The sequence below is a fragment of the Mauremys mutica genome, chromosome 10 (assembly GCF_020497125.1).
Source record: "Mauremys mutica isolate MM-2020 ecotype Southern chromosome 10, ASM2049712v1, whole genome shotgun sequence".
NCBI lineage: Eukaryota > Metazoa > Chordata > Testudines > Geoemydidae > Mauremys > Mauremys mutica.
Window position 1 is genome coordinate 27,172,875 of NC_059081.1, and position 243,793 is coordinate 27,416,667.

The 243,793-nt window shown below is 41.9% G+C and overlaps 2 protein-coding genes and 1 long non-coding RNA gene across 6 annotated transcripts; all 3 read right to left on the reverse strand.

The window, feature by feature from the left end:
- Positions 1–20,850: 20,850 nt before the first annotated feature.
- Positions 20,851–36,571, reverse strand: ARL5A (ADP ribosylation factor like GTPase 5A). 2 transcript variants are annotated; one of them, XM_045032757.1, is made up of 6 exons: positions 36,221–36,571; positions 33,885–33,945; positions 31,096–31,243; positions 28,956–29,039; positions 22,479–22,630; positions 20,851–21,032 (listed from the first exon to the last, which is right to left on the reverse strand). In XM_045032757.1, the coding sequence occupies exons 1-6, from the start codon at positions 36,264–36,266 to the stop codon at positions 20,984–20,986; spliced, it is 540 nt and encodes a 179-aa protein (XP_044888692.1). In that variant the 5' UTR covers positions 36,267–36,571; the 3' UTR covers positions 20,851–20,983. The 2 variants fall into 2 exon arrangements, with proteins under 2 accessions (XP_044888692.1, XP_044888693.1); XM_045032758.1 differs by lacking the exon at positions 36,221–36,571 and adding an exon at positions 34,738–34,826.
- Positions 36,572–49,492: 12,921 nt separating this feature from the next.
- Positions 49,493–243,018, reverse strand: CACNB4 (calcium voltage-gated channel auxiliary subunit beta 4). 3 transcript variants are annotated; one of them, XR_006572226.1, is made up of 15 exons: positions 242,867–243,018; positions 242,414–242,497; positions 97,594–97,713; positions 95,543–95,665; positions 91,197–91,327; positions 89,498–89,574; positions 89,075–89,094; positions 88,907–88,987; positions 86,235–86,293; positions 75,147–75,256; positions 73,437–73,588; positions 71,342–71,437; positions 55,027–55,212; positions 54,340–54,404; positions 50,127–50,214 (listed from the first exon to the last, which is right to left on the reverse strand). XR_006572226.1 is itself a non-coding variant. In XM_044978521.1 (14 exons), the coding sequence occupies exons 1-14, from the start codon at positions 242,936–242,938 to the stop codon at positions 49,954–49,956; spliced, it is 1,572 nt and encodes a 523-aa protein (XP_044834456.1). In that variant the 5' UTR covers positions 242,939–243,018; the 3' UTR covers positions 49,493–49,953. The 3 variants fall into 3 exon arrangements, 2 of the variants coding, with proteins under 2 accessions (XP_044834456.1, XP_044834457.1); XM_044978521.1 differs by lacking the exon at positions 54,340–54,404 and having other exon boundaries at positions 49,493–50,214; XM_044978522.1 differs by lacking the exon at positions 50,127–50,214 and having other exon boundaries at positions 54,270–54,404.
- Positions 127,644–159,140, reverse strand: LOC123343406. The gene is made up of 3 exons (XR_006572227.1): positions 159,047–159,140; positions 129,954–130,028; positions 127,644–128,205 (listed from the first exon to the last, which is right to left on the reverse strand). It is a non-coding gene; the product is annotated as an uncharacterized LOC123343406 (long non-coding RNA).
- Positions 243,019–243,793: the final 775 nt, after the last annotated feature.

Sequence of the window (243,793 nt, forward strand, 5' to 3'; positions counted from 1 at the left end):
GGGTTAGGAGGTCATCTAGTCTAACCCCCTGCTCAAAGCAGGACCAATCCCCAACTAAATCCCCAAATGGCCCCCTCAAGCACTGAACTCACAACCCTGGGTTTAGCAGGCTAATGCTTAAACCACTGAGCTATCCCTCCCCCTTTCCTGACCTCACTTCTGGTATTTCATACCCCTTTGTGCTACCCTTTTTGTTTATCGGTCTGTTCTAGATTGCAAGTTCTCTGCGACAGGGGACCAAGGGCTTTCCCACATGGAACAGCAATGCACACTAGAAGGGTTTAATTTCTAACATGCACCAAACAGTACTACATTAACATGCACTAGAGAACTTTTACTTCATGCCAGCCATGACTACACAGGCCATTAGCATGCAACCTGGTGGCGCACTTTAGAAATCATACCCTTCTAGTGTGCATTGCTGCTCCGTGTAGACAAGTCTTTATATTTGCACAGCATCAACCACCAGAAACACATAATAATGCATAATATATAGCACAACACACACATCCCTGCATTTTTGGCCAGACTCAGCCCTGGTGTAACTGCAATGGGAGTGACATCTATAGACCTATGCACAGTAAGGCTGAATTTGATACAATTTGATATACCACATACAGTGAATTCACTATTTTCCCTATTTAGTGTGTTGCTGATTTTTTTCCCCTTTGAAGTTACCAAGGAAACAATAGCATTTGGCTGAACAAGGCTTAGTAACATAAGTGCAGGAAAAAAATTATATATGCCACGTTTTGCTTTATTTCTCAATCTGTGTGATGCTACTCCTCCCGCCCATGCAGATGGTACAACTAAAATATGCATTTTTCTTTTGAACTGATCCTTTTTCCATTCTCATCTGGGTGACAGAAAAAGATGAAACAGTGGAAGCTGCTCAGAGACTATGGATACAAGGAAAGAGAATGAAAATCCTAACAATGTGCAAAGTTCAGTTCTGGTGATATGTCCAGTGAAAGTGTTCGGGATGAAAATAATTATTTCACTGTGGCCCAACCAGCAGCAGATCAATCACAGTTAATCTACATGACAGGATCAGGATCCATACCACATATGGACTGTGGAGCGGGGCTTTATATGAGCTCCCTCCGACATAGCACGCTGATGGTTTTGTGAGACAAAAGCAGTGGTTCTTTTGGCCCACTAACAGGGGGATGTGATCGCTGCAAGATAAACTACTGGAGCCTTCAGAGGCGGTAGTGGCCATGGAGCAGCACTGCTGCCACTCGATAGCTTTGGGGAGGATTGTGTCCCTACTGACAAGCCCATTTAGTCAGCCTTTGACCAAAGCAGAGGATTTGATCCTCGCAGAAGATTTTGCTGTAAGATGCACCCCCAAAGTAACATTTTTGTAACTGCCTATCATAAGAAATCAAGAGACTGAAGACACAGTTGCTTTAGATGAAGGGATTCCAATTTAAACTCCACCTTATTGTTGCTCTCCAATTGCAATCTTTTTTCCTAACACCAAAACATCACTGGAGAGCAGATTAAGAAGGACAACTCAGCCACTTAGGAGAATTTTAGCATTTTAAAGCAAAAAAAAAAAAAAAACCCCAAACAAACAAGATCGGCATCATATGATAATGCAACAGGATTTCTAACTACTGACACATGTATCGTCGTGGAACAAGATCCTGCCCCTGTTAACATCAATGGCCCAATAATTCCCATCAACTTCACTGGGGCCACGATTTCACTCCAGGTCCTTTTAACTGGTACCAGAGGTTTATCCTCACTACATTAATGATAAACTCTGCTAGTCCCCAGTTCACCAGAGCTGCCTCTTCAACTGTTCACACTTCAACTCACATTGGAGTGGAGCTACTCTGAGTGTGTGCTGGGGTTTAGAGCAGGGCACGACGTAGGCCTAGGCAAGGTCTAAGTCTCCTGAACTGGGACAGTTACCTAAGAAAGTTGGGCTCCATTGTTCTAAGGAGAGCCTGGGGAATGGTATTTACCTTTCGCTTTAAAGGAGTTCAAGATATATGCATGAAAAACCCTGTTTGAAGTATTAAAAAAAGGGGTGGGGGGAAATAAGTGCTACCCCTCCCCTCACAGAAATTAACACGGATGTCACCTTTCATGATAAACTAGAAGCATCATAATCTATTAACACAGCATACAAATGGATCACATCCTCATACACCCTTCTCTCCTACTCCCCCCCCCACACCCCTCCCCATGTGATGCTGGCAGTGTGGTATTAAGGTTTTACAGGCATGAATTGAGACTGTCACATTCCTGAAGAGTGGAAAAGCTACATGAGTTATGCAGGCAAAGCCAATAACACTTTATACTACATTGCATACTTTGATTTTTATTTTTATTTTAAAACATTTTAAAGGGACATTTGTACTTTTCCCCTATCCTCCTGTAAAGCGAGGCACTCTTAGTTTCACTAAGTCCAGCTATACAAGTGGAACAATTGGAATCTTATGAAATGTCTAAAAAAGCTTAGATGTAAAATTAATGTTGCAATTTCAAAGTCTGATATCTCATGATTTGCCAAATCTAGTCTATTTCCTGTTACAGGGGCTGGGACAGGTGATGAGAAGCAAAACCCCCGTTTTTCAATGGTATAAATAACCATTTCTTTATCCCAAATGCATTAAAGGCAGCAGGGACTGATGAAAATTTACAGTGGGGTACTTAAGGAACCAGCTAAAGCAATCTTGAAACCATTTGTGATTATATTTGAGAACTCATGGGAGAAGGGTCAGGTCCGAGAAGAATGGAGAAGGGCAAATATAGTACCTATCTTGGTCATTCCTCGGGGGGGGGATGGGGGGGAGATGGATTAGATAACCTCTCCAGCTCCTTTCCATGAGTCTGTCATGTTATATCTATACAATAGCAAACAAATCCATAACAGCACTCACCTTCTGGTGTTCCTAGTCCTCTACTATTATGCACTATTACAAAATTATTTTTTTAACTCAAAACCATAGAGGCTACAAAAATCTATGATATGTCTCCCCACTTCATACAAGGATGGCTCATCCGTGGTGAGACTAAGAGGTGCAAGTCATTAATTATCCCATAGATAAGGCCCTACTTGAATTGTGGGATGATTTGTCACATAATTGGAGCTGAATTACTGACAAGACATGGAAAATCGTGGAAAAGTAATAATGGATCTTTATTAATTGCAGTAATTTGGAAAAGCCACAGAAGACCTATTTAATAAAATTTTGCTGAAACAATATAAACACTCAAGTATTATGTTGTGCCTGGTAAATTTTTGATAACCAGACATTTTGCTGCACTTATATTACTGTCATTAAATGCGTGGGGCTGACAGCCTGAGCCCCAGCTGCTATCAGCTCTGATAAATAGGGTTCTACTGTACTAATGAGGAAAAAAGTGTGTTGCAAATCCCAAAATTATGAGCTGTACAAAGCAAGCTAATTAAAATAAAAATTGCAGTGGAAGCCTAATATTAAGGAATCTACAATTTCTGCAATATCTCAAATTAAGTAGGGCCTTACCCATAGATAAGTAATTTTGGGTGGCATCCTGGCCTCATTAAACTCCATGAGGAAACTCCCATTGACTTCAATGGGGCCAGAATGTCAGAATTTGAGTTTATTACTCTTCCCAAGTGGATTTCTGTCCATTGATTGTTTTAACCGTCCCCACCTTTTAAACAAAGGAGTAGATATTAGAACCTAACCAGATCCTCTGGTCCTGGTCTGAATATTGCTCACCGTGTCCTCAGACCAATGCAATTTTAATGGGGGAAAAAGGGACAGGAGACACACTCAGGGGACATTTTTGTGAAATCATTCTGAAGAAAAACTAAAAAGGCGGCTGTCTGAAGCTACTCAGGGCTTTGGAATGCTGTCAATAGCTCTCACGTGTGATGGATTAGTGGGCAGAGTGCAGGTGAGACAGCAAAAGGAGCAATATAAATGAAAGTTATCATGTGGATTTCCATCATCAACATACACCGTACTCTTCTTATGGGAAGATGAAAGAAGATACGTGGATCTGCACAGCAATCATGAGTAATACCTGAAATCAGTGTGCCCCACTATGACACTATTGCGACAGCACTTACACTTCTTTTAAAAGTTATTCTTTTTGCTACAGCAGTAGCTATCTTGCAGATTCATGGTTTAAAGCCAGAAGGAACCAGTAGATCTAGTCTGACCTCCTCCTGACAGGACATTAAATTACACCCAATATCTTTATACTGAGCTCAATAACTTGAGTTAGACTAAAGCATTTCAGTCCTCAGGAGACTAAACTGTTCTCTTCTGTTGTGTGCCCAGGCAGAGACCGAGATGCTGCTCATGCCTGATGCCTCTGCAGTGGCAGGGAACTGATTAGGTGAGACATGCTCAAATGATAACAGGTGACCCACACCCTATACTGCAGAAGGTGCCAATCCGATTTGAGAAAAATTCCTTTCTGACCCCCGGTTTGGTGAGCCATATGACTCCTGAGCATGGAAGCAAGACATACCAGCCAAACATCTTGAAAGAGGATTCTCTGTACTACCCCAGAGTACTGGTTCACCCCATTTAGTGACCCATCTCCAGCTGTGGCCAATCTCTGAAGCATCAGAGGAAGGTGACAAACAGAATAACCTAGCCAATTGTGCACCAAGGGAAAACAACTCCTAGAGGTGACTGAAGCCCTGAAGCTTTTGATTTGATTACAGACATTACCTTAATGCAGAGCTGCAAGTGCTATGAACATGTTGAGGGCTATGCAGGCAATCCTGTTCTCCACATATCCCATGAACGAAGGGAATGAACAGAGGGATTCACAAATTCCAAGGCCAGAAAGGAGTATCACAACCATTCAGCCGGACCCTTCCTCCCTCCCCAGGCACCCCCCCACCCCAGGTTGTAGAATTTCTTCCAGAAGCTAGAGTTTCATTAGTACATGAAAAATCCTGTGCTATGGTATTTGTAAAATCACTTATTTTCTGTTACGTGGAGAAAAAATCCCCTTTTAAAGTAACATCATATTTGGAGTGCTATAGTGTATGAAATCGTATTTCCAACACCAGTCCTCCTTACAAAATGGTAATAGTAAGTTGCATGTCATTTTAACATGGTTTAATTTTTTTCATTGAGCCACATAACATTGAAAAGCCACCACATAATGTAGGATAACAGAAAGTCATAGCTATTGGGGAGGTTATAAATAAGCCCTTATGGCTCAATTTCCAGTTATGTTACACAAAACAATAGGATTGAGAAATGTTAAAAGTTTTTTTAAACTGAACATTTTCATTAATGCATAATGAAATGCTGAAATTCTATTCCAAATAATGTATAAATGGAACTTGTATCCACACAAAATTGTCTTCAGTCCACTACCTCACCTATCAAAACTTCTGTTCTGAGCTTACATGACAGAAGAAAGCTAGGGCAGTATACTTAAAAGCGAACTGTGAAGAAAAAACCAGCAGGTTGTGCTTTTTTCTTGTGTGTGAAGATGGGCCTGGCAAATTTTCATTAATTCCTCCTTCTATTTCTCCCCCTGCTGGTTGTTTTACATTAGTAATACAACTACTGTCTAAGATTATGGATGATTTGAAACAGTAGATTTAACTTCCTCATTCAGTTTTAATTAGACTGATCAAAACTCTCTTTTAGCTAACACAATTGTGGAAAAAAAGCTGTGTGTTAAGGAGGCAGTGTAGCACCTCATTTCAGTTATGGGCTAAGAAAGTTACCAATCTCCATTTCTGAATCATCCAATGATTCCGCCAACAAAAATGGAGACAATAAGAATTAATTTCCTAAAATGCATAAAAAAAACATTAAGAACTTTTCAGACCTCCTTTATACATCATGAAGTAGCAGAAGAGGGCTCATATCCATGTTTTCCCCTTTACGGGTCACCTTTAAAAAAGTAGTTCACATCATTTGTTTAAGTAGTGTTTGGTAACTACAACACTTTATCAGCAGACAGTAAGTTCTTCTCATGGGATGTTTACAGAGCTATTTGCATTATGATTCACCATCCACAATTGGATTTTGTTTAACCCTGCCAAAAAGTTTAAAAATAGTCCTCATAAATAGCTTAAATTTACATATCAGAACACAACTAATAATTATGGAGATATACCTATCTCATAGAACTGGAAGAGGCCCCAAAAGGTCATTAAGCCCAGCCCCCGGCCTTCAATAGGAGAACCAAATACTGATTTTTTGCCCCAGAACCCTAGTGGCCTCTACAAGGATTGAACTTACAACCCTGGGTTTAGCAGGCTAATGCACAAACCACTAAGCTTTCTGCAGCATCTTCATAGTGCATATATATTAGAAGCTCTTCAACTTGAGAGTATCCTTCTGTATAAATTTGGCATTTCTAAAGTGACCCCTACATTTATTATAAATGAAAACTTACAAAACATTTTCACACAGCCAATCTCCTGAGGTATTTTTTTTAAAACCATTGGCCACTTGCACTAGCAGCATGCCTTTAGTCTTATGCTCAGATTCCACGGCAATAGGTACAGTATAAGCACCTGAATGGAAGTGATAGGCGTTCACACACAAGCTCTTCCCCAGACCCTGCTAGTAGGTGCTTACTGGTAACAGCAGCAGGAAATCTGAAGCTGAAGAGGCAGCTGAGTACCAGGGAAGAGACATTAGCACAAGCATGTTTGTTGCTGCTAAGATCCTTATAAACATCAATATGATGCACAAAAAACCTGTAATTTTTTTTAAAGGAATAAAAAAAAAGGCAGGAGTTACTTTGGGAGAACTGGGACATTTAGTCAGTTTCAGAAAGTTCAAATTGACAGTTTCTTTTAATTAATACTCATGGTACGCCTGTGAGGTATCATCATACTTTTACAGCTGTGGACACTAAGGCCAGCTTAGATATTTTAGATAATTTAAAAAAACCAGTTGTTCAAAAAAGTCACTTCCTGGCTCTGTCCTCTTATCAAACACCTTTACTGCACTGTTATAAAATGCCTTCATTTTTTTAAAAAACCAAAAATGATTTATGGATTTTGTAGTTCAGCATTTCTCAACCTTTACAGGTTGGTGACCCCTTATTCAAAGTCAAAAATTGTCATGATCCCACCTTATGTTTACTATAAGAGTTAGTGTCTCAGTGATAAAAATTATAAGCCTATATAATGTATTTGTTTCAGAAGTTGATGGAGAATCCTTGACCTTGATGGGTAAAGGGCGGGGCGGGGGAGAAATGGGGAGTGATATTTTCTTTGCTTTAAGTAATAAAATGTTCAGTGCCTGGTGACCTTCTTGATTGCCTTTCATGACCCCCCCCCCCCCCCGGGGTGTTGCAATCCATTGGCTGAGAAACACTACTCTAGCTAATAACGTAGGAATTGCTATAGCATATCAAATTTCAGACTACTAGTTTCAGTTTCCTATCTCAAACAGTAGCAAGTACTTGATGCATCTGAGCAAGGTACCTCAATCCCATATTGGACAACTATAGAATAATCTGCCCCTGCAGGAATTTTCTTCCTTACCCTATCAATTAGTGGTTTCTTTATGCACTGAAGCATGAGGGCTTAAAAGTTCTCTCTACTGTAGCTATTGATGTTATCTATATATTTAATCCTAGCTGAAGTCTAAGCTGTTTGCCTCAATTATATCATGTGGCTATGAGTCCAAAGGGCTAATACACTACACAAGAATAGATTCCTTTTGATCAGTTTTAAAGCTACTACCTGCCTGTGCCTTTCACATAGTTTACTTTCATATACCATTTGTTATCCTCTATCGTGTGCCTTCTTATTTACCTACTCTCTAAATTAAACAGCCCTAATTTTACAACTCTCCTCTCTCAGTGTAGAAGTCTTTCCAGGCCACTAATCACTTTTTAATCAAACATCTTGTATTTTTACTTTTTCTTTTTAAAATGGGGGTTGCTAAATTCAGATGCAGAGTTGAGGGAATAGCATTGATTTAAGAGATGGTAAATATATTTCCACTCTACTTTTCTCTCCCATTCTTTCTGCATCCTAACATTTTTTTTTAGACCATTGCTATGAACAGTGGATTTTGTTGAGTATCTACAGTAATACATAGGTGTTTTTCCTGAGGGTTGTTGGGTTCTAACTTAACTAATGTGTATGACTAGTTCAGATTGTTACTTGTATTGTTCATTACCTTGTGCTTGTCAACTCTGAATTTCGTCAGCACTGAGGGCTTATAACAAGTAACTCTTCTAAAACAACAGAGTCATGTAAATACAATATTAACCAGTTGGAAAATAAATTTTATAGGTAAAATCCCCACCCTGAACTCTTTATGCCAGGTTAAAGAGTTCTAAAAGCCTCACGGCAGAGGAATCCCCCAGCACAGGAGGCAGCTATGTCTGTCCTCCAAGGACTCTCTTACAAGCCCTGGGCTAGGGAGCACGCCACAGGTGAGGCTAGAGGGGTGTGTGTCAAGGACAGGGCCACAGCACAGTGAAGATATTGCAGAATGCTGAGGTGCCTAATGCAGCCCAGGGAGGCTGCAGTAACTCAGGGCTTGTCCACATGGTGGGGTAACGTGCCCTACGGGGGTGTGATTTCTAAAGCACACCAACACACTGCACATTAATTGGTCTGCGTAGACAATGCTGATAAAGCACATTAGGGAACTTTTTGTGCTTAGTAGGGTACTGTTTCAAACACCACTATGTTAAAGTGCACAACACATTAGTGTAGTTCAGAAATCACACCCTCATAGCATGCATTTACCCCACTGTACAAGACGCCTTAAACAGGCCTCCCAGGATCAAAGGTGACCTAAAGCCATCTTAACCACCCCCCTGCCTGCAAGTTGTGTGCTGTGCCTCTTAAGAGCACAGCCCTGTAGAACCTGGGAAGTTCACAGTAATGGAGCATATTTTCATATAAATTAGATAAAATACTTACAATAAATACTGTTTAATTTTGAGTTTTTCCATGTATTTAAACAGACTGATCAGGAAATGTAACTTTAAAAAAAAAAAGACAACACAACCAAATGGGGTGGAGAGAAAACTACATTATGAAATCTGTGGCCAAAAGCAGAGGATGCAATGTCACCCTATAAGCCAACAATGGAACAAACGGGTTCTTATATTCTAAGAGAAAACAGAAAATAATGGGCCCAAGTCCTGCATTTCTTGAACACCTCTGAGATTAAAAAGTTTTAGAGCAGAGTTCCCCAAACTGTGGGGACAGCCCAATAGGGGGGCATGGAGGAACATTCAGAGGGGGTTGCAGCTGGGACCCAGGCCAGCCCCCACAGGGGTCAGGGAAGGAGCACCACCCAGCTCTGCTCCTGCCCCGGCTGCTGGCCCTGGATGCCGGCCCCACATTCGGGGCTCCGTGCCCAGCTGCCAGCCTCAGGCCCCTGGCCAAGGCTCCGCTGCCAGCCCCACCCCCAGTTGTGGCCCCAGCCTCCTTACCCCGATCTGCATTCCCCCTACTCCTGGAGCCGTGGCCCTACTCTCAGCACTGGCTCCGGGGCATGAACAAGCATAATGGGAGGGTATGAGGTAGAAAGTTTGGGGGTCACTGCTTTAGAGATTATAGCTGTAGAAGAGTGAACTCACTGCTACTCCTCATGGCTGGTCATGGCATAGCAGGTTCTCCCTCATCTGGTGCCCTCCCCCAACAGCCACTCTATGCTCTGGTGATCTGCCTCTTTTCATGACTCAGGCCTCTGGCCAGGTTATGCTCAGTCCAGGGCCGGCTCTAGGTTTTTTGCTGCCCCAAGCAAAAAAAAATTTGGCTGCCCTCCAGCCCTGGGCTCTCACTCCCCCCACATCCTCTGCTGCCCCAGCCCTGGGCTCTCCAACCCCCCACCCCCGCCACCCAAGCCCTGGAATCCCCCCCACCAGTGCTGACTCTGCTCGCTCCCCCCTCACCTCCAGCCGGTCCGGCGCTGGCAGGGTCAGGGTAAGCAGCGGGGCTCCCGGTCTGCACCTCAGCCCAGGATTCCTCCAGCCAGGGCTCCTGCCTTGACCTGGGAGGGCAGAGCCAGGGGACCACTCTGGCAGGGGGCTGAGGAGCCAGGGGAGGGTAGCCCCCGAGGGGGCTGAGCTCCAGGGAGCGGGACGCAGGCCCCGCACAGCAATACCGTGCCACACCCTCTATGGCCCCGCTGCTGCTTCTGGCCTCCCTACCACAGTCCCTGGGCAGCTCAGGCTGCTTCGCCCAGCCCCAGCTGCGGTGCGGCCACCTTGCAGCAGGCTCCATGTGCCCCATGGGGAAGCCCCCAGCTGAGTATCCCCTGCTAGGAGCCTGCCTTGCCCAGCCACATGGTGCAGCGTTGCTCCCCTGCACATGAACCACAACAGCCCCAGCACACACACACCCCCTCCCCACACTGCTGCTGCCAGGGCTGGCTCTAGGCTTTTGCCACCGGCAGCAAAAAAAAAAAAAAAAGGCCAGAATACCACCCTCAAAAATGTGCCACCCCAAGCATGTGCTTCGTTTGCTGGCACCTAGAGCTGGCCCATGTTCAGTCCCACCCCTTCCTGCATAAACAAAGATCCCATCAAACTAAACTCACCCCCCTACCTAGGCTCACTCCTCCCTCAGACTCATCACCCCTTCCCAGGCTCTACAGGATTGTCCTCCTGCTTCTGTGTGGAGCAACCCCTCCTAGGGCCAGTTCCAAACTCAATAGCCCCTCCCCCCCTTGTGTCAAGGTGTTTCCACACCTCCACTTCCAATGGGACCCAAGCCCTCCCTCTCCTCTGGGTTCTAGTCCAGAGCCCATTCAGTGGGCAGCTAAAATCGGCTCCGAGACTCCTCACTGCCTCCCAGGATTTCTCCCTACCTTGGCCTTCCTCAGACACTTTCTTACAGCCCCTCCCTGGGCTTACTTGACAGCTGTCTCTCTCAGGGCGTTTCTGATACTCTCTACTGACCAGAGGGATGGTAGAGTTCTTCCTTTTTCTCTCTGCAGTCCCCTCCTCAGCTGGGCTTCTTTCCCCAGCTGGGCTTTATCTAGAGTTGAGTCTAGCTAACCCTCCAGCTGCAACCAAGTACCTTAATTGAGCTCTCCAGCTCCAGTTTACCTTTTAGTGGCAGTGCGAGGTTTAATCTTGTCACACTCTCACATCAAATCACATTCTAACAGTGAGAGGACTACTTCAGTGTCTTGTTTTAACTTACCCTTTAAAAGAAGTCTAACGCACATGTTCAAGTAAACTTTGTAGTAAAATAAAGAACACTGAAGTTTTGCATTTTGTCAGCCTCATACAAACTTTCAATATGCAGTAGAGACAAAAAGAATGAGGAGTACGTGTGGCACCTTAGAGACTAACAAATTTGAGCATTAGGTTTAGTTTCTAAGGTGCCACAAGTACTCATTCTTTTTGCTGATACAGACGAACACGGCTACCATTCCGAAACCCGTAAAGAGACAGTACTTGCAAGCCAGCAGCCCTATTCCTCTAGGCACAAGTACTTCATTTAGTCAGGGGACATGGGGTTCTGTGTATTTGCAGAAATAAAACAGACTGTACTTAATAAGTTAAGTTTGAAGTTTATGTAAACAGCTACTCTCTTATATAGAAAGTCTGGCTCAGTGCAGTACCAAAACAGCCCTTTGGATTAATAAAAGCTAACTGACATCCTAAACTACACCAAAACAAACAGCTAGGAGGAGTGCCTATTTTAGAGGATGGGAACCTTCACTGAACTCACAAAAAAGGGATCCGTTTTGGTCTAATTGTTAAAATGCTTATTTTGAGATCATATGTACTGCCCGTAGCTGTCTGCCCCTTGGATAAAGCTAGGAAGACACTCCTTCCACTTAACTCATGAGTTGTACCTTGTTCTTCAGGAGTTTATATTGAAATCAATGATTCTACCAGATGCTAGAGAGAGGCAGAACCAAAGCAATAGGAAGTTACCTCAATATGAGAGGCAGCACTTACTGCAGTTCTACTCTTCCCAAAACTGTCATGGAGGGGGTAAGCAGGTGAAGAGAATGACATGTATGTATGCCACAGCTCTGAGATCCGAACAGATCCTGTAGGAAGGGGGATGCATTCTTAAGGAAAGTAGAATGCTGGTCATCAGTCAAAAATTATCTATATCCCCTTCCGAATGCCCCAATATGTACAACTGCCATTGCTTCCTCATAGATGTGTTGGGAGGGGAGAAAAACTTCACTCCCATGAGAGATTAGAGAGCAATTGATCCGAGTGAAAGGAAAGATTCTAAGCCTCAGCCCAGTTTGACTACAATTCCAGCAGCAGCTCAAGACCTTGTGCTTTACCTAAACTGAGGCTGGCTGATGGTCTTCAAGTGGCCTGACTTATCCCAGAAACCCTGTAGAGCTTCTGGGAGCTTGAAATTTTTTCTTCTGCAGTAAATACTACCTAATTAATAACACAGTAAAAACCTCTAGCCATATTTAAAGGCAACCCATCTGCTGGTACATTCTGAATTCACTAGTGTTATACATACTGGATTTGAATTTCTGTAACAAAGCTGTACAAAGATGATAGTAGGGAAAAATCATGACTGAATAGTTATATGCAGTACAATTGAACTGTACAAATGAATATTAAAAATGTGTGATATACATGAAATGGGTACAGGAGGTAGGATATAAGCATTAAAGTGACAATTTATTGACATGTTTACCAAAGTAGCAAAATAGTTATGGATTAATGTCTATTTCATATGCATAGATAGTATACCTATGCAAAACCTGCTATGAATGAAAAATTCAAATTTAAAGAAGCTTTAAGCCTTTAGAAATGACAAAGGCACTTAAGACTTAGTAGACACTCAAAAATATACCACAAAAGAAAACACTACTCTGTAAAAAAATTAGGTTTTTTTGTAAAGGTTTGTCATTATCAGTTAAGCAAAACTTGGAATCTTTTAAAAATCTCTAAAAATCCCTTCATGTTTCCTCTAGTATAGGTTCTACAGTACTTTGTACAACTTGATGCAAAAAGTGACCCTCACAGTCGGTCAGCTAAACTTTGATATAACATACTGTTATATTGTAGTCCACTTTCAACATCAGCATCTTTTACTATTATTTGATTCACACATCAATTAATAGTATCATGAAAATGATCAACACTATTTATGAAACCTTCAGAAAACCAAAAGCAATTCATAGCCAATAGACTAACATTTTTAGTTCTTTCCATACATTATATTGAACTGAATATTTTCCAAAGCACCTGAAATGCCACACTAAACGAGTATGATAGTTACCACCAAGTCAGTTTTCTTATTTGTAAAATGACACATACAATGAACCACTTGCATTTCATTTTTTTATTTTGGGGAAATACTGTTGAAAGTGAGCTCCAGACCAGTCCATCTCTCTCATTGACTGACCATAAATTTAACAGCACAAAGCTAACCACTGAAGTGTAGTTGTAACCATTTTGATCCCAGGATATTAGACACACAAGCTGGACCAACTTCTGTAGCTGTACATATCTTTCAAATTATCACTAAGTTTGGTTAGAAAGTGTTCATGTAGTACTACTTTGCCAATGCACTTCCTACAGATCTAAAATTCTTATTACTGTACACTAATAAATTGGTAGTTATACAGAGAGGAAGTTATTGATTAATTTCTGCCTGTGTAGGTAGTTTAAGGAAAGGCATATTATTTTGCCATCAATTCAAACAAAACCTATTAATGTTTTACATAAAAGCTCATTTCGGGGGGGGGGGGGGGGGGGGGAGAGAAGGGGAGAAATGGTTGCTACAAAAAAGAAATTTAAAAAAATATCAGTTTTTGGATGTAGAGGTGAAATGAATGCAATTATTTAACAATGGCAACATTCATGCATAGACATTTTATGCATAAATTAATAAAAATGAAGGCACTCAGAACAAACACAAACATACCATTATGAAAAAGCTTCAAGAAATCCACTTCTTTTGTATGCTTTAGCAATGCACTGAAGAGCAAAGAAAAGCATGCTAGCTGATTTACATACAAGGAAAAGCTCCTGGGCTGAGAAGCTTACCATTTAAAAACAAAACATCTTTATTTGAAAAGAACATTAAAATAATTTGTATTGAAAATTGAAAAATTAAAGTTTTCATCACCTCCTACGCTACAGATATGGAAATTTCCAATGTTGCTGCTTCAAGCTGAGAAGACAAACATCAAATCCATATTAAAATACCAAACTCCTTTGTTTGAGTGAATATCAGGTATCTATTTAGGGCAATTTTCACCCAGAATGTAGAGTACCAGTGCAGACCCACTGCACCATTTAGGAGTTCCTAATGGAGGCACTTTGCCATTGGTATATTTACCTGTATGAGGGTCAATATTTAGGGTGAAAAAGCAACGCTTCACATTTATATAAATATTTATTGCAAACTTGTTTTCAGTAGAATCAGAAGTATGCCAGGGATATGGGGTGGCAGTTAGTCTATTAGAACATTAAATAATGTTCTAATAGACTATCAGATGACAAAACTGATAGAGGCCAAAGTCAGAGGCTTGAATGTTAAAGATGCATAGGGAAGAAGGCGGGATGGAGTGTCTCTCTGTCTGTCTGTCTCCTCCTTCCCCAATCTGCTCTCCCCTCTTATACTCTGTACGTGCTTTGAGCAGCTCCAGGTTCTTAAAGCCCAAATACTGGTTCAGAGCCAGAGCTTCTCTACTGAAGTATAAGCAAGAAAGAAAAGACTTCTACACATAGCATATAGGGTACATAGAGTCAACCCACCTCAAACCCTGCTACCGCCCTCCACCCGATGGCACAAAAGGCCAGGAAGAAGGCAAGGGGTCCCAATTACTTGCATTTTTGCAGATCCACTGGCCCCACGCAACTAGCTAGAAGTTGCCATTCACCCAACTGACTCCTTTCTGGATTTCATGTCCCTTAGCCTCTCCACACTCCATCTGCAGAGAGAGCTGATAACTCCATCTTTGTACAGGAGGAGTGAATTTTGTACTAAATTCTGTACTAATTGTACTAAAAAGAAGAAATTGGGCTAAATGGAAGATATAAATGTAGCTTAGCTTGTTGCTTTCTCTACACTTTACCAAAAACTCCACTTAGATCCATTGTGGAGTTAGAGGAACAATAATGCAAGTAGGTATTCCAGAAACAGCTGAGTCAGGGTGGAGTGCAGAACACACGAATGCCATATGGCCAAAACTAGTATAATTACTCTGAGATCCAGACATGGCATATAAAAGAGGCATAGCAGAGTCTGCCAACCTCCAAGCTGGTCGTCTTGATCATTTCAACTATCTAGGAAGCATTTGACACAAAAATTTAGCTAAAGGAGACTGAATTAACCACATTTTTTAAAAATTACCACAAGCAAGAAAGGTTCATTCGTTTAAGTATATATGTATTCCCCAAACTTCCAATTTGTGCAGGCCTTGTTACATATTATTTCTATCAATTTAGACAGAATTTTGAAGACAATTTAGGTAGTAGACAACCAACGACATGTTAAACACTTTTAAAGGCATTTTTAAAAAACAAAACAAAACACGAGTTTAAAATGGCTCAGATAGTTATTAGCCCATCATACACAACAGCATCTTAAAATTTATTGACCATAAAACAGTTCAAGCAGTGGTTCTCCCACTTTTTCCATTCTGTGAATGCCTTTGTAGGGGAATAATCTGCTCCTTCACATTTTCTTCCAACCGCTCTACTTCATCAGTGTTTTGTTCGGAAAGTGTTTCAACAAGAGCAGCATGAACCACTGGCTTAGAAAAAAATCATTTACAGTCTATTGAGTGAAACAGCCTTTTCAAGTTAATTCAGTACAAATTATATCTTCAAATTTAAAATCATAAAGGACTCTCAAAAAACCTATGTACATGCATAAAAAGTTGTCTTATAATGCACAACAAAACCCAAGAGTCATTTAGATGACAGTTAAACTTTCTTCAAATAAAAAAAATAGCACTTGCATGCATATAAGAACATTCTGTACGCTAGATATGTTAATAAAAATAATCAACTGGTAAAACCCAATAAGGGAAGGACACAATTTTTTTTTCTAATGACTTTTTGTTGCAACTTTTTTTGCTTCTTTACAAAGATTTTTTTCAGATCTTTACATTAAATGCATTTTCTCACCTCAATAATTATATACAATATTATGATTTGATTATGATTTGCAATATTGTATACCTCATTACAATACACAGAGACTATCCTGTCTTTATGCAGTACCATACCATACTTAACTTATAACACTGAAGGATGGACTATTTAAAGGCTTGATATCACATTCATTTGAATGGATTCTCTGAAAAACTGCTTTCCAGACATACTGGTAATAACTTTGCTACTGTCAATCCAATTGGTTTTTTTTTGTGTTTTTTTTAAATGTAGCCAATTAAAAAAATTCCTTCATATAAAATGTTTTTATATGAAGGAACACTTGAATGAGTCTTCTCTTACCATAAATTTCTTTGCTTTCTGGGTTTAAGTCATATACTTAAATGTTATCGGAACTCAGTTTCCTATACTCTGGAGCTGATCTGTTAAAGTAAGTTACCCTCCCTCCCACAAGATAAGCTTTACATCTACACAATAACTGATAATTGTGGGAAACTCAAATGTTTGGAATGTATGGGTATAGAAGGTTCTGAATATTGTGTAAAAAAATGTTAATTGGTCATCAAGTATAGGTTAAACTGGGAGGGAGGAAGGGACACCTCCACTTGTGTTCACACAGCTAGATGCATGTACCTAACATCGTATACACAAACTTACTAGAAGAGGTAGTACATGAAATAAGGAAAAATAATTACTACCTAGAAAGTTTTGAGCTTCACAGATTGTGGTAGCTGTCTATCAAATACATCTAGCAGTCATGTACAATTAGGAATATTTTTTTCAGTATAATGCATAGGAATTTAGCTACCATGTCTCCCTGTAGTACAATGAAAATTATGAGGCTAGATGTCTGCATGTATTGCTGATCTATTCTCCAAAATTCTCCATGCTAAGTCTCCTAGTAACTTTTTTTTTTAAAGAGTTAATCTACATGCAGTTATTTATTTTTGAAGATACTAGTGGCAATTAGACCATATCACAAATTATTCATCAAGTGTACCTTTGAGTTGTGAATATCCATCTGTGGAAAACTGAAATGCAAACCTTTAAATATTAAGGTCATTTTGAGGCATACATGAACTAAAAAAAAAAAAAAAACGAAAAAAAAAATCACATTCCCAAGCTGTATACCAAAGACCATACACTACCCTCAGTTGGCATTGATCTCAGTAGGAGTTATGTATAGGACTCTACATTTCAACTGGGAGTTAAGCTTATATAAAAGAAATATGTATAAAAGCCAAGACAGGGAGAAGATGGAACTCCAGACCATTACCAAGAGCAGCACAAATGAAGTTGTGTCACTTACTATTTAATTTAACTGTTCAGAATTGGAGTGGCTTTAGAGAGTTAATGGAATTAGGGAATAGCATATATGCAAAGAGAATTTCTTCTATGTACAGAATTAAGCCTTAACATATGTTAATTATAACTTAATTCAGATATCTCCATGCATAACAAGGAGCTACATATTAAGATAGAGAGCAAAGAGGGGTTTGCAATGGGATAAAACCAACAAGCATTAACTGCATACAGATGCTTACACATTCTGTGTAAAAGTTCACATTACAATAATTTGGAAGAAATGTACAAATTCTCTTAAAACACCTTCAGGCAGACAGAATCTTATTACATACTTTTCTGCCAAGGCCATCATTGTAATATCTGGGTGCAAAAATTCTATTTTGTATGATGCCTTAAATCTGAGCACTTGATAAACTTTAATGAAGCCTCACAACCCCCTCAGTGAGGCAGATATGGTAACTGCTATCCCCATTTTAGATACGGGAATGGAGACAAAGGAAAGATCAATGAATCACTCAAGGTCACCCATGATCAAAACCCAAATCTCCTATCCCTGGTCCTGCACTCTAAACTACTAGACAATACTACCTGCTTACATCTTCAAGATTATCTCTTTCCCCTGAAAAAAAATTCCACATTCTAAAAGGTGCAATGAATATCATAAGCAAGAGATAGTTATAATCAGCTGATTAATTTTACTTAAGAATAAACACAAGATTCATATCAGTTTCATACATATCCCCTCTTGATTACCAGTTTATAAATCAACAATTCTCCAAACATACAATGCTGGTGAAGTCACATGCATATTAAGTAACAGGTCCTGACTAGAGGAGAAAGGCAACCTCACTTTCTGTTTAAATGGGATCACCATTAGTTTTAAAAGTAAGTTTAAACCTAAACCACACATATGCAACATTGAAGGTAGCAGGAAGAAGTGGGTGGATTGCCTAGTTTACCCTTAATTAAGGCTCCACTGCTGCTCAAAGCCCATCAGATTGTATATGGTTGGTTAGATTAGAAACACTTTGGGCCTGGAACAATTTATTGAGTGTGAATGCTGTGCTCTGTGCATGCAATACGATATCGACTCCTGATGGGGACCTCTTGCCACTACTTCAACACAAATAATAAATCACATGGATATTTGGCTACCGCATTGAGATAGAAATGGAAATGGATGGTTTCCCCGTCACCTGGAAGAGGGAAGATAGTTCACATGCATTAGAAGGTCTCCAAACCCTGTTTGTGACATAAAAGTCATGCTTTAGAAAAATATTTATAGATTCCCTTCAGCCATGCTATTTATTAGGCAAACATTTTAAGCCATAAAAACTTGAACAGGGTAAGAACAGCAAATTCCAAGAAAATATTTTTTAAAATTGTACATGAATACAGTTTTGCATTTCATATTCTGTTAAGAATAATTTTTATCTTATAAAAAAAGTTACAATTTAAAAGCAACAGCGATTCAGACAAAAGAATATAGCACTTCAAGCATGAAAGAAAATCTAGAAAAAAAGAGTAGTTGCGGTACTTGAAGATGAACATTATGAATGTAATTAAGTCCAGCATTTTATTTTTTGTTAGAGCAGGAAAGCTAAAATTGTTCATTTCTGTGTTCAAAGGATGCATTTTTGTTTCTTGAAAATACCTGCAGATAAACTTAAAAACAGTCTTTTCATTGTTATTTTTTCCTTAAAACATTTACACATTATGTAATACACCAGTTAGTTAATAACACTGATCTCTGTGCATGCCTTTTACGTAAATAAATGTATGTATGAATTTTAAAAAATGGACATAGCAGAACCTCCATCAGCCAATTAGCAAAAGAGATTTCATGACTACATCAGAAAGTTATATTTCATACTTGGGACAACTCAGCTGTTAAATACACACTTTTGAAGTGGTCTTCATTATTGTCCCCATGAATACTATGTCAACATTTTAACCAATACAATGCAGTACACAAATGAACTAAACTAAATTAAATGGAAATGTGTTTCACAATCTCATCTTCTAAAGATGAGTTCATAACTGCCTTAAAAATTAAACCAGGTTTAAAATGGTCTTGTCCTTAAACTTTTTTTTGTCTAGTTTTACATTACTTAAATATACACATGTACAGAATAAAACAGAAAATCTGTGATTATGATTATGCTCACATTTCATGATACCAACAACATTTCACACCACCCAATTGTCATACTCATGAAGAACCAAAATCCTTTACACCAGTGGTTCTCAACTATTTCTATATTAGGACCCCCCACGCTTCCCCCATTTACCAATATAGGAAGGACAGGATAGTCATGATTCCCATAATTCTTTGCATATTCCCTATGAATCATGACCATTCAGTTGGGGCCTCAGCATTATGATGCTGACGCATCATTTAATTCTGAGTTTTCACAGGGACTTCTATAGGAGCAGAATCAAGCATCATTTACAGTGGAATAGTGTATCCTTTCCTCTCCCCCACATCAGTCTCTTATACACAGATACAAATAGTTACTTCAGCAATTTTGGATTATCACCAGTCAGTATCCTCTTTCTCTGAAAACATATCAATACAAAATAGACTGTTCTGTAAGATTTCTGGTGAGAACATTAAACACACTTTTTTGGTCACTTCTTTGCATAAGGAAAACTAAGACATTTCCCCTTTATTAATGGTGAAGATTTACCCCCTAGATAGGAATCTATCATAAATACTCAACATGATGGCATAAAGCAGAGCAGAACACAGGCATTTTTTGGAATGGTCTTATCCAACAAAATGAGAATGCTAACTTTTTGGATTCTTTACCTTTTAGCAAAGAATTGAAGTTAGTTGCCAATACTGAACAAAGTATAAAATCCACATTCAGACACACTATCCCTTTTTGTGATCATTCTTAATTGCAGAGTGTATATATATATATATGGAGAAGTATAAAAACCACTAGTCTTAAGAGATTTCAATTTATAAAGAAATGGTGCACCAATTATTTGGTGAAGGTTAGAGCAGTACAGAGAACAAAGGAAAAGCAGTTGTGACATGTCAACAATCTCAACATTAGTACTATTCTCAGTACACCGAGATTCAGTGTTATTCACTTTTTCTTGGAACAGATTTCGGTTAACCTAAACTTGAGGTATAAATATACACAAATATGTACAGTACACAGAGGAAAATATTTTTGTATCTGTAGCACATTTCAACACGTTTTTAAAATACTGGAAAGTCAATACCTATGCCACTGATTTGCTTGCTAATTTACTGGAATAATGAGGCCAACACCTTCAACTAGGAGGGTTATATTGGAATATAAAATGTAAAGTTAAAAATTCCTCTCTCTCACTTCATACTCACCACACATAGTCCTGAGTGGCTTTATCTTGAGAAGAACGTCAACCGCAGTTTTTAAACCTATCTTCAGAGTAAACTAATGGGAAAATAAACTAGAGCTTTCATCTTCATCTGTTTTCAAAGAGGTGGTCTTAATATATGTGTGTAGAAAATAAAGTTGAAATCGGTTTATTATAAATACATCTAACCCATTCATTTTGCAGGTTACCATAGGTACAGGTAACTAAGGTATCCATAGGTACAGCACTTTTGTATGCAATGTCGGTGCAAAGAGGTCATTAAAAATCATCTGATTTTAAGTCTTGACATCATCCATTCAAGTCCTTGGCACAATCTGTAAATAAAAATTAAAATATGTATTTTTGCATAAAAAACTAACTATAAATATTCTGTCATGGTAACTTTAGTCAGAACTCAGACACCATGTGCTTGTGAAAGTCTTGCAACCTTAACATTTCAATCTACACAACAGTAAAAGTAAGACTGTAAACTTCTAACAACCCCTTAACAATGTGTCTAGGCTTGGAAGGATTAGATTTTTAAATTGGTAAATGTTGACAAATGATTTCACCATACATACACAAACCAATGAAAAATATCATCAATAATAATAAAAATGTATGGATATTCAAAGAAAGAAAAATGCTACTTGAACTTAGAGTTTGATTTATGGATGTTTTCTTTGTATATTTTGATGTGCTATTGGTGATTTGTGTTTTAATGGTTATACAGCTTTAACCATTAAAACTTTTTGAATCTCAGCATCAACTATCATTAAATAATTACTGCCTGACCCCCCCATAATTCACTGCAACTGTGAACTCTTAAAAATCGATAGAAATAGAAAAAAAATCTTAAAAATAAACATTGATGATATCCCTCAAAATGATAAAGTAAAAAATTGAATTCTGCCAAGCCTAAATATGCCCCCACAGTGACCTGATATGACCACATCTAGGGTCAGGTCAGTCTCTGTACCCATCTGAACCATCACTACTCTGCTGACTTCCAAGAGTATCAGATAGGTTGTGGGTTTATATGTTAACAAGAAACTAGATTACTGAGCCAACTTAAATTCCATCTGAGCTAGACATGACTATACAACCTAAAAGAGAACGGTAATGGAGCCTTTCAGGATACCACTACAATTCTCCCAAATAACCTCCAATATGAATGCACTCAATTGACATTATATTCAAAAAGAGCATTTAAAATTTGACAATTTTAAAATGTATCACTTTGGAGACTTAGCATTAAAATTTGTCTTCAAGTCACCTTGGTCTCTCTCTCTTTTATTTTGCTTATTTCAGTGACAATACCAGAAAAATAGATAAAGGTTTCTTAACTCCCTGGTTCACATAAGCAAGCATATGTTCTCTGTAACAGACATAGCTGCTTTTCATTGTAACCTGCCACATAACTGCCACTGCTGTGTGCTTTAACAAAGACAAGTGAGGTGAGTTACACCTTTTAAAAAGCTAAACAACCCATACACGTAATGAACAGTATCTCTTCACAGTACATGACAGTTATTTCCCAGTGGTACTACATCTCTGGGGCAGGTTTTAGTTTTTCCTTGAATGTTCTGTATGTTGCTGAATTTAATACAGGGCCCTAAGAAGAATTCATGTTTAAAAGGATATCCTTTTTAATGTTGCCTTGAGAGTCAGGTCTCAGAATGCACAGGTGTGCTAGGGGATGTATGTCAAACAACAGACTATGTATACCACGATACAGGTACCAAAATTATTCAGAAAGTATTCCCAAGAAGAATTCTTACCCCTCGCCAGTTAGAGCACAGCATGCTTGGATATGCCACTGGTGATCTTTAACTGAAGTTAGTTTCAGAAACTGGGATATTTCAGCTATCGTCATGCACTCTTTAACATCTTGTTTGTTAGCAAAAATAAGCAAACCTGCTTTCTTTAAATCCTACAGAGGAAGAGAGAGAAAAGTTTAGAGGATTAATTATTTGTCTATTAGGATTTCACTGATTTCTCAGAGTCAAATTAGGTATATGCCATCATGTGCCAGCAATGCCCCTCTGCCATGTACATTGGCCAAACCAGACAGTCTCTACACAAAAGAATAAATGGACACAAATCTGACATCAGGAATCATAACATTCAAAAACCAGTGGGAGAACACTTCAACCTCTCTAACCACTCAGTGACTGACTTGAAGGTGGCAATTTTGCAACAACAACAAGAAAAAAAACAACTTCAAAAACAGACTCCAAAGAGAGACTGAACTCGAATTAATATACAAATTAGATACAATTAACTTAGGTTTAAACAGAGACTGGGAATGGTTGGGTCATTACACTAATTGAATCTATTTCCCCAGGTTAAGTTCTCCTCACACCTTCTATGGGTCATCTCGATTATCACTTCAAAGGTTTTTTTTCTCCTGCTGCTGATAGCTCATCTCAATTGATTGGCCTCTGACAATTGGTATGGCTACTTCCACTTTTCATGTTCTCTGTATGTATAAATATCTTCTGTCTGTGTGTTCCATTCTATGCATCTGAAGAAGTGAGCTGTAGCCCACGAAAGCTTATGCTGAAATAAATTTGTTAGTCTCTAAGGTGCCACAAGTACTCCTGTTCTTTTTATGATATTGAAAACATTTGTGCTTGCATCTTTCACTTAAGTGCCAACACACATTCTGCTTTTAGAATTCTGAAAAGGTTTCAAAATCCATAATGAAAACATGTTGCCTGTGTTTCTAAGTATAACTGAAACTTACAAAATATAAGAGCAACTGCTAGTCTATCAGTTTCTGATTGGCAATGGAAACATTTGACATTTTGTTTACAGAGTTTTTTCCACCTTTAAAATCTATTATAGATCCACAGTGGATCACCAGTTCATTCAAGGGCTCATGGACAAGGTGCATTATCTGCACTAGCATTTCACACAAAAAAAACCATCATGTCTACACAGCATTTTGGAGTGAGCCTCCCACCCAGCGTCAAACTCAGGCTAGCAAGGTTCACACTAGTGCTCTAAAAAAATAGCAGTAGACAGCGTTTTGAAGTTGCAGTTCAGGCTGGAGCTTGGGGTCTCAAGACCATACCACTCCCGAGGCTTCAGAGCCCAAGCTCCAGCCCATGCAGATAGGGGCCACATCTTGAAAGAAATTTTTCCTGAATCACCTCATCTGGCCTTCAAAACAACCTTCCAACTTCATCATCCTAAGCAAGCCCCCCATAGATTCCCAACTGAAAGCAGCACCAGACCCTTCTAACACAGATAAGTGTTAACTACTTATGCTAAACCATCTGTTCCACCTTGTATTTAGCTGTGACAATGAGTACCTTTTCTAGACCTGAAGGCCTGTGAAAACTTAAAAGCTTGTCTCTCTCACCAACAGAATGTTGGCTCAATAAAAGCTATTGCTTCACCCACCTTGTTTCTCTAATACCCTGGAACCAACACAGCTACAACAACACTGCAAACAGATGTTAATTATGTCAGACGTTGAGTTAACAAAGTCATATAGTCACTACTGGATTGATGCTCCTAAAGCAAAAAAAACTGTCTGATAATTGTGACAAGCCAATGAAGCTGACATTGTTTAAAGTTCTAGTTTTCCCTCAAAATTTGTATAAGCAATACTAAAGCTTCCTTATTTAACTACAAATTAAACATTATACAACCACTACATATTCTAAACGCAACAGACTAGATACTGCAGAAGTTGCAGATTGTAGCATGCAATTTCATCACGGTATATAACTGATATAGTGCATTTTGGATCAAGCAGCCGCTGAACCTCATGACAACTGTTTCACTGATGTTGCATTTAAACTCAAATAGCAAGCTAATATGGAGCAAGGAGCACTGGCCTCATAATAAATTCTACCATATGTCACGAGACATCTGACTTCTTCCTTCTCATAGTGAAAACGGCTCTCCCACTCCTCCTCCCCCAATTTCCTTTTTGAAGTCATATTCTTGCCTAAAAGTATTGCATGAAAACCAGTTAGTAAACACCTGATGCAATAGCAAAACTTTTGAGTTTTGCCTTGCATTTGATAGGCACCTAATATTACATTTAGTTCTTCTCAAAGAACTAAGTTACCTCTCTTCTGGCTTTCACCCACAATCACACCATCGGTCATAAACAAATAGATGATAGATTAATCTGTCAGAGTTAAATACTGAAATCTCATTTGTGGACTACCAAATAGAGGTCAAAGTTAAAGGAAGAACTATAGAAATATTTAAGAGCAAACAAGAGCAGAATACCATGAGCACTTACAATGACATTTTGGTTTTTGGATGAAATATTTTTCCCTCCCCCCCCTCTACTAATAGAGGACATTTAGTTATAAAAATATCGTAGTGCTGATCTTCAGCATGGCCTATATTGTGCCACCCGATTACTTTGTACACATTTCTGCATTTTTATGTGGCTATATTTCATCTTATTACTCCACATTAATGCCAGTTTTACATTTAGTAAACCTAAAACCTTAAATATAATCAGAAATTTAAATTTATTAAATTAAAAATTTTCAACACAAATTGGAACCACTTACAAGAGAAAACAGGTAAATGAACCTCAGTTATATCAGACTTTAAGTAACTACATATCCTTAGTAGAAAGGCTGCCATCCTGTAGTGTGTGGGCAGACTGCTGCATCACTGCAGAGCCTCAATGATACTTCATGCAGGTGCAGCTGTCTGCCAATCTGATACACAATGAGGGATCATGGCCTAATACTCTATTAGCCTATCATACAACAAAAGACCACCTGGCCACTAATCTTAACATGTAGTGCCTGGGAAGATCCAACTTTTTAAGAAACATTCATCTTTTATAAATTCCATGAGGTGTGAGGGAAAAAGGTACCATGGGGAGAATAAAAGCCTTTAACTCGAATATTAAAGTTTTAATAGAACATGACACATGTACAGTACAATTTCAGGCCTGAAAATAACTGTTTTTAAAAGGACATTGTTAATTTGCAAGTCACATTTCCACCTGAAGTGTTTGTACCTATTAATTCTACAAGTAATCACTAAAGTTACTACTATACATGAAAGAGATTAGAGGAAAATTTGGTTTTATTCTTACCAGTTCTTTTTATTCTTTTTTTTAAACTTTGTGCATTTATCAATGATGTGAGTATAGACAGTTCCTAATGCACTGCCTTCCTTAAGCCCTAAAAGGTTTTTGATCCATTTCACCTCTTCTGCTATTACTGGTAAGCAACTGACTATACTGACTGAAAGGGGAGGCAGAGGTTCTAGACAGGTTTGGTGTTGTTACTCTCAGCCTGCCCAAAAGACTCTCCTAAACATAGAGTTGTTTATTCTGCTAACATTAAGCATTTACGGATTTTTATTATCCAAATGCTATATAAGAAAGTATATATTTTAATTGATTAAATTACAACAAAATCAAATTGACAGTATTCCCTTAAGCAAGTAGCAATGCAGTAGAACCTCAGAGCTACAAACACCAGAGTTACAAACGGACTGGTCAACCACACACCTCATTTGGAACCAGAAGTACACAATCAGGCAGCAGAGATAGAAAAAAAAGCAAATATAATACAGTACTGTGTTAAACTACTAACAAAATAAAGGGACAGTTTAAAAAAAATTTTTTAGACAAGGAAAGGAAACTGTTTCCATGGTTGTTTCATTTAAGATGGTTAAAAGCAGCATTTTTCTTCTGCACAGAAGTTTCAAAGCTGTATTAAGTCAATGTTCAGTTGTAAACGTTTGAAAGAACTATAACATTTTGTTCAGTTATGAACATTTCAGAGTTATGAACAACCTCCATTCCCAAGGTGTTCATATCTGAGGTTCATATGTAATCTGCTATGATCTCTTGAGGTTGCTGGGTATCACCTCAATTTGTCATATAGGGAAGAGAGACGTGAAACAGCTTGACTAAGGCCAAACATGACTCAGTGGCAGGATTAATAGCATCTGAATCATTTGTGGTATTTTCATTTAGAAATATTATATTGGTCTCATTTGTCTCCTTTATCAAAGTTTTCTTCTGTGGTTTCACTAGAGAAAGATATACACTGTTTTTGTTTAGTCAATTATCACATATGAATTATTTAATTATCTTTCTAGGGCTTCAATATTTACCCACAGCCTTGTAAGTTGTTTTAATGTTTTCTGTCAATTTTATTCTTTTAATTCAGTTTCAGTACTCAAAATATTCCCAATATTTTAGAAAGAATCAGATTACTCAATTTTATTTTTTGAGTCAGCTCACAGAAAACCTCTCCAAGTCTAAGTATCATCTTTTGGTTATGTTTTGTTAAGTAAAACAACAAGACTAAGCTATTTGTTGCACAGAAGGAAGCTTGAGTTATTCAACATGGAAAACAATTCTGACCCCATTCAAAAAAAAAAAAAAAGTGGGAGGGAATGGGGAAGGAACTGAGTAATGGAAACCTTTTCTGTTTCTCTACACTCCTCTGCTTGCAGCAGCCAAGACTTCTGAAGTGATAGATCAGTGTTCTGGCTGTTCTCTGCTAGCGATAGATAGATATAAAAATAAAAAGATGGAACCCCTAATCAAGGTGTGGGGACAGGACCCTGGTATTTTCCAGCAGCCATGGATGGGTTCATATAAGTGCTGCCCTTGGACTTTGGGATACCCTCCACCCTGCTCTGTATCTACTTCCAGACAGGAGGTTTAGTCATCCAACTAATAGTTATGTGCTTTCCAAGTCAGGCATTCAGAATTCTGTCATACACTACAGACATACATTTTCTTGAATTTACTTTACTGTATAGAAGAGAGTCACTTTTTCTGCACAATGTTGTGATCTTAAAAAAAAATTTCTTAAAATAGTTATATTTTTTTTATCAAGATCTTTTTCAGTCAAACTTGTACATCTCTCAGAAATTAAACCTTTTGTTCCAGCTTGCTCCTGGGACAATTCCTCAAATGTAGTTAAAGGTCTAGATAAGCCATCCTGTATCCAGATTTCACAATAAAATGTTTGACTTATAAAAACTGAAAACACAGGATCTTTATACTATTTACATTATTACATATTTCTCGGTAGAATTTCAAGTCAGGACCCAGGAACAGCTATCTAAATCTGAGTAATCTCAGCTCTTACCCACAATAAATAATCACTTATATTTCCTAGGGATAAATTCGTGATTATTAATGGAAGTAGCTAAGGGAAAGGACATCGGTGTCAGGAATGAAGTTGGTCCAAAGCAGAATTTGAACAAAGAAACTGATCTGGAAGAGAGGATCTCCATATGGGAAAGAGGATATACACCTTTACCTCGATATAACGCTGTCCTTGGGAGCCAAAAAAATCTTACCGTGTTACAGGTGAAACCGTGTTATATTGAACTTGCTTTGATCCACCGAAGTGTGCAGCTCCACCCCTCCAGAGCACGGCTTTACCGCGTTATATCCAAATTCGTGTTATATCGGGTGGCGTTATATCGAGGTAGTGGTGTACATCTTCATTTTGTGTAGTTAAAAGAAAATTGTTATACAATATAGATGGATCTTAACTGGAGTCAGATGCCATCATATCTTTGATAGTAGGGAGGTGCTCTGTTAGAGGGGTTGCAGGGAAAGGGGAATATATTTGCACATGTGGTGGTTGTATCCAGAAATTAGACAGTTTGGGAGGACATCATTAGAGAGATTCATCTATGACAAAATATCAGCTTCCTAGAGAACTCTAGTGCTCTGGCAGAGGATACACATTTTCCAACAGAATGACAAATTAATTTATTTTTCACTGTTAGCAGGAAGAATTAGTATTGCACATTATTGGAAAAATATGATTTCTTATGAAATTGTGGTACAGTAAAATATGGACTGTCCTTGTAAAGGAAAAATCTTTCCTAACAAGTATGTAGCCAAGAGAAGGGCTAAAAAGAGGACTGGTATTTAGAAATCTCAGCTCCCTTTTTAGCATATTCAGAAGAGGGCTTCCCAACTGACATGCCACAAACATTAGCCAGATTTATTTTAATATTAATTTGATCTTGAATAAGCAATGTATGATGTAGCATGTTAATGTTTTATTGTAAGTTTGCCTTAATAAAAAGTTTTTTAAAAAAAAGTTATGTTGTAGTAGGGAAACGAGAGAGGAAAAACAAAAAGAAGAGTCAGACTTGTTTTTTGTAAATATATTTACAAATAGCCAAGCATGTTAGGTAAATAATACATTTGCATGCTATTTATTTGTGAGAAAGAGAGTTGTAAATATTCACCAAAAATGTTAAAAACAACCAAGACTCACCTCATGTGCTAACATTTTATAAAGTTCTTCTTTAGTTACAGAAATTCTCTCTCTGTCTGTGCTGTCCACAACAACGATGACAAACTTTAAAGGGTAAAAAATGATCAGTAAACAAATATATAGTGTGCAGACTCTTAAACAAGTTTAGTAGATATGCACTCTGGGTCATAAGCAAACTGTTAACTTCCTCCCTCATAGGTAGGGCCCTACTAAATTCACAGCCATGAAAACCACGTCATGGACCATGAAATCTGGTCTTTGCGTGCTTTTACCCTATATTATACAGATTTCAAGGGGGAGACCAAAGTTTCTCAAATTGGGGGTCCTGACCCAAAAGGGAGTTGCAGGAAGTCAAGGTTATTTTAGGGAGGTTTCAGTATTGCCACCCTTAATTCTGTGCTGCCTTCAGAGCTGGGTGGCTGGAGAGCAGCAGCTGTGGGCTGGGCGCCCAGCTCTGAAAGCGGCACCCCACCAGCAGCAGAGCAGAAGTAAGGGTGGCAATACCATACCATGCCATCCTCAGTTCTGCGCTGCTGCCTTCAGAGCTAGGTGGCCGGAGAGTGGCGGCTGCTGACAAACGGCCCAGCTCTGCAGGCAGCAGCGAGAAGTAAGGGTGGCAATACCATACTCTGTCGTCCTTCCTTCTGTGGCAGCCCTGCCTTCAGAGCCTGGCTCCTGGTGAGCAGCCTCCGCTGTTCAGGTGCCCAACTCTGAAGGCAGCGCCGCCGTCTGCAGCAGCGCAGAAGTAAGGGTAGGAATATCACAACCGCCATTCCACAACCCCCCATAATTCCCTTTTGGGTCAGGACCCCTACAATTACAACACCATGAAATTTCAGTTTTAAGTAGCTGAAATCATGAAATTTGTTTTTTTTTAAATCCTAGGACCGTGAAATTGACCAAAATGGACTGTGAATTTGGTAGAGCCCTACTCATATGCACAATTCTGTCCAGAAATCAATGGTTTGTTGATAATTCTAGTATTAAAACATTTGTAATTTATGTTTAAGTTTGTATACTAATAAATTTGGCATGCAAAATTCTTGATTTTATTTAAGTCCTCTTTAAATTGTTTATTTCTACAATTCAGGAAGCCTGCTCTGTTATCATGGTTTTGGATTTCACTTTTGCTCATTTTAACTGAACAACTGTTTCTTACGTTTCTGTAAGCATTTAGGGTGAAATCCTGGTCCCACGGACTTCAAGGAGGTCAGGATTTCATCCTTAATCAACTACAATTTTAGGGTTAGATTTTCAGTGGCACAGAGACACCCAATTCCCATTGACTGTAATATGATATACTCTTACAAAAAGAAAAGCACACTCAATCGCTGAATTCCTTCCCCCACCTGCCCTGCTATTTTTCAATGAAATGACTAGCAATTATTTTAAAAGGGAAAGTGGGTAGCCTGTGCTACGGTCACACAAATGCCCTCCCCAACACCTATGTCAAGTAAAAGCATGCAGTTGGAAGACAGGAAATCTAGAGTTACATGTACATCTGAATCACTTGAAAATGGCCAAACAGTTACAGTTTTTATGATGATTAAATCATTTTTCAGAAGCTAAGTTTCTACATTATTTGGTCCAGGGGCAGAGTACAGAACATTTAGCACTGAAGGAAAACATGTTGGGAGGAACGGACAATCTTGACAATGCAGCAAAGGTTCCAATTTAACTACATATAGTTTCTGATATCACCAATTATGTACTTTTCTTAGTTAAAGATGCATGAATATTGGTGATGTATATGTTGAAAGAGTTCAGTGTGGGTTTTGTGCCTGATTAAGATTGTCTGTGAAAAGCATAAGGGGAATTTTCACGAGATTATTCTTTTTTAAAAAGGGTACATTACATGGAAAAGTTCTTACTTTTTTGATCGTTAGTTTCTGGCTCATGAAATTATACTGTTTTGTTATGTAGCTTATGGAATATATAGGTGTGAACTGGAACAGCATGCTAAGGAGAGGACATACAAATTGAAATACAAGCATCCAGAATGTCTACAAGTGCTACAGTAATATTTGAAATGGAGTAAGATATAAACTTTAGTTAACCAAACTGCCTCTTGGATTATTCATAAAGATGTTATTTTAATTCTTTTTAAGAACAGATCTTCCAATAGGGAATAAACTCTTACCTCTGTGTTTGTATAATAAGTATTCCATGAAGATCGAAGAGACTCTTGCCCTCCAATATCCCACATTAGAAAACGTGTGTTATTAACCACTATCTCTTCTACATTGCTGCCTATCGTAGGAGAGGTATGCACCACTTCATTCATAGAACTACAAAAGGAAAAGAATGACAGATCAAAAACTGCATATGCAATATTGACAAACGTCAACTGTATTTGGAGAGGCACTGTCACACATACTAGACCACAAAATTGGCCCATCCAAAAACTAAAATGGACAGTTGTCTCAGACTGGAAGACTCATCTGCAGAATTGTGGTAGGCATTCCTTGATGCAAGAGAAGGGGTGGGGTGAAGAAAAGAAACAGCAGATGAATGATTTACTGTTTGACTTCCAGTGAACAAACCTGCACTATCAGTAACTATAAAACTAGGGCTTGTCTACACTACCTGCCAGATTAGACCTGTCTACACTACCTGCCGATGAGCGCTCTCCCGTTGACTCTGGTACTCCATCAGAATAAGAAGCACAAGCGGAGTCAACTGGAGAGCATCAGATACCGCGGTATGTAGATCTAAGTATGTCAACTTCATGTACCTGAAGTTGCGAATCTTAGATCGACCCCGCGCAGTAGTGTAGACAAGCCCTCAGAGAGCACTTCTTTTTTTATTCTGTTTTAAAGGCTTCCACTGCTTAAGGATGGGTAGAAAAAAGTCAATTCCCCGCCCCCCAATGAAACTTGGCACCCTGTAGCTCAATCTGAGAGAGAATAATTATTCTACCCCAACTCTGAAATAAAAAGAATGTTGCTAAACCACTCGATTTATAAGGATTGCTGGAGAAAAAAAAGTTAAAAAAACAAGACAACCCCAGCCCAATATACTATATCAGTTCTCCTCCTCCCTTTGCCTAAACCTGCCCCCATAAGTCAAAAACCACTTAAGTTAAAAAAGAAAATGTTCTGAGGAAAAAACAAGATATTTTAAAATACTGTTTTAAATCTACTCAGTACATCAACTGATAGACTTTGTTGCCATGACAACCAAAGTAACACATTAGAAGCAGTATCCATGAGTATCCAATGGAGGGATTCAAAGTAAATGAAATGTATTGCAGTACTGCCCACACAAACATTTTCAAGGAAAATGAAGCATTTTCAAGAACTTGCTTATGACTGCTATTGTTTCCATAAACTGACCAGTGCACTTGACAAAAATAAAAAGACTGTCTAAAGTTTTCCAATTTCTTCTAAGTCTTCGGTTGCGCGGAGAGAGATTTGAGTCTTGAAACACTAGAACATTATTTGAATAGAATCCAGCAGTAGTATTCTGGGAAAGAATCCCCACTGCCCAGTGGTATAGCAGCACGTAATAAGTGATTTCATCATAACATACATTTTTAAGGAAGATGAAATAAGGGCAGGGACAGAACAGAAGGATTAGAAGGAGTACAGCAAGAGCTAGAAGGGAATAAAGAAAATGACAGAGCAAGACACCTTTGGTTGAAATTCATATTTAAAACTAAATTTAAAAAAAACAGGACATACTCAAGTCATATATTATGTATATTTAGATATACTCTCTTTACTAATTACACACATTTTTAGAATTAGGGAAATTGATTTTACTTTTCATAATGTATGGGGGTTTTGCATTTTTTTCTGTCTGAACAATGATAATAACTGAGTCAGTTATTTTCTGGCTTTTATTGTGCTAATGTACTTTGAGGTTGCAAATACTGCATGGGCTTTGAGTTTCAAACAAAACAACATTAAAAGAGTTATAAATACATCTATTTTGAACAAAATCCAAAAACATAAGCTTATGGTGTAACCTAGACAACAACAGGGATTGAGTCAAAAGAGTTTTCATAGAATATCAGGGTGGGGAGGGACCTCAGGAGGTCATCTAGTCCAACTCCCTGCTCAAAGCAAGATCAATCCCCAACTAAATCAGTTTTCAAAATACTGAGGTGCTAACTGTGAAAAGATACGTTTCAGAGTAGCAGCCGTTTTAGTCTGTATCCGCAAAAAGAACAGGAGTACTTGTGGCACCTTAGCGACTAACAAATTTATTTGAGCATAAGCTTTTGTGGGCTACAGCCCACTTCTTCGGATGCATAGAATGGAACATATAGTGAGGACACACACACACACACAGAAAAGGTGGGAGTTCGAGTGGGAGTTGTTTGAGAGGCCAATTAAGTAAGAGAAAAAAAGTGAGAAGATATGACTCCCTATTTAAAAACAAACAAACAACAACAAAAAACCCTGTAACATGGATTGGTTGACCAAACTACCTCTAATCTTCAACACAAACAGCTTTTACTAACATGGATCTTACCCCAGGGCCCCATTGCTGGCTGACTTTTAGGCATTAGGTAGTAACAACACTTCCACAAAAATGTACGAATCTCAGGAACTTTCTGCATACTGGTCGTCCCAGACATCACAGTGGTTACATATTATAAATGCCATTAAGGTCCTGAATTCTGACCAGCAAACAGCCATAGCTTGTTATGGTGTATTGATATTTATGACACCGTTCATTAAATATAAGTAGCTCCGAACCCTGCTGATGGGCCAGAATCAGATGCTTTCTGACCAGTCAGACAACAGGATTTCCCCATATCATTTTTATGTATGAAACGATCACCACCTATGCTCAGTGTGCTGCTCTTAAACAGAGGTGAGGAAACAAAGGGGGTTAATGAAAAGTCAGAGCAAGCTGCAGAGTGGATTTCTCAAAAATACATTAATATTTTTTGCCAGCAAATTCATAGTATGTACTTACAACTGGTAAAGGATGGTTGTTTTTCCTGCATTATCCAGACCAACAATGATTACTTTGTGCTCTGAAATAAAAATTTCATTGGTAAGTCACAGTTACCACTTGTAGCTAATAACACTTTAGGGCTTTTCAGAAAAAAAGAGTTCACACTGGTGCTTGTTTTAAATTTAAAAAAAAAAGCACACGCATCAAAGCATGTTGTATATACATAGAGACACATGGTAACGTGAACTATCTATCACTGCTTTTGCTGTCTTCCCTCTATTTTTTGTAACACCTAGTTGTTGAGTCTTCTCTTAACTAAATTAAGTCCTTCAGACAGGGACTGTATTACTATACATTTGTATAGCACACAGCACAATTGGGCCTTGATCATTTTTTTGGAGCCTCTTAGAAGCAAATTCATTTTGAAACCAAATGCCAACCTCAACCAACTATTTATATTCATTCAGCATCTCTTATTTCCTATTTACCAAAATGCAAATTGAAGAAGTGGTATTGTTGGGAGCTACTTACCATGGGCTAAAGTACACAACTTTACTCAGTTTTATTGACTTCAAAGAGAATGCACATGTGAGTAAGGGCTCATCAGTGTGAGCAAGGGTATTCTTTTGCCCAAGTGGTCCACAAACATGCTAAAATTCAAGCCACTGAAGTATACCCAAACCTCAACCACAGCAGTAATTCCTCCCATTATGGCTGCATTTGTTCTATAATAGAGGGTCACGTAAGTGCCTTTTTGTTTTTAATCAATATTGTGTGGTTCTGAAGAGCTATTTTATTGCCCAGAGGGTATAAATTCAAATTTTAATTACTTGGCATAACTGCACAATATTGTAAAAAAATGGCTGATTACCTGACCCCCTGTAAGTAGGCGCTTCTGTTTCAGGTGTGATGTCGCCAGCATACTGGATGCTAGGAAATCACTTGGAGCAGAAGACCTGTAGTGGAGCTGGATATTGCAAGACCTTAAAGACAAAAAAGTGGGGTTTAAAAGTTTCTGTGCTGAATGGATAATGCTCTGACTATGGGGGCCACCATTCAGCATGTATGTATAAAGTTTTATAAATTCATTTGAAAAGCAACTTCAAAGGAGCTTACAAATTCTACTTACAGAAAAGTTAACATGCATTTTATGTGATATTAGAGATCTTTCAGAAGAAAGTGGCATTAGGAACAAAATATATTCTCTCTAAAATAAGCAGTTTTCATGACAGCTATTAAGACTTACTGACTGTCACTAATAAAACTTACATTAAGCAACAAGACCTGACAGAGCATACTCAGCAGTATGGTATGATGGTATGTATGTTATTGCAATTATAATATTGATGTTAAAAATAAGTTTTATAAATTTGGGGATGAGTGAAATATTTATGAGATACCATTTTTGGCTGCTATTTCCCTCCACCCAATGCTGCTCAGAATCTCAGTTACATATTAGTCATGGCTACCAGTGTCACTAATGCTCCCTACATAGTCCAGCTTTTTTTTTTTTAAACAACACACACAAATTGAAAGCCAAATACTGTAAATAAGGTTAAAAAATAAAAACAAGCCATGAAAAAGCCTGCTAATTAACAGAAAACTACTGTGGAACACAAGATATTCAGATAAAGGAAGGAAACGTTATGTGGCACCATAAGAAGTTGTATTTGGTTCATACTTAAATAATTCATCTCTTGGCCTCTTGATCTTCACAGAGCATTTTTTTCCTAAACGTAAAAACTAAACTAGGTTTTGTAGACTCAATAAGGCAAAAGTCACTACTACAAAGATGTAGAGAAACAACTTTACTAATACACCCAGAGCACGCTTGGTACAAAGAAGTTAATGATACGGCTTGAGCCGGCGCTTGCCTTTTAGGGAAAAATTACAATCAAATGTAACCTGAGCAGAAGAGGAACGGAGCGACCCAGTGCTGCTTTCTGACACTTTTCGCTCTTTTGTGAACGCAGCTGCAGTACGAGGAGTGACCCCTTCCGCTCGCCGCAAGCGCTTCTGAGTCCCAGCTGGGACACGAGAGCGCCTCCCGCTCGCTCGCTCTTGCGCCCTGGACGCCTCAGCACTTCGACAGGGAACCTGGACTCGGGACAGCCGGGCTCGGCCCCACGAGCCCAGCCTGCTGCGCTCCCGCTCCCGCTCCGGGCGGCGCCCTGATGATGCCGCAGGAGCGCTGGGTTCCACGGGGCACCTGCCCTGGGTGCGGGCGGCGAGCGTGACACGTAAACGGAGCGAGCCCGAGCTCAGAGCCGGCCTGCCGGGATCACTGCTCCCGGCACCGCCACAGCGGACCCCGGACCGCCTCCCCCGGGCCCCGCCCCCGCCGAGCCCCTCACCCTGGTGGTTGAACAGCCTCCAGATCCTGGTGAAGAGGATTCCCATCCTCGGGCGGCCCCGGCCCCGCGGCAGCGCCCGTCTCCTCTGGGCTCCGCGGCTGCTCGCCCTGCTGGGCCCAGGGCGGCTCAGTCCCGGCCCCTGTCCCGCGCTACGCGAGGAGGTGGCAGGCTGAGGCCGCGCCGGGCCCGCTGGGGCTGCGCACTCCTGGCCGGGCAGCCCCCGCTCACGGACATCGCCACTAGCCCAGCTCCCTTTCCCGATTCGCCTTCCCGACCGCGGCTTCAAGGGGGGAAATAAAACACAGCGAGTGGCTCCTCCAGGCCACCATCCACCCGAAGGGCCGAGCGAACGAGAGAGGGGCGTGACGCTATTAAAGGATCATTTGCATACCACGGCCCGCCCCCTAGTGGGCGAGTTCCGCGAATGGGAAGAGACGTTCACGTGACTCATTTTACCGTAGCGGCCCCAGGGTGCTGAACAAGCCGGCCTGCAGCCCGGGCAGCCTCGCTGGAGGCTGGGCCCTTGCGGGCGGGGCCGATCCAGGGCAATGGGCGTGTGGCCTCCGCCAGCCACAGGGCCGCATAGGGACCGCCCCTTACAGCACCCACACCCCGCCCCCCCAGCTCCTCGCCCCCCCAGCAGCGCCGCTGGGGCCGCCGTCCCCCATGCCTAGCGTCGCGCCTATCGGCGCTCGTGACCGCCTGCCGCCCTGGCAACCGCCATAACCGTCCCCTTCTAACCTCTGTAACTGCCCCATGTCCCCTGCCAACCGCCACGACTGCCTCTCCTCACTTCCTGCCACCTCGCTGTGCTTGCCCCAGACCACTGCCATGACTGTCCCTCACTCGCCCCCTACTAGCTGCTGCTGTGTCTACCCCTTGCTCCCTGCCAACCACCGCCATGCCATGAGTGCCCAAAACCACCAGTGCCATGCTGCAAAAAGCACCCAGTGTGACTGGACAAGAGAAAGGCAGTGTTGCCAACTCTTGATTGAATCAAGTCTTTCAGTGTTGGGGTGTTTTTCTTAAAGCCCAATTTTCTGGAGCGAGGTGATTACATGAGAATCTCAGTTTTCATTTTAAAGAAAATAAGTTTCCCAGCCCTCGTGGTTGTGGAAAGAATCTTGAAAATATGAACCCTAAGGGCTCAAAAAACAAGGTATATAAAAAGAATGTCAAATGCATTATCTTTAAAATATTATGATTTTTAAGCTGATCTGAAGATACTTAGGGGCCTAATGATTTTTGGATGTGTGTGGTTGGAAGTACTAGCTCTGTTTCTTGCTCTGAGTTACCACGGAACAATTGAAGAGTAAAATTCTAAAGGCTGGATTCTGATCAGGGTAGGGATAGAAATGAAACCCACTTGCTGCACTTACATGCTTTAAAAGTAATGATAATGTTTGTAAGTATGACCAGCAGCAATCTGCACTGACCGTGTAGGTATCTCAGGTAACTACACTCACATAAACATGTGACCATACCATTTGCCCCTAAGCTGTGACTTAGAATGCCTTTCTGCAGTTTCTGTTGGAGAGGGTACAACAATAATTCACTGTAAAACTGGAAGGATATAGCAAATGGGGTACTGCAGGGATCTAGCCTGGGTCCACTACTATTCAATATTTTCATTAATGACTTGGATGATGGAATACACAAAATGCATAAAATTTGCAAATGAAATCAAGCTGGGAGGAGTTACAAGCATTTAGGAGGACAGGAGCAGCATTCAAGATAGTCTTGATAAATTTGGAAAATTGGTCTGAAATCAATAAAGACAAGTGCAAAGTAGTACACTTAGGAAGGAAAAAATCAATGCATACATGCAAAACTGGAAATAATTGGCAAGGGAGCAGTACTGCAGAAAAGGATATGGGGATGATAGTGGATAACAAATGGAATATGAGTCAACAACATGATGCTGTTGCAAAAAAGGCAAATGGTATTCTGGGCTGTATCAGTGTCACATATACTCTGCTCAGCAGTGGTGAGGCCTCAGCTGGAGTACTGTACGGAGTACTGTACTATGTCCGGCTCTGGGCACCACACTTCAAGAAAGATGTGGACAAACTGGAGACTGTCCAGAGGACAGCAACAGATATCAAAGGTTTAGAAAACCTGACCTATGAGGAAATGTTGAAAGAACTGGGCATGTTAGTCTAGAGAAAAGAAGACTAAAGAGGTGGGAGGAGGGGTTATGACAATAGTTTTTAAATATATAAAAGGTTTTAAAGAGGATGGTGATCAATTTGTTCTCCATGTCCACCAAGCATAGAATAAGTAGTAATGGGTTTAATCTGCACCAAAGGAGATTTAGGGTCCAAGCACTGGCCCTAAGCACTGAAACAAGATTCTCAGGGAAGTCATGGAAGCCCTGTCACTGGTGGTCTTTAAGAACAGGTTAGATAAACATCTGGTAAGGATGGTCTACGTGTACTTAATCATTCCTCAGGGTGTAGTGAATGGACTAGATAATCTCTGGAAGTCCCTTCTACCCATACATTTCTATAATCCTATGAAATTGTCTGTATGAGTTATAGAGAGAGACAGAATATGCATAGACAACTTCCATCCTGTTCTCCCCATTGGCTGTGAGTTGCTTAGCAGCTCCAATGCATAAAACCTGCTAGAATTTGGCCCCAAAACTCTAATCCTGTTACACACGTGTGATTTTACACTTAGTAGTCTTTTTCACTTCAGTGGGATTACTGACTGCAATTATAAACATACATGTGTTTTTGACATTAGGGCCCAAATTTGTAAGACCACTCTGCAGTACTTGCATTGCATTCAGTTTAAGTAAATCTCATCTGTAAGTAGGTTTACATTTATAAAGTTACTAGGTATGGTAAACTATGAGCACACCATGAGTTCTCTGAAAAGGTCAGGATTTTTGTAAATTTACCATTACCAACTTACTGGAAGATATGAATAGGTGGGTAACATGAAAATCAAAAGTGGAACACAGTTTGTTTTTTAACTTCAGAAAGCATCTTTGCAATTCTCATTTAAAATAAAACCTCAAACTTTGATATCAGCTGGATGTTTACTGTAACTTACTGTAACTTTTGAGGTCGATCAAATGTTTATTCTACCACTTTTGAGCATGTATTTAAACCCTACTTATCTAGAGTTTAAAGTGGCCTCCATGATGTAAAGGTAAAGACCCTCATTCAAGCTGCCTGCATAATTTTTGCAATGTTTTTCTGATACCCTAAATATTTTTTAGTGCTATAACAGATTTTTATTAAAAGTGACTTGGAAATGTATGTCTTCATTACCAGCTGCATCGGCGGGCAGGAATCGATCCAGCAGGGATCGATTTATCACATTTAGTCTAGATGCGATAAATCGATCCCCAAGCACTCTCCCGTCGACTCCTGTACTCCAGCTCGGCGAGAGGCACAGGCAGAGTCGATGGGGAAGCAGCAGTAGTCGACTCACCACGGTGAAGACACCAGAGTAAGTTGATCTAAGTACGTTGACTTCAGCTATGTTATTCACATAGCTGAAGTTGCGTAATTTAGATTGCTCCCCCAGCCCCCCAGTGTAGACCAGGCCAAAGAACTTTAGAATCTCTTGAATGCCACAAAGAAACAGAGCGTACCATAGTGAATGTGTCAAGTTTTACATGACAAATGTGCCAATTGTCCCTCTTACTCTGGCTGTATTGGTTATTTAACAATTCTAAAATATATTCCAGACCACCTTCAACAAATGAAAAAAATTGCTGCACTTGTGTGATACAAGAGCAATTGCACTGGTTTCCTCCAGACCACTGAAAAGCACACACATCCAGTTGCTTTGCATGAAGCAATTTTTGTGCCTGCTAACACCGACCAACAATGTTGGAGACTCTTTAACATGGCATATATTTTCATTTCAGAGAAATGAAAGTTTTTCAAGATCAGTAGTCTCATTAAAATAAACTTTTTTGTGGGTGATTTTTAATGGATACAGAGCATTAAATGTGTGATACAGCATGATGATTTGACATTGTCCATCTCTAATGAGACACTAAAAACAGAAAATAATTTTATAGGTCATCTAAGGCAGGGGATTCTCAAACATTTTTACACCTTAATAGGATTTGTCTCACTGACTGCTGCCCAACCCAGTCTTCCAGTTACAATCCTGTTGGCATTGACACAATACCTTGTGGCAACTAGAAATATTGCTTACATGGAAGAGTAATAATAGGAAAACATCTAGGTACTTTAGCTATCTCTAATAAGTGTTGTGTCATTTTTGAAAACCCTAATCATAGTCTTCTTTTGCTTTGCATTTCCTCCTCCCATCTGTTCTGTTCCTATCCACATGCTTCTCTATCACTCGCTCTCTTTCTCACCTACTCCTCTGCTGCCTGGTACTCCTCTCCCACTGCACATGCTGCCTGGTCCCCCTGCATTGCCTCCCAATGGCTTTCCTGCTGCTTGATCTCCTTCTTCCTTGTATGCCTCGATCTTCCTTCCAGTACACTTCTGATGTGAACATTCCTTTCTCACTGGATGGAGGCTTTGGTCCAGATGATGGCTTCTGGTTCCTTTTTGAGGCTTCTGTTCCTGGGAGTGACTTCTGTTTTTCTCCTTCTCTTCTGATGCAGTGGTCACTCACTAGTGGAAGCAGCTCGGCTAACAGCTCCTTCTTATTTCCATCTTCTTCTACAGGTTTCCAGGATTTTCAAAGCAATGAAGGGGAAGAAGCCTGAACTGGCAGAGGGGATGGCTTAACTGGCTTAATAAATCTTTCCCATCTCTAGCATCTATTCTAGGATAATATGAAGAAATACAAAATAATATTTATATAATTTTGCACTTTACATCCCATTTCATAGCAGAATCTCACAGCACTTTATTAATCAACAAGCTCAGAGCACAACTCACATGTTTGCCTCTGGATCATGACTCATTTGTGCTGCTTAGTCAAACTGATTGAATTAAAAAAAAATTTTTAAACAAAAAAAAAAGAAACTGCATGTGCGTGTGTATAGAGTGTGTTATGTTTTTTGTTTACCTGTAACCTTGTTTCCAAACCTTTTTACTTGCTTTTATTGGAATGTTTAATCAAGCTTTGTTAAATAAACTTCAATTTGGTTTTACTAGAGACTTGTCTCAGTGCCTTGTGCTAAGGAGAGTGTTGAACTGAGCTGAAACCAGTTAACAGGGGGAGGAGCCAGTTAACATGGAGGCAGCAGATTGGTGTATGTTGTGGGTGTCCAGAAGAGGAGGGACTGGGCACTGTAATGAAATAAGATGGGGGCATGTAAATTGCTAGCCTGCAATTTACAGGGCTTGTGGTAGGATACTGGGCTGAGTGGGCTGTACACAGTGCTTGTGTTGCCTGCAGTTGGTAGTTATAGGTGAACGTCCCCCGGTGGGCACAGATGAGATTACCTCACACTTTAAGTGGTAGCGATTTACTCTGGACATTTTGGTTAACCCCGAAAAGTCAGCCCCACAATCTATTCTGTGGAGAAAGAAATCTTGCTCCCCAGTGGACCAATAGGGGAAGAACTCCACAAGGAGTTCTCACAGAGATTTCAGGGGTAGCATTAACAGTATTTTGGCTTTGCTCCGACTCCTCCCCACAGTCCTTCATACCACACATACTCTTCTGTAATTTGCTAATCTTGTGTATTGAACTAGCTTTGGGCTGTAACCTGATAGACCAGCACATCAAGGACTTAATCCAAAGCCCACTGCAGTCCATAGGAGTCTTTTCATTGACTTCAGTGGTCTTTGGATTAGGCCTTAAGTAGGAGTTTTTCACTAATGTATGGAATATAGAGACTGATTTTATAGTAAATTGCTGCATTTCTGGGTTGCAAGCATTGGGGGCCATATGTTCCTGAACAGTGCATCATTTCTCTCAGTTTCATTGATTATTAACTGTACATTATTTATATCAGGCAGAATGTTGAATCTGAAGTTAATGAAATCTTCAAACACGTTTAATTCCCACATAATTTTGAACATCTTCTGCTGTTCTTTGCTGATCATTTTGAGCATTTGTCCAACCTTTTGAAGGCTTGTCGCATACATTTAAAATTTTTGAGAATTAGAGCTGGTGTGTACAGTTCAAGAACAGACTTAAAAGACTAAAAGTCTTTAAACACTATGTTTAGATAGTTTTTCATTTATTGTAGAAAATTTTTTTTTAATGCAGTTCATTTTTATACATCTAAATTCCATAAAACAAATCCATAGAAATTAGGATATTGTACGCATGCGGTCTGCATTTTCTTTGTTAATGTTTCTGTTCACAAAAATAACACCACTTTTTTTTTTCCTTGAAAGCCACTAAAGCAGAGGGAGAGCAAAACATGCAACACTGTACACATTTGCATAGTATATTTTACCCAGCATGCCTTGTAGAATGCTACACATACAGTATCTATATAAGTAAAAATAGGAAGGGGCAAATCAGCAACAAAAAAAATATAAATTTGTACTCTTTTGGTTTAATAAAGGCAATAATTTTCTCTACCATAATTAGCCTGAACTGGCCTCCATTGATGTAAGAGGGAAAGCTCCCTGCAATGTCAGTGGAAACAGGTTTGGCCAATAATCAGAGACTGACTGGGAGGTAAATAGCCCAAGGTCCACCATGGTTCAGAGTTTGGATTATTGTTTTCACCACATTATTTTGCCATATCTATTTTTAGTGCACATTCAGAATTTTATTTGGCTTGATTCTCCTCCTACACTGGTATTACACTAATGCAACACCATTGACTTCACCAGTGTACATGGGAGAAGAATCATGCCTATTTCAAATGTATACATATTTTAGGCCTGAGCATGCATTCCTTGCATATATAAAGCTCCCGGTGATTTCACTGGAAGTTTTAGGTGGGCTAGTGGGGACCCTTTAGTAGCTTTTACATATTTCAACCCCTCTCCCCAATAGCATAATAGTATGCAATGGCAAAAATGCTTTTATAGCCCCAGGATGTCATTTTGTTTGAGATATTTTCATTTTCATTACAGACCTTGGACTACAAATATGATTAGTGGCATATTTGTCAGTCATTTATGCCAAAAATTATAAAGGAGCACTAATTAAGACCTTACTTATAGTCATATGATTTCAAAATTTGGGAGTAGAAATAAGAGAAATGAGAATAACAAATTTTCTAATTTTAAAAGACTGATTTTTTTTTTACTGAGTTAACATTGAAGAGGGATAAAATTTCATGGGAAAATCAAATTACATATGCAAATTGCAAGGCTGTAAAATAAATTGCTAGAGAAGTTTCAGGCAGCAAGTTAAAATGATGGAAAATGCAATAAATCCATTGAAACTGGATCAACAGCGTACCTACTTTTTCAAAAATGCAATGGCAAATGTAACATGGATTTCTTGTAAATTTGTGCTATTACAAATGTGCTTTTTTTCCTTGCTCTATTTTTTATATTATTGGCAAAAAATATATATATTATAATTTTGTACTGTACAATATAATTTCTTGCTACATTACTTTATTTTCTAGTAGTAATACAGAGTAGAAGTAATAACAAAGGGTTATTTTAGCAATAGAATGCTCTCTTTTTAATAATGTCCCAGAAAATATTTGTAAGGCATATGATAAACAGTATGCAACACTGTAGGCCAGAACTTGCAAATGCTTATTACTGAACTTAACATTAATAAGCCTGATGGTCAGCAGTAAGCATTTTCAGGATCCAGCCCTAGAAAGTACAAACAGTAGCTCATTGCTTAAAAATGGTAGTGGCAGTACCAAAAAGGCAAGTCTAGTGTGAAGCAGCACTAAGACCAAGCCAAAAGGTGTGAATAGTTGCTCTCACCGTGGCCACCATAATTTCAAAGGAAATAGCTACTAGATGTACCTAAAAAGAATTATAAACTCTTTAAGTTTATTATCATTATTATTTCTATCTTCTCCCAAAACACTTCACTTGGATCACAGGAATTGAAGAAAGGAGGAAGTTTCTCTAGAAGTATACATAAGCATATTCCACAAATCAGAAAAATATGTTTGCCTCTATTAATTATTACAAACTTTTGATCCTAGGTAAGTTTACAGCCCTTTGTCCAAATTCATTCATTTAGATACAGTATTTTCTCTGATATTATCAAAATGTACCATTCTTTTTCTATATAGCGTATGTTGGGCTTAAATAATCATAGAACAAGGCCAATATGGATGATTGCTCTTCAAAGGTTGTATTCCCTTTTGACAATAAGGTATAAAGATAGCAGGAGATAGCTTTCACCACATTTGGACTTGGCTAGGTAACTGTATTTTGTAGCCCCATTATTATCAGTTGAACTACTATTTAAAGGCATGAGAGATTACTGGAGCAAAATAGATTATAGCTGAATCCATTTATCCAAACTAATCGTGCAAGTTGGGAAACAACCAATTTTCTAACAATGGTTTTTTTTAAAATGGATCAGAGGAGTTTGCATAAATCCGATTCTACTGTACACAATTTTGCATCCAATTTTTCATTCACCAGTCAGGATGTGTACTCTGCTTTAAAAAAATTCAAGAACAACATGGAGTCACGGCCAGGTTTCATGACTGCTGAATCCAGAAATCAATATATGAGCATGGGATAAATTTAATTTATTCCTATATAAAGCAAATGGACTGATCAAATAGCCAATTGCCCTAGCTTACTCAAGTAACTATACAATAAGATATTGTGACTATTAAGTATGTGCTTCTGAGAATGATACATAGGAACATTAGTGAGGGCTGTGAACCCCAGGGAAGTTCAAAGAATGATGTGGAATTGAGACCAAGGTGAATTCTGAAGATTTGTCTGAAACTGAACTGAATTTGAAGTTATGGACCTGTGCACCCCTACAGTAACTACCATTATCTATAGAAGCAAGTAGCTTGTGGCACAGAAAAGAACTGCCATAAGCACTCACTCTCCAGTAGTTTCTTGTTCTTAACATTACTTTCCTCCCTACTTGCAATCTTTATTCTCACAAACACTAGCTTAAAAAGCAAGGAGCAAAGAAAGGATGAAACACCCAAACATCAGTTGTAAAAGGAGCTTTAAAACCTGGGGGAAAATACAGGGTATGTCTACACTACAAACCTAAGTCAACCTATATTAGGTCAACTTACAGTCATCACAGTAATTACTGCTGTGGTGCATGTCCCCACTAACCTTCTTAGGTCGGTGGTGCGTGTCCTCACCAGGAGCACTTCCACCAACCTAAGAGGGGCAGTGTGGGGGGCTGAGAGCCCAGTCTCTCAGCTCTGTTAGCAGCTCCCTGCCAGAAGCTTGGCTGCCCCACAATCTCCTGGGTTCTCCACAGACTCCCCCTTCCCTACTCCTTGTTTCCCTCCGGGAGCGGGGGGAAGCCACCCATGTCTTCTTGGTACCAGGGAGCAGAGTCCATCTGCCCTTCTTATCCCCCTGCTGCCCACTCCCTACTGGGAGTCAGGCAGGCTCCTCACAGGGAGCGGGTGGGGGGACACTTGGGCTTCTCACCCTGGCTCCCAGCTGGGAGCAGGGTCCAGCCGCCCAGCTCTCCAGAGGAGCAGAGGCTTTCTTGTCAGTTTCATGGCTCCTGCTGTGAAATTGACAAGACAGTGGATGTAGGGACACAATGTCTACACAGACAGGGCATCACCCTAATTACACGGACCGTATGCCTATGGTGGAGATGGAGTTATGATGTTGGTGTAGTAGGGCACTTACACTGAAGAGAGGAAGGCTGTAGTGTAGACACTGACATAAGGAGGTCAACATAAACTGCCTTATGTCAACCTAGCAGTGTAGTGTAGACCAGCCCATAGTCAAGTGTATTTCCACTTGCAGCAAAGCCAACACTAACATTCTGAATATGATTTATTGGTGTGTGTTTACTGAAGACATTGGGAATTTTTCTAATCTCAGGTGCTCCTGATTTATATCTGGCTTTATCAGTATAAGTCAGAAATATGGGAGATCAGAATCAGGCTCAATGTTCTCTAGCAAAGAGGTAGCATAAATAGCAAAAGCTACTGCTACAAAATTTACCCTTGCTTTACTGAGCACAAAAATAAGTAGTCAGGGTGCAACTTCCACTGACTTCAATGGGAAACTAACTTCTGAGGGCAAAATCTAGGTCCTAGGGTCATAATGTACATGGATTTCTAAGCAGAGTGATCCACTAAACTCAACAGGAAGTTTTGTTTAGAAAATGATGGCATGATATGGCCCACAGTGTTTCAGTTAAAATTACTTCAAAACAGCTTTAGTTATCTTCTTTTTTTTAAAGAATAATTTTCTAATATATTGTATCAGTCATAAAATGTATCCAATTTTCAACTGCCTGTCCCATGGGCAAAATGTTCAACTACATAAATAGCAAAAGAGATGAAAAAAATCTGTAAAATTAAAAAATAATAATTCAAGTTCGAGGGGAACAACTACAATTCTTATAAATATGCACCATATTTTAAAATTAATTTGTTCTTCAATTACAGTCAGGCAAATGAATGCATTGAAGCATACTGTCTCTAGATGATCATGTCACTGAGATTGTCATATCAGCATAGTCTATCAGTGCCTAAATTATCATTAACCCCAAAAGTCTTAAGTAAAAACCTATAAAAATAACGAAGAACCATCAACATTTTATAAACATTTCTAAATAAATACTTGTGTATATACTGGAGCGTAGCAGTAGAACCCTGATCGTTACTATAATCAGGTTATAATAATCATGAGAAATTATAGCAGGATTGGAAAATTAGTCTTATTCCTACTCATTCAGGACTACATTAATTTCACATCTTCACATAAAGCCATTGCATAAAAAACCACACAAGATGGCTGGCTAACATTGTAGAAGTTCTAATACATGGTTTATACTATGAATTTAAATGGCCTTAATCAGCATTGCAGCTCTTATTTTTCTTGTTTTTTAAAAAATATTTCTAAAAGAAAGATTCCCAATAGCATTTACTCACAATGAAATGTATTCCTGTCAGTATTTGATATAAATGTATACTTTCAGAGTATATCTCCCTGCAAAACAAAACAAGCAAACTTTGATATTTAAGTATTAGAATGAGGGGATATAAATCATAGAAAAAAGGAAGGTAAACTTTAAATAAACCTGCAGAATTAAGGTAAACATTAAAAATTTTCCTTCTAGACATATACACAACTCCTTTCAACAGGTTATTTTCATAAGAATGTTAAACAAAAGTGGTTTTGGCACTTCAGACAATGCAGTAGGTGGATTTTGTGCATGTGTGTTCTGGGGATCTTTCCCTTTACTAGCATGACATGGAAGACTTTAAAACAAGGCTCCAAAAGGCTTTAAAAATAAATGACATTTTTGTCTCTGAAATGATAAAGCAATAATCTCATTTACTGGAAAATGTTAGTGGTGTTGCAGCTACCTGTCATAAAATGCAAATATCTTCAAGCAGTTAATGATGTGATTCCTAATCCTACTATAGAATAAAGATAAACAGCTGTCTAATCTAGGTTTATACATTTCAGTGCATTCTTTGCAATTAATACTTTAATGCACACAAAAAGAAACTGTCAAAGCCTATAGAAAAATGTTTTGCCTAATACCTTCTGTTTCATGCAGATGTGTGCTGTACATGTAACAAAGACTTGTAAATATTATTGGAAAATGTTCCACTGTGCTATAGCATAAAATATTAGAAATGGCAGCATATTCCCCCACTATGGGGGCTGATCCTGCATTAGTTCCTCAGGCCAAACTCCCACTGAGATCAATAGGAGTTTAACCTGAAAAAGGGCAGCAGGAACTGACCCTATTTGTTAATTCTTAACTTTATTACTCCAGTGGATGCAAGTATTTTATGTTTTAGTTGTTGACAATTGGCCCAACTGAATCATCTAGTGACTGATCATTAAAGGTGTCTTTTATGCAGTAAACCTGTCCAAAAAGCCAGAGTTGCATCCACTATCGTTTGCTACTAGAGACATGTATTATTTTTGGTTGTACCAGATATGCAGTGAATTACATTTCTAGTTGTCGTCACCAAGCAGATACCAAGGCTCACTAGCGGGGAAAAATATCAAAAGCATCTTTGTTAATTGGTCCAGAAAGTAGAAGATATCATAATGTTCAGGAAATTTGTTTAGTGCTACATGCTTTTATAGCCTACCTCTCAGGAGGCTTTGGGAAAGAAAGAGAAAAATATAAAAACTTAATTACTTTTATTTTCAAAAAACAGCTTTGACATGAACCAGCATAAAATGATATTTTACACATAGTTCTGTCAATTTTAGAAAATGCATGCAGTGTCTGGGGTGTTTTAGAAAGAGTCTATGCTTAAAGACACCAGTGTGTTGTATAAAATGGTCAATTACAATAATTATTTCAATCATATTGGATCTAAGGCTTCAATGATAATGTAAGATATAAGGTCTAACTATATAAATGTATCCATTAAAAAAACCTAAAGAGTCAGTATGTGAAAAGCAGTGTTCATTAGAAGTAAGGCAGCAAAATCTCCAAAGACTTTATCATAGTTCTTTGAATTAAAAATGTCAGCTCTATAATTTTAGTGAGCAGACCTTCTCTGGTACTCTATTCTGTTTTTATTGCAAGCTGTATCTTTCAGAACCTTTGTTTTATAATTTACTGACATTTTGAAAAAAAATCTGCTTTTATCAAAAAAAATTAAATGATGTGGTTATAGAGGGTTCTTGTGTGATTCTGGAATTTTCATACATTCAAAGAGGGAGACTGAAAAATGTAATCTGAAGGTATTCAATTGTGTGGGAATGTAAATACAGTACATGCTGTACATGTGTTGTTGGAAGAATGGATCAATTTCCATTTGACAAGGCAGAACATTGAGAATGGGAGAAAAAGTATCATATCTCTACTGTTTGATAGTGGATTTTGTGATGATGAACCAAAGAAAGAACAGACATGTATTCTCACACTCTTCATTCCTGCTTGGCTTGTATTTGTTCATATTCTTACTAGTCTCTTCCATGTTGCTGAAGTTCATATCATCATTACTGACTGCAACAAAAGTATCAGTACTGACTAAACAAAAGAAAAAAAATTGCTGCAACGTATGTATCAGGAGAAAAAATTAAAAAAAATTCAAACAGGAAAGTACTTTGTAACTGCTGCATTAATTTGTGATATTTGGCACTGCAGATGGTTTACATTTGGTTAGTCTGAAAAAGCCATTCAGGAAAAGTGAATATACATTAAAATGTTTTTATTCTAACCTTGAGCGTAAATTTAGCTTCCAGAAAACAAATATTGTAGCTGATTTTTGGCTGATAGTGGTTAATTTTCTATTTCTTCAGCTGCACTTTTTTTTTTACAATTGTTTGCAACTTGTTCAAGTCGACTTTCCAGTCAGTTCACCCAAATTCCAACAAGAATTGGTTTATAAATTGGTTCCAACTGGAACTGGTCATTTGGAATTTCCAGAACAGGAAATTGTTTTATATGTGCCTTGATAAGTACCCTAAATTACAAACTGATGTGTTGAATATCTAACGAGGAAAAAAGGTACTGCTATAAATGCAAATGCTGTACTAAAAAAAAAATCCAATATGATTGGGCAAGCTAATTTCCTCCTAAACATCAGGGCATGGTGAATTTCTTTTTTTAAGCATCAAATGGCAGCAGCTTGTAACTACAGTAAAACCATGTTACACCTGCTAAATTAAGATGATTTGTTTTTCCTAGCTATGTTATGGCAAGTTGTCAGCTAATGAATACTATTTTTCCCCAGGTTCTTAAACTCAAAGCCTATGTCGTGAATCATGGCTATATCCTCCAGGCGATCCTCGGTTCCTATGGGGTTTGTAAGTGTCCTGGTAAGAGTCAGAGTACTCTTCTTCCACAAGGGGGTAATGATCTCGGCTGTGTTGGGAACTGGAAGACAAGCGGTTCCTGCTCTTCCGAGCCCTTTCATTGTGATAATTTTCATCAGAGGTCATTAGACTTCTTCGTTCAACTGGAGAGTTCTCAGTAGAGTGGTTGCTATGTCTCATACGCTGGCTCTAAAAATGTAAAGAATGTAAGGATTAATACAGATACAATTTTATTTCACCTCTTGTAAGTTAGTTGTGAGCCTCAGTTTGAGGTCCTTCAGAATCCATCCACGTTTGTAATTCCTTTTTAATACTAAAATTTATTTGCGATGGGAGATGGATGTGAGAATAGTCTGATTCCCAAAACTGATGAGACCAAACACAGCATAATACAATGTATTTTTATGATATTTTTATATGCAATCTTATAAAATTTTACAGAGCACTTTCAGTAAGAAGTAACTAGTAGATCGATTCAGAACACACTGCATTTATCAGTTCTTCTCCCCAATCATGAACATAACATTCATATTTCTATTTTGATTCCTTTTAGAAATTTGTGATGAATCCGTGTGTTTTGCAGAAACTTTCTGAAAAGGAGTTTTTGTTTTTTTCCAAAAGGTGCACCTCATTTAGCATTATTTAAAGATTTTTAAACTATGAGCTAATAGTGTATAACCAAATACTCTACAGAAAGGATAGCTGAAGTAGTTAGATGTTAAGTGATTTTTATAACTAAAACATAATAAATATTTCAAATAACTTGCACAGAAACTCCTTGACCAAACCATTTACCAAGTAGGGATTTGGCCTTTGTTGTCCTTACGTTTCCATAGTGATTGGTTAATATCTAACCATGTGTGGTCACAAGATCAAAATTAGTTCACATTATTGGCTCTAAACCGGTTCAATGAGAGAACAACATTCCATCCAATGTCATCAGACATGGTCCATTATTACCACGGTTATTCTCTCATGTCTCCGCACAACCATCTTTAACAGAAATTCAAAAGGTTGATCAAGCACCAACTTAGCTGACTCTTCTTTCTCTCAATTTGCACTCAATATCCTTTTTCTGATCCAAAGGCTAATAGTAAAATGCTACTAGTACCATATATACTCGATCATAAGCCGGTTCGTTTATAAGCCGACCCCCACACCCAACATGGATAAGTAAAAATGGAAAAATTTTATAACCCATTCATAAGCTGATCCTATAATTCAGGGGTCAGCAAACTTTGGCTCCCGGGCCACCAGGATAAGCCGCTGGGGGGCCGAGATGGTTTGTTTACCTCGAGTGTCCGCAGGCACGGAGGTAAACCTAAGTAAACAAAGTGTCCCAGCACGCCAGCTGCTTACCTGATGGGCCGGGACAACAATTGGTGGGGATATTTGGGGGGAGGAGAAGCTGGGAGTCAGGGGAGTAACCCCTGTAACCACCCCCCACGTGACCCCACCCCTAGCCCGGGACCCCCACACTCTCCCCATCCCATCCCTTCCCACCTTATCTGGGGAGGGACAGGGGAGGATGTCTCTCACCTGGCTGGAGCTGCTCCGGCAGTCTGGGCAGCGCGGCCGCAGCCTGCTCCGGTGGGCCAGACCGGGCAGCGTGACCGCAGCATGTTCCAGTGGGCTGGGCCGGGCGGCACAGCCGCAGTGTGCTCTGGCGGGCCAGGCAGCGTGCCCACAGCCTGCTCTGGGGGGCAGGGCCGAGCGGTACAGCTGCAGCCTGCCAGCCCTGGAGCTGCAGCTGCTTCGGAGGCTTGGGGGAGAGTAGCATGGCCAGAAGTGGAGAGATTCTGGCCCTGACCTTCCCGTCTGGCTCTGCTGGCTGTGCTGCCCTCCTTGCTCCCTCTGTTTGGGGTGGGGGCTGTGTCCCACCTCTCCCTCTCTATACCCGTTCATAAGTCGACCCCCATCCTCTGGTGCTTCCCTTTCTTACTAAAAAAATTCAACTTACGAACAAGTATATACAGTATGTTTGTATTCTTATGATCTGAGATTTGTATCTATACAGATTCTACTGTATGGTCCTCTCAACTCAGAATTTTTCTCTATTCTACGTAATCTTTCTGGTATAGTTCTACTTTTCACCTCTATGACCTAATCTGTTATAATTCTATAATTCATAGCCAAGTATTACATTATCCCAAATATTTTTGTCATTCCATGTTGTTTCAAAATATCTATTATGGCAAGGTCCTCCTCCATTGCCAAGCTCATAGTTTTTATTTTTGTTTAATATGTCTTTTTATTTTTGATTACTATGTCTTCTTATTTAACAACGTGGTCTAACAGCTACAACATCTCTGCAAATGCAACTTGTCCCTCCCTCAGTTAATTTGTAATATATGCTCTTTCCTTTACTGCAGTGTTTCCCAAACTTGAGATGCCGCTTGTGTAGGGAAAGCCCCTGGCAGGCCGGGCCGGTTTGTTTACCTGCCCCATCCGCAGGAGCCGTGATCAGCGGAACCTGCGGACGGGGCAGGTAAACAAACCGGCCTGGCCCGCCAGGGGCTTTCCCTACACAAGTGGCGTCCCAAGTTTGGGAAACACTGCTTTACTGGATACAGAGATATCTTTGTATTACTGGCTTGATTTTGTGGTTATTTTGATCTCAATCTCTTCACTTCTGGGTGTGGAACATATTTAATGTGAGTTAATATTTGTAGGTGTTGTACAAAAGATAACCTCTTATCTCATAATGTAAGACCGTATCATAACCCATATCTGGCCTCACTTGAACTGCTGGGTTCAAAACTGGGTCCTGCAGAGATAAAAACATTGAGCTTCCACCACTTGAGCCAAAGGACTTAAGTCTATTAGCTGGAACTTGCAGACTTCAGCCTTGTATGCGGACCAGCCACTAGAGGGTGACAAATCTCTACACACTCAATGTGGGTTGCAACTGCATACGGTTAATATGCTCAATTTGAATTTTACATATTTCTAAGTTGCATTGCACCTTGCATCTTGAGCTTCAGAAGGGCAAGTTTATATATACCGGTATATAAAATATTAACAAGTAAATTAAGTATATGCAATGAAACATAATTAAACTTGTGTGTGCACTCTTCACTTTAGTTTCTCCTGGACTTGAGTGCATAAATGTACACCTATACTGCATTAACATAGGGTTTTGGCATTCAATTTCCTAGTAATTTAAAGGTAGTATAGCTGATAAAGAAAAGGAAAAACGTCATAAGGGCTTAAAGTACTGTAGTAAATACTTAATGTAGCATAAGCACCTATGCTAGTTTAATTCCTAAAGTCTGTATAAGTACTTCAATCACCTTATGGTGTCAAACACTTAAACTGATGTAATTCTTCAGATGGCAAATGTCTTGAAAGTGGTGTAAGACTTAATCACTTAAGATAATGTAAGTCCTTAATGTGATACAACTATGTCAACCCAACTTTCTAAATGGTTTAAAACACTTAAGTGGCATTGTGAACCAAATCCTGCAATCTTTACTCAGGCATAATAAACTCAGTGGGTATTAAGGGACAATGCATAGACCTTCTGCTGGCCCCCTGCATAGGGGTAATTTTCATCTTCAGTGTAAGTTTCCCCTATGTAAGTGGAGCAACATGTCACAGTCACTATCAGTGCCTACTGAGTAGGGGGAAACAAATACCAGAAAAAAATGCGGTGGATAGCCATAATTCTTTAAATGGAATTGCTTTGGCCATGCCCACAGTCCTTTTGGGTTTGCTTAGGTGAACATTCAAGAGATGGCATTTTACTGATATGAATGGATGGCAAATTGAAATGTTACAGTTAAGTGAACTTGGAAACAATATTTTACAATTGTGCATGTGATTACTAATCCCAGAAGTGCTAGTGCACTCATCCAATCAGGGAAAATAATACCACACAATTTATTGGGCCTAACAGAATCAAGCTACCTGGTGAAAAATACGATTACCAAAAACTGTCTATCTGCAGTCAACTGTGCAATTAATCCAGAGTAATTTTTATATATTTATTGAATAAATTTAAATAATCAATCAATTTGAATGTTGAATCACTTTATTCAGAAATTACGATCTGCCTCCAAATATTCCATGAGCAGAACAGAGGTTAAATTTTTCAGGTGAATTATGCATTACAAATTATTTGCTCAGCTCTATTGCTGACACATATTAACAAGTGCACATTCCTCAAAAGTCACACACACATGCAGAACTCTTTCTGAAACTTTCAGAATTAATGAAAAAAATGTTCACTGAATTCCCTCCCGGTCTTGCATCTTCAAACATTCATAACTGTTATTTCAAAAACATTTTTTTCAAACTTAGTAAAGCACGTACTTCTCATTAAGGACTATTTACATGCCACGTTTGAAGTTTCAAAGTTCGCCGTTTTTGAGCTATCCCTGTGGAAAAAAATGGTCAGAATTTTTTTTTCAATGGGAAAAAATGTATTTTATTCACACTCAATGAACTCAAACAGATGAAAGGGATTTTGCTGAAGCTTTATCTTGGGCCAAGCAAGGAAAATTTTGGCCCAAAAGATGAATGTTGTGAAAAGTTATGAGCATGTGAAAATGGGATTATATCAGAATAAGATCTGCAACCTTAACTATAGTATTTCTTACCAGCATAACATATTTTACATGCTTATTTTCAGTCTGAAAGACTCTTAATTCTAATGGCACTTTCTCACATAAAAAGATGCAATTTTGTTACATAGCTAAAATAGCTTTTGACAGAGTGCCATTTATCTCAGTTTATTCCTCATGCCAAAAGGAGTTATGGGTATTATATTCCCCATTAAAACAAAACTAGTCCGAACACCAGTGCACTCCATTAATAAAATGTTTCTCTGTTGAATAAGTGGGTCTATTTTGCTTTCTTGCTGTTGGCACTTACCAAACAGCAAATAGTAATTAATGAAACAAATACTGGATACAGTTTATAAAACATATTATTCTGTTTTCCTATAATGAATAAAACTGACTTGTACTGGTGACTGGGGGCCAAGATGCATATTCATACCTGTAATCCGGAGATTGCAGTAGGGTATGGTGAAAGCGCAGTCGATCCTAGGTTTCTTCCAAGAAGAGGAGTCATAGGTGTGCTACTGGTGGTATGTGTAGCACGCCAGTATGCCTCTAGGTATTCTGCCAAATGTTCACACGCATCCTCAAGCTGATTTTCATCCAAAATGACATCAAACATTTCCTGTTCACAGCAAGAAAATGCTAGTTCAGTATTTTTTTATGCAGCAAAAGAGGGACACGCAAATAACCATAGGTTCATAGAAACGTTGTACTGCATCAGACCTCAATAGGCCATCTAGTCTAGTCCTCTGCACTCAAGGCAGGACTACATAATAACTAGACCATCCCTGACAGGTGATTGTCCAACCTGTTCTTAAAAATCTCCAATAACGGAGATTCCACAACCTCCCCAGGTAATTTGCTCCAGTGCTTAACTACCCTTACAGTTAGGAAGTTTTTCTTAATGTCTAGCCTAAATCTCCCTTGTTGCAATTTAAGCCCAATACGTCTTGTCCAGTCCTCAACAGTTAAGAAGAACAATTTACCACCCTCCTCTTTATAACAACATTTTATGTACTTGATAACTGTTATTTCCCCCCTTCCCCGTCTTCTCTTCTCCAGACCAAGCAAACTCAGCTTTTTCAATCTTTTCTCAGAGGTCATGTTTTCTAGACCTTTAATCATTTTTGTTGTTCTCCTCTGGACTTTCTCCAATTTGTCAATATCTTTCCCAAAGGTTGCTGCCCAGAATTGGACACAATACTCCAACAGAGGCCTCATCAGTGCTGAGCAGAGTAGAATAATTACTTCTCATTTCTAGCTTACAATGCCCCTGCTAATATATCCCAGAATATTAACTTTTTTTGCAATAGTATTCCATTGTTGGTTCATATTTCGTTTGTGATCCACTATAACCCTCAGATCCTTTTCTGCAGTATTTCTTCCTTGGCAGTCACTTCCCATCCTGTATTAGTGCAATTGATTATTCTTTCATAAGCATTTGTCCTTATTGACTTTCATTTCATCGTATTTATTTCAGCCCATTTCTCCAGTTTGTCAAGATCATTTTGAATTCTAATTCTAGTTCTGAGCTCGGGGGCTGACTCAGATCTCTCTGATAAACAAAATCCTGATTCTGAACTCAGATCCGGAATTGAACTGTGCAGCTGAAGAACATCTCTGTTCTAGATCATACAATTTACAGTTATATTAGCAATGGCATTTCTACTTAGCATAACTGCTAAAGTTCAAGACACACAGCTGTTCAAACATTCACAGCTGGGAATTCTATCTACAGCACCTACATATGATGTTTATGCATTGTCTTAACTGCCTTCATTTATATCTATCTGTCGAAATGGCCAGGTGCCTGTTCTTAAATTGGTGAGGTCTTACAAGTATGATTTCTTTTTTTTCCCCACCAGGAACTCATTCATTGGTGACATTACTTAAGCACCAGAACAAATACCTCAATACACTACCTCAGACCTGCTGACACTTATATGCCACACAAAGTATATCTATTGTTGAACACCAAAGGAATGTAGAAGCAAGTGCAAGTGCATCCGAAGAAGTGGGTATTCACCCACAAAAGCTCATGCTGCGAAACGTCTGTTAGTCTATAAGGTGCCACAGGATTCTTTGCTGCTTCTACAGAACCAGACTAACACGGCTACCCCTCTGATACAAAGGAATGTAGGACACAGAGCTCCTGTGACTTTATGGCTGCCAACAGGGCAGTTTATATGCAGCTAATGTTTTCATATTCTATCAGCAATGGAAGTGGTTTAGAGAGCTGTACTAGATGAGTGGATTTTTATGAATTGCAAGACAGGCATAATAAAATAAATGCCCGTTTTCTGAAGAAAAAACATATTTTCATGAATATTCACAAATTTAGTTCATTGAGAAAATTCAGCATTTTCAGCAGTGAAGTTTTGCACCTGTGTTTTTCCCCTTCACTCTCAATTCAATGGGGAAAATATACCATGGAACTATAGCAGCAATAAAATAAGGACTGCGTGGTGCAGGTATTGTAGTGATTGGTACAGTAAAAATACACACACAAAACCACATAATATTCTGCTCCCCCATCCCTTATACACACACATATATCTAAATAGACATGTAACTCCACAATATATGTGAAGCGGACGTCCATATGGTAAACTGTTTCATCTGATGTCTGCTCACTAATCCACTAAAACAACATTATAAATGTTCCAAAGTCAAGCACTTAAAAGTTAGGAAATGCCAGAATTAAGATTATCTGTACATGCAAGCCAAAAGCACACAGCACTTTTGAAAATAATATGAACATGCAATGTGGTATTTGGACTGTATTGTCTGTGTTTACTACAGGGTCAACTTTGAGACAGGCTGATTTGAGGAGGTTAAGTAATTTCCATGAAAAGGAAGTTACTCACCTTGTGCAGTAACGATGGTTCTTTCAGATGTATGTTCCTATGGGTGCTCCATTGTAGTTGTATCTGCGCCTCTGATCGGAGATTTTGGGTAGCAATGTCTGTTCAGCCTGCACATGCGCTCTCCCTCCCTCCTGGTCTGCCTTGATGCTATCTAACACTGCGCGGGCAAACCCCTCTCAGTTCCCTCTCTATCCCAGAGCCTCTTATGGAGAACTCCAAAGTAGAGGGGAGAAGGGCGGGTTGTGAAGCATCCATAGGGACACACATCTCAAAGAACCATCATGACTGCCCAAGGTGAGTAACTTCCTCTTCTTCTTCTTCTTCTTCGAGTAGTGTCCTTATGTGTGTTCCACTGTAGGTGACTCCTGAGCAGTATCCCCCATGGAGGGCCGGGGCTTTGGAATGGACTATGTTACTACAGAGAGCACTGTGGAGCTGAAGATGGCATCAGAGGCCAAATCTCCAGTGATTGCATAATGTTCTGCAAAAGTGTTGGAAGGAGGCCAAGTCACTGCTCTGCAGATTTCTGAGATAGGGACATCTTTAAGGAATGTGACTGAGACAGAAATGGACCTCATGGAGTGCATGTGGATTTTGGATGGAGGCAACAGGTTGCACCTTTGATACTAGAGATTAATGCAACCCAAGACCCATTTGGATAGTCTAAGCCGATATCATGGAGCCTTTGGATCTTTCTGTGAATGAAAGGAAGAATTCAGGGGACTTCCTGAAGTCCTTAGTCCTGTCCAAGTAGAATACTAGTGCTCTTCTAACATCTAGCATATGCAGAATTGCCTCCCTGCTATCACAATGTGTTTTTTGGGAAAACCCAGGACAATGGATCTCTTGATTCATATGGAAAGTAGAGGCAACTTTAGGGAGAAACTTGGGATGCAGCCTCAGAGTTACTTTGTCTTTTTAAAAGATCGTGTATGGTGGGTGTGCCATTAGGGCCACTAATTCTCCTATGTGCCTAGCTGAAGTGATGGTAATTAGAAATGCTGTCTTCATGGACAGGTGTAAGAGATAGCAAGTTGCCATGGGCTCAAAGGGAGATCTAATCAAAGCTCTGAGAACTGGGTTAAGATCCCAGATTGGAGTGGGTGATCTCACATGCAGGAAGAGATTCCCAATGCCCTTAAGGAATCTATACATCAGCAGGTGTAGATTATCTAGATCAATAGAATATCCATCTGCTTGATAGTGGAAAGCTGTTATGGCCGCAAGACGTACCTTAAGGGAGCTGAGTGAGAGTTTTGACCTCTTGAGGTCTAAAATGTAGTTTAAAATTAGAGGGAGGGAAGATGAGGTTGGGTCTGTGTGTTTAGAATGACACCAAACTTGGGATCATTTCAATTTTGTAGGTCAGTACATTGAGTGGTTGACTTTTGGTTGTGCAGCAACACGTCTTTCACCTCGTCAGAGCACTCTGCCGCTAAGTCTTGGAACCAAGAAGGAGCCAACCCTGGAGGTGGAAGACCTGCATGTTGGGATGAAGCATCAGCCTGTCACTTTGAGAGAGCAGGTGGGGAATGGGCCAAAGAGGAATTGGAGGACATATTGCCATCTGTGTCAGGTAAGGGAACCAGACTTGTCTTGGCCAGGAGAGAACACTCAGAATAACTCATTTTGTCTCATCAAATTTTCAACATGACCTTGGATAGAAAAGGAAACAGGGGAAAGGCATACAAGAGGTTCTTGTCCCATGCAAGGATGAGGGTGTCTCCCAGTGAATGTTTCCCCAGGCTGGCTCTGGAGCAATAACAATATTTCTTGTTCCAGTAAGTAGCAAAGAGCTCTGCAGTCAGGGTTCCTCAAAGGGCGAATATGTCTCAAAGCACCTCTGAGTTCAGTTCCCATTTGTGGTGGTGAGAAAAGTTCTGAGATATTCGGCTGTCACATTCTGTATCCCTGGTAGATAGACAGCTGAGATGAGTTTGAGTGCGTCCATGCAGAAAGAGGGAGATCAGGCACCTCCCTGGCAATTTATGTAAAACATACACTTCATATTGTCTGTCATGACCTTTGAGTGGGTATTCTTGATGAAACGCAGAAAGCATGCACAAGCATTCCTGATGGCCCTTAGCTCCAAAAGATTGATATGGAGGGTCACTTCTATGGAAGACCACTTGCCTTGAACCTTGCAATCATGCAGGTGAGCTCCACAGCCCATTAGGGAGGCATCCATCGTTAGAGTCGGTGTCAGTGGCGGTTGCACGAATGGAACACTTGCTCAGACACTTGATGGGTCTTTCCATCAGTCCAAAGAGTGCTTTACTGCAGAAGGCAGTGATAACAGTTTAGTTAGTCTGTTTCTGTTTGGGGAATAGACAGAAGTGAGCCATATCTGAAGACACCTCATGAACATGCGGGTGTTTGGCCTGACAAAGATGCATGCTGCCATATGACCTAGCAGCTGCAGGGAGTTCCTGGCTGATGTTTCAGAACTGGCCTGGACTGTCTCTATGAGACTTGTAAGGGTGGTGAGCCTGTGTAGCATAAGAAATGCTTTGCTCGTACTGTATTGAGGTCGGCGCTGATAAATTCCAGTCGCTGTACGGGGCTCAGTGTCAATTTCTGTAAGGTGGGCTGTTAAACCCTATTGTGCAAATGTGCGCGTGGTCATCTGGATGGCTCGTACAGCGTCCTGAAACAAGGGAGCTCTAAGGAGTCAGACGTCTAGGTGTGGGTAGATCACAATGCCCAAGGGTCACAGGTGTGCCGCTATCATGGAGAGAACCTTGGTGAATTCCTGCATGCGTACAGGAGGCTGAATGGGAGGACCCTTTACTGATAATGGTCCTGCCCAAAGGCAAACTGTAGGAATCTCCTGAGCAACGGTCATATTGAGATGTGGAAGTATGCATCTTTTAGGTCGAGGGCCGAAAACCAATCTCCTTACTCTAGAAATGGAATAATGTCAGCTAGCGTGAACATAAGAACAGCCATACTGGATCAGACCAAATGTCCATTCAGCCCAGTATCCTGTCTACCAACAGTGGCCAATGCCAGGTGCCCCAGAGGGAGTGAACCTAATAGGTAATGATCAAGTGATCTCTCTTCTACCATCCATCTCCACCCTCTGACAAACAGAGTCTAGGGACACCATTCCTTACCCATCCAGGCTAATAGCCATTAATGGACTTAATCTCCATGAATTTATCTAGTTCTCTGTTAAACTCTGTTATAGTCCTAGCCTTCACAACCTCCTCAGGCAAGGAGTTCCACAGGTTGACTGTGTGCCATGTAAAGAAGAACTTCCTTTTATTTGTTTTAAACCTGCTGCCCATTAATTTAATTTGGTGACTCCTAGTTCTTATATTATGGGAACAAGTAAATAACTTTTCCTTTTTCACTTTCTCCACAACACTCATGATTTTATATACCTCTCATATCCCCCCTTAGTCTCTTCTTTTCCAAGCTGAAAAGTCCTAGCCTCTTTAATCTCTCCTCATATGGAACCCGTTCCAAACCCCTAATCATTTTAATTGCCCTTCTCTGAACCTTATCTAATGCCAATATTTTTTTTTGAGATGAGGAGACCACATCTGTATGCAGTATTCAAGATGTGGGCATACCATGGATTTATATAAGGGCAATAAGATATTCTCCACCTTATTCTCTATCCCTTTTTTAATGATTCCTAACATCCTGTTTGCTTTTTTGACTCCGCTGCACACTGCATGGACGTTTTCAGAGAACTATCCACGATGACTCCAAGTTCTCTTTCCTGATTAGTTGTAGCTAAATTAGCCCCCATCATATTGTATGCATAGTTGGGGTTATTTGTTCCAATGTGCATTACTTTACATTTATCCACATTAAATTTCATTTGCCATTTTGTTGCCCAATCACTTAGTTTTGTGAGATCTTTTTGAAGTTCTTCACAGTCTGCTTTGGTCTTAACTATCTTGAGCAGTTTAGTATTATCTGCAAACTTTGCCACCTCACTGTTTACCCCTTTCTCCAGATCATTTATACATAAGTTGAATAGGATTGGTCCTAGGACTGACCCTTGGGGAACATCACTAGTTACCCCTCTCCATTCTGAAAATTTACCATTTATTCCTATCCTTTGTCCCCTGTCTTTTAACCAATTCTCAATCCATGAAAGGATCTTCCCTCTTATCCCCTGACAACTTGATTTACATAAGAGCCTATGGTGAGGGACTTTGTCAAAGACTTTCTGGAAATCTAAGTACTCTATGTCCACTGGATCCCCCTTGCCCATGTTTGTTGACCCCTTCAAAGAATTCTAATAGATTCGTAAAACATGATTTCCCTTTACAGAAACCATGTTGACTTTTGCCCAACAATTTATGTTCTTCTATGTGTCTGACAATTTTATTCTTTACTATTGTTTCAACTAATTTGCCTGGTACTGACGTTAGATTTACTGGTCTGTAATTGCCAGGATCACCATCTTGAACTTCTGCGCTTTCACATATTTGTTTAATGCCCTTATATCGATAATAGACCTCCAACCTCCCTTTGTCTTGGAGATCAGGAAATAATGGGAGTAAAACCCCTTGCCCCTGAGTTGCGCCTGGACTGGTTCCATGGCCCCTAGGCACAACAGATCTATTTCCTGGCAAAGTAGGTTCTTGTGAGAAGGGTCCCTGAAGAGGGACAAGGAAGTAGGGTGGGAATGGGAGAGAGGCATGAATTGAATGGTGTAACCCTTCAAAATAATCTAGGAGGAAGTGTGCAGAATATCCATCAGCTTTTGATTTGTATCTGGCACCTCCTGAAGGGGAATCTGCAGCTCATCAGCCTTCCGAGAGACACTAGACCCCTGCAAAATATGGGATCTGTATGTCAAACAATATGGGCATTGGGAGAGGAAGAGCATGGGTGTGGGGGGGTACCCAAAGGGGCCCTTACCACAATCAGGGGGCATCTTGATGGAATTGAGGAGGACCATTTTACTGTGATGCCGGGCCATGATGAGAGGCCAGGGAAATGACATCCTCCTGGTCACTGTCAGACTTGTCACTGAGTAATGGTGGTGCTGACCAGGGTATTGGTAGTACATGGCCTGATGCCTAGGGTGATTCCGGGCACCAGGATGTGTTCAGAACTAGGGCCCCAGTACGGAGTAACGGGATTGACGTTCTTTCCCAGCCATGAGATCTCTAGGGTACTGGAACTCTTGCGTCACTGTCTGCTCAGGCAGTACCGCAGAGGAGTATCCGTGGTACATTGTTGGTACTGATGGTTGTGAAGGTGCAGAGTATTCCCTAAACAGGAGCTTTGTCGCACCCAGTACTGATGGTTTTTTTGGTGTTGCTCCTTTAGAAGTGGTACAGTATTTGTCCTCAGGACAGTACTGCTGCCTCAGAGCCTGAGCCCCTCGCGTCTCAGCAGTACTGCAGAACTCATAGCGGAGGCACCCTGATGCATCTTGGTACTGCACTTTGGAGCTGCTGATACTGAGGTCGCTGCACTGGAGTAACCCCTCTGGCTGGCCAGTGACTCAGTTTGGGGGCTTGGAGCTTTTTTTCTCGAGCCTTCATGGTGGTGAAATCTGCTAGTCTTTTCCGCGACTCTATCTCCTTTGAAGTTGAAGCCTCCGGGGACGATCTCAGGTTGGCACCGGAGTTCCTTGGAGGCTGAAGTGCCTTCTCCATAAGGAGGAGGTTTAACTTAAGTTCCTGGTTCTCATGAGACCTCGACTTTAGCTTGTGGCAGAGGGAGCACTTCTGAGGAATATAGGACTCTATCAGGCACCAGATACAATGAGTGTGTCTGTCTGTTACAAGAACAGACTCCTGACAAGAGAGGCAACTCTTGAGACTGGGGGAAACGGACAAGCCCGGAGGGGGAGGGGGGGGCGCTATCATCCTCTCGCAGTGAGGAATGCTGCAGAAAGTTCTTCTTTCCTCTTTTTTTTTTTTTAAACTGAAAGAACGTAGATAATCTTTTATATGGGGGTTGAGGGGGAGGAATCCCCCTAACCAAGGTGGGAAATGCAAAATAAATTTATTTTTCTTTTCTTTTCTTTTTATCCCAACAGGTAAAAAGGAAACACTAACTATTAAGGAGAACAAAAGAAACTACTACTTATGCTAATGACACAGATAAGGAAGGGACAACTGCTTGCTCCACTGGAGGCCAAAGGTGGTAGAGAAGGAACTGATGGGGGTTCACCCGCGCAGTGCCAGATAGCCTTGAGGCAGACCATGAGGGAGGGAAAGCGCATGTGAGGGCTGAATGGACACTGCTCCTAAAATCTCCGAATAGAGGCACGGATATACCTACAATAGAGCACTCCTAGGAACACTAATTGAAAAACTACTGCTCTGTTCCAGGCAAGATGGAGCCTATAGATTTTAAGCTCCTTGGGCAGGCACCCTCTCTCCCAATTTGTAGGGTGCAGAGCACAATATCATGAATAATACAATAGTAATTCAGACATCTCCAAAAATGTGGAGGAGAGAAAGTAGTTAATGTACCTGAGCAATGTATTTCCACAATAGCATGTGAAATACTAGAATATTTGGACTGAGAACATGATTTTATTAAGCTAAAATTACATGAGAACAACTACGAAACCAGCTCACATTTAAATGTAGTTGGAGAAAACAGTAGGAACAGAACATTACTGTTTCCTTTGTGACAATAAATTACAGTAGAACGCTAGTAGCTATAACTCTGAGTCTCTTAGAATTCACCACCACAATAAAGTAGACTCTCTTTCCATATCTAACGGATTCCTAAATAAGGTGAGGTTGGCAAATAATTCCCATTAATGGGAATTTTGTTTAGCCAGGGAAGAACAGACCCCCAGGAGCCTGATTCATCCACCCTTATACAAACTGAAATTCACTCCTATGTAAAGGCCAGCACACAGTCTATGCATAACTTACGTCCCATTTAACCCTTAATTTGATGTGAGTCTCAATGTCAGTAAGAGTGGCAGAATCAGGTCCTAAATGAGCAACTGTCTATGAAATATATCTCTCTATTGCTGACCAGTATATATTCAGTAAGAAAACAGTTAAATATTCTAAATAAGTAGAAGAGTAAAGCAGAAATGACACAAATTACTTAGTACCAGAATTCAACACTGAATTCCTTTAATTCTTCAGTATGATGAGGTGGAAGCTGAAGAAAATGTAAAACTGATCTACAAAAAAGCAATCAAATCTGGAACAAAACCTTATTTTACTTTAATTATTTTAATAAATGTCATCAAAAAGCCACTTTTTGGGGTTTGATTTTGCCACCCTACTCATGCTGAGTAGCAAAATGATCCCACTGATGTAATCAAAAGTGTCACAATCTGAATCCTAATATAGTGCAATTTCTCCATGAATTGAAAAATCAGATAGGAAAACTGTACATTACAAAAGGAATCACTCAAGTTTTTACTGTATCAAGCCATTTTACTCCTGATTAACTTTGATCGTGCACAAGAGAGAGAGAGAGAGAGAGAGAGAATAAGCAAAAAATGACCCTGTGGGAAAAGGCAGGGGATTAAAACAGTTTCCCTCTGATTCTACTTGTAATGTATTTTCCATTAAGATCATCATCTTTACTTTAGAGCTTTTTATGGATACACAGATTCATAGATTCCAATGCCAGAGGGGACCACTCTGATCATCTAATCTGACCTCCTCCATAAACAGGCTCTTGAAAAAAAATCCCAAGGCCTTTTTTCACTTGGCGCTTGTGTGTGTGTGTGTGTGTGTGTGTGTGTGTGTGTGTGTGTGTGTGTGTGTGTCACTTAGGTATTTCTACTTGACATACAGCAATGCTAGGCTGAGTTGATCAGATTTAATGCAGGCAGGAGATGCAGGGTACATTACAAATTCAAAGTTATACAGAAATCCTCTTCCATTATATACATTTTCACATTCCAGTGTATTTACTACACATTGCATTACCATTTTGTGATTAGCTTGGTCACTTTGCAGGAACCATTCTCTGCATAGCATACACTGTCCATGCACAACTTACTTTTACCTCATCTTATGTTTTAGCTTCATCTTATCCATTATCATCTTGTCCATTGTAAATTGTTCCCTGGATGTTCTTCCTTATCTTCGCTAGCACAGACATTTTGTTTCCAGTCTGCTGATCCATTTACCAACCTAATCCTGTCTCCCAAAAAATGACACCTCGCCCATGTCCAATTGCTTATGTCAAGTCAGGCCTACACTAGCTATAGAACTTCCCCAAAATAATTTCCAGAGCAGATCTTTTAGACAAACATCCAATCTTGATTTTAAAATTATCAGTGGCAGAATCTGTCATGGCCCTTGGTATATTGTTCCAACGGTTAATTTCTCTCACCATCAAAAATTTACACCTTATTTCCTGTCTGAATTTGTGTAGCTTCAATTTCCAGCCATTGGATCCTGGTATACCTTTCTCTTCTAAACTGAAGAGCACATTATTAAATATTTGTTCCCTCTAGATTATTATAAATTTTAATCATGTCACCTCTTAACCTTCTCGTTGTTAAGATAAATAGATTGACCTCCTTGAGTATCACTATAAGGCATGCTTTCTTTAATCATTCTCATGGCTCTTCTCTGAACTGTCTCCAATTTATCAACATCCTTGTTGAATTGTGGGAACCAGAACTGGCACAGTATTCCAGCAGCAGTTGCACCAGTGCCAACTATAGAGATCAAATAACCTCTTTACTCCTACTGGAGATTCCCCTGTTAATGGAGCTAGGCTGTTCTCAGTGGTGGCAGATGACAGAACAAGGAGCAATGATCTCAAGTTGCAGTGGGGGAGGCCTAGGTTAGATATTAGGAAAAACTATTTCACTAGGAGAGTGGTGAAGCACTGGAATGGGTTACCTGGGGAGGTGGTGGAATCTCCATCCTTAGAGGTTTTTAAGGTCTGGCTTGACAAAGCCCTGGCTGGGATGATTTAGTTGGGGTTGATCCTGCTTTGAGCCGGGGGTTGAACTAGATGACCTCCTGAGGTCTCTTCCAACTCTAATCTTCTAAGATTCTATGCCCTATAGGATCACATTTGGTTTTTTGGCCAAGATAGCACACTGGAGTTCAGCTGATTATCCTCCATGACTCCCAAATCTTTTTCAGAGTCACTGTTTCCCAGGATAGAGTCCCACAATCTTGCAAGTATGAGCTACATTCTTTGTTCCTAGATGTATAAATTTACATTTAGTCATATTACAAACATGTATCATTTGCTTACACCCAGTTTACCAAGCAATCCAGGTTGCTCTGAAACAGTGATCTGTCTCCTTCATTATTCACCACTCCTCCAAGTTTTATGTCATCTGCAAATTTTTATCAGTGATAATTGTATATTTTCTTCCAGGTCACTGATAAAAAGCACAGTAGAGATAGTATCTATGTTGTTAACAGCTCAATTCACTATCAATTTCTTAAGCAGTATGTATTATTGCAGTGTTCTCTATCCTTTGGACAAAACCTCATGCGTAAAGATTTCCCAGTTGCTTTCCTTGAACCAAGGAAGAAATTGCCTCTCCTCAGCTTTATCTATTTAGAATTCCTATCTAGGATAACTAGTATTTTCACTTCCTTATGTTTACTATGTTACCATTGTCCAGCCACACAGGAAGGAGGACAAGAGGCAATGGATGTGGTATAGTTAGGGCTGCAATTTTATTTACCTAAAATATCTGGGAGTACCTGGCAATAAATTGTACAGTGCAGATCATCATTATTTCCTTCATCACATTCACCTATTTAGGAGGCAGCTGTGAGCCATCCCTCTTCCCAACCTGGTCCCAGCCAGCCCGTTGCTGGGACCTCACCATCCTCCCTTCACATAAAGGTTATGGGGGCTGAAAAGGAAGAAGGGTTGGCTTCCTGCACCCCACTCTCTAGCTTCCTTCAGGGATACTGGTAGACCCAGAGGGAATGAACTCCACAGATGGAACTGTAAGGGTGGAGAATTACTGGAAGGTGACGGGGAACTTGATATCTTACATTTCCTGGCTAGCTGGTGCTGGGTTACACTTAATTGTACTGCTGCACTTTAGTTATGATGGGGTATTATTTCCAATGAATTTTAAGTTATGTCAAAAGCATCTAGAGCACACACAGATGCACCCTTTTTGAGCACTTGTATAAATCCAAAAATGAAATAAACTGTATTTGACTAGCATATTTTAACTACATTCTTGGTACAGTTCCTGTTTCATTAAGCCATGTAAAGTAACTGCTACTGCTTAATGAATTCTGCAGTGCTAGGTATTCTTAGCACAGCATGAGCAGCATCAGTGAAAAATTAATGAGCAATTGATAATGAAAGCAGTTAGATATTCCAGAAAAGACAAGTATTTTTATAATGTCTAGATGTACAGTACTAATCAGTTTCATAACAACGACTCTCAGCACCGTGCAAATTAGAAATGTGATTTTTGATGGCTTTCAGATATATCCAAATACACTAAACATTTCATGCCCAATACATAAAGATGGGAATATGCAAATATTCTTCTTGCTAGAATTTGAGCTGTGAAATATACTGCATAGATTATAATGTAAAAGATATACAATATTGTACAGGGTTATGATAAGAACCTTCCATATTAGCAATATACTTTCACTTAATTTAATCATTGCTTAATTTACTCCTCCTGTGAAATTTAACCAAAACCTCAGCAATCAAATAGAGCTAGATTGTGAGACCCTTACTTACGCACGAGTGACCCCACAGCTCCAAGTAATTGCCTAGCAATGTGGGAAAGGATTTAACAAGGTAGCCCATCCTTTGTATTAAAAATAACACAGCCTCCACCCTTTTAATCTAATTGCTTGGGCCAGATATAATTGGCTAGTTTGGTCTCTGACTAGAAAAGTTGCCACTGATTTAAGGAAAACCAACATTCTGAATGAGACAGAATAGAATGCAGGCCCAATTTTCCTCATTTTATCTGTCCAACTATAGTAACACCAATGGGAGCTGTGTTTGCATAGCCAAAAGTAGAATATGGCCTTTAAACTGTATTCACCATGGGCCAGATTCTGCCCTCCCGTACAAATAGCCATCTCCTTAGCAGTGGTGTAAATCAGGGGTAATTTCAATGAAGTAAAAACTGTGTGAAATTTGAGTGAGACTGACTGACTTCAGTGGGAAGCTGGCGTGCGTCTCTGTGGATGGAATTTGGCTCCTGGGAACTACAAGTCCAAATCTTGAGATTTACACTCAGTCCTTGCTCAGGCAAGGTCTCACTGAGTGTCAGTGGGAGTTTGTCTAAATAAAATCTCAGGATGTGGAATAAAAGCTGAGTTATATCAGATGTTGTGGATATTATAAAGTGCTATTATGTGCTAGGTAAGATGTGGCATGCACCCTGCAGATGCGGGCCATTTCTTTCACTCAAACTCACTCACTTCAGTCCAATTGGTAGGAAAAGACTTAGCTAAAATAAGAGGAAGGCATTGCATAAATGAGTGCATGAATGAAATATGCACAGGCTCAGTGCTTATTTTGTGCCAGGGCTTGCCAGGGCTGATCCCCGGCACCTCGAGCCTTGGCAGTTCATAGCCCCGGCACCTCTGGGCTTGCCACTTCAGTTAAGAATGTAAAAAAATTGCTTGAGCCCTGGCATCTCTTTGATTACAAATTAAGCCCTGCACAGGCTGCTCTTTTCAAATAGAGAAATAAACAATTTTTCCAATGTGAAGAATGTGATGGTGAACGCTACAGATAGTGTACATGCAAGCAGTAATGACAGCCCTGAGTAAACACCATGGACCAAATTCAGATGCAATGTGAATAGGTCAGACTCCCTATAACTCCATTTACACCCAGTCTGAATTAGGCCTGATATATCTTTTTGGTTATTACTGCTCCAGGACTTATATAATATTTTGTTTTAGTGAATGTGTTCTGAACAGCATCCATAGAAATATCCTTTTTCTTCCCTTCATTGGAACAACATGATTCAATGAAAAATTACTCGAGACAAACATAATACAGTGGACTCCCCAATATAAATTTGAGATGACTTGAACAACTTTCAGTTCTGCTCAGAGTGGAACACAAGCAGGGTGACAAAGGAGAGAACACTAGATCCTACTGTTACTGTAACCAGAGATGCTTACAGTATGTCATTGCCATGAAAAGGGAGGGGTTGGGACAGAATGGATTCTTTGCTCTAAGATGATCATCATCACCTATCCTTTTCTAAGATGGCACGGGACAAAAGGCCCCTTCCTGAGAAGAATGGGCCAGTTTATGACAATACATGCCGCTCTCCAACCAAGTGCAGTTAAGGAATTACATGTCCACATTTGTTTGGTTGCCCTCTCTTTCTATCCTCAATGAAAGTTCTATAACTAAGAACAAGAAACAATGTTTATATTGCAGGGAGCACTGGTTGGGTTAAATCGGGAGTAGGAGTACTAGACTGAGGACGAGGGTGCGGTGCCCTGCCTCCAGCATACCAACACAAAGGGCACGCATCTATCTCCATGCTGGGGAAGGTGGCTGTTTTATGCTGCAGGCAGTGCTGAGCATTACTGCAGCAGGGGCATTACTCAGCAGGGGAGGGGCTATGCCTCATATCCTCACATGCTAGGATGACTGTGCTAAGGGGAGTCCTTGCTACAGCTTTTTGAAGCTGTAGCAAGATTTGCTATGCACCAGTGTTCCACACAGCATTTGAGGCAGTATACCTTTCATAACAGGTTCCCTCTTTGCTCACTATAAAATGTGCTGACAATGCTCATAACTTCAGTGAGAGTCTCACAATATTTGGTGTTTGCATTTTTCTTAAAGCTCCAGTTCCCAGAATTATGGAATTAAGGGAGAATCTCAGCTTTCATATAAAAACAAACAAAATAAAAGGAATTTTCTGTTCCTCACAGCTGCAGAGAAAAGCTTGAAAGTGTGAACACTCAAAAACCAGAGGACAAAAGAAATGACTTGACATGATTTTAAGCAGGGCCGGTACAAGGAAGTTTCACGCCCTAGGCGAAACTTCCACCTTGAGCCACCTCCCCCCCAGCTAACCCTGCCCACCGCCCCCCGCCCCCCCCCCCGTGGCAGCTAACCAAGCCCACTCATCTCCCCACACCCACGGCAGGTAACCCCACCTGCCACAGCAGCTAACCCACCCCCACACCCGGGGAGCCCCCCCTCGCAGCAGCTACCCCCCCTTGGAAGCCCCCCATCCACGGCTGCTAACCCAGCCCGGGGAGCCCCCCCAGAGGAAGCTAACTCCGCCCCCCTCCGCTACCAGTGGGTGCTCTAGAAAAACCTAAGATAGATTTCCCAATGAGACCCCATGATGTGACGTGGACTGTTTTGTCTTACCATGCTCATTCTCATGCATAGACCTTGGGTTGTCATACAGACAAGTTACCATCTGTGTGCATTTCAACAGAAAGGTTTGTCCTGCAACAAAACCCTGGGCTGAGTTTCAAAAGTCTAAACAATTTTAGCTGCTTTTCCACATACACCTTTATGCCCTCGCCATATAAAACTACCCCATCAGCTTGCCTAAACATCTGGGGCAGCTTGCAGGCCTGCTAAATGCAGGACTCCGCATCAATTAAAATGGCTAATCATGATCCCAAGAAGATGGCTTGCGATAATTGTCTAGCTCCACTGGGCCAACTGGAATGTTTCAACAGATGATCTTTTGAGAGCGCTCCTTGCTGAAGTGCCAGAAACTCAATCTTAAAATGCAGGTTATTTTAGGGCCCCAGACAGGCTGCTACTTTGAGTATAAAAAGTGACTGAATAGTAATTACTTTTTTTTTTTCTTTAGCTGGTCTAGGACTGGAGGGCTGTGAGCATCACCAAAGTCAACTGACAAAATGTGAATTCAATTATATCAATGATAAACACAGTAGAAATGTACAAAACTCCAGTTCAATGATCTGGAGTTTTATTCTTGTTGGGTTTTTCTGTACTTACTGGTGGACATTGTGCAAGTTTATCAGCTGCCACCAACTGAACATTTAAGTGTTTACTTTGTGACTTTCCTCTGGATTTAATCAGTCGCTGCAAAACCTGGGAGAGGAAAAGAGGAAAACATGAGTGTAAGAGTCAAACATCCCCAGATACAAGAGATCTAAATGCCAATGACAGGGTTAACCAATGTAATAAGCTCTTATTTGTATTACATTTAATATAATGGACCAAATTTTGTCATCAGACAGATGCAAATTCTTCAATTTACTTCACTGGGATTTGTGCATGTTTATCTCAGCATAGGATTCGACCCATAGCATATTTTCCAAATGCAGTTTAAAGTGTGATTTTGCTTTGTTCTGGTTCTAAGTACAAGGTTATTTTGAACAAATATAAATTTTCTGTTTTCCAATGCTCCCTGAAAATTATGCAGTTGCACCAGTTTGATTATAGCATAACTATAATAGTATATTATGCTATGCAATACTGATATTATGGTGACAGTCTGCTCAGAAGTATATTTTGACAGAGAAGGGTTTTTAACACCCACAGGTCATATTACCTCATTTTTTCCTGCAGTCTGCTCATTAATAGAATTATGGGGCGGAAGAAATTAGGAATTCTAAATTATTTATCTATACATTATAAAAGGAAATTATAGTATCAAACACCCTGCTCACAAGCCTTTGGGTGAAAGACTTCAGAAAGAAAAGTGTGTCCTTGACCTTTGTGCTTTTGATCCTCCCCCCACTCACTTTGCCAAATAACTTTCCATTCAATAGAATGGGTGTAGCTAGTACAACCAGCACCACATCAGGAAAATTCAATAGCAGTCATCAGGGAATATGCAAATTATGTATACTGAGTTTACACTAAGAACTTTATATTATAAGTGCACTAAGGGGTGCAGTTAAAACTTAAATTATACTGTTTCCTTATAGAATGTGCGCCAGATCCCCAACTGACATAAATCACCGTACCTCCATTTGCACCACGTGAGGATTCGGACTTTTAGCTTTAGAAAACATGTAGGTTTTCTGGAAAAGTGAGTGAAGGATCTGAAAGAGGTTATTCACCCCAAAGTCTATGGTACTGAAGTATAATGCTAGATAATAGTAGCCATCCTTAACTGTCAATAGTTAATATAATGACAAGTAAATTGTGAAAGAACACAAGTAGTCAGGTATTGACTGCTAAACCACTATCAGGGCTAAAGCCTTGTCTATATTAAATCTCTCAGAAGTTTAATTAAGATTGTTTTTTAAATGAAAATTGGTGCAAACCCCTGCATGGACTCTCTTATATCAATGTCTTCCTTGTTTATATTATTTTAGCTTTATTTAGTTAGTAACTGAATTATGCTAAAATCAATATAAACCAAGTCTAAATCGATTTAAAAACACATCTTCAGTTAAACTGGTGCAATAATATAGACAAAGCCTAAGTGTGCAAAGGTTATTAAGGACCTTAAAGCAGCACTTTAGAAAAATGACTTTTGTGCTCTACATGAAGAGCCCAGACAACATCCCAAAAACCACAACTGGCACTAGCTAGTGTCCTGGTTGGGAGTCTCAATAGAAGCACCAAGGACTGATCTAATCTCTCACCTCTAGAGGTGGCCCTCCAAGGGAGAGTTAAGGTGGAGTGAGGAGAGTTGGTACTTGTTCTGAAGATGAATTAAGGGCTTAAATCTCTAGGGCTGTCAATGCAGCACCTTCCATGAACATTAAACTCACTACAATTGTAACTGAAAATAAATATCTATTTTCAAGGTAAATAGTTGCATGAGGATTTTAAACACAGAAGAATTCCCCCTCTAGGGAGAGGATGAGAGAAAAAAATAAAAAGGGGATCACATGAGACAGAGGTTAGTCATGGCATTTAATGCACTACTGAAAAGGGCTCAGATATTACAGGGATGGGCCTGTCTAGGAACCTGTATACAACAGCATGGTTTTCTTCTGATATGAGCACAAAGCTCTCACTGGTGTCAACGTGCATTTTGAGGGGGAAAGAGAACACACCCTATCTCGGAGGACAACAAGCATGTAACATTTTAAAAGTAAAATGCATATATTTTAAAGATGATTGTAATTACCTTTGGAGATGAGACTTTAACATGGACAATAATCGGTGCTAAAGATGTCTTAATTAGTTGTGCTGGATGATTGATAGTATCCGCATCTAGGACAACCAGCTGTAAGGATCTTGCCAACTCAAAGATTCTTTCAATTTCACTCTGCACTTCAGCTAAACAACAACAACAACAACAACAAAACAGGTCATAACTGCTCGACTCCAATACTGTTTAGAAAAATAAATCACATGTGCCATTGGTTTTGGTGTACAGTATATGTACAATATATGGACTTCATGTATAAATGATTTATACAGGAGACTAGAACAGGTGATGCAAGTACAGAACATACATTTTTAGACTGTTTTTAAAAATGCTACTTTGGTCCCCACATACGCTAAAGGTAATAAGCCTCATGAATGCTGACTGTTGTTGGCAATGGAACTTCCTTGATGTTATGTTTGCTCATATGTTTTGGGAGCGTCCCTGTATCAAGTAAGTTGGGTCAAAGGAACAATTTGATATTGGATGCTACTTAAATTTCATTCTTGGATATATTTCCAATATCTGGAGATTACCTGGTAACAAGGCAGCACAGTTCCAAAGTGGAGCTTTAGTGGCTAAAAAATTAATCATGCAAAAGTGGAAAAGTGAATCCCAACCAAATATTAATGCTTGGGTCAGTGATATGGCTGATCTCGCAGCTAATGAATGAAACGCATTCCGCAGAAAGGGAATTCCTGAAAAATTCAAAGCAATTTGGACTGAATTTTTAGAGATCTATGATTAACTTAGACCCTGAAGAAAGATATGTCACTTCCCTGCCCCTCACTTTATACTAACCCTATTTATTTATTTTGCATTCTATGATGAATCTGGTATGTTGGTATATTTGCTGTATTTGGAAATATTAATAAAAATTATAGTCAATGTAGTCTATCCACCTAACTGCTACTCCAATAATCTATAAAGCATAAGGTTACTTACTACGATTTGTTCTTAGGCGCCCCTAAACACACAGAGACTCTAAATCTGTTAGAAATAATATGGTTCACCCAATAAAGTGGCTACATGACCAAACTAATTATTTCTAAACATTTCACAGTTGTTTTCTTAGCATTATTTGTGACTTAAAATACAAAATCAGTCACTCAGAATGAAGCAAACCTTAATGTACAAGGCCCAGAAAAGGTTCTGAGTATGCCTTAATGGTCCATTTAAGCACTTAATATGAAGCTTACATGGTGCACTGAGCTTTGTCCAGCCAGTACACACTGGGGTGAATTTTATCCCCAGGAGCCTTTTTCTCTCATCAGCATGTATGTAATTTGGATTGACCCATTTAAATCCACTGCATCAATAGGGGAACAGATCACTTGGGAGTTAAATTCAGATACGGTTTATTGACCTGATCCAAAGCCCACTGAAGTCAATACAAAGATTCTTCTTATTGACTTCAATAGGCAATGGATCAGGTGTAGGTGAATAAGATTTATACTGGTGCCGAAAAGTTATGATGGACTGCTAAAAAGGCTTTTCATCTGGAAATCTCACAGGGTCTATGGGATCCCATAAAGCTGTAATCCAGTTTCTGCAAGAACCTGCTTGTTTCCGGTAGCTGATGCTATAGGCATCTCATGGTTGTAACAGAAGGGCTCATGAAGTTTAAAAGCTGTCACTTTGCTCCTGGATGTCACTATGTGCAGTGCGGTACATGTGCTAACATCTTACCTAAGCTGGACCTGGTATTCGACCGCTCAATTATTGCCCTCTTGCTCGGATTATTTAGGACAGACCTCTTAGCAAGAGAAATGTCGGCTGTCACTCTAGTTATTGATATCCTATGAATAAGAACACAGGAAAGAACACAAACACTGCAGTCACATTTTTACTGTATTGCATGTGATTTAAAACTACTTTGTGTTGTAGAGTGTGAACATAGTATAACACCAGTCAGATGTGTTTTATAGTTGAATTATATCATTAAAGTAAGAAAGAGAGGCAGAAATAAAGAAACTCTCCTTTCAAGTAAAATCCATGGTACTCAAGCACTAAAAAACCCCACACAATTGTATAATGTTTGTCTATTTCCCTTTTAACTGATAATATATATCTAATACCACACTCACTACTACATATATTTCTCTCTCTCTTTCTGTATGTAGTCATCCATCTACCTATACAGAGACACTAACACAAACTTCTACTTGTGCTAATGAGGTGTGATTAGGGTTGCAAACTTTCTAATCGCACAAAACCAAACACCCCAGCCCTGCCCCTTCCCAAGGCCCCGCCCCACTCACTTTGGTGGCTCGCTCTCCCCCACCCTCTCTCACTTTCACTGGGCTGGGGCAGAGGGTTGGGTTGGGGTGTGGGAGGGAGTGAGGGCTCTAACTGAGGATACAAGCTCCAAGGTAGGGCCAGTAATGAGGGGTTCAGGGTGTGGGAGGGGGCACTGGGCTGGGGCAGGGAGTTGGGTGTGGGAGGGGGTGAGGGCTCTGGCTGAGGGTATGGGCTATGGGATGGGGCTGAGGGGTTAAAGGTGTGGGAGGGAGCGGGGCTGAGGGATTTGGAATGTGGGAGGGGGCTGCAGGTTGAGACAGGGGGTTGGGGCATGGCAGGGGGGTACAGGCTCTGGGCTGGGAGTGCTGGCTCTGGGGTGGAGCTGGGTATGAGGGGTTTGGGGTGCAGGAAAGGGCTCCATGCAGGGGAGTGGGGCTGAGTGATTCGGAGTGTGGGAGGGAGGCATGGGTTGAGGCGGGGGGGTGTGAGGGCTCCAGCTGGGGGTGCAGGCTCTGGGGTGGAGCCTGGGATGAGGGGTTCAAGGTGTGGGAGGGGGCTCTGGGCTGGGGCAGGGGGTTGGGATTCGGGGGGAGGGTGAGGGTGCAGGCTCTGGAGTGGGGCTAGGGATGAGGGGCTTGGGATGTAGGAGGGGGCTCCGGGTTTGGGGGGGCTCAGGGCTGAGGCAGGGGGTTGGACCTCAGAGCTGGGGTGTGGGCTTCACTTGGGAGGCTCCCAGTCATTGGCACAGCGGGACTAAGGCAGTCCGCCTGCCTGTCCTGGCACCACGCTGTGCCCCGGAAGTGGCCAAGAGGTGCGGGTCCTAGGCAGGGAGCCAGGAGACTCCACACGCCGCTCTCACCTGCAGGCACCGACTCCCAGCTTCCATTGGCTGGGAGTACAGAACCGGTGCTCGGGGCAGGAGCAGCATGCAGAGCTCCGTGGCCCCGCCACCTAGGAGCCGGACCTGCTGGCCACTTCCAGGGCACAGTGCGGTGACAGGACAGGTAGGGACTAGCCTGCCTTAGCCCCGCAGCACCATCGACTGCACTTTAAACAGAGCGGTCAATGGTGCTGACCAGAGCCGTTAGGGTCCCTTTTTGACCGGGTGTTCCGGTCAAAAACCGGACACCTGGTCATCCTAAGTGTGATATCAGAAATAATTTGGCAAGCTAAAGCAAATCTCAGGGCAAGTACAACAGCAGAGCCATAATAAATAATAAAATAATAATAATAAAACTTCATCTTCAAAGCATTTTATAAACATTAATTAATCTTCAAATATTCCTCTGAGGTAAGTAAAGAATGTAATCCCCAATTTACAGTTTGGGGACTGGAGACAGAGAGATTCTATTTATCTAGGCCTCACAGTCATTAATGGATTTATTCTCACAACCCTACATGAGGTAGGCAGTTGTTGCCACTTTACAGACAGGGAACTGAGGCACAGGGTTAGGTTACTTGCCCAAGGTCACAAAGGAGAGTCTGTGACTGGTTATTAAAATGAGGTCTTCAGGATTCCAGTCCAGCAAGCTATCCCCTACACCATGCATCCTGCATTCCTAGAGCAGGCTAGTTAAGTCACTTGCCCAAGGCTGCAAAGAAAGTCTATATCAGAGGCAAAATTAGAACACAGGCTTGTAAGCTGGGAAATTCTAACCACCTCTCTCTCTCATGCACACACGGACCAAGCTGGACTCTGCGAAATAGGTCCAAAGAATACTCCTCACACTACAGGCTAGAGGGTGGCATTCAGTCACAGCCTGGAGCTGGGAATAGCATGGAGGGATCATTTTGCAGGGAAGGAGGGAGGGTAGAGTGGTGTGGAGAGGTATTCCAGGAGAAACTGTACCTCAGGGAGCACATTCTTCTCAGAGCTGCAAGTAGCACATGTCACGTGCACACTGTGGCTGCCCAGCTCTGTAAACTGGTGTAGAATGGGAGAATATGATGGAGCCCCTTCCCTGACACATGAATGCAGGGACTACAATTGTTCCTAATCCTCGAGAGGGTTGATAAAGGGGCAGTGTGATGGGGCTTAACCCCCATCATTGGCAAGGCAAGGGAAAGAATGCTCATTAGTCATATTCTGCACCTGGAGGAGGTGCCTCCTGGCCAGAGAAGGCGAAGCTAGGCCTTATAAGTAGACTGAGGGAGCTCAGTTGGAGAGAGACTGCAGAGGAGACAGGTCTCTCTGATGGAGGGAAGCCCGGGGATAAGGTTTAAACAGACAAGTAACAACTGAGGAATAACACTGCCAGAGCAGGTTAGGCTTCTGCAGGGGGAGGCCCTGAGATAGAGCCAACAGGGGGACTACACTGAAGCCTGAGAGGGTCAGAAGGGCTATTACTCTAAAGATTTGTTTGGCCTTTTATTTGGACTTGTTTGTGCTATCCTGGGAGGGGCCTGAAATGACTTTTTGAAAGAAAATTCAAACAGAATTTATTTTAAAATGTTAAAAATGCAGGAAATCAAAAGAAAACATTTTTGTTTAGGACTGAATGAAACACTTTGTTCAACTAGAAATAATTTTTTAAAAAACTCTTAAATTCACCAAAAAAAATTTAAAATTTAGTTTTTTGGTTCAACTCAAAACCATTTTTTAAATATTATTTTTCTGAATTTCCAGTGAACCAAAACAAAATCTGTTATTCACATAGCTCTAGAATAGAGCTGTACACAAAACTGATTAACTAAATTAGTAGAAACCTCCTATGTGGACACTCCTGTTTTGGTTTCAGAATGCCTTATATCAACTGAGCTTAAATCAATTCCTCACAGTTTTAGCAGTTTCACTGTTTCATCTGTTCATTTAGGTAAGATTTTTACAAAGCACTTAAGGGATTTAAGAGAATAAATCCCACTGAAAGTTTTAGGAAAATCTCCTCCTTCCATGGCCATGCCCCCTTGTTGTGGGTGTAGCTCTGTCACACAGTAACAGTGGAGAGAAAAATGTTTTAAAAATTAGGAAAATGTGATTGCAAATCCATAAAACCTGGTGGGGGACTGAGAGGCAATTGTAGCACCTGAAATACCATTTCACTTATTTTTCAAAAAAGGATTAGATTTCAAGTTGATTGTGTTCCTTTAAGATTTTAGGCTGTTAGCTCCTCACTTTACCTATCTGTGGATGAAATTCATACCTCTGTCCAATCTGCCCTGCTAAGAGCTAAACAGCAATGGGACAATTTGTAAAACTGACAGTGACAAAGATTGCAGATGGATCCTCTCAATTTCTTTCTCTCTGTATGGACTAAACACACATCAGGAAAAGGCTAGAGGACAGTACCTCTGACTAGATTTGACAACCAAATGGGGGTTTATAAGGATGCCTTACTTTTTTACTTCTCCTGTGTAAACAGACATTACTGATTTTTGTGGCTTCTGATACACCTCAGTACTTTTCCCATATAGTACAGAAATATACTTCACAAAAGATATATTCACAGCAATCACATCCCAGCAACTTGACAGGACTTGTCACTTCCAGTTGCCATGGTTTCCTACTGAAGATAATGACTTCCAGCTACCATAGGCATATGCAAAGCTGAAGGACACGTGCCAGCAACTGGGAAGAGAACAGATGTCACTGCTCTGTACCTACTCTTAATACAAATGTGCCCTGGGAATCTATGCAATAAACTGAAGTGAAATAAGATTAGTCAAACAGTTCAGGAGTGGGGGGGAGAGGAGAGGGTATGGGCGAGAATCATGAAGAGCTCAAAGAAACGACTCAGTAAACTGCAGGCTTCTCTGTAAAATGCTCAATCCACCAGGTTTTAAAATTAAATATTAAGTTTGTGGGTTTTGCTAATGTCATCTGTGTTAGGCAAATTAAAAACTGGGGAAGGACTACACGTCTTACACCATAGCCTGCAGCTAAAGCTGTCATTCCTCACAGCTGTTCACGGGTTAGGGAGGAGTCGTAGTCACTTCTTTGCCTCCCATGAATACCTACCCCATCCCCACTCCACAATCTAACTGGATAATCTTATTTTACAGGGATTCTAATTTAACCCTGAGTATTAAATGCATGTACACTGTGGGAAAAGGGGCACAGGGAGCTCCCTCCTCCTTGAAGATCATCCATGTGTAATGGCTGGGGCTTAGGCAACCGGGCTGGGCCAGGGTTGAAGGCAGAAGTGGAGACTAGTTACCAAGCCAAGTCAGGAGATGGGTACCAAGGTCAAGCCAGGCCTGGGTCAAAGGCAGAAGTAAGGAGCAAGATGAGGCGAAAGACAAGGTAGCAAGCTAGAATTTATGTTGTTGCTCAGATGGCTCCTTAGGGTAACTCCTGGTTTAAACCGTTGGTGTGGACCAAAGTTCTGTTGGTCTGGCCTCTTTGGGTAGTACTTGCTGTGGTGCCTAACTCTCCAGTAAGTGTTGGGTGCTGCTTCACCTGGCTCCCCAGTGGTGACAGAGGCAGCGGTCACCCAGGACCTCGCAACCCCAAATTCTAGACCCTTTGATCCTTATGGCATGAAACAACAGGGCAGGATATGACGCATTGCTTAATGGAACACTAGACAGGGACCCAGTTAGTGCATCCAGCAGTGCTCTATCGCCCCAAGAATCAGCTGGCTTGAGGCCTCCAGAACCCTGGCTGCTCCTGGCCACAAGTACTAAGAAAGAAACAAACACTTTCTGGAGAAGCAGTAAGGAGTACTGCAGAGCACTTAGGCTGTCACATATTATTGGGGCCCATATCAATACAGGCATGGATGGAGGGAATTAAAACTAATAACAAAAAGAGAGGGTAAAAGAGTGAGGATATGAGCACTCAACACAAAATCAAGATGTTGAGAACAATAATCAAGGAACCAAAGGGCATGGAGAAGAAATTATTTAATTGCCTATACACCAATGCTAGGAGCCTGGGTAATAAACAAGTGGAATTGGAACTTCTGATTTATGAGCATAAATTCAATGTAGTTGGTATTATTGAAACCTGGTGGGATGATTCAAACAAGTGGAATGTTAAAATCAAATATTATAACCTATTTAGGAAGGATCAAATGGGCAAAAGTGTAGGGGGAGTAGCACTCCATATCAAAAATGGCATTATCTGTTCCCGAGTCACTGATAAGTCAGAAGAAAATTATCTTGAATGCTTATGGATCAATGTCCTAACAGATAAAGCACAAGATGGAGTATTAGTTGGGGTCTGCTATGGACCACCAAATCACACTAGGGAATAGGATGATCGCCTCCTTATGTACCTATGTACAATGTGTAGGCAGGAAAGCTGTGTGATCATGGGGGAACTTCAATTTGAATGACATATGCTGGAGAAACTCATGCTGACAGTACTAAAACATCCTTAGAATTTTTAAACATAATAGATGACAATTTCCTAACTGAAAAAGTGTCGCAGTCAACACAGGGAATTTCTATTTTATACCTCGTTCTAACAAATAAAGAGGACTTGATCACAGAATTAAAAGTTAATGGTAGCTTAAGTACAAGTGATCATCACTTGATCACATATCTAATGTGCAAGCAGAACACAATCCAAACCAGTAATATATATACTTAGTGCTTTAATAGGGCCAGTTTTACAAAGCTGAAAACAATAGAGACAAAACAGGTGGGAGAAAAAATTTAATAAAAACATGTGAGTGATCATTTTGAATCATTTAAGTAGATCTTACTAAATGCCCAAAAAGCCACAATCAAGGAAGAAGGCTGGATTGGTTAAAAAACTGTCCTGGTTTAGAGAGGAAGTGAAGGCAGCTGTAAATAATAAATATATATTATAAGACAAATGGAATAAGGGGAAAGTTAATAATTAATATAAAACAGAAGTTATTAATTGTAGAATGTTGATAAGGGAAGGCAAGGAACACTAAGAGAAATCTCTGGCTAGCAGAGTTAAGGCCAAAAAGGAGTTTTTTAAATATATTAGGAACAAAAAGAATCCCAACAATGGTATTGATCTATTATTACTAGACGTAAATGGTAGAATAATCAATAATAATGCAGAAAAGACAGATGTATTCAATAGATACTTCTGTTATATATTTGGAGAAAAACAGATGATACAATTTCATCATACGGTGAAGATAACACTCTTCCCATGTCACTTGTATATCTCTGGAGGATATTAAAAAGAAGCTACTAAGGTTAGACTTTTTAAGTTAGCAGGTCCAAATAATATGCATCTAAGAATTTTTTTAGAGTTGGCTGAGGAACTTGCTGGAACATTAATGTTGATTTTCAATAAGTCTTATAGCTCTGGGGAAGTTCCAGAAAACTGGAAGAAAGTTAATGTTGTGACAATTTTTAAAAAGGGTAAACAAGATGACCCAAGTAATTACAGGCCTGTAAACCTGACGTCAACCACAGGCAAGATAGTGGAGCAGCTGTTATAGGACTCGATTAATTAAGAAGCAAAGGGGGTTAATGTAATTAATGCATATCAACATGGATTTATGGAAAATAGATTCTGTCAAATAACTTCATATCTTCTTTTTATGAGATTACAAGTTTGGTTTATAAAGGTAATAGTGTTAACATAATATACTTCTATAAGGCATTTGACTTAGTACTGCAAGACATTTTGATTGAAAAATTAGAATATAAAAATCAGCATGGCACACATTAAAAGGATAAAAAATTGGCTAAGTAACAGGTCTCAAAATGTAACTGTGTGGTCCCACAGGTATCAGCTCTCAGCCCTACACTATTTAACATCTTTATCAATGACCAAGCTCTCTAAAGAATGGGACTCATTTAACTGCTGACTCTTGACAAAAATGTAGTCAGTTTTCTGCAGCTGAAATGCATTTTCTGACAGTCAAGTAAGTGGCTTGTATTCAGATTTGAGACATATATTGCAACAACAGAAAAATGGCACTAAAAGGTACCCCAGAGCCTTAAGACAAGCATTTATTGTATGACTATGCCACAAATTGTCCTAAAGAAATGTAATTTGGACAGTTCAGAGCTATTGTAATTAAATACTACTACATGTGGAATTAACACTTTGCATCAAATTCTACATCAGAGTGCCAAAGTATTAGAGAGTTTAGAATGTTAGATATTCTTCATCTGTTTGTCTCAGGGGATCCCACATCGATAGCATTCCACTCTTCTCTCATAATTCTATGAAGGCTTCAAAGAGTAGCAAATTCCCACAAGTGCCATCACCTCTGATGTGCTTGCCATGTCCTCCTCCTGTGTCACAGTACTAACCCCTTTATAGTTATCACATTAACACTAGGGAACTCAGGTCCCCTACCCTGATGTTAACATAGCATCAGAGTCATTTGAAGTCAAAGGCCACAGATTTAATAACAACTGATCAGTCACTAAAAACATTGATTTGCCCACACTGTGTGCTGAGTTACACACATGCAAGTGTACTGACTTCAGTGGAGTTTCACGGGTATAATTCAGGGCAGATTTGACCCAATGAGTATAAGTTTATGTAACTTACACAGCAAGAGGCCACATGGAAAGAAGCACTAAGTCGAGGGTGTCAGTTCAAGTAGCTCCTCCTGCATTTAGACTTTCATATTTTCACACATTTTTCCAACCCCTCAGCATGTAAGTTACACCAATTTAGGCTCTTTAAAAGGATAGCTGGGGCTCCGGTGGAGCTCTGCTGGAAGGTGCATTGACTCTCCACATATCCTTGACACTCTGACCACACTCCGTACTGCCAAGTGCTGTCTACTTTCAGGGCTGCAACTAGTAGATGAAAGTTTCAGGAGTCTTGTAGCCCTGTTACTTCACTTTCACCACTGAGGGCCTAGAATCTACAAGTGGTAACCAATGAGCACGGTGAGCCTCTAACATCAGTTTAGACTCTTTCACCCACTAATCAGTATATGAAACTTAGACCACCTTACTCTGGATAAGGGTGACAGGTTTAGTTCCAGCAACTCAGTCACCATGTTGGATCCTGACAACAATACATTTGAACCAATCCAGAACACAAACAAAACAGTCGGCACTACCTTCAGTTATCGCGATATTTTAAGAAAATATTGTACTTTTTAAACCCATCCACACAAACATCAGGGTCTGTAGGAATTATCCCATGAACAAAGTTTTAATGACTTGTAGCCTTTGGCTTAGTGGGATTGGCCACCTGAGCCAGCACTTGGCTTCTCATCTGGAAACATTTATAAATCTTAGCGAAGACATTATCCTTCCAGAAACCAACTCTGCACAATGTCACAGTCTCAGTAATGCGCTGTTTGTCATTAAATCAGGAGGGCTTTCAAAGCCGTTGGAGAGTCTCCTAAAATTCTGCAGCATTTTTTGATATGTGAGAGCATGTGGTGTACTCATGGAAAGAGGAGTTCAAATGATCTAGGACTGAAGTTCAAATAATCTACAAATGGGTACGTACTACCAAAAAGGAATGAATGACAAAAAAGGGAGCACCATCTATTGGGTGCATACACACCATCTATTGGAGCGGATACAACAGAAAACATCAACTATATATGTTTGCTGGCAACAATGAAATGCCAATTTTGCTTTTTTGCTATTATGGTGCCTTTACCATAACCTCATGGACCTTATTATTTATACTGTATTAGTGCCTACAATGTTGCTAGATGCTTTAGAAAAACAATTGCTACCATGTGGTGGCTGGCACTGTGCAAACTGCCCCCACAAATGTGCCCCAGGAATTGGGAAAAGCAGATCAGGACTTCCCAGGGGTTGAGCCAACCCCTAGAACATCAGGGACTTCCCCAACAACACCTAAGAGCAGCAGTAGAGCAGTGAGCTCAGTCTAAATTCTTAAAGGAATTAAAATTCTTCTCTTGCTCTCAGTTGCTCAAGGAAAAGCCTTTCTTTGCATGAGCTGAGGGGGCTGTATACTTTGTTCTCTCTCCCTCCTGCATCCCCCTACAGTTTCTGAAACCTTTTCAAGTACTGTACCTGACAGGTTTTCCTACATTTTTGTTTTTGGGCATTGTCTTTTCCAAAATTGGATTTTTAAATATTTTTGACTCTTGAGTACATTTAATAGCTGATTTTTCTGCCCTGAGCCTTCTCTTTGCTCACTGTTTAAATTCACTCTATTCCTGATAGTTATTCCAGCATCAGGGTGTGATTAGTTTATTTAGAGCATATTCTGTTGCATAAGAGCCCTGAGCTTGACAAATGGTATCAGATCAAAATTAGCCCAGTAAATGGTAACTTCAGAATGAAATAAACAAGCATTAATGTTCGGAGGCCAGTAGATTTCAATCATTTTGCTAGATCTAGTACCAAATGCCCACAAAACTTTGGTATAATGAAAGGATTTTGAATAAACTGAAGTTTCTTACTTATTCTTCTCAATTTTATCATCTTGAGAGCTAAAAAAAATATACACTACAACATTAAGAAGAAGATGTAAAACTTATTTGAGACAAAATTCTATTCTCTACTATGCTGATATAAATCTGGAACAACTCAGTTTGCTCCAGTGGTGATATGCCGCTGTAAATGAGAGCAGAATTTGACCCACTGCAAACAAAAAATCAACTTTTTTGGTCTGAAAAAAAATTCTCAAAGCAATTCTCCCTACACCCCACCCCCTGATTTTTCAGTATAGGCAGGAAATTATAAAAAAAAATCAATTATTCCCACAGCTCTACTGTTTAATGACATTCAGCAAGGGTAGGTGGAAGCCTCTTCGATTAAAAAAAAAATCTGATTTGTTGAGCTCATTTGACCGGCAATTATGCTGTATTGTGGTCTCATGAGATGAGCAGAGTTAATATTTGAATAGGAGACCTTCCGGGAAAACCCTGATACTGCAGAAAGTACTGCTGGTCATTCAGTAGGTGGCACTGTTTCCTCTGAGTCAGTAGTGAACTAGTGCCCCACCCCGGTGTGAAGAGGCATCATGTTCTTGGGAGGTACACTCAGGGCATCTCTACAGATCAGCACTGCTGCAACTGATGCAGCGAGTGTCGATTTAGTGGGTCTTGTGAAGACACACTAAATCGATGGGCGAGCACACTTCCATCAATTTGTGTACTCCACCTCCCCGAGAAGCGCAAGGGAAGTCAACAAGAGATGCTATCCTGTCAACACAGTGCAGTGCAGCCGTAGTAAGTGGATCTAACTACATCTACTTCAGTTACGTTATTCATGTAACTGCAGTTGCGTAAGTTAGATCGATTTACCGTGGTAGTGTAGACCAGCCCTCAGATGCAACATTAAAAGGAACCTAAGATCCTTGCCACACGTCATCATTAGAGATTCCAAGGCACTTCTTTCTTTTTACCCTTGTCAAATTCCATCTAGGGTAATTACATTCTGCCTACCTACATTTTCCCTGCAATTTCAGTTGGATTCAGTATTCAGCCAAATTCTGCTCTGTTACACCTTCCATTCTTCGTGTTATGCACTCTTAAAAACAGTTGTTGTTTGTCACCCGGTGGCTACAATTCAGTGTTGAATAAAAGGATTTCTACATATATAGTTGGTGAATCAGTCGGAACGTGCACTGGGATCCTCCTTGATAAAAGTCACTACATAAAATCATTATAATGTGGGAAAAAACATGAAAAGGATTATATTTCTCACCTCCCATCAAACCTGTGCTTCAGGAAGTCAAAGAGGGCTTTCTGCATCATGTCTGTTACCTTTGCAGAGGTGAGGAAGATTGAACAAAGAGGATTGACAGGGAGAGAAAGAAGTCAAAAGTAAGAAAAGAGGTAGAAGGTAAGGACATTTCCAATAATGAGTGTCCTTTACATAGATAGTAAGCATTTAATTGTAGTGCTATCATCAACGAGCTCTCATTCAAACACATCTGCCAGCTGCAATTTATATATACACAAATGGAATAAATACTTTATTATACAAGTTAGCTAGTTTTCTGAAACATACTCCAAAGTGTTCATATGCGGGAGTGTTCTAACAGCAATGGTCAACATCTTCACGATGAGATCTACGGGCAGAAAATGGATCTGGATCCTATTACCATACATGGGCAAAATCCTGAGAGATGCTGAGCACCTGTAATTCCCACTGACTTGTTGGATGAACTCTTTAGCCCTTTCAGAGTAATTCAGTTTACCACCCACTATCTGCCAGTCTAGATTGTAACCAATTCAAGACCCTGTGTCTCTGGAAGTTTATTTCTCGTAAATTACACTTTTCACATGCCTCTTGCACACTTTCATCAGAAAAAGTGTCCAAAGAACTTTCCCATATAGATTATATAGGGATTACAAATATGTCTCTCTCTATATTTTTCTAACTGAAGGAAATATCCTAATTCCTTCACCATTTAACTGGATACTCTATGCACCTAAAAGGTATTTCATTTCCAAGGAGTCTTTTTCTTCCAGGGGAGAGTCTGTGTGTCTAATTTGTAGCATGTTGTATATTTAAATCAGCAAACGAAACCCCTCCAAAATTTGAGAGTCCTTAGACCAAATTCATTTAGGCTATAGCACCACTGAAGTCAATTCAGGTATGCCAAGGAAGAATTTTTACCCCTTGAGGGGAAAGCTACCATGTAATTAAAAGGCAGATATTAGAAAATGAGATACAGTAGAGCCTTTCTAATTCTCACTTTGCTAATCTGCAAATCCAACAATTCTCACCCAAAAAACTTGATTCAAGAGCAGAGTGCTGCACTAATAATAGCACCATGCTGTCATATTACTAATACTTCACTACTTTTATAAAATATATTACAATACTTTTACTCATATGCTGTGAAGTATTATCAACATTCATTAAACTAAGTGAAGTGTAACTGATTATATGTTCATACTTCTTTTTGACCCAATTCAGCAAAGCACTTCATGTGCTTAACTTTCAGCACATGCTAACATTGCTTTGCTGAATAGGATGGATTTAAAGTTAAGCATGTGTTCAAATACTTTCCTAAATCTGGATCTTACTTGCTAATTTTCAGAATTTAATAATGAATGTCCTGGTTAACTATGCATATTAGTGAGGCTTTGCTGTACATATTGTTATGCTGAATAGACGGCGATTGTTTAGGTGGGCCAGGATTCTTTTCAGCTTTAAATTTCTATGTAATAACTTTAAAAAAAAAAAAAAAAACACCCCCCACACTTCAGTAATAGTGATGGGTTCACAAGGTCAGCGCCTAGAGTAGGAATGTAGAAATTACCACACTGGAGCTGACCAATGCTGCAGCTAGTCTAGTCTCTCCAGTACCAGGCATTTCATAGGAAGATGTAAAATTCTCATAATGGATGATTATGGCATCAGTTAGGTCTTGACAACACACAGGAAACTTGCACTACTTTAACTAAGGTCACATGAGAAAGTTGCACTGGTTTAACTTAAACAATGAGGAGTACTTGTGGCATCTTAGAGACCAACAAATTTATTTGGGCATAAGCTTTTGTGGGCTAAAACCCACTTCATCAAATGCATGGAGTGGAAAATACAGTAGGCAGGTATAAATACACAGTACATGAAAAGATGGTATTTGCCTTACCAAGTGGGGGGTCAGTGCTAATGAGACAATTCAATTAATGTGGAGGTGGGCTATTCTCAATAGTAGAATACCAAGGGAGGAAAAATCACTTTTGTAGTGGTAATGAGGCCAATGTAATCAGGGTGGCCCATTTCAAACAGTTGACAAGAAGGTGTGAGTAACAGTAGGGGGGAAAATTAGTTTTTGTAGTGACCCATCCAATCCCAGTCTTTATTCAGGCCTAATTTGATGGTGTCCAATTTGCAAATTAATTCTAGTTCTGCAGTTTCTCATTGGAGTCTGTTTTTGAAGTTTTTTTGTTGAAAAATTGCTACTTTTAAGTCTGTTACTGAGTGTCCAGGGAGACTGAAGTGTTCTCCTAATGGTTTTTTAATGTTATAATTCTTGATGTCAGATTTGTGTCCATTTATTCTTTTGCGTAGAGACTGGTTTGGCCAATGTACATGGCAGAGGGGCATTGCTGGCACATGATGGCATATATCACATTGGATGTGATGTTAACCTGATTTAGTCAAATAGGTGCAAAAGGCTGTGTAGCAACACTTATTTAAACCAGACTTATTTGGATTTAGCATAAATCTACTAGGAATTTTTAAGACAAACCAGAATAAAAATATCGACACAGGCTGTTGCACCAGTTTAACTAACTTGTTCTAAAGGCTGATTAGTGCAACGTCTGCATGTAGACAAGGCCTGCGTGTGTGTGCGCGCGCGTGTATGTGTGTGTCAGACTAGAAAATAGTAATTAAATGTAACTAAGTAGAATAGATACCTCATAACCTTTCAGCGACGGGCCAACTAACACAACGGGCCTCATGGATGGCACTACGTCATAAGGAGGAACATGTTCCGTCTGAAAGAAGAAAATGTCCCATCAGCACATAATCTAAAACAGACTCAGCATGCAAACTGTAGAAACTATATAGCAAAATACACTTACCACTTTTTGTTTCTGTTTTGCTAAAAGACCAAAAACAAGAACTTTATTAACATGCATACTGCACATAATGCAATAGACACAAGATTTGCAAACAAAGATCACTCTGTCAATGCACTTATTATTTGTATTTCTGCATCTCCTTTCTGATCAGTATTAGGTCACTATCCTTCTGAGGGAGTCTGCCAGCTTTTCTGGTTCTTTTCTCCAGCTCTCTACATGACCGATACATTTAGAAGCAAATTTTTTTCTCCTCCTTCAATTATTTTGGGGAAGGTTTGAACAAATAAGCATTTATCTATGGGATATTTTTATAGATTAGTAATAAGAGGGTGCGGAGAAGCCCTTTATTTTATTTTATTTGCAACTTCTAAGGTAAGTTTAAGAAACAGTAATAGTTTTCCTTATATAAAATCCAAAATTCACCTGTGGAAGTGGGTGTAGCTCTAAATGTGCCAGACACCATTTCTCCAAGACTCGAAGAAGAATTTCCACTTGATTTCCTACAGCATTACAAAGAGTGCCCATTAACACAAAGTATTCTGAGAGTGAACTCACAAGGCCCTGCAGCTCCTATTCCAGCCTCAGAGATTCTGCAATGCTGCCCCAGGGCCTGCCTAAAGGTTGGGAGGAGGGGAAATTACATCCCATATGCCTCTGCTTAATTCACCACGCAGTCATATGATCAGAGAAGAGCAAGTCCATTACTTGGCCCCAGTGATACAAAAGGGATTCACCTACACGAATTCCCATAATCTGATATTCTCTTTTACTGTGCATCCATCCCAGTTAAGTACCTCTCTCTCCAAACATCAAGGCAGAAGGGCTAACATTCAGCTATTTCAATCTGTAAAAGCAATTTGGATAAATCAGAATTGATGTTGTCCAATTATTCTAGAAACATTTCCCCAGATAGTTTACTCTTGAAATGATTCCTGAGCTTGATTAAGTAAATTAGTATGGCAATTCCCTGCCATTACTTTCTAGACTAAATTATGCTCCTCACTTTTGCCATCTATTATGGCTAGATTCAATCATCTCATCTTTCTTTCTTTTACAATGAAGTATTGTTATCTGCATGCACCATCTCATCAGTGTTAATAGGAGTTCTATGATTAAAGTAAGTCTGTTGTTTGGGTATTTAGCCAGTGGATGGTGACATGTTCACACACAGTAGGCAGGTCTCACAGTGATTAACTGTCAGAGCTGTGGCTCTCCGGCCTGTGCTCAAGCCTGTGTTAACTAGGGGGTATGTCTTCACTACCCGCCGGATCAGCGGGCAGCGATTGATCCAGTGGGGATTGATTTATCGCGTCTAGTCTAGACGTGATAAATCAACCCCTGAGCGCTCTCCTGTCAACTCCTGTACTCCACCGCCACAAGAGGCACAGGCAGAGTCGACGGGGGAGTGGCAGCAATCGACTCACTGCAGTGAAGACGCCATGGTAAGTTGATCTAAGTATGTCAACTTTAGCTATGTTATTCACGTAGCTGAAGTTGCGTAACTTAGATCGATCTCCCCTCCCCCACCCAAGTGTAGACCAGGGCTAAGAGACATGCACCATTTAGGCCTAGGGGTGGAGACACAAGGAGGAGACAGGCTTGGGATGAAAGTGGAGAGGCAACCTGAGGTGAGAAGCAGTGGAGCGGCCGGAGTGAAATCTCTCTTAAAGAAAGGGTTACAACAAGATAGGAATGCTGCAACACTGTCTCTGTGCTGTTCCCAGCATGCCAATTTAGTGGTGAGTCAGAATGAAAAGAGTATGAGGCAAAATCTTAGGGCCCCATGAGTGATCACTGATTTGATCCAACCCTGCATGGGCTCAGACTGCTTGTCCTCCAGAACCCTTCACACTATAGTCCACATCCTGTAGGACTCATTTTTCAAAAGTTTATTCCTGTAGTTTTCCTGTCCCTCGTATTCAACATCAGAGACAGTGAGAGATCTAGGATGCCTGCTATTTTCTGCAAACGTGTATATTTTAACCCACTGTCCATTCTGGTATATGAATACAAAACCATTTTTAGACAAGAGAAGATTGAGGAATACTTTAAAACAAATCAGCTGAACTTCAAATATTGCCCAGTGTTTGTTGTGTTTTGAAATGGCTAAGGACAGTCTTACCCGCCATGGAAACGTCCTCTCTTCTGCTCCTGCTGAATTCGGATATTCTCCAGCCGAAGTGGGCTTGGAATGAAGCCAATCTCACAGCCCTCTTTAACCAGCCTTCCTATCCACCAGTCGTTATTATATTTCTGTAACACAGACAGATTATTGTGCCATACTGAGAACTCTCAAGACTGAAGACTTGTATGTGCCCACAGAACAGGCACAGCTCAAGCTGTGTCAGTACAGGTCTCTCTCTGAACTTTCTCAGCCTTGACATGGAGTGTCAAATTCTGTATTCACTCTCTATGTCCAGGCATGACTTTTCTGCTGACACCATCAACAAATAGGCAAACTGGTGCCAAGGGTAATGGTAGTTTGGGAGAGTGGTCTACTATCTAACACCCTAATCACTGGACCATCTTTCCTCTATCTTGATTTCAGTTTAATTGCAGTCATACACCCTAGAAACAGCTACACCACCTGTGGATATATTTTTTAATTAAGTTAAGAAATTAAGTTGCCATAAAGACAAAAGATTTATTTTAACTGTCTGGTGACAGGACTTTTTAAGCAAGCTCTTTTAAAGATTTACAATTTGTTCTCCTCATTTAGGTCCTTGTAAATTAAGCAGATCATATTTTTTAGCAATTTTGTAATTTTCAAAAAAAATGCAATGATTTTTTGGCAAGAGTTCTTGGCACCATATTTCAAAAGGAATATTAGTTTTCCTAGAGAGGTTATACATGATTAAAGCCAGTGTGTATCAATCCCATTTTAATACTTTCAGAAAAAAATAAGTAAAAGATTTGTTTGCGAAATGAATGAGGAAGAAGCCAAGTATATACCCCCATCTCTCTAAATTATCAGTTCCCTGGCCCCAAACTCTCAGGCCGTTAAATTCATTCTTGGGCAACTAAAATACATTCTAAAGCTCCTATTTCAAGTCAATGAGATCTGCATAGGCTCAAGACCAATTAAAAAAAATCAGACCACTTATTTAGGGGCCCAACTTTAGGCTCTCAAATTTGAAAGTTCAGCCTCAATAACTTCCTAGCAAAAGTATATTTTTCCTCACCTTCCATACAAGTTTTTCTGTGGTTTGCATTGTCCTTTGTTATATACTATTATGATATGCTAGTTTAAAAACATAAGAATGGCTATACTGATCAGACCAATGGTCCATCTAGCCCAGTATCCTGTCCCTGACAATGGTCCATGCCAGAGCTTCAGGGGGAATGTACAGAACTGGGAAATTATGGAGTGATCCACCCATCTTCCACTGTTGGCTTCTGGTAGTCAGAAGTTTAGAGCAGTCTTGCATGTGGGATTGCATCTCTGACCATCTTGATGGATATATGTCTATGAACTTATCCAGTACTTTTTTGAATGCAGTTATACTTTTGGCCATCACAATATCCCATGGCAATGAGTTCCACAGATTAATTGTGCATCATGTGAAATAGTACTTCCTATTATTTGTATGAAACCTGCTACCTATTAATTTCATTGGATGACCCCTGGTTTTTGTATACTATTCTATTCACTTTTTCCATACCATTCATGATCTTATAGACCTCTATTATATCACTTAGTCATCTCTTTTCTAAGATGAACAGCCTTAATCTTTTTAGTCTTTCCTCATATGGAAGCTGTTCCAGACCCTTGATAATCTATGTTGCCCTTCTCTGAACCATTTCCAGTTCCACTATTCCTTTTTTTAAATGAGATGACCGGAACTGGACAGAGTATTCAAGGTGTGAGTGCATCATGGATTTATATAATGACATTAAAGTATTTTCTGTCTTGTTTTCTATCCCTCGCTTAATAGTTCCTAACATACTGTTAGCCTTTTTGACTGCTACTTGGAATTATTTTTTCAAATGTGTGTTACTTTGCACTTATCAATGATGAGTTTCATCTGCCATTTTGTCACCCAGCTTTGTGAGATCCCTCTGTAACTCCTTGGAGTCTGCTTTGGACTTAACTATCTTGAATAATTTGGTATTGTCTGCACATTTTCCCACTTCACTGTTCACCCCTTTTTCCTGATCATTAATTAATATGTTGAACAGCACAGGTCCTTGGGTGACCCTGCTGTTCACTTTTCTCCATTGTGAAAACAGATCAATTATTCCTGTCCTTTGTTTCTTACCTTTCAACCAGTAGCTTATTCCATGGCTACTTAGTTTGCTTAAGAGCCTTTGGAGAGAAACCTTGTCAAAGTACACTGAAATTAGAGAGGCATGACTTTCCTTTACAAAAGTCAGGTTGACTATTCCACTCTTCCCCAACAAATTGTGTTGTTCTATGTGTCTGAAAATTCTGTTCTGTTTCTACCAATTTGCCCAGTACTGAACTTAGGCTCACTGGCCTGTAATTTCCAGGATCTCCTCTGGAGCTCTTTTTAAAAATTGACTTTACATTAATTACGTGCCAGTCATCTAGGATAGAGGTGATTTAAGTGATAGGTTACATACCAGAGTTAGTAGTTCAGCGATTTCATATTTGAGTTTCTTCAGAACTCTTGGGCAAAAACCATCTAGTCCTGGTGACTTATTACTGTTTAGTTAATCAATTTGTACTAAAACCTCTTCTACTGAGGCATCAATTTGGGACAGTACTTCAGATCTGTAACCCAAAAAATAGCTCTGATGTGGTTGTCTTCCCTACATCCTCTGCAGTGGAGACTGATGCAAAGAATTCATTTCAGAAACTGTAGACTGAACTACACGACCCTACGTCCTGGGAATCTCATAAATAGATCACCAACTAAAGTACCAGACAACCATTTTAAATTGATCTTGTTCCTGGCTGTCCATTTTAGAGTAACATCCACAACTTTTGCCATCTTCAGATGGATTGTTACAGATAAAAACATCTGTGCAGGGAAATGTACAAAGTTCTGCATATATAATGTTTTGCATCGACAATAAAATGGGCTACATTAGAATTTGTTTTATAAATTCATAACATACAATGAAAATATTTGTGTATTGGTAGGAAAAGGGAGAATTGCCATTCTGGTAAATTCCAAGGGATTACAACTAGGAGCTATTTGGCAAGAGAACATTTCAAAAATCACAGGACTGTAAAGCAAAGATGGGAGAACTTCAAAAGGCTCCAAGCTGAAGTGGTATCAGGCCCCCTAAAATCAGCCTACAGCATGTATGGATGAATCTTGTTTTGCAAGTTCTAAGCCTGCATATATGTGTGCAAAATAACATGTTGCACATGCACATGTTGTGGGTTCACTTTAGGAAGCCCAAAGAAAATTTACAGGAAATACCTTCAACATACAGTAAAAATTATTTCCTCTCCAGTTAGCATTTTAGGTTGGTGCCCCTATTCCTTAACCTCCCTTCTCTGCTCTGAGGTCCCATTTCTCTCAGCCCTGGTCTACACTGAGGGGGGGATCGATCTAAGATATGCAACTTCAGCTACGAGAATAGCATAGCTGAAGTTGACGTATCTTAGATCAACTTACCTCACGGGGTCGACTGCCGCCGCTCCCCCATTGACTCTGCTTCTGCCTCTCGGCAGTGGTGGAGTTCCGGAGTCGACAGCAGAGCGATCGGGGATCGATTTTATCGTGTCTACACTAGACACGATAAATCAATCCCCAATAGATCAATGGTAGTGAAGACCTGGCACTGAGCATCCCAAGTCTCCTCACTAGAGCTTGCAGGGCGGAGGCTCTAAAAATAGATGTTGCAGCTTGGGATCTGAAGCATAGGCAGTACTCAGCTCCAGCCAAAGCCGCAACATCTACACAACTATTTTTTGCGCAGTAGCCTGAGCCCCGCGAGCCTGAATGAGTTGACACAGGCTCTGGTACTCACTGCCACTTGTGTAGACGAACCCTATGTCCCAAGGCAGAAAGCTTTCCTACAGATGCTTTTTCTTACTCTCTTATTCTAGGCCCTCTCCCTCTTCTACAGGCCCTCTCTAGGGGGCTACCTGCAGACCTGGTGTAAGCTGGTGTAACTCCACTGTTTGGCTCAAGGTGTCCTTTCCCAGGCTATCTACTATCAGTCTCAATCTCACTGCTTTAGTGAAGAACAAAATCTATATCCATGAAGTTCAAGTGGTTTTAAAATCTACTAAGACATGATTTCCCTTCCATGCTTTTAAGACCAGACAATGAATTAGTAGATTCAAATTCTTAATAGTACAAGATACAGCCTCATGGCACTGGAATCCTGATACAGATGAATGATCCTGGATGTTATTGCTAATCAAACAGATGCTCTGTGTAATGCTGGCTGCTATTCAGCTTTCTCTTTTGTCTTGCATAGCTCAAATCTGACTGCTTAGGTTTTAGTTGTTGGCAGGTCAGAGGAATAATTGCATGCTGTAGTTACCTCTTTAATGTGCAAAAAGTCCTTGGCATCAAAAGAAATGGCAGTGCTTGGGACAGGAACATCTTCATCCAGTGCGCCACAGTAACTCACATTAGTCTTAACTGCAAACGCTACAGGTTTAGACTAGGAACAAAAAAACATGTCACAAGCATGTTACAGAAGTGTTCTTGTACTTTTTAGATTCAAGAGTTAGTGTGCTGACTGTGTCAAATTAAAAAATATGTATTTACTAGTCATGCATTGGCAATACAGCCAAATTCAGACCTAATGTCAGTGGACACAACTCCACACAAGTCATTGGGAGTTGTGCTTCCTTACATCAGGTCCAAATCTGAACCATGTGATTTGCTACAAAAGAGAATTGCTCCATCGGTATCAATCCACTTGTAGGATAATTCAAAGGAAGGTAATCCCTCCCTCCACAATGCACTCAGTGCAGTGTGGTACACAAGGTAAGAAAATTCTTCCTTTGCAGAGATTGTTTTGTGTCCTAAGACATGTGACGTAGTGGAAGATCCTACATAAGATGTAGGCTACAAAGTACTCTAGAAAAGTTCCAAGGCTTGGTTAATTCCTGCTGGTGTAAAATGGGCTGTATGCCCTGAGTAGCAGGAAATTTGTGAGGAGCACAGCATCACAAGGTACCTACAAAAGCCTTTCTTCTGGGTGGCCAAGAGTTGCCTAAAACTTCCTCAAAAGTAGGTGAAGCTGACCAAGACAGTGGGGTGGCCAGAGCAACAGGGAGAAATGCTGATTCAGACCTATGGAAAAGTCCTATCGAATTCAGTAGGGATGAAACTAGGAGGGTTCTACAGAAATGTAATTGGTGTTAATAGGAATTAATCCAAAAATGTATAGAATTTAATAGAGAACAAGACAGCCTTTCTACAGGCTTTTTTAAACCACCTATAGAAGGGAGAGAATTTTCTATTAAATTCAGTAGGACAATCTAAAACCCCACAGAAAGTGTATCATTTTTAACAAGTCCTGTAAGGTTGGGAGCCTCTCCCAGCAGGGTCCCAACCATTCTCTGAAGTTGGCCTCCACCTGAAGAACCCCTGGAAAAGTAAAAACACTGCCTGCTTTCCACTGATGGAAAATCCCTCTGGCATGTACAGGTCTGTCGCATCTTACGTGCATTTAACGTGTGTGATTTCAGCATTACGCGGTCGACAAAAACAAAAAAAGAAAAAAGAAAAAAAGAAAAAAAAGAAAGAGAAAAATAACAATTTTAATACTGTACCTGTAGTGCGGGTGATTCCACCCGCCATTCAACTCAATGTAATTTTGACTAAACGCGGTTTTTGCTTTACATGCTAACCGCGGAATGGAACCCCCGCATAAGATAAGACTCGCCTGTATCTATCCATACACCCAATTTATTTTACTGTCACTGCCATCACTGAAGTATCTGAATGCCTGATCCCTCTGGCACACTGTTTGTCATCTGCAGCCCCTTTCTTCACAGGGTGAATCAAGCAACCAACATTTGAGAAACAAACCAAAAAAAGGACTAAATTGCAGCCACTGGGTCAAAATCCTATGTCTGACTATATTGATACAATGGCAATTGAAATGAATGGAACTCGTGCATACATTACAGGGCAGTATTTGTGCCATTATATTTACATCCAGTCCATACACAGCTCATCCATAGGGTGACCAAGTGGACCAAATGCAAATCCAAATTCAAAACTGTCGAGCACATTGCTGTGAAAATGTGGTAGCAGTCTCTTATGTTGTTCTCCTTTCCTTTCCTTAAGTAAAAGAGCCGAATTCCACTCTCATTTACACATCTAGGACCTACCAACACATACAAGGTTACATGGGTGACACAGCAGGATTTGGCTTTATGTTTTAAGTGGTATCTTCTTTGTGAAAATATTTGATATTTCCCCTTCTAGCATCTTGTAGTTGGTTGCCAAGCTATTTTCAAATTATATGATCACCATTATAAACCTGTAGAAAGAATTCTAACACTATGCAAAGGCTGACGTGCCACCAAATGCCATATAACTTTGCTATTATTAAAGCTGGAAAGAAGAACTCACCTTTGCCCTTTCAAGCTGAATAGCTGCTTGCTGTTCTCTCTCCTGGCGGATTGCTTCTCTGTCCTCTTCCAAAGATACATCAGAATCTGATGGTCTGCTTGTGTATGAATCTGCTGATCCCTAAAAAGAAGAGCACATCATTAAGAAAAATTATATACTGCTTAGAAGACTCCAAGCCAAATTCACAAAACATTGCTCAAGTGTTTATTTCCTGAATTTTGTTATGTAGATTTTGTGTTTTATTTCTGATAGGAAATTGTACAGGATATAGCTAAGAATTTAAGTAGTTTTACAGATTTTTATTTTTCTGCAAAACACAAAATTCCAAAGGAAATCTCTCTCTTTCTCAGAACTTGTGCAATATCTTAGTCTCTCTTATGGGCATGCATCATAAGTAAATCAGCACTGGGAACAGCAAACAACCTATTACAAGATTTAAATCCTGTTTGATAGCCTTAGATTAAAGATCAGCTCTCCGTCAAAGGTTACATCACATGAGATAGAATCAGATTATTATATGGCTCAGTTAAAATCTCTTCTCTGTGTAAATATATTACTGATATATAAATACTTTACTCAGTACCCAGCAGCACTCAGACAAAGAATTATTCGATGCATCATACCTAAACACAAATGTATGTGAATCAAGAAGCAAAAGTGGCCAAATGCAAGAACATACTATTAAAAAAGTTATTTGACAACGGAACACATAAATCCAAATGCATCCTATGCAATATCGTGAGATAGGGATTATATATGAACCAGAAGGGGTATACATCAGTCTGTAAGGAGAAGAAACAGGATACACTGTACTGTAAGATGTCTTGTTCAAGTCACCATTCAGGATGGGTGGCACAATCTAAAACCAGTAGTGTTTTTACACTCCCCTTCATAATAAACAACTTGACACTGAGGTCCTGATTCTGTGATTAGATTGGCACAAACGTACCTTCATGCCTGCACAGATCCAATTGCAGGATAGGGGCCCGATTTTGCAAGAAAGACAAAAGAATGTACAAAGTATTTGCAAATATTATTAATCTAAAAACCAAAATAGACCCCAGATGCCTAGCAAAATTAGAGCTCAATTCTACCTGCATGACTCTTCATTCGAATAAAGATGTGCCTCATTTCTAAAAATGGTGTTAAAAAGGCATGTTACTTTTTTTTGTAGTGGCCAGATCCTGCAAAATGCTAAGCATGATAAGCTCTAGGATTTGGTCCTATAGTCTAGTAAATCTCGCATGGCAAGGATATGCACATGACAGTTCCATTTCCCAAACAGGAGGAGTGTCTATTTTTATACTTGTTTAGGTGAGTAATGCCTTTGCTACGAAACTTCCTTCATTTTTCTGCACTTGATCCTGTGCCCAATGAAATTCCCAATCTCCCACTGACTCCAGTGATTCAGAATCAAGTACTATTTGGTTTGGCATTTGATTAATTTGTATTTAGTTTAATTTATTAGCCCCCAGCAATAGCGGCAGTTAGTTTTATTTCAGTTAGAGATTCTGCATTGTTATGACACACGGTGGGTAGCTTTGCACAATTACAAATTTTTGAGGTTCTGTATTACAAACTTGAATGCAATGGCAATTAATACTTTAAATATCAGCACATAATATATAAAGTTTAGGGTACAAGACCATATGTAAATGGCATAATTTAGTCTCACTAACACATTTTTATATTTACATATTTTGTACATTTATGAGTTCAGAAAAGCACAACACTAGGACCCTAATCGTACAAACAAAACTATCCTTGCATCCATGATAAAACCCAATTAAGTCAACGGGGCTGCACAAGAGTCTATCCATGCAGATCTCCATGCAGAAGCTGGATGTAGTACCATACAGTAACAATCAAAAGCCCCGTAGGAACTCTACACCACACTGTTTGTGACCATTGCTGTAAAATATTATAGAATTGCATAAGAGAGAAGCATTAATTAACTGGATCTTCTGTATTTAGTGAAGTGTTGCCCAATAAGTACAGCAACACATTTCTAAGTGATCACATTTTCAGTAGCAAACTGAAAAAAATCATTTTCTCATCCAGGAAAGCCATTAACAATCTATTTTTGTCAAATGGATGACTATTTTGTCTCATCACAATTTTTAGAAGAGTTTTAAATTAACTCATGACTCAACCAATTCAGATGCAAGTACATTAAAAAAGCCGTTTAAAAACTGATCTTCACTGCTATGATAAATAGTATCCTATTTATTCTATGGTGATGTCATTTCAGTATATTTTCATGTCTGAAGCTATTTAACAGCATAACTGTATTTGGCAGTGAGCTTAGACAAGTAAAATAAGTAGAAACCAAGGAGAAATCAACAGTAATTCTCAGAACTCTCATCATAAACTCCACTGAAGTACAGCAGCATTCAGTCAGGTATGCTCTGATGCAAGTATCAGACATACCCAAAGGAATATTCAAAGCTGTGAAATTTAAAGAAACATTGTGATGAAGTTTTGGAACAAACTGATTACAACAACTTAGACAGACAGGCTGCAGACCCAATATTTTAAGGACAGATATTGGTTAGACAGCTAGCTACTTAAGTTAAAAACAAAGCAACAATGGCGTAAAACATATCTGCATCTCTGTCTGGAAATCACAGCGCTTGTGCAGTGATCCTGTCTACTAAAGTAACACACGGGCTGATATTCAAAGGCAGACTCAGACTTTGTGCCTGCGTTCTCGCACCCACAGTAACTGAAGCCACAAGTCTAAGAGAGCAAATAATTGTGGATAAATAAATGCCCAGACATTTAAGTACCTGATTGCACCTGCAAATCGTATGGGTCAAAGATTTTATGACAAAGATATTTGAGTATGTGATTGTCAGCAAAAAGTCAAGAAGTTGAGTTTGTAGTACTGCCAACCCCAAGGATTCCAAATCATGAGACTGGAATAAAAATCATGGAATTTTAAAAATTATATATTTGGGGGGGTTGATTTGCCTTCTATTTTGAGTGTTTAGGCTTCCCATTTTGTAGCCTCTCTCTCTGCATCCACAAGGATTAGAAACTTACTTTTGTTTAGATGAAAGTGGAGATTCTCATGTAATCATGACTCCAGCGGCTGGGGCTTGAGGAGAAACATCAAATACAGCAAGACTCACAAACAATGTTGTGAGAATTGGCAACGCTGCATTATACGCCATTTTTGAAAACTAGAGCCAAAAAAAAGTACTTTGTGGTACTGATTCTCTGTAGCATCTTACTACTTTCCCTCCAGCTTCAGACCTTTCAAAGACCATATTACATTATTTGGAGTACGGAGTGTTTCATGTAGACATGGTTAAGTTGCCATTCTCTCTACTATCACAGCCACTTAGGCTGTGGCTACACTTAGCACTTCAAAGCGCTGTCGCGGTAGCGCTGCCGCGGTAGCGCTTTGAAGCGCTAAGTGTAGTCAAAGCGCCAGCGCTGGGAGAGAGCTCTCCCAGCGCTGTCCGTACTCCACCTCCCTGTGGGGAATAACGTATAGCGCTGGAAGCCGTGCTCCCAGCGCTGGGGCTTTGACCACACTGGCGCGTGTGTTTTCACACCCTGCTGCAGCGCTGCAAATTTGTAAGTGTAGCCAAGCCCTTAGTTAATGTCTGTAAAACACTTGGAAGATGTGAAGCACTTGGAAGATGTGAATGCTCAATGGCAGCAGAAAGGGAAAAAATATCACAGTCTTCAGATATTCAATCAAAAGACACAATAAATATGTACAATTTATGGTGGTAGGAACTGGCTTCCTTCAGATATGTTGGAGCCCTACACAGCATAATATAATGCAACAGGAATGCACCAGACTCTGGTAAGCCCATGGCTGAAGACAGGGCCAACACCACTCTTCAGGAATGGCAGACGTTGTTCATCATCCATGCCCTTTTCAACCATGTGATTTTCCTTTTAATCTTTTCTTTATTGAAAAGTGGGTAAGAACGGAGTACAGTGCGTGTCACGGAGATGACAAATCAACAGAGCACATGGGAGCCGAGCTGAGAATCTGTGGATGATGGTGTAGTGAATGTAGAAATACAGGGGTTAATACCTAGACAATCACATCCTCTGGGGCTGATTTTGCATAGCTCCATATGGATTGCCTGGTAACTTCATAAAACTGTTATACATGTGGGGGGCACAGTTTCCAGTGCTTGCAGTAGTATGCCATGCTAGGGCTGATTTGCACTTCTGTGGCAGCACGAAGCAGTCTTAAAGCCAACTTAACCATACCAACTGGTACCATGAGGCTGTTCTCAGTTGTTGCTCAATACTGGATGGTGGCTGGACAACAGAAGATAATGGAGTGTTACAGTCACATTTATGACCCCACTCCACAAAGATGTGCCAAACACTAATTGGATAATCCCAGGAATACAAGTCAGGTGACGATGAATCAAAAGAAATGTCTTGAATGAGAAAATGCTTCACTACTATAGGGATGGGAGAGAAAGGTAGAGGCGCCAACCAAAGGCAAGTAATAAAAATATGTATTCTTCAGCATACTGTGTGCTCATGCCCAAAGTGGCTAACACTATATAGGGCAGAAACATGACCTAATAGTTAGTGACTGAGTCAAAAAAATAAAAAAGTAGGCCTGACTCCCAGCCTTCTGCTGCGACTCACTCTGAGTCAGATCATGCAACCTCACTCACACTGGGGAGCATTTACTCATGCAAGTGATCCCATTCATTTCAGCCCCCCCCCCCTTGGTGTGCCTAATAAAATCACCCATGTCTTGCATCTCCATTCCCTTTGTATACCATACCCTTTATCTTGTCTCTATTTATACTGGGATCTTCTGGGGACAGGGACTGTCCTGCACTTTATATTTGTACAGTACCCAGCATAATGGGGCTCAGAGTCTGTTTATGGCTGCTGACACTACTATAATAAAAATAGTAAATAAATCAAATAATTATAATAATCTTCAAGGCCTAATCACCAGCTCAAAGAGCTTTAAACACCGCAAAAGAAAAAATATATAGTTTTTGTTTGTTTGTGGGGTGGGGGGGTTCGTTTTGTTTTTTCACCCTCATGGGTGGGAGAGAATAATTGCCTACATGACCACAGAGTGAAAAGCAAATTATGTCAACATAAAGTGCTAGTACAGAAGAAATAAGTTCAGAACTCTTGAATCCATTGTCTCTCTCTTTCTCTCTCTCTCTTTGGACCCTGACACTGCATCGAAGGACCCTTTAATTTTTGTTTTAATTTACATTATATAGCCTCTGTCAGCCAGCAGCTTTTTGGATGAATCAACTAGTTAGGTGTACAGCACATATCCATAATTTTACATGGCAAGGAGGCCTCAAAATTATTCCTTCTATAGTGAGCCTTGTGCGCAGATAATAAGGGAATATTTGCCTTTCAAAATACAAAGCAAAGAATACATAAATAAAAAGTGCCTTATTGGGGTTAATGAGCCTTGAGAGTCAATGCCAACAAACTACCCAGAATGTATATAATTTATGAATTAATCTGGTATACACTATGCAAGGAGCAGTTACCATAGGAACTGCCATATCACTTTGTTGTCTTCTTCCCCTTGAGACCATGTAGGGTTGCCAGTCCTCCAGGATTGTCCTGGAGCCTCCAGAAATTAAAGATTAATCTTTAATTAAAGATTATGTCATGTGATGAAACCTCCAGGAATACGTCCAACTAAAACTGGCAACCCTATGAAGCACCCAACATCTTTGTGAAGATAAAACACACACCAACAGTTGTTGTGAACATTCCAGTTTTAACAATCTGAAAGGTTTCAACAGAGAGCTACCGGTATATTCTCCCCTGGATTGTATGGCTCATTTCATATCTATTTGATAGAAGTTTAATTTCCTGCTTTTGTGGGTGAGCTCATTTTTCTTTTCATTAATTACCTTCCCCCTCTACCGCCATACTGGATCAATTGTTATAGTTCATCTTTTCAAGACAGACAAAAAACACTGGGATTTGAAGTGATACCAAGGATGGCGAATTAAATAATGTTTCTGCAGTTACAGGTATATAATCAGTGCCTCTCTGCTGAACATACATTCACACCTCTCGCTGGCTGGCACTCCCTCCACTGGCCCCAATGATTTCGGGGTTTATATGGCCTGGTCTATTTATAGTGGCAGGGCTGGCTCTACTGTTTTTGCTGCCCCAAGCAGCACACCGAATTGCCACCGCGGACGGCGAGGGCAGTTCATGTACCGTTAGGGCGGTTCGCACGTTTCCGTGGCGGCGGCAATTTGGCAGCAGCTTCTGTCTTCAGCCGGAAGACAGAAGCTGTGCCGCTGCGGACAGCTGAACATAGAAACTGCTGCCAAATTGCCGCCGCCGTGGAAATGCGCGTGCAACCCTAACGGCACACAGACTGCCCCCGCCGTCCGCGGCAGCAATTCAGCACGCTGCTTGGGGGTAAAAACACACGGACTGCCGCCCCTTGCAGATTGCCACCCCAAGCACCTGCTTGGAATGCTGGTGCCTGGAGCCAGCCCTGTATAGAGGGTGAGGGAGATCACTGGGTTACCATAAGCAATGGGAAGAAGACCAGGCAGCCTTCTGACCTCTTAAAGGAGACAGGAGAATAATATCGTTTAGCTCCCCCCTTCCTAAAAGGAACAGAATAAAGATTACAGTGGTGCCAAGAATAAACTGTTTCAAATTCAGAGTGCCACAAATATCAAGCATATCTGAACACTTGTCCCTCACAAATGATATTATCTCCCATGAAATGAGCATGGTTTAACTACCATTCCACTGAATTGCTCCAAATATATGCAATCCCTTGGAAAGGCAAGCTGCGTGTAGCAGAGCCAGGAAGCATTCTGCTCCATACATTTCCAAGGCTCTGCCTGCAGCAGAAGGCCTCATACAGTGATTTTCAGGTTAGCTAAGGAAGGGAGAGAGCTTTTTGTCTGACTGGGGAGCTTCAAGTGATTTTTTGTTTTATTTTTGATTCAGCCTTTTATATGCAGCAAGAGAGTCTAACAGACAACAGAGCTGCATCTTCTCATCTCATTGTGGGAGTCTTATTCTTGTGGACACTACAAAATTGTTAAGAAGGACATTTTGAGTGAATCTCTCTATCCAGGAATAAACAGACATTGAGCAGACATCCCCACATGAAACTGCCTCACCACTCACAACCTTTAATAAAGCGTACATGCTGCTTAAGGGGGAAGCCAACCTTTTTTTTTTTTTTTTATATACAGTCTCCAACGTGAAAGTAGCTATTATCAGGATTGACTTAGCAATAAGATCCCTGGTAAAAGAGAGCTCAACTCAAACCCCAAAGGGCTAAAATGCCAATACTTCCTTAAAAGGAAGTTTCAGGTAGTAGGCAATATATCTCCAGGCAGTTAATTATTCTGTGTGATCAGCTGGAGTCTTAATATGGTCAGAGCCAAAAAAAATTTGGGACACTTTTAAATCATCAGTCCCTCCTTCATTGATGCTCTCCCTGCTCTTCCCCTGGAATTCCTCCCCCAAAGAGAATTCTTAATCTACCCCTCTTAAATATTCCACCTCCAAGCAAACATCTAGCATCTCATGGCTGAGTTTCAGCCCCCATAAATTGTGGCAGACCCAGTTCCCAGAGTCCTGCCTTGATGCTGAATATAGTGGCTTCAAACAATTAAATGCAGCCTGAGTGATGCCACACAGACCACCAGATAATTACTATTTATTATTTGTATTGCGGTAGCAGGCAGAACATGCAGTGCATTGTACAGCATGTAGGAAGACAAAGTCCTTGTCCCAGAATAGTACTTTCAAACGAACAGTAGCAATGACAATATCCAGGGAGTGGCTAAGTAGAGACTGAGTCTATCCTCCTGGAGGTTCTTCACCTTCGTCACCGTCCACCTACATCTCTGACACCAACAAGAGACCTCTTTTCTCCTCCCAGAATTCCACCTTGGGGAGGGTGGTGGAATAGCGTTCCTGCCCCACATGGCTCTGAGAAGGAGAATGGGGGGGGAGTGCACCTGGCTTAAGTGACTGTCTGAGATCCAGAAATGGGTATAGGCTCAGCCCAGCCCGCTCCTCCAACCATCCATTCACACTACTGCATATCTGGCAGCAGCCAGACTCTCTCTTTCCCCTCCTACGGCTCAGGCTCTGCCTTTGGGATGTGGGAAGGAATCCATATCCATTGTAAACACACTGAAGTTAATGGCGTTAAATCATAGCTGAAGTGGTCCCTGTATTATTAGGGAGAAATCTGACTGCTATAGCACCACCTCAGAAGTCCAGGTGGCTTGTGTCCTCAGACCCTTTCCCCAACAGCCATATGACCAGTTTTTGTGTTAAAAGTGGTGGTGGGGGGAAATCACTGTGTTTAGGAGGAACTTAGAAAAGTGCAGAAAGGATCTGTGGATTCCAGACACCTCAGGACAATTTTTTAAGTCAGCAGGTTTATATATAGATATATGGGGAGAGATGTGACTTTGCACTCGACACTGGGTGCTGCTAAACCCCAAGGTTCCACTGGCGTGATGCAGAGAGACTTCCAGTTCTTGAGTAGCCCTCAGTCTCTATAACTAAGCCCACAAAACTCACAGGCATCCAGCTTTTTGCTATGCAGAGTCCTTCTTTGGAGTGCTCTCCCTCCCTCAGCAGCATCCACAATGCCCCCCACAGTGCTCCAAGGTTCCACACACATTTCCCCATTCTTCCCCCTCATTCTCAAATACCCTATACTATGAAGAGCTTTCTTCCAGACAAGGACTGGATGTGGCTTCCGAAAGCCTTAAGTTCTTGTACTGTGCCAAGTTCAATGGGACGTCGATCTCTGATTGGGGTTCTTATGCACTACTGTAATACACATACCACTTCTCATCTTCAGTGACCTGCAGACATTTCACAGGCATGCATCCGACCAAAACCCTGATAGTGGCACACCCAATGGGAGATGACTCCCTAGTCCAAGACCTTTTATGACAGGGAATCCTGAGTGAGGATAGGCTGCAGGCATCCTCCCTTTACTCTCTCTCCTTAGGGTTAGAAGGGTTGTTTCATTTCCTTGGGACTGTCTGGTTGAAATTCCCAAAACAAAAGCCTGACTCAAGGGGTTGAATTAAAACCAAAATTAATTAAGAACTGAGATGAGGATAAGAAAAATAATATTAAAACAAAAGAAACGGTATGAATAACACATCTAGTCCAACTGCAAACATTTCTTTTGAGTACACTAAGATTAACTACAGATACCTTATGTTTATATAAATAAGCAATTTTTCTCTCTGACCCTCATGAAAAGATTCTCAGTCCCTTTTGGCCAGGCAGCATCTCAAAGACACTTCTGATGAAGCCCATCAATGTTATACCATAAGCTGGTCTAGAGAGTAAATGGAAGGCTTAGCAAAGCCTAGCTGAAACTCATTGGGTTTGATTTGCAGGACTAAATACAAATCCTTTTTTCCCTCCCAGTTTCAGTTCATGTGGGTTCATTCTCACTCTGTTTCTTGAATCAAACAGACCTTGAAGCTCAGAGCAAAACTCAGCCAAAACAAGAGAATTTTGCCTGATTTCCATCTAAAGCCATAAATGGGCCTAAATTCACTTCCAACTTGGCCTGAGTTTACTCCAAGAGATTCATGGCTCAGATTTTGGGCTGGTAATGAAATGCTCAATCATTGGCTTGGTTTCATTAGGAAGTTATGGCATTGCTCCTGAATTAACTATACAGAAGAAGGGAGGAGCCCAGAGTGAAGGTTTTACTAAAATTCTCCCTCTCTTAATCCAGTCTGAAGCCGAAGGAACAGGAGGAGATAACTGACACCAAATGTACCCTGTGTATCATAGAAGATCCTGTAGTGAAAACATCATGTGGTAGAGGGACAGGCAAGAGAATCCCACTGCTGTAGTCAGTAACAGAATGAGGTTCATTTACGGAACAAGTTCAAACCCCTCTCCCCCACTTTTTGTGCAGTCCTTTAATATAAGGAAAGGAGGAGAAGAAAAGGAAATATATTGTGCTAAATGTGCCATTTTTGGTCCAGGAGTCATAGAATATCAGGGTTGGAAGGGACCTCAGGAGGTCATCTAATCCAACCTGCTGCTCAAAGTAGGACCAATCCCCAGACAGATTGTTAACCCAGTTCCCTAAATACCCCCTCTCAAGAACTGAACTCACAACCCTGGGTTTACCAAGCCAATGCTCAAACCACTGAGCTATCCCTCCCCCCAAGTCTGTGAACTGGGGTAACTGTATGAGTTGGGTTCTTCCTGTTTAGACCTTGTAAGAGTCACAATAAAATGGACACAACGTTTCCTCCAGTCCTTTGTTTTTTTGCTGGTTATGTCACCAATAACAAATCAAAGTACTACAAAATACATAGTATGGTACAATCCTGCATGAGTTGGAGAGGAATTTTGCATGGGGAGAACCAGATATTATTTATTTGTTATTGGTATTATTGTAGCAACTAGGAAACCTAATCATGGACCAGGACCCCACTGTGCTAGGTGCTGTACAAACACAGACCATAAAGATGGTCCCTGCCCCTCAGAGTTGACAATCTAACCTAATACCTCTCAGTCTTTTCTGTATATAATTTCCATCAGAACTACAAAGAGAAACTAACAGAGCTACTTTGCTTTAGTTATCAGAGCCCTGATAAGAAATACTAAACTTCCACACAGAAAGAAATTGAAATTTCATTTCTACGCCAGTACGCAAATTATGGAAAGAAGGCTGGATATTATGAGCCGCTTAGGGCTGAATTCAATGCAAACTATCAGATGGCTTTCATTTTTGGGGACTTCCGCTGTGCAAAAATCAGAAAACATTTCTTCCTATTGAGTACAGCCATTCATGATTAATTGGGCATACAAACACTTTTAGTTTCATGTGCAGCTGGTAATTCCTCCAGCTGTCAGTAGCTTTACCAAAGGCTTGAATAATAAATATTGATATCATGGAATGGTTTGTGCAGGGATGTTATACAGTTACTGACTCGCAGGCATATGGTAGCTTTCTGTAACCATATAGGACCTACTTTTAAGCACCTTAAAGAGGCCAAATATTCTAATTTCAAAAAGTATTTGGTCTGACTAAGCATATTGGGAACGGGTCCATAGTACACTATCCCTACTCTCAAATCTCACCATACCACACAAACTTTATTTTGCTGAGGGGAGGAGCTAATTCTAAATGAGTAATATTTTAGCCCAATTAGTTTCATGATAATAAGTTGACAGTGCTTCCTGTTAGTTCTATAATAACAGTATCCTGCTCTAACATCTTTGGCCCCCCAACTCTTAGTTTACTTAGCCCAGTATGTGGTCACAACCTTGTAAATATAAAACACCTTTCAATTACCATCTGCTTACACTAACAAAGGAACATCAAGTATTATCCTTCTTAGCTAGAAGTGGCAGTTTCTGACATTTCCTTACCTAGAGCTGGACAATGTAACCCGCCTGTAGTTTGTCATTCTGCTGCTAAACTACACATGCTGATATACTTTTATCACTCAACAGTTTCACTATCACATGACTGAGATGACATAAACTGCATTACTGCCATCTAAGATAAAGATGTTCGCTTCTGAGGCAAACACCACCACAAAGTGTTCCATCGCCTCTATTTGAATGACTGGAGTCTTAACCTGCAGAAGGAGGAATATACAAGAACCACAGAAATACTAACCCTTTAAAAACTAACAGCTAAGATAACGTATATAACATGCTCTTGACAGTAATTTCCAATTTCCCTTACACACTAACACATTTTCCCTCCTCTGTTTTAGTGCTTATTACAATGCAGTATCATTGTTATATCACTGAACAATAATACTTGGGGCCAGACTGTGCCTTGAAGGCATTAACTTTCATTGGTAGCTATGCAGAGCTGCATCACCCCAAGTATAGCTTTGTAATCATTTTCAGAGCTCTGGGGGATGAAGGGAAACTATACATCGTACACCATCCCATAGGCATACTCCACGCTGTGCCTGGCCAAGTGCTGGCCAGCCCCAGGGAGGGAGTTTCTTACCTATTTCTTTCAGATAACATATGCCTCACTGATGTTTGGATGGAACAGGGCGGGGAAGGGGAAGGAGGAAGAGTTTTTAGGCCTCTCCCATCCATCTGTGTGCACCTATGGAAGATCCATGCATAGCCTAGCTCCCAGTCCTGTGTTGTTAAGGTGACCAGACAGCAAGTGTGAAAAACTGGGACAGAGGGTGTGGGGTAATAGGCACCTATGATTTAGATAATGGCATAGAGAGTACACTTATAAAGCTTGCGGACGATACCAAGCTGGGAGGGGTTGCAAGTGCTTTGGAGGATAGGATTAAAAATCAAGATGATCTGGACAAACTGGAGAAATGAAGTAAATAGGATGAAATTCAGTAAGGACAAATACCAAGTACTTCATTTAGGAAGGAACAATCAGTTGCACACATAAAAGATGGGAAATGACGGCCTAGGAAGGAGTACCGTGGAAAGGGATTGGGGAGGTCATAGTGGATCACAAGCTAAATACGAGTCAACAGTGTAACACTGTTGCAAAAAACAAACAAACAAACAAAAAAAACTAACAGCATTCTGGGATGTATTAGCAGGAGTGTTGTAAGCAAGACACGAGAAGTAACTCTTCCGCTCTATTCGTGCTGATTAGGCCTCAACTGGAGTACTGTGTCCAGTTCTGGACACCACATTTCAGGAAAGATGTGAATAAATTGGAGAAAGTCCAGAGAAGAGCAACCAAAATGATTAAAGGTCTAGAAAACATGACCTATGGGGGAAGACTGAAAAAAATGGGTTCGTTTAGTCTAGAGAAAAGAAGACTGAGTGGAGACACGGTAACAGTTTTCAAGTACATAAAAGGTTGTTACAAGGAGGAGGGAGAAAAAAAATGTTCTTAACCTCTGAGGATAGGACAAGAAGCAATGGGCTTAAATTGCAGCAAGGGAGGTTTAGGTTGGACATCAGGAAAAATTTCCTGTCAGGGTTAAGTACTGGAATAAATTGCCTAGGAAGATTGTGGAATCTCCATCACTGGAGATTTTTAAGAGCAGGTTAGACAAACACCTGTCAGGAATGGTCTAGATAATACTTAGTCCTGCCATGAGTGCAGGGGACTGGACTAGATGACCTCTCGAGGTCCCTTCCAGTCCTATGATAAGGCAAAGCCCCCAAATATTGGGACTGTCCCTTTAAAATCTGGACACCTGGGCACCCTATGTGCTGCACATACAAAACTATTCTTTCTCTATAGAAGAAAACGCTGAATATATTTCTTATACTTATAGGGAGCCTCACATTCTAGATACAGCATATCTCATGGTTTAATTCAATCTGAAAAGGTGTTAATCTATCTGTATAGAAATACTAAACACTCATCTTTCCAGTACAATGAAACTAGAAGAGAGGATCTTCCTCATAGGCCACTGTGGGTGCTTAGCACTTCTAAGAAAGCCAGGCCCAAATCTCCATTAAACCCCAGATCTCAGTTATGTGTCTTAGTCACATCACTAGCTGTATGCCACTGAAACGCCACTAGCAACTACCCTGTTGACATTATGACTTGATGTGTAATAATGAAACAGCTTCTGCAATTGATTAAATGATTGACCCACCTTCAGTATTTTATCACAGCACTCATTTATGGCCGTGTATACTGCAAAGCCTTAATTTATTAGCACTTAACTATACTCATGTCAACAGAAGGCATGAATAAAGTCCCCCTAACTCCTATATTTCCTATCCTTATCTGTAAAATGCAAACATATATAACAGACGGGAAAGTTTTCTGAGTACATATACATATATGCATTTGCTTGCCAGGAATTTGCTTGCCAGTTAGATGCATTGGTACCTTCTGAATTAAAGAAGCTGAGCAAAAACTGGATAATTGGGAAAGTGGAACATTTGTGAAACAAGAAAGCATTGAGCTGAGTTTTAGAAATGCGGATAAAAGAAAATCTCAAATATCTTTAACAATGTCGCCTCTCATTTGTTTTTAAAAAATAAAAAGCATGGTACTTTGAGTGAGCAGCAGATCCATGGGAGCACAGCAAGTGGTGGAGGAAAAAAAGGGCATCAAACACCATCCAAAAAAAGCCAAGAGCTGCTTGCAAAGAAAAATGCAGAATCTAAAAGAATAAAGGAAGCTAGGAGAAATCTAACTTCGCTAGGCAAGAGAGGGTGTTATCAAGTGAGATGTGAAAGAAATCTCTCAAGACCCAGAGGGCAAGGAAGAAGAAATAAAGACCTCATTTGTTACAACTGCCAGTGTTTTGAGGCCTCAAAAGATCCTTCAAAGAATACTGAGAAGAAAGGATATGTGGTGATCTCTTGTTCTTTATAAAGCTGTGAGACAGGCACCATTCAGGGACAGCTGGAACCATTTTAACAAAGTTTAACTTCCCTTTTTTTGTTCACTACATCAAGTTAAGGGAAAGATCATGTTCTGAGGGAGAAAGAATGAGAACTTTCAGGAAGGGAAAATGAGAACCCTACTTTTCAATGAGTTTCAGATGAGCACACACTGTATTGAACATGAGTGACTGGCAGGCAAGCAGTTTTTACTGACGAACCCAAGCGCTAGCATTACAATAATATTTTGCACTTATGTAGCGGCTTTCATCCAAGGATCTTGATCAAAGCATTTTGACAAAATGAATTAAGCCACTGGACACCTCTGTGATATAGGCAAATATGCCCATTTCAGATATGGATAAACTAAGAGACAGGAGGCCACCCAGGAAGTCAAAACAAGGAAGAAAGCACAGCAGTCTTGACTCCCAGACCCCTTTTATCCACCAAACAACATCTCTTTCCTATACAAAGAGAATATAGAAGGGTTGCTACTCCTTAGAATTTGTGTGGTCAACTCATGTATCTCATATCACATCATAACTATACATCCTTTTACATTGCTGCATCACCACAATGGTCTCTCACACTTCTGCGTCTGCAGGGAGAACACAGTGATCAGTGTTCTCTTCACTCATCACAGGACCACTCCCTGCTCCAGAGAAGGAAGCTCTGCACACAGCACGGTCAGCAGGGTAGGAGCTGTATGTCCAATGTGAAGAGAAAGCTGCATGGAAATCCCCTCCCTGTTAACGTGACAGTCTCCAGACAACCCTAAGAAGGACAAGAGGGATGTTGCCCTTGAGAGGGGAGGGAGAGAAAGAAGAGGGAAGGAGAGGAGAAATTCCTTGGGCTGCTCCCTGAAAGGTGACATCTATTCTGGCTCACACATCAAGAGAATTATTCCGTAAGTTCCAGCTGCTCTTATTTACATATATAGGGTTGCACAAGGGTAAGAGTTCAGATTTTGCCTTGCAGAATCTTTATTACTAGTGATGATGCGTTAGCAAAAAAGAACCCAGATTGATTCTCAGATCCCTGGTTTAGTTTCCAAGGCATGCCCTTGTAAACTGAGTGCATTTATACAGTAATATGGAAATAACTGAGAAACAATTAACACCTGAAACTCCATGATGCATTTTTACAGAGTTATTTTTCAGACAGAGCTGTACTTTAATGAGTAGATAATTTCTACAAAGGACAAATACATAATAAACAGATATATTTGGAAACAAGTTTGCTTCCCCTCTCCCTCTCATTAACAGGAAAACTGCTTGCTGGCCAGTCACTCATCTTCCTTTCAAACAACTACAACGAAGAATTAGGCCTAATCCTGCAAGGTAGTGAATGCCCTCCATTCAGCATCTCACATGAAATTATCATCACTCAACAGGCTCAGCCCCCTAGCAAGTATCCATAATCTTGGCATTATTACTGAAAAATATGTACAGATATTTATAATGCTGTTCTCATGGCTATATGCCATTTGAAGGAATGATGCTCCTTTCTTGTCTGAAAGGCCTGTTCATTGTGGGTGCAATTCACCCCTGTGCATACAGCTAACACCAGACCTTAGCATCTCACAAATCCCACCTAACAATGGGGTTTGAATGGTGTCTAGATCCTCTGCACAGGGGTGATTTCATCCTCTGTAAGACACCAATAATGGCTCGAGAGCATACACTGTTGTACAGTCAGGTTAGCTCACTTTGGCTGTTGAATAAAGTACAGGGTAGAGTATTTTTTTAGAAAAGAAGAGGATCAAAGAGATTTGCCTTGTGAAGATTCAGTAGGACCTTTTAAACAAACCCCAAACTTCTAGGGTTAGAAGCATTTAGCACTCGTTATGTATTAGCTCCCAGGGCAGCCAGCTAAGTTTAATCAATGGACAGGACTAGGCAAACAGAAACCAGTGAGGCACTTGTATAGAAGGGGTGATATTATCACCATGCTACAGTGGCCAGAAAGGCCCGGTGGTGTATGGGGGAGAAGTCACCCTGCATTAGCACTGCATAGAGGACTCCTCACAAGCATAGAGGAGCAGATGTTTCAGGAGTGGGTCTGGAGCACACCTGCAGGGGGCAAAAGTGGCATTTTAGGCCGTCATAGACAGCCCTAGAAGGACTAACGTAACTTTCAACCCAGTGGGGTGCACAGATTACACTGGTGGCCATTTCAGCCCCCAGAATAGACTGGAATAGGGTGACCAGATAGCACGTATGAAAAAAATTGGGACAGCAGGTGGGGGGTAATAGGAGCCTATGTAAAACAAAGCCCCAAATACTGGGATTGTCCCTATAAAATCAGGACATCTGGTCACCCTAGACTGGAATCAGGACAGCGCAAAAATGGGTTAAAGACACCTTAGCCCTCAGTCTTTCTGGACTGCGAGTTCTGTGCTGCCTCTTGAAGGGGCACCACAGAATGTAACCCATGATTTCTAACCCTACAATCCTTATTCACATGAGTAGGCCCAGTGAAGCCAATGGACTACCCCTATGAGGAAGGGCTGCAGGATCAGTCTTGTAGGTTACCATGTAGGCACAGCCCCTATGTACACTTTTAACATTCTCCAGAGGTAACAAATACATCACAGCTGCTGCAATGTTAAATAGTCGGGCAAAACAGAGCTGCGGCGAGACAACAGCTTAGCAGGACCTTTTAATAAATCACAAAGTACTCAAATATTTTCTGTCCAAGAGACAACATGAACATGCCCTTGAAAGTCCAAACAAGACAAGACTCAGCTCCCAACCAACTCATTTTTTTCCTGCAGAACCACCACACACACACACGCGCGCATAACCATTTTGCATCAGCAGTAATTAGTTTCCTCTACGTGTTTGGTAATCTTATTAAGACAACTCATAAGGTGTCTCAGCAATTTGGAAATTACTAGGTGTTCAGAGCATGTTTTTCCTTTGTGAATACTAATTATTAGAAAATAGGGCAATTTTTCTAATATCTCTTTTCATCATCTCATTATTTTCTGACTTTACAATTCTTGTAGTTGTGTTTTCTTAATCCAACAGTCTTCAGTCCAACACGCTGTGTTTTGCTTTTAAGTAAAGAAATGGCTAAAAAAATATTCACTGCCAAAATACAATCATCGTCTTTTGAAATAATGCTGGCAAAAATTATTAAGAGATATACATGTGTTTTTATATTCAGTAGATATACATACATACTATGTCTATATGGATAAAAAGATATATGCATATTCACATAGACGTTAATTAGTGTCTGCTGGGATATTTTAGTCTATTTAAGAATTTTCCTTTTTCTGATTGTTATCAAATTAATTTCAAAGGACTTTAAAATTTAGCTTTTAAAAACTGAAATGTCCTTTGAGAGGCTTATAATTTTGTGTACAAAGCACACTGGTTCACCTTTGACATGTTAAGAGTCTGAAATGCAAATTTGCCAAGACAAGACTTTGACTCTTCATTTTTCAGTGTCACAAAACAGAATCCTGTACATAGAATACAAAAGTGAACAAAGTATAACAGAGCTGAATTACATCAGCGATGCTCTAGTTACTGGTCTATCAGTGTTTTCATTATGTTGGTCCTAAAAAAGTGTTTGTAGGAATATACGAGTTGCTATAATGGATCAGGGTATTGATCTACCTAAGCTAATATCCTGCCTCTGTTGCTAATAAGTACATTCGGAACACAAATACACAGGCACAAAAATGTACCTAATACTAATTGTGCAATGTTATACAAGGAATAAAAATCCTGGCTGCTTCCAAACAGTGATCACCAGCTTCCACTGTATAATAAGAGACTAAGGGCTAGTGTACACTTACCGTCCGGATCGACGCGGTGAGTTCGACTTCTCGGAGTTCGAACTATCGCGTCTGATCTAGACGCGATAGTTCGAACTCCGGAAGCGCCGCGGTCGACTCCGGTACTCCACCACTGCAAAAGGCGGTGGCGGAGTCGACCTTGGAGCCACGGACTTCGATCCCGCGGCGTCTGGACGGGTAAGTAGTTCGAACTAGGGTACTTCGAGTTCAGCTACGCTATTCACGTAGCTGAACTTGCGTACCCTAGTTCGACCCCCGTCCTTAGTGTAGACCTGCCCTAAGAGCAGTTCTACACTAGAAGCGCTACATCGTTGCAGTTGCACCGATGCAGCTGTGCTGCTGTAGTGCACCTGATGAAGACACGCTATGCCGACGGGAGAGCAAGCTCTCCTGTCATAATTACTCCACCTCCGCCAGAGGCGGAAGCTATGCCAGCGGGAGAGCATCTCCCGCTGACATAGCACCGGCGTGGATAGTGCTTAAGTCACTGTAACTTGCATCGCTCAGGTCTTTTTCACACTCCTGAGCGACGCAAGTTAGATTGCCTAGTTAGATAGTGTAGTCCTGCCTTGATATACTAGCAGAGACTTTGATTCAGCAAAGCATTTAATCATGTGCTTAAATCAGTCACTGGGACAGCAAAGCACTTGAGAACATACTTAAGTCCTATTGACTTTTTGAATTTTTCCATGAAATTTAAACACATTCTTAAGAACTTTGCAGAATCAGGCTCCTAGCATGCACAGTTACACACATTAATAGTATTTCTCCTCCTTTAAAAATCTGACAACAGCATGGACTTGAGATTCTAGTCACTTTACACATAGCTACACAGAGGAGACATGACAAAGCAGCCCTCCTACAGAAGCAGCAAGCAACAGTGCTGAGGCTGCTGCTAAATCATTCAACTCATAGGGTCAGATCTAGCCCATGATGTCCCCTGGTACCACGCCACATTGTTTGGAGGTTCTGGTCTGAACAAGATTTGAGGGCTTCTCAAGAAATGCCTCTGGAGTATTGCTACCATGGAAATTTCATACTGCTAGAACCTGACACGGGGAGAGGAAGAGAGTAGAAAGGAGTTAAGGGAATTCAGCTATCTGTATGAGACATTTACAGTAGAGAAAGAGGTGAGAAAGTAAATATGAAAAATTGTTAATGAGAAACTTCAACTTTTTTTTTTTTTTTTTACAAAAAAGCAGAACAAAAATTTTAGAATAAGACCTTCCCACCAGTCGTAATGTACTAAGCACCCATTAGTGGAGTCTCTAGGAGCCTACAAGATATTCAGGCTCAGGTTAAAGCTGGATAGATGCTTGAAGGTTTGGTGTTGTTTTTTCTATTAATATTATTTTAACTTGAGATGGGCCTGAACCACAAAATTCTGATCCACATCCAAACTTTTTGATCTCAGTTTTTGGTTCAAATTGTAGCAAAGATGGGGACTAGCTGAAAAGTTTGGATTAGGATCTGTAGTCTCCCGAAGTTTAGAAATGTTCTGATCTGGGGGTTTTATTCAAACTGGTTACAGAGATGAGATTGAATCAAAACCCCAGTTCTGAATACTCAAACACTGACAGTCTAGATCTGCTCCAAACTTCACAGCTGAGCCCCATCGGCCACCAAATATATTCAAGCAGCAAAGAGTCCTGTGGCACCTTATAGACTAACAGACGTATTGGTGCATGAGCTTTTGTGGGTGAATACCCATTTCGTCGGATGCAAATATATGCAGAGACCCAGCAGGGGAGAGGCATTTTGTCAATGATAAAAAATAGCAAACTAAAGCTTCAACAGTTTCAGATGCTACTGGATTTTTTTTCTAATTACTCTGACTTTTGAAAGCATTGTCTGATCGTTCCAGGGCTCAGGCGGAACTGCTACTATCGGGTTTTATGACAACTGACAGTAACTCATTAGCTAATAAAACAAATACACACTTGTTATGCTAAATGACTTCCAGATTATTACCTAGAGCTCTTCCAGAAACGTGCACTGTGAAGTCAATAATATGCTGGGAAGTCAAGAGCGTTCCATAAGCCTTCAGAAAAAAGAAAGAAATATTTCACCCCCACACACTAAATTTGGTTTAAAAGTGCTGCCAACTGCACAAGTATCTGTGTTTACCACATGTGGTAGCAGAAGTCCACCACTATGTGCTCCCCACATATGCCGCACAAAGTTTTTAGCCAGAACATCCTGACATCGCTTGGTGCATTTCTAAATAATTCCTTTAACCCCAATTGTTCTTTATTTCTTCAGAATATACTCCAAGATGTCTTTTGCAGCTAAATATACAGTCCTGCAATAATCTGACATCTCCTTTCACTGGTATCAGTGGGACAGACATGGTGAGTAACATACTATGGTGTTTGCTATCAGGCATGTAAATACAATCTTCAATGTATGTGTTTCATGGTGCAGTGGGTCACATTATTCATGTTGTGGGTGTGCTTAGAGGACCCAATCTGCAGAGTTATTAGGACCCCATTGGGCTAGGCACTGTAGAAATCAGCCCCTGCTCCAAAGAATTCTCAGTCTAGCTTTATGACAAGACAACATAAGCAAACAGGGGAGAAGGTAATATTAAAGAAAGGTAGATTACTGCTTCAAGAAACAATTCAGACTACGCTACATGGAGTTTTCATTCACCCCAAACACAATCGCTTTCACTTAGATTATGGATGGGAAACCCCATAATCTAAATTAAATTAATTTGGCTGTGGGGTTAATGAAAACTCCATGTAGTCTAAATTATTTGTTGAAGCCAGTGATCCACCCTTCTCAAACTCCTCATTGATTTCCATTCTTCTTCCACATCTAGCTCCAATTCCTCATCTACATCTCCAGGGCTGGTCACTCCAATCCAACATCTCCGTCCATTTTCCCTGTTACATCCCCTCTTGCTCCCTTCACTCAGCTCAAGTTTCTCTCTTCTGATGGCTTGTCTCCTTCACCTAACTTGACTGAGCCTTTTGGCATGCTTCCCTTTAGGCTGCAGCACCCTCTCACTGAGTGTACACCAAATGGCCTCTCTCTTCTCCTTCAAAACACTCCTGAAGACCTCTCTGTCCTATGAAGCATTCCAGCTATAAGGTCCACACCGTGATCTGTGTTTTCTCAATTGTGCTTGCTTTGCCTTAGACTCAGGATAGAATGTTCATTATTTGTTTGGCCCCTTTGTAGAGCAATGTTTATTCTTTCACTGTGACCTGATTAACAGTATACTTTCTTAAAGCCATAACAATCAGAACACTGAAGACTATATTTTCAAAGTTGAACACAGCAGCTGCACCCACAAAACCATGCCTTTGAGTTCACAGGAACACTGGCAAGCGTATCTAGCAACTGCACACACAAGGATGTGTTAACATGGACAACTATGGAATTTGGACAGATAAAGGGTCATTTTTATGCTGAAATTTGAGTTTTGCAGACATATTAGTAGATTAAAGTATCATTGGAAATTTGGTTTATGGCTGAAACACTCCCTCAGTGGGGTAAACTTTCATTTTTTTCTGGGGGGTTTAGTTGTCCATGGGTGAATTACAGCCGAAATACCAAACAATGCTTTGAACATTTGCTCTTTTCTTGGTCTGTCTTGTCTGGTTTCTGCAGCATACAGTGAAGGCCAGGTCACCACAGTTTAGAGAACTCAGCCATATGTAACTACAAGACCAGCACTGTTGGAGTTCATCCACACTATTCAAGGACATACAACAGGAGCAGGGGAGCCAGTTACAACACAGCTGTCGTCCCTTGGCCCATCTACAATTTGTAAGTGTAGGCTGGACTTTAACCAGGCTCTGTAATGCAGCTAACACCTTTGACGTCTCGTGGACAAGGTTCTATCTAAAGTGTGGCTGGACCCTAAATCTGCAGTTTTGGTTGATATTGTCTCACCGCTTCACAAGGCTGGAGCTGTGTCGCTCCCATTGATGACAAAGGAAGTCTGAGTTTGGATTATACTGCACATCTGATAGACGTGTACAAGCATTTAGGGTAATGTTTTTTTTAAAGCACAGGAAGAATGGAATCTGGTTTTATTCAAGAGTAACGTTGAGCCTCATCCCTTCTTCTCCAAGTGTATGAGATTTGACAAATTTTTGTCTTCAGCTATAAACTAACTACCGGTAACTAAGGCCAGGTTTATGTAACAGAGGTCATGGAAGTCACCTAATCCCTGAGACATTCTCTGCTTCAGCCCCAGGGGCTGCAGGACTCTGGGGCCCTGGCAGGGTTCCAGCAACAGGCGACAGCAGCAACAAGTGGACTCTGGGGCCCTCTGCAAAGTTCCAGGGACAGGTGACAGACTCCCGAGAGGGCTCTCCTCAGGATTTCAGCAATGGGTGACAATCTCGCATGGGAAGGGGGACGCCTCGGGCGAGTGGCAGGAGTATCCCATTTTCTCTTTGGGAAATAGGGTCACCCTGCAGCTCCCAGCCGGCAGTGGGGGGAACCCCACAGCTCCCATCCACCACAGTGGTAGGGGAATCCATGGAGCCACAACAGAAAAAGTCACAGACAGGCCATGGCTTCCATGAATTTTTGTTTATTGCCCATGACCTGTCTATGACTTTTACTAAAAATAACCATGAAAAATCTGAGCCTTAGCTATAAAAGATTTGATTGGATTTTTTAACTCTGCAGTATTATCATCATCACTTGAACCCAGCAGCTCCAGATTGTGGTGAAAACCTTGAGTTAAGCACCGGTCAAACAACTGGATTTAAAAAAAAATCTGATAGACTAACAGTTTTGTGTGGATTCTGAACACAGCATCTCCCATCAAATTGATAACAGAGACATTATGCTACTAAGTCTCGTGAATAGTGATGGGCAAAGCAAAGTTTGGTTTAGATAAGCCACAGATGTTATCTGAAATGTATTAGCCAGTTTCCACTCATCCTCCCCATTCCCTTTTCCAAACCCAACCACATTCTTCCCTTCCCCAACACAATCCTTCCTTTCTACCCAAACAGATCCTCAGCACTCTCTCTATTCCTCTCTGTAAGCATAATCCCTTAGGACAGCTATAGCTTCCTCTCATCATTCTTTAGTCCCTTCCCTCTAGCTTCTTCTCTTTCTCGCCGGACAAGCTGTAGACATTCCCATTGGGTAAAATTCACTCCAGTGCAGAGGGCCAGCACAAGGCCTTATGCACCACTTCAAGCCTCAAAACAGGGTTTACATGGGATTTAAGCAGCATTTGAGCCTTGGGGCAGCCCTCAGCACAGGGCTGAAATTCATCCATTGTAAGGTAGACAACCAGCTGGGAGTTTTGCAGAAGAGACACTGTATTTATCTATCTTTTAAAAAGAAGCTTTGGGTTTGCCAGGGGCAGGGAAGGGAAGGGTTGAGGCTTATTCCTAATTCTTATTCCATAAAAACTAGTTTACCCATATTTTGTTGTAAGAATCAATAATTGCAGGTGCACAGGAGTGAATTTCTCAACCTGTAATTGAAAAGCTGTATCAACCTGAATTACAGGCATTCACATTGAATGTAAATGAGCTGCTCAGACTCTTTGAAGCCTCTTATTTCCTTTACCATCCTAGCTAAGGAGAGCAAATTTTCTGGGAACATCATGAGGATTCCCTTGTATTACCTGTCACTGCAATGCTTTCAAGGTTACATGCAATATTCCTGTTGTGACAGAAACATTACCATTCTATGCTCTATGGATCTGTGTTTTTTGCCTCAGAATACTACAAGGCTCATCAAGCCATTTGTGTTTCCTCCCCCCACCCACTCATTTTCCTCCATGGAGCAGAATTTGACCCCTTTCTATTTATGAAAACTCTCTGTGTTTTTCACGTTTGCTCTTTTTTTAAAAAAGAAGTGTATTCATTATAACTGACATTTTCAAATCAATACAAATTACCCCAAAGCCAATTTTCACAATTCTGTTTTTTGAAAAATAGCCCCCCCCAAACTGTAGCTATTTTGAAATTTCTTGTTTTCTCCCCTCCACCTTTTCTGCTGGATTATGCCCCCATATCTGCTGCTGAAAAGCTAAGTAGTACACAGAGATGGAGGGTGCTCAGTAATGTGGTTTTACAGCTTATAGTTTTTTCTGCAAAAAAGTTATATTTGAACTGAAAATTCAAACTGGGAGAAAGATTTAGAGCAGGGGTTGGCAACCTTTCAGAAGTGGTGTGCCGAGTCTTCATTTATTCACTCTAATTTAAGGTTTTGCGTGCCAGTAATACATTTTAACGTTTTTAGAAAGACTCTTTCTATAAGTCTATAATATATAACTAAACTATTGTTGTATGTAAAGTAAATAAGGTTTTTAAAATGTTTAAGAAGCTTCATTTAAAATTAAATTAAAATGCAGAGCCCCCCGGACCGGTGGCCAGGACCCGGGCAGTGTGAGTGCCTCTGAAAATGAGCTCGTGTGCCACCTTCGGCACACGTGCCATAGGTTGCCTACCCCTGATTTAGAGTATGCTGCTTTGGAAAACAATACTCAAAATATTTTATGAAACAAAAACTGAAAGTGTTTCATTGTTGATGTTTTAACTGGTAAAAGACAAAATATACAGCTTGAATATGAGTCATAATTTGCATAAAATAAACACCAAAAGTTCAGAAAAACAAAAGCTTCAATAATGTTTTAAGGAGTCATTACTGGGTTACACTACAGGAGTGCTGAGAAGTAACCTTGGCATCTACAGAAAGATAAATCAAATGAGATGAACTAACAAACAACAGTATCACTGCTATACTATAACAATAGTGCTGATCCTGTCACTGAATTCACAAGTGCTTACAATGCTGCAGCCCTGCAGCTGGCTCTAACTACGATAACTCATACCCTATGCTGCCTCAACTCTGCTGTATTCCCTTATTGCGTATATCTAACCCCTCATTCAATTTTTATGCAAGGAAATTAGGTGTACTGTCAAGAGTACACCAGTTCTCTTCATCTTTAATAAAACGCTAGTAACTAGAATAGCCAAGGAAATGCCTCTCCCCCACCTTCTCTCACTCTCTCTTTTTTAAAATACACTTTGGTCTTTAGCTGAGAGCTTAAGTGTTTATGGCTGTTCTAAAAACCTGCATATAGAAACTGTCAACATTTGTGGGTACCACTGAAATAAGAAAATTGATTAACAGTATCAGTGGTGCACCTTGGTTTGCATATTTCATGCTGGCTCCTTAAAAGGAGTAGGGAAAGGTAAAAAGGGGCAGATGTGGTAGATGTTGCTAAATTTATTTTCCTTAAGGACTGCATGTGATCATTTCAGGTTTACTTTTTGGATGATCTGTCACAACTCCAGGTTTATATTCAACAAGCAGACTGTAAAATGCCTTCGTTTTACTACATGGGACTTCTAGTGGAAGGTAAGAGTTCACAGATGCATCTTTTAAATAAGTCCTGTGCACAGAAACAAGCCAGAGTCAGACTGATTTCATGTCCTTCAGTTCACTTATTGAAGCAGAGTTGCTCAGCTGCAGCAAAACTGACACCCTGACCAAGATGATTGAACTTGGGGAAGAGAAGTGATATGGAAATGTAGTCCACCCAGATTTCACCACTGGGCCTCCGCCCAAAGTGTTGGGAAAAAAATCAAGCTCCAAACCACCTAGTCAGCAAGAAGTGGATAGTTTTTCCTGCCCCCTCTCCCCCTCTTACCTGACATGGTGCTTTCAGGAGAGTTGGGAGAACATCTCTTTTCATTTAGTTTTTTGTAAAGACTAATTCTTAGTACAGTCTAATACACAAACCCAAATTTAATTCACATATTTTATTTTCTCATTTACAAAGCCACTATTTGTTGCTGAAGACTAGCCACACACCAAGCATGATTCTCCTCAGGCTTTGTGTTCAAAACAGTACAAATTAACACTCCTTTTGCAAGTTTATTTTACTCCCTGATCCAAGCCTCACAATCCTTGTTTTAAAAAGTATTACATCAACGATACACAACACTGGGACCAAGATTTTTTTTTTAAATGAGTGTCTTCTTCTAAGGCAATGGGGGCTGTTGGGGCCCTAGAACATTTGAGAATGCAGGTCACTTACCTAGAGACCTAAACAGGACCGGATTAAGGGGAAGGCGACACAGGCAACTGCCTGGGGTGCCAGGCTGGGGGGCCACCGAGCTTAGGGGGCTGTTTTTGTTATTAGTGACAAAAGGTTTGAAGTAAAATGTTTCACATATTCCGTATGTGGATTCATTTTTCACTAATCTCCTAGAATGTTCTGATCCTTTGTAGAATCTCATGGAACCTTCCAGATTTTCTGAGAACTACATTCTCCTTGCCTTTATCTGCTTTATATGGCATGAACAAATACAGAGTTACAGATCCTAGCGTGAAAATTTATCATCTTATATGACAGGGTTAAATCATACATCCAAATCATGCAAAGTCATGAAATGGGCTACAAATGCAATAAAAAAAAACATTCAAAAGCTTAACAAATGAAGGGGCGGGAGGCACCAAAGACACCCCTTGCCTGGGGCACCATTTGGTCTAGGGCCAACCCTGTACCTTAATTACCACCTTAGTGGCCTAATTTTAGGCACTCAGGTCTTAAATTCATCTTATCTTTCAAAAGGAGTACGTCCCCATGTGATTGCTCACAAAGCCTGCTGGTGCCAACAGAACAGGGATCATCGGGCCAGGGATGAGAGGTCTGCATTGCAGGAGGGGGTTTCAGGCTGGGGGGAGAGGGGAACAAAGGATTCAGATTGCAGGAGGGGGCTGAGGATTGAGGCAGGCGGTTGGGGTGCAGGAGGGGGTATGGGCCCTGGGGTGGGATCACAGGTTTGGGGTGCAGGAGGGGGCTCTGGGTTTGGGGGCGCTCAGGGCTAGGGCAGGGGATTGGGGCTCGGGGTTGGGGTGTGAGGTTACCTCAGGTGGCTCCCGGTCAGCAGCGCAGTGGGGCTAAGGCAGGCTCCCTGCCTGCCCTGGCTCCGCGCTGAGCCCCAGAAGCGGCCAGCAGCTCCAGGTCCTAGGCGGGGGGAGAAGGGGGTCAGGAGGCTCCGCGCACTGCTCTCACCCGCAGACACTGCCCCCCGGCTCCCACTGGCTGTGGTAGAGTCACCAATACAAGGTTACCCTCCTGGGCATCTCTTCTTTTGGTCACATTATTTAGTATTAATGGACAGGTTTTTTTACAAAAATCAGTCTGAATAGCCCCTTCTGCTTCCCTGATCAATAATCCAAAAAACTGACTGGCAGGATTTTCCTCAGCCTTAAAAAAAAAAAAAAAAAAAAAAAAAAAAATAAATAAATAAAGAAAAGAAAAGAAAAAGGAAAAAAAGTCTTCCTTTAGACTGAGACCAAGAGGACAATCTGAATACAGAAAGTTGAAATTCTCTAGGTTGTCTTAACTACAATAGAGAACTCTGGGTGCCATAATATTGATATTTTGTGGGTGCATATGTTTTTCCTAATCTGAACAGTTACATTAAAAAAAAACAGACTCAAGAACAACCACTCAGAAAAAGATTTTTATTACTACAATTATTATTAATTATTTTTTTCTAGATCATCATATTTACTGGAACCACAACCACACTAAGTAATGGGGAGGGGTCCAATCCACCTAGTTTAGAACATGTTGAACTTTTTAACAACTTGACATAAAACATTCACCAAATGTGTGCAGGCAGTTGGGTGGCTTTCAGAATTATCCACTAGTTAGTAAAATATCACGGCAATCTCCTCCATTCCACTTTGAAACAGAAATGCAAAGAGTACCCAGAATTTTGTGAAGTGCCATACATCCCAGCTCTATACCAGGATACTTGCTTTCACTGAAAGCAAGTTCCAAATAGCACACACTTTGTAATCCTTCACTGAAGAAACCTGGTAGGCAGCCAATTCCGTTGGTTACATAGAGGACTGTAACTTTCTGCAATGACAAGTTATATTTAGGCAGCAATGACTTCTGAGAGCTGTCTGCTCTGCTTTTGCCCACCTCCTGTGGGTTTTTCTAAAGGCCTCACCAAGGCACAGAAACCAAAAATCAAAACAGACTTACACCTTCTAGGTAATTATAGGAAAATTACTTTGTTTAAGCCATTCACATTGTGTAGTGAAAGGTAAAGAGTTGTGACGTGCTGTTACTGTATTGTTGAAATGAATTTCATGCTGTTTAATTTCAGCCATGCCACCAATAGGCTTTTGGCGAAGTCTTAGTATGTTGTGTGGAGAGGATACTGCATTTTTAATTGGCTGTCCTTTTCCTTCCACCAGCAACCAACTCTCAGGCCTTGTCTACACTAAGGGGGGGTTCGATCTAAGGTACGCAACTTAGTCGAAGTACCTTAGTTGGAATTACTTACCCGTCCTCACGGCGCGGGATCGACGTCCGCGGCTCCCCTGTCAACTCCGCCACCGCTGTTCGCGGTGGTGGAGTTCTGGAGTCGACGGGAGCGCGTTTGGAGTTCGATATATCGTGTCTAGATGAGACGCGATATATCGAACTCCGAGAAATCGATTGCTACCCGCCGATATGGCGGGTAGTGAAGACGTACCCTCAGAGGCTTAGAAATACTTGTTAGAGTCTGACTATGTAGTAAGCATTTTGCCTTCTTCTCTTTAGATTTTTTCTTCTCTCTGTTCTGGGAATCTTTCTCCCCCCTCCCCCCCCCACTGCTATGATCTCTCTTTATTATGGGTCTTTCACTGAGGCCCAATCTGCAATCAGATACATGTATGTAGTGCCCACTAAATTCAGTGGGAGTTTTTATTGCTGGAAGTGCCTAGGAGCCTTAGCCAGGTAGGGCCCATTTTTCTATGCACTGTACAAACACACAATTCTTGACTGTAAACCCCTTGGGGCAGGGACCATTTTTGTTCTGTGTTTGCACAGCACCTAGCACAATGGGGTCTTAGGCATTAGAGTAATCCTCCTCTTCTTTTCATTGTGGACCATCTTTGAAGACAACGGGAGCAGTACAGCAACACCATTCATTCCTGTCCCTGGCCTGTTCCTCCATTAAGCCCATGGTCCTGCCCCTGCGTACGATGTCCTGCCATTTAGTCAGCCTCTAGGTTGGACTGACCTTGATTGTGTGTGCATTATTTTCTTTGGTATTCTATCATCTGTTTGTCTTCTGCATCATCATAACCTTTTCAACTGTAGCTAATCCAATACTCTGATTTTACATCCTACTCTCCTACCTTCCTCATTTGTCTTAAAATCATTCCACTTTATGAATGCCGCCTTTCAAAAAACAATTGTTATCTCTATCTTCTCCAGCCTTTTCGTGTCTGTTTCACCCAATGCTGCTGCTTCCATGGCACAGATTAATACTGTTAGTACGCTAGTTTGCCATGGTAATACAAACCCTGCCCCAATGAGTTTACAATCTAAACAATTTACATGTTGAGAACAGAAAATTTAATAAAAAGTGTGTCTCAGGCACTAAAACTATTGATGTAATATTAGAGTGCCAATTTAAGATACCTATTGTTGTAACCAATCTGTGACCATTTGCACTTCATGGTTGTCACTGTACTTCACACATTGGCCAGTTGGAACTTCACAGTGACTAATACGAAAGAATTCAGAGCTTCCTACTACAAAAACACACACACCTTTCACTCACTCCATTAGTGGTGAAAAAAAATCTCCATTAGCTATTGGAGTATACAGCCTATGACACTTAGTTAAGCAGTCGTGATTCTATCCTGCAGAGGGTAGAGATACATAAACATAATTTAATTGCCAAATGTATGCAATAACAAGACAGATAATTCTGTTTGGCTGAATTCAATAATATATGTTTATTGTTATTCTGATATTAGTGCCAATATTAGTCACAAATCCAAAGTAACTTGTGTTTTGAGAATGAATTATACTGTTCTCTTAATTAATTGGAAACATTAAGTTGAACATAAAAACAATGCCTGCTTCCCCTTTCCCCAAAAGCCATTCAAACAAATTTCTTTTACTGAAACCAGAGATAAGTGAAAACAAAATCTCAGGATCCAAACACCGTTGAGTTTTAGTGAAGTTCAAAGGCAGATCCTAACTCTCACCTATCCCACCAAAATGAAAGCCTCAGCTCTAACCACGCTGATATCCTTGGTTTAGCTCTGCTCAAGATCTGAGCTTTGCAGAGTGTCTAACCAGAATACCTAATATCCCTAATCTGTTCCTAAATTCCAATACAACCTCTTGGTCTGAATAGTTTCCTATGTCTTTGTCTCAAATATTCTCAGGTATTCTCAGTTTGCAGAAGATTATGGGAGGACATTCCAATTTCTCAAAATGCAAAAAGGGCAGCTGATGGTAATTCAGAGGGTTCATAATCAGAAGCTGGAACCTCCTAAACTCATTCAAGGATATTAATGCATTTAAAGCTGTCTCTAATATTATCTGTCTCAGTACAGGGCCTTAATGAAACGCATGTCTTCTATCACTCATCTGTCTCAAGAGGCAGTCATTTTAATGCATAGAAATTTACTCCGGGATCACTTAGGGATGGGGCCGAGGAGGAAGTGCCATTTATCTGTAATCAAAACATACCAAGTTTAGTGATAATTAGAGTGATAAGTATAATTAACTTAAAGTAACATACATCAGTAAGTGTCAACAGATAAATTGGTAGCCCAGGGATTTTTAATGCAAAATAATGATCTCTTATGCTAAGAAAACTGGAGGCTATTGCAATCTTGACAAAAAAAATACTAAAAAGATGATCATTTGTATTTATATATAATGAAACATACAAGGAAAGGGAAGGAGGGTTTGCATTCTCACATCCCTAAATGTAGGAGTCCTGATCCAAGCACACAGGGACATCTAGTGAAAGGGTCACCAATAAAGCAGCAACAAATGTGCCCATGCAAATGGAAATTTGGGTGCACTAAACAGTTCGTAACATACACAACTGCCATTTTGAACACGCATTTGGGGGAGGATTCACCCACAAAATTTGCAATTGCATCTATTTGAATGTGCTCATTTAAAAGACCGTCCAAGTTTGTCAGCAATACCTATGTCAGTTAGGGTTGCCAACTTCCTAGTCACACCAAACTGAACACCTTAGCCCCACCCCTTCCCTGAGGCCCCGCCCCCACTCACTACATTCCCCCTCCCTCAGTGGCTCATTCTCCCCCACCGTTACTCACTTTCATTGGACTGGGGCAGGGGTTAGGGTGTGGGAGGGGGTGAGGGCTGGGAATGAGGGGTTGGGGTGCGGGAGGGAGCTCCAGGCTGGGGCATGGGGCTGAGGGATTCAGAGTGTGGGAGGGAGCTGCGTGTTGAGGCAGGGGGGTGGGAGAGGGTGAGGGCTCTGGACTTGGGGTGCTGGCTCTGGGCTGGGGCCAGGGATGAGGGGTTTGGGTGCAGTAGGGGGCTCCAGGCTGCGGAGTGGGCCAAGGGATCTGGAGTGTGGGAGGGGGCTAAGGGATGAGGCAGGGGGGTGGGTGCAGGCTCTGGGGTGGGGCCAAGGATGAGAAGTTCCGGGTGTGGGAGGGAGCTCTGGGCAGGGCAGAGATGTGGGAGGGGATGAGGGCTCCCGGCTGGGGCTGGGGCCGAGGGATTTGGAGTGTGGGAGGGAGCTGCGGGTTGAGGCAGGGGGTTGGGTGCGGGGGGGTAAGGGCTCTGGGCTGGGGGTGCAGGCACTGGGGAGGGGCCAGGGATGAAGGGTTTGGGGTGCAGGAGGGTGCTCCAGGTTTGGGGGGGCTCAGGGCTGGGGAAGGTGGCTGGGGCTCAGGGTTGGGGTGTGGGCTTAGATCAGGTGGCTCCCAGTCAGCGGCACAGTGCGGGGACTAGGACAGGCTGCCTTCCTGTCCTGGCACCGTGCTGCACATGCCCCAGAAACAACCAGCAGGTCCGGGTCCTAGGCGGGGGGCCAGGAGGCTACACACACCACTCTTGCTGGCAGACACCACCCCCCCAACTCCTATTGGCCAGTTCCCAGCTAATGGGAGCTCAGGGCAGAGGAAACGTGCGGAGCCCCGTTGCCTCCCCACCTACGAGCCGGACCTGCTGACCTCTTCTGGGGTGCAGCATGGTGCCAGCCAGGACAGGTAGGAACAAGCGTGCGTTAGCACTGCAGCACTGCCAACCAGACTTAACAGCCCAGCCAGTGGTTCTGACCAGAGCCGCCAGGGTCCTTTTTTGATCGGGTGTTCTGGTTGAAAACCAGACACCTGGTCACCCTAATGTCAATTCTGGAGTAAACCAAGGAAACATTCATTCTCCTTTCTCCCTCTGTCACAAAACTGCAATCAGTTCATTCTAGGTTCTTACATGGAGTCCGTCGCCATTGGACCTCCAAAATTATGTGGCAGATCCTTGGGATTGATTCTTCTGCACCTGGAACAGCTTGGGAGAAGGAAGGGGAAAGGAGAGTAGAAAGTGAAGATAACAGGTGGGCACCAGTCCAGGCCTGAGGCACAACTTAGAACAGCCAGAGGTCTTCCGTATGTAGTGACTGACTGGCCATTCCCGCTTTTCCCTGGCCATTACTCCTGTGCTAGATGCCAGAAGGGCATGGTATAGGACAGTGGTGGGGAACTGGCAGCCCATCAGGGTAATCCACTGGTGGGCCACAAGACAGTTTGTTTACACGGACCGTCCTCAGACACTGCTGCCCACAGCTCCCAGTAGCCGCGGTTCACCATTCCTGGCCAATGGGAGCTACGGGAAGCAGTAGCCAGCATATCCCTGTGGCCCACGCCACTTCCCGCAGCTCCCATTGGCCAGGAATGGCGAATTGTGGCCACTGGGAGCTGCGGGTGCCTGTGCAAATGTAAATAAACTGTCTGAGGGGCCGCACATTGCCCACCACTGTTGAAAGAACTGGCATGTGGCCTTATGCCACGTAAGAACCCCCCAGTTTGGGGGGATTCCCCAACCAGTTAGTTGAGCTAGCCTCCCAGCTGCTTGCACTGCCAGAGTGATGCAGAGGAACTGGAACACGGCCAGGATCTGTCCCTATATAGGCTACACATTGTAATATATATTTCATGAAAGCTCCATCAGTTCACTAGTGAGGCCCTATATTTATTCATAAGCATACAAGTGAATACAAACAACAGACTAGACAACTTTATAAGAGCTGAGTATTATTACTTATGCAAAGAAACTTCCTTTGATAGGAGCAAACCATGCAGAAAATCTGAAAGGGAAATATTTAAACTTTTAGTTTGTTCTAAAGTGTTTGTCATTATTTAGGAGGTTAAAAAATAAGAGGGTAAATAAGTTAAAAAAAAAACCACCACTGCATTGGAGTGTTCAGTTATCAATCCACATGAAATGAAAACAGAGAGAAGAGAAATGAAGAAGATAGTACAAAAGTATTTTCAGTATACATGGTGTCAAAAAATCCAAAGCAAAACTAAAAAGTGTTCCAAGACCAGTGATCAGAATGACTAGAATCATGGAGAGCGGATTCCATACAAAGGTGCTGGAACTAGGGGTGCTGCTGCCACACCCCCTGGTTTGAAGTGGTTTCCATTATATACAGCCAGGGTGGATAAAAGCAAAGATATTTTTTAAAGTATTTATTTATTTTTGATAAAATTCTTTTGGAGGAAAAAACCTATCTAAAGATAGTTTTAGTTAAGATACATTATAGCTCAAAGATCTCTCATCACGGAATAGGGATTATACATTCTAATTTATGAGACAATATATTCATGTAATGTTTAAGAAAAAAGTTTTGTAAATGAGTTCATGGATTAGGGACCCAATCTTATGGGGTTCCAGGGGCTTCTGTATAGACTATTTAGGTTAATCTTTCTATCTACCCAATGGGACTCAGTGCTCAATCTAGAAGATACCATCAGAGATGCTCAATCTAGAAGATACCACCAGAGATGCTTAGTTCTGCCGTTCTCAAACTGTGGATTTGTGTCTCCAGAGATAACATGCTTGTTAACAGCAAAAATGTTTTTAAATAAATAAATACTCTGTAGAGGTAAGAAATAACAGACCTCAACCCTATTGTCCCTCTGCAAATTTGAGTACACAGAGTCAATCCCTTACCTCTCTCTAAAAGTGCAAAGTTTCAAAAAGTTCAATGAATTGAAGATCGTTGGGGGCAGAATAGATCTGGACAAGGAGAAGAAGTCTGGAGATAAATGTGAGAAGGTGTGGGGGGACAGGCAGTAGAAACAAAAGTGAAACTGTTTGAGCAGCATATTCTAGAAGTCTTGATGTCTTTCTGAGTGTAGCCTTCATTGATTTGAGATCTATCATACCATTTTCTCACTGGAAGGGAAAACCTATAATGGCCGCAGTAAAATGGTCTGTAAAAGAGACCCAGTCTGGGAATTAGAACCATTCAAGAAATATATGTTTGCTGATGATGTTTTAAAGGAAGTCACACCAGTGAACTGGAGGAAGTCACTTAAGCACTTGGATTCAGAGACTGTTGAAGTGATAATCTCACTTTTAATAGCAGTAGCTTCTTCTGCCGGTGTAGAAAGAATATTTTCTTCATTTGGAATAATTCATTCCAAATTGAGAAATCGTTTGGGACCTGAAAAAGCAGGGAGCTTGTTTTTCTTTTCTAGATTATGAACAAATAGGAAAACGAAGGTGAAGACAACTGAGTTAGCTGCAGAAGCCAATATTTTAAGTGTCTCCTGTTGACCTGGCTGATATAGTCGATTTAATTTTTTTTTTAATATTTCATTTAACTATTTTAGTTAAAAACAATTTTAACAAAAACAAACCTGATTTTAAAAAACTTGAATGTTTAACTAAATTCAAAAATTCATATGCTTGTTTTGTTAAAATATTATATATGTTTGTTGTTGAAGAAAAAAATCCAGACCACATAACGTTGTTGTTTAGTTAAATAAAACAATTTAAATGTCTGTCTGGTGATGTTCTCCTCCTAATATTAACGATTAACCTGTTGAACTGGAGATAGTTCACCTCCCAATGACTTCATAAACATCTGTTTCAATTACCTTTGGTAAATGAAATAACAAAACAATCATTCATTTTCTGATATAGCTGTAAAACTAATCTGAAAAATTTTCAAAATAAATCACTTAAAAAATGTATAATGTGTACCTTCTAAAAATAAAATCGACATCTATCTCTGAGTTGTGAAGAATATCATTAAGGTTATAACTACCAACAAGAATGCACTTTTACACAGAAATCCATGATTAAATTAAGTCTTCCTGACTAGTGATTTAAATCAAATCCACCCTGTATACAGTGTTTAAAGTTTGTTTCAATGGCACTCAGCACCCGCACTATACAAATTGTTCCAGCACCCCTGATTCAATATGCAGAGAGCTCAGAGTAAGGAGTGTTTTTAAGTAATAAACACATTTGAAGGTAAGCACATTGTAAAATTTGCATAAGTAAATAAATAGATAGATATTCCATTCATACCCTTCCTGTCCACCTAAGAGATACAGTTAGGCACCTACTACCCTGTTAGACTACAAAGCACCGTTGGGCTGGAAACCAGTACCAGCAGCAGCAGGAGGTATGAAAGCCAGTTTTTCCTCTTGTGGAACGAGCTCAATGAAAAATTCAGTTTGTTGGAAGGATTCTTCCCCACCCCACCCCCAGCAGCGAGCCCTTGTTTTTCCACTAACCCAGGAATTAGATATCACATTGCAGTTAGCAGGGCCCCTGTTTATCACAAAGAGATATTATGTAATGACAAAATACAGACATATACAGGATTCATCTATGATAGCAGCATATGAACACCGGGCTGGTGAAAGCAGTATTTCATGGAGACTTCCAGGGCAATCTTGGGTTCATTTTTAAAAAGAGCATTTGAATTTATTTTAAAGTGAATTTACTAGTCATAAAAGGTACTACGTTGACAACTCTCAAGAAATACGTCAGTAGAGTCAATTTCTACAGTGTAATTACAGTTTCCCCACAATAATCTGCTGGTAAAGTCTGGAACTCAAACAGACTCATTAAATAAAATAGTTTACAGATTGGGAAACTGAGGCAAAGAATGTGACTTTCCCAAGCCACACAAAGAGACCGTGGCATAGCCAAGATTAGAAGTCAGGTCTCCTTTGGTCCCAACACCATGCTTAAACCCCTAGGTCACACCTCATCCTGATTTCTTTAATGGACTCAAATTCTCTCACGGCTCCTTCAGAGCAAAATGTGTTCATCACTTTGTAGAGATATGCTTATGCAAGATTGTGATTTGGAGACGCTCCCTCATAAGGGACTGTGTTGTGTGGGGGGGAATTTGGAGGTATGCCATGGAGGCTGGGGTTGGGAACTCAGTATGGCTGTGTGCAGCAGTTAACCAGAGATGCTCTCCAGTTTGTTTTCTTAAAATTTTAGTCCTCTCTCATTTACTGGTTTGTTATTTAATGAACCCCAAGATCATTATACACTTGAGTAACTTGCACAATCTCTGACTATATTTTCATTTCTTCTCTCTGTGAAGACCTCAAGATTGAGTAATAGGATGAAAAAGCTTTACATTTCCCACCATATGTAGAAGGGTTGGTCCTCAGGAATAGAATTTGCAGCTATTCAATGTAGGTTCTCCATTAATCCACATTCTTATCAAAATGCCATATGTCCCCTTATTGCTGGTATGAGGATGACTTTTATAAATATTAGAATCAATCAGGTTGATGAACATCTCAACAATCAATTGCATTCACAATTATTTGTGCCTGTATAATTTTGGATGCACACACACACAGGGAGGGGGGGAAAAAACTTTTAAAAAAAAATAAAATAAATAAAAACTCAATTAAAAAAAGTTTCCAATAATGTAGTTATGGGGCAAACAACGTGAGGCTTGATTTTCAGGTGTGCTGAGTTCCCATCTCAGGCAGATGAACCCTCAGTTTATCCAGCATCTGAGATAAATTATTTTAATATCATAAGAAAAAGGATGTTGATACAGTAGATACACATAGTAAAAACAACACACATTGGCTAGGCAACTGACTAGTAAATTAGGACCCAGTTTGTGGAAGTAACAGGGATCTTCGGTAGATTTTTATTCCTTGTTGAACCTTAGTAATTCATCATAGATGATTAGGTTGGAAGAGACCTCAGAAGGTCATCTAGTCCAACCTCCTGCTCAAAGCAAGACCAACCCCAACTAAATCATCCCAGCCAGGGCTTTCTCAAGCCAGGCCTTAAAAACTTCTAAGGATGGAGATTCCATCACCTCCCTAGGTCACACATTCCAGTGCTTCACCACCCTCCTAGTGAAATGGTTTTTCCTAATATCCAACCTAGACCTCCCCCACTGCAACTTGAGACCATTGCTCCTTGTTCTGTCATCTGCCACCACTGAGAACAACCGAGCTCCATCCTCTTTGAAACCCACCTTCAGGTAGCTGAAGGCTGCTATCAAATCCCCCCTCACTCTTCTCTTCTGCAGACTAAATAAGCCCAGTTCCCTCAGCCTCTCCACATAAGTCATGTGCCCCAGCCCCCTGATCATTTTTGTTGCCTTTCACTGGTCTCTCTCCAATTAAAAGAATATTGTTGATCATGTCTGGATTAGTTGATATGCCCCAAATATTTAAGTTAGTTTTACTGAGGATGTAACAAAGTAGAAGTTTGTTAGCTGAGGCCCCATACAAATGTGGACTGTGGATCATAGTGAATGAGCAGCACCTCTCAGGAAGCACAGCTTGCAGGAGGGGGTGTGCGCAAAGGTTGTTTTAAGCCACTTTATCAACTCCTTAATTCTGAGTCAGGCTCCCAGTGCAAGTTAGAGAGGCCTTATGCACCACCCTACTAGCTCAGAACAGCCCTTTCCTCCTTGGCATACGGGGCAGAAGGCCTCCACTGCTCAAGGTATCCTCTTAATTCACACCAAGACTATTCCATGGAGATTGGTTCAGACGGATCAGGGCCACATGATCTGACAAATTCTTAAGTGGACATGTACATTTGTTGAAATTTTGAAAATATTTAATGCAGGGGTTTGACACACTGATTGTGTTCTTGCTTTTCAGAGGATACACTGAACTAAAATTCTCCCTAGGACTCGGTGTACTTGCTTCCAAGGATTCGTTTGTTCCATTCTCTTGTGCAGTTTCATTCTATGCTGCACAAGGCCTGCTAGGTCCAATCCTGCTCCCACTGAAGTCATGCTTTGTTATTGATTTCAATGGGAGCATAATAGGACAGAACTTAATGCCACAAGATTTCTGTGGTCTAAAATAATTCACTGAGAATCAGTGCACTAGAGCAGCTGGCAGAGCAGAGAGGCTGGTATTCAAATCAGTTCCTTTTAATGCAGGTTGTTTTCATGCTATGATCCTTTTTTTAAAAAAAAGGTACATACACAGTATGCCAGCTCAGGAACTCATTCCCTGGCCGTGTTTGCTGAGAGTTACAGTGCTGAACTCTCCTGAGGGAACATGCTTGTTTAGCTGCAGTAGCTAGTGGGGGAAGATTCTACTCTCCGCAGCACAAAATCTGCAGCAGAATTAAATTACTAAAGAGTTTTCCCTAAGTCCATTTTGCAAACCCTCTTGTGTGCCATTAACTCCATGAGACGGATGCAGTGTTGCTGTATTTTATTGTTAAACTAGCATTTCTTCCTGAGATCGGCATCTTGCTCCCCAGGTTGGCAGCAGGTGGGTGCACTGCAGAGACAGCAAACGCAGTTTGTAGGAGGGGCAGACAGAGGAGGAAGAAGGCTCATGCTACTCTCAAAGAACCTCCGCCAACCAAATACAGCAGCAGAATTGATGAGCCCCACAGAGAGCGGTGGACAAGTGAAAAGCAGAGGAAACTTACCTCCCTCTAACCCTTATTTCTCTCCTCCTTACATAAATATAAGCGAATCAGGGGGTTGGACTAGATAACCTCCTGAGGTCTCTTCCAACCCTAATCTTCTATTAGTCTATATCTCAGTTAACACATGAATCAGAATGTCTTTTTGAGTAATTCACAATAAACAATGAAGTGTAGGTGGTGAATCCAGAGTGCCCTATGCACATCTAGAGCATTCATGTAACCCACACTCTGTCTAGAGCATGCATGTGCAACACCGACAGACCCTGGTCGTCGGTAGGCGGGATCGACCTTGGGACCTCTGGAGCTTAGTGCATAAGCCTGTCTACTGCATGAGCTAAAAGCCAACTGGCTGTTAACTACAGCTGTAGAGTCGAGTTTTTCTCTCTCCCCCCTCCTCCCCAACATAACCCCCCAAAGGTGTGTGGGTTACACGTGGTCCATCTGGAGTTTACCTCTTCTTGTCCATTAAGCGTTTCCATATACCACTCTGCTTACCCTGAGAGTCCCAGATAGTTACATGCCTCTTTTTCAATGTATATATTTTCAGGTTTGGGACAGGGAATTGCAGAATAAATCCACTATCCAACAAGGGTTCAAGCTCCCATTTAAGAAGCTCCTTTGTGTCATTTTCACCTCTGTATTGTTTGATCCCCAACTTTCTGGTTGTAATACAGCACACACAACTACATCTCCCTATTCCGAAGTTCCAATGGATGTGTTTTTTGGAGTGGTGGAAAATACCTCTAAAAGTTGTATACTGAGCAGCATCACTTGTCCCAGTCACCTAAACTGCCTAAAAAGCTACCTGAGAGATCTGAGTTTTATGCAAACAAGTGACAAAATCCTCAGTCTCCAGAAGCAGCAGTGCCACCCAAAAAGCTAATCCATGGGGCACTGCTAGTGCAGACTAGTAAGCTTCTTCCCATCCAACAGGAGACAAGATAAAAGCAGCTGCTAAAAACAGAAAGGGAAAGAACAGTATTCAGTTTGTTTTTCCTGGCAGCCTTAACTCATTTGCAATAGAGCTGGGTCTATCTTGGAACAAGGCTCCATAGCAGCAGCACCTTTATAATTCAGAGCAACATAGGCAGAGCATCTGGAAAGAGAGGGACTTGCTCAAAACGGGAAAAGATCAAAATGGAGAAGGAAAAATGGCCTGAAGGATCCCTGCAGACGGCAGTGTGTTCCCATCCATCCACCCACCCAACCAGGGGAATGTCTGATGATTTCCTTCCTAAAAGAGATTTGATGAAGGTATGTGGCACAGGAAAGCTAATTAATTCTCCTTCAGATGCTGGGCACTAGCTTTTTTTTTTTTTGTAAAGAACGCTTTCTAGCCAATACAGCAATAAGAGTTGTGCCAGGATGCATTACAAACAGAAGGAAGAATTAATAGCTGGAGTAAGTGACTGGGACCCAGGACTTTTGGGGCTAGATTTTCACCTGGTGTAAATCAGTGTAGCTGCATTGAAATATGAGGTCCATTTTTGGCTCCACCACTGCTTTCAGCTCTGACCTTAATTGTCAGAGTTATGGAGCACATACAGTTCTGTTAACTTCAATTAGAGTCACAAGGTGCTCAGCATCTCTGAAAAATCAGGCTGTAACTGACTTTGGGCACACATCTCTGTGTCTCAGTTTTTTGCAGAATAGTGCTAATACACTACCATACCTCCCAGTGATGTGAACATTCATTCATTCATTAATAGCAGTGCTTTGTTACTCTCAAGTAACGAGTGCTATAAGTGCAAATTGTTATTGTAAAATATAATGCACAACTGTAATGTGTACAACTGAAGATACCTATGGTAGATTCTCTTCTCCCCCTCAAAACAGTGGACTATTTTGGGACTACTAGGGCTCTTAAACCTTCCTCTGAAGCATCTGACAGTGGACAGTACCAGAGACAAAACACTGGATTAGGTGGACCTCATGTCTGATTCAATATAGAAATTCCTGTGTACCCTCAATCCCACTGTGTAGCTATAGCATACAATAGTAAATAGAGTGACCCCTCTCTTGCCCTCCCACCACCACTCTCTTTACACAGGTAGATGTCTGTGTGGTTAGATACAACAGTGGTTCTCAATCTTTTCAAATGGAGGTGTGGACCCCTTTGGCAATAGTCTGCAGACCCCCAGAGCTCCACGGACCACAGGCTGAAAAGCACTGAGATACAGTACACCTAGCATACAATATTGAAAGATCACTTAATCCACCAGTGGACTGCTATACCCACTGCTAGGGGGTGTCACAGTAGCTGCGTAACAGAGCACTACAGCACTTAACACTACACTACTTAGGACAGAAAGTAAAAAAATATCATCATGTACAACTGAATCTGGCAGTGAGAATTTTAGGCAGACAGAATACAATTCCACGGTTTGGAATCTAATTGTATTAATATCCTACCGCTGGTCTAAAAGGGCCTCTTTAGAAAAAAAACTGCAAAGTTCTGATGTTGCTGTTTTGCAGCCTGCAAAAAAAAAAAAAAAAAAAGTCTTGAGAAGATTTTAACTAGAATAGGTTCAGATTCAGCTATAGCAGAGTGAACCAACCATGTCTTGTGGAAATCTTTGGGAAAAAATATCTGTTTGGAAATAAGTCTGCCCAAATGTCTGATTTCCTCATTTGTATTGAACTTGTTAGATTTGTAAATTACCAGAGGATATTTTTACAACAAAAAGTCTAAGTTTCATGCAAAGTTCACCTGAGCCTGCTCCTCATCCTACCTGAAATTATAAAAAACAGTTACTTCCTCTACAGTCACTGTGGTTCTTTTGAGATGTTGTAGTCAGTGTGGGTCTCACTAGAGATGTGCATGTATCTCATGCACCCGAGACTGGAGAGTTTAAAAAAAACCTAAACTAGGGTGTCCATTGGGGCCAAGTGTCGAGGCTATCACCTCAACCAGCACCAAAGAGGAAAGAGATTTTGGTGGTGAAACGTGGCATTGATGTTGTTCTGCCTCTGGATCTGGCTCTTCCTGGTATTTAGGCGTTGGTGGCCTGACCAGCGTTGCTCCCAGGGAGACATCTCTCTTCCTTTTCCTCGATGATGCAGATATGCTTCCGAGTGCCTGCAGTAGTGGATCCCAGTATCCCCAAAAGGGCAACATCCCCATGCCACAGGAGGATGCTCATTTTGCTGGGTAATGGCCAGTCCAGTGCAAGCACTGACAGGTCAGTGGAGACAAAAGTCTGTAGAAGCTTGTAGGTCTTTGGTAGTGTCAGTCTTCAGGAGAGAGGGTTCTCTACTTGATGTTGCGGAGAATGCATATACCAATGATGGTAAGGAAGAGTAAACGTTTTCTATGGGCAGCACTGATGTGAAGGTACTGTTGGTACCAGAGTCCGTACCATTGCCAGTAAGCACCTCAGTACCAACAGTGGATCTGATTCTACCCTAGTGTCACCCCTGAGCTTGGGGGTCGGTGCTAAAGGCATCATTGAAGATGGGACTGGCGCCAATGAAGTCTGCTGCATCATAGGCTGTGTCTTCTTCCTCAGCTCTTAACGCATTGTGGGCCCTCGTGACTTTTCTCTGAAGGCTTTGCTGGGTCTATCTTTATGCAAGTGACATAGTGATCCTTCTTCAGCTTTGGTGTTCAGAGTGGCCCAGTCGGTGCCCAACTTTGCTGAAGCAGTGCCAGCTTCAACACTGATATATGGCTTCGGTGCCGGGGTGTTGGCGCCAGATCTTTTCTTTGGTAAAGTCTTCCCCATGCAGTTCTGAAGCATTACCTGTTTCCTCCACAAGGCACTGGATGATGCTGGCTTGTCCACTAGTAGGATTTTGGGGCTTGTTTCCTCAGGGTCTGAGGAGCCCTTCATGGATTGCTCCAGAATACAGCCTTTCAGCCTCACATCTTGGGCATTCTAGCAGAGAAAGACAAGTATACTGAGCATCTGCTCAGAATGAGTGAATCCCCCAGGCAGAAGTAGTACCTAGTGCTGTCATCCTTCAGGGGTATTAGTCCATTACAAGATGGACAGGGCTTGAAGCCCATAAGTTTTGAGTCCACCAGGTTAAGGAGCCCTATAAGTAGGGTTTGACCAAGTAGAGTTTGGTCCAGGGTAGGATTAGTTCACAACTCTCAAAGATAACAAATCAGAAGTAGTTCTGAAGACTTTAACAGATTCTGAAGAAGCTTAGCCTGACCAAAGAACCAGCAAGTCGGACACGCTTCAGGTTCTGTTTTGCTGCCACAGGCAGTAAGAGGGAATCAAGAAAGGGTCACATCTGTCCCACCCATTATGCCCTTCTATGGGATCACAAGGGGCACATGATGCATGTGTGGCCCGACAGACACTGTTCAAAAAACTTCTGGTCTGGTGTGCAAGGCACATATGGCAAATACAGTGGGATACACAGCTACACATACTTGAAGAATCTGATCTTTGTGACACAATCAGCTCCACAGCAAATAATTGTGATGTCATGCACAGAGGATTGGCATCAAGTGGGAAGAGGCAAGAGGAACAAGTGAGCTAAGCAACAAAGATGCTGTTTTCATGCAAATATCCTTGTATGCAACAACAAGGGAAAAGATATAGAAGAAATATATGCAGCATTGGCAGAACTGTCTCAAAATAGAATTGTTTGCAAAGTTTTTCATGAGGTGTTAGAGCTTTAAAATATGCACTTCACAATTTCAGTGCAGAGCCGGATGACAGGGAATATTTTTTCTGTGTCGCTGAGAAAATCACTTCCTATATGTGAAGCAGCATGAACTTACACAACTGTAACTTATATAGCTTTTGTACAGTTTGAGCTGTCCAGAGAAAAGGGTCTCCACAACCCCCTTCTTTTTACATGAATTTTAATGCTTTGAAGAGCTGATAGACTGACAGCCCTGAAGCCAAAAAGGGGATCTGAAGCCCATTACCATTCCCTGAGCTATTCATTTCCTGAAAAAGAACCTGAAGTGTATTCCGACAAAGCTGGCCTTAGGCCTATGCTGAGTGTGCAGCTGCAGAGAGCTCTGTGATTTGGGTAGGAATACTCAGCCACTCTTCACTTCCTCCAAGTCTGTGTACTAGATGGGTGAAAGACAAGAGGATACATGGGTAAGCATCACAGTCAGAACCAAAGGCAATGCATGAGTGAAATACTAGAAGGTGGGGAAGGAGGAGGAGTAGCCCAGAGTGGTCAGAAATGATACCCAGGCAGACTGAGCCCAAAAGAAAAAAAATACACTCTTGCTTCAAGAGGCCTTCCCCAAAGCCTGTGCTGCAGGAAGAGGCTAGCCATATGGAAGAGGCATTGTTCCAGAGCTCAGCACAGAGGAAGCTGGGCCCCAAGAATATCACTTCAAGTGGTGATGATAAGACCCAAGTAAAATTTTGGTAGGGGAAGAATGAGGTAGGAACTTGAATCCAGAGAAGGAAGTGACTGGGATGCAGGAGCCAAAGGCCAGAATGGGGAAGCTGGAAGGCCAGTCAGAGGGTGGCTAGGAGAAAGGTCACGCTGGTCTAGCTGTATTTGGTAGGAAGAAGGGCATATCAAATGGGAAATCCCTGTGACAGGCATCCAAACCAGACCCCCACGCTGTCCAAACACTCCTTCACAGACAAATGTTCCTCATGGCATCTCTTCCCAGTTGAGGAAACCCTGCCTGATCCCCAGCAGCAAAGGGCCTTGCATCCTGCAAAACCTGTGACTACCTTTGCTTTCTGAACAGGACCTAGACAGGGGAAATGATGTCACTGTCACACATGCTGCAACTGGAAGCAGTGGAGCAGAAGAAAGGAAAGTCCAGCGTCAGCAAGTGCTTGCTAAAGAGTGCAAGACTGAATGAGAGCTGTTCCCTTCCCCAGTCTGAGGTGCTCACTGAACAGACATAGTCAGCCCAGTGTAGTCCTGTGTTTGGGTCTCTTGGGCAGTGATGATACAACTCAGCTCTCTGACAACCTGAGCTCATCAGAACACACGTCACCTGATGTGCAGAAGTTTGTAGAGCACTGTGGCTAACTCTAAGGAAAGGGACCTCATTCTTCTGTGATACTTCCCTTCATTTATTAAGGGAAAGTGAGAAAAATCTTCCTCTAGGCCGGGCCATAAAACAGTTTTATTTTTATATATATATATATATAACCATAGCATAGCAGAGTCAGTGAACAGCTGTGCCCTCCCTATATAGCAAAAATGAGCATGAGCTGTTGTAGCTAAAGGGTCCACTCTGGAGGGGGAAGGAAGGAATGGACAGATAATGGAAATGGGATACTGCAAAAGCAAGAGAGGCTCTGAGTGAACCCCAGCGGTAGGAGTATGAGGCACAGTGCCAATGGAGTCTATTCAGGGCCAAAATGAAATTTGCAAACAGAAGTTCAACTCTACCTGTGATCGCCAAACTCAGACCTTCAAAAACCAGGCAACTAAAAGAGTTTTCAAAGTTAACTGCTGCAGTTTGAATGACCGTGAACTGTCATCCAGTTTGTCCTAGTTGCAGAATAATCTGCATTTGTACAAGACGCTGATTTTCAAACAAGTCTCTACTATCAATGTAAATGCATATTCAGTGGCGAAACATCTAACAGCTCAGCATCTTACAGCCAGAGCATGTTTTAGGGAGATAGGGAAGAGAGTCAAGACATCAACTGCATCTTGGGTTAAGCTTTTCCCCCTTGTTCTTTGAGCATGTTATTTATTATTACTGTGTTGTTTTCCTTTGGCATACAGAGTCACATTCCCCTCAAGTGGCTTTGGGTTCAATGGGAGCTCTTCATGCATCCAGGGGCAAAACTTCCCTAAAAGTTTTAGTTTTTTTAATACAATCTGTGTTTCATAAATACAACTACAGGCTTGAGCCTGAAACTGGATCTGTGCAGGAGGATCCTTGCACCCATGTGAGGCCCTAATATTTCAGTGGGATCCCATGAGGGTTCAAGAACCAGTGAGGAGCTGTCCCAGTCACCCTGGCATTTTGTCCTCCTGCAGGAAGGCTTTGCTAGTTTTCTCCTATTATACACCTTAAATCTGCCCCTACCCCATTTTAACCAGCAAGGGCCGTGCACCATCTCACTTTTTGTTGATCACATCTCTCCCAATAACTCCAAAATCCCCGTAAAAGAGTGGCTAGAATTCAGAGAAGATGGCCCATTTATCCCAGTCTAATACAACCCTCCTCACACTACATCAATTTTATCTGCAAAGTAGACGGGAAATTCTTCAACGTGAAGGGAGGAGTTATTTGTAACTGGATGGAGAGAGCCTGCATTAGCCAGGCTTTCAACCACAGGAACAGTTCTGCTGGATAATATACTGGAGAAGGAAATTTTCCTCACAGCCACGGCATAGGGCTGCAAAAATTCTTACACCACAAAGTAACCATGAAAACGGGTTCACCACGTTTCAGTTCTTGGCTGGAATTTTTGGAGGGGCTGAAGGAAATCAGGCATCCAAAAACACTGAAAGTCAGTGGGAGTTGGGCACCCAACTCCCTTTGGTCCCTTTGAAAATCCCAGACTTTATAAGGTGGCTCTTTGGTGTGAAATATGCACAAGTCCATTGGGCTGGATGCAATGCATCAGAGGGTGCTGAGGGAGTTGGCTGATGTGATTGCAGAGCCATTGGCCATTATCTTCGAAAACTCTTGGCGATCGGGGGAGGTCCCGGACGATTGGAAATAGGCAAATATAGGGCCCATTTTTCAAAAAAGGGAAGAAGGAGAATCTGGGGAACTACAGGCCAGTCGGCCTCACCTCAATCCCTGGAAAAATCATGGAACAGGTCCTCAAGGAATCTATTTTGAAGTACTTGGAGGAGAGGAAGGTGATCAGGAACAGTCAACATGGCTTCACCAAGGGCAGGTCATGCCTGACCAACTTGATTGCCTTCTATGATGAGATAACTGGCTCTGTGGATATGGGGAAAAGCAGTGGACATTATATATCTTGACTTTAGCAAAGCTTTTGATACAGTATTCTTGCCAGCAAGTTAAAGAAGTATGGATTGGATGAATGGACTATAAGGTGGATAGAAAGCTGGCTAGATTGTCGGGCTCAACGGGTATTGATCAATGGCTCAATGTCTAGTTGGCAGCTGGTATCAAGCAGAGTGTCCCAGGGGTCAGTCCTGGGGCCAGTTTTGTTCAACATCTTCATTAATGATATGGATGACGGGATGGATTACACCCTCAGCAAGTTCACAGATGACACTAAGCTGGAGGGAGAGGTAGATATGCTGGAGGGTAGGTATAGGGTCCAGAGTGATCTACACAATTTGGAGGACTGGGCCAAAAGAAATCTGATGAGCTTCAACAAGGACAAGTGCAGAGTCCTGCACTTAGGATGGAATAATCCCATGCACTGCTACAGGCTGGGGACCGACTGGCTAAGCAGCAGTTCTGCAGAAAAGTACCTGGGGATTATGGTAGACGAGAAGCTGGATATGAGTCAACAGTGTGCCCTTGTTGCCAAGAAGGCTAATAGCATATTGGGCTGCATTAGTAGGAGCATTGCCAGCAAATCAAGAGAAGTGATTATTCCCCTCTATTCGGCACTGGTAAGGCCACATCTGGAGTACTGCGTCCAGTTTTGGGCCCCCGACTACAGAAAGGATATGGACAAATTGGAGAGAGTCCAGCGGAGGGCAACGAAAATGATTAGGGGGCTGGGGCACATGATTTATGAGGAGAGGCTGAGGGAACTGGGCTTATTTAGTCTGCAGAAGAGTGAGGGTGATTTGATAGCAGCCTTCAACTACCTGAAGGGGGGGGAGGGTTCCGAAGAGGATGGAGCTAGGCTGTTCTCAGTGGTGGCAGATGACTGAACAAGGAGCAGTGGTCTCAAGTTGTAGTGGGTGAGATTTAGGTTGGATATTAGGAAAAACTATTTCACTAGGAGGGTGGTGAAGCACTGTAATGGGTTACCTAGGGAGGTGATGGAATCTCCATCCTTAAAGGTTTTTAAGGCCCGACTTGACAAAGCTCTGGCTAGGATGATTTAGTTGTCTTGGTCCTGCTTTGAGCAGGAGGTTGGACTAGATGACCTCCTGAGGTCTCTTTCAACCCTCATCTTCTATAATTCTATGCTGCTTGGTCTCAGTATATTGTGCAGTAGAGAGATGTTCTCATCACAAAACTCACTTGGGTACTAACCGGCCCTTTTTTGGCAACTTCAGCAGAGAGACTATGAACTGAATGGGCATGGAGGCTGAATTTCAGAGGGCAGTTTGGGGAAGCTCATATTCCTGCTGGCCAGGCTGTATTTATTCCATGGATAAACAAAGAACTCCCATTTCCAGGGCTGTCAATCTGGCACCCTTCACTTCAGAAAGACAGAACCTACCAGCTGCCATCTTAAATATCTTTGCTGTCAAAATTGTTGACTGTTGTTTTAAGTTGTAACTACAGCTTTGAGCCACATTTACTAGAAGCAAGATTGTAAGCCAGTTTATAATAAAATGAATGCAAAGCATAAATCTTTAGAATTATAGTAACTGAATTAGCTTTGCAGTAATCACAAGAGACAGAATGAAAAATATGTTTCAATATGCACGTTTTATCTACTTGTTGGGCACAAGCTATTACCTAGATTATTTAAATCCAGGAAGTGTGTGGAGGCAAAAAAAGAGGAAACCTTTCTCCTTATTGTTTCCAAAAGCTTAGAGAAGAAAAGTTTACTGAATTCATGGAAACTGCCCCAGCCTCCATTCCCACCCACCCCCCGCCCACACACACCCCTGAATCCTTTTGGTTTGTTCCCTGAGCTCAGACCCCTGCTCTGCTGTGAAATAGCTGTGAGCTGGAACAGTATTATGGGAATTGAATTGCAAGTGAGCTCAAACACTGTGCATCGCACTTTATACTTCAACAGACACAGGAACTGTGAAGAATGCTATTCTTCACTCTTTTCACCCTCTCTCTCTCTCTTTTTCACTCCAGTGAGCACGAAGGATGTGGAGCGCTACCAGCTTCTAGATAAGATCTGCAGTGGTACTTATTTTTTTCACTGCTTTCTCTCCCAGAGAAAGCTCTAGGTTACCTAGGACTCTTCAGTACTAGCTAAGTACTAAATAAAAAGACACAAATTAACGGTGTCAGAAGAGAAGAGGATAGAAAATGTGGTCCACTGGTCCAAGCACAGGACTGAGAACACAGGAAATCCTGACATCCAGTCCTGGGCCAGATTTTTTGCTGTGCCTGCATGGAGGTTTTAAGCCACTTATTTTTTCCAAATTCTGGGCTGCACAGGACCAGAGGCATGCAAGTTAGAACAGCCCCGAAGGCTGCTCTAATTTACAGCTGCCTTACCCAGCAGTCTGAGGGCTGCTCTGCAGTCCAAGAGTGCCAGAACACAGAACCCAACATGAAATCTCTCCTGCCCTCAGCCCAACCTACACCAAGGGCTGCCAGGGGCCCAGCACAAGTCCACATATATCAGCCCTATGCTGCCCCTGCACTATGGGAAATTCCCTGGGGCCACTCTACCCCCTTTGTAGCCCCAGCATGCTCTTAGAATAGCATAAAAGGGCTTTAGCAGGTCACAGAATCTGGCTACTGAACCTCTGCAGCTTCTGGCCAGTCACTTGACCACTCTGCCTCAAATCCCTCAGTCTGTAACTGGAGTTTAATACTAACTTACCTACATGATTGTGGAAAGGGAGAAGCACTGTGGGGATTCATTAGTTAAACGAATGCCACCAAATTGAAATCTAATCAATTTAAAAATACCAAAACACAAACACAAATTAAAAGGTAGAGTTACTACGCCCACCTCTGAATCCCCTGACTGTTTTTGTCATTCCACAGTCATTTACTCTTTTTTTTTTCTTTTAATTCCTCTCTCTGTTGCTATGTGAAAGAGGCACATCAGCAACAGGAGAAAATTACTAGATAGCATGATAGTGACGTCACTCTGCTAGAGCAGGAGATAGGAAATGGAATGGACCATCAAGAAAACAGTGAAACTGACCGTGCACAAAGTGAACACATATGTATTTTTCTTCTCTTTTTTCTGTTTCTCTTTCAGCAAGAGTAATCTTAAGGGTTACGTGAAACAATAGGAAGTACAATTCTTAAATTGAAAGTATCCTTTATTGTTCGTACCGCAGTACAGATGCTAAATATTAGTATTCTGCATCCTAACAACCGCCTGTGTGGTTCTTCCTATATCTAATACAGATACAGTTGCAATCATCCCATAGAATTTTTTATTTAAGGTTATTGTCTTGGTCCTTATCTTTAAAACACTGCATGGCCTGGGTCCAGGATACCTAAAAAACCATTTAAAGCTTCATGACAAAAAATACAGTTAACAACTTTGCTCCTCTGGCACAAAGGAATTTTCAACAATAAGAGTAAGGCTCATCTGTGTGAGAGACCGAGCTTTCTCTGGCGGTGGTCTGAGACTGTGGAATGGACTCCCCCAAGAACTAAGGACTATCACCAACCTCACCACTGAATGCAAGGTGAGGTTGGTTTCACCTTGCCTTCTCTAATACAAAAAGATAGCAACAGGTATATTTTTTTTTTAAAAAAAAAGGTACCAAAACAATACTCTACTCCATGCGCTCCTCCCTCTGGGAAGAGGATGAGAGAACAAGCAACACATGACAGATGTGTAATCACATTGCTGAATGCACTACTGGAAGGCCCTCAGATACTATGGTGATGAGTGTGGTATAAAAACCTATATAGGGTAGAATCTAAATGTGCTACCATCCTGCTGAGAGAATACGCCCACAAATTCAAGATAATTCCTGCCAACAGTTGACAATAACCTTAACACATTAAAGCTCCAACTATAGCTTTCTAAATTGGAGAATTGCTTACATAGCCAAAGGTGTGCAACCACTGGCAGGTGTACTGAACCATCCGGATGAAACACATGCCCGTATTTGCACGTGCAGCCTGGGAAAAAAAACATGTTCGTCTGCATAAAAGCTACATGTTGCATAGTCCACATGAGAACCCAGAAAATCAAAGTGGGATGCTTAATGTACCACTGTGTGTGTGCACCAAAAACCCAGGATAGCTTTCTAGTTCCCTGCTTATATCACTGAGGTTCTAGGGCTCTTGGAAGAAACTGAAGTGTCTGAGTATACGTCTGTGCACATAGAGTTCTCCGGTCTGCCCTTTCTACAACAAACTTTAAAAAGAGGTTACCGAATCACTCCAAAATACTGATTTGACGTTACTGTAACAGCAATCTTACATTTATACAGCACCTTTAATCCAAGCACATCAAAGTGCCTTGCAAACTAATAAACTAAGCTCCTGATCCTGCAATGTGCCAAGTGTCCATAACTCCAAATGAAGTCCATCCTAGGGCAGAAGAGCTCTGGGATAGGAGGAAGAGGACAGGAGAGAGAAAGTGATAAAGCTGGTGGGGGTGGAGAGGAAGCAGCACTATCTGGGAGTTGTGGGCCAGCGAAGGAGGCAGGAAAGGAGCAAACACAGATGGAAGAGAGGAAAGAAACCAAGCCTAGTTTCCCTACTCACCCTATGCCAAACCACACCATTTGCACTCTCCCTTTCTGCTTCTTTGTTCCCTAACCTCTGTCCTTAAATCTGCCTCTGTTGGGCTGGAGCTCTCAAAGTCCCTCCACCCACCCACTAACTGAAAAACAGAGTTGAGATTTTCCAACAGTCCTGACAATTGACTCAAGTACACAAGATAAAGCTGCTAACTTGTTGACAAGTATTAATCTTACACCTCGTGAGAAGTGAGGAAATTCATCTCACATGCTCAGGTGTTGCTTTAAAATTAGTGCTTTTAGAGGTTCAGAAAAGGACTGGTACAACAGCTTGACTGGTGGGAAATGTGCTGGCACTCACACATGGGAGTGGTGCACCCTCTGTGGACTGCCTTATGGCTGGGAGCAGCTTAGCTTCAGGGAGTACTTGTTACCCTCCAGACTGTAGGATTTTCTGTATGTGGCATACACAGCTACAGCTCTCCGTCTGCCAAGCCCCATTTAGGTAACTGCTTTTATCTCATTCTAAAGTCCAAAAACACAGGTCATAAGAGGAGGGAACTTTGAAAGGATGTTGTCTATAGTAATATATGACGTGGTCAGATTTATGAGCTTCATTCCACAGGTGAGCAGTTTGGATCCCTTACAATAGTTACCATACAAACCTGGTGGCATAACCGTATTTTACGCAAATCTTGGACTAAAAGGAGATTTATCATGGGGAAAGTTATTCTTCAGAAGCAATGCAAAATATTGAACTTAGTCATGAGATCCTCTAGTGGGTTGCTTAATAGTCTGCAAATAGCTGCATAATGATATGGTAAATTTAAACTGGAAGTGAAAGAGAATGGATGTCTCATGCGTAGCACGCTATGTACTGTATTATCTGGCTTCTGACAACTGAATAAACACAGACCAGGTCCTGATTTCATAGAGTATTTTTACACTAAAGTGTTGAAGGTGAACCTGATTTTGGCATGATTTTACTGAATGCTACACTCAGGACCTGTCTGTCTCTGTGATCCCATTACAATGGTTTCTACCCTTTAAAAACTTACCCCCTCTCTGCCGCAGAATCAACCAACCAACATGCATGGAAGACAATTTGCTGAAAATAAGGAATCTAGCATCATGGCACACTTATTCCCACTGTTAGAGACAAAGAGAGCCGCCGCGCTCACTCCACTACTCTTATTATATGACAGAGAAATAGGAAAGACCCTTTTGATCATTCAAGCCTAACTCCCTGCCAGTGTAGGATTGTTCTTTATATTTTAAGAGTCCTTAGCAATGGGTCTTCCACCCCATGTAAATATATATACTTATACCCATCCCCAACCTGTCCATTGTCTCTTACCTAAACTAGCCATGTTTAGCCCTTTTAATATGTCTTCATGATTTTATCATTTTTATTTGTGTTATGGCAGTTCCCACTGTGTACGCGACACTGTCAGGGCATATAAGGAGACAGTCACCTTGTGATTCACCCTCCCTTTTCCTCATCTGTTTGTAGTATCCACCTATCATCTCATCTTATATATAGATTGTAAATTCACTGGGAGTGGGACCATTTTTTCATTACATGTTTGTACAGCTTCTAGCACACTGAAGCTGGGACCTCTCGATGCTACTAAAGTATCCATAATAAAGTCTCTACCCCGGTGAACCCCATGATTATTTTTGTTGCTCTTCTCTGAAGACCTCCATTTGTCTATAGCTTTCTGGTAATGTGGTGCCCAGAACTGAATGCAATAGTCTAGGTCTAGGCAACAAAGCACTATAGCTGTACTGAAAGGGCCTTTTATCTTTGTACTCCATGAGGTATGGCTTTGCACAGGCAGTCAAGAGTCACATTAGCTTCCCTTCCTTCCCCCACCGGCTGGATCACATTCCACACTCTTGTCTAATGCTTTGCTTTACTGCTTCCCCAGTCTCTCACTCCCACAGAGCATGTGTGTTTCAGACAATTTTGCCCTAGTTGTACTGATTGTGCATAGAAAAAAAAAAAGCCACCATACTTGCAGGCTGTAGAGAACAGCAGCAGGGAGGGAGGGAAGCAGGAAAAAGATGTGGAAGAAAGTGACAATGTGGAAGGGCGAGGAGGATGAAACAGTGGTCAGTGTTTGACATTTATAGAAGATGTGAGAGCTCTATGCTCACAGCTTGGTGACACGTTCGCTGGACTGGGACTCTAGAATTCTGGGTTCCATTCCCAGGTTTACCACAGACCTCCTGTGGGAACCTCAACAACTCTCTTAGGGCCTGATCTAAAATACTGAAGTCAACAAGAGTTGATCAGTAGGCTTTGGGTCAGGCCCTTAGCATCTCTGCATCCGATTCTCCACTGCCCTGCATCTTGTATGGGTATTTACAGCTGTGCTGAATGAGTGCAACAGGGGTGTAAAATGCTACCATTCTGATCTGGTAACATTCTACACCTACTTTGCACAAATGTAAATATCTACACAGGGTGCAAGGGAGTGGACAAATTAAGACCCCTCTGCAAAGTGCAGTTAATAAAAATAATTTATTTCTTCCACTCTTTGTCCATCTTCTTTATTTACACTAAGTTTTTCAGGGCAGGCAGTGTCTACTGCTCCTTGTACAGTATCTACCACAATGGACCCCCAACCTTGGCTGAGGCTTCTAGGTGTGACTATTATACAAATTCATAAATAAGTGCCATGGATTTCTGTAGAACCTCTACATGATGAACAAGGGCATGTAAACTCGCTGAGCATGGTTCATCTTTGAGGCTCAGGGAAGGGGTGAAGAACCTATATTTTAAACTAAAGAAGTTATGTTTATCCTATAAGGACCTGTGGGCAATTCAGGGATGGCATAGCTTAGGCATTCAGAGATTTTCTTTACTATAAAATAGGGACATTGCATCTAGTTAAATACAATTGTAAAAGTAAACCACAGTGATTTCCCTAGCCAATACACCTTATTGTCTTAAACCTTCTTGCTTATGAGTTTTTATACCCTGACTTTCCAGTGATCAGGAATGCCAGACTGTTGGGAGTCATATAAAGCACTCTTGGGTTTTCATTTTTAAACAGGCCGTATTGCCAAAAAGGGGCAATTTTTTAGAATTACTTGGAGTACCACCTAATTTCCAAGCGAGAGGGCACCCGAGGCAGCTTGCATTTTGGATCTACCTTCTGTCTCCTGAGTAGCCTATAGATATAGATATTTACTCGGTAAGATATAGATATAAGTTAAGGCAATAATGCAATGATCCTACAAGCCTCAAGGTTTGTAAGACAATAGCTTAGCTAAATTAATCAAGGCCTAAGGCCCAAAAAGTATTAGCTAACTGGGAGTAACCATAAATCATAAGCTATTACAAGATAGAATGCTGTAATAAACAAGTATGACTACGACAGGTAACTACAAGATGCCAGTTGATGTAAACTTTTGATATTTTAAGTTAGGAACATCAGCAGATTTCCAACCACAAGAATGCCATGGTAACTAACTGGCATACTGTTTATGCTAATAAGCTTAAGGTAAAAGCCTAACCTGTGGGAGAAGGGCACCCAACATCTAAGGTAAGGAAATACAGATAAGGAAAAGGGGCTGAAACCCCTAATGAAGATGCATTAGGCGTAGTGGGTGTCAGCATAACAAAAGCTGTATACCGACTGTGGGCCTTGGGAGATGCCAGGATGACCACCACTGGTGGGGAGGATGACTAACACACTGGGTTTTTCTTAACGTATTATTTATCTACTTTGCTGGATTGGAGTGTTTGGGCTTTTGTTAGCTGTGCTAATAAAAATACTACAAGGACAAAACACCTTTCCTAAGTGTAAATGCCTCTCTCATGCACACTCGGGTTATCACAATTAAGTGTACGTCTACACTGGCAAAGTTAAAGCGCTGCCATGGCAGCGCTTTAACGTGGCTGTGTAGTCGTGGCACCAGTGTTGGGCACTGTAATAAAACCAAGGGGGGAGGGATAGCTCAGTGGTTTGAGCATTGCCCTGCTAAACCCAGGGTTGTGAGTTCAATCCTTGAGGGGGCCACTTAGGGATCTAGGGCAAAAATCAGTACTTGGTCTTGCTAGTGAAGGCAGGGGGCTGGACTCAATGACCTTTCAAGGTCCCTTCCAGCTCTAGAAGATAAGTATATCTCCTGTTGTTATATTTCACCTCCGCGAGGGGAACAGCTCCCAGTGCTGGTGCACTGTCTACACTGCCCCTTTACAGCACTGAAACTTGCATTGCTATGGGGGGTATTTTTTCACACCCGTGAGCGAGAAAGTTTCAGTGCTGTAAAGTGGCAGTGTAGACAAGGCTGGTCATGGGACAGAACTCTGCCCAACTTAAAGAGTGTTAGTTCACTTATCAGTATAACTAATACACAATCAAAAGATCAGGCAATACCTGTCTATGTATAGAATAAAGAAATCTTTCACCTTTTTAAGAGGGTTCTTCTCTATCTTCCAAAACCTTTGAGTCTCCCTCCTTTATGGTGCACTGTGACAGAGTGGGAGTCACCTAGCACTAGCTCACCACTCCCTGCACTTTGTAAGCTTGGCACAAATTGGGAGAGAATTGGTTAGGACTGGGTAATTAACCAGTTAACAAGGGGATTCAGCTGCGGACTGTAATGGGAGACAGGGAGGGAGAATAGGGGGCTAGAAGAAAGGGCAAAGAAGCCCAGGAACTCAGAAGTGAGACCTCTTTCCCTATGCCCACACCCTGTGCCTAGGGGTACATTGAAGCTTGGGAAAAGCTTATGATGATGGGACATGGAGTTGCACTGTAAACCAAGAACACTGTGATGAACTTACGTCAAAGTGTGTGAGGACTGCTTGCAAAGAGAAACCCAGGGTGAGGGAGTATTGGGATGTGCACCTTTCTTTCCAGACCACGAAAGGCCACAACCCACACCCGACCCCTTGCATTACAGGAACTTGGTTATGTCTGTGAAAGTAGCAAGGCCCTGTCTCTATATCCTTTTTCTCTGACACAGAATGTACTTTTTATCTACTAAGTTGCAGGTATTTTTATTCACTTTCAACCACATGATTTCTTCGTCCTCCTCAAAAAAAGCCTCATGCTAGCACATCAGCAACCTATCATTAATCATCATAGCTGGTAAGATATGTTGTATATATATATAAAATAGTGGGGTTTTAACAATTATACATTTTGATAGATTAATATCCATTTTTGTGTCTATACAAATAAGCACATTCACATACTATCAACTTTGTGCCTAGTTCCAACAAATATTTCATTTTATTGTATTTTCTTTTCCTGTCTACGTGCTGCCTAATCAGTTATTCCATATGCAGGTGGCTCCATGCCCCAGCACGCCAAGCGCGTGCTTGGGGCGGCAAGCCACAGGGGGCGCTCTGCCGGTGCCGGGAGGGCAGCAGGGAGGCTGCCCTCGGCGGCTTGCCTGCAGAGGGTCCGCGGGTGCCGCGGCTTCGGTGGACCTCCCGCAGGCGTGCCTGCGGAGGGTCCGCTGGTCCCGCGGCTTTGGAGGACCTGCGGGAGATCCTCCGAAGCCGCGGGACCATCGGACCCTCCGCAGGCAAGCCGCTGGAGGCAGCCTTTCTGCCGTGCTTGGGGCAACAAAATCCCTAGAGCCACCCCTGTCCATATGTGCTCTACCAGGAGAGTATGTCCTGCCTTTGCAAGGGGATGGACCTATAAAGAAAAAACTGATCTCTATTATGATGAATACATTCATTTTGAGGGCATTGATGTCTCAATGAGTACATTTCTCCTGTTCTGTAAATTCCACAGAATCACAATATAATCTTCTTATTGAATGAGGAAGTCCTAATCTCCCCTCAACGCAGTTAAAAAAAAAACATTTAGCACACTGATAAAGGTGATGCTTCCACATTAAAGACATCTAAAGCCACTCTGTTCTATTCACAGCTGGGCCAGAGTACTGAGCAATCCTAATGCTTCTAGCTTAACCTGAAGAAGTTCAGAGTTCAATGTACATCTACTTCAGGTCAGTGAAAATCTACACAGCGTCACACAATCACAAATTTTACTCCCAGCTGTACTTCCAAAAATGTTAAATAATTACTTGCTGACTCCATTTAAACTGCCTCATTTATTACGCATCAGTGAACTGTAGCCAATTAATTCATTTTATCATTGCAGTGTTAATGTCATGGTGAACTCCTATGTTATATCATATATAATCAATGGGTGATGAATAGATATAAGTAGGATGGGACTATAAGACTGACAAGTATTAAGAATATAAGTAAAGCATGGCTGTATCGCTAGGCCTACAGGTTGAGGCCTGTACAATTTCAGCTTAACCACACTAGGCTTAAGGAAGCTTGACATAAGGGGGTGACCTAAGAATAACCCTATGCCACTGAAGTCACAAGATTGCTGGAAAAAATGGTCCAATAGGTGATGTTATGAGAAATAAAGTTGTCATGTACCCATCTAAGCTGCAAGACACCTGATTGTAACGTCACAGGAAGTTCTGTGCTGACCGTAGGTTACCCTGGAAACAGTTAATGTAAATGTTACCAAGATGCTTCTGAGACTAAGGGTAACTAAGAACAACCTATGACAAGCAGGGGTGTGGAAATTTATGGGGTGTGGAAATACAAACTAGGAAAAGAAGGGTTGAAACCTTCATGTGTGCATAAGAAGTAGGCATGGTTAGAACAAAAGGATAAAAGAGGTTCCATGACTAGGCTACAGTGGGAAGACTTCATTGGGAGAACCGCAGCAGGAACCACCCCTCTCTCTCTATGACCACTTGTTGAGAAATCCACCCAGCTATGAAATGTTTGGTCTGAGAGTGAATACGGCATTGGCCAGTGTATGGACTCTCTCCGGTTGCGTAAATAGGTATGCAAGTATAACATACTAAAAACAAGATCTTTTTTTACTTGTTTGTGGTACTGTCCTCATTCTTCGTGTGTTGCTAGAGGTTCCAAATCTACACTCTATGTAGCAACAGGAGTTGGATTCACTGTAATTTAGCACAGAACTATCTATTAATTCAATTTAAAAATAAAGACTACAGAATACATTTGCCCAAGTAACCTTTGAATCAGACATGAGCTTATAAAGTGGTTCCGCCATTGAAAACATCTCCAGGTCTGTTAGTTAGGTGACCTTTTGGGATAGAGTAAGCAATGCTTTTGAAAAGTTTAGAGGCTCTATTGATGTCTGAGCTAGCCCATGCCTGACGACAGCCAGTGACATATGGGTGTTACAGCGGCAGATTACAAGTATTGCCTAGAGAGCACTGAAGAGGTCCTTGAGGGCATACATGTTACAGGGCAGCAAAACGTACAAAACAATTCATTCATATGAAATGTAGTCTACATCTTTAACATAAAACCTAAAGGGACAGATTCACTGGGAGATCTCTATCTGCGCTGGCACGACCCCTTGTCCCTCAGGGGAAACGCATCCCCAAAGGGGTCAGGCAGTGTTTCAGCCTGGCATGCACTAGTTTTCCAGTGGGGCGGGGAGCTTTAACTCCTGCAGTATCTCTATAGGAGTTCTGCTAGGGAAAGGAGCTGAGTCAGCACACTCATTGGCCATGCTAGCCATGCTCTTTCTTGAACAAGGGCCACAACTTTCTAAGCAGCACTGTTCCCCCAGGGAGAAAAGAGTTAGTCCGTAGGGTGCCATGACTTTCTACTATTCAGGCACTGCTCCAGGATTTCTGCCCGAGCATATTCAGGATGAGTGTGGCCCATAGTATGCAAAATAAAGACTACTGTGAGATTATTCAGAACACCATTTTGTTAATTCAGGTCCCGCACTACAAACCTAGAGAAGTTCTGTAGCATTCTAAAGAACTGATCCATCTTACAGATTAGTTTGTTGTGCTTGGTCATTAGTGTAGCATGTTATAGGTAGGGGCGGCTCCAGACCCCAGCACGCCAAGCGCAAGCTTGGGGCGGCATGCCGCGGGGGGCGCTCTGCCGGTCGCCGGGTTGGCGGCAGGCGGCTCCGGTGGACCTCCTGCAGGCGTGCCTGCGGAAGGTCCGCTGGTCCCGCGGCTTCGGTGGAGCATCTGCAGGCATGCCTGCGGGAGGTCCACCGGAGCCGCAGGACCGGCGACCGGAAGAGCGCCCCCCGCGGCGTACCGCCGTGCTTGGGGCGGCGAAATGGCTAGAGCCGCCCCTGGCTATAGGGTCTGTTTTATAAGGGCAAGTGTCAACTTTAATAAGGTGTTACTGTTTTAGCCTGACTCATTTTGATATATATCTATTTATATATATAAATATATATTTATATTTATATATACCTAATACTGCTGGGCTAGTTTATTTTTTTAGTATATTATATCAGTTACACAGGCCTACTCTTGCCCATTGGATTTAATGCTGCACTCACACCATTTCATGCTGCATGACACACTTTTCTTCTATATTACCACCACAGTACTGTCAGCCCCAAGAACTCAGAAATCATGAGTCAGGATCCAAAATCATCATGAGACTAGCTTAAGTCATTAGATTTGCAAAAAATAATTAATTAGGTTCTTTTTATCTGTCTCCTGATTTTGGAGCCTTTGGGGTTCAAAATTTCCATCTTTTCTTCATAAACATGAGGGCTAGAAGCTTACTTTAAAAACAAAAGTAATGAAAGCTGAGATTCTCATGTATTCACATAATTCCCAAAGCTGCAGCTGCCAAAGACACCAAATATTGCAAGATAAAACTTCAAGAGCTGGCAACCCTGCTACCAAGAATCACTTAAATGGAACATTTGGAAACCTAGATACTATTGCTTTCTCAGCTTGGCCCAAACTTAACAGTGATAGTTCTAATTTCTACCTTCTGTTGCTAACAAGGTTCCTATGGTTTTAATTCATATTATTTGGAATGTTTTTTTATTGTTCACGTCTCCTAGGTGTTTCCAGTCATAAAACTGCTCTACTCAAATGATCTTTGATGTGGACAAACTATTTACAGCCAGATTGAAATTAACGCGAGTTAGGCGCTTTAGAAAAAAATCCCATTAGGCACCTATCTTCATCTCTGAGCATCTAAATACCTAAAAATCTTGTTCTTAGTCGCAAGTGATACAGCTCCACTGTACCAAACACTATCCAACAACTTAGCCATCTCAACCACAGATAGTCCATTACACTTCCAATTTTTCCATCTTACAGGGCAACTACACTCTGCCAAAGGACTGGGGAGAAATTTAAATTTAAAATGTTTTCCCTCCAAACCAGTGCATCAAGAATTTAAACCGTTCCCAAGAACACAACATTAATCAAGTTAATTCCTAGTCCACAGAGACATCATCTCTAGAAGAACTAAAATCCTCATTTATGGGTTTGGTATGTCAGTTTTGACAGCAGTAAACTACTAACAAATCAAAATGGAAATACGGGGGGGGGGAGGGGAGAGCACACGTGTAGAAGTCAAGTGGTTACCAAATTGACCCAAGGAAACAACACTTCTAGGGATTCAAATACTTTAGACTTCCTCTTCTTCCCCCCACCCCACCCCAAAATAGCATGATGCATTCTTTAATTTCAAATTCTGAATATTTCAGATTCCTCTCCCCCTGAAATAAATTGACTAAGATAAGTTGCTAGCATGTGAGGCAACCTGTAGACAGATTACACTTTGCAGTTGGAGCCTGATAAGACCACATTGCCAGACAAGAAAAAAGCCTTATCTGAAGTGATATAGGATCTTATCATTTCCTGTGGATACCACATCATTGGGCACATACGTCTGCACTGACGTACACACTATTTTACGTTATAATCTGTGTATTTTGTGACTTGGCCATGAGCCTTATATAACACATTCCTATTTAATATGGAACAACATGTGCATCGCGGTGGTAAGCTAAGTAATTTTCTTTCTCTGTGGTAATTTTGCCTCTCAAGGCTTTTGTTTAGCCACTGAAGAAAGAAGGTGCCTGTGCTAGCCAGAACCACCACTACCTAAATAAGATTTACATGCACTAATGTTTAATATTCCCTAGCCTAAACTCCATGGTATGCCCAAATTGACATGGGTTTTAGGGTTCCCGATGAATCATTTTGTTAAGATTTTAATAGGTTTTGCTAGCAGGATTGTTATCGTGAGTTAGAGGGTGGGAGCATAATTTCCTGATTAAACAAAAATGAAAACACCTCAGCCTCTTTTGGACAGTATTTTAAGGCTACATTCTGCCACTGTAATACTGCAGGGTTATATTACAACAAACACTTACACTGTCTCTTTGTTAAGAAAATCAAATGTATCTGCATTGATCACTTGGACAGAGAGCATATAACACAGATGGCAGCTCAGAAACTCCGTTCCTGCTGGATCAAACAAATATTAAGTATTATATAATGAACATCTTTTCCTGTTACGCTGATGAATACAACATACACATTAGCTATAACTGCTTCTGCATATGTAAAGCCATCTTCTGTGAAGCATTCATACACTCCCTGAGAGCAGAAGTGTAGCTTGTAATTGGTAAATTATGGTACACAAAATGCTTTCAAGCCTTTCTTGGAAACCCCTAAATTTTACTGCTTGACAAGAAATTATGTAATGGAGGATTATTTCAGGTGACTCCAAACTGTCTACAGTGCAACACCAAGCGATCAGCTAAACCCAGAAACAAAGCCTGATTCTTCCTCCCTGTTCTCTGCATATCCTATTAGGCTGTTCAGAAAAAAAATGTTATCGATGAAAATACTTACCGCTTCCGAGTCTTCAAATCCATGCAGGTACAAATTGTCATACATGGAGGTCTGATAATCCAAAGCACACTTCTCAATGCAAAACTGAAATTGCTACAAAGCCACAGCAAGGGTTAAAATATAGAAAAGGCCTATGCAGGGGAGCGGAGCCTGCCTTGTCAATTTTCTGTGGATTCCCCAGCCAAAATGCTATTCATTCACATCATAGAGGGGAAGGTTATCCCTAGAGGCAGCCCAGACCTGGCATTTTATCTCCCTTCCAAATACAGAGCATAAAAGCAAACCGTTCCCTAACCAAGGGCTGATGACAGAGCTAGAAAAGAACCCTGTGATTGGCTGAGCTGCCCTGCTCTGTTTCAGTCAGCTGGAAGAGCATTTTCTTTGATAGTGGATGAGGAGCCCTAGGCTTACACCTCTGCAAAGAGCTTGTCCCTGGTTATTTCCTCTCTTACACATACACAATAAAATCTGAACCCAATCAAAAAAGGGTGTTTATATATGGAGAGTTTTCACCACTGCATACATCTTTCTATTTATTAAACTATGTATTATAAACACACACAGTAGATGATGTTTGGAAGATTTTGATTTTGACAGTATTTCTAGGGGAAGGATCTGCATTTAACAAAAATTGTAATTTAAATTTTAAAAAGGAAAATACAAAGGCACAGTGAGGGAAGAGGCAACAGTTGAGATTTCATTCTTGTTCACACTAAGTTTTTAATATCCTCCCTAAATTAGAGTGCTGCATTCGGGGGGGATACATCACTTCCTTAAAACACCAATTTCAGTAGTGAATAGAAACCAAGGGAGTCTACTCACTCTATTTATACTTAGGCAGTAGTATAAATTTTATTTTTCTAATGAGCAACAAGTTTCAGTTATCAGGTATTTTTCCTTTAAAAGCCACTTCCAATGAAATATGCAAATTGGTTCAATTCTAATGTTCTATTTTATTCCAAACCAAAAAAAAAAAATCAACAGTTTCAACATTCTTTTGTTAAAAAGTGTAAGTTGGTCAAAATATTGCACTTGTACATAATAAAATTTACATGGGGCCAGACTGGGAAGCCTTGACACACACTGGTGAGCATTTACTCAGAAGAACAGTCCTATTTGAGATGAGTCACTAGCTAGCAGTAAATGGGGTTATTTGTATGAATAACTGCTCCCCAACAGGAACAAGGAGCTCACCAGCTATATGTTGCATGTTTCACTCTTAGCAGACATAGTAAGCTAAAGGTGAAACATTTTTAAGTTAGCAGCAAAATAGCACCAACTTTCCAGCAAGAACTTCTCCTCATCTAGAAAGCTATTTTCATTAATTCCCTGAACTTCAATCATACAGTCAGTTGTGAGAAATTTAGTTGCTCTGTTTAAGTAAGCAAAGGCAAATTACTTAAAGAGAAACACACACAGGGCAACTCTTTTACAGTGAACTTTTTTTTTCTACATAGTAACTTCATTGTGGGTAATATTCTCATACACTCATGACATAATGCCAAAATTAACATGTTCTGTGTAGGAAACAGCATGGAGATTGGGGAAATGATACCTACCACACTCCAGCGTGAAGGCACGGCCACATAAAAGGGAGAAAATATACACTTTACCAGTCGAGTTCAAGGTGCCTTGTCACATGCCCATCACCATGAGAGGGGGGGGAAAAAAATCAGGCTAGATTGTGAACGTTTGAGTTTGACTATGTGTTATTTATATAAATTTAGTGAGTTTGTTCGTACTCGTGTATCATCAAAGACGACAGATCTACTATGGCACAGAGACACTTCGGTCATCTTACTGTTTCATCTATGGCAGTGGTCCCCAACCTTTTCTGGGTGGCGGGCGCTGGACAAGCCACCGAGGACCGTGGCCAGCGGACAAGCATCCACCGAAATGCCGCCGAGAAGCGGCAATGTTGAGAGGTGTCACCGCCGAATTGCTGTCGAAAATCAGCGGCATTTTGGTGGTGACGCCGCATTTTGGCAGATGCTTGTCCACCGGCCAGTACGCGGGAGCACATAGATGCCCTGGCAGGCGCCATGGAGTGTGAACTCACAAGAAAAATTGATATTAGTGAGGACATTCATGATTTTGCAATGGAAAAAAAGCCAAAAGCTGTAAAGTTATAGGCCCTTTTTATGACACTTCAGAAGTAAAATATGTTTTCTTTCATTAGTGTGTCTGTAGGGAATGGGATGGAGGCCCATATTATGTGTTTGCCCTGGGCCCAGAAAAATGCTGCTTGTGGCCTGCCTGCAGAGGTATTTACATAATCATGGACTCAGCAGTCATACCCCAGATCCTTTCAAGCCTTTTCTTTAGGGTGGCTGAGCTGGATTAAGGCATAGGCATTATAGGTCCAGGCATAAATCCCAGCTCCTGGATTCACAGATTAGACTTTCTTTTTTAAAGAAATGTATTTCTAGGCCTCATGAATGCAAAGAAAAGGTCGCGCACTAAATTTTATAATCTAGGATACTCCAGTTGCTCTTGCTGCTTTATGCTACAGGTAGGTGCAAAGTACGTACAGTGATCACAATATTACATTGTCGGTGCTTCGATCTCTTAAGACCCAATTTAGGCCCTGATTCAGCAAAATACTTAAGCACATGGCTATCTTTATATACGTTATTTGTACCGTGGTAGGGTCTAGGAATCCGTCTTGGATCAGGACTCTGTTATGTTAGGTGCTGTGCAACCACAAAGATGTGCTGTCAGTTTTTATTTCATTGAAGTCAATGGGGGGGGTGTTAGGAATCACCAAGGAAATTTAGGCGCATGTAGCAAAATCAGCATTTTTAGTCCACCTAGATGGACCTAGAACATTCAGCAACAGCTAAATGACCAAGGACCTGATTCAGCTACAATATATATTGTTTACGAATCACAGAATCCTATGCCAGGCTGAGAAAATCCAAAATATCAGCTTCTGCAATCTTATACTGTACAGATGTTGGGTGGGTTTTTGCTTATGAAATCTCAGAATAAATAAAACTAAAACTACCCTAATGAGTTATTCCTCTTCCACGCTATAGAATAAAATAACTATTTCATAAGGTTAGATGGCAATGCTAAAAACAAACAAAATTATTGACACTAAAAAGCTGAAAATAAAGTTTGGGTTGTCTCTTGATTCTCAATCCTCTGCTTAGCCACAGACCAGCTTTCTGCCCTATCCATTGTAGTGGGAACCTCAAAATTGATAAATGGCCACACAGTTGATAGAGAAAAAAAAATCTAAAATGAGGAAAATTTAAGGAGCAGGGAAATAGCATTCTTGAGGATTTATATTGAATATAGTTACCAAAAAAAAAAAATTAAGTCTGTAATAACAAATACAATGTTTTGGAAAACTTTTAAATGCCAGATTATTTGAAGGAACTTTTAGATGCAATATCAGAATAATTTGTTAATTCAAAAAAAGGAGGAGCAAGAGCAGAAGAAATCTTCAGTAAATTTTGACATACATTTGTAATGGAAGTATTTAATCCCCAAATCAGTGGAATTACTCTATTTCCTATTCCACTTGTCTTTTCTCTTGCATTTTAATCTAAACATCATTGTAACATACAAGGGTATTAAAATATGTTTCTTAACTGCTTAAGCTGAATAGCTTTTAAAAGATGTAATAAAAATATATTAACTCATTAAACAGGATTGTATTTAAAAGTTGTAAACAGTCCTAATCAGTAGAAGCTGAAAGAAAATTGTCACAAGCCAAATTCCATATGCTTAACTCACTGGAGAAGTCCCACTCGTTTCACTGGGGCTACTAACATAACTTAGGGAAGAAGAGTTTGACTAGATGTTTTGCCCCCTCAAACTGCTGAACTCTATGGAAAATGAAATTGACGTGTTATACTGCGCCACTGATTCCTAGTTTAGATGTGGTTTTGTGACCAAAATGCAAATAAGGAGATGGCTGAAATACTTAAGAACTCAAATGGGAACCCTAAATCCATATCTAGATCTGTGCTAAATATTTATGAGGTAGTTTACTGGTCAAAGGGACAATCTCAGTCAAGTCCTTCAAGACAATTAAAAAGAAAAAAACCCTATACTGTACTGCAGGTTAATAGTAATCTGCTTCTGTTACCGTATGTAGAATGGAGGTCTGGTTTTTCAGATTTGGAAATTAACCCTTTTGGTGCTGGTCTTGCAGGTTAACTATTGTGCCTTTGTTGTTCAATTAACATTGGGGTGAAATCGGTAGCATATGATTAGGTTGTGTGAGGAATGTTCAGACACACACTGTGTTCTGCCAGACAAACCTCTGAGCAGGAATTAAAGGGCCAACGTTCCATCAAAAGATTAATGTGGGAAGCTCTCATGCATCTGTTAGTGCACTATCACTTCAATCTGGCAACATCGATTGCTTTGCTGAAAGAAGGCTTTCTTAGCAACGTGAAGCACCAGAAATATTCTCCTTTTACTGACATCTAAGAGCTCTACAGAATAGAGCCTAGTAGTCTGTGCAAGGAACCCAGAAAATATCAAATCAATGGAGCTTCTATGCACACAGGTTTCTATGGCCTGTGACAAGGGATCTTGGAAAATAAAAGTGAGTTTCCTAAATAAAGGTGAATGTGTATGAATTATACTCACATCCATGAAGACCCATTGATGTTGATGAGGTTGGATATGTGCGAGGGTAAGCTTTGGCTCTGGGATCAGTTACATGAAAACCATACAATTGAGCAATTGAGACAGTTAGAAAGCATCATTTAAGTGAAAGTCATCGTTGTCTTGGAAACCACTGCATAATAACTACACTGCACTGTCGGTGGAGTGACAATACCAGGTTCCCCGTAAGTAAGGCGTTAATTCTGGCTTTCCTTCCTCCTCACCTTGAATGGGTGCTCATGGGAGGAGCTATTTGAAGGACAGAAGGAGAGCTAGAGAGAGAAGGTCAGAGGGCAAGTATGGCTCTCACCCAGGTTAAACCCCCAGATGAAGTTACATAACCATAACCAACTCCTGTCCATCATAATCACACCCTAAGCCCAGGGCCTGGCTAAAGACTGTAGGAAGGGTTAGTAAGAATTGTTTAGATATGCTGCATACTTAACGGATACATTTTACATAAAGTACATGCATGAGCTGTGGTGGGGCATGGGGGGAGGAGGGGGATATCATGCCTCCTAATGCAGAAGTGGAACCCAGCAGCTTGCTCCTTTCAACCCCAGCTACCAGTTTCTATTATTTTTCACTGGTCTACGTTTTCAAGGCTGTCTTCATAAGGTACAATTAGGGCCAAGATTCAGGGCCTTGCTCTGGCCCTCCAGCAAGGGAGCCAGAATGAACCCGGGAATGCCTGTTCCGTAAGGAAATCTCTGCGTAGCCTTCCTGTTCTTATGACATTTACTCCTCCAGCCCCAGATGTAGGGGGCATGGCTTGGAAAAGAGGCATAGCCAGGCAGTTCTGTGTTCCAGCTATCTCTGACTGCTGGAATGGCCTCTTGTTGCTGTCATAAACAGTTAGTTAAGGGTTAAGGGTTTTTTTCTACCTGTAAAGGGTTAACAAGCAGCACCTGTGAACACCAGACCAGAGGACCAATCAGGGACAAGATATTTTCAAATCCCTGTGGAGGGAAGTTTTTTTTCCTGTTCTTTGTTTTTAGAGAGTCTCTCTTGGGAGTTAAGGGAGTACAGACATCTTAATCAAGTCCTCCCAGGTTTCTGCAATAAATTCTTCTATTCAAGCTAGTGAGTATTAGCAAGGAACTAGTATTCTTACTTTTATTTCTGTATTTGCAATTCTGTGTTTGCTATAGAATTTCTTTAATTCTGTACTGTTATTGCTTTTACTGAGAAAGAAAGGAGGGGGGATTCTCTCCAGAGATTGATAAGTTTAGACCCTGTGTATTGTTCCATCTTGGTATTACAGAGACAGTTACTTTCTTTTTATTCTTTAATAAATCTTTTCTGTTAAGGACTTGGTTGATCTTTCCTTGGGTGAATTCTCAGGGAAAGGGGAGGAGGACGGCATCCCTCTGTAGTTGGATCCCGGTATCTCTCCTAGGAAAAGGGAGGGGGGAGGAAGTAGGGGGGAATGGTTTATTTCTCCTAGGTGTAAGAACTCCATGGATTTGGGGCTCTTGGGATCCCCAAGGATTTTGGGGAAGGACTGTGTCCCAATACACGTACATTATTGGGTGGTGGCAGCTTTTACCAGATCTAAACTAGGATTTTAGTTTAGGGGAGTCCATGCAGGTCCCCATATTGGAACCCAACAGCTCTAAGTGGGGGTGAGACCTATGACAGTTGCTGTTAAGAGCTCACATAAAGAGCTACACATAAGAAGCCAATTTGCACTGCCCCAAAAGAACAAGTTTTACTGAGCCTACGAAACCCAGGCTCTGTACTACGTACCCTAGAGTGCCATCTGCCGGTGGATTATCTATTAACTGTTTACATATACATAGCTATCACTTATACAGCACTCCTGTAACAGTGGGCAGTCAGAGGGTCTGATTTACACCTAGGACTGGACAACTTCCCAGCCAGCTTCAGGATCCACCAACCGCAACCCTTTCTGATGCTGCACTAAGTATAACAGCTGCAGCAGCAAATATGGCCCTTTCTTTTTATTTTAAATGAACAAACAGAGATTCTCTTTCACATGGCTCAAAGGCCAGTTGTGTTAACAAGGGCCTTGCACGAATACTCTCCAGTTCGGTGCAAATGAAATCAAATGTTGGGTAATAGTGTAGATCGGATATGCAAGCTTTTGTATTTTAATCAGGGCTGTCAATCACAGTTAACACCTGTGATTAACTGAAAATAGAATTAACATGTTAATTTTTCTTAACACTTTAATCCTATACCTCTGGGTGGGTAGGGATGCATACCTCTGGGTGGAGGGTTGAAGACGCAGCTGGCAACTCCGGGAGTGTCAGGGAGACTGAAGCCCCAACTCCTGAGTGGGGCTGAAACTCCAAGCCAGGCTGGAGCTCCACACCCCGAGCCCTGAGAGGGGCTGAAGTCCCAAGAGTGGCTAACGCCTGGAGCCTGATGCCCCAAGGAGAGCTGAAGCACCGAGCAGGGCTGAAGTCCAGAGCCCCAAGGCCCTTGTCCAGCAGGGCTGATGCCCCCTGCCCTGAGCAAGGCTGATGTCCCGAGTCCCTCGTGGCTGAATGTAGGGGCCACAATTTTTTCTAGAGGAGGGGTCACAATTATTTTTTTTTTTTAAGTCCAAATGGGTCGCCAGCATAAAAAGTTTGAGAAACACTGCCATAGAGAACAGAGGCCTGGCAAGCTCAGCCTCCCTGCATTAGCCTCTCCTCCCCTGCTGCATGCCGAGTCCTCGAGGTAAAATCCACCATCCCTTGCAAACAAGGGCTCACTCCCCTGATGGGAGTTATGTAATAAATAAATAATAATCCTTCTACATTTGTAAGTTCAACTTTCATGATAAAGAGATTGCACACTACAGTAACTGGTATAAGATCTGAAATTCTTAAAACTGCTGTGGTGATTTCATTAAAGCCAATACTTTATGACAACATTAGAGTAAAACACTGAAAGAAAGAAGAGCAGTCAGAATATTGACTTAACTGAAAAAGTAGAAGCTGAATACTCTATTGAAAAGTCTCCTTTCATTACAGATAAAAATATTGTAACCACCTGATGTCAAGAGCATTTCATATCCCTGTGAACAAATACATTCTAGGCACAAATCTCCACAGTCTCTGGAGTCAGAGAGGGATTCTTCTTGGATTCAATTTCTTTTTGCTCAGTTGAATCATTTCTGAGGTCCAAAGGGAGAAGGTGTGAAGTGTCTAAGAGAAATGGCTCCATATGTTCCTGGTTTGGAGTGATCCAAATGTTTTGGGGGTGGGGAGGACACAGTATTTCATAGAACATGAACTTTATAGAATGCAGCCCAAGACCATATCAAATTTTATTTGAAGCCCAAGCTAATGATAGAACAATCAAATAACCACACTAGTCCAGTTCTTTCAATAGATGTAGCAGACTGCTCTTTGTATAAACACATCAGCATACTATTTGGGTGGAAGTGCAGTAACGAGAGTGCAGAGTCAGGTAAAAACAGCAGCACTGCAGTGTACAAAGCCAGAGAGATAAGTCAGTACATTCATTCTTTTTCTTACTCTAACAAATTCATTTTCACTATCATCAAATCACTGGTACCAAATCTCTATGACCAGTGCAGGAGGGCTGTGGAGCCACAGTGCCCCTCCTCTCCCAGCTTGGGTATGGGGCTAGCATTGGCAGGATCATTAGCCTCAGGGAACACAAGGACAACTTTGTTCACAGACTCCAAGCCGGCACAGAAGGGTAGATGTTCCACACACCTGCTCTGATACTACAACGATAAGCATGGAAATATATTATGCTAAAATGAATCTCCATATTGGGCCTGAGAGTGCATACTAAGAAAAAAACTTAACACTTACAGTAATATATTGGTGTATGTGGTTTTATTGAACCCATTCCTTCTAGAAATCTTAAAACACATAACACTCATACTCCAGAAGCTGCAGCAGCCAGCAACAAGCTTCCAGCTGAAACTTAGGTGTTGGTTTTCACCAATAAAGTCCCAAATGTTTTGAGACTTGCTGAGAAATTGCCTCTCTCTCTCTCTCTCTCTCCATACAATAGTTCCACGGTTGAGATCAGCAAAGTGCTCAAGCAGGTGCTCCATTAATTCAAAGATGGAGGAGCTGCCAGCAAAACATGAATGGTCATCTACTTCAGAACTTGCTTCTACCCATTGGAAAAAGACCGAATTTCTTAATCTTCCAGCTACTTGGCAAAGCCCACCTTTTTTCCCCAGACATTTGAGATGGATGGTTGATGAGATATGGTGGCGAGGCTTTGATATGAGAGCAAAACAGTTATTGGTGTATGGATTACTGTTGGAGTACTGAGCAGCTCTAGAAGGTTTCGTTACCTTTTTTTTGTATTTAAGAAGAACAAAATTAAAATGATGTTTTGGACATGTCTCTCTTTTGAGGATTCAGAGGCCTACATTTGAGTTTTGTTAAAAGTATGGACAGCACTAGACAGGTTATTTGACTCTGAAGTCACAAATGAAACTGCTAGTGCCCAGTTTAATAGTTTTTAGGATGTGATGTAAGGCACCGCCTATTCAGTAAGGCTTTTACCTGACATTGCTACATTAGGACTGCTATGAAGTATGAAGGTTTCATTGTTGCAAGTTATTTGCAGTCTCATGGTTTAAAGCACTTACAATGGGAGGGGTAACTGAACTACTCTTATCATTATTCTCTGCATTTAACTATTTGTGTGATTGCCTTTTCTTAAAAAGATATGAAAGAAAATGTCCAATCAATCAATAAACACTTTATAAATGCAAAGAGGCAAAGCTATAGTTGCTGTGGGACATTGGGAATCATCAACCTGAATTTCCTGACTCTGCTTGAATTCATAATCACATTAGATTAATAGGGATCCACATTGTTAAAACTTGGGTGCCTAAATTTAGGCCTAAATCCATATTTAGGCACCTAAATCAAAGTAGCCTGCTCTTGATAGGTGCAGAGCACGCAAAACTCTCGTTGTGGCTCAGAACTTTTGAAAATCAGGCCACTATGATTTAAGCCCCTAAATATGGATTTAGGAGTCCAACTTAAGCATCCAATTAAAAATGTGTTTTTCCCCCTTGAATCGTTATACATTAGTTTTGTTTGTTTCTTTTGGGGGCAGGGGTACTTTTTATTTTTTTTAAGACACATACCTGAATCTACGAGACAGAGTAGTGCACCTTCATTCATTTATCATTTTTAACCTTAAGTTCTTCTCTTACGAGTGACATTCAGTTTCCTAAGAGCTGTAAGAGTTGATGCTGAACACCCATCAGGCCTTTATCTTATGAGTTGATGTAATTATGAAAAATTGTCAATAAAAAAGTCAGTGTAAAATTTTATAGGAGCAGGTGCAGTGCCTGAAGATGTGAAAAAATGTTTTATATTGGTAATTAAAGTCTGAAAGCCTCATCAATACCGAAAACACAATAAAGAACAACAATCAATCAGGGTTTGATCCAAGTCCCACTGAAGTCAATGGGAATGTTTCCATATAGCCAAGGTCTGAATTATAAGCATTAGTATGTGAAGGCAAATAATGGGTGAAGTAGTACTGTAAATGTAGTGTGGTTTTGGACAAGGACCTATGGTTACATTACAATACAGTTTTAAAGTCAAACACAAATCTTTATTGAACAATACCTAGCATGGGTTGTCAGCAGGGCTTAAAACCAAGACATGAAGCATCCCTACTCCTTGAGCCAAGGGAATAATTCCACTAGCAGGTAGCACTAGTGGACTGTTATCCTCTGTGAATTAGTAGCAAAAGAGGATGCAACATAGATTATCCAAGCATATTCCATTAGTACTCAAGTTTGTGAGATGGAGCATATCATAGAAGCCACATGACTGTGATTGGTGAGCTCTTCAAATCTCGTGAACTAGGGGATTGCATGCAGTCCTGAAAGCTCCTTTTCCTCCTGGTCAGTTTTAACCTCTCAAAGCCACATGAATGTTGGTAATTTAACTAGAAACCATTTTTGGGACTGCTGATGGAAACATCTTTTGATTAAATATGATCCTCAAATGTGAAGCCTTGGGAGATAAAATGGACAAAGAATGGATGGACTATGTAGCTGAGACTGATAAGGATGATGTTGCCAGTTAAAATTAGTTCATTACTTCTTCCTTAACTGACAAGATGCCACTGGAAGTTTCTATAGCATTAATACTCTTAGGAAAATTAGCAAATTTACTATGTGGTGCCTTTGTAAAGAAAAGACTGACCACAGCCTAAGGCCTCATGAGCTAGAGATTCAACCTCACCAGCTGGCATGATGACACCATAGCGATCCTGCCACAAGACGACAGATAGATTGCAAGATCAGTCAGAGGAAAAAGAAATCCATAGACCGTGCCTAAATATCTGACAGATATTCTCGAGAAGTACAAGAGACAGGCCCTGGCACTCATAGTTGCCAGCACGTAAAGAAATTTGCCACACATAATTCTCCAAACATGGAGTTGCTGGGGGGTTGACATGGGTTTGTATTTACATCCTGGTGAATTGTAAGTAATTTTTTTTAGAAGGTAAGAGAAAAGAGTGAAGAAAAATAACCTAGAATTTATAGAATGTGGCATCCAGGCCCTCAGGTTATTTTGGAAAAAGGTCGCTTGAAAAAGTGTTGCTCCTTTGTTTGCATGGCTCCTTTGTGCCCCCTGTGGTTCCCGTTATACTCTCCAGGGCTTACCTTTTTCCCCATCATGCCTTATCCCCCTTCCCCACTTCTGCCCTGCTGTTTTCCCTGTTCCCCCCGCATCCTTAGACATGACTGCTGACCATCTTCTATCTTCCTAGCTGCCTCCCCTCTTCTACCCCGCAGGAACAGACTTCCCTTTCTGATGTAGGCTCTCCTCCAGGCATAGTTCAGTGATGCCCACCCACGTAATCCCAGATGGCTGCCCCTTTCTCTCTCTCTCTCTCTCTCTCTCTGAGGCAGACCTCCTGCCCTGCCCTGATAGAAGTACCTGAGAATCAGCTGAAGTGGGATGGGCAGGAGCTGACTACAGCTGAGAGAGTAAGAATGGGTGAGCAACGACTACCAGGAGAGGAGCATCTCAAAGTTAAAGACATTTCTTCTTCTTGTGCCACAACAGTGCCCTGAGATACTTGGTTAACTAGTGCCTCAACCAGATGAGTTTTGAAAATCCACAACTGTCCCAGCTGCTATGGCCACTATCTCTTCCCTGCCCCACCACCTGGAACACCCTCAGAGGTACTAGAACGAAGCTGTGCCTGTACTCTCCAAACACAAGGAGTGTGTCTGTGGCTGACTCTCATTGGTTTCAACATGGGAGAATTTCTACCATTACTTACTAAGAACCACACATAAAAGACGGTTACTCACCGTTGTAACTGTTGTTCTTCGAGATGTGTTGCTCCTATCCATTCCATGTAGGTGTGCGCGCCGCGCGTGCATGGCTCTTCGGAACATTTTTACCCTAGCAACTCCGGCGGGCCGGCTGGGCGCCCCCTGGAGTGGTGCCGCTATGGCGCTGGATATATACCCAGCCGGCCCGTCCGCTCCTCAGTTCCTTCTTGCCGGCTACTCCGACAGTGGGGAAGGAGGGCGGGTCTGGAATGGATAGGAGCAACACATCTCGAAGAACAACAGTTACAACGGTAATTAACCGTCTTTTCTTCTTCGAGTGATTGCTCCTATGCATTCCATGTAGGTGATTCCCACGCCTTACCTAGGCGGTGGGGTCGGAGTGAGACGTGGCAGAGTGTAAGACTGCGGAGCCGAAGGCTGCATCGTCTCTGGATTGCTGCACCAACGCGTAGTGGGAAGCGAAGGTGTGGACAGAAGACCAGGTGGCCGTTCTACAGATGTCCTAGATGGGAACATGGCCCAGGAAGGCGGCCGACGAGGCTTGCGCTCTTGTCGAGTGAGCGGTGAGGCGGCATGGTGGCCTGCAAGCAAGCTCGTAGCATGTCCGGATACATGCCGTCACCCAGGAGGAAATCCGCTGCGAGGAGACCGGCTTGCCTTTCATGCGATCAGCAACCGCTACAAACAGCTGTGGCGAACGCCGGAAGGGCTTCGTCCGCTCGATATAAAAAGCGAGGGCCCTGCGGACGTCCAGGGTGTGAAGCTGTTGCTCACGAGGTGAGGTGTGCGGCTTCGGGAAGAAGACCGGAAGGAAGATCTCCTGATTGAGGTGAAAGGCCGACACCACCTTAGGGAGGAAGGCCGGGTGTGGTGAAGCTGCACCCTGTCTCCGTGGAAGACGGTGTATGGTGGACTAACCGTTAGGGCACGGAGCTCGGAAACTCGTCTTGCCGACGTAATTGCGACGAGGAAGGCCGTCTTCCAGGAGAGATAGAGTAGGGAGCACGTGGCCAGGGGCTCGAAGGGCGCTCCCATAAGCTTGGCCAGAACGAGGTTTAAATCCCAGGTCGGGGTAGGACGTCGTATCGGCGGGTACAAGCGGTCCAGGCCCTTAAGAAAGCGGGAAACCATCTGGTTGGAGAAGATGGACCGACCTCCCATGGATGGACGAAAGGCGGACACGGCTGCCAGGTGCACCTTCAAGGAGGAGACCGCGAGTCCTTGTTCCTTAAGGTACCATAGGTAGTCCAGGATTGTAGGGATAGGGACTAGGAAGGGATTAAGGCCGCGCTGATCACACCAGAGCGCGAAACGCTTCCATTTCACGAGGTAGGTGGAGTGAGTGGAAGGCTTCCTGCTTTCAAGTAGGACTTGCTGTACTGCCGCCGAACAGTCTCTCTCTGCGTGGGTCAACCACGCAGGTACCAAGCTGTAAGATGGAGGGACTGCAGGGTCGGGTGGCGGAGTCTGCCGAAGTCCTGCGTGATGAGGTCCGGCCATAACGGAAGGGGAATCGGATCCCGAACGGAGAGCTCAAGCAGCAGGGTGTACCAGTGCTGCCTCGGCCAGGCCGGAGCGACGAGTATTAGGTGGGCCCTGTCCCTCCAAAGCTTGAGTAGCACCCGGTGTATGAGCGGGAACGGAGGGAAGGCGTAGAGGAGGTGATCCGTCCAGGAGCAGAGGAATGCGTCCGACAGGGAGCCTGGAGAGCGACCCTGGTACGAACAAAACTGGTGGCACTTCCTGTTCTCCTTGGAGGCAAACAGGTCTATCTGGGGAAACCCCCACCTCCGGAAAATTGTGTGCACCACATCCGGACGAAGAGACCACTCGTGGGAGAGGAACGACCTGCTGAGATGGTCGGCCAACGTGTTCTGCACTCCTGGAAGAAAGGACGCTTCCAGGCGAATCGAGTGGGTCATGCAGAAGTCCCACAGGAGCATGGCTTCCTTGCAGAGCAGGGAGGAGCGGGCTCCGCCCTGCTTGTTCACATAGAACATCGCCGTCGTGTTGTCCGAACACCGCCACGTAGCGGCCTTGCAGACGGGCGCGGAAGGCGAGACATGCCAAGCGGATCACTCGCAGCTCCCGGACGTTGATGTGGAGGGAGAGCTCTTGGGGCGACCAGAGACCCTGGGTGTGAAGGTCGCCCAGGTGAGCCCCCCATCCCAACGCCGAGGCATCCGTGGTCAGGGTGACGGATGGGCGAGGAGGGCGAAACGGGACTCCTGCACACACGACCTCTGGGTCCAGCCACCAGCTGAGCGAATCGAGGGTTGGTTTCGTGACTGTGACCACCATGTCTATGGGGTCGCGATGCGGGCGGTACACCGACGCTAGCCAAGATTGAAATGGGCGAAGGCGCAGCCTGGCGTGTGTGATCACGAATGTGCAGGACGCCATGTGGCCCAGGAGGCGAAGGCAGGACCGAACCGGTGTGCAGGTCCCGGATGATGGAGACCATTGTCTGGTGCCGAGGTCGAGGGAGGCAGGCCCTGGCCAAACTGGAGTCGAGGACCGCTCCGATGAACTCCACTCGTTGTGATGGAGTTAAAGTGGACTTCTCGGCATTGATGAGAAGGCCCAGGAACCGAAATAGGGATAGTATTTCGGTCATTTGATCCACTACCAGCTGTCAGGATGTCCCGCGAACCAGCCAGTCGTCGAGATACGGGTAGACGTGTATGCGACGACGGCGGAGGGCTGCGGCAACCACTGCCATGCACTTGGTAAAGACCCTTGGCACGGTGGACAGGCCGAAGGGTAGCACCGCAAACTGGTAGTGCGCGCTGTTGACCACGAAGCGCAGGTAGCGTCGATGGGGAGGGTAAATCGCGATATGGAAGTACGCGTCCTTCATATCGAGGGCAGCAAACCAGTCTCCCGGATCCAGGGAGGGAATGATGGTCCCCAGGGTGACCATGCGAAACTTGAGCTTGAGCAGGTACCTGTTGAGCTCCCGGAGGTCTAGTATAGGTCGGAGACCTCCTTTCGCCTTGGGGATGAGAAAATATCAGGAATAAAATCCCCTGCCCCGCATGTCGTGCGGCACCTCCTCTATGGCACCCCAGCTCAACAGAGTCTCGACCTCTTGTAGGAGAAATTGCTCGTGAGAGGGGTCCCTGAAGAGGGACGGGGAAGGTGGGTGGGAGGGAGGGGGCGAAACAAACTGAAGGCGGTAACCATACTGGATAGTATGAAGTACCCAGTTATCCGATGTTATTTGGGACCACGCCGGGAGGAAGTGGGAAAGGTGGTTGCAAAATAATGGGGTAGGATCCGGGAAAGAGTCTGATGGGCCGTCCTTGGGCGTCCCATCAAAAGGCCTGTTTGGGCCCTTGAGGGGCCTTGGAAGGCGCCTGGGCCTGGTTGCGCCTGTTGCCTGATGGTCTACGGCGGTTCAGGCTACCTCGTCGACTATTATACGGCCGCGACCTGGCCTGAGTAAAGGGCCGGTAGGGCTGCTGCCGGAATGACCTCCGCTGGGTAGCCGGTGTGTGCATACCCAAGGTGCGAATGGCGATTCGACCATCTTTGAGGGTCTGAATCCTGGAGTCCGTTGTCTCCGAGAAGAGACCCTGAGTGTCGAATGGGAGGTCTTGTAGGGTGTACTGCACCTCAGGCGGCAAGATGGAGGACTGCAGCCAGGAGATATGCCTCATGGTCACACCTGAGGCCAGGGTTCTGGCTCCCGAGTCCGCCGAGTCAAGAGCGGCCTGGATGGAGGACCGGGAGGTTTTTCTGCCCTCCTCGAGGAGGGCCGAGAACTCCTGACGTGAGGCTGCTGGGAGTAGCTCCGAAAATTTTGATAGGGACACCAAGATGTCAAAGGTGAAGCGAGCGAGGAGAGCCATCTGGTTGGCAATCCGGAGCTGGAGGCCCCCTGCCGAGTAGACCTTCCGGCCCAACAGATCCATGCGCCTAGCGTCTTTAGACTTTGGCGCCAGGGCTGGCTGCCCATGTCTTTCTCGGTCATTGACGGACTGTACCACGAGGGAGTCCGGAGTGGGGTGGGTGTATAAGTACTCATAGCCGGTGGGAGGAACCGAGTACTTTCGTTCGACTCCACGTGCGGTGGGAGGGACGGACGCCGGTGACTGCCAGATGGTAGTGGCATTCTTTTGAATAGTGCGGATGAATGGAAGGGCCACCCGCAGCGGGGCCTCAGTTCCAATCACGTTGGTCACCGGGTCGTCATCCTCCGGGACCTCCGCCACGGGAAGGTCGATAGCCTTTGCCACCCGGCAAAGAAGGTCTTGGTGGGCCCGCAAGTCAATAGGAGGGGGGTCTGCCGTAGAAGCCCCCGCCACCGCCTCATCCGGCGAGGATGATGAGGACAGACCCTGGACCACCGCTTCTGGACGTGGTTCTTCCAGGGGGTGTGAAGCCGCCTCGGACCCCGGATGCTCTGCGGGACCAGGTGGCGACAGGGCCTCACCCGGTGGTGATGGGGGAGGCCTGCTCACCGTGGCTTCTGGCACCCTATGTTCGGTGCCTGCGTGCCGCGGGGGGAAGGGGAGCCGTTGAGGCTCGTGGTAGGCCCAGGGGACCCAAAAACCCCACTGCTGCGGTCCGCGGTCCTGGCCTTGGGGGTCGGCCCAGAGATCTCTCCCGCTGCCCGCCTGAGAGGCGACTGAGGGCTGACGAGAAGGCCATGGCGGGGCAGAGGCGCTAATAGATTGCGCCGTGGATGCCGGCAGTATGTCCCTGGACGGTGCCGAGGATCGGTGCCGGTCGTCGCGGTGCCGGGATGGAGAGCGGGACCATCGACTGCTTCGGTGCCGGGAGCTCGACCGCGATCTCGACCGACGGTGTCGGGAGCGGCTGCGGGAGTCGCGGTGCCGGGAATGGTACCGGGATCCGGACCTCCTTCGGTACCGGCGGTCGGGTGACCGGGACCGGGAGCGTCTCCGGGAGTGCGACCGGTACCGCGATGTTGAGCGGTACCGGGACTGCGACCGGTGCCGAGACGGGGAGCGGTACTGCGATGGTGAGCGGTGCCGGGACCTGGATCGGTGTGGCGGTGACCGTCTGCGGGACCGGGAGCGGGACCGTCGTCTAACCCGTCCGCCAGGGGAAGGTGGCCGCATCATCGCCGGCTTGCCCGCTGACTGAACAGCCCGCACCGGCGGTGCCGGGGTCCGGAGGCTTGGTGCCTCTGTGAGCTCGATGAGCTCTCTCGCCGTCGAGAAGGTCTCGGGCATGGACGGGAGGCGTAGCTCGACCGCGGTTGGCACCGGGGAGCAGGGCGGTACCGGACTCAACGGCTCTTGCGGCGCCGGAGTCGACGGTACCGTGCACGGCTTGTGCACCGCCGCAGCCGGTGCCGGAGGTGCCGGTGGTGGCTGGGCAAGCGGTCCCGGAGCTTTCAGCTTAGAGGCCGTCTGCGCCGTCTTCCGTTTCCTCGCGGAAGAGAGGGAACGGTGCCGGGACGCCAGTGCTGGCTGCGGAGCTCGAGCAGTCTCGGTACCGGAGCGGCTCGGGGCCGCTGGTGCGCTGCGCGCCGATGACGACTTCGGTGCCGCTGGGGTCAGCGCGGGAGGTTGAAGTGTCGCCTCCATAAGGAGCTGCTTTAGGCGAGAGTCCCGCTCCTTCCTAGTTCGCGGCTTAAACGCCGTGCAGATCGGACACTTATCTGGCTGATGGGTCTCCCCGAGGCAGCGCAGGCAGGAGTCGTGCGGGTCCCCGACCGGCATGTGCCGCTGGCAAGCCGCACAGGGCTTAAACCCCGGTGACTTGGGCATGAGCCCGCACCAGTTGTGGAAGAAGAGGGGTAAACCCCCCTAATTCCCTTACTACACTATATCTAACTAAACTATTCAACTAACTTAACAACTTAACTAACTTAACCAACTATATACACGTAGCAAACAGAGAAACGCTAGGGCTGTGGAGGTACAGGAGCACTCCACTGTTCCAACTGGCCGTCACGGGCAGTAAGAAGGAACTGAGGAGCGGACGGGCCGGCTGGGGTATATATTCAGCGCCATAGCGGCGCCACTCCAGGGGGCGCCCAGCCGGCCCGCCGGAGTTGCTAGGGTAAAAATGTTCCGAAGAGCCGTGCACGCGCGGCGCACACACGTACATGGAATCACAGGAGCAATCACTCAAAGAAGAACAATACTTACATTTTCTGTCCCACTTTAGGGTGTGTCTAGACTAGGATAAAAGTGTTCTTAAAAGGTGTTAACTAACTCATTTTAAAAGCCTACTGTAGACAAGATGAGTTATATTTTTAAGTGGGTGTTAGCTTATCAAAGTGAAATCTAGCAGGCACCATTTAAAAAAAAAAAGAATCTACACATGCCATTTTCTTCTCTCTAAGGATTTGCAAGGCTGGTGGTGTTATCCTGTAGATTTAGAGTATTTTCTCCATGCTTTTATAATCTGTTTACCATGTATGGCTGCACAGAACCCTGCATACCTTGACAAGGGGCTCTTTATAAATAAAGTTATTTTGTTCACTTCAATTGGTTTCTATCACCTCCCAGACTAATTGAACACTGGTAGTTAGTAGACTGGTTATAAGTATTCAAAATGCTGTATGATGTTAATGTTGATTGTTATTACTGCTTGGTTTGGTTGGGGAAGAAAGATGTAGAGAAGTGTACCTCTAAGAGACTCTAACAAGAGCTAGTTGGAACCAGTTATGCAGAGGCTCATGTCATGCAATACTGAGAAGTTAGATTTCAGACCCTGAATGAATCAGAGCTCTGCCAGGCTGTTTGGCTCACAGTGATTTTTGAACTCCACAGTTTATGGTTTGACTGTCAGCTCTTTGAGACAGCAATTATCTCTTTGTTATATGTTTGGACAGCTCTTAGGACAACTACACCATGCTTCCTCTCTTTGAGCAAAGACGCTGAGAATTAGAAACTGCAGCAGATGAATGCACGTGTTAATAAGAGCTGTAAACTCTGGCAGTTATTTTCTTTTCTAACTGGTGTGACTAGACATGGGAGATAACCAATTAGCAACATCTCACCATCCAGAGGCTGGACCTGTTGTGAGTGTAAAACATCCTGCAAAATATTGCTGCCGAGGCTCAAAATGGGATCCTCATGAAAGAAAGGCACCAGTTGAGTCACTAATAAAGGATACCAAAAATCTCAATTTTTTTTATTTACATAATCACCTTCGAACTGGGAGTCACAGCCCATCAGTCAAAGACGGAAGGAAACAGTCCTGATATCCCACACTGGTAGGCTAAGGGTGCAGGGCCTGCCTTTTGAAGGAAACATATAATACCAGTCCAGGTTAGGGAGCAAGGGCAATAGTCATCGTTGTTCTAGGGCCCCTTTGTGCTAGTTAGGCTGGCACAGCGGGCCCTGATGGAGGCATAAACTCCTCCCCTCCTCTCTCTAGGCAATAGCCCCTGCTCAGGAAGCCCCTATGCCAAATGCTGAGCCAACTCTGCACAGTGTGCCACTTCTGCAGCAGCCGCAGGTGCAGCGGGTGTTTGGGATGGGATAGGATAGGATGGGGGGTTCACAGGAGTGGAAGGCACGGCTAGGACTACATTGTTATGAAGCTCTTTGGGGCAGGTATCAGCTCTTTGTTATGTGTCTGAAGTGACTAAACAACAGGCCCTGATCCCTGAGGGGCTACCATAATAGAAATAATAACTAACACCTATCAGATTAAAAAGTGCTTGTCCAGCCAGTTTGCAGACCAATTTAATCCTCAGATATAGTCTTTTATGGTAGGAGTTTCAAATGGAAATGCTGAGACACTAATTTAAAAAGAGAGAGACTAACACAATTCTCTGTTAGCTCAGATGCAGTGCAGAGCCTAGATGAGATCAGATTACTGACCTGGTGGCTTATACAATACTAAACAGTACTGTTTTTCTAGCATCTTTCATACAAATTTTATGAAACCTGTACTATCAAACCTTCCACACATTACTGGTTGACCTTGTTTATTTAGATTTCCAAAAGGCATTTGACAAGGTCCCTTACAAGAGGCTACTAAAGAAGCTAAGTAATCCTGGAGTGAGAACCAAAGTATCATTAGGGGTCAAAAACTGGCTAAGAGATAGGAAACAAAGTGAGGAATAAATAGCCAAATTATATCATGGACAAGGTTAAAAGCAGGGGCCTCAAGGTTCTGTACTAGGTCCAGTGTTTTTTAGTAGATTTATTAATGGTCTGGAAAAAGGGAGGGAGCAGTGAGGTAGCAAAATTTGCAGATGACAAAGTTATTTAGGTTAGTCGGGACCAGAGAGGACTCTGAGGAGCTTGACAGAGACCTAACCAAGCACGATGAATAGGCAACACAATGGCAAGTGAGGTTCATCCCTGATAAAAGGGAAAAAACTCAAAGTACTCATATACCTTACAGGGTTCTAAATTAACATGCTTCAATTCAGGAACGGGAGATAATTGTTGATAGCTCAATAAAGACCTGAGCTCAATGTACAGCTGCAGTCAAAAAAAGCAAATAAGATATTGGGATGCATAAGGAATGAGATACAGAAAACATTACAATGCCATTATATAAATCAGTGGTTTGCCTCATCTAGAATACTATGTACAGTATTGGTCACCACCCGCTGAAAACAACATGGTATTGCAGAATTAGCATGGGGTTCACAAAAGGTTGACAATAATGTCACTCTGGGGCTTCTTGCACCTTCCTCTGAAGCATCTGGTACTAGTTCCTGTCAGAGACAGGATACTGGCGAGATGGTCTGTTGCAATATGGCAATTCCTATGTTGCTTACAATACCGATCCCTTTGGTGCCAATGATACCCCAACTTCGCAGCCTGCTCCAACAGTGGTGTTAGAGCTTGTTTATATGAACAGTTAGTTTGCAGCAAGCTGGGGTGTAAATCTACCTCTCACGAGCCTGCCACACACTAACCGTCCATGTGGACCCTGCTGCTGTGCACCAAAAATTCTCCTAGTGTGCTTTAAACTACCCCCATTTCAAAGGACGGTAGATCAAAGCACACTACAGAACTTTCAGTCAGTGGCAGCAGAGTCCAAGCAGACACTTAGTGAATGGCGGACCAGTGAGAGGTGGATTTACACCCCAGCTTGCCACGTATGAAGTGTTCAAAGCCAATAAGTAGTTAAAAGAGAAAACAGAGGTTTTATTCACAGTACAGAATAACATTTTTTAACATTATTGCTATTAGGATGCAGAGCTACACATAAAATAGCAACACTCCCGCTGACTTCAATTGGAGCAGAGAGGCTAATGCTGAGCAATTATAAAAGTCACACCATTTGATTTTACAAATTTATAAGCAAGTCTCCTTTGAACTGCAGTGATAGATGTAGCTTCCCCAGCTTCAAACCTTGGCTCTGGCAGGAAAGCCAGATTGCCAAGAATCAGCATGGCCACTGACACTCTACAATACCACCGTAACACTCAAGGAGTCAGAGGATTGGCTTATTAATTCCGAGAGTTTAAGGCCAGAAGGGACCAACAGACCATCTAGTCTGACTTCCTCTATATCACAATCCATAGAATTTCACCTGGCTACTCCTGTATTGAGCCCAATAACTTGACTGGAGCCTAATTTGTGTTTGGCTACAGCACATCCTGCAGAAAGGCATCCAGGCTTGATTTGTAGACATCAAGAGATGAAAAGCCCACCACTTCCCTTGGCAATTTGTTCCAATGCTTAATCACTCACACTGTTGAAACAAAACAAAGCTAAATTTAGGGGGCTCTTATTTTGAGACGCTTACATTTATCCCTTTTGCATTCTTGGTGTCAATCACCTGAACTCATTGTTAGATGCCAAAAGCAGAGGCTCCTTGAAGAGAATCTGCCCAGTAATATAACATATGCAGTTTAATTGTGAAAACAGAGGAATCCATTTCTATTAGAAAAATAAGGTTTTGGGGCTGTACAATGGCACTTCTGCTGAGAACTGTTGATTTAATTAAAGACCTTTGTTTCTGAGTGATTTAGTGCATCCTTTTTGCTCATTTTTGTGCAGGTTACTTTTGGTTTTGTTTTTATATCCATAAATTCATTATCCCCATTTAGTACATGCTCCAGATTACCCCCTAAATACTGTTTTTTTGCAGGCTAATTAGCATTTTATTTTCTGCCCATATTTCTAATCCTTCTAAATCCCTTTGTATTATTTCTCTGTCCTGGTTGATGTTTATGACTCCTTCCAATCTAGCACCTTCTGTAAGTTCCATTAACATGCAGTTTACTCCCTCTTCTAGATCACTAATGGAAAAGTTAGATGTAACAGCAAGCTAGTTGTTTACAGTACTTAAACCAGTTTTCATTCCATCACAGAGGGTTTGTCGCCAAATTAAACTGAATTAGTTCTTATGTCCCACTGCTAGGGCCCTACCAAATTCATGACCATGAAAAATGCGTCATGGACCATGAAATCTGGTCTCTCCCCATGAAATCTGGTCTCCTAGATTTCATGGGGAGACCAGTGTTTCTCAAATTGGGGGTCCTGACCCAAAAAGGAGTTGCAGGGGGTTAGCGAGGTTATTTTAGGGGGGTCACAGTATTGCCACCCATACTTTGCTGCCTTCAGGGCTGGGCAGCTGGAGAGTGGCAGCTGTTGGCCAGGTGCCCAACTCTGAAGGCAATGCCTCACCAGCAGCAATGCAGAAAGGTGACAAGACCATACCATGCCCATCCTTACTCCTGCACTGCTGCCTTCAGAGCTGGAGAGTGGCAGCTGAAAAGTGGTGGCTGCTGACTGAGGGCCCAGCTCTGCAGGCAGCAGTGCAGAAGTAAGGGTGGCAATACCATACCCTGCCATCCTTACTTCTGCACTGCTACTGGCAGTGGCTCTGCCTTCAGAGATGAGATCCCGGCCAGCAGCTGCTGCTCTCCAGCTGCCCAGCTCTGAAGGCAGTGTCACCGCCAGCAGCAGCACAGAAGTAAAGGTAGCAGTACCGTAACTTGCCCCCCTACAATAACCTTGCAACCCCTCCCCTCACAATTCTTTTTTAGGTCAGGACCCCTACAATTACAACTGTGAAATTTCAGATTTAAATAGCTGAAATCATTAAATTTATTATTTTTAAAATCCTATGACCATGAAATTGATCAAAATGTACTGTGAATTTGGTAGGACCCTACCCATTGCCAAAGGTCAGGCCTCACCTGTAGTGCCCCTGGCTGAGTTAGTGTGGTAACTCTAACTGCCTCAGTTTCCTTTCTCAGGAAGCCAAAAATTCCACATCAGGCATTCTTGACACTTGACTTAATAACAGACTCCTTGGAATTTGTTTATTACAAAATCTCAGATGAATGGGCCATACAAAAAGGACCAAATAAACGAAAAGTGCTGCTGGCTTTCAGCATTCCTCTGAAGCCTGCCCTCTAAACTCTGTTTCCAGTCCCCTCAGGGTTTTCTCCTTATGGCAGGAGTCCCGGCTGTCCTCCTAGGGCTGGGTTGCAATTTATCTCCCTCAACTGGGCCCATGTAGTCCTCCAGAAGAGAGGGTTTGACAGTCTTCTCATGCTGGTGTCTGCTCCCTGCTAACTCAAGGCCCTGCAGTAGTCTTCCTACTCCTTTCAGCATCTTCAGGCATCTGCCCTGCAATGAAGGAGGCGGCAGCATTTATACCAGCCCCTTCTCCCAGCTAATTCCTCATTGGCTGAGTGAGAGGGGAGCCCTGCCCCACCCTCTCTGCAAGGCTCCAGCTCCCAGGCCCTTAGAGATACACTAACAGGATTCTTTCTAAATGCTACTTCTTCCCAGGACCCCTTTCCTCTCTCCCCATATCTCCTCAGACTTTGTATAGCTGACTAGAGGCTCTTAAGGGGCGGACGATGCCATCCCACCCATCAAACACAGATTTAAGAATAAAGGCCTACATGGCGCATGAACTGAAGATGCCCAGCATGGACACTGGATAGGATGGGACTAGAGTGAAGGTGGGGTGGCAAAAGGAAGCTAGGGGGATGGAGCAGTGGCAGGGAGGAATGTAGATTATGTCTTCACTAACAAAGAGTGTTTTTGCAGCAAGATAATTAACATGCTTTAGCTATCCCACAGTAAAACCTGTGGTCACAAGGCATTGTAGTTTTACTGTAAGATAAATTAAATGAGGTCAACCACAGTTGGGGGTAGAGTGCTGACTTAACAAGCACCTCATCTCCATTTCAGATTTTACAGTGAGATAACTATGTGTTCATTAACCTCACAGCCAAAAAAAAAAAAACCACACACCTCTGTGTTAGTGAAGACAAAGCTGCAGTGGGAGCCTGAAGGCCAGGGACAGACTTAAAGGCAGTATGAGAAACAGGCAGAAAAGCTGGAGTGGCAACTGAGCCAAGAAAGTGCTCGAGAAGAGTGAGGTGGATCAAAGCCTGACCTGAGAGTAACAAACAGATGGTCTCTCTTCAGGTGAGAGACCGAGTCCTCATTTGCCCACTATTGAATGGGTCATTGTTTCTCTTGCTCCTTGCACTTCTGGACAGGTATTTCAATACAGTAAAACCTCAAAAGATATAAGCACTACAGTTACGGACTGACCAGTCAGCTGGACACAATGGGGAACCGGAAATAACCAAATCAGGCAGCAGTGGAGACAAAAACCCCAGCAAATACTGTACTGTACTATGCCTGTATTGCATCTTAAAGGTAGGCACCTCTGGGCTGCGCATCCCCATCCACCCCCCTCTACTTGCCACATGGTGCAGGGCAGCTACTTACAGGTAGAGTCACAGACTTTAAGGTCAGAAGGGACCATTATGATCGTCTAGTCTGACCTCCTGCACAACGCAGGCCACAGAATCTCACCCACCCACTCCTATAATAAAGCCTTAACCTATGTCTGAGCTGTTGAAGTCCTCAATTCATGGTTTAAAGACTTCAAGGTGCAGAGAATCCTCCAGCAACTGACCCGTGCCCCACGCTGCAGAGGAAGGCGAAAAAACCCCAGGGCCTCTTCCAATCTGCCCTGGAGGAAAACTCCATCCCGACCCCAAATATGGTGATTGGCTAAACCCTGAGCATGTGGCCAAGACTCACCAGCCAGACACACAGGAAAGAATTCTCTGTAGTAACTCAGATCCCACCCTATCTAACATCCCATCACAGGCCATTGGGCATATTTACCGCTAACAGTCAAAGATCAATTCATTGCCAAAATTAGGCTATCCCATCATACCATCCCCTCCATAAACTTATCAAGCTTAGTCTTGAAGCCAGATATGTCGTTTGCCCCACTACTCCCCTTGGAAGGCTGTTCCAGAACTTCACTCGTCTGATGGTTAGAAACCTTTGTCTAATTTCAAGTCTAAACTTCCTGATAGCCAGTTTATATCCACTTGTTCTTGTGTCCACATTGGTACTGAGCTTAAATAATTCCTCTCCCTCCCTGGTATTTATCCCTCTGATAGATTTATAGAGAGCAATCATATCTCCCCTCAGCCTTCTTTTGGTTAGGCTAAACAAGCCAAGCTCTTTCAGTCTCCTTTCATAAGACAGGTTTTCCTCGGCTCATCCTAGTAGCCCTTCTCTGTACCTGTTCCAGTTTGAATTCATCCTTCTTAAACACAGGAGACCAGAACTGCACACAGTATTCCAGATGAGGTCTCACCAGTGCCTTGTATAAGAATACTAACACCTCCTTATCTCTACTGGAAATACCTTGCCTTATGCATCCCAAGACCGCATTCGCTTTTTTCACAGCCATATCACATTCGCGGCTCATAGTCATCCTGTGATCAACCAATACTCCCTGGTCCTTCTCCTCGTCTGTTACTTCCAACTGATGAGTCCCCAGCTTATAACAAAAATTATTGTTATTAATCCCTAAATGCATGACCTTGCACTATTAAATTTCATCCTATTACTATTACTCCAGTTTACAAGGTCATCCAGATCTTCCTGTAGGATATGCCGGTCCTTCTCTGTATTGGCAATACCTCCCAGCTTTGTGTCATCTGCAAACTTTATTAGCACACTCCCACTTTTTGTGCTAAGGTAAGTAATAAAAAGATTAAATAAGATTGGTCCCAAAACCGATCCCCAAGGAACTCCACTAGTAACCTCCTTCCAGCCTGACAGTTCGCCTTTCAGTATGACCCGTTGTAGTCTCCCCTTTAACCAGTTCCTTATCCACCTTTCAATTTTCATATTGATCCCCATCTTTTCCAATTTAACTAATAATTCCCCATGTGGAACCGTATCAAATGCCTTACTGAAATCGAGGTAAATTAGATCCACTGCGTTTCCTTTGTCTAAACAATCTGTTACCTTCTCAAAGAAGAAGATCAGATTGGTTTGGCACGATCTACCTTTTGTAAAACCATGTTGTATTTTGTCCCAATTACCATTGACCTCAATATCCTTAACTACTTTCTCCTTCAAAAATGTTTCCAAGACCTTGCATACTACAGATGTCAAACTAACAGGCCTGTAGTTTCCCGGATAACTTTTTTTTCCCTTTCTTAAAAATGGGAACTATGTTAGCAATTCTCCAGTCATACGGTACAACCCATGAGTTTATAGATTCATTAAAAATTCTTGCTAATTGGCTGCAATTTCATGTGCCAGTTCCTTTGATATTCTTGGATGAAGATTACCTGGGCCACCCGATTTAGTCCAATTAAACTGTTAGAGTTTGGCTTCTACCTCAGATGTGGTAATATCTACCTCCATATCCTCATTCCCATCTGTCATCCTGCCATTATCCCTAAGCTCCTCATTAGCCTCATTAAAGACTGAGGCAAAGTATTTGTTTAGATATTGGGCCATGTCTAGATTATCCTTAACCTCCACTCCATCCTCAATATTTAGTGGTCCCACTTCTTCTCTCTTTGTTTTCTTCTTATTGATATGGCTATAGAACCTTTTACTATTGGTTTTAATTCCCTTTGCAAGGTCCAACTCTACATGGCTTTTGATCTTTCTCACTTTATCCCTACATGTTCTGACCTCAATAAGGTAGCTTTCCTTGCTGATCCCTCACATCTTCCACTCCTTGTAGGCTTTCTGCTTTGTCTTAATCACCTCTCTGGGATGCTTGCTCATCCAGCTTGGTCTACAACTGCTTATGAATTTATTCCCCTTTCTTGGGATGCAGGCTTCTGATAGTTTCTGCAACTATGACTTGAAGTAATTCCAGCCCCACTCCGCCTTTAGATCCACAAGTTCTTCAGTCCAATCCACTTCCCTAACTAATTTCCTTACATTTTTAAAGTTAGCCCTTTTGAAATAAAAAACCCTAGTCACAGATCTATTTTTGTTTACCCTTCCATTTAGTTTGAACTGAATTACCTCACGATCGCATGAACCAAGGTTGTCCCCTACACCCATTTCTTCTATGAGGTCTTCACTACTCACCAAAATCAAATCTAAAATGGCATCCCCTCTTGTTGGTACAGCAAACTACTTGGTGAAGGAATCCATCAGCTATCGCATCCAGGAAATCTGAGCCCTATTATTATTACTAGCACTTGTCCTCCAGTCTAGAGCTGGGAAGTTAAAGTCTCCCATGATCACACAATTCCCATTTGTATATACTTCATTAAAAACATTAAAGAGGTCTCTATCCATATCCATATCGGATCCCGGTGGTCTATAGCACACCCCAAGCAGTATCCCAGGGGAGGCTCTAGTAGCTTTCTTCATCAGTGTGATTTTTGCCCAGACAGACTCTGTCTTATCTATTCCATCCCTTCTTATTTCTTCACAGTTTACCTTATCATTGATATACGTTACTCCACCACCTTTGCCTTTATTTCTGTCCTTCCTAAACAGCACATACCCTTCAATACCCGTATTCCAGTCATGACTACTATTCCACCATCTTTCTGTTATCCCTATAATATCTGGTTTCACTTCCTGTACCAGTAACTCTAGTTCCTCCATTTTATTACCTAGGCTCCTCGCATTGGTGTACAAACATCTTAATTTTTGCCGTTTGGCTTCACTGACATTCTTTACCCAATTAGGCCCAGACATTCTACCACCAGTATCACCTATTAGACTGGTATCTACACTACCCTTCCTCCTTATATCCATTCTCCTACCCACGGCTGTATCCTTTCTTACTTCATTTTCTTCCCTCTCAATGTTAAAATCCAGCGTGGAGATTACCTGGACATCTCCCAACCATCTCCCCCAAATTCCTAGCTTAAAGCTCTCTCAATCGGTTGTGCCAGCCTCCATCCTAGAAGTCTATTTCCCTCCTTACTCAGGTGAAGTCCATCCCGAGAGAACAGTCCTCTCTCCATGAATGCCTCCCAGTGGCCATACATCCCAAAGTCCTCCTTATAGCACCACTGCCTGAGCCATCTGTTGATCGTCATACTCTTGTCACACCTTTGTTGCCCTTCGCTAGGAACAGGCAGAATCCCACTGACGATCACCTGAGCCTCAATTTCTTTAAGCATCTTCCCCAGCCTGGCATAGTCTCCCTTGATACGTTCCAGTGAGAATCTAGCCGTATCATTTGTTCCCGCGTGAAGGACAATCAGTGGATTCTTTCCCGCTCCCATTAGGATCCTCTTCAGCCTCTGGTCCACATCCTGTATCTTAGCACCCACAGACAGCACACCCTTCTGTTCTCTGGGTCAGCTCTGGTTACAGGCCTGTCTATTCTTCTCAGTAAGGATTCCTCAATCATGTAGACCTGCCTTTTCTTGGTGATGGTGCAATTCTCCGGTCTATCTCTTGGTTCCCTCTGGCTGCAAGTCCTCTCAATTCCTATTCACCCTTGCAATCCTCTGCAACCCATCAGTATCCTCCTGGGGCTCATATTTGGTGTTATCTCCATTGACTCTTTCCTTCTTCCTATGGAACTAGCTGCTCTTCTCTTCTTCCTTGCCCTCCCACCTTCAGTGACCACCTGCTGTGCCCCTTCTTCATTTTCCAACTTCGCAAACCTGTTCCTGAGCTCTATTTCTCCTTCACTAGCCCATCTTTTCCTCTGCCTGGTTCGCTTAGTCACATGCTTCCACACTCCACTTTCCTCACTCAGCAGTCTCCCCTAGGAGTTCTTTGGCCCTGCTTCCATCTGCAAGTCTGAGCTTTTCCCTTCGACCTCATCATCTCTTTGCTCCATCATCCGCTCGAACCCCCTTCTAAACTCGACCAGAGTATCCACCTGCATCTCCAATCCTCGGATCTTTTCTTCCATCACCTCTATCAGGCGGCACTTCATGCAGACAAAATTCTTTTCAGGTACTCCCTCCAGGATCATGTACACGCCGCAGCTTCCACATCCAGTCATCTTCATTGTGTCTTCCACTGCTTGGGTCCCTACCACTGCTGCCTCTGTATCTGTTATAGCCTTCCCACCTGAATCCTGTTAATCCAGGAAACATAAACCAAACCAAAACACCACCACCCACAGCAAAACAACCCCCAACAAGTATCACAACACTGCCAGAACACCACACAATCCCTTCACTAGGTAGGAGGTGGTGAACGCCATCTTCCCCTTTCCTTGCCCCAGGCTGGGACAGGGACAAGCTTGCAAGCTCAGAGCCTGGGGGCGGGGTAGGAGAAAGAAACTTCCTGAGCTGCTACTGAAACCTGGCCTGGAGTGTAAGCTGCTGAAGCCGGAGGCCGAGCTCCTGCCTGCACGCTGTGCTTTGGAGGAGCAGCTCAGTTTTAAAGGGCCACAGCCTGCTCCGTGTGCCCACTGACACTGCAGTGCCCCAGCGTGCATCACTCATGACCCGTGCAGCAGAGGGCAAAAACCAGCTGCCTGTCCCCACCCCCACTCACAAGGCAGCCACTGCAGAGCTGTGAGCCCCCACTTTGAGAAGTCCGCTCTGAGGAGCATCCCATAACAGCCTTTTCAGAGTTACAAACACTTCAGCGTTACAAACAATTTCCATTCCCAAGATGTCTGTAACTGAGGTTCTACTGTGCATTCATATTCTTTGTATGCTATGTTTCAGCTTTCGTTTCAGCACAAAAAGTTATTACTTTCTCTTTTGCCATTAGCCTGGACATGTCATCTGCCCTGGGAAGACATCCACTGGGCTAATTTAAAAGCCGAAGAACATATCATCTCACTGCACTGGGAAGTCATGGTTGTGCCTTGTTACAGGTTATGATGCAAGCTTTTTGCAGACATGAGGAAGGCAATTTCTATACCAAAATTACAGATACATTACTGCTAATACTACACACACTACACACACAGCTATTACAATAGGAGCAAGACTAAATATGATCAAATACCTGTTCAGCAACAAATCCAAAACAGGAAATGATTCTTCCAACAGGCATTTACGTGCAGCACTTCATAGCTGAGGAAGCTAACTAGAGCTTAGTACATCAACTTCAGAGCGCTATTCATAAAAAAACACTTTTATAAAAAGGTCTCTAATATTTTTATGGCAGCAGGAAGGAGATATTCAAAGATTTAATGGATTTTATTGTCACTGCAGCTCATTCCTCCCAACACACACATTTGCTCTTACCATTGACTTTGAAAACTGCATTGTCTCCCCTGCAGCCAATTCATATTCATTCATCCTTCGAAGAGCCTACCTGAAATTCCAGTTTTGGGAGTGGGGGAGGGGTGGCAGCAGAGGAGTGGGTGTAAGTTGGAGACAAGCTCTGAATATGTGAATATCTGGTTCAATATCTGAAACTTGTTGGGTTTTATATGCTCATTAAAACACCATCCCAGGGAGCCAAGCTTCTCAACAGTTGTTTGCAGGTAATGAGACCTCTTCCATCTTTCCTGAACAGTGGCTGGTAAAAACTTCCTCCTTCCCTGCAGGTAACTTATGCCCTCTCCCCTTCACCTTTACTCAACAATCCACTGAGCTGAGCCATCATTTATCAACAGTGCAGACTCTCAGAAGTGTTATTTCATCCTCCGTTAATGTACATTACAGGCACTAAAACTTCATTTCAAGAAGTATTATATTAGGAGCAGGTACTTCCAGAAAGGTTAGTCAGTGCAGCAAAGGTCATGGCCATGGTTTGGTAACCAAAAGCAAGTTTTGCAGCACACAGCAAAATGCCCACCAGTGCTCTCAGACCCCCAATTCTTCACAGGTAATTCAAAAACACTGGCAGCCTTCCCATAGCCCACTTAAATACTTTTAGCACTCGCAGAAGTGTCAAATTAATAACCCTGATGAATGACACCCTCTAATTATAATACCCATAGAACAGGTACATCATGGGCAGCAGCAGGGCAAGCTCCATGCCTACTCATACCACCTTGTCAATGTGCTTTAAATGGTACCTGGAGAATTCACCTCTAGAATTGAGAGGGTAGTTCGGTTTCTATACTACTTCAGTCATTGGTCTCTCTGCTGAGACTTCTAGGCAAGGGTGATATTTATTGCTAATTGTGCTGGATTTTATACTATTGTCACCTGCTTTCTAAAAATGGACTAAGAACACTAAGTCACTTCAGATAGGACGCTGACCAACCACCCTGGGCTGCATAGGCCTGATGACCAAGAAATCATAGAAACGTAGGGCTGGAAGGAACCTTGAGCAGGGCCGGCTCCAGACCCCAGCGCGGCAAGCACGCGCGTGGGGCGGCCCTTTCCCGGGGGCCGGCAGGCTGGGCCGGCGGACCTGCCGCAGTCATGCCTGCGGGAGATCCACCGGAGCCCCGGGACGACCGGACCTGCCGCAGGCATGACTGCGGAGGGGGCGCTCGTCCCCCGGCGCCAGAGGACCTCCCGCAGGCATGACTGCGGACGGTTCGCTGGTCCCGCGGCTCGGCTGGACCTCCCGCAGGCATGACTGCGGCAGCTCAAGCGGAGCCGCCGGACCTGCGAACCGTCCGCAGCTGCGGGCGGTCCAGCCGAGCCGCGCGACCAGCGGACCCTCCGCAGTCATGCCCGCGGGAGGTCCGCTGCTTCCGCGGCTCCGGGGTGCCTCCCGCGCATGACTGCTTGGGGCGGCCAAATAGGTAGAGCCGCCCCTGACCTTGAGACATCATCAAGTCCAGCCCCCTGTGCTGAGGCAGGACCAAGTAAACCTAGACCATCCGTGACAGGTGATTGTCCAGCCTATTCTTAAAAACCTCCAATGATGGAAATTCCACAACCTCCCTTGGAAGCCTATTCCAGTGCTTAACTACCCTTGCAATTAGAAAGTTTTTCCTAATATCTAACCTAAATCTCCCTTGCTGCAGATTAAGCCCATTACTTCTTGTCCTACCTTCAGTGGACACAGAGAACAATTGATCCCTCTCCTCTTTATAATAACCCTTAACATATCTGAAGATATATCTGGTCCCACTTAGTCTTCTTTTCTCAAAACGAAACATGCCCAGTTTTTTTTTAAACCTTGCTTCGTAGATCAGGTTTCCTAAATATTTTATCACTTTTTGTTGCTCTTCTCTGGACTCTCTCCAATTTGTCCACATCTTTCCTAAAGTGTGGTGCCCAGAAACGGACACAGTACTCCAGCTGAGGCCTCACCAGTGCCAAGCAGAGCGGGACAGTTACCTCCCATGTCTTTACTTACAACACCAGTTAATAGACCCCAGAATTATATTAGCCTTTTTTGCAACTCCAGCACATTGTTGACTCATATTCAATTTGTGATTCTTTACAACCTCCAGATCCTCTTCAACAGTAGTACCACCTAGCCAGTTATTCTCCATTTTGTAGCTGTACATTTTAGTTTTCCTTCTTAAGTATAGTCCTTTGCATTTATCTTTACTGAATTTCATTTTGTTGATTTCAGACCAATTCTGCAATTTGTCAAGGTCCTTTTGAACTCTAATCCTGTCCTTGAAAGGGCTTGCAACCCCTCAGTTTGGTGTAATCTTAAAATTTTATGAGAATACTCTCCACTCCATTTTTTAACTCATTAGTGACAACATTGACTAGTACCAGACCCATGATTAACCCCTGCAGAATCCCACTTGATAACTATTCTTTGAAACAGGGATGGTGTATCAGTGGTTTGCTTTCAGTTTGGTCTTTCAACTAGTTTTGCATCTACCTTAGAGTAATTTCACCTAAACCATACTTTCCTAGTTTGCTAATGAGAATGTTGTGTGGGACTATGTCAAAAGCCTTACTAAAAATCAAGGTGCATCACATCTACTGCTTCCCCAATTCACTAGGCCACTAATGCTGTCCAAAAAAGGAAATTAAGTTGGTTTGGCATAATTTGAAAGATTCTGTTATTCTTTACCACAACCCTGAGTCATTCGTCCACTTGAGACATACCCATGTATGAGCCTAAGGGATGATAGTAATTTTTAAAATTCTGTACAATGGAGAAATAGCACAGTAAGTTAAAGCTGATTAGAAAAATTTCTACCTTACACTTGTGCTATTCTATTTATTAAGCAAACCTGAGAGGGGGGGAAATCTTGCTATTTTCAAATAATACAAGTATCTCAAAAATCTCTTTAAAGGTACCACTTATAAAAGAAACAACAGCTAGTTCCTAAGTTACAATGTGCAATGTATAAAAATATCAGTTTCCACTTTAATGTTTTGGATACAATGAAAACATGCCCAGACATCCACTTTCTAAAAAGCAGACATCAAATTTTACAGACACGAGTATGAGAAAGCAATTTCTGACAGACCAAAATCATTTCCTCATGATACCATTTTAATCTGTTTAATCAGTTATTTTAGAGCATTATCTGGGCATCCTATGCCTCAAACAGACTTGCATTCAGAACCAGTCACATCTGGTGTCTGTGCTTGGTGGTCAATGAGTCAGGAAGTAAAATAATTTCAGTTGTGGGAAGTACTGGATTCTCATTACCCTTAACTTTCCTACAGGACAACAACATGAAAAAGAAACATACACGTGCGGGGTCTAAAGTCATCTTCCTAGACCATGAGTTAGATTATATCCCTCCCCTCTTGTTATTTTATCAAATTTAAACATCTCATCACCACTTTCAAAGTCCTATATAACTGTGCCACACGCTGCTTATTCTCCACCATCGTGCTTTGTGTCACCCTTCCTGCCCCCCCCCCATGTTCTCACACTCATCCACCAACTCAGCTTCTTACACAACTGCCTCTATGACCTATTCCACACATCCGTTCTATGCCTGGTATGAATTCCCAGTCCTCTAACACTGTCCAACTTTAAGTTCTTCTTAAAGGTCCATTTCTGCTGTGCTGCCAATGAACTAGCCAATTTGTATATAAAATAAAATCCCCTATTTGTTATTCTCTTCTGCCAACCTCTGTCTAACTCTCTGTCTGCTCTTGTGCCATGAGCTCCTTTGGACAGGGGCCATTCTTTCCTGAGTGTCTGGAAAGTGCCAAGCACAATGCATGTGCTATCAATAACAAACAATAAATAATAATAATTAAAATAAAGGGAACACAATTATCCTTCTGGGATAACACTCCAACTTTATGTTTCTTATTGTCTCTTTGTACTTTAGTTAAACACTTAGACACCAAAGTGAGAGGTACTCGAGAAACCTCTTGGATAAATATATGCATGGGCTGCCCTTAACAACAGTTTTGTCACAGATAATATTTCCTCAGTTGTATGCACGCTCCATATGCTTCTGCATACTTAGGAGAGGTGGAGCAAGAAACGTAAACTTGAATGTAAAATCAGAAGCTAAGAACTTCGTTTCTAGTCTAAGACCCATCAAAATACCTAGATATGTTTCCTTTCAGTTACACTATGGAATGATTTATAGAAATAAGCTTCTATTTCTATGCTGATGACTAGACCATTGCCAAATCTCTCAACTTCATCGAGTCTTGGGATGCTTGGTGTTTTTCTTAAAGCCCCTGTTCATGGATTGATGGGATTATATTGGAACCTCAGCTTCCATTTAAAACAGAAAGTTTCCATTGGGTCTTAGACAGAGGTTGTGAAGGAAAGCTTGAAAACATGAATCCTAGAGATTTTAAATAAAAATAAATAAATAAAACCCCAACTTTTTTTTTAAATCATGATTTTAAGCCAATTGTGTGATTTTTTTGGAGCCTGGTTCAGAATTAGGGCCCTAACAAATTCACGGTTCATTTTGGTTAATTTCACAGTCATAGGATTTTTAAAATAGTAAATTTTATTATTTCAGATATTTAAATCTGAAATTTCACGGTGTTGTAATTGTAGGGGCCTGACCCAAAAAGGAGTTGTGGGGAAGTCACAAGGTTATTGTAGAGCGGGGTTGCAGTAATGCTACCCTTACATCTGCGCTGCTGCTGGCAGAGGCACTGCCTTCAGAATTGGGCAGCTGGAGAGCGGCAGCTGCTGGCCAGGACCCCAGCTCTGAAGGCAGAGCTGCCGCTAGCAGCAGCTCAGAATGAAGTATGGCATAATATGGTATTGCCACCTTTACTTCTGCGCTGCTGCCTGCAGTTGGGCCCTCAGTTAGCAGCCTCTGGCCACCCAACTCTGAAGGCAGTGTAAAAGTAAGGATGGCAATACCACGACACCCCTAAAATAACCTTGCGACCCCCCTGCAACTCCCTTTGGGGTCAGGACCCCCAATTTGAGCAATGCTGGTCTCTCCCATGAAATCTGTATAGTATAGGGTAAAAGCACACAAAAGACCAGATTTCACAAGGGGAGACCAGATTTCACGGTCCATGACGTGTTTTTCATGGCTGTGAATTTGGTAGGCCCTATTCATAATATTTCAACCTTGGAATTTACAGTACTGCATTCAGACCATATCTGCAAAAAACCCTTTTAGTCCTTTCTATCACCCCGCTCAAATTGCAATAATTCTAGAGAGAGAAGTGAAGCTGCAGTAAGCAAGAACTTAATAGCTTTGCCTTCAAGATGCACCTAAAAATAGGATGACTTGCTAACCTGGGAATTCTGCCTGCAATAGTCACTTCTCCTCCCTTACTAATTGCTGTTAGTCAGAAAAGTCAAAAATATATAGTACATCTGTTATGCAGTGCAAAGTAAAAGGTTAGCTATTCTGTGACAGATACACACTTCATGAGGCATAACATTTTCTTACATAAATTCATACAAGATTCCATGTGCATCATAATATGACTGCAATTAAAAGTGAGGAGGCTTATGCCTCCACTTAAGAATCGTTTTGTTAAATCTATAGTATGTATTGTTTAATAAGGGATGGAACTTGCTTTTCTTACTCTGAACTGTCTTGTATGTTCCTATTTTGAATGCAGGTTGCCATGGTGATCAGCATAATCCTGGAATTAATTTTGTTTCATCATAATTGCTGCAGAATTTTGCGCAAACAGCTAACCCCTATCTTACTATTTCAACTGGATATGCTGAGTAGCCATAGCTTGAGACTGGAGTCATTTGATAAAGCTCACGATTGTGTGGGCAAGACATCACGCAAAAGGAAGACTTATGGCAGTGTGATTCCTTAAGACAAAGTAGTTTTTGCTTTTAAGTATGTGGGAGTGTTCCTTAGTGTTTTTCATGACTCAATGCAATTCCAACTTCAGGGAATGCAGGATATAATACGTACTGTACAGTGTCCGGGGGTGGAGGGAGATGGATTTGTAATCCCCACAATATAGTTAAAATTCCAAGGCTTCAAAGAACAGAAAAGCAGAGGACTGAAAAGACAGATGCTGTTCTGCAGGCCAGTAGAGGATAGGAAGGATAGTGTTATAGTTAAGGCACTGGACTGGGATGTAGGATGCCTAGGTTTAATTCCCAGCACTACTACAGACCTCCTGTGCAATTTCAGGGAAGTCACAATCTCTGTGTCCCTTAGAACTATCCATAAAATGGGGATAATAATGCTTCTCTACTACCATGGGGAGTTGTGAGGACAAATACATTAATATTTATGAGGTGCTCAGATACTGCAATTATGGTGGTTACATATGGACCTAGAGAAGAAGCAGCACACCAGGAACTTCCTAGGGGTTGTCTTCAATGGAGATTTTTTTACCTAGAGTTAACTGACTAACTTGAGTAGCTAACACATTATAAAAGCTAGTCTGGACAATCCTTATTTGTTCCATTTGAGCACATCATCACAGAAATGTAGGGCTGGAAGGAATTCAAGAGGTCATCCCTGTGTGTAGAAGCAGGATTAAGCATATCTAGACCATTCATGAAAAATGTCTGTCCATGCTCCATGGCCAAAATACTATCTAGAGATCAACAAGATAAGGGTGATGGAGAAAGCCAGAAAGAGGGCTGAAAATGTAGCAACAAGCAAAGGGAAACTCTGCATGGTGAGAAAATCAATGAGGAGCAGGAAAGAAGAGTAGAATCAAAGACTGGAGAGCGGTTTGCAATACTGTCCAACAAAGTCAATTTTCAATTGGCTTCCTGACTTACAATTTCAGTTTGTGCCAGCGACTGCATGAGATTTTGAATGTGAAAAGCAGGGATAGTCACTAGTTACAATCTCTTCTCTGTGGTGCCTGTTATAACAGATGGCCTGACCCATAGCCCACTGAAGTCAACAAGAGTCTTCAATGGCTACTGGATTGTATTCTGGAGGCATAAAGAGCAATAATCAGGCTGTTGGTTTCACTATAGCACAAGGTGTAATATCACATCACAGGTAAATAGTCTTCTAAATCATCTCACAGAGGACAGAATGACTGTGCTATCACAGTGGAATGTAAATCTTACCCACTATGCCCTGAAAATATTTTCTGTATGATAAGGCTGCCCTACAACTGAAATGCAGCCAGAAAATACCAAGCAACTTTGTCTGCACCAAGTTCCCAATCATTTGACGAAAGAATCGGTTAGGGATTGTGGACAGAATTACCGTGGTTAAACTATCATATGTTTGTCTTTCTGATCCTTCAAGCCCATTATATAAAACACTGCATTGCTGGGGCATGGATTTATATTTCACTATAAAACCACAAACTCGTCACCCAGAAAGCCTTATGATTGCAATGACTAACCACTCTTTTCCTCCCATTTTTAAATCTACATCATGTCTCACGGATGTCTCCTCTCCTCAGCCCACCACAAAGTGGCTGCAAATCAGGAGCAAGGCTCTCCAAGCAGCAAGAAAAAGAAAATTCTAAGTCATCAACAGCAATACTAAACCCAGCCTTACGCATACAAATACCTTGGGGACTTTTAACATCAGTCCAGGAAGGGGACAACTCCATCTGAAACTATGAGAGTGGGAGACTATTTGCTTTTACGGCTGAATGTTTATAGGTTTCCAGGAACCATCTTCATTGGGCTGGAAATTAATGTGCGCGCTGTGGTTAGCTTTAGGAAAAACAGCTATCTGCTATTCTCTATGCACACTGCTCACTGCCTAGCAGGTACTAAATGTCAGTTTCTCCATTTTGGCCTAGCTCTGCCCAGCACAAGTAAAGAGTAAGGGTGAAGGACAAATTTGCACCTCTTGTATTCTGGTCCTGACCTCCATTGTAAGTTACAAGACTGCTTTAATTTGTGTACAGCTGCAGTGGCCCCACTATGGGCCATTCTGGCAGCTGAGAATAGCTAGAGCCCAGCATGTTGAGGTCACTGCACCTTGAAAGGCTTCCAGCACACCCCTTACCCAGTGATGAGCTGCCAATTTTTTAACAACGGGTTCCCTCCTCCCTCCAAAATTTTAACAACGGGTTCCCTCCTTCCCCCCCCTCCGTGGGGGGGGTCGTGCCCCATCCAACCCCTCATGTTCCTTAACACACACACTCCGAGACCCCTGACCCATCCCCCCCTTCCCTGTCCCCTGACTGCCCCTTGCCGCCCCACCCAACCCCTCCTCTCATTCTCAATGGCCCCCCAGAACCCCTACCCCATACAACTACCCCTTCTCTCTGTCCCTGAGTGCCCCCACCACCTCATCCAACCCTGCTCTTTCCCGACTGCTCCCCGGGACCCTTGCCCCCATTCAATCCCCCTGTTCCCTGCCCTCTGACTGCCCTGACCCCTATCCACCCCCCCACAACCCACCCCCTCCCTGCCCCCTTACCACACTGCCTGGGGACCGGGTCCACTCTGCCAGAACCACGACCGGCGCCGCTCGGCCCGACTCCCCGGGCCGGGCCGGTGCCGGGGCCCGGCCGTTCGGCGGCAGCCGCGGGGCCCGACTCCCCGGGCCGGCGCTGGGCTGGAGGGAGCCACGGTCTGGGACCGGGAGCTGCTGAGCCAGCCGCACCTCCCCTCCCCCTCCGCGCCCCAGCTTACCTGCTGGCTGCCTCCATGCTGCTTGTTCAGGCTTCCCGCGAACATCTGATTCGCGGGAAGCAGGGGAGGGGGAGGAGAAGGGGGCGGAGAAGGAGAGGAGTGGGCGGGAACTTTTGTTAAATTTAGCAGCCCTTAACAAGCGGTTCTAAAATGGCTGCTAAATTTAACAACGGGTTCCCGCGAACCCGTGCGAACCCGCTGCAGCTCACCCCTGCCCTTACCTTATGGGCCATGTAAAGCTGTTTTGCCAGCCAGGGCTGGCCCTACACCAAATGGCGCCCCAGGCAAGGAGAGTCTTCAGTGCCCCCTCCCCTCCATTGTTAAACTTTTGAATACCTTATTTTTTATTGCATTTGTAGCCCATTTCACGACTTTGCATGATTTGGATGCATGATTTATCCCTGTCATATAAGATGATAAATTTGCACTCTAGGATCTGTAAATATTCATGACACATATAAGCAAATAAAAGCAAGGAAAACATAGCTTTCAGAAAGTTTGGGAGGTTCCACAAGATTCTACAAAGGTCCAGAACATTCTAGGAGGACAGTGAAAAATGAATCCACATACAAAATACCTGAAACATTTTACTTCAAACATTCTATTTTTCCTTTTGTCGCTAACAACAAAAACAGCCCCCCCGAGCCTGGCATCCCCGGTGGCCACCTGGGCCGCCTGCCCCTAAACCCGGCCCTGCTGGCAGCTCTTCACAGGCCAGAGGACCCCTGATGTGGTGGATATTTCCCAGGCTGTTTCCACCAGGTTCATTCTTTATACTCCCAGAGTGGCATAAAGGGGCTAGATTGCACTGGAGAATTTGGCCTAGTTCTACCAAGTATCTTTCTTAAAATTACCTCTGGAAGAAATCCAAGAAATGTATAGTTAAAAAAGACCTTAATTTATAAAAGGAAAGTAATTCAGCACTTTGATGCTCACTATATATTGTATATCATACCACATTGCAGTACAGACCTTTAAATAAGTAGGTACATCAAGAGAGTCATGGGCAAGCAGTCAGTCCAGTTTCACAGCCTTGAATTTAAATTCCTTGTTTTCATGAGTTGAAAAATCAAACCCCTACCAGGAAGTTGTGTATTTGTGGTCTAATAGCATATCATTTTCCATTTTAAGAAGCATGTGTTACCATCCAATTTCTTATTCTCATGACAAATATTGTTATGAGACCGACAGTCAGCACAGCATGAACCCATTCTCTAGGCAAAAATTCTAACAAAGGAGGGAAAAGAGCACAACTGGCTCACTCTTTATGAATTAAACAGTACTATTTTCTTGCCTTCAGTAGATTGCATAGGGTTAATCTTTTGGAGACTGGAGATATTTATGTACAAGTTGAAGAGAATAGTTTCATAAGGCATCGGGTTTGCTAGGTTCATCAAATGTCATATTACCATTCCCAGGTAAGTCAGCAAATCCTATGGTTCTGACTAATCCTAAACGAGTCAAGAATAGCTCTCATGGACACTGAGCTCGATGCTTTGCCTGGCTAGTTTATGTCATTTATTCACAACTCTGAATTGAGGGCAGTTCTTCAGGGGCTGTACCCAAGGCATTCTGACTCTCTCCTGCAGGTTCCAAAGGTCCTTGGTATGCAGAGGAGTGCACACACTGATAATCACCTTCATGAGTTCAGCTAACTTCTTCCCATGTGGCTAGCCCGTGTGAAGGGGAAGGGGAGCCATGAGTTCAGCTACACCGTCCTCTTTTGGGGCACCTTGGCAGAGCAGCTGGGGACAGAAATTTTGCCAAGCCACGCATGAGCACAGAAGGGCTAGACAAAATCTATTCCTCAGTAGGTCTTTGGCTCTGTGTTTGGAGCTACCAGTTCAAATCCCAGGAGGCCCCTGAGGTAAACAGATTGAGTTGCATGCCCTTTACTACATGGGAGTCTTTCAGATGAAACCTTAAAACACCAGTCCTTACCCACTCTATGTGGACATAAAAATACAGTGTCCTCATCATTATCCTACATGTTGTGCATTTTCTGGTTGCTGCTCAACACCCCAGAGGGGAGTATTTTATCACTATTATTTATTTGTAGTACCCTCCATTGTACCAACACAGAACAAAGAGATGGGCCCTGCTTACAATGTAAGTATAAAACAAGAGACACCAGGTGGAGACAGGCAGATTGGTGCAGGGAGCAGTACAAGGAAACAATTGAGACAATATTGGTTAGCATGGTAGGCAGTGGTGTCAGTGCACCAGAAGCCCAACAGTTGCCAAGTGTTCTCTAGACATCATGGCAAAGGAAATTTAAGGAGGAATTTGAAGGAGGATAATGAGGTAGCTTTGCGGATATTTATGGGGAGCTTCTCCCAAGCACGAGGGACAGCATGGGATAAACCACAAAAGTGCTTGTTTGAAAATTTACCAAGCAGGTGATGGTGGGCGTCAACAAATCAATAGCAAAAAAGAGATGATCGGTAAGGTGGGAATATGCCATGAAGAGCTTTGAAAGTGAACACAAGTAGCTTATGTCTGATGTGACAGAGAAAGGGAACCCAGTGGAGGGATGCAAAGAGAGTATGTGGTGTTCTAAATAGGTAATTGATGAAGTACTGTGGGATTCTTTGGGTATAAAATGAAAAATTATTAGTTGAGAAAAATACTCTTTTTATTTACACATCTCCACTTCAGATCATGCATTTGGCTGACATTCTGGGACAATCTCAGAGTCAAATAAAAGAGCAGAGTTCAAGTCACACACACATTTCTTCCTACCAACAGGCATTATATGGCAAATGAAATGGATTTAGACAGAAATAACTATGATCTTTTTTTTTTAGATCTTTTAAAAACGTCTCTTCCATTATATCATAAAAACAAATCAATGTTTTTCATTTATAGCTGAATGCTTGATTAGGAGAGTTGAGAGAAGGTCTGGGTTACATCTGGAATCTTTTAAAAAAAAACTTAAAAAACTTTTATTCAACCAAGCACCAGGGTTGACAATTTTGTTTTTACTTTCCCTTTAAAAGGATCCTCTATCAAAGTGGGCATTTGATATAAATATAAATATCCACAACACAGGACCTAGTAATAATGGGGTAATTTAACTACCCAGTCATCTGTTGGAAAAGTAATGCAGCAAAATACAAAATGTCCAATAAAATTTTGGAATGTGTTGTGAACAAAATTGTTTCAGAAAGTAACCGGGGGGGGGGGGAGGCATTAGTTGCACATTTGAAAGTAGAAGGCAAATGGAGAAAAAGTGGTCATGAAATGATAAATTTTATGATTCTAAGGAAAGGAAGGAGTGACAGCAGCAGAATAAGGATAATGGACTTTTTAAAAAAGCAGACTTTAACAAACTCAAGAGAACAAGTAAGGTCCCATCGGAAGAAAATCTTAGGGAAAAAGTAGTTCAGGATAAGTGGCAGTTTCTCAAAGGAACAATATTAAAGGCACAACAGAAAACTATCTGGATGTGCAGGAAAAATAATAGGAGGCCAATATGATGGCGTCAGGAGCTCTTTAATGACCTGGAAATCAAAAAGGAATCCTACAAAAGTGGAAACATGGACAAATTGCTAAGAATGACCACAAAAGAATAGCACACGCATTTAGGCACAAAAATCAGAAAGGCTAAAGTACAGAATGAATTACCCGTAGCAAAGGACACAAAGGCAAAAAGAGTTTATATGAATACATTAGCGGCAAGAGAGAAATGAAAGAAAAAGGAGGCCCACGACTTTGCAGGGAAGAAGGGCTAATAACAGATGACATCAAAAAGGCTGAGGTGTTTAATGCCTATTTTGCTTCAATCATCACTAAAAAAGTTAATTGTGACCAGATGCTTTACTAAGTTGATATTAACAATAAGGGGAAAGGAATGCAAGCCAGAATAGGAAAGAACAGCTTGATGAATATTTAGATACATTAGATGCATTCAAGTCAGCAGGCTGGATGAAATTCACCCTAATGTACTTAAGGAACTACCTGAAGCAATCTCAGAAGCATTAGTGATTATCTTCCAGAACTCCTGGAGGATTGGTCAGGTCCCAGAGGACTGAAGAAGGGAAAACAATGCATCTATCCTTAAAAAGGGAGAGAAAGGGGACCCAGGGAATTATAAACTAACTTCAATACTTGAAAAAGATACTTGAAAAAATATTAAACCAGCAATTTGTAAGCACGAGAGGATAACATGGTTATAAGTAATAGCTTAAGCCAACATAGATTTGTCAAGAACAAATCATGCTAAACCAACCTAGTTTCCTTCATTGACAAGTTATTGGCCTAGTTGATCAGAGGAAGCAACATGTGTGATATATCTTGATTTTAAAGGTTTCTGACAGTCCCATGACCTTCTCATAAGCAAACTAGGAAAATGTGGTCTAGATGATATTACTATAAAGTGGTTGAAAAACGGTACTCAAGAGTAGCTATCAATGGTTCACTGTTAAATTGGTAGGATATATCTAATGGGGTATCACTGGGGTCTGTTCTGTGTCTGGTACTATTCAATATTTTCATTGATGACTTGGATAACAGAGTGGAAAGGGTACTTATCAAATTTGCAGATGACACCAAGCTGGGAGGGTTTGCAAGCACTTTGGAGGACAGGATTAGAATTCAGAAGGATGTTGATAAATTGGAAAATTGGTCTGAAATGAACAGATTAAATTAAGTGAAGGCAAGTGCAAAGTACTACGCTTAGAAGCAAAATTCAAATGCAGAAATACAAAATGAGGAACAACTGGCTAGGCAATAGTACTGGATCACAAAATGAATATGAGCTAACAACATGATGCAGTTGCAAAAAATGCTAATATTCTGGGTGTGTTAATAGGAACATCATATGTAAGACATGGGAAATAAATTGTTTCGCTACACTCAGCACAGGTGATGTCTCTGCTGGAATACTGTGTCCAGTTTTTGGCACCACAGTTTAACAAAGATGTGGACAAATTGGAGACAGTCCAGAGATCAATAAAAATGAAAGAAGGTTTAGAAAACCTGACCTTATGAGGAAAGGTTAAAAAAACTGGGCATGTTTAGTTCTGAGAAAACAAAACTCAGGGACCTGATAACAGTCCTCAGATATGTTCTGGGCTCTTATAAATAGGATGATGATTAATTGTTCAGCTGAAGGTCGGACAAAAAGTGATCAGCTTAATCTGCAGTAAAGGAGATTTATATTAGGGCAGGTCTACACTACGGGGGAAAATCGATATAAGATACGCAACTTCAGCTACGTGAATAACGTAGCTGAAGTCGAAGTATCTTATATCGATTTACCTACCGTCCTCACGGCGCGGGATCGATGTCCCCATGTCGACTCCGCTACCGCCGTTCGGGTTGGTGGAGTTACGGAGTCGACAGGAGTGCATTCGGGGATCGATATATCGCGTCTAGATGAGACGCAATATATCGATCCCTGAGAAATCGATCACTACCCGCCGTATCGGCGGGTAGTGAAGACGTACCCTGAGTCTTTGGGGAAAAACTTTCTGATTATGAGGATAGTTAAATGCTGGAATAGGTTGCTAAGAGAGGTTGTGGAGCCCCCGTCAATAGAGGTTTTTAAGAACAGGTTAGACAAACACCTGCAAGGATAGTCTATGTTTACTTGGTCTTGTCTCAGCACAGGTGGTTGGACTTGATGACTTCTCAAAGTTCCTTCCAGCCCTACATTTCTGTGATTTAAAGGTTTTTCTACACTCCACTGGCAAAAATGTCTTTAGTCTCAAGTTCAGATCATTTTGTGCTGCCCCAGACCTGAGAGTTTGATGAAGAAGCATATGTTTGCAAGTCAGATCTCTCTGAAATAAATCAATCCAACAACCTATCAGGGCAAATGAGAGCGCAAGTGATATAAAATAATAAGAAACTCCAGCAACACTAACATCTGTCCCTATGCTGTATCCCACTGCACACATGGGAACAAAACGGAGGGGGAGAGAAAGCCAGCTGAGAGCCAGACAGCAGATAAGAGGGACAGCTACACAACAGATGTTCCCCTTCTGCACTGCATCTCTGGCTCCAGATTTCGTAACGATTAGAGAGCGGACAAGGAACTGGGGACCAGCATGTCCCCACTTCTACATGGACTAGATTTCCACAGATGCTGCAAGCTGCATTAACTTCTCCTGCAGGCTCCAGAACCCATTAAAGGGGTTACATGGTGCAGGCACTGGCTGGCAGTTAATAGCATCACAGACAAGAGTCTTTTGTTCTGTCATTGCTGAAGAAGTAAATCTGCAAGAAGTATGGAAGAGAGTCCTTTTGTGTGGCTGGCTGGAGATCCACAGGGTTCTCTGTCACTAATTCTAGAGCCCTCCCTGCCTGCTCTGAATTCAAATCAGGCCTAGGAATGCAGTGAGTGCATGTGCAGGTAGGTAGGGAAGGTTAATGCAGTCAATAGCCTCATATCCAAACCATATTTTTTTTTAATATGCAGGAGCGGTACAGTCATTAGTAACAGACCCTGACAACACCTCTGTCATAACTATAAAGGGAAAGGTAACAACCCTCCTGTACACAATACTATAAAATCCCTCCTGGCCAGACGCACCAAAATCCTTTTACCTAAGGGGACAAGATACTTTCAAATCTTGGGGAGGGGGGTGTGAGACTTTGTTTGTGTGCTCTTTGTTTTTGGGTGTGTTCACTCTTGGGACTAAGAGGGACCGGACATCAATCCATGGTCTCCAAATCTTCCTGCACAAGTCTCTCATATTTCAAATTTGTAAGTAACAGCCAGGCAAGGAGTGTTAGTTTTACCTTTGTTTTCTCAATATGTAAATGTTCCTTTGCTAGAGGATTTACCTCTGTTTGCTGTAACTTTGAACCTAAGACTAGAGGGAGTTCCTCTGGGCTCTCTGAATCTGATTACCCTGTAAAGTTATTTTCCATCCTGATTTTACAGAGATGAAGTTTACCTTTTCTTTTAATAAAATTCTTAAGAACCTGATTGATTTTTCAGTGTTTTAAGATCCAAGGGTTTGGATCTGTATTCACCAGGACTAATTGGGGATTACCAAGCCTTCCCAGGGAAAGGGGTGTAAGGGCTTGGGGGGATATTTCTCAAGCCTACCCAGGAAAAGGGGTATAAGGGCTTGGGGGGATATTTTGGAGGAAGAGGAACTCCAAGTGGTCCTTTCCCTGTTTCTTGTTAAAGCACTTGGTGGTGGCAGAGCGGTGGGATCATTTTAAACCAAAAGAAACCTTGACATGGTGGCATTTTAGTCCACTCTAGTGCAATTAAGGTTTTCTTGCTGCAGAAAACATTTAACAACACACCTGATCATCTAAAACAATCACAAAGGTACTTGAAACCAAATACAGTCTTTCAAGGAACTATGTTTAAAAGAGGGGCAGGGGAATTGCTTTCCTTATAAAGCTGTCAATAAAAGTAGTGGAAACATCAAGTGGGATGGCTCAGAGGAATAGTAATTGTATAAAGTTCCTTTTACCTCTAGGTCATCAGTCTGAATCAAAGTCAAGTCAGTCATAACAGAAAGTTGTTTCCACCTGAAGTGTGTTCAGCAACCAACATTAAATTAGTTTAGGGGTCATAATCCAGCTCCTAGTCGCAGATCCACATCACAAAAGCCACTGTGTTGATCCGTCCCAACAGAGAGATCAAGGATTGATTCAGCATGGATGCTGAACTATCCCCCAATCAGAGAGATGGCCCCTCCAGCACCAGGCTAGTTTTTGCTTGTGTCATATTGGGGACTAGGAGAATGGGCTCATAGATTTACATCCTTTCAGAATCCTTTTTCAGGCCTGGAGGGCTGTACATGTCATGAACGTAAGACAGCCCTTACTGGTTAGATTAAACATTACGTTCTCCAGTAGTAGTTGTCAATAAACCAAAATCTTCCATGGAAAATACTTAACTAAGCCTTCGAATGCTCATGCAACATTAGGCAACTAAAAGGTAAAATCTACCCTCCTCAGTGGCAACTAACTGTACTTATTAATCATTTGCATGCTATTATTGAAACCTGATTAAAGAGCAAATTCCTTTTAATCAAAATCCCAAGAAAAATTTTTAGGAGAAACTAAACAGTCAAAACAGAGACAAAAAGACTGCTGTGTCAGCACTAATTATTCCTTGGAGAGAACTAAGCACCTGGTCACAGAACACCAATTCAAGGAGAAAGGCTGTGTGAGCTGGGAAATATTTTACAATTAGTCCCAGAGCTGGGTTTGACCTATGCCAACAAAACACAAAAGATTTATGGCCTCAAAGAGAACACACTTTGCAAATGGCTGCAATAACTAGGAGTCTCATTTTTTGGAGTTGGTTGGGATCTTGTAAGGATGGGCTAATCTTTTAAAAGAAACATGGTTTTCACTGGAAAAAATAAAACCATGAGAAACAGCAGAGAAAAGTTTAGTGTTTACATGGTTTGGTGACTGAATAAATGCTGTATATTGTTTTTAAAATTTGCTTGCATTTGTCCATGAATTCAAGAGACAATTGGAGTTCTTTGTTTCTACTAAGATCATAAGAGGAAGCATGGATGTCCTCCAATCCAGCAGAACCGTGGCACGTCTCTGCTTAGTCAGAATGAGGCCACAAAAGCAGATACACAAGGAGTTCCATGCACCCTGTATGGTGATTAGCAGGGAGAGATTTTGGGATATGGCCAGTGTTTCTATGATTATACAGATTCAGTGGCCAAAATCCTGCACATAGGGTGTATGCAGTGGTCATGACATGTATTCCAGCTAAGAGGCTAAAGCAGAAGCCATTAGGCCTGACCAAAGACTACTGAAGTTAGTTTCCAATGATTTCAGTGGGCTTTGGATCAGCTCCATACAAGAGTTGCAAGGAACCACACAACCTGCCCATGGATCAGGGAGTGTATCTCCATTCCCTCAAGTCCACTTACTCTGCCTTTACAAGAAGGAGGAGATGAATTTCACCTAAAAAGACAACAAAGCATCTTGTAATTCTTTCTTTCTTGTCTACTTTTTAAGCTCCTTACCATCTAACATTTGTGTACTCATTTTATTTAAGACTCTGTATACTTAAGGCAGGAATAAGAACTATCATGTTCTTTCTATCTAGATCACAAGAATCAGGAAGCAAATCCCTTATATACACCATTCCTATTAATTTTAATTATTTATAGATAAAGATTTTTCAAAAAAGTGAGTTTCAAAATTGGGCGTACTGTTTCTTGTGCTAACTCAAACAATTCTCACCGAGACCCTGGTGTTCCAGGTCTACAAATAACTCTTGAGGCTGCTATGAAAACTTTTTGGATATGAATTCAATTGTGTTTGTGATGCTGGCAGATGAGCCCAATTCTTTGCTGAAGAACGCAAAGGCCATGTCAAATTTACACAGGGGGATGTAAAAACTTCAACAATCTGACCTTTATGCACTCACTAATTAATTGCAGCCTTAAAGTAACAACCCCACCATGTGGCTTTTATCAGAATTGCAGAGACTGCTCAGCATAGTTAAACTCAAAGCTCAAACTGCCAAAGTAACTGTATAAAAGCATTAGACCGATTTTCCTGTTTGCATTACTAAATGTGTTACAAAAATGTTATTCACAATGTTAACATGTTGAATTCACCTGAGAATATTTTACAAGAAAATATTAATGCTTGAGAGATCTGTGTACAAGGTAAACGATGAGGACTCCTTTCATTGGACCAGCAAATATGTTTACCTTGTCCAGCCATACAAAACTGCCATGAAAATATACCCGCTTAGGCAGAAAAATCTATTCACCTGCCTTTTACTATGGTGACAGATAAGAATGCAAATACTAAGGATGTTTTATTTACCCATCAAAATATTCTGTCAACCTAAGTGATTAGAATTTTATACGGTTGATCTTGTACAAAATCTTCTTTAACGTTTTGGAATCAAAACCGGCTTTAAAATGGGGTGACCCTCCCCAAAGAGGAAAATAATGCAGCTAGTTACTCCTTGTGCAACTGGAGGGATGGCTTAGAGCAGAGGTTCTCAAACTGTGGTCTGCGAACCACCAGTGGTCTGCAAGCTCCATTCAGGAGGTCCACAGATAGTTCCCTCTAAGGTGTGCGCCTGGGCGGCCGCACATAAGAGAATGAAGGGCCACCCACCTAATTAGTGGAGACGCACAGCCGTGGCTCCACTAATTAGGTGCCTGGACCCTGGAGAAGACACACATGTATAAGATGAGGTGGTGGCCTTGTGGGGAATAGGGGGTAGGTAGGAGCGGGCAGTAGAATGAGAAGAGGGAGTGGGGGGATATTTGGGACATGCAGGGTTGTGGCAGCCAGAGAAAGAGGCGACTTTCCCCAGCTCCAGGGCTGCGGCAGCTGGGGAGAGACCCTCGTCCTTCCCAGCCTCAGCTCTGTGGCAGGGGAGAGACCCTCCTCCTTCCCAGCCTCAGCTCTGTGGCTGCTGTGGCGGGAGAAAGAGGGCACATCCATCACATTAGAAAGGTAGGACTACTGATATTAAAATATGAGTTGTGTGCTTTTATTTGTAGAACAAAAAAAAGTTAATTATTAAATTTACTTTTAAATAGCACTTTTATCCAAAGGGTTTACAATAGTTAGCTAACGGTACAAACAACATTTGGAAAGATCATTACCTCTGCAATTTTCAAGTGGTCTGCGGAAAAAAAAAAGGTTTGAGAACCACTGGCTTAGAGAGCTAAACATTAAAAGTGAAACATTGTTCCTAGCCTTGCGGAACCATAGATTTTATTCCCAGGAGGCTCAACTTAATCCTTCATCTTTCCAAAGCAGATAAACTGAGAACTAAGCAGTTTTTTGTGTCTTGTTCTTTAAAAACTGAGACTCTGTGTGTGCATTAAAGATCTTGGTAGTGACCACAGATATAGGGATTTGCCCCAAATACAAGTGCCCAGTTACTTAGTGATGACCATGGTATCAACTTACAGACACTAGACAATCCCTATTACCTTGCTCAGAATTTTCCCACATTTGTAGGCAGGATGTTGTATACCTGTGGGCTGCAGCTCTATCTCTCAGAGGCAGCTGCATTTCAGTGATAACACTGGCAACCCTGAAATGCATTGATTTTATATACTACATATAGATATATAGAGGACCAAATTCTGTGCTCGCTTAGACCCATGCAACCCTGTTAACGTCAATGGAGTTGGTCAGGTGCAACAGACTAGAATTTAGCATCCTTTTTTTCTTTTTGACATGTTTTAGAATGAAAGGTGCTATAAAAACATAACATATCATCATTAGAGGTCATAGCCATCTATTGTACAACAGCATAAATTCTTCATTGAGTATTTCCACCATCCAACTTCAACAAGTATTTTGACTGTGTGACACGAGAGATGAAAAAAACAGAACAAAAAGCCTTACAAAGTAAACCGTGCAGTCTAAGGGAGGGGGCTGGGAAGTACAAGCTGTTTGCTTTCAGTCCTTGGTTTAAGTAGAGACAGGCCTCCCTAACACGTGACCAAGAATGAGATCAAGATCGCAAGAAACGGTCTGGTTTCTGAAGTCTGGGGTACCAACATTCACAAGGATCTTGCATGTGACCTTTTAATTTGATACCCCAAAGGGTCCTGAGCTCATTTGATATAAAGAAAGAACCATCTATTTTGTTGAAAATTGATATTTTGGGGGGTTATTATTGTTGCTGGTCATCTGACTGAAAAATGAGATCATTTATGAAACCAGTAGTATGAAGGCTCAAGAAATGTAAACAAGTTTCCATCCCAGCTTAATAGAGATTTCAAAACCACACACTTCATATTTAATATTATAATGTGCTGGCTAGCATCTTCAAATGGACAGAATCAGAATTGCTCAACCTTTCCACAACTAATGTGCATTAGTACATAACTAAATTATGACTAAGTCTTTCACAGAAACTTAGTTTCATGTGAAACTGGATAAGTTTCATGACTGGAATATTAATATACAGGGAAATAGCTTGTTCAGGAACAGCAGACAAGATAAAAAGGGAGGAGATGTTGCATTATATATCAAGAATATATACATTAGCTCTGAGGTCCAGAAGGAGCTGAGAAGCATAGCAGTTGAAAGACTCTAGGTAAAGATCAAAGGGATTAAAATAGAGGTAATGTCATGGTCGAGGTCTACTACAGACCACCAAATCAAGAAGAGGAGGTGGAGGAGGCATTTCTAGAACAAACAATGGAAATATTCAAAACACAACATCTGCTAGTAATGGGGACTTTAACTACCCAGTCATCTGCCGAAAAAGTAACGCAGCAAAACACAAAATTTCCAGTAAATTCTTGGAATGTCCTGGGGACTTTTTATTTCAGAAAGAGGAAGAATTAACGAGGGGGACACACTTGATTAGATTTAGATTGGATTCTGACCAAAAGTGAGGAATTGTTAGTGAATCCGAAGGTGGAAGGCAACTGGACTGAAAGCGACAATGAAATCATAGATTTCATGATTCTAAGAAAAGGAATGAATGAGAGCAGCAGAATAAGGACTTCAAAAAAGCAGACTTTAAGTGACTCAGAGAACTGGTAGGTAAGGTCCCATGGTAAGAAAAAGGACTTCAGAAGAGCTAGCAGTTTCTCAAGGCACAACAGAAAACTATCCCAATGCGAAGGAAAGATATGAAGACTAGTAAAAGGCCAACATGCCCGCATCAGGAGCTCTTTAATGGGCTGAAAATCAAAAAGGAATACTACAAAAAAGTGAAAATATGGATGAATTGCTAAGGATGAGTACAAAAGAATAGCACAAGCATGTAGGGATAAAATCAGAAATGCTACAGTACAACATGAGTTAAATCAGGCAAGAGTCATAATGATATATTTTGATTTTAGCTAGGCTTTTAATACAGTCCTACATGACATTCAAATAAACTAGGGAAATGTGGTCTAGATGAAAATCCTATAAGGTGGGTGCAAAACTGGTTGAAAGACTGTACTCAAAGAGTAGTTATCAATGGTTCACTGTCAAAATGGGAGGATGTATCTAGTAGGGTCCTACAGGGGTATGTCCTGGGTCCAGTACTACTCAATATTTTCATTAATTATTTGGATAACAGAGTGGAAAGTATTATAAAATGTCTGGATGACACCAAGCTGGGAAGGATTGCAAGCACTTTGAAGGACAGGATTAGAATTCAAAAGGACCTTGGCAAATTGCAGAACTGGTCTTTAATCAGCAAGATGAAATTCAATAAAGATAAGTGCAAAGTAATACACTTAAGAAGGAAAACTAAAATGCATAACTACAAAATGGGAAGTAACTGGCTAGCTGATAGTACTGCTGAAAAGGATATGGAGTTATAGTGCTTCACATACTGAATACAAGTTAAAACTGTGATGGAGTTGCAAAAAAGGCTACTATCACTGTGGGGTATATTAACAGCAGTGCCATATTTAGGACCCGGGAGGTAACTGTCCCACTCTATTTGGCACTGGTAAGGCCTCAGCTGGAGTACTGTGTCCATTTCTGGGAACTACACTTAGGAAAGATGTGGACAAATTGGAAAGAGTCCAGAGGAGAGCAACAAAAATGATAAAAGGTTTAGCCAACCTGACCTATGAGGAAAGGTTTAAAAAAACAAGCATGTTTAGTCTGAGAAAAGAAGACTGAGTCAGGGCTGTTATAAAAAGGATGGGAATCAACTTTTCTCCATGTCCACTGAAGGTAGGACAAGAAGTAATGGGCTTAATTTGAAGCAAGAGTGATGTAAGTTAGATATTAGGAAAATCTTTCTAATTGTAAGGGTAGTTAAACTCTGGAATAGGCTTCCAAGGGAAGCTGTGGAATCCTGAGGTTAAGAACAGGTTAGACAAACACCTGTCAGGGAAGGTCTAGGTTTATTTGGTCCTGCCTCAGTCCAGGGAGCTGGACTTGACAACCTCTCAAGGTCTCATCCAGCACTACATTTCTAGGATTCTCTGATTCTGCTTGGTAGAGAATTGGGCTTTTGGCACAGTGCTGTACCCACTGTCACTGTGAAGTTCCAACTGGCCAGTTCGGTAACAAGTGTGGCAGCTCAGATCGTCACAGATTGGCTACAACTATTTAAACACTTTTTCTGCTCTGCACAGTCTTCTACTAGGTTTGAAGAATAACCCTGCCACATTAGTTTGCCTGTTACATCAGGTTATACAGTTTTTTTTCCACCCCAAACACAAATACTCTGGTGAATACAACAGAGTCTATGGACGAGCATAACGCCATCTGCAAAGGCTGAACACCAGAGATTTATTACCATCTGTGCAGGTATATTTTTCTTTTATGAATTTATTAAAATATAATTTATCAGGCAAGGAACCTTCTATAAAGAAAACCTCATGAGAAAATGAAAATAAGGCATGAAACTGCTCAGTAAAGCAACCTTATCCATCCCATCAGCCATATCTATTTAGACTTCGGAAAACAGAATTGATTATACAAATTATTAGACTGTATTCAGTTTTCACTGTTTATTAATAGCTACATTAACATACCTTTGAGGGTCTAAACTTAATTACCTGATTATCTTTATCTGATGAATAAAGATGAATTGATCACTAAATTAAAAGTCGGTGATTGCCTAAATTGCAAGTAATCATGACCTAATTTTATTTGTTACATGCAAACAGAATATAGCCCCGACCAGACACACACACATACACACACACACACCCCTACCTTTTAAAAGGTACCAAGTTTCCAAGCTGAAAACAATAATCACCAAAACTGAGTGGGCTGAAAATTTAAACATAAAAATGTGAATAATTGGAACTTACGAATGCATTATTATGTCACCCCCAAATCTGAAATAACTTAAAAATGCTTCTTCTGATTTAAAAAAATCCTGATTATGAAGGGAAGTGAAAGTAGCATTTAATAACAAATTATATATATCTCAAATGGGAATATAGATAGTTGATAGTAATGAGTACAGGAAATGTAGAGAATGGATAAGGAAAGCTAAAAGTTATCTGTGAAAAAAAAAATCTATGGCCAGTAGGGTTAAGGATACTGAGAAGGAATTGTTTAAATATATCAGGACAAACAAAAACCTAAAGATATGTAGGTCTGATATTAGATAAGGATGGTAAAACTGTCAGTCTTAATGCAGAAAACAAAGAAGTATTCAATACATATGTCTCTTCTGTATTTGGAAAGCAGCAGGATGATGTATTTGTATCTTATAGTAATACAGGACCTTCAGATTATGAGACTGACACACTGCCAATTGTGCTAAAGCGGCCCATAAAATATTTTATATTCCATCAGTAACTACATAGGATGTTCAACAGCAACTATTAGACATTTTTAAACCTGCAATACTGGATAATTTGAATCCAAAAGTATTAAAAGAATTGGCCAAAGAAAACTCTGAACCATTAATGTTGATTTTTAACAAATCTTGGAACACTTAGGAAGTTCCAGAGCACTAGAAAAAAATCTAATGTGCCAATATTTAAAAAAGGTAAATGGGATGATCTATGTAACTAACAGTCTCTGACAAAAATCATGTGAAGAATTAAAGGATGGTAGCTAAATTAATGCCAGCCAACATGGTTTTATGGAAAATAAATTTATTGTATGGGACCTGATACTGTTTTGATTGGATTACGGGTATGGTTGATAAAGGTAACTGTTGAAATAATAAAATATTTAAACTTTTCTAAGATATTTGACTTAGTCCTGCATGACATTCTGATAAAAAATTGGCACTACCTAATGGATTACATATTAATTGGATTAGAAACTGGCTAACTGATAAGGTTTCAAAAAGTAATTGTAAAGGGGAAAATCATCATTCTTTGGGGGTGTTTCTAATGTGGCTCTGTAGAGATCTGTTTTGGCTCAACGCTATTCAATATCTTTATCAACCATCTGGAAGACAATATAAAATCATCACTGGTAAAATTTGCAGATGACAAAAATTGGTGGAGTTGCAAATAATGAAGGGGACAGGCCAGTCATACAAAGCAATCTGGACTGCTGAATAAAATGAGTTATTTTAAATAACATGTTTTGTGCAGCCAAATACAATGTCACCTAGGAACAAAGAACATTGGTGCACTTATGGAAGACACTATGCCAGAATGCAGTGACACTGAAAAGGACTTGGGGGAAATACTAGATAACCAACTGAACATGAGCAGTGCAATGCTGTTGCTAAGAGGGAGAATGTGATCCTGGGATGCACATACAAAGGAATATCAAAGAAAGAGGTGGCATTACTTGTGTACAGCATTAGTGAGATCATTATTGGAATACTGTGTCCAGTTCTGGTGCCCACACTTCATAAAGGATGTCAAAATATTAGTTCAGAAAAAGGGGCTACAAAAATTATATTAGGTCTGGAAAACATGGTTGGAAGCTGAAGCTAGACAAATTCAGACTAGAAATAAGGTGCAATTTTTTTTTTTAATCAGTGAGGGTAATCAACCATTCGAACTTACCTAGGAAAATGCTAGATTTGCCATCACTTAAATTCTTTAAATCAAGACTGGATATCTTTCTAAAAGATATGCTCTAGCTCAAACAGAAGTTATGGGCTTGATGCAGAAATTACTGAGTAAGGTTCTGTGGCCTGTGTTGTGCAGGAGATCAGAGTAAATGATGATTATAGTCCCTTCTGGCCTCAAAATTTCTGCATTAATGAAATATAAAGAGATTCCTTTTTTTTGTTTTTTTTTAAATAGCTCTTTTTTTAAGTAGCATCATAGTACATTTCCCCCAGGGCAATCAGATCCCATTTCAGGGTTTTATACCAGATTATTTTTTCTGTTTATTCTTTCTTATAGCAAGGAGGGGTTCCCCTCCCACCCCCAAAGTCACTCTACAGTAGTGACAGAGACAAAGTCCCTAATCACACATTTCAGAGAGCTTAAGGCCAGGAGAGACTATTAGATCATCTGTTCTGACCTCTATAGTAGGCTGCCAGAGGTACTTAAAGCCATGGGAAGGTTGTACAAAAATCTTATGGAAGGTATTTCTCCTTTTGTCAAAATGTAGTCTTGCTTTCAGTAAAGTTCTCCTACAGTGGCAGTGTCACACATGCTAAAACAAAAGAAAAAAAATTAAAATGTTCCCTGTTTGTGTCTTTAGAGCCAAATCCTGCTTGCTTTACAAGCAGGAGAATCTCACTGATTTCAATGATAATAGTAGCGTGACTAAGGCAAGAGGGATTTGGCCCAAATGCTTAACACTATGCATAGGAGCAGAAGAGCAACAAAGTATTGCTTCCAAAATAACATCAAAACACAGAAGAAACTCAAGGCAGCACCATGGAAATTCAAGCACATTCCCCAGCAAGATCCTTCACTCATATGTATATAAATAAATGTTACTTAGCATCTCTAAACCCCTCCTTTTCACTCCCAACCCACCACTAACATAACTGCCCACACCTCCCGCACAGCTCCTCCATGACTGCAACCTTTGTTTGTCTGGCCTCTCTGCCTATCACCTCATTCCCCTTCAATCCATCCATAATTCTACAGCCAAAGTCTCAGCACATCATCCTTTTCCCCTCACCTTCTGCATCAAGCCCAATCGTTCCTTGTACTCCTTTCTCTGTATCCTAAAGCCTTCTACCATGCTGCCCCTTAGGCTTGGAGCCGCCTTCCTCTTCTCATGCTCCAAAATGCCTTCTATTCTTTCAAATCTCTCCTCAAAATATACTTCTCCCTTACAAAGCCATACAGAAATAACCAGTTAGTTTCCTAACCTCCTCCAACTCATGTGCTATTTGTGTCTGATCTATCTAGTTGGGATGAACACTGGATTGTAAACTCCAAGGGGCAAGTTGCTTATCTTCTTATTTGTTTGCCAAGTACAAAGCACAGCGCTGGTGCTGGCTGGGGAAGGGGACAAAACTAACAACATACCTGGTAAGGCTGAAGGTTAACAAATCTGGAGATTTTATACACATAACTTAATTGATTAATTTGCATATCTGAATAGGCATTATTTATTTAAATGACAGCAAATGTCCTGATTAACAGACATTAAGCCTGACAAAGCTGCAAAATGCAGCAAACTTTAGAGATACAGAAATTGCTATGCTGCTGGCTGGCTATGGCATCTCCTGTAAGCAGGGCCGGCTCCAGGGTTTTTGCTGCCCCAAGCGTAGAAAAAACAAAAACAAAAAAGCGGCGATCGGCGGCACTTCAATGGCAGCTCCACCACACCGCTTTCTTCTTCGGCAGCAATTTGGCGGCCAGTCCCTCCCAGAGGGAGGGACTGAGGGACCCGCCGCCAAATTGCCACCAAAGAGTCCGACGTGCCGCCCCTTCCCCTTGGCCGCCCCAAGCACCTGCTTGCTGAGCTGGTGCCTGGAGCCGGCCTTGCCTGGAAGTGGTGGCTACTTGAGGCTGCTCCTTAACCTGGACTAGATGCAGTTAGATTGCTGGCCCCTGGTGCTACCTACTGCTTGCGCCCAGCTGGGTTAGGGATATGGCTGTCCTTGCCATCAGGCAGGGGGATGCTCTGGTGCTGGACTCCTGGCCTGTAGCTGGGTGCATAATTTTGGTTCCTCAGTACTCACTGACTGGGGGGATCTCTGACCCTGCCTGCTGCTTTCTGGCTGAGGGGAGGGGCAGCCTCTAGCCCTTGCTTTTCCTACTGCTCCCTGATAGAGGGGGTCTGGCTTTGCCTGCTGCTCCCTGACTAGAGAGAGGGGCTTTGGCCCTGGCTCTGCCAGCTGCACCCTAGTTATTTGCTCACAACCTTCTGGCCAGAGAGTGATGGCTACAGTTATTGCTCTGAACAGCTCCAAGTCTATGGTCGTGGCTGGGTTGAGGGACTGTGCGCTAGAACAGGCTACATCTCTTTGGTTAGATTCCTCCTGGCAAGGTTGCCTGCAGGACTCTAACTTTGGATATTCTTGTCAGAGCAGCCTAGAGCGTCTCCTCAGCTCTCCAGATCAGGAGTTGTGAGATCCTGGGCAAGAGTGACTCGGGAAGCAGGTGAATCCAGGAGCCTCTCAGCCACATCAGGAGCCTGGACAGAGTGGGCCTGCTTAAAGAGAATTTAATTTTAGATCAGAAAAATCCAGAACAGTCAGTTTAGCAAACGTCAGTAGGGCTGTATATGGATGATCTAAAAATAAAGGTGGGGCAAAAGTGAGATGTTTGAGTCAATGTACGTGCTGTAGAAATTTAGGGCATGATTCATTCACCAAAAAAAGAAAAAAATAAACCCTCTTCAAGCTATTTTCCAGGGGATTCATGAATAATTTATGTAGAACAAGAGTGGGTTGCCATTTCCCCACACTGCTTCTGCATAAATTACACTGGCTTGTAATTCATCACACTTCTGTTTTTGCTGCATGTAAGTGGTAACCTCTCATTTATGGATTACAGAGAATGGAATCAGCTGCAGAAAGGCAGTTGGAGCATTTGCAGGTGGAAAAGTTGCAGCGGTAGGGGGCTTAACACTACAGTCCTGCAGCACAAGTACATTTTTTCATGTTCGTATTGGATAACATTTTACCTTTTTTAAAACCACAGGTTAGTAATGGGGTACGGGGCCTTTCAAGATCACCAGCACTAATCTCACAGAGAGAGAGAGAGGGCTCAGAGGATGTGATTACAGACAAGTTTGGACTGCCTGGGGATTTGGCATTGGGGGCAGCAGACAGTTCAGTAACTTGTTAATGGCCTAAAGTAAAGAAAATCCTTAAGTACATTAAATAAATAAATAAATAACACCTTTAGCTCCACCTTAATGATAAAATCCACATCAGTCTAATACACATTAAAAACTCTATTCTGAGCTATTATCCAATTCACTGTACAGAGTACAAAATATACAACTATTTGCCTTTTAAAAAAAGTGGCATACATATGCACCCTGAAGAAGCAGCTTGTGGTCCTCAGAGCCCAAGTACATCATCTTGAAGCCAGAGAGTTGCTGAACTGGAAGAGCAGAGAGAGATGCTATTATTAATAGAGAACGGGCTACAGGGAGATTGTGGAATAGGCCTGTCTCAGATCCGGTGCCCCAATCTTCTGCTTGAGGAACCTAGACTCATGATGGGTAGGAACAAAGGTAGAATGGAAGGACAAGTTTGTTAAGATGGGAACCACTTTTTGACAGAAACAGAAGAAGTTGATCAGTCCTCACATATGGAGGAAGTCACTCCAGGAAATGGGGATGCCATTGTAAGATACAGATGGTCTGAGGTAACAGTGGATTTAATCAATAGAAATATTGAGAGCTGGATATGTGGCAACAAGTTAACTATTTGGTGACTTGCTTACTGGGTGTGAACGTGGCAGATAAAATGAAAAAACATCCAGACAAACTTCTAATGAGTGATAGGGAGGAGCCTATCATGGTAAATAGTCTTGGAAGGGTTAGATTTTAATCAGTAAATGCTGATTAACCTCATTTTACTGAACACACAAACCAACAAAAACATTTTTCCATCGATGATAATCGAAACTTACAGATAGGCAAATTAAGAAAAATGCTGCTTGAGAGCATATTAGAGTTTAACTTACTTTGCATATTTTGAACATGTCATGTTGACACTTTGTGTTTTAATGGTTATAAAGCTTTAGCTTTTTAAATTTCAACATCTACTGTTATTAAATAATTATCGTCTGACTCCCCTATGATTTCCCACAACTGTGAACATTTAGATTAATTAAAAAAAATTAAAAAGCTTAAACCCCATAATTTTGTGCTACTGTATCAACTTACAGGGATAAAAATAGGAAAAAAGGTTAAAAATAAACATTGATATTATCCATCCAAATTATAAGAAAAAAAATCAAATGCTGCCACACTTACATAATGGAAAACAAAGAGTTACACTTCACAGAATCCTTATAAGTGAAAACTGACTTACTGAAGAATCTGCTTTCATTGGTTGATGTCTTCAGATTGGTATATATCAGGGGTTGGCAACCTCTGGCACGCGGCTCGCCAGGTTAAGCACCCTGGCGGGCCGGGCTAGTTTGTTTACCTGCCGTGTCCGCAGGTTCAGCCAATTGCGGCTCCCATTGGCCGTGGTTCGCCGCTCCAGGCCAATAGGGGTGGTGGAAAGCCGCGGCCAGCACATCCTTCGGCCCGCGCCGCATCCCACAGCCCCCATTGGCCTAGAGCGGCAAACCGCAGCCAGTGAGAGCCACGATCAGCCGAACCTGCTGCGTCGACAGGTAAACACACCGGCCCAGCCCGCCAGGGTGCTTACCCTGGCGAGTCACGTGCCAGAGTATATATAGTCCAAGTAATGATCAACAACTAGATTGGTAAGTAGGTATTTCTAAGCACCTGTTCAAATCAGAATTATTTAGAAATTGTCTTTTCCGCAGAAAGTTCACACAGAGATTAAAGTCAGACACAAGCTTGAAAGTATTTCCATGAAAGCAGTGCAGAATTGTGTGAATTTAAATCAGTGCAAAACTTTAAAAAAATGCTCTGGGCTCCTGTGGGAGATGAGGGACACAAGGGGAGAGAAAGGGGCAGGGCCTCAGGCAGAAGGGGAGAGACCGATGGCTAGCCTCCCACAACAGCCGGGTCACTGGCTGCCCATGCCGGGAAGTAGAAGTGAGGGAGCAGCAGTATATCTAAAAAATTGCATGGAATCTAATGAGATTTTTTTTTTTGAAGAACAGTGACAAGAATGTGTATGGTAGTAATCTCAAATTGTAAGAATACAAATATTCTAGTCAAGATATACTACCAATGTCCAGATCAGGGATGGGATATTGAGTAGGCAATATTGGGAGAGAAAAGAGGCAACTAAATCTAATAAAGCAGTAATAATGAATATCTTCAACTACCCACATATATACTGGCCCTAGGTCATATTGGGACAAGCTTTAGAGAAGCAATTTCTCAATGCTTTAAACAGTTGCTTCTTGGGACAACTTGTTCAAGTATACAGAGAGGCCACTCTCATTGTAGTCCCACATAACACGCACTGATTCACAGGGTAAAAGGAATTGCCGTACTGGACAGTTTAGTCCAATGTCCTGTCTGACAGTGACTAGTAACAGGTTCTTACCAGGAAGATGTAAGGAACACTGAAATAGGTACTTACGGAATAGCCTGCCAATGGAAACTTCCATTTACTAGCCCTTCCCCCATCCCCAATACAAGTTGGTTTATGCCCTAAAGAACAAGGGCTTATATCCCTTCCAAACTATTGTTTACTTCTTGTAATCCTAGTTAACATACCTGTGAATGTTCCCATCGTCCATTTAAAATATCTAATCTTTTTTTTAAATCCTGCTAAACTCTTGACCTCAGCAATGTCTTGTGGCAGTGAGTCCACAGGCTGTCCCCCAGAGAGACCGGAGATTGAATGGGCATGGAGACGGAAACATACTCTCTAGTGGTGGCCTTCTAGGCCAGGGTTGAGGTATATATTGATGACGTGAGACACACGACACTTGCCTTGTTGATGCCCATATGGTTTTTTGGATAGAGAACTTCAGCTTACATGACTGTCATTTCAACATTTTTCATAAGCATTAAATTACCTTTAAAAAGCCTCTGTAAGGGGGCTTTTATGTGCAGATAAACTGCTGGGTGTGCTCTTCCCAGCTATGCTTACATCATCAATCTTTTCATTTTGAAATGTTCTCAGGCTCTGCAAGTCTTTTGTCTGACAGTGACTGCTGCCTACCTACTGAATAGTGTAACATGTCTAAGAATAAACCACCCTTTTCTAAGCACTCTCTTTTGCATACACCAGGGACCAAAGATTGGTGCTTTGATGCTGCAGCATGAGGTAGGGGGTCAAACCCATAGACCATCAAATCAGCTCACACTCTTATGCTTTTTCCAATACATTAAACACAGTAAATGACAAACTCAGCACAAGAAGGCTCACGCACGGTCCTGGAAGACGTTACCACTGGTTTGTTGTACAATAACTCCTCACCTCCCAGACACTGTTCAGCTCTGACTCTGCCTACATCTCAGTTCTAGTTGCCACCTACTCCCTGGCACCCTATAACCAGTTCAGTTCACCTGGGTGTTCCCTTTGACTCCTCTCTGGTAACACAATTCTACCACCAGTCATTTCCTTAGGTCAGCAATAGGTAGGGGAAGAAGGAGGGAGGAGAGTGGATGGAACAGCCCGGATCATTCCTCTCTTGGGAGAGGCTAGCTGCTAGCATTGTAGGCTGAAGCACATGGACCAGACTGCAAACAACCCTTAAAAAAAAGAAAACCATCCTCATTCCAGGATCCCAAAAGCCAAGGGTGAACAAACTAATCCAAGAGCATGGGATACCAAGACAGTGGCAACCCACCGCTATCACTGGAGGCCCATATAATCTTTGTTCAACAAATGATTTCTGATACAGTTTTTAACCAGCAAAGATGTCTGTTTTCCTCATTCTCCTCAGCCTCTTCCTCTTTTTTTCCATCTCCTCCCTCTTTCCTCTCTGCCCCTGGTTTTCCTTTTCTCTCTCTCTGCACATCACATGCTTGTAATGTGATGACTGGCATTCTATATACCAAGGAGTGCTTGTTAGCTAGGATGTGTCACAACATGCTGAGTCCACTGTCAGTTTAAAGAGGGGAAAACAAGATCTGATGTACAGAAAGCAAAAAGAAAAAAAAAAGAGTTCAGACAAATGTGCTTGAAACGTCCACGGTGTTTCTAGTCAGATTTAATGTAATTATTATTTTAATTATGGCACAGATTGTGATATCACCTCTTCTCCATCTTTCTCAGATTTCAGAGATCTCTTGAGATTAATATATTCCCAGGAATCAGAGGGCATCATCACTGTGACATGTAGAGTGTTTATTAGGAGCCTAGTTGGGTACAATACTACAATGGCTGCATTTGCATCAAGGCAGCTAATGGAGAACGTTCCTGGCTTTCCTGAGAGACATGTAGCTTTGGGGGAAAGGGCAAGAGAAAAACAGGGGTAACAAGGAGACTGTTGAAGACAATACAGGAAGTGTGCGGCTGAGCGAGAGATAGAGAGATGGGAAAATTAAAGGAGGCAGGCTACGGAAGTGAGGAAGCTGAGGGGGAGAAAGGGCAGGGAAGAGAGGAAATTCTTTAGAGGAGAAAGGCAGGAAGAGGATAGTTGCAGGAGGACAGCAGGCTAAGGACATGAGGAGAGGTTCTGAGAGTAAGGAGTGTGCACAGCAATGAGGGCTGCAGGAGGAAGGAGGTTGTCAGGACAGGGAAGGGGAGCTGCAGGAGAGCTGGGAGGAGATGTGAGGAGAGGGAGAGGGAACTGCTCTGACGTTAGAAGAGGGAAGTGTGAGAGCTGCGTGAGAAGGAACGCAGCCACAGGGACATGAGAGGGTGCTGCAGCCGGAGGTGATAGCTATTGGTTCTTATCTCATTGCCACTTCTGTCCCTCCACTATCCCTGGTCCACTCCCTCTGCTCTTTCCTTCTCTTTTTGTTCCTTTCCCTTCACTTCCTGGACATTCCTACCATCTCTCCGTCACTTCCATGCCCTAACTTCTCCCTCCATCAAACTCCTTTCCTTGCTGTCCTTTCTCCCCTCAGCTCTGTAACTTTCCAGCTTTCTCCCTACCATCCCTCCCACTCTCTCTGCTTGGACATTCTTCTCTAGAGGAAGCAGATTAGCCTCACAAGTCCTACATCCTCTCTCATGATATTCCAGCCCACAGAGAGCTAGTAAAGATTTGCTGAGTTCATTATTCTGGTGTCAAATGCTGCTGCTGCCGCCCCCAAGTAACTAGCTTCCTTATATACACAATCTGTATGCCAGAATGGATCGTGTTATTACTGCTTTGTAGCAGGAGTGGGACCTGTTCTCTCTCTGAGGTCTAGGAAGGGTGAAATCACAAAGTGAAGCTACTGTTCATGGGTCAAGTAAGATCAGAAATAAAACATGGACAGAATATTTAAGCCATAAACAATCAAGAAACGGGCCATTTTCTGAGGATTAATGACCAGCTGCAAGGTTAATGCACCTTGGACCATACTGACTAGCCAGTCATTAATCCCCAGGAAATGCTCTGTGCCAAGGTCATTCTTGCCATTATAAACTGAAAAGAAAAGAAACCAGAGACACATGGATATTTTTGTAATGGGTGATCCAGTTTCAACGAATATGCACAGGTCATGCTTACAGAACTAATGCACTGTTCTATTGCAAGTCAGATTGCTCAAGTCATTTCACAGTCTATTCAGTTTATAAAGAATTGTATTTTGAAGTTAGTTTTGTCTCACTCCTCTACATCTTTCATTTTTCTTTTCCTTCTAACCCGAGAACAGACTGCCCAATTATCACACACACACACACACGCGCGCGCGATAGGGCCCTATCAAATTCATGGCCCATTTTGGTCAATTTCACAGTCAGAGTTTTTAAAATTGTAAATTTCATGATTTCAGCTATTTAAATCTGAAATTTCACCATGTTATAATTGTAGGGGTCCTGACCCAAAAAGGAGTTGGGGGGTTGCAATACTGCTACCCTTAGGTCTGTGCTGATGTTGGCGGCAGCACTGCCTTCAGAGCTGGGCAGCTGGAGAGTGGAGGCTGCTGGCCAGGAGCCCAGCTCTGAAGGCAGCACCGCTGCCAGCAGCAGCACAAAAGGAAGGATGGCAGAGTATGGTATTGCCACCTTTACTTCTGAACTGCTGCCTGCAGAGCTGGGCCCTCAGTCAGCAGCCCCCACTCTCCAGCTGCCCAGCTCTGAAGGCAGCAGCGCAGAAGTAAGGGTGGCATGATATAGTATTGTCACCCTTACTTCTGCACTGCTGCTGCCTTCAGAGCTGGGCGCCCGGCTAACAGTTGCCGTTCTCTGTCTGCCCAGCACTGACGGCAACGCAGAAGTAAGGGTGGCAATACCACAACCCCCTTAAAATAACCTTGTGACCACCACCCCCCGCAACTCCCTTTTAGGTCAGGACCCCCAATTTGAGAAACACTGGTCTCCCCTTTGAAATCTGTATAGTGTAGGATAAAAGTACACAAAAGACCAGATTTCATGGAGGGGGACCAGATTTCTCAGTCCGTGAAGTGTTTTTCATGGCTGTGAATTTGCTAGGCCCCTAGCTATATTTATGCTCTCCCTTCCAAGAAGCACAGCATTGATCCTATCTCTCTCTCTCACACACACACACACACACACACAGTGCTTATTTCTTGGAAGGAAAGCAACTACCACTAAGCAGACAACTCAGCCTGTAACCAAATCACACCTGCAAGTATAACATCCTACATAGATAATTGCTTTGTGAGAGCTGGCTTTAAGACCCAAGAAGTATTTAACGTGTCACAACATAGCATACAATAATTTACAGGGGGGGGAAATCCATTTCCATTATAGTCATTTTATTTCTATATTATTTAGAGATGTGTCCTTAATTTATAAGCATGACCACAAAATTGGCAAGTGAATGCAAACATTTTAGTAGAATGTGAAGCAAGGTTAAAGCACACTAGAGTAATAAATATCATAAGTGTCTCCTGTCAGATGAGATTTATGATATCTTATATTTACATACCACCTTCCATCCTAAATGGATCCCAAAGGGCTTTACACTTTACAAAACTGATATACAAACTATAAATAGGGATCAAATAATCCACCCTAAAATACAGCCACCTACAAGGTGAAATGCAGCAGTTGTTGAATAGGGCCTAATACTACCCAGTTCTTAAGGCAGGAAGAGAAGAATATATTTTTGCACTTGCACTTGGAGAATTTAGACAGGCAGAATACAAACAGCCAAAACAGAGTTGATTTGGAACATTCAGGGCTACCACAACCCTCCCTTTGGGGTGTTTTAGGATCTTTTAATGACCACAAGTCATTGAAGTCACAAGTCAGGACTTCAGTTTTAAGTCACCTCCACATGACAGCACACCTGGCAACATAATGCCACCAGTGCTGGATCACTGGCTGAGAACTGACTCAGTGTGTGTCTACCTTGAGCTGGGAAGTGCCATTGAAGACCTTTTTCCAAGTTTTCTTTAGTTTTGTTTCAGATCAGCTCTTAGCAAATCTGCAGGACATGGTGGGTGGGCTTGGGAGAGCTTTGAGCTTGGGGGGGGGGGAGTGGAGAAATGGGGAATGGAGGATACCAGAAGAAGGGGCTGGGGAAGAAAGGGGAGCAACAGAGTAGGGAGCCATGGATAAGAGATAATGAGGGGGGGAAGCAATCGAATGAGGCCATTAAAACCTTCCACAAGCCTTAAGAGTTTAAGGCCCCAGCCCGCACACCCCACCATGAGCCTTCGCATTCTTGCTGGGGCATATCACACTGCCACTGTCAAAAGCCTCATTGGGACCCTCCCAACAAACTCCCCCTACAGTCTTAGGCTTAGCACATCCCAACAAGCCTAGATAGGGTTGTCAGTCTTCTGACAGATACAAGGGTTCAGGCTGCTGTAGAGGGGTGTTATTTGCACTTCCATGTGCCAGCTTCTGTCTACCTGGCCCGCAGCTTTACTGTGCAGAAATGAAGAGACATGAGTCTCACTAGCAAACCCCAGCCTCTAGAAACATAATGTGGTTAGAGGCTCAAAGAAACTGAGTTTTGGGGGGTTTCTGAGGAACAATCTTTACATCTTCTTGCATCCGAAGAAATGGGTATTCACCCACGAAAGCTCATGCTGCAAAACGTCTGTTAGTCTATAAGGTGCCACAGGATTCTTTGCTGCTTTTACAGAACCAGACTAACACGGCTACCCCTCTGAATCTTTACAGACTTCACCTCACAGTCTTTGATACATGTATCCTCCCAATGCCCTATGAGTTATACAAGTGTTATTATCCTCATTTTACAAGTGGGGATCTGAAGCACAGTTAGGTTAAGTGACTTGCTCTGTCACAGACTTCCTGTGTGGGATCTTAGGCAAGGAACTGAACCCAGGTTCCTGAAGTTCCAGGGTAGCTCCCTAGCCACTGGACCTCACTACAAGTCACAAATTGAGGCAGCGTTGTCCAGGAGATATAGAAAACTGCCCAGGCAAGGTAATCACAACCTGAGAAGCACTTGAGCATGACTTGTTTCATCCAGAAGTGACAGTGATTCAGCTCTACATTAGCTAGCAAGTTACACAAGGAAGACTCTAAATTGCCTTCCCTCACTCGTTATGGTGAATGTACTGGGAATCATTTTACAGGTGAAATGTGAAAACCACTTGAAAGCCATTGGGTAGGAGCAGCCTGGATGATTTTATAAAGGGGAGGGCTTATTTTTCAAAGAAACAAGAATATTTTTAAAGAGATCAGTGTCAGAATTCTGGTTTAGAATATATATTTAAGTGATTTGGTCCAGAGTCCTGGACGCAGGATGTCAAACTTTCCAGAGAGTTCCAAATCTGTCAAGTTACAGAAATACTGAGAGAGAGAGATGAATATGTATTAAAAGGAACAATCATGCAGTGTATTACCCAGGAGAAAGAGTTGATGGTTATTGCAAAAAGAAAAGCCTTGGAACTATCAATCCAGTGAATGACAGCCATAAAAATACAAATGAAGTAATGGAATATTTTAACAGACAGAAGCCAAATCAAATGAGATATAGGTCTTGTCTAGAATACTGCTTAACCTGTGAGAGTAAAGTTAGCAGAACCTGGCCCTAAGTGACTTGCTTAAAGTATTCAGAATACCAAGTGATTTTTGCTCAAGCAAATTTAAATACATTGTTCAGAACATAAAGGCTTTCCCAAAGCAAAAGTCATGATCATAATCAGTAAGGGCAAGGAAACAGAATAAGAAGCGAATATAGTATTATTATTAACAAATATGATAGTATCATTACCATTATAATAACTTTAATCCAAGGATTTCAAAGCACTTTACAAGCTACCATCCAGGTCTCGCAGGCACTTAAGCGCATAACTTTACCCATGGGAGTACAGTAAATCTCAAGAGTTACAAACACTCTGAAATGTTCGTAACTCTGAATAAAACATTATGGTTGTTCTTTCAAAAGTTTACAGCTGGGCATTCACTTAATATAGCTTTGAAACTTCACTATGCAGAAGAAAAATGCTGCTTTTAACCATCTTAATTTAAATGAAATAAGCACTGAAACAGTTTCCTTACCTTGTCAAATCTTTTTTTTTTAAACTTTCCATTTATTTTTTTATAGTTTACATTTAAACACAATACTGTACTGCTGCTGCCTGATTGCGCACTTCCAATTCCAAATGAGGTGTGTGGTTGACTGGTCAGTTTGTAACTCTGAGGTTCTACTGTAGTTACACTGAGCACAGTAAGATCGTTCATTTGTCAGGTTACTCAAATGCATATGTACAGGATCAGGAGCTATACCTAAAACTTCATTACTCCCTTGTGGACAAGTATGAAAAATACCACTTTACAGATGTGTAAACTGAGGTACAGAGAAGTTCTGTGATTTGTACTAGTCAATGACAAAACGAGGAACAGGACTCAGGTGCCTTGATTGCCAGTCCCCTGCTATAACTACTAGATCACACTCCCTGGTAAAATTCTGTCATTTTAGAGATTGGTTACAAACTGAGCAAGTTGCTAACCAACATTATGGAGTAAATAATACAGCTGAATTCAGGAAACAATTCTCTCGGGGACACAGAATTTTGATGATGACCTGCAATGGGGTACGGGGGAGAAAAGGGATTTGTGCCCTTTTTGATTCCTTCTTTATGATGTACAAAGAATCCTTGTTTTGACTGTGTGACTAAAAAAAATACGGGAGTGGTGAAGACAGGTGGCTCTTGCTAGTTTTTTACATACGAAATTCTTATTTACCCTGTTTTCCCTAGAAGACTCTATGGACAACTAGGAAATTAGTCAGCTTAGAACATTACAAGCACCAAGAAAGTAAATTCAATTAATTGAGAGAGAGGAGTGATTTTTATTCAGACTCGTCAAAAACTCCAGCTTTTGATCATTTTTGGTTAACACCAAATTAACAAAAATAACAAACCGGATCTTTAAGAGAGAGATCTTTTCAACACCTCCTTCCCTTCAGTGAATGGCTGAAGAAGCTCCTATTCCAGTTGCCTAGGGTCTCCAAGGTGAACGCCAGTAAAACACAACTTAGTATTTCCAATGTAAAAAATATAAAAATAAAAGAAAATTCAGAATTGTTTTTTTAATAAATAAACGTTCAGACCTTGACAAAACAAGCAAAAAGGAGCATGACCCCATTTTTCACCTGTAAATTCACCTGGGACAGGTTTTGAGGGCCTAGTGTCTTTGTCCTAAAATTCTTTATATGTTGAGCCTATTCTTTTCAAGGCAACAGAACACATTCTAGCTAATACAGGGGGTGGAGTCCCATGTAATCAGCTCTGCTTCCTCTATATTCAGCACAGACAATCACATCAAGATTGCATTTGACACAAAATATCGGTGTCCATAGAAACTGCATTGACAGCAAATGTAGGCAAAGCTTTCTCATGGTTTTCGTTTCCAAAATCTGTTAAAATGGCTCTAGTCCCTGTTGTTACACTATAACCATGTGCCTGGATCCTTTGTATAATCTAATGTTAATATACAGATAAGATTCTAGAAAAAAGGCTATAATAAAGTATTACTATTCTGAGTAGCAGCTTATCAATTAATCACAAAACCATGGGAGATGAGGCCACAAAGCTGGAAGCTAAGAGGTCCCGAGTTCTAATCCCATCTCTAACAGAGTCTCTCTCAAGTCATGCAACTCTTCTGCCTCAGTTTCCCCATCAGTAAAAGGGGATGATAATAATACACACGTACATTATAAGTGTATTGAGGGTTAATTAATTATTGTAGTTCATATTTGTACAGTGCTTTAATAATGATAACTGCAAAGTATTATTAAGTTAATAAGTATTATTGTAATCATGTAAATATCTCATAATAATATTGAAGGAATAAAGAATTGATTGTACATGTCACACTAGAAAATTAAATTCAAAGAAACAGTATGTAATGTAGAGCGAGAACGCAAAAAAACACAAGAAATGTTGTATCATGAACACAAACAAACGCTGCATGTTGTTCATACCTACATTGCTTATGCTATTAATAACTGATTTCCCTTCTGTGACTTTAGGCTATTTTAAAACGGAAACCTTGTTGCCATGGAGACAGTAAGCCGGTCAGCACATCTGCTGAAAAAGAGGATATACATTTTGTAAGTGTGAATCTTAAAAGCTTAGACTTTTGTGAATCTTTGCCAAAGACTCCATCAAATACATATAAGGGAGACTATTAATTCGGTTAACTGTCATCTGCAAGATTTCTGACAGTAGCCTGTTAACGATCATTTGCACCAATTACTACTAGCACAGAACGTATCAATAGCTGTACATAAGCATACTGAGGATACGAATCATGTTCCACTTCAATGTGCTGCAGTAGCCAGGATCATGGAGCTGTCAGGACAAGTGTTGATTATAAATATCATCTAGCGAAGCTTCATAGAAGGCTGATGTACGGCTCTGAGACACAAGCCCTAGTTTTGTTAAACATTTAATCATGGTCCATATTTACCTCTAAACAAAGAAACAAATATCATTCCTCTTGAAGGGGAACATTTTACAGGGAATATAACTTGAGAGAATATTTACATGAAAAGCCATTGAATCCCTTCAAAAGCCTCACACCTTTGAGGAAGAGAAGTTTCACTGTTCCCTCCTTCCAGGTGAAGAAACTGAGGCGCACACAGTTGTGTGGCCCCAGGCACACAAAGAAGAACAAACTAGAACCCAGATAGCCTGTTCCTGTGCTTTAGCCACAAGGTCATGCTTTCTGTATTCCCTTTACTGTCATTTCAGATTTGTGGAGCTCCTCATCCATGCAGGGGAGAATCAAGACAGGATTCTTAGATCTTTTTACAGTCAAAAGGGACACAGCAGTTAGCAAGTGAACAGCAGAAGTGCATATGCATAGGTGATAGCTGCTGGCTACCACCTGTTACCAGTGCAGAACCCAGGGAAGTGTAGATGCACCCTAAATCCTTCAGGCCATGACACAGCTTGACTCAAGAAAAAAATATCAACTAAGTTTCATGTGACTCTGACTTGGCCTGGGCATGCACAGCAATATCCACTGGGGGTGGAGAAATGAGGAAGGGTTTAGGGGGATCTTGGCTCAGCATAGTTTTGACAGTCATAATCATTAATAAATGCAATGCTTAGCGTTCTTTAATTATAATCACCCCTAACTTCTGAAAAGTGCACAAACTTCACAAAGCAACTACTTTGTATAACCCTCAATGTCTCTTCCATCATCCCTCCCTACACACACACACACACTTCTGCTAGCTCTCTTCTTTGGGATTTGTCTCAACCCCGGAAGGAGCTGCAACAGTGTGGATCTCTGCCCTTGGATGGAGGGAGCCCCACTGTATCCAAGGGGATTCTGAGCAGGTGCAGGGGTTCCCATTAGCACATCTGTTTACAGGACTGATGTCTTGGACTGCAAGGGTGGGGTTTTCAAAGCCTCCTAAGCGATCTGGATGCCCAGGGTGAAATCCTAACCCCACTGAAGTCAATAGGACTTTTGCAACTGAAGTCAATGGGGTCATAATTTCACACTCAGTTTGCACAGCTGTCTTTGACAACCTCACCCTAAGGTCTTGAACGCATGGAAATATTGCACTGCTATAACCCAAGGTGTGAATTTAAAAACTGATATACTTAAACTGGAACAAACCATAATAAAAATATCTAAACAAGGCTTTGTACTGGTTTATCTACTATCTTGATTTAAAAAACAACGTAAGTTAAACCAGTGCATCTTTCCCATATAGACAAGGTCTAAAACCAGTGATACCCGATTCTCAGTGATTCAGGAGCCAAATTAGCAATCAGCATTACCCAAAAGAGCCACAGTGGTGTGAATTCATTGTTTCATTTATGATAGTACTATACGTTCATATTTAAACAGTATGATGGGAAATATTTAGATTTTATATATATTTATTATTATTATTCTCCTCACAGGAAAATGATTGGACAAGTATTATTATTTTATCAACTACAATTGGTTAATAACATAGTAAAAGCAGCCTGGCTGGCTAATAATCAAATCACACAGAGTTTTAATATCATGTGTTGTAAAGAGCAACAGGAGACACATTAAAGACCCACTTGCAGCTCACAAGCCTCAGTCTGAGTATCATTGGTCTAACGGCTAAATCTACAAAGAGATTTAGGTGTCTAACTGCCACATTAGGCACCTAAATCCAAAATTTAGGTCCTCAAAACCCCTGCTCAGCAGCCACCCAACTCTGTAGCTTCCGTAATGTCCCTAGGTGTCTACATTTCTGCTGGTAATGTCTTGCAGGTGCCTAAATATCTGCCAGCAAGCAGGTGCATAACTGCCTTAGCTATAAGTACTGGAACTAGGGGTGCTGGAGATGCTACCGCACTGCCTGGCTTGAAGTGGCTTCCATTATATACAGGGTTTACAGTTTGGTTCAATGGCTCTCAGCACCCCCACTATAAAAATTGTTCCAGGACCTGTGGACTCAGCCCTGGAGCCTAGCTCACGCCTAAGCCCCAGCCACATCCTCACACTAGGCATTCTTCTAACCATCTCACCTGGGCAGCCTGATCTAGTAGGCATTGTGAGAAGCTACCTACCGGATTGGGCCCCACTCAAAAACACCACCAGGGGAGCACCCCCCCTCCCATGACTTTTAGTCCAGATGTGCTGGAACTAGGCATGCTGCTGCATCCCTTGGCTTGAAGTAGTTTCCATCATACACAGATTGGTTCAATGGTTCTCAGCATCACCACTATACAAATTGTCCCAGCACCCCTGCCAGAGGTTAGGGCACTCACCCAGGATGTGGGAGAGTTGGACGGAATACGGAACAGGGATTTGAACTTTTGTCTCCACCTTTCTATAGCCACTGGGCTATAGAGTCACTCATTCTCTGCCTGGCCCAATGCATATTTAATTATAAATACGCAGTGGAACAGCGTCAACAGGAGAGATTGAGAGAGCCCTGCCCCAGAATATCCCATAACCCAATGGCTAGTGAGCTCATCTTGAAGGGGGGGGGAAAACTACATTCAAGCCCCTTCACATCAGGCAAAGGGAGGGATTCAACCTGAGTTATTAGGCTCAAAGTTATAAAGGAACTGGAACCACTGAGGCCTCCTCATTTTTTAATTCTTTTTTGGCAAGAAAGGGCTTAGGCACCTAAGACCAGGAGATGGTCCATGGCTATGAAGCCCAAGCAGAAGGATGCATCTGTTTCCAACCCAGATTTAGGCACCTAAGGCTCTTTGAGGAAATCCCAAGGAGAGGGGTGTGGCCTATGGACTAGTTTAGGTGGCTTCCTGCTCAGCTTGTTGGCTTTTGTGGATCCCATTTTTAGATGCCTACCTCTCCCCATGAATTATATAAAGGAGCTTGGGCACCTAACTCAGGGCTGGATTCCTCTAAGCAACAAGATGCCTAAAAGTAAGGTGCTGAAATGCTGATCCCTTTGTGAGATTTAGCCCTAAATTCTTTGGACAACTGGCTGCATCTTTTATTCACTAGTCAAATACGTAGTACATTTTAAATGCTGTATAAAGAATAAGGTCCACCCATGTCCAAAGGATGAGCATATTCCACAACAGTGATTTACATTTTAGAAATTAAGGAGTCATAATAGAATTGAGTTCAGCCTGAAATTCTAATACATCTGCAAAAGAGTATATATTTTATTTACCTAATTAGGGTTTGATCCTGAGAAGTGCTGATTTCAATGGGAGTCCGAGTTGCAGGTGCCCAGTACCGCTCACAATCAGGCCTTTAAGATCATCATCATATATCATATGACACCAAGATGCCTCTCTCATCACAGAGAGTCAGCTAGGCCAAATTTGAACGTCATTGCAACCCTATGCGCTGAGCTGCAATACCACCTATTCATGACAGAGGGATGGCCAAGCCAAATCTGCCATCCCACTCCTATGGGGGCAGGGGAAGGACAACATATTGAACTTTTACCTAGGGCAGCAGACTGCCTTGAGCAGCCTCTGCCTAGGGAGCCAAGATTAGACCCTGACCCTCTTAGCAGGTACTAACAGCAGGTCCTTTATACTCTCTGGGCTCACCATCAGAAGGCAATAACCAACTCACATACATCAAGCCATTACATTACAGTGCAACCCTAATAACTACTAGGAACACTTCAAGGCTTATAATTCAGTTCATAAATTGAGAATGAAAAATCTTGGCCTACGTAACTAGCCCAAGATTTTCAAAGGTGTCTGGTGATTTTGGGTTCCTCAGTTGTTGAAAGGCCAATTTAAGACACCACAAACAGGTCTGATTTTCAGAGACTGAATGCTCATCACTTTCTGAAAATCAGACCACTTTAAGGCATCTCAAGTTGGGAACCCAAAATCACTAGACCTTTTTAAAATGTTGGCCATATACAAAGATATTTGAGTTTGGACACAATCTTATTTACAGACCATCCCTTTGTACTGCTTGGCCCTTTAGTGAAATTCCACTGACCTGATGTCTAACACATCAGAATCATAATGCACATTTTGAGTAAAGCTAGAGAGGAAATGGAACATTTTTGAAAAAGATGTTTACCATTTTGTGCCAGAAGTTCATTAATTTTTGAAAAATTTCAGCCAACTAGAGAGCTGGGAGATGAAATGTCAGTTCAATAATAAAAACCATTTTTGTATCTTTTTATTTTCTTTTCTTGATTTAATATTAAAAAAGAAGGGAGCCAGCATATTGACAGCAATTCAGCATTATGTCTTTGCTACAGGATCAAGTTTAAAAAGAAGGCGATGGGCTCAGATGGGGCAAGTTTGTATTTTTAATATAAATATCTTAAAATAAGTAGCAAATGTGGCAAGAATATTTATGAAAAGAACGGAAAAGTTCTGAGTGTAATTTTACATGAGAGCCACATGTGTAAATGGCACTTAAGGGCTTGATTCAAAATCCACTGACATCACTGAAAAGATTCTGATTTACTTCAATAGTTTTAGGAACAGGCTTGTCCCCTGATTCAGAAGAACCCTCAAGTAAATGTTTAACTTCAAGCAGATGAATGATCACAATGCTAATTCAGCAAAGTCCTTAAGCATGTATTTAAAGTTAAGCACATGCTAAAGGACTTTGCAAAGTAAGGACCAAGTAGAAGAGACAGGGCCAGATCCTGATCTTAGTTACACTGAGACTGAGCTACTCTACTTTTACACCTCTGGAACGGAGACCAATGTCTAGCCTATAATCCATGCCCCAAGGAGACAGATTCTAAAAACTCTTACTTGTATGAGGAAGGGTTTACAGGAACTAGACCTATGTTAGGAAAAAGATGTAGCATGACACAAAGAAAGGTGAGAAAAGGAGAAAAACTTACACAGAATAGGTCATGACATTACCTTCATGCAGCACAAAAATAAACGCTACTGCCTTTTATAAAAATAAATGCATCAATTTAACAGATGTACAAGAGCTCAGATACCATGGTAATAAACATGGTATAAATGCATAGACAAGGCTGGTCTACACACTAATGTTGTGCCACTTTAACTATACTAGTATTGTCAAATTAAGTATATTATATTTTGGACAAACCATAGTATAGTTAAGTGGTACAACCCCTCTAGCGTGGATACAGATACACAGGTATAGAAATGTTTATACTGGTATAGCTTGTTCCTCATAGGGGAAAGGCACCTTTATTCCAATAAAACTGTCCACACTGGGGGTCATAGGAGTAGAACTATTTTCAAAAAAGAAAAAAATTAAAAAACCCTAATTGGAAGTGATACTGGTACAAAGTCTGTGTGAAGACCAGGCCTCAGATGGAACACTGAAGAAGCAGGGTTTGAGAAGTTATCTGACGGAGAAGAGAGAGGCTGTGTGGCTACAGGATCGAAGAAGCCATTCTAATACATGTTTCACAGTTTCACCAGATATGAAAGTCCTTCTTTGAACAGCTGTTTAAAGCATTCACTTTTCCCTGGGGATTTCCTGTCCAGGTTCTGCTGATGGAGCTGCTGCTTTACTGTGTTTACAAAAAGCTTTTGATTAGCATCCCATCAGGGCTTTTCCCCCTAAATTCTGTTACTGTATGCATAACGGAGATTTTAATGGCTTCTGGTTCACATGTCTATGAAGAAATCTCTGTAACATCTCTGCAGTTAATTTAACAGGCATCACTTGCAATAAAGAAGCTGGCATTGCGTGTCATGCAGTTTTGATTAAAAACAATTCTGTGGCAATAGCTTTTCAGGAAAATTGTACTGTTTTGCAAGAAGCCATACTTTTCTCACAGAAATAAATTCTATTAAAAAAAAAATCAGACCATGAAAATGGTCCTGACCATGAGTCAAATAAAAAAAAATGTTTCCCTACAAATTGCACAGTGTTGGAACAACATGTGAAGATATAAAAGCTTCCAAAACAATGAGTTATTACTACAGTATTTGCAACATTACAAGCACATGTTTTCAGCTGACCTACTTACTCCCCCATGCTAGCATGTTGATAATTGACTTTTGTCCCCTAAGGGGGTTCTTAATATAATTGAGCAGCACCTGCTACATAAGAAGAACAGTTTTATACACTGATTTCTTGTACAAATATTGTACTTAACAGCTTCAGTGCCAAACTTACTCACCCATCCTTGTTTGTGCCAGATATTTGATCATGCACTACCAAGCCATGCAGTGTTGCAATATCCATGTGTTCCAGCACAGTCAGGGGATAATTTTCAGTAAAAATAGTTCCAAATATTTCTATTAATGAATTGTTTAATTAATAGTTGGTTATTTCCAGAAGAAACCTTTCAAGCTAATGGACCCTGAAGTATTTTGGGCCCAATCTGAAATTCACTGAAATCCATGGAAATAATCCCATTTACTTCAGTAGGCCTTGGATAAATCAGTTTATGAATGAAATAATCAATGAAATGCCATTGCCTCTGAAACAGAAGAGAAGCTGTTCAACAATGCACTGAAAAACTACACAACAGTATAGGACAGGAAGGGAGTAGGAATATCCTCTGTTTTTAACTGAAGATAGAATTCATATCCCCATAGGAGAAATATGGCCATCAGACCAGTGCTATGAGCTTGTCTTTACAAATATTTAGTTTGCAGCAAGCTGAGGTGTAAATCTACCAGGCACTAGCCTGCTGTGCAATAAGTGTCCATGTGGACCCTGCTGCCATGCACTCAAAGTTCTCTAGTGTGCTTTAATCTACTCCCCTTTCAAATTCCCAGCTCTCTGAGTTGAGGTCCTGCCTCAACTCAGGTAGCTGGTCTTGATGACTTATCAAGGTCCCTTCCTCCCCTACATTTTTACGATTCTCTGAACGACAGCAGAGTCCATATAGACGGTTAGCGTGCTGCAGACTAGTGTGGGGTAGGTTTACACCCCAGCTTGCCATGAATTTAGTGTTCATGCAGACAAGCCCTAATACACTATTTTTATAAAGAGTGGCCTCAAATTCAATACAGAACTACTTACATGTGTAAAACAGATTATGGAAGTAAGTGTTTGTAGGATCGGGACCGTTGCAGGGCCCTGAAACAGCAAAGCACTTAAGCACAGAAGTAGTCCAATTACTGTGTGTTTAAAGTTTAGCACATGCTTAAATGCTTTGCTGAACAGGAAGGAGGGTCACAGCATTCTATTGCCTTTCACTTTGTGCAGCTTATTTGTCCTCAATAAAAGTTCTGAATCACACATTAAGCCATTTTAGGAAGAGAATGACCAGTTCACTTAATTCCATAAATAATTTTCATACTAGCCTAATGATTTTCAGCATATGGATATTTGTCTCCATCTGTAACTCATTCCATCTACTTCCATCATTATAACATTTATCATATGTTAAGAACCAATTATGGGCATTAATTGTCATAATTCCAAGTTTGTGATATTGTAAGCAATATTTCTGCCATTACTGACACATATATAAGACTGAAAACATTTTGCTGATTTTTACCACTATTAGACAATCTGGAAAAAACGCTAATTAAAAAAAAAAGAATTTCACAATTTAAAGTTTACTAAAAATGTTACTTTTTTCTAAAGATTTCTGTAAGAAAAAATGTAAACTAGAACCAAAAAAATTAGCAACAGAATGGATTATCTTGAAAAGGGACCATTACACTGTTCTTATGCATTTGACACACACGAATACAACAAAATTCCATAGTTCCATTGACATTGTGGATTTACTCCAGTAACTGACTGCAGTTTATAGTATAGTTGAGGTTTAGATCAGATTTAGTATAAACTCTACTTACTGTGCTATTACTTCACAGCTTGGTGATGCAGGTTAGAATGTATCTTTTAAATGTTGCATATAAAACTAAAACATTACAAAACATCTCCATTTTAATCTCTGCCAGCTGATATTTTTCTGCCTGTGTCCCAGAGAGCCTGATCCTTATAACAGAAAAAAGGGGAAAGATCCCAGTGACTGAGATGACCAACAGGATACAACTATTTAGTGCTATATATGCTATGAGTTAAAAGTTTCTATTCTCTTTCATAATGAAAAGGAATTCAAATACTAACCATGCAGTCTGAGAATAGTCACCACCAGTGTCGTTCTAGCCCAAAGGAAACACGGGGAGCATCTCTGCGCAAAGGAAATGTTGTCTTGTGCAGTTAAATTGACATATGGGAAGGAATTTATTATAGTAAATTCATGGAGAGAGTTAATGTAACCGTTTCCTAAATGCCTCTTAAAGTGAATTCTTCCACGCTCTTTCTGTGATGGGTGGGTGGGAGGCAATCTAAGAGTTATTTTTGTTGTTGAACTCATGCAGTTCAAATGAAAGCTTCTTACTGTCTTTATGAAATGAATTACTGAATCTCCCACTGTTTAAGGTTTCAAGTAAATGTGTACAATTATTATTATTATTATTTTAAATCTCCACCATCTGTAATAACCTCTCAGAAGATGACATTGTTTTCTGTATCTGCTCCTTTTCCATTGGGATAATGCAGATTCTTTTAGTGGATTGATTTATTTTGCTATGATTTGAATGGATTTGAAGTCATATTTATTTAACAGCTTCAACCTATATAGCACCTCATTGTGCCAAAACGTATCAGATACTGGTGCAGAAACAGCAACCGTGTCAGCACAGTTCTGGGAATAGCTTTAGTAACTGTACTTGCTGCTGCTAATACTACCGCAGAGTTGGCAGAGAAAGCACAATTCATTGTCTTGAGACCCAGAGATAGTGGCTATTTTCTGGGAAATCTATTGGTGATAGAGTGGTGGATTTTAAAAAAAGCCAGTAGACTGACCCTGATTTTCAAAGTTGTGTATGCAGAACTGCAGTATTTGTACAAACAAATTGGGTATTTAGTCACACAAGAGGCAAGCTAGATTTGTGCATGTGCTAGCTGTTTGCATGTGCAAATTCCCTACAGTGAGGCCAGATAGATGCACAGTTTTGAGTTGTGCATGCAATTATTACAACTAAGTATGCAAGTTAGTGTATTTTTGGTGCAGTTTTGAAAAATCAGGCCTTTAGAGCATCTAGAAGACTTTCTCCATCACGGGCCCAGTTCTGTATCCGCTGCACACTCACGGTTCCTAGTAAAATCAATACATTTTGGGTGTGCAAGACATACAAGATCTAGCGTCAAACTATTATCAATTATATATAAGATCAAAATGCCAAGCCTCAAATATTTGACAGTGCCCCTTCAATAACAGATGTGTATCTCTTTAGTAGGCATTATATGGGGTTTCCATGAGTAGAGACTGAGATCCTCGGACTTGACTCCTGATGAGATACAGACTAGCAGCTATTCAGACATACTGTGGTTAAGAACTACACAAAGCACTGGAACATGAGAAACTGAACAGACTGCAAAGCACAGGGAACATTTCCACATTTGAACACAAATAAGATGTCAGATGCAATAGAACTCAATTATGACAGCTAGGTAGTTAGGGCCTGACTCACAGTTATACAAGTGCCCCACTTGCTTCAACTGGGCATTCATCTAAACAATCTAAACCACTGCCAACTCTCACAACCTTACTCCTGTGAGTAAGGTTTTGCAAGGTCAGCTGCGAAGAGCCCAATCCTGCATAGTGTTGAGCACCCCTGGGAGAAACTAAGTGCCCTTCACTCCAGTGGGAATTCAGCGCACACTGCAACATGCAGGAACAGACACTCAGTTCCCTGACAGTGCAAACGTAAAATGACAACAAATAAAATGCAACCTTACTTCCACAGTCGATGTTTTAACACGACTCTGGAAATCCATTACTTTAAAGGACGTAACAGAAAGAGTCTAAAAGATTCTCCCTGACAAGTACAGTAGGCACCTACACCCTTTCTGTAAAACCTGCTGAACTGGCTCAATCCATGAACATGAACTAAAATTGGATTCATGTTGGTTTTTTTTGCAAATATTCTAATAATTTGGCTTCAAGTCATGTTAAGCTTCATGTTCTTATCGCCCTTTATGCTACAGTGATGTCTCATGCTCATTTCCAGTGAAAACAAGGATTGCGAGCATGGAATTGCTATCATTCTGGTTTGTGCAGTTGCAGTGAATAGAAGATATCACAAAGCAAGTGGAAATGGATTACTTCTATTGGTTATATATTTCTCTTTTCTTTGTGAGGCTATAATGATTCACCACTTCAGAGTCCTGCACTACAATACAGTATAGTTAAATGAAAGATGTTCTTTCCATGGCAAACATCCTGAAACTGTTCAGGGCCCAATCCTGCTTTCCTTGCCCTCCCACTGGGAGTTTAGCATGTGTAATGAATGCAGGATTAAACCCTAAAACAAGAAAACTCTTTAGATATGAACAAAGAATGAACAAACCATTTAAGAGATTGGCATTTTATAATTGACTTCTTTAAAATTGTGTTTACTGAGCAGACATCACATGGGAGAGAACACCAGAGCTTCAATTAGACCATGGATGTTAGTTTTTATTGGGGCAAGTTATATCGGCACAAGCTAGCAGCCAACAATGGAAGAGTGGAAATAGAAAGCAAAGGGTGAATCTAGACAGGAGGCTGTCACCTAAATTGCTCCTGTGACATGCTTGTCATGCCAGAAGGAGGAGGATTATTGCTGGAGGATAATTAGTACCCGCAGGTCTAAAACTAAAACACAGTTGCCAACTCTCACAATTTAGTCACAAGTTGCACAATATTTCGTGTTTTCCTTAAAGCCCCAGCTCCTGGAGTGAAGTAACTACTTGAAAATTTCAGCCTTTTTTTTTTTTGAAGTACATTTCTAGCCCTTATGGTTGCACAGATTAACTTGAAAACATGACCCAATTGTATCCCAATAGCTCAGAAACTAAAAGACACAAAGAACCCAAAGTGTAATATTAAAATCATCTTTGACCCAAACTCACGATTTTTTATTAGGACTGCCCTGTAATTTTTGAACACCTGGTGTTGGCAATACTGCATAAGTTCAGATCCAAATCCAAACGTCACCCAAAGTATTGGGGTGTTCAGATGCAGGTTTGACTCAGATAGATAGCCAGTAGTTACAGTTTCTATCCAATAAAATGCTACAGCCCTGACCCTGCAATCCAATTTGCGTGGGCCCTACATGGGGCTTTGCACGGACACAAAAGTACCCACCACATAGATATGGGTACAGCATTAGGGCCTAGCAATGCAAAAAAATAAGCGTTGGATTCTACAAAATACAAGCAAGCTCCAATGCATCAAAATCCACAATTTTTTCCAAGTTAATTTTCAATTGCAATTTGCTTCAAAATAAAGTTGCAAGGAAATCCAGACAACAGTATCTGGGGCTGCTTTAAAAACGTCTCCAATGATTTATTGAGCTTAGTTTATAATGAAGTGGCTCATAGCCTAAAGAAAAAGGCTGTTTCTTGTGAGGACAAGAGGGCAAATAACCTTTTGATATTAATTTCAAATCCTGCTGCTGTAATGTTTAGTGTTTATGGAACAAAAATCAGTAAAACACACAATTATTTTCTCACAAATTATTTTTGGGTCATTTAAGAGAAAATTACATTAAATTATGTCTAATATGTGCTGAACATGCCAGTGCCACTAGATATATAAAATAATAAACACTATCATTTATTTTCATACACAAAATAAGTAGGAAAAAACAACAAACATGTCATGTCTAAAAAACAAACAAAACAAACCCCTGTGTATATTGTATAGAGGCCCTAATATTTCAGGTGCTGCAGCTTGGAAGTGCTAAAGTTCTCTAAATACATTTAAGCTAGCAAACAGCAGAATTCTTCAATACACACAGGAGAGAGAGGGGAGGAAATTTGCCTTCAGGCAAGTCTAAATGAAAGGACTCTGCAGTCAACATTTGATAGAACGGGCTGGATGTGACCCAGGTTAGCTCAGGGCATCTAGTAGCCCATCTTCCTGCTTTTTGGCTGAGACGGACTCTAACAGACAGGAACCCAAAACCGAGCGGTTTGTCGGCCCGCATTTTTTATAAATAAATACTCAAACAATTGGAAAGAGTTAAATGAGAAATGCTACCCATTCTTGTGCACTTACTAGTTTAACCAAGACGAATCCAAGCCAATGGGAGCCATTCCCTTTTCATTTCCACTCTCACTCCCTTTACCTTGTCCCAAATCTTTGGGGGAAAACAGGGAGCTGCAACCGCCCTCATCGAAAAGCCCCTCTCACCCAAACCTCAGTTATGTTTCTGGCACGAAAACGTACTTCATTCCTCTTTACCCAAACTCTTGTTTACCCAAAGGTTTCTAACTACACCTGAGCGCTTTGAGATCGCCCGGGATTCTGCTGTGTACATCCCCAGCCGCTGTATTTCCGTGGGGGCCTGTCTTATAGCAAAACGAATACAGACCAAATAACTAAAACCAAAGCAACTTAAAGCCGGAGTGAAGACCTAGTTTGCAGAGGAGAAAAAACCGACCAGGCTTTTAAGCGCTAGACCCAAGGGGGCGACTAGCCCACCCACCCCTGTCCCGGTACGGCCGGAGCGCTGCGTGCAGCAGGAATCCCCGGCACAGGCATTTCCCCAAAGAAACTCGGTTCACGCCCAGCACAGTAACGATGGGCAGCGGCTGGCCGGGCTGTCTGTGCGGTCACCGCCTGCTCCCCGCCCGCGCCGCTCTCCCCGGGCCCGCACGGTACCTGCCGCAGGATGAAACTGGTGGACGTTGTGCTGCCGTCGGATCGCTTCAACCTGCTGCGCCGGGACGCCGTCCCGCGGGCCACCTGCACTCGCCGGGGGAGGGGAGGGAAGAAAGACAGATCGGGTCACAAGGGCGGGCGGGGACCCCGCTTCGCCGGGGCAGCGACCGGTCCAGCCTGGCCAGCGCCGGGAGGGGAGCCGGCCACGCTGCCCGGCTGCACGAAGCGCCGGTGGCTCCGCCCGGCGCTCTGGTAACGGGTCACCCCCTAACCCGAGCCCGCTGGCCCGGCCCGGCCCTCGCCCGCCCCAGCCCCAGCCCCTCCGGGCATTGCGGGAGGGAGGGAGCACCCACCGCAGCCATCGCAGCCCGGCGCCCAGGCGATGCTCTGCAGCCGCCGGAGCCCCGGGCTGGGAAGGCGGAGAGCTGAGCAGGGAGCGGGCGGGGGCGGCACCTGGAAGATGGGGGTGTGCAGCCCGTCCGCCAGCCCGTTCTTGCCGTAGGAGGAGGGCGGGTGCTTGGACATGGCTAGCGCAGCATCGCCTCTGCCCCGGCTCCGGGCGCGCTGAGCGGGCGGGCGCTGCCTTCGCCTCCCGCTGCCCACTTCAGTCGGGGCTGCCTGGCTGCGCCCTGTGCTGCGCGCGCTTCCAGCGCCACGCCTTAAAGCGACAGTGTCTCTTTCCCGGTCCCTGGCGCCACCCCCGTGGCGGGTGGGGGGGGGTACAGAACAAGCCAGCGAGGCTTTGGGGGTTTTGGGGGGGGGCAGTGAGGACAGGGAAGTTTTCCCTGCTCTTCCCCCCTCCAAAACAGGGTGTCAGCTGTAAATAGCCAGTAACTTCCCAGCCCCCTCTCCCTGTGGTGGAACCATCTTTTTTTTTTTTAATAGAGATATACCTATCTCCTAGAACAGACCTTGAAAAGTCATCAAGTCCTCTTCCCTGCCTTCACAGCAAGACCAAGTACTGTCCCTGACAGATGTTTGCTCCAGATCCCTAAATGGCCCCCCTCAAGGATTGAACTCACAACTCTAAGTTTAGCAGGCTAATGTGCAAACCACTGAGCTATGACTCTCCCCTAACTTACCCTTACCTCTTTGTGTGGCTCACACCCATGCTCCCCAAAAGCACACACTGTAAACTAGGTTCATCCACCTTCCTGCCCTGAGAAATGTATTTTCTTCTAGCTCCTCCTCTAGACGATCTTTCCGTGCCTAATACTAACCTTTCTAACCAGATTAGCATGCAGTAGTGACCTTGCTCTGCAACTTCCAAATGTTTATGCATCTCCTGGTGACCTCTCTCTCTCAGTGCTCAATAACCCTCCAGCCCAATGGACTGTATGGCCCCCCACTGCATTTTCCATGGTTTATTATTATGTATTT

What these genes read in the sequence shown, in the direction of transcription:
- CACNB4 (XM_044978521.1), bottom strand. Translation starts at nt 242,938, where the DNA reads ATGTCCAAGCACCCGCCCTCCTCCTACGGCAAGAACGGGCTGGCGGAC. An exon ending in TGCACACCCCCATCTTCCAG is followed by an intron (nt 242,498 to 242,866) that starts GTGCCGCCCCCG and finishes CGGCGAGTGCAG; the next exon opens with GTGGCCCGCGGGACGGCGTC. An exon ending in CCAGTTTCATCCTGCGGCAG is followed by an intron (nt 97,714 to 242,413) that starts GTACCGTGCGGG and finishes TCTTCTTTTTAG; the next exon opens with GGATCAGCAGATTCATACAC.
- ARL5A (XM_045032757.1), bottom strand. Translation starts at nt 36,266, where the DNA reads ATGGGAATCCTCTTCACCAGGATCTGGAGGCTGTTCAACCACCAGG. An exon ending in GAGGCTGTTCAACCACCAGG is followed by an intron (nt 33,946 to 36,220) that starts GTGAGGGGCTCG and finishes TTTTTATTTCAG; the next exon opens with AGCACAAAGTAATCATTGTT. An exon ending in TGTGCTCTAACTGGCGAGGG is followed by an intron (nt 21,033 to 22,478) that starts GTAAGAATTCTT and finishes TTTTATTTACAG; the next exon opens with ATTGTGCCAAGGACTTGAAT.